General features: G+C 37.7%; 4 protein-coding genes across 5 annotated transcripts; 3 read left to right on the top strand and 1 right to left on the bottom strand.

The window, feature by feature from the left end:
- The first annotated feature begins 17,831 nt into the window (after positions 1–17,831).
- Positions 17,832–117,583, top strand: LOC6576005. Of its 2 annotated transcripts, XM_015164918.3 has the most exons (7): positions 17,833–18,496; positions 34,315–34,395; positions 107,393–107,601; positions 111,637–111,772; positions 116,597–116,862; positions 116,932–117,073; positions 117,137–117,582. In XM_015164918.3, exons 2-7 carry the CDS (start codon positions 34,338–34,340, stop codon positions 117,445–117,447), a joined length of 1,122 nt encoding a protein of 373 aa, XP_015020404.1. In that variant the 5' UTR covers positions 17,833–18,496; positions 34,315–34,337; the 3' UTR covers positions 117,448–117,582. The 2 variants fall into 2 exon arrangements, with proteins under 2 accessions (XP_002002009.2, XP_015020404.1); XM_002001973.4 differs by having other exon boundaries at positions 17,832–18,496; positions 116,932–117,583.
- A 17,238-nt stretch (positions 117,584–134,821) lies between these two features.
- On the bottom strand, positions 134,822–184,255 carry LOC6576004. The gene is made up of 7 exons (XM_032729103.2): positions 184,069–184,255; positions 179,986–180,521; positions 152,905–153,113; positions 149,537–149,672; positions 135,351–135,613; positions 135,166–135,289; positions 134,822–135,092 (listed from the first exon to the last, which is right to left on the bottom strand). Exons 2-7 carry the CDS (start codon positions 180,326–180,328, stop codon positions 134,980–134,982), a joined length of 1,188 nt encoding a protein of 395 aa, XP_032584994.1. The 5' UTR covers positions 180,329–180,521; positions 184,069–184,255; the 3' UTR covers positions 134,822–134,979.
- An 8,215-nt stretch (positions 184,256–192,470) lies between these two features.
- LOC6576003 lies at positions 192,471–195,020 on the top strand. The gene is made up of 3 exons (XM_002001971.4): positions 192,471–194,283; positions 194,361–194,457; positions 194,531–195,020. Exons 1-3 carry the CDS (start codon positions 192,583–192,585, stop codon positions 194,995–194,997), a joined length of 2,265 nt encoding a protein of 754 aa, XP_002002007.1. The 5' UTR covers positions 192,471–192,582; the 3' UTR covers positions 194,998–195,020.
- Positions 195,021–208,775: 13,755 nt separating this feature from the next.
- Positions 208,776–209,658, top strand: LOC6576002 (RING-box protein 1). The gene is made up of 2 exons (XM_002001970.4): positions 208,776–209,119; positions 209,191–209,658. Exons 1-2 carry the CDS (start codon positions 208,861–208,863, stop codon positions 209,409–209,411), a joined length of 480 nt encoding a protein of 159 aa, XP_002002006.1. The 5' UTR covers positions 208,776–208,860; the 3' UTR covers positions 209,412–209,658.
- The last annotated feature ends 45,283 nt before the right edge of the window (positions 209,659–254,941 follow it).

Raw genomic sequence — 254,941 nt, 5'->3', positions numbered from 1 at the left:
TGTCCTTGTCGCCGGATATATCCAAACATGATCGGATTTAGATCTCATTCTTTGTAGTCTGAAGCAAGCACAGCGCATATATTGTAGGTGAGCTACGTCGATGATATCTCCGTATTTTGGAATTTAACTGAATCTTCTCGCCCTTGTACACATAAGGATATTGGAAACGAGCTAAACATATATTATATTGAATAGCGTATGTAAGGACTGAATGACTTTAACTTTGGTTGTACCGGAGCACAACCAATGTAGAGATTAGGCGATTCAGGCATTTTCTATGAGTTACCCTAGCTTATTGAAGACTAATGAGCTAATCAACTTGGCTGGGTATGCTTAATAAATACATATGTATGCTCTTATTCATTGCTCTCTGATGACGTATTCTGGCTCTTCTCTAATTCTGACTGCTCCTAAGTCATACCAATCTACGTCAAGCAGTTCGCTAAAGAGGTAAAAGAGTTAAAAAGGAACCTAAACATTCATCGATTGAAATCATAGATGGGAGCAACCACTATCAATGGCTTTGCAGCTTTAGTGCCCAGACCCAGCTTTTTCAACAGTTAAAATTGGTCTGTCCACTGAAGCAAAGGGATGAAGGTCGGCGTTATTGGGAAACATCAACTCACTGGAAATTTCTATACTAATTTTCTTTCACACATGAACTTGGACAATCTCATTGAATATTTCAACATATGAAGCTCCTGCTGATATATAACTCAAGCAAGGCCAATAACAAGGTTACCTATCTCACCTACCTCTAACAGTTTTTAGGCCCATACCAGCTCTAATCGAATCAATTTACAGCTAATATGGGCTCATCATAATTAATCAATAATGTGCTGAAATTTGCCAACTATGTCCCAAACGAAATGCCATTTCTTCAAGCTGAAATAAATATTTAAAAAATATGATTGACTGCAGCAGTTTGAAAAAATGTTCCTAATAAAATTCTCCTGCTCGCCCACCTGCTGGAAAGTTTTTGATGGTCCGGAAGTATCTATCTATATAAATGCCAACCAATTTACAGTTTTACGTCACGGCAACTTTATAAATAATTTGCGCTCCTTTTTTGGGGCTGGCTCATCCATCTCGAACGCCGTTCGCTTTGTCTATCGCTATCTGCTACTGGTTCGACTGCGAGCTGCGTTTTGTGGAGGGGGTCACCCACGCGAAGGCCTTACATTTATGATTAATGAGCCTTAACTTTTGCACTTTTGCGTGGCAATTTGGTTGGGGCATGCAGCAGGGGGCGTGCGGCAGGAGGCAGGAGACGTGCGGCGTGTGTAAGTTAAGACAGGCAACAATTGTAAATGTTTGTTGTGCAATTAAAAGCCAGGCAAATGTTGGCATTCGCCGCTGCCTTTTTGTCCGCCTCCATTCATTATTTTCCATTTCATTTTCATTTTCCTCTTCTTTTTTTTTTCTGCTCCGCTCTTTTTGTCATTTTAACGTAATTTGATTTACTTTGCCAGCGCAAAAGGGGCTCCATTGCTGCCACAAATTGTCAATAAACATATCAATATGCAACACGAAATTGGTTTAATGTCAATCAACAGACGACGGGACAGCGGCACAGCGGCATAGCGGAAAAGTGGCACTGAATGCCGTGGCAGTCTATGGGCTTATCATGGCCACAGTCATCCATCAGTAGCAAAATAAAAAATACAAAATAAAAAAATTAAAATTGTGAAAACATTTACGCAAATTCAATATAAAGGGGATCGGGGCGTGGTCGTGTGTGCAAATTGATATTGGAAAACCTATACATTAGCTCTTAAATAAATTTAAATACTTACGTGTGGTGCCCCGAATTGGCAACAATGGCTTTAAAGACTTGAAAACTTAATTAATTATTTGTATTTTAATTCCATATATTTCTTTTAATATGTAATATCTGTGTATATCTATAAGTAGATGAGTTTTAAGAAATCAGATCAATCTCTTTTGATTTTCATCTATATTGATATATGTATAAGTATCTGTGCTGGTGTGTAATATTTATTTATTGAAGCGCCTTCTCTTATCTAGAGTAAAAATATTTTATATATAATTATATATCGCATCACTTTGCACTCGTTATTAATATTTTAATGTATATCAATCCAATTAATGCTTTTGCAAAGACCTATTTTCTTGTTAATGATAGGAGTACACTTGTAGACTAGACTATGACCTATAAGTGTACTCTCAATTCAATTACATTCTTCAATTCTCATTCTTAATATAACTTTGAAATGCAGTATAAGCTTCATTTGATTTAATATTCAAGTACTATCCATTTATAAGTAAATATACATACTCTACATTTACGCTTATAATTCTCCTTAAATATGTATATATCGAAGAGAACGAGTTAATTTATACGCCTCATAGATTTTGTAGTTCGAAACACAAATTTATTATTTATTTTCGCTTTCAATTTAAACGTTTATATATATATATCTATATATATATATATTTTTTTAAAGTGCACTCTGAATATTATATACATATGTTTACCTTTTTTTTTTTAATTTTGTATTTGTATTTCATTAAATTTATAATTACAAATTATTACTTATGAAATGCTTAACAAATTTATTTAACTTTTCTGAATTTTTGAAAGCTTTCCTCATTTTGCTATTAATGTAATTAATTCGCCTTTCTTAGCGATTCTCATGTCTGATTTACATTCAATTATCTTATCAAGCTCGACTCAGCACAAAGCTGTTTATGATCTTCAGATCAACCTAAAATTCAATGAGAATATTTTATCAACTCTCTCGCTCTGGCCTCTTCCCGAGCCTATTTGTCTTATTTTATTGCTGTAATTGAATGTACATATTCTGCCAAATTTAATTGTTCAACTATTAAAGAGTTTTTCGTTTCTTCTTTTTTTTTTTTTGCATTTTGCTCAGACAAAAACAATTTCTCAGAGGGTTGGACTGTGAACTGGGGGAACTCGGCTCACGCCTGTCGCGTGAATCACGCTAACGTGCTAGTTTCCTGCTCCAATTTTCTGCCAGCTGCCTGCAGGAGGCACAGATGGAAGAAGAGGAGGAGCAGGCGGTCACGCCCACTGGTCGGCTGGCTGGCGGGATAGCCAGCGACAAGCGTTGGGCTCGCATGATTTGCAAATGTGATGCGATTTGTATTATTATTTTTCTTCTCTTATTTTTCGCCACTTTTCGCTGGGTCCCGCGCGAGCCGCGTCTAATTAGCCCCCGCTAATGGGGCGACCGTCGCGCAGACTCAGCTGCAAGTCACGAAATGGCTATTTAGCCAGCCTGAGTTGGCATTTTCTGCTGCTTTTTGTGCAGCTCATAATTTTCAGCTAAATGTTAGATTTGCATGAAATGCGAGACGCAACCAAAGTGCTAAGAAAAATATGATTGTTTAGTTGATTTGGCTGGAGCTCAGTGATTTAATTTGGGGTTTGCCACTGCAACTTGAAAAAATGTATAAAGTAAAGCTCTCTATCTCTCTCTCTCTCTCTCTCTCTCTCTCTCTCTCTCTCTCTCTCTCTCTCTCTCTCTCTCTCTCTCTCTCTCTCTCTCTCTGTGTGTGTTTCTATCTATCTTTCTCATATTAATTAATGCACTTAATGCACTTTTAATGCTCGGCAAATGTGAAATAATTCATGCGCTTATCAGCACTGATAATGATTAATTTTTTCCCAGCCTTTGTCGCAGCATTCGCATCCGCCGAGCCAAACTCGTCGCTGGCTTCAATTATTTTAAATTATGCGCCAATGCAATTGCATGTAATTGCAAATAAGTCAATGCGAAAACGCAAAGCAACAACAAAAAAAGTCAATGTATGTGTGGGCATGTGTATAGAATATTACATGAACAAGTCAGAGGATTATGAACTGAATGTGATAAACTGGAAGATACCCTGTTCACCAATTTGTGCTGCTCGTATTGTAGTTTTTGATGACATCTTATTTATTTTTTACTATCTTGTAGATACAGATGTGAAGTTTTCTATCACTCTCTATATCAATCTATTAATATAAATGTATTTATATACAATATATCTAAATATCTTTATATCGCTCATTCTCTGACTCCTCTCCCTTACTTCCTCGCTTCTATCTATCTACTAATCTATATAACTATCTTTTTTCTATGTACCTATCTGTCTATCTATCTATCTATCTATCTATCTATCTATCTTTCTATCTGTTGTTCTATCTATGTATCTATCGATCTATATATTTATATATATATCAATCTTTATATCTATCCCTATACATATTAATCTATATATCTATCCATCTATTATTATTATCTTCTTCTCTTACTTCTTCTTTTACACTCATTTACGCTATATATAGGGACATATTTTTCTATCTATATCTATCTTTCTATCTATTATATATATATTTATTTATGTACCTATATGATAGAGATATTATTTAGATTGGTATACAGATGGTATATATGTATCAAGATAATAATGAATCGATAAATACATCTATTGAAAAAGAGAGATATGTATTTCTACTTTCTCTATCTATCCATCAATATAAGATCAGAGCTAGCGCATTATCAATATACTCAATGGCACCTCCGTAAGCTCGATCAAACACATAATACCCCCGTTCGCCACTCGCAATGGGCATTGAAATTATTGCCGCTTATTTATGAAAGTGACAAATGAAAAGCCTCGCATATGCAAATATGATTTTGTAATTGCAATTTGCAATTGCGTTTGCCGATGCATATTTAAAAAGCGGGTCAAACGCGTCTACCAAACGCAGCGGATTAATGATTGATAGTTTAATGCGTAACGGGCAATCGAATTTTTCTCTAAATAAGCCCAGATATAATTGAATTAATATTCATCAAACAAGGCGAGCAATAAGTAAATACCTCTTATATATTTAAAGTATATATAATGAATATAATGGAAATTTGCTTTTGTATTAAAATGCTGATTATGGCATTTTAATTAACATAAATAATTAGTGGAAAAACATTTAATTTGTTGCTCGCTTATATGTTAATTAATAAATGATTTTTCATTATTATATTATATAAATCTGAGTAATTGAAAACAAGTCCATGTGATTTTGTGTGATGTGACACGCAAGCAGATACCCTGTAAGCAACTGAGCAATTTTTTTAATATTGTATTATTATCATTATTATTAAATTTTTTTTATGTTTTTTATTTATTTATTATTATTACTATTTTTTTTTTTTTTTTTTTTTTTTTTTTTTTGCAAATTTTTGTATCGATAAAAACTATAAACGTGGTCAATCAGAGCATAAAGATGAACCAATCAATCTGAATTCAAAATTAAAGCTGGCCTAAAATAGTTATAATATATAAATGCAAAATGCTTTCATATCTTATAACTTTATGTCTTGGTTCAAGCCTAATCTAACTCTAATCTTAAAGCATTATATAGATATACTTCTAAGTACTATCAGCTTTGTACATAGAAGTAACTCTAGCTTAAATGAACTCAACTAACGAGTTGAGTTGCCTATAAACAACTCCGAATTTCGCTAGCCTAAATTGCATTTTTATCGAATGGTTCAAGCACTCCTTACCTTTAAATTACAGTAGCAAACGGAATTAGCTGCACACATTGCATTCTGGCAACTCAAACAGAAAACACAAAACACAAAATCAAATTCCCGTAGCATAGTTTTACTCTCGCATGCTGGTGAAAAACCAAAAACGTAATGTTAGAGAACCTAAAGGAATAGAAGCTGTGAGAGAGAGAGAGACTGTGTGAGAGAGAGAGAGAAGAGAATAGAGCTGAGCTGAGTTGAGCTGGGCTGAGCTGAGCTGAGTTGAGAATAAATACGGACTGGACAGTTACTGGACAGCACTCGAAAGCTTTACACTGAGTGCAATTAATTAAGCAAAGCTGAAAGTCATGCACACACACACACACGCACACTGAGAGAAATTTAATTGCTTACAAGTTGGAAACATGGCAGAGAACAAGCAGCAACAACAGCAACAACAACAGCAGCAACAATTGAAGCAACAATTGTAATAAAGCGTCAAGAGCAAAGCAAGAAAAATTGCAACAAATGTTGTAACTAAACCATAAACTGTGATTAATTGAATATTTCTTATGCTGCACGTAGACAGCGAGCGAGCGAGCGAGAGGGCGAGGGAGAGCGACAGAGAAGCACTATACTCCAGGTCACTGTCCAGAGAAATTCACTTAGGGCCAGAGACTCTGTCTCTCAGTTCGAATAGCGAATGCCACTTGGCAAATTTTGCTGCTACAAAACTCTTGCAACAATGGCAGCCAAAAGTCTGCACATGCCGCACACTCCGCACAGTAGCTGGCAGCAATAAATTTAAATAAATATACGATTACGCGTGCGTATTAAGTTGCCCCAGCCGAGGAGAATTGGATTCGCCTGTCTCACTCTCCCTCTTTCTCTCTCTCTCGCTCTGCCATAGAACAATGCCTCCTGGCATCTTTGGCCAGCTAGCTTCAGTCTCCATCGGGTCCCCCTCCCGCCCAGCTGGTGGCTCGCTGCTCGTTATCTGCTGACTTCTAATTCAGCCACAATAAATCAATGCAACGTGCTGCAACATTTTGTGTGGCGCAAATGTGTAAGTGAACTTGATGACTGCTCCATGGAGGCTGAGGGGCATGACAAACACAAATTTTCTCGCCCAGCGTTGCCTAATCGAAATTTGTTGGCCATTTGTGCTATATTTACTTATTTATGTATTTTTCTTTTCGCTTCTTTATTTTTTGCTATTTCCATTTTTTTATTTTTTTATTTTTATTCGCTTTTAATTGGCCGTAATACAAATTTATTGACCAAACTTGTTAATGGCTCGTTAATGTTTTAAAGTTTTGCGCAATTGCAAACTGCTCTGATTTCCCACTTTGGGTAATCAGGCCTGGCTCTCCCCACCCTCTACCTACCTTCTCGGGGGCTTAAATAAATTTAAAAACGCAACGACATAACGGGCTTTAATTAATTTGAAATTGTAGCACAAAATATATTCATTATAAATTGTGTATATGTATAGAATCATATAATTAGTCTGCGGTTGCTTATGGATTATTATTTGTTATTTTAATACCCTGTAAACAGGTGGGCTGTAAAGGAGGGTATGATATGTCTTCAAATTTTATATGATCTGCATGAAAAATGTTTTATGGTTACAAATGGCTTTTACAGGGTATTTTACTATCAAGTAATATAGTTTTTAAAAAATAATGTCTTCAAGTGAATTTCTATATCACTTTTTATTTCATATTTTCGATCATAAAAATTAGATTTTCAAAATAAAAACATCTAAAAGGAAAGAAACCCCTTTACAGGGTATATCATTATTTTAGTTTTCGAGAAAGTCTTCATATGCATTTCTGATCTTATTCTTCAACTCAAACATTACCATGCATCACATCTCACCTGCCCAGGGTATTTTCAAGTCAATCACAGTCAAACTAAATAGCTAAATGTTTACATTGTTGATTGCTTATGTTAGCAACGCTTGAAAAACAAACATGACATATTAAAAGCCAACCATAAAATAAAAAAAAACCCCTTTGGGGCTGCCAAAGTGTGGATGTTAATGCCGCTCATCTATCACATGATACATTGCATTAACATCAATCCACAATCTATAATATAATCTATAATATAATTTGATAGCTGCATAAATAAACATTATTAATATGTTAACCTGAGGCCGACTGCCATGAATATAAATTATTGCAGCAGAACCAGAATTAAATGTGACTGCGTATGCGTCAATTGTAATGCGATTGCCGAGCTCAAATTATGAAAATTATAAATAGAACTAATACAACTTAATATTAATAACGCCCTGCATAAGCAATGTTTATAATAATTGAGTTCTTGATTACCATAAATATAAACCATACCATAAATATAAATAATATTGCACACTGGCCTACAATATTCAGCTGATTATATTACACAACATGTGCAAAATATATAAGAGATGTTCAAAAGGCTGAAATAAAACATGTGAAGGAGCTACAGTGAGGCATAGACGACTTTAATATACCCTGCACTCAAGCAAAGTTTCAGCTGCATACAAACTTTGCTCAACCTGAACTTAGTCCAATCTTTAATCTTTTAATCGGGACTTTCGATTAAGTCTACATACACTTTCTAGTTAGAGTAAAGCAACGTAGAGTTCATATGCTTCTTCGAATTTCCACATCTAAGTTCTCATTACCAGTTCGAATGGAAAAAGAGTTCTGAGTTTCTAGTTCTTCATTGCAATTGTCCTTAAGATACAATTATACATATTGTATAAGTGGGTAGATGTAGGTTGTAAATTTGAACTATTTTTAGCTTTAGTCTGAGTAAATTAATTTTAGAACACACTGTAGAAAATCTCCAGAGGCTGTAATCGCTTTAGTCTACGTACATTGTATGTACGTGCAGACAGAAGTCTGATAGGTTTAATAGATAAATCGTTTCGTATGGCTCTTTTTGAAACATACATACATACATAAGTATAGACATACATAAAGGTTTCAGGCGTACATACCATATTTAATTTGTTTTATATTAAATATGGAAATATTGGAATTTTATTATTAAAATCAATACTCTCTCTTCTTATTCTATCTGCTTGATTGGTTATGTACATCAATTTCTTTTTTCATCATTTATAATTTATATAATTTATTTCAATTTTTTTTTTTTTTTTGTGCACTTTATAAACTTCCAGCAAAGTTTACTTCTTTCTGGTTAACAAAAAATGTAAATGATTAGTTATATAAAAAAATATAATAAATTAGATAATCAAATTAACTCTATGCCTTTTTTTGTTACAAACCATTTGGCTACCGGTATTATACCCTTCGTTTCGATTTCGTGGCATACAATTCGAGGACAGTGCATAAAAAGAGCAATTTAACTTAGTTAGCCAAAGGCTGACAGACAGCCAGCCAGCAAGCCAAAAAGGTGTTTCGCTTAGCTCACCTGGTCAGTAGCAGCGGCAGCTGCCACTGAAATTAAATCCTCCAATCAATTTAAACACTGAGAGCGACAGCAACAACAGCAACAACAGCAACAACAACAACAAAAGGTAAAATGAAACGCTTTAAAATCCACAATGCAACCGGTTGTCATGCAAAGCAGCTTGTCTCAGACTCTGCCTCGGCCGGGAGACCCAGTTCCCAGTTGAAAGAGTGGCAGCCTCTGCCACGCCTTATCGTCTACCTGTATGGCAGGCTCTGTCGGCATCTTTTGGCCGGGACACGTCCGAACGAAGGCGTTCGTGTTTAAACGCGACGACAACAACAATAAAAGCAATCAAGCAACAGCAACAAGAGCTAAACAGCTGCAACTGCAAAGGTAGAGGCAGCGGTAGAGGCGAAGGTAGAGGCGCAGGCTAAGGCTGATGCGTGCACCTGATGACGCGTGCCAAATGTGACAACAAGCGATTAGGTGTGTGGAAGCCCTTGACTTCTTTCATATTTGACTGCAACATACGTTGTTGCATGCGTCATAGAGACGACGCCCTGTAGGGGCAACTCCACGGCACTCGAATATTTCATTTCATTTCATTTCCAATTGCAATGAATCATTAAAAGTATTTATGAGCAGCTTTTTACTGTTTTTTGCGTGTCCAAATTAATTAAGACTCGAGACCGCGTTGCCCTGCCCCAACCCCTGTCCCTTACCCATCCCCTTGCCATTCTGTCGGCACGTCATATGTTGCCTCCTGCCTCCAGCTGCAGCTCTGAATTAAATTTCTGTTTTTTATAGAAACGCTCTTTAAATATGAGTTATTTGCGTTGTTTACTCTGTTGTTTCTTTTTTGTTCACTTTCGCCTGTGGGAGAGTTCACTGTAGCTGCATGTCGTGCAGCCCGCACATATTGAAGCATTGCAAGTCCTTCTCTGGCCATAAAATTTGTCGACGATTCGGCAAGCATTTATTCGAATGCTCTGTTACATGCATACATAGTTTATTCAACCCGGCCGAGCACACGTGCCCGTTGTCTGCTGAGTCATGTCTGCTGCCGGTTCCAGTTCCACTTCCACTTCCACTATCAGTTCCTGTTCCTGTTCCAGTTCCACTCGCTGCTGTCGCGTGTCCACGCCTCGGCCTGGGCGTGTGTCCTTGATGGGCAAAAGCAAAAGTGTTTGGGCCACAACGCAAACATGCATGCATCTACTTTAACTTTACGCATAATGCAATTCACAATGATTAGGGTGAACTGTGAACTGTGAACTGTGAACTATGAACTCGGTGACTCCTGTTTGCCCAAATGACTCTACAAAAAGTCACGAGGGCTAAAATGCATGCATACATATATCAAAGTTTATAGTGGGCAATAAAACGCAGATAAGATTATCAGTGAGCATATCCTTTAAGCTGTATGGGGGGATTTAGCTTTATATTTATATTAAAGCTACATTTTCACACTTCATTTTTGACTACACCTCTATTCCTCCCTCTCTCTCACTCTACATATGTATATACATTCATGTACATATGAATGCCAATCCTGCCTTGACTTCGATGGCCTTTCTGATATACATCTATCTCTCCTTCTCTCTCTATCGTTCTCATTCTCTCAGTCTATCTCTCTCTTTTTCTCTCTCTCTCTCTCTCTTTCTCTTTCTCTCTCTCTCTTTCCTCCTCTCTCGTCCATCGCTTTTTCTCATCAACTCATATTTTTGTCTCTCATTTAAGAGCTCTGGCACCCTTTCCGCCCTCTGTGTCTCTCTATCTCTTTATATATCTCTCTCTCGCTCTTTCTCTCTTTCTATTACTCTCTTTCGTTCGGTTTATATCTGGCATTGTGATCCTTTAGCTCGTTGTATGCCGATCTATCTATCGATTTTTCTTTTCTTTCATTCTTCTGAACGTGTCTCTCCTCCCGCCTCCTGCTTATCGCTTTATGCCATACTTTCTGTTATCGAAATCTCTCTCTCTCTCTCTCTCTCTTTCTCTTTCTCTCCCTCTCTCTTTATCTCGCTTACTTTCTCATTTTTTCCAATTTTATTTTTTTTCCATTTATGTACACATCTCTCCATCTCCTCTTTTACAACCATTTTCTCTCTCGTTCTCTCTCTCTCTCTCTCTCCTTCTCACACATACAGATTCTCTCTCAATCGCTCTAGTTTTATTTCATGTTTAAGCAATGCATTTCACATCAGATAATACAAATCAATCTTCTGCTCCCCCTCTATCTCTCTCCCACTCTCTCTGAGTAATCCTTTCTCCTGCCTTCTGCATTCTCTCTTTATCTCTCACTCTCAAGCATTAAATGGCTTAGCCAAAATGTATTTGAGCACAATTAAAATGCATATTGAAATACAAACAGAGAGCTCATCTGGCCTATGGAGCACTCTTGGAGATTATGTCCGCAGACGAGGATTGGTCGTGGCTTGCTAAACTGCTCGATTTGTTTGATTTGTGGCACTTAGCCGCATTAAGTGCCATAAAAGCTTTGCTGCCACAGCAACAACAACAACAATGCAACAATACAATAACAATAATAATGAAATCATTCACGTAATAGCACAAATAAAAAGCAAGCCAAGCAAAGCTGAGAAACAAATTTCGCATGCCAAGAACACAAACACTTGAACAAGGCACACACACACATACAAACCTCTCTGTGAGTGTGTGTGTGTGTGTGTACTTAGTTTTGCATAAGCCTTTTAATCAACTTTATTAATATTAATAAGCACAAGGAACGTTCGTTAAAGGACAACAACAATGGCAAACAGGCGGCAACAATTATACAATTACTGCTCGAGTCGAAAAGTTCCCCAGGGGCTGGGCGGGGCGTGGCCGGCATTAATGGTAATTGAGTTAAATAATCATTAGTCAAGCTACTTCTTGGGCACCGGGAACAAAAAAAAAAAAAACCCCTTTCGAGCAGTCCTACCTGAAGCCCAAATAACCGCAAAAGCGACCGAAATAAAAGAAAAACAAGGAAAAAAAACAACAAAAACAATTGCTGTTCTTATTTATAGCTATTTTTGGCTTGAATTTCGACTTGATGTCAACTGTGGGGTTGGCAGGGAGGGGGGCGTGTCACTGTGCTCTGAAGTTTGGTTTTGAAGTAGGCATTTCAATTGAAATTCAAGTGCGCACTTCGTTTCCACTTAATTTCGCCGGCTGCAGCGCGTTGCCACAACAACTGCCACGCCTCCTGCGCCTCTACTCCAGCCTCAGCCCAGTTTTTCTGCCGAACCGAGCTTGCTTCCAGCTAGCTAGAGTGTTAATTGGAAACCTCTTCTTCTTGTTGTTGTTCAACATAGTCGCATAAGTCGCATCAACTCTCGTCTCTAAGACTACGGCCAAGCGGTTGCCGGAAAAAAGTTGACGTAATTCTAGGAGCATTAGTACACAAAATAATGTTTTAGAGCGAAATTATTCATGTGATGTAAGCAAATTTCTGCACTATTTAACTATTCCAGATTTGTGCACCAATTTTTTATTTTAATATGAAAACTATTTTTTACGCATTGCTTTGTTTCCTTTATTCTTTTCAACTCTCTATACCATTTCTCAGCAACCCTTCACTCCCAACTCTCCATACTTTATCTTATGCTATCTATACTATATGCTATCTCTGTATTCAGCTAACACATTCAGCTCAACTGAGTCTCTCTCCCTCTCCTTCTCTCTCTCACTTGCTCTATCGTAATATGTTATATTTAATGCCTAACGAGACCTTGAACCCTAATTGTTTTTATAGCCCTGACAGGGACGTGCCTCGCCTGGCGAATGAAGGCCAGATAGAAGTTTCGCTGCTGTTGTCAGCCATTTGCTGTGGGCCCATTTTAGCCGTAGTCCTAGCTGAAATTCGCGCTTATCACTCAAAGCGGCAGCCGCAATATAAAAATTAACCCCCCTATCCGCTCCCCCTCCCGACATTACGATTTCGACAAAGGTGCCCCATAACAGGACGAGTGAGAATTCTACATACATATGTCAAGCTGTCAATGTTTATCTATTTGAAGGTGACTTTGCAATCGCTGTGCGAGTGTGTGAGTGCATGTGTGTGTATGCGTGCGTGTAATGCAGCAACCGTAACTCGAACACGATCCTGAGGATTAAGGTTCCTGTTGATTTATGGACGCACAAATACCAATGTGTTTCAAATGTGATTGAAAACTGATAAGCGTATGCCGAGCAGGAGTCGGGCAGGAGTCGGGCAGGAATCGGGCAGGCAGTCAGCCAGGCTCCCGCCTCGGCCAGGACTCGAGCCGGGCTGCTGTTTGTTTAGGCCGTTGGCATGTGCCAATGGGCGTGCGGGCAGCCAGAGAGCAGGAGCTGGGGCCGTTATTAGTGTAACTGTCAGCTGGCGAAAGTGTTGAGTGCACGTCTGTCAAATGCGGTTGAGGTTTCAACCGGAGACCAAGAGAAATGGGAGTTAGGGAACCGAAGGAGAAGGGGAATGGGATGGGCAAGGGGGTGTACACTGTACAGAGAAAGGCAGTACAGTTCGGTATCCAAAATATAAACAGCTGCAGCAATTGATGGCTTAATTTGCCACTAATTTGCGCTTATCGGCCAATGGCAACCGCCCCACCTCGCCTCTCCTCACTCCCCCGGCCGACGGGGCGCAGCTCTGTGGCCAAGTTTCGCTTGACTAAATGCGATACCTGTGGACTGTGACTGAGGCTACCTCTCCCCCCCTCTCACTCTCTCGCTCTCTCTTGCTCTCCTCTTTCTCATTCCATGCCTAGGCCTGGCAAGCATGCAAATTGATTTCGTAACGCCCGTTTATGGGAAACTGCAGCAGCCCGAGGAAGCTGGAGCAGCCGCTTATCAAGTCTAAACACCTTAAAGCGCCGACAGGCTCATAGAAGGCTTTCCAGAAACTGTTTCAGCTAGTGATGGAAAAAAAAGTTTGTGAATCGATTATTGAATCACATGATTAATTTAATCGACGAAAATAATCGTTAATCGATAATAATCATTACAATAATAATCGATAATCAATCATTTGTATTTCTTTGGAGTATCGATTATGATTGCAACCCATTTTGAAATGCGATTCAATCGGCAATGAAAACAAAATAATCGATTGTTGTGTGTCATCCGATTAATCGTGTCAACACTAGTTCAAGCTGCAAAAGAAATATGAAATGAAACTATTCATACTGCCCTCTTCTCATCCCTTGCAATCTCGACTCCGCCAATCTCTTCTCTTCTCTAACTAATTTGACAACAAACGTTGCCAGATGGTTCGAAATTCGAAAATGTCTGCTGGAGCTCATTGCCGCTCATTGACAGCAAATAAGAAGAGCTATAAACGAGAAGAGGAAGCATTTAAGGCAACTGCTGACATTAACAGTGCCTGGCGGAGTTCGGGCCATCCGTTTTGGCCAGGCATAAACAACGGCTCATGCGACGTCGTCCAGCTCATAATAAAGCAATAAAAAAAGGAGAAAGGTAAATGGCGGTAAGGCCAACTAAAGAGCCACAAATGCTACCTGAACAAGCGTTACACATGGCAGGGAGACAAGAAGAGAGAGAGAGAGAGAGAGAGAGAGGGAGAGGTAGAGCAGGAGAGAGTTACATACATAATTGTATAAAGTGTGTGGTGGTTCTCTCCTCTTTTATATGCATGTGTATGATACCCATTGTTAATGGGTAAGCAGGGTATAATGGTGCGTGGGATTTGCTGAAAAAGTAGGCGTGGCAGCCATATTAATTCTTATTTCATATGTACGTATATGTCTATCTCTCTCTATCCATAATCCACTCCACTCTTGCTGGCCCTGCGTGCTGGGTATTTGCTAGTATACCCCTCCCCTTAGCACTACCGGCTTTTTTTTAAAGTTTTTTAGTGCATTGGCCAGGTCTAATTTATCATCAAACAGCAGACACACAGCACACACAGAGAACACAAAGGACACAAAGGACATCGTGCGGTAATGGAACAGCTGGCTTCCTGGCGAGCGAACGGATGGACAGACGGACGGACTCTCTCTCGACTCGAGTCGAGTCGAGTCTAAACTGTGACTCCTTCAGCTGCGGGCTGCGTTAATAGTTTATGACTAAATTGAAACAGGTTGTCGGAGCAGGCAGGAAGTGCTTGCCGGCGCTTCCAGCGAAAGGCGCTGCCCAAGCCACGCCCCTCACGCACCGCACACTCCTACGCCCCCCACTGTCACCTAGCGTCCTCCTCGCCCTGTCAATTTGTCAATCAATCGGGCATCCGAATGACACGCTCAGATGCGCCTCGCCTCGCCTTGCCTTGCCACGAATGTAACTGAGTCGAGTCTCTGTTTACAGCAAACCAAAATAAGAGTGCACTGAGAGAAAAAGGGTAGTAGAAGTTGGAAATATGATCAGATTATTAGAATATGATTTTTTTTATATTACACTATATTTTGTGTAGAATCAAATATAAATTTAACTAATTTTTTTTATTTTATTTTTTTTTTTTTTTTTTTTTTTTTATAAATTAACAAAAATATTTCTATTGGTTGCAATAAATGAAACCAAGAATTTAGATTATTATTTACATAATCTGAAAAGTCATAAGTAATATTTATTTATTTTTAAAATTATACAGCATATACTTGATCAATATTTTCATTCAGTTTATGAAACAAAATAGTATAAATTCATATTTGAATTAATGAAATTATATTATGGAACTATAAATCAGATCAGCTTACCTAAATATACTTATGTTAATAAATATTTTCATTCAGTAAATTAATATAAAAATAAAAATGAATTACATATAAGCCCAATGGGATTCTGATCAAATCAGTCTACCCATTTCTCGCTCTATCATTTCGCTCAGTGCACCAGTGCACACACGCACACACACACAAGGTAGATGCGCTTCGTCAAAGCAAAGTCGCCGTCCGTCGGCCCACTTGAGCGCACTTATCCTTTTCGCTGCTCTCCTTCGGCGTTTGTTGTCTTTGGCTTATCTCACTTACAAGTAATTGTAATATTATCCCTAATAAGCAAAAGATTGATAGCATTCTAGGGAAAACAACAACAGGGCCACAAAGGGCCAGAGACCAGTCCATGGGCAAAGACTAGGCAGGCCTGCAATCTCGGCGGGCAAGCCGACACCACGACAACAAAGGACACACACACACACACAGAGTCACACGCACACACACAAACACACGCATACGCACACGCACATTCCTGCTCAAGTGTTTTCCCTTTCTTTTATCTCGGCTAGTTTATGGTTGTTCGCTCCCTCTCGCTCGCACTCACGCTCCGCTCATCATCACTTGAGTAAACAATGTCATAAAATCATCAATCAATCTGCGACCTCGACATCGACTTCGAGTCTAACTTCGAATTTGGTTTGAGTTCGACTCCACACACACTCCTTAGCCTGTTGTTATTGTTGTTGCTGTTGTTGTTGGTCTCTCGCCTTTGTCGTGAGCTATTTGTATGGCCTAACTGTCAAGGGGGACTGCTTTTGCTGCAGTTGTTGTTGTTGTTGTTGTTGTTGCTGCTGTCTTTGTTTTGAGCTATTTGACCAGCTTAACTGTTAAAGCAAACATACGCCTCTTCCTCTTTCACTTATACTTCCTCCTTGTCTTCTACTCGCTACGCGCTGCTCTCTCGCTCTGCTCTGCTCTGTTAATACAATTAAGTGTTATATTTGTAATGCTTTTTATGCGACTACCAAATTGCTCTATGGGCGTGCCGCCGTCTATCACAACAAGGCGCCAGAGAGAGAGAGAGAGAGAGACAGAGCGAGGGTGCGAGTAGGCATAAGAATGAGATTTATGAATAAAGGTAAGACATTGTTGCCATCAAGCGGTGAGTGTTAATTGCTTATGAGGATTTAGTAGGTGTTTCTGTGTTTGTTTTGTTATAATAAATATCTCAATTATGGTATCCATAGGAACAACTGCCAGATATAATTATTAGAGGGTTTATTAAAGAATTAATTTAAAGAATTGATAAAGAAATACTTATACCTCTGAGATATTTACATTTGTTGTAAATAATAAAAATAATAGTGAAAATAACTGTTTATAGTTTGGTTGAGGCCAAAATACTTAAGCTAGACGTAATAAAATGATTTAAGAAAATACTAATTAATACAACTTTTCACACTGAAAGGAAAATTCCAAATTACATACATATACACACATATAATTCATACAAAATGTAAAAAAAAATTGTGTTACATTAAGTATAAATAAAGCTTTCCTATGCACTCTAAATAGAGTAACGGTAAATACCTCACTCGCTCAATCACTTCCACTCAATTTAAATGAATATGCCCATTCAATAATCGTACCATCACTAGACTGCAACCAAAGGTAATTCCTTAATAAATGCCCAAGTCTGAGCTGCTCGCCCAAGATCCAATTAGATTAGCACACAGAGCTCATCCTTCAATTTCATTGACATTCGCCACATTAGGTAAACTTGTGTGTGCCTGTGCGTGTGTATGTGTGCAACAAGCTGCTGCGGCTGCAGCAGGACCAAAAATTAATTACAGCGACCTAGTCAAAGGATTTCTTATCCTTTTAACAGCTGCTGCTAGTGTTACCCCAGGTCGAACATGTTCGAGTTGCTTGGTGCGCGATGCAACCTCCTGCTGTTAGCCGTGGCCACTGTTACGTGTGGCTTAACAGCGTATAAGACCGTAGTTCGACGGTTCTGCCGCTAGATGGAGCCACTGCCTTCGTGAATACATCGCCTTCGTCAGACACGATTGTCGGCTCTTTTGCATGAATTGTTGTTGGCGTCTGCAGCACAGACGTGCGTTGCAGCTGCCCGACGCGGCGCGACGCCTTGGCTCGTGTCAACGGCTCGTGTGCGTGTGCTACGAACAGACGAGCCCGAACGTTAGTCGTTCGTTCGGCTGGTTGCATGCTGGCCCTCTGCTTCTATACTTGTATGATTCAGTCTGATTCAGTCTTTGACGACGCGCGCATTGAAACGGACGGTCAGTTGCGGACGCTGTAACGCTTTCTGTGTCTCCATTATCAGTGGTAAACGACGTTGCTCTGTGCTAGCCAAAATTACCGTTTCGGTTCTAGCAAGACTGCTTCGGCCCCGTATCATCGTGATGGCCATAACTGTGTAACTGTGAGTGTTTGTGTGCATTTGTGCGTGTGAGCGACCGTTTGACGGTTTGATTTGAATTTCGGGAATCCTCATACAAAGATGCTGATGCCGATCGGAGAAGCAGCTCAAGCAAAGCAAAACGAAAAGCGAGCTAAGCGCATTGCCCGATAAATAAACTGAGCTTAGAAACGGAACCAAAGCACGTTCAACGGTTGTGTCTTCTGTCTCTGTCACTCTATCTCCCGCTCAGTGTATGTGCGTACGCGTGTGCCCCTGTGTGAGTGCTGTGCATGTGTGCGTGAGTGCCTAACAATTAATTTGCATTTAAATCGCACGTTCATCTGCGATCCAATCAAAGGCAAACAGAAAAGGAGAGAGATAGAAAAATAAAAACAACAAATTCTGCAGATTCGCCGACACGCAAAAAAAAGAAAAAAAAGAAGAATAAACAACATAAACCCCAAGTAAATACGCATACAAAAAGGATTTGCCAAGTAAGTGTGTCCAGCTGTAAATCTTTAGATTAGCATAAAACAAATACGCAAAGGCCTAAATTAAATATACACCTGTTATAAAAAAAATATATATAGTATATAATGGTAATACATGTGGGTGCTCGACGGACTGCTAAATGAAAAGATTTTCATAGAATTTACATTCTTTACCCAAGAAGAAGAAGAAGAAGAAAAAAAAAAAAAAAGTTGCGCGTTCGCCATTCAGAAATAAACAAATATTTGCATTAAAATAAACACACGCCTACCCTATGTACCCCCCAATTCCCTACCCCATCACGCCTACTCCTAATACACCCCTTTTGAAAAACGCTTTCCCTGTATCCCCAGTGCGATTGTTGTCCCTTTTCTCTATTCATTATACCGTGTACCCATTGCAGGCGGGTATAATGTGGGTATAATGTAGTTGATCACTAGACAGAAAGAGAGAGAGAGAGAATGACGAATACATGTTAAAATACATGTATTTCCAGCTACTTTCAAGACGTCGATAATTTGTATGAAATCGATTTTAATCGATATGAATTGCTGTTACTTATTTGATCTTTACTCGAAACTCTTAGCAGCTAGATTGACTTTATATAGATACGATTCCGCTAAGGCGTTGACAAAAAACTTAAATTTTTCTTCATTCTACATTTAGTTCATAATCCATTCCGGACATCGGCGATATCAACTTCCAGCTTTTCTACTACCTTTTCTTTATTTCTCTTATATATTTCATTAATCTATGTATATTGCTCACATATCACTGTCAGAGTTTCTTCGACAGACATTACACGGTATCTCTTAGTCGTATACACCACACAATAAAACATTTACTTGTTGTTGCTGCTTTGTTTTGTTTTTCGGTCATTTGTCTTTTTGGGTCAGCAAATGCGTCCAATTTTTCCGAGATTTTTCGCGAGATATTCCACAGTTGTATATTTGTTTTTCTTTTTTACTTTTCTTTAGGGTTTTCCACAACTTTTTCTCTTTCGATTATTTACACATTTTTGTTTTTGTTGCTTCCAAACACAAAGAATGTCCAAGCAACAATTTAAAAACCCTTTCGCTGATTTCTTATCTGCTGCCTTCTGCCTAGATCAAAAGTATCACCGAGACATAAAGAAGAACCAGAAGGCAAAACAGAAGAAGCAGAAGAAGAATAGAAGCCAAACCATTAAAGAAAAGTTCGAACTGATTTGCATTTTAATTGCCAAGTTATAAAATCTTTGGATCTCTATTAGGTAAACGAGGCTAAGCACAGATTTCAATTAGACCTACACAAAAAGGTGTCGAAAAGTTGAACAGAGCATGAAAGAAGCAGGCAGATAAGCGAGACTCAGAGTTCGAGATTAGTTAATAATTATATGCAATTAATTAAAACTTGACTTGCTTATTTATTTAGATTTAGAATTTCGGTGTGGAAATCAAGCATATTCCATTTTTAAATAGGGTCAAAGATGTCTGTAGATATTAAGATATTTATATATAAAAGATAAACAAATATATTCTTAATATATAGTAAAATTATATGAAATGAAAAAAGATGAATATATTTATACATATGTATATATATACATTTATATTTTTAATTTATAGTAATAAATTTACACACTAAACATTTTACATATATATTTATAAAGAGCGTTTATTAAAGCCGAAGAAATTTGTTTTATGATAGGAAAAAAAATGTTTTAAGCTAAATTGATATTGTATATAATTTATATACAAATTTAATTTAATTTTTTTTTTTTTTTTTTTTTTTTTTTTTTAAATAGTATATTTGTATATGCTTTTGCTTTCAGTTTTTACTATTATTATATTTTTGTCTTCGTTTTATTTCACCCCAAAAATTTTTTAAGTAAAAAATAAAAATTATTTATCCTACTTTTTTATATATTTGTCATTAATTAATTTTTTTTTATAAATTACCCATGTAATTTCAAAATCATAATTCCAAAGTCTCAAAATATTTTTTTGGAAATCATAACGTTTTTCCTAAACTTAAGTCAACGTATTAAAATTAAGTTATACTGTCTCTATCTTTATGATTTTTGATTCTCCAAGAGTTTGGACATATTAATTAGATGTTCTTGTTCTTGTGGATATATAAATGTCGCATTCCAGTCAATTTTCATAATTCCTAATCAACTCAAAGTTCTGGCTTAATGCTCCATTGCCTACAACATGTTTACCAGATGAGCTTGACCTTCTTTCCCACTCGCATAATCTTCATGGTGTTCGGTAGCGCAGAAGACAAAGCCCTTGACTTATATAGATGTGGATCTGGGCGCCCCTTGGGGCACAACGCTAATTGGATGCACACACTCACTCACACATATGCGCATGTCTGTGTGTGTGTGTGTGATGAGATCTCGCAGTTTTATCCAATTTGATTCCAATTGTCAACGATTCAGCGATCGCCCAGATGCCATTAGATGCCAACAAGGGGCCAGGAGGCACGTCTTCTGGCCAGAAAAGTTCTCAATCTGCCCGCGTCTCCTGCTGCTCGAGTGTTGCCATAAATCGTGCCAGCACCAAAATGAAAATAGCGCATTTCCAAAATATTTTCATTTAAAAATCGAAAGTGAAAATGCTGTTAAAAAGAAAATAAAAGCAAAAATACAAATATATATAAGTATATGTATATATATTTATATTTGTATTTTGTGAGAGGGCTGAAATAACAGGGGCCACGCGAAAAGGCAGGCAGCATCAACATTCATCAATCTGTCAGTGGGGCCTGTCAGCTGGTTTAAGCACCCACAAAGTGCTGTTGAGGCAACTACAACAACAGCAACAACAATAAGAATAAGAACAACTGAGGCTCAATAAAAACTGAAACACAGATGAGAGGGCAAAAAAGAAAACATTGAAATATTTCCATGTGCCTAAAAAACAGCGAGAAGATGGAAAAGAGCAGCACAAAGACGAAGCTTGAAAACCTTAGACATATTATTATATTTTAGATAATATTTATGCCCATTCCCTCAAGTGCAATGAGTATATTGGTTTTGTGCGTTGTCTATCTTGCTGTTTGTCCGTCTGAAGGAAATGTCCCGATCCGCCCACTATGGGCGTGACCAACCGAGAAATGCAGTTCTATTATATAGTAGTTCTATTGTATAAATAGGCATAGCTAGAAGTTATGATATGAAAAAGAACAATTAACTTTACTACTACTAGAGATTGCTTGATAAATAATATAAATATAATAATAAGAATTTATTTTCCATCTGATTAATTTGCCTTTGCTTGGGCTGTCTAGTAAGTTAGGCGAATTAGGTAAGCCCTTAGATGAACTAGTTGTTCGAAAGCTATAATTAGGTTTAGGTTTACAATATATTAAAAAACCTATATTTACATGTAGCCTATAATGAAATAGAGTTAAGTATTATCTTAGTTCTCTAAAGACTTGGAATTGCTTGACTGAAGGAATACGAAGAAGATCCCCATTAATCAGAGTCATATCTAGCATATTCCAAGCCCAAATGTAATATTCATCAGCCAAAACCCATATACATATAATATTCATCAGCTATTGTCTCCACACATGCCTGAACCTTATCATAAATCATAAATATGCACACTTTATGATCTCCTCACAGATCTCCTACAAAATGCATATAAAATATCTGTCTGCCCTCAGCTTGCCTTGCTCCTCTTTTGGCCATAAAAACACACGAACACGAACGCGAACACGAACGCAAGGCAAAGCAAAACTTTTTACTTCTATGCGGCGCATCAAGACACGCGCAAAACGTGCGCCAATCAATTGGCCCTCAAAAGAAAAGGCCACAAAAATAAAAATAAAAAAAAAAAGCGTGTGAAACTGTTCGACTCCCACGGCTGAGACAAATTAATGAAAAGGCGACGAGCGCTGTCTTTAAAATTAGAGACAAAGGCAATTTGTCTTTGGCAATCGCTCAATATTAAGTGTGGCAGAGAGCGGGAGAGAGAGAGAGGGAGCAACGGCTAAAGATACAGATACACTCGAAAATGTATCTGGCAGATACATTTGATGCGCCGACCGCTCTGCAGCTATTAAGCGCGCGTGTTGATTGATTTTATGTTGGAAATGAATACTGCGGTTTTCACAATTTCTACTCGAAATGCTGCCTACATATATTTACTATATATCACTGGACGAAATGCCCAAAAAGAAATTGAATTCCCAAAACTCAGCTGCTAAATCAATCGACACTTGAGGCTGCGTTTCATGCGACGCCTGCAGTTCGTCTTCCTCTTGTTGTTGTTGTTGTTGTTGTTCCTGTTCTTGTTATTGTTGGGGTAAGTTGTGTTTAATTACACTCCCACTCACACACACACACACACACTTTCACATGCCTTAAGTGTGTCCCCTAATTCCAAACTCTAACCGTCTATAACTTATTAAAGTTTGTTATCTCTTTCTCTCACTCTCTACTGCTATTACTTGTCCTATTTTCTCCCCCCTCTCTCTCCGCGTTTCTCACTTTCTCTCTGTGTGCTACTCCATCCCTTTTTGAACTTTTCTCAACACTCTGTTAAATAGATTTCAGTGTCGCTGTGCACTTAGACGCTGCTCTGTTTGTTGTACTTGCCCTACAAATTGATTGATTTTATTTGCACTCCCACACATGCTGCCACTTCCCCTACTCCTCTCCCTCTCTCTCTCTCTCTCACTCTACCTCGCTCTTTCGCCGCTTCTCTCGCTCTATTGGCTGTGCGTGTTTGTGGCTTTTAGGCGGTAACTGCCAAGCAGTTGGAAGGGAGCCGTTGCTCTGCCCGCTGTCTGGTGGGGCGCTAGTTGAACATTGACATTTTGCGGTTAACTCATTTACACAGTCGAAGCGCTGTCTTTACCCTTTGCACCCTCTGCGCTTTGCGCTGATGGACATGTCGGTTACTCGGCAATGAGACGGGCTGACAGGCCCTTGCAGAGCTTTCAACTTAAAGCCTGAAAAGATAACCAACATTTTAAGGTTTTAATAAGCTTGCAATGTTATAAGTCGATACGTTTTATAAGAGTTCTTAAGTACTAAATGCGCATTGCTTTGATTACTGCGTAATTTCTTTAGATGCAATGAGTTTTTGAAGCTCTTAGCATAAATAATATAGAGAATGAATATCTGTGCTGCAATGACACCAGTCGCAGGGCTTTAGATTAAGTTTTGCACAAAAGTTTAGGTGGAAAATGCGAAAGCTTTGAGCTTAAGCAGAGAGCGTAAGTCTCCATCCTATCGAGATTTGACTTAAATCAAGTTACTTTAAATGTAATTGAATTGATTGATTCAGTGAGAAACCCAGAGCAGAATGTTAAGCAGGCTCAAGCTTTAATGCGCTTGTGAAGCTAAAATAAATGTATTGACTCTAGCTATAAAAAGCTATATAAATAGCTAAGTCATACAGATTTTTGTCAAAATAAACTCTTGCATATAAGTCAACAAATAAAATATTTAATATTAAAAAATTTAATTTAATTCAAATTTATATTTAATTTAAATTTATATTTAATTTAAATTTATTCTTAATTTTAAATATAAATTAAAGGATTAATTTAGGCTGACCTAGCTAGGCTTTAACAGTGGAAAATCTGTCAAAAATAATTCTAAAGAATTAGCAATCAGATTCCTCATTAAAGAGCTAAGCAAACTTAACTTAATCAAAGGAATTAATATAATATAATATAGCTACTAGCCAATTTCTTTAGCCACATTCCAAATTTAGTCAAAGTAGCCAAATTCTTTCGACCCAATTTTCAGTATACTACAAAATATTATCAATGGCAACTTCTTTAGCTTTATTGAGTTCGTTTCCTCACTTTGAGCTCTGTCAATGCTTTGTCGAGACTTGCTTTTTAATTAAGATGAATTCAATGAATTCGCAGCCCTTTGCATTGAGTCTCATTTACTTACGCTTATGCATTGCTGCATTTCCTGTTGGCTACAAAATTATTTTCAATTTCATTTCACATTTTGCTGAAAGTTCTGGCTGCATTATTGATAGCTGTTACCTGCTCTAGCAGAGGGCAGAGAGTAGAGAGCAGAGCCTCATCTCTGGAATTGTCATGCATAAATAATGTTCGACTTTTTGCATGTGCGGGCAAAATCGGAGCAACATTTCATCGTCCTCTTCACTTTTTCGTTTTATTACTATTTTTGCATATGGGCCAATTGTCTAGGGCCAAGTCTAGCTCTGACTCTGGCAATTCATTAAAATTATTCGCATGCTGCAAAATAATAAAATGAAAGACAAATATCGTGCAGGCAATTAAGTTGAACTAGTCCTCTACACACACACACACACACACACACGAACACAGACACACGCAGAATATTTAATGTAGTTATGACCAAGAGCTTGCTGGAGCTGTAAAACTATGTTCACAAATAAGAAAAAAAAAAACTAGTAAGAGCGTTTTGGTCGAGAGTGCACGACTAGCAGATACCCGGAACTGCACGACGGAGCTGCAAGTATTAAAGCCTTTATTTCTTAAGTATTTAAATGAAGACAACTGAAGCGGTGGCGGGTTAGCTGAGAGAGCAGAGAGGGAGAGCGAAGCATAGAGCGAAGGCAAACATTCATGAGTGCTTATGCTGGGTCATACTCGAGAATATTATCAAACTTGCCATTCTTACATAATGTCGTGTAGATTGATGAATTGCTTATCAAAATTCTTTGAATTGATTTCGGCTTTAAATATAAACGTAATACATAAGAAAGTTAATATTTCTTTTTTGTCGTTTATCGAAAATTTCATCAATATAAGTTTCAGGTTCCAAGTTCATATTATATACATTCAAATGCTTGGAACTCTATAAATACTATATATACAATAAATTCTGTCGAAGCTATCAGTTGCATAAAGTGTGTGAATATATATTTATGTGGGTACAGATATTAGCGAGAGTGTTGAGAGTCGCTAGAGAGTTCAAGAAAAGCTAAAGTAAACAAGTAAGAAGGCTCTAGTTGAGACTGCTCGACTGGGAGATACCCTGAACCCTGTAAGCTGATATTCTACTCATTCTGCACTTCTTTTATGCATACATGCATACACAGGCTAAAAAACAAAATACAATTTTCGATTATTCTCGATAGAAAGTTATCGGACGAGTTATCGAAGAAATATGATAAGCTTGTACTACGTATGGTATACACGAGTATGTATGCTAAATTTCATGCATGCTCTCTAGCTCATAGATCTTCTGAGATCCTTTTGCTCATACGGACGGATGGACGGACGGACAGACGGAAAGGGCTATATCGACTCAGCTCGTTGTCCTGATCAAGAATATTTATACCTTATGGGGTCTGCTACGCCTCCTTCTGCCCATTACATACTTTTTCACAAAACCATTATACCCTGATTTCCTATTTTCAATGGGTTCAGGGTATAATTAATTGCTAAATTGTATACATCCGCTCAAAAAAACAAGACAGAATTTTGGACTTGAATTTCGCTAAGCTAAAGATACACAAAATGTGGAATTGATCTTGAAGTTAAATTAGTATTATAATGTATTACTGTTTCAAGCTCTATTTTTTAGTTTCAAACTTGTATGTACATTTTATTTAATGTCGTCCATCAGTTTCGACACATGCCAAATAAATATACCAATATTTACAGCAATGATAGACAAACAATAAAGAAGAAAAAAAAAAAAAAAAAAAAAAACAGCCGTAGCATAAATACGGCAATAAACAAATGCATCATGAAACGGGGACAATGAAAATGGCATGCGAATAAAAAGAAAGAAAGGAGAAAAACGCTAGAGAAAAAGCAAAAGAAAAACTGCAACATTTCCATTTGATTGACAGACAAATTAGCGGCAATTCGAAAGAGGGCAAATAATTTACAAAATTATATACAGACATATATGATATGAAATGCGATAGTAGAGCGTATATGGCTGCCATATCAATCAAATAAATAAATGCCGGCAGCTGAAGAAGGAAAGAGGCGAGAAGAAAGCCAAATCAATATATGCAAAATGTGTGCAGTCAGTCAGTCAGTCAATCAATCAGTTAGTGTGGCCTACAGCAGCCTCAAGTGGCTATCAGTGCGCATTATAAACAAGTCCAGAGAGAGGGGGCGTTCCGGGTGGGGGCATGGTCGCGGCATCGCTAGTTTGATTTGTTAACGCTTTGGAGCTTTTCAATTGGCGCCAGCGCCAACTGCAACCTAATTTTGAATCCAGCAAGTGGCGTTACAGCAACTAATCATATGCAATGACTACACACACACACACACACATACACACACGCACGCACACTGGCACGCTTGTACTTGTGTTTATATAGCGCTTCATCACTCATACGTCACGTTGCCTGCCGCTGGATGATTTGTAATAAAATACAAATGCTGGCACACAGCTCGAAAAAGAAAGAAAAAACTCAATTGCATTGACGTTTGCATAAATATTCAGGCATTCAATATTATTGAAACTACACAACCCGCCCTAACACTCTGCCACGCCCCCACACACCAGCCCGCATTCAGTCATGCTTGCCCAACGCGCGCGCTGCTGCTTGATTTTTTATGGCACTTCTGCTGCTGCTGCTGCTGCTTGCTGTGCATTTAGCACAAAATAAACAAATTATAGGGTATCAAATCGTGAACACACACACACACACACACACACACACACACACACACACACACACACACACACACATATTTACTGCGTCTCTATAATTTCCACAATTTTGTTTATAAATTTTCTCTTGTTAGTTTATTAGCTGAGAATTTTTTCTGCCCCCTTTGCCTATGGCCTTTCGATTTCCATTTCCATTTATATTTCCATTTTTTTTCCAGGTTTTTTTTTATGGTTCATTTGTTTTGCTATTCTAGCTGCTTTTTCTTTTCTGCTTCTTCTTCTTCTACTTATTGTTTATGTTTGAGTAGTTTTGTAATCGATTTGGCAACGTTTGCAATCTTCTTTCGACCGATGTAAGTCAAAACTTATTGATTGTAATTTCGTCTTCTTCTTCTGCTTTCGCCTGTCTTTAATTAACAGAAAATACTCTCAGCCGCTTGATTTATTAATTGCTTTTAATTGGCCGCTGGAGTTTATTAACTATGTTTATTTTGAGGTTGGTTTTTAAAATATTATAAACAAAGGGAAGACAGCGGGCGCATAATTGAGCGAGATAAATGAGCTTATGAGCTTTGAATTTTTTTTGTGAACAATACGTCAAATGAAACTTTTTATTGAATGTGAGAAAATTAGAAATGAACCAATTGTTCGCTAGTTTATTTTGAAGACCCTGAAGAGCGTATTTCCCAAGTTTGTAACAAATAAAAAATAACATCGAAATGATTTAAAAAACAATTACAATATGTTGTTTATATTAAAAATTGCTGCTGGACAAGCACAAATTTTGCAATACAAACATCATTATTGATTTTTATCAATCATATTTTTATTATTTTTTTAAATACTAATTTAAATATCAAATACTTTTCAAATATCAGTTGAACTTCTGTCATCTTATAAGTTCATTCAATCAACTCATTAAAGTGATTCACAAACCATTTTCAATTATACTGTAATCGCAATACATAAATATAAATTTATATTCATATATAATTTATTAAGAACTTAGACATTATTAAATTCTATTTAAAAAGTTTGTTTAAATTGAAATTCCCCTATAATACAACATTTTATGTTCTGCATCAAAAAATGATTATGTTAGAGTTTATAAAGGCATTAAAAAACAAATTTCCAAGTACTACACGTTTTAATTTCATTCAGTATAAATTTTTTTCATATTATATAGAAACAAGTATGAGTAATTTGTATTGAATTCAGTATGCATTCATTAAAAATTAAATTTGAAAAAAAAAAAACGTGTTTTTAAAGAACATCAATTAAATATTAACATATTTTTTCACAAATTCTTAAAAACATATACGTATATATGTAAATATTCATTATTCCATATAAACATTCCAAATTTCTGATAAGCGCTCCATATTTCATATAGGTATTTGTGTTCTATATTTAATAAGCTCAAATTCGTTTAAATTTCTTTTTGATGTATATATTTTAATCCTTCCATCAACTAAAATCAGGAGTGCAGCTTCATTTAATTTTCCAGAAAGTTTAGTGCAGCTGTTAATAATGCATAAAGTCTTTCACATTTGCCCGTCATCTTATTCTTCTTACATTCTGGCCGAAGTCTGTCAAGCATTATATCTTTACACTCAATTTCGATCACTTTTTCGTCTATCTCAGATAGTTCCGTGCACATTTCGCAGTTTCTGCTTATGATCTCAATAGATTTTTCGTGAATACACGATACGAGCTGATCTGTATCTATATATATGTAGTGGCTGTCAGAGGTCTTCATGCTAAATGTCAACGTGATGAGCACGAATAAGCCGACTAAAACCTTCATCTTGCGAGACTCAAATGAAACTGACTGTGGAAAAACTGTACTGTATTTATATTTTAATAAAGAAAGAAAGGGAGTTTAATCACATTTATTGATGCAAACTCTTCATGAGTCACAAAACTTATTCATAGCACTAAACCGCATTTTAAAATACATTATTTCATATTCGGAATAGAATTAAAGTGAAACTCATGTTACTACAGAGAAAATGTTTCATAATAAAAACTAATTGAAATTGTAATCAAAGACAAATAAAATATATATATGTCACACTACACTTTTGTCATTGAATGGTCAAAAAAGAAAAGAAAAGAGACTAAAATTGTCAGTTGTTTTGCTGCAGGAGCGAATCAGCAGCGAGTGTGGGTGGGCAACTGTAATTGATAACTTCACCATTTTCAATTGAGTTTTGGTTCTTGGTTGGCCTTAGTAACGTTAGTCAGTCAGTCAGTCAGCCAGTCATATATGGTATTTTGTATTTCGTTGTAAATTCGAGAAACCAAAGTACTCAAAAGCCAATGAACCGAAATGTAAAAGTATCTTGACATTGTTACATAAGCACAGTTTCACACTGTCAACACCCACACGCATGCATGCATGGATGGCTGGGTGGGTGGGTCAATGGCTAAAAAAGGTTAGCAAGTGCCACTTGTGGGGCTGCTGACCGGTGTCCAACTGCTGGGGGTTGAACAATAGAAACTCGAAATAAATACGAAGTAAATCTATAAAGTGTCGCATTTTAAATAGAATTCAAGGAACTGAAATTTATTTTAAATAACGAGCTTACGTATTAATGTCAAAATATCAAAAAAAAAAAAAAAAAAAAAATTCCCTTTTATTTTTAAACCGAATTTAATTTAAAATGGATTTAAAAAAAAAATAAGGCAGAACATTATATTTTTTTATGAACTTAATATATTTTAGCTTTTAATCAAGCTTTTAAGGTTTTAGAGCAATGCTTTTACAGTTATCAAAATATATAATTACTTTATGCTACCTCCTCCCCTCCTTTTGCATTCCTTCACCTTAGACTTAGAAGAGGACTTCTCATATATAGCTAAATGATATAAGTGTCTGCCCAGTTTTGAGGCTCATTTGCTTTAATTTAAGTTAAACAGCCAATGACTTTTCCTTTTCCTTCTTCTGGGTTTTTTATTTAATACTGCCAAAATGTTGTGTTACGTTCTAATTGCAGTTGGGGGGCTCGTAAAAATAGCTGGCTAGCTGCCTAGCCTAGTCTAGGCCCTCGCTCGCTGCCTATCTGTTCATTCGATTACATTTTTCCGCCACTTAACGGTAAAATTATGCAAATCAGCCGAGACACGCGAGTGCCCTCATACCAAAAACAACATGGCATTTGCTTTGAAATTAGTTTGGAAAGAAACAGAAAAAAGACGAGAAAAAAAACGCAGTGTGTGTGCACCTGTCGGCCTACAAAACAAAGAGAGAATGACAAAAAATGGGGAAAAAAATATATATATATAAAAGACAAATAACAATGTTGCAGCTGAGTGCAATCGACTGCATAATGCTCATGCAAGCTGCAAAGTTGAACAATGAATTTTTAAACATTTAATTTATAGATCTAACGGTAGAAGAGGCTAATAGAGCAGCTGATCATGGCTACAATTAGAATTTAGAATTTGTTTACAATTATAAAATTTAACCAAAGCTAGGTATAAAAAACTCTTTGTAAACACATATATACAGTCGAGTCTCGATAGTTCGATAATCGCAATAAATCGAAGAAATTTCTATAACCATGAAAAAAATTCATTCTCAATAATTCTCGATAATTTGCATTTGTGTAAATCGAAAAAAAAAATTCGAATTATCGGGATTCTTCTGTATATATATTACATATCATATTGCTAGCCAGTCCAGCTAATATACTCGCTTGAACTGCATACATGAATGTGCATACAAATGTATATCTATCTATTTCATATCGTATTGCTAGCCAGTCAAACTAATATACTCGCTTGACTTTATCAATGTGTATACAAATACATAAATGGAAATAAAGTAAGAAAACACCCACCCCAGAGTAAAGTCATTGGAGGTGTTGCCATAGCATTTGTCAGGGGTTGCTAACACACACACACACACACACACACATACTCACACTCAAATACTTAGAGTCACATGCGTTTCGCTGTATCTGCAAATGTGTCTGACAGATACATTGCTAGGCGCCGACAGTTACACATGTATTGCAAGTCATTGGGGCATTTAAGGCTAGTTAGCCCAGAGCCCAGAGCCCAGAGCCGAGAGCCCACAATCTAGACTCAAATATTGCATGCGAACAATTTTTGGCATTCATTTTCGGTTCTATTGGTATAATATTTGTCGGTCCCAAATGAAAAGCATTCGTTGTCAATCAAACTGCAAAGCAGAGAACATGCCACACATGCCATACCATCAGGAACATGTCTGCAAAATGTGCTGATGAAAAGTTTTACGAATAGAAAAAAAAAAAAAAAAAAAAAAAAAAAAAAAAAAACTACAGAAATATTAAATAAAAAGGAAGATGAAAAAGAAAAACCAATAGAAAAAATAAATAAATAACAAAAATTCCATTTGACTTTTCAAACTTTTGAATTTTTGGTCTAATAAAATATGTGAAATGATTGAGAATATATCGGAAAAATAATTGAATGGAAATTGAAAAAAAAAAAAAAAAAAAATATATATATATATATATATATATATATATATATATATATATAATTAAAACAGATACATAATAGAAAATGCCATAGAAATATAAAAAAGTTTTAAATATTCTAAAAAGTACCATTAATTTTCCAAACCCATTTTTCTATTTCATTTTTTGCAGCCTATTGAAAATATAATAGAAATTTGAATAGAGAAAAATGACATAAAAACAATTTTTATTTAATATTTATTGCCTTGTTATGCCTGGTTCATTGAGCTGCAATCAATAAAGTAGAGCAACAATATAATAGTCACAGCAGTAGAGATAGTAGTAGCCACAGTTGTGGAAATAATAGTAGTCACAGTAGTAGCCAAAGTTGTAGAAATAGTAGTAGTCACAGTAGTGGCCACAGTAGTAGAAACGGTAGTAGAAATAGTAGTAGTCACAGTAATGGTCACTGTAGTAGAAATAGTAGTAATAGTAATAGGAAGTAGCAATAGTAGTAGTTACAGTAGTAGTCACATTAGTGGTCCCTGTAGTAGAAAAAGTAGAAATAGGAGTATAAGTCACAGTATTAGAAACAGTAGTAGAAATAGGAGTATTAGTCACAGTAGTGGTCAAAAATAGAAACAGTAGTAGTCCCAATAGTAGAAAAAGGAGTAGTAGTCACAGTAGTAGTCTAAAGTAGTAAAAACAGTGCAGTCATAGTCACAGGAGTAGAGTCCATCAAAACGAAACTCAATCATAAAGACTTAAAGAAAGTATTCGAAGGCAAATCCTTAGAAGTATAATTGAGATTATAATAATTATATAATAATTATATAATAATTATATAATAGTTATATAATAGTTATATAATAATTATATAATCGTTATATAATAATTATATATTATATTACTATAAAGTACGGGAAATATTTCCACTTATATAAAATCGTACTGTCCTTAGTCGTACTAGTTATAGAACTATACACAAAGTTTTTTGTAAATCGATCAATTAATCTTCTCTTGGCTTCGATCAACTTGATCTGTTTTAGAATAATAGTAAATTACCTTTGCACAGAGCTCATAATAGATGTGTGTCATCCGGTTTTGTTTTGCCTAGTAGAGCCCACAATTTGGGCCATCAATTAGTGGCGTAAGGCCAATGTATCTCATTTAGACAAACAGTGCAAAGACCTCTCCGTTGGGGCATACACAATAAAAGCGGGGGTGGGCGGAGGTAACGGAAATTATTCATGACTGACCATGATAACAAAGGCAAGCTGAAGGCAAAGGCATCGACAGTGGCAGACTGAATGCAAAGCGTAGCCAAAGAAGATAAATGACCAACAATTAGTCACACCTACGATGACAATCATCGAGAGATTTACAAAATGAAAGGCTATTGAAGCAGGGAGCCGGCCTTTGAGAGATGGGAAATGGCCGATGGTCGATGGTCGATGCTAGATGGTAGAGCACGGCCTGAGCTTGAGGCTGAATTTGAGGCCGATTTCAATTACAATTCCGATTTCGACTTTGATTCTCATTCTGATTCAGATGCTGGACAATGGCCAAACTAATGAACATTTTTTGGTCAATAGTGTGTGGGCGTGGCTCAGAGCTATTTGCAGCGCTTAATTGCACACGAGAAAGGGTGTGTGAGTGTCTCGCTCCTTCTCTATCTCTCTCTCTCTCTGCCTCTTTCCCATTCTCTGGTGTTGATTGACATATGTGGCGCTTTGTTTCTATCTCCATTTGTGTGTGTGTGTGTGTGTTTGTGTGTATTTTGATTAGCGGCATGCCATGTCAAACAACAATTTGTAAGAGCGACTGACATTTGAATGATGACATTGGCAGCGCGGCACAGGTGGCGCTTCCGCCTGACACTTGCTTTCGGCATAGCCGGAAAAGGAGCGGGCCAAGCCGAAAAACCCGACGAGGAAATCGTTGGGTTCATAATGTCTCTATTATGACGTGCCAAACAAGCGACAAATTGCATATGGGTAGACAACCGTCTAGACCATAGCGAAGAGGAGGTGTGGCTGACAGAGACATGAAGGAGAATACGAAAAAGGTAAAAAATACCAGTAATAAAAAGAAAACAATTATAATGATAGAGCAAGGTGTTTTGGTAAGTAAAGATAACGCAAAAACAAATGAGACGCTTTCAATGGGCTATACTCGACTGCTTGATGCACGTTCAGGGTGGAGAAAGTGGATAAATTGATTGTATTATTTATGTAAGCTAGGTTTATTTGAAGCTCTATCTTAGCCTGAATTGATTGGGGTTTGACTGCAGCTTACTTCAGCAGTAGAGCTGGATGAGTGAAGCTCTAAATCTCTAGGCATGCATTTTAGCTATGTGTCACGCCTTTAGAACGCATGTCAGAATATGATATACATTTACATACATATATCATCAGCTGATAGTTTATACACTCATAAATTTCCCATTTTTAACTGACATTACTTAAAACCTATATGCTTACCTCACTTTACGAGCGGGAAAAAATAAATATATTTTACATATATATTAATATTATAAATATATTCTAAAATATAATTTTTAAGATATTTAATTTTAATAATTCAATTGTAAATATATGTTAATATTATAAATATTTTCTTATTTTTAGATTTATAATGATATAAAATATATAAAAATATATTTATTGTTATTTATTTATTTTATATATTTATGCGTTTTCTGATATATAATCTATAGAGATATAGCATAGAAACTTTTCCCTACTCACATTTATTTACATTTCATTCTCATTTCCATTTTCAGATAGAATTAACAAAACTTACAAAATGTTTGCCTGCTTGCATTTGCTCTATGTGGCGTTCTACGTCCTCGGCTCTCTAATAGGTAAGTGAGATATATATTTTATTATACAGTATCTAGCTAGTTGTGCATACTTCGGTCTCTGTCACTCCACTGCTGCTGCTGCCTGCTGCTGCTGCTCAATTATGCAACGGTCAGCTCCATTTGTCAGTGACGACGGCAACGTCATCATTCAATATGAAATTTCACACTTTGGTTGACATTTCAAATGGTCAGCCAAAAAGGCGGCAGCAACGAAAGGGGGGCGTGTTCTATGGGTATTATGGCCACTCGCAATTCGCTGACCCAAGCCGCACAGCGCGGCGCCGCGTGCCTCATAAATTAATTTACACTTGAAACTCTGCGCCGTTGTGCAACCAAACAAACAAACAGCAACAACAGCAACAGCAACAACAACAGTAACAACAATAAAATGCAACATGCAACACAATGCTTAAACGCTTAAAATGCAACTGAATCTGTTTGCCACCCATGGCGAATTGCATTGCAGAAGTCAGCAACCGTTTGGGCCAAGTGCATTTTGTTATAGCCACATTAAATAAATCTGTATGTGGCGTGGCAGAGTCAACAGGGAAACAGAGAGAAAGAGAGAGAAAGGTAAATAGCGAGACAAAGCTGTGGGCCAAGCACTACAAACGAAATGTGACTCAAAGTGCTGGAATTGTAGTTAGCATTTGGCTAATTATGTAGCGCTATATAGAAAGTATTATCGCGCTGGGCTGGCTAACTAAGTGCACAGTGGTTAAAGAGTAAATGAGAAAAAGACGCAAAGGGAAGACTAGACTCTTAGCTTAGATTAGACTCTTAGGTTAGTCAAGGAATGATGTGCAACGTCTATCGTTGCATCTGAATTCTAAGTAATGTAAGGCAGCGCACAGTGGTTAAAAAGTGATGGAAATGTTGATGCTAAACATAAGAATATTGTAAATTAGCTCATACATTTTATACTAAATTTATTATATATGTATGAAATTTAGCATAGAGCGATCAGAGCTGCCTGATAGATTGCATAGTGGTTAAAAAGTGATGGAAATTTGGTGTGCTAAAAATAATAATATCCAAATGACTTCATAAGTTTTATACTAAATTTATTATATATGTATGAAATTTAGCATAGACCGATCAGAGCTGCCTAATTGATTGCACAGTGGTTAAAAAGTGATGGAAATTTTGATGCTAAAAGTAATATCTAAATGAGCTCATAAGTTTTGTACTGAATTTATTATATATCTTTGAAAAGTATTATAGCGCTGAGCAGCCTAGTTTATTGCACAGTGGTTGGTAGATTAAGTCAAAAGTTCAATGTGGAAGATAATATTTAGTTGGAGCATAATCTTTATTATATAGTTAGCTATTACTTTTGAGCTACAGAGAGCAGCGCACAGTGGTAAAAAGTGTAAAAAGTAAATAAGATTATTAACAGAAAATATGTCTCAATCTATATAAAGCAATTTATGTAGAGTAAACAATCCAGACTAATTTAAATATTGCACAGTGGTTAAACTTATTTTCAGTTAATTTTCAAACATGCACAGTGGTGAAGAAATTTATGAATAGTAAACTGAAAGTGCTTTGATTTCATGAAGATGTGGCTCTTGATTAGTTTAGTTATATCGCTTGAAATTTACCATTTCCCTGCCAGGCAGATATCGAAATATGTTTAATTTTCCTTCAAGTATCGACACCAAAAGCATTTTATCACATTAATCTTACGAGTATTTACATGCTCGATCCGTGTTAATCAGGCGCGCTTTATTAGTTGCCCTGCTCCCAAGTGAGTTGAATGAAGCGATTGAAGAGTGAACAGTGCGAAATTTGCAAAATTTTCCGCTGATGATTTTCCGCCTCGAGAGTTGGACGGGGAGATGCTGATATGAAGCCAGTGTTAACTATGCCATGAGTGGGCAGCCAGTGCAGAGTTAAGCCTCCCTCGGTGGCTGCTGCTGCTGTGTGGCAAGACACACACGACGCGGCTAAAGGCCTCCAGGGTGCACCATCGTTATCATTATCATCATCCCTGTCATCACCATCATCATGATCGCGCTCATGATGATGTTGTCTGTTTAATTGAAATTGACGCTTACTGCTTTTGCTTTCTTCGCGCCAGAATTTGTTTATGAACAATTTATAGCGGGGCAAAGGCAAACAAATAAATACAAAATACCAAAATACGAAATACGAAATATGAGCAAATTGCTCTCCAACGTCATCTTGTCGACCCTCTCTCTCTCTCTCTGTCTCTCTCACTCTTTTCCCTCTTGCTAGCTGTCGTAATAATTTCTGCTGCAATTGAAATAAATTAAATTGCATGCGGAGCCATTTTCACTGAACGGCGCCGACGCCAGCTATGCAGCTATATATGTATGTGTGCGCGCTTTTATCAAGCGCCCCTTACTCGCCCTCTCTCTCTCTGCTGCTTGCCTTCCCCTTCCCCCCTGGCTGTTGACAATGTTGGCCCTGCAGTGGGATAACCGCAAACTGCGCTACGCTGCGTTCAACATACGCCAAACGCCAGTCATCATCCTGATGTGCACATGTCACTGCGGCATTTGTTTAATTAACAAAAACTCTGCCCCACTGTATAGCGTATGTGGATTGTGGGTAGTAAGTGGTGCTGGTGATGCTGCTGCTGCTGATGCTAGTGTTGTTGGTGTTGTTGATGTCGCAGCTTTCGCTCTTGGCTCACTCTAGCCAAATTGTCAGTCATCGTTTGTCTTTGTAATTTGTGCGTTGATGAGTTATACTTTTGTTTGGGCCGCCCCTTGCCAGATTAATGGCATGTGGATCATATGCAGTGAATGCGGGTGCGTTTGTTATATCTATTACGACAGCCAAGAAAAGTGTGCGAAGCTTTTCAAATGTGGGGCAGACGTGAAAAGTGGAATGTAAGTGCAACAGATGTGGAAAACGTGGGAATTGCCAGAATAGAATTGTGGATCCTATATGGAACGTGTGTTATGGATTATGGATTATACATTACGCCCCAGCTAAGCGTCAGCGACTTGCCTCAAAATAAATCAATTTTGGAACTTATGTGTATTCTGTTTTAATGAAACTTATATACATACGTTCTACTTTATTTGAATTACGATAATTCTTTAAAATTAAATATTTATCTTTTTGCCAAAATTAGTTTTTAGTAATTTGTGGAACATATGTGGACTCTATTTGGACTTCAAGTAATGTATACATATTTTGCACATTCATTAAATTTAGTATCTAGGGTAAAATGATTTCGCAATTAAATTATTTCGCATGTGGAACATATGTGGATGCCAAGTGAAGTTAAGTTTTTGTATATCTGATTGGGTACTACCATCTATTTCATATGGTAATTGATTTTGATTGATTGACTTTGATAGAAATGTTATTTTACTTGTGGAACGTATGTGGAATTTATGTGTAATCCGTGTGGACCATGAGTTTTTTTTTGTGCAAACCAAAACGAGGCTACGTGGCATATAATTGTAACTTATAAAATACAAATTTCTTGATTGCGTAACGTATATGAGATATATGTAGACTCTATTTACATGTTACACAGTTACATTCATTCATTAGAAAATAATTTCATTTTATATACTAATCCATAAATGTAAAGCATTCAGATATATTTATGAATATATGTGGTTTTCATATGCCACTTAAATGCCTTTAAAATGAAACGTGACATTTTGACGCTTTGACTGGGAAATCCTTAATTGAAAATTTGTTAATCAAAAAGGTGTCAGAAAATTTGGTCATTTTTCATCGGTGACAGCGATTGAGCGACCGACCAGCCTGTGGCACTTGTTGCTGCTGCTGATATGCAAATTTGTTTGACAACTGTCGCTCGAATATGTTTGATATTCAAAATAAGTAAAATATGATTTGCCGCTACCAATTGCCGAGCCGAGCAAATCGACGAAGCGTTAACAGCCGCAAAGTCGCCGCAAAACTTTCTCAATAAAATGCTCAAACACACAAGCGACAGCAACACCAACAACAACAACACCAACAACAACAACAGCAACACCAACAGCAACAAATAGAGGAAAATGAAAATGAATAACAAGAGCCACAGTGGAACTGTAGAAGAAAAAAAATAAAGAAAAGAACTGTTGCTGACATTTTTCGAAGAAGTCAGAGCAACAACAACAGCAACTACAGAACGAAAGAAACATTAATCATTTAATTTGATAAGCAATAAACGAAGTTCTGATAATCTTTTTACGTGCACAGACCTCAAAATTGTTTCAAAATGGGGGCAGCCGCAAGTCAAAACTAATGGATGATGCAGAGAAGGCGAAATAGTTGGAGTATTGACTTTGAGATAGAGAGCGTGGCAAATAAAGGGGAATAATGATGGATAATGGGGGAGTGTGTGGGGTGAGACTTGAAGGAAAAACTCCGTCTTCGATTTTCCTTTCCCTTTCCTTTTCCATTTCCATTTCCATTTTTTTTTTTTTTTGCTGAACGACATAGAATTCAGCTTTGGCTTTGACGCATTGCATGCAATTTCAATTGATTATGCTACGCTTGAAAGGGTTTCACAGCAGGACAGCGGACAGGACGCTGCACTGGAAAGATGAAAGACAGCACTAAGGAAAAACTATTTTGGCTTTCACTTGCAGCCGATGATGGCAAGGGTCCACGAGGGTTCTGGCCAAACTTGTCGCATGAAAATGCAATTCAATTGATTTATGTGCTCAATGCAATTACCCGAAAAGCAAAAAGGGTAGCCAAGCCATGGGCCGTGCGCTGAGGAGGGCATTGGGCTGGAGGGGTGCGATTGGTAGGTGGGGCATGCGTGTTTGCTGCCAATAAAAATCAAGCTGCCTTGCATTTGACAGCCGCATAAATTGCTGCGCGCGCCCCACCAACACCTTGTCAGTAGGTGCGAAAATGGCTGCCAAGCCAAAATACCCATAAAAGAAGACGACGACGACGATGGCCACGGCGACGGCGACGGTGAGGCAGGCAGGAGATGGAGTCGGAGATGAAGCTGGAAATGGAAAACGTAGATAGCAGATAGAAAGGCAAGGACAGCCAGAGAAGGAGGAAAAGGAGAGAAAGGCAGAGAATGGTGGGGAGAGAGTGGCAATGAGAAAGCGAAATTGAGAGATAGAGAGAGCGGGTCATATAAAAGCCAACAAAAGTCAAAGGGGCGTCTTTCAAGGGGGCGTCACTGCGGCCAGTTAAATTTATTGCCTCGCTCTGGGTGCCTGCAAAATTGTTTTTAATTGTCCCGGCAATTAAAAACACGCCCAGTAGCAGCAGCAGCAGCAGCAGCTCTGCCTTTGACTCGGCCGTGCGCCCAGATAAACAAAATTAAAGTGCGAAAAACTTTCCTTTGCTCTACGGAAATTTATTGACCCAGAGATGGCAAAACGCACGAATGTAGATGGCGATAGGGCCGAGATACGGATTCACTGTTTGCCAAACACAAATTTAGATTTTATAAACAATAGTTAGTCCCAACCTATGGGAGTAGATAAAATATGTTGCGAGAGTCTTACGTTTGAGCTGGGCTTTATAAGTCAGAGCAATAGCAGAAATTGCGAAATTCTTAAAAAGCTTGGAAATTTGGGGTTAACAACAAGAAAATATTATACATATATTTTTTACTCGCTCAAAAGTTACAAAATCAAGTTATATATTAAATGGGTGCTAGCTTTATTTTATGGCTAGTTTTGGGCTTTCCTTGCCCTTTTGGCTTAGCTTATGAAGACTTGGTTCAACTTCTGTGAGGTTTCATCTACAGCATATCCAATGTTGGCCTTGCGTATTGTCACAGTATTATTGGGCTTACCTTGGAAATCAGACCTATTAAGGGAAGGAAACAACAGAGATTACTATATCAGCAGAATTCCTACTAATCGTATGTTATACATCTAACATATTTCAATTTGAGCTGAGGAGACATTAAAATATTATAAATATTATTAATCCAAAATTTTATATATATTTGGTATATATTTTTATAATATTTTTTATAATATTTTTTATAATTATTTTTAATTTATTTTTATATATTTTTTAAATATATATATATATATATATATTTTTTTTTTACACTTTCTAATATCTATTTTGTAAACATTATATGTACATATTTTGCACCTATATACTTTGCGCAGCTCTCTGGCTCTCCACTTTACCGAGCAGCTGTTTTGTCAGCTGCTGCTTCTGCAGCTCTTAAGCCAATAAAGGACTTTCAGGAATGCCGCGTGTCCTTTAGTGTTGACGTTTCTTGTGTCTTGAGGCGGGGCTTCAGCTTAAGCTACGCGCAGCTTCTGTCAGTTATTTCATTCGGTTTTTTTCTTTCTCATTGCTTTTTAGCATATAAAATGGAAAAATCCACAGAATCGACGTAATGCAATTTTGGCTTTTAGAATTTTTCTCATCATTTTCTTTGGCCGGTATTTCTTTCTCATGGCATCAGCTGTGACTGCAACTACTTGGCTGCTGTGCATTTTGCATGCTCCACTAGGCTGGGGGGATGGGCAAAAAACGGAAAAAAGAGCGACCATTTTGTGCAAATATTTTCGCTTGATGCGCCTCGTAAATTAAGTTGAAACCGTTGCCAGCTGGGATTCGGAGGTAAGCAAAGCAGGAGGCATAAATCCAAGCAATGCAACAGATTTTTGTTTGCTTGTCTACACATTTTTTCGCTCGCTTCTCTCGCCTCTGGTAAGCAAACAAATAGGCGAGTCGGCATTTATTTTGATTTGAATTCCATTTGCAAGTCAACATTTATGCTTAGTTTTATTTATTATCACTAACAATCTGCGTTATGCCAGCCATTGCTCTCACAGTTCGATTAACATTTAAATTGCTCAAAATGAAGTCATAAAGGCCGCGCCCACCACCACGCCCCTCCAAATGCCCACTAAGCAGATGCCTGGTGGCAATCGCAATCGGCAACAGCAGCAATGAATTGCAAATAACGCATTGACCCCACTGCAACCTTTGCAGGCACCTTTTGCGGAAAAAGTAAGGCAAAGCCTATCCCACACACACACAAACACACACACACACAGAAATATAGACATACGCATGCACACGTGCAGCCCACATATACAATGAAACGCATGCGATGCATGCGCGATATCTGTCGGGCAGCTCTATGCATGTTGCTGCTGGCGAGCAACATAAATGCCAGCAGCAGCAGCAGCAGCGACGGCCGCAGCAGCAACATGCAATGCGTTTACCGCCAAAAACAGAAAACAAACAAACAACAACAACCACATCAGCTGAAACAAGGAAATAAAACACAACTAAACAAGTTGAGAGCGCTCGACTAGCTAGATACCCTGCAAAATAAGAAAAAAGAATAGATTGCAGTATGAAGCGAGAAGCTAGAAAATAAAAGCAAGAAGCTAAAAGCTAAATTCTAGAAGCTAGAAGCTACAAACTAGAAGCTGGAAGATAGAAGATATGATATGGAAGATGGGAGATGATAGATAGAGGATACAATCTAAGATAGAAGATACAATATAAAAGATAGAGGATAGAGCATAGAGATTGAAGATTAAGTATAAAAGATGAGAAAAGCAAATTTGAAAAGATAAAATTGATTATTGAATGAAAGAATGAGTAAATAAAAGAGCGAATATGTAGAATACAATAGCGTAGAAAATAGAAAAAAAAATGGTAGTAGAGAAGAACAAACTGAAAAGATAGAAGCTAAAAGAGATATGGGTACAATGAAATGGTAGAAGTAATGAATTTTTAATCTATATCAGGTCAAACGAAATTATTACCAATATCTTGAATACACATATGTAGTATATACTTCACCATATTACAATCATCTCTTCAATAAAACTCATATACCTTGCCTATCCGTTTCCAATTCGATTCAGGGTATATAAAAAAAAAAAAAAAAAATGCACAACACGAGCGTAAAATTTTTCATGAATTTGTAATTTATGTGCTAAAATGTTATCGCTGTTATCGTTCCTTTTGTGTGCAGCCAACAACAACAACAACGGCAACAATTGTTGTTCTTGTTGTCGAGCACTTAAAGCTGATTTTTGGATATAAAGGGTAGACCGACCCGAAAGGTATCAGCTGCATATTGAGCGCAGTGCTCAATGCCCGAAGGCTTAATGGACGCAAATTCATGTGAATAATGGATTTTGTTAGCTATTCACGGTTTATTTCATAGAAATTAAAAGTCGACTCGCAATCGAATTATATGACAAATATACGGGAATTATAATAGAAATACGAGATGACTTTTTTTTTTTGCAGTAATTTAAAAACGGTAATAAAAGCTCTCAGCGAAAATTGAACTAAGAGATTGTTGACTAGGGCAAAGTTTTAACAGTGAGTTAGTGAACATAATTGTAAATATATATTGATAAGTATGTAACCTATTATATGCATATATATTTTAGCTTGGTAAGCTCATGAGATATAAAATCTCATTCAGAAATATTACCCATAAAAAACTGCATTATTCTATAATCTTTTATTTCTATATTTAACTACAATGACAAACTAAAAACTCTTTCAGCTTTCGACTCATACAAATATTGATATATTATATATATATATATTTAATATATTTATAACTAATAAGACAACCTGCTTCCTTTTCTGTGACGAAAATCGAAAGACATCATCATTTGTAAAAAATACCAAAGAAATCTTTATCAAGAGCCGCTTCCCACACACAGCTGTGTGTGTCCACTCAATGCTCAATGTGACAGCAACAACAATAAACTTTGAGTTGCTGTTGCGGTTGCTTCTTTTCAGTCACTGGGCGGCTCAATGAGTCGCCAATTGGTCAGCCACAACATTCAATTGAATGCAACAACAATCGAAAAGCAGAATCGAAAACAACAGCCAGTGGGTCACAATCCGCTTGAGTCCAAGTTGGCGACGTCACAAAGGTCACCGCAGAGGCCTTTGGTTTATGCCTTTTCACATATCTGTCTCCAGCTGCTAAGTAAAACGATGCGCGCCACATAAAACTTGATAATGAAATTGAAAAACCACATGCGAAAAAATGCCTTTAAAGTAAACAGAAAAGCTGCAGGTAGAAAGTGGAAGATTAAATACACTTACTAAAAGTTTCTTTCGTTTACTATGTAGAACTTAATTGAGAGACAAACATAATTTGATAATTCCATAATAGAAGTCTTCAAAATTCATTCACAAAGCTGAAATTGTGAATGAAGTTCAACTCAGTTGACTATGAGCTGACCGACTTGAGTTCGAGCAGGAATTGAATTGCATTGCAATAAGATTATTGCAAATTTTAGTTTAAAATCAAAGGAGATGCAAACTCTGAAAATAATAAAGTTAAAAAATTAGGCAAAAATTAAAATAAAATACATAAATAAAAATAAAAATAAAAATAAAATAAAATAAAATAAAATAAAATAAAATAAATAAATAAATAAATAAATAGATAAATAAAAATAAAATAAAATAAAATAAATAAATAAATAAAAATAAATAAAAAATAATAAATAGTAATAGAACAAATAAACAATAATAAAATAAATTAATAAGAATAAAATCAATGTAAATGAAAATTTAAAAGGAAATAAAAGTAAATGAACTAAAAGTAATAAAAATTACAAAATAAATAAATAATAAAATTTAATTTAAATTAATATGTTAAATAAGGAAATCTGAAAATTTTTAATTTGACATTTAAAATCTATTAATAATATTTTAAAAATAATTTAAAGTACAAAAAAAAAAAAAAAAAAAAAAAAATTAAAGATACTAAAAGTTGAAAAACAACAAAATCCGAAAATAAATAAAAAAAAAAATATAGTAAAAAAAATGAATAAATGAAACAATTAAGTAAAAAAAAGAACATTGCCTTTGACTGAATTTTAAAAATTCATAACAGCATTCAATAAATCAAATACCAATCATTTTATTTTATTAACTCAGCTACAAATTTGATGAAATCGCCAGTGTGTTAAGTCATAAATTTATAAAACTCTTTGTTAGGGCACAACAAAAGAGCACAAAATAACCGAAGAGTTCGCTCCATTTGTACGTTGTCGCGCTCGCTCTTGCTGCTGTTGTTGTTGTTGTTGTTGTTGTGGCTGCCGCCGCCGTTTGGTGTATTGCTGTTTGTTATTTGTTGCTTTAGCATATCCCCGTTTCCATATCCATATCCATATCCATATCCATATCCATTAAGCTGCCGGCAGCTATTCATGTTGTTCACGCTCATGTCCAGACGTCTTCCAGTGGCCGTTCGCTTAATGCAATGCCGCTTGGCTTTTAGCCTGAGCAGAAGTCGCGACATGCAAAGCAGCCCAACCGGCCCCAGGCCCAGCTCGCTGCCTCACACTCGCACTCACACACTCCCGCTCTCCCTCTAGCGTACGCTGTTCTACAGCCGCTCTCGCTCTCGCCCTCGCTCTCCGCTATTGAGCATAATAAAACTCAGTTTATGCCCGGTTGGCGAGTCTTTGTTTTCGGGTTTTGTGCCCTGCAATCGTAAAATATTTTTTTTATAAAGCGCAGCCACATTGTATCTATAGATGTGTATATGCGTGTGTGTGTGAGTGCTTGCTTGTCTATGCATTTGAGTGGCGCCCGGTTGCATTTCATCGTAGGTGACTCAATTTGCCTGTGGCCCTATCAAATATTGAACGGGTTTAAGTGACATTTTACATGCGCATTTACACGTGAGGCAAACCCCAGCTACATTTTAACTCTCTTTTGCTCTTTCTCCATGACTCAGCAAAGCTTTTAGCTTAGTTTTAGTCGATCGTAAAAAATATATATACATATATATATGTGATATATATTTTCTTTTTATGATATATATTTTTCTTTTTATGTGCGCCCATTCGAGTCGGCGTTGCATTGATTTGATTGACCAGTTTTATGGCTCGCCCGCTCGTCCGCTCGCGTCCCCTCGGCAGTCGCCCACAAACATCTACTACAACAGCACATTGTCTTTGTTTAGCTTAAGTTCTTAGTGTTTATCTTATGGCTAGTTTATGCTGTGCTTCTTATATCTTTGATCTGTAATCTGTGTGCCCACTAATTAGCTCAGTCTATTGTACAATTTGTTCCGGTTTCGTCAGCTCGCTTGCGTGGAAAACAACATTTCCATCTCTCTCACAGTGGCGACTGTCGAAAGCGGCTTTCCACAGCTTCCACAGCGGAAGCGGAAAGAGCTTTGTATTGTTGTTGTTGTTGTTGTTCTTGTTATTGTTGCTGTGCCTGAAAAGCTCTTTCAGGTGTCAGTGCTGCTGGCGCCTGTCAAGCTGCGTGAAATGCGATAAAAATCACAAGCGCCATCTCCAAAGAGATGCACAGCCAAACACGCACCATCATATACATGTAAATATATATGTATGTATATTCCGTTAAGGCTACAATGCGGGCGCTGCATACTTCGAGTCGTACAAAGCCTTTAAGCAGTGAGCGTTGCTCAAATACACCTTCATGCAGTTAAAGCGGGTATATGGGCTTGACTAAGTGTTCATCTTTTACTAACTTTAAGTTTGATAAGTGCAGACATTTTTCTGAGAAGTTCTTCAGATTAACTTGAAAAACTTGACTTGAAGCTTTGAAAATATGTATATCAGTCATCAAACTGCCCAAGGACTATATAAATGAGCTAAAATAACTTTACTTGAAAAGTTATAATAATAAATATTATCTGTCTCATAATAATCATTTTATTCAATACATATTTAAAATATGTACGAAAACTTGATTTGCAATTTTGAATATTAATTCTTAATTTGGATTTAATTAATTCTTATTCAATGGAACTTATATATAACTATATATAAAATTTGAGATGTAGTATTATAGATAAAACTCTACAGTTTTAACTGCTAAGATCAGACTTTATGGCTTGACTATTTGATGAGTCGAGCATAAATTAGAATTGTGTCTTGAGTTAGTTTACCATGATAAATGTTGGTGTAAAAATGTAGGCTTATATCCCCAAATTACCAACAGACAAAAGCTGACCTATATAAGTGGTAGATTTTAAAGTATGTCTTAAAAAAGTATAGCAATAAATTTCACTTTACTTCTCCTTAAGACTGCGAACAAGTATTATGCAGTTAGATTCTTTTGTGCTTCCCTTTATGCAGCAGCTAAGTAAATATGTATTTAGATAAGTGTCGCTTATCGCGCCCAAAAGTGTTGCACGTTGCACGTCTGCTGTCCGTCTTTGTGTCTGTGTTGCTTTCAGTTTTGCCTTGTTTTGGGAGCGGGTGGCACTTCAACTGACTCTCGCACACGCAATTAATTCCTTTAATTGAAATTGCTTTCGCTACCCGCCTAATTGGTAGTTACTGTTCACTGTACCATTGTCGTCGTCGTCGCCGTAGCTCGGGGAGCCCGGTCCGGAGGTCCGGAGGCTTGGGCGTATCGCTTGCATGCGCAAGTGGCGTCCAAATGAATGCAGCCGGCAGACTCCACAATGCAAAGAGAGAATGGAACAAAAAAAAAAAAAAAAAAAAAAAAAAAAATGGAGAAAAAAGAAAATATACCGAATCGTATGAATGAATATCTTAGGCACTGTCGCACAGTGGCCAAAAGATCGTGATAAAATTTTTGGTCATCGTTTGCTCAATGGTCATAAAAGTTTATGATTTTATTTTGATTACGTGCTGCTTAGCAATAAACGAAAATTGGGCTAGGAATTTTTGTCAGATATCTGAAATACCAAACCATTTTTATAGAAGGATTATACAAATTTATTTGTATTTTCTTTTATAGACTCTCTATGTGGGCATTTTATTTATTTGTGTATTAAAACGGTGCTTGGAGTTAGTTTTATGTATTATTCTACAATTTAAATAAATCTTTAGATTCTTAATTTATTTTCTATCTTTTACAAGGGATTGAAAGATCAGATAAGGCAACAAATTGGAGATTTTTTATATATTTGTTATAGCAAACTTTACAAAAACAGTGTTAGAAACTGCTAATAAAATAAAAAATAAAATATGTACATAAATAAATAAGTAATTTTTAATTAAAAAAAAAAAAAAAAAAAATAATTTAAGCCACATTAAACAAATATAAAAAGAATTAGACCTTTTTTGTTATTACTTTATTTAATCTCATTTTAATAAAAAGTAAAAAATGAATATTCAAACAAAAAATATTTAATAAATTAAAAATAAAATATATAATATTTTTAATTTTTACAAACACATAAATACTTGATTTATTTATATTAAAATTTATTAATAAATCTAATATAAAATATTTTAAATTCAAGTAAAGAAAGTAAAATAGAATATATAATATATTTATTAAATTGGAAACATATTCATAATATATTTCTGCGCTTCCTTTTTGCTTCCCTTGTGTGTTCCTTTCACTACTGTGCAGGCGGGTGGCAAGTGAATGAATACATGAATTCCATAGCAATTGGGCAGCTAGGAAGGCAGTCAGGCAGTCATTCAGAGGGCGGCGCAGAGGCGAGACGAGGCTGCTGCTGTTGAGAGCAAAAGAAATGCAGTAACTGGAAAATTGCGCGACAATTAAAGATTTTGCGCTCTGGAGTCATCATCGTCGTCGTCTCTGTCGCCGTCGCCCCCGTCGTCGGCCCAAATGTAAGTCAAGTGAGCCGTGAAGTGCGTGCAAAGGAGACATGAATGCAGATCTCCCACTCTAGGGCAAAGGCGTCGGCTCGCCAAAGATGTGCCCCCTTGTTTCGTTGTCAACTTGTTGAGCAGCGAATGTGACAGGCTGGCTGACAAAATGCTAACAAGATGATGTGTCTCTGACGTGGTCGCCCACTTTGGCTGCGCTATATGTTCGTGTTGTTGTTGTCGTTGCTGCTGTTTGTAATTTGCAGCAACAAGCGTTGGCAACAAATGACCAAATGTCTGCCTAGCGCACAAATAAAAACAAGAAAACAAAACGCAGGACCACCCATTCGCAGGCTGTAGATGAAAAAACTCGCAACTGGCAAATCCTTTGGCCAGGGGCAAATGTTTCTTCTAGTTATTTGCATTGAATGTGCGTGAACAATTTATGAGCAATTTTCTTTAGCCATTTTCAGTTTGTTACCCAGTGAAAATGTGGGAGGACGGGTATATTTTGGACATTAAAGTATATGAGATGTGCGATAATATGAGACATGTATAAATTCTCAGCTTTTATGAGTAAGGCGTCTATTGCCTATTTGTGGAATTTGATATTTCAGGCTGAGATCAAATTTATTTGCAATTATCGATCACTTTTGCTTGGAATCGGCTAAACTGGATATCATAATTAAACCTATCATAACTCAATCAATGCCAACTATCGCAATTATCTCTTGTCTCCAATAACAATTGTTTTGAATTGAAGTATTTTGAAGTAAGCTCAAACTCGATTGCTGAAATGAGAACTTCAAGATACAAAATTCTTCCATAGCACAAAACTTGTTAAAATTCATCGATGGCACCAATCGATAGTATCGTTGATGGTAAAAATCAATAGGGGAAGTCATCGTATCGAGTTCCTATCGATGGCTTTGAATGTGACAGATTTTCGATTCTTTTGTTTCACAATACTTTTCTACTATTCCTTCTCTCCTTATCTCTTCATTTGTCATGCCTACCCGATAGCAGTATCGATACTTGCAACTTGATAGTTGATGAGCAAAGACATCAACTGGAATTTTCATTGATGGATTTTTCCATCTAAGCTCGACTCTGCTCAGCTTTTCTACTCCTCTTCATCTCATCTCCTCTTCACTCTTCATATAATTTTTTAACCACTAGTTTCTACTTGACTTGTTTTATAGGGTATTTCTAGTCTAATATGCCAACTAAAACACTTTAACTTATTCGGCTTTTTTCTGCCCTTTTCCCTTTGCTGTTGGTTTGTGTATTTTTTTTGTCTGTTCTGTGCGTTGGCAACGTCGCGTATGCGCAATTTTCCATTTGGGCCGTAAATCATGCGTCCAATGCCTGACTTTTGTTTTCGGCCTGTCGCATGTGTGAGTGGGTGTGGGTGTGGGTGTCAACGCCCATTTTGCATGCTGTGGGCGTGCCCATAGTCACACGCGCCTCTCTCTCTCTCTCTCTGTGTGCGTTAATCTTTGCTGCAGTCGCTGCTGTCTCCAGTTTTGCTGCCACTGACAGGCAGCGGCATTTAGTTTTAATTTATGGCGCATTTTGCTAGCTGCCTTTTGCGCTCTTCCTCTTCTATCAGCCGTTTTCCGTCTGGCCGGCAGCTATAGCTCTATGGCTATGAGCGAAAGGGCCGTGCCTCAGTGTCTCAAGTGTCGAGCGATGACTGCACAACTCATTTGCTATTTAGCCCTAGCCCCCCCCATCGCCTACCCCTTCCATCTGTCGTTTTTGCCATCTTATTGATGCGCATTGCCGGCCATTAAAGATGCTCGCAGCTATCATTCATCCGGCTGACCGAAATCGTCGTACCGTCGCAATGCGCTGTCATTCCGTTCGACCAGCACAGAACCACCCAGTGCCATCGCCATCGCCATCTCCATCGCCATGGCCTTCGTCACGTTGCACGTCGCCAACATTGTGATAATTGCGCCTAATAACTTTTGATGGCTGTAATTAATTCCCATAAGCGTTGCGTCGGGTCTTGATGCATGTGACGACGCTGTTGGCTCCACACGGACGGACAGCTACGGCTGGTTACGGCATCTCAAATGGTTTGTCAGCCATGAAATTGACACGTCTTTGGTATTAAGTGCCACATTGAATTGTGCAAATTAATACGTTAGTGTGTTGCTGCCACTGTTGTTGTTGTTGTTGTTGCTGTTGCTGTAGCTTGTTGCTGCCAGCCTCAAGTATGACAAACAGTGTGGGCGTGGCAATTGCTCCAAATGAGCGACAAGTGTCCAAGCCGACAAAGCACTTAGAGACCAAATTCTGAGACAATATTCGCTGAGAAACTAAGAAAGGTTTATTGGTTTTCTATTATGCGCTAAAAGTGAAGTTCTATTGGAAGAAAAACTGAGCATAAAAAATAAATCATATAATAAATCAATTGTTTAAGAATGTATTAAGAATTACTATCAATTATATTAGATTTTATAATATACCTCTGAGATTTAGATTATTTATCTATTGTAGTTTACTTTGCAGAGCAGCTCTATAGCAGACATCTCTTTATCTTAAGGATTTTTATACTCCTAAAGATTTTTCTTATTTATTTGCAATTTTTTATAGAAGTTCTGTTAGATTTCATAATACTACTTGTAAGATTTAATTAACTATTTATTGGAATTCGAGAATATGAATAGTTTTTTTTATTTTTTTTTATTTTTATTCTGATAGATTTTTTTGCAATGCTCCTATGACTTAGATTGTTTATACAAAAGTCTATTTTTTAATAAAAATAGAATAATAATAAAAATAAAACTAAAATAAAAATAATAATAAAAATAAAAATAGAAATAAAATAATAATAAAAATAAAAATAGAAATTAAATAATATTTAAAATAAAATAATAAAAATAACATAATAAAAATAAGATAATAAAACTAAAATAATAATAAAAATTCTCAAAATTTCTTGAGTCTAGAGTCAATCTCCCATCTCTTCTTGATTCTATTATTCCCAAATAAAGTTTCTTAAATTTCATATGCTTTTCTCGTCAATTTTAGGCCTAGTGGCAATTGCTATAAGTTTGCCCACAAAATTACATAGTTCAATTTGAATTAGAGTAGAAATTAATTAGCGCTGACTCCTCATAGTCGAAATCAAAGGCAACCAATGGAGCTGCGTAGCTGTTGCTTGCCTAATGAGATTCATTCAACAAACAAAGCTGAATTTCGAATTTCGTGCCACTGACAACTCGACAAAGCGGCCTGCGTTTAATTCGGCTGTCAACCAAACCTCAGCCCCTTCCACAGCCCCACCTCCAGCTCCAACTCCAGTGCCGTTCTGTTGGCCCATCAAATCTAACCTCTGAAGCCGCAAGCCCATTTGCATGCTGGGCCCACAGCGTTGCCAGATCGCCAATAATTTGTCTGAGTGTATGTGGGTGAGGGTGTAAGTGTGTGTGTGTGTGTGTGTATGTTTGGGGGAGGGGTAGCTGTGGTATCACATCTTTCAAATTGTCGCAGGATTGTAATTAACAATCGCACACATAGCCAAAAACTTAAATGCTTTTGCGTCTCTAGCTGAATTACCCCTAATTTCCATTAGCAACAAACAAATTTGAGGTGAGGAGTAACTGACTGTCTGATGCCTGTTCGGTAGTGTGTGAATTTTTATAGAAATTTCATTGAAGTTTTGTCTATAGAGAATTGATTGGATATGCTTCAAACTTTTCTGTACTAGGAATTCACATAGATTTATATGCCGGAAAATATCTATCGCATTGCCACGCCTCTAGTGGGAATTCCCGTGTTTTTTTCCAATTTCAAGTCTATGCGAATAATACTCAAAACCAATATACTCTTTTCACTTTATGAATAGGTATAGTGACAGCATCCTCAGCTCCAAGTCTAGGCTAGCCCAATGCCTCGGCCCATGTGAGCATTTCCTAATCAATTCCATACGAGCATACACTTAACCAATCTACTCGCTTTGACTCCCTCTGAGCGAGCATAGCAATAAGCTGACTATCCGCCCCGCTCAGCTCCCCCTGCCTGCTTTCCAGTGAGTATGAAAACAATTAGAAGCAGCCGCGCCTCGTCGCTTGCTCGGCTGGTGTCCATGGCGTCTGAGTGTGGTCATTAACGCGACCAGCCGCATCGCCTTGCTCACCTTCCAGTCCCGCTGCCCCTTCTCCCAACTACCAACTCTCTTACTCATCAGCTCTCCCCCTCGCTCTCCCTCTCTTCTGACTCCTCTCATGATTTGTTATTTAAGCGCAATTTTCGTGGCAATTTCGTTCACAAAATTTGTGCAATAAACGCCGTCTGGCCGCAGTGGGCGTATAGAGGCGTCATGGGCGTGGCATATTGAAAACATTTGTCGTAAGGCAGTTGCTCAATGTTGTTGTTGCTCTTGAAGCATATATTTTTAAAAAACTTTTGGCTTGACTTGACTTTATGGCACATAAATGTGCGTCCGTCTGGCTGGCTGGATGTCTGTCTGTCCAGCTGTTAAAACCAACAAACGTGTTGATTGAAGCAATTAGCAGTTGTGCGTGTGTGAGTGCGTGTGTATTTGAGGGTTGCAGCTTGCAGCTGGCCTCGACCGCGGGCAAATGTTTGTCTAATTACTTTGCACAGCTTTCAGCAAGGCGGCATGTGTCTTCATTTTGTCACATTTACAACAAAAGCAGCAGCAGCAGCAGCACTAGCAGCGGCGACAGCAACATCGCTCACTGTTTGTTTGTGCTTGTCAAACTGCAGCAACAGCAGCAGCAGCAACAGCAACATCCCGACAGGCACGCCAGCAACATGCCCGACACGCCGGCAACTTCGACAGCCGCGTCGCCATCTTCAGTCAACAGCAGAAACAAAAAACAAAAAAAAACAACTGGCGCTGCGGAAATTAATGTGGTAAACTTGCAAGTAGCACAGCCACGCCCCCCTCCTTCACACCGGCCCCGCTCGTCCGCCCCTATCGGACTCGCTGACTGGCCGTCAAGGCAACTTCCTCGTTCGTTGTTGCTGCCTTTGACATTTTTCGCCTTTTAGCCCCTTCACTATTTACTCTTTCCCTACACCAACTGTACTGCCCTCCCCTGCTCTCCCTCACCCTACCTCTTGTTGCATTTTGCGGTTTTGTGCCATAAAGTTATATTTTATAGCATGTTGCTGCGTGCTCGCGTTATAAATAAGTTTATGGACGCAACCGAAGCCAAATGTTTAATTATTGCCAGGCATTCACTAACTAAATGGGGGCGTGTCTGGCCGGGGGAGACGGCCAGTGGCATAACTGTCAATGTGTGCACAGCCGCGTTCTGAGAAGCTGACAAATTGATTGATGATCTGCTATAAAATGTCTCGTTTGTTGTAAATGTAACGCATCATAAATTCGCAAAATTATGGCAAACGAGAAATCGCCCCGAGCTCAGCCAAAAAGTGGAGCACAAAGAGAGAGAATGCGAGAGTGGGAGAGAGTGAGAGAGAGAGAGCGACAGTCTGGATTCGCAGACGACAGAAATTGAAAGCTGTGAATCTATATGTAAGCATGCAGATATAATTAAAAACATATGCTGGCTGGGTAACAGGAGAGCGACGGGCAGCTCAACGGCGAACAATAGCAGCTGACTCACTAATCCAGTAAACGAGAGGGTTAGGGAGAGAGAGCGGGAGAGAATGAGTGCAGGACCAGGCAGCGCTGTATTGACTAACCCTGTATGGGTTAATTAGATGGGTGTTGAATGCTTAAACGCCAGCTGCTCCAAATGGGGGCGTCTGGTGCCCCCTACTCACTCCGCCCTTCGTCTCTCCCATACTCTTTCTCCATTTGCTTAAAGCGATTTCGAGTTTCGAATTGAGTGCAATAGCATTGTCAAGGTCAGTGGATATTGGAGACTTCAGCGTATCGAATTCTACAAAAAACACATAAAATATAAAACAATTATATAGAAAAACACTATAAAGCTTAAGTTTGGCCATATATGAACAATTTTGAGCGTGAAATTCTAAAGTTAAAATGTATATAAATTTTGTACTTCCAAAATGTAAATCTTTTATCTGAAATTATTAGTGGTATAAAAAACGTATTTCTCATATCATATTTATTATATTGATAATTTTATTTATTTTTTTTTTCAATTTTAATTTTGTGTAATTTAAATTTTTTGACACAAATTCTTAATTAGAAAGTAAAACCTTCAAAACAATATATACCTTTATATATATGTATATGAACAAAAAAGTTCATAAAATATACAAATATTTAGCCAAAATTAATAAATTAATAATAAATATAGTTTTTGTTTTAGCTATTTATAATAAATACTAATGAAAAACAATATTTTGAATAACACAATGAAATCTTCTTTGACTTCAAATAGTGAAATTGTTTTGACAATATAAAAAATATCTATTTATCTTAAAATAGATTTATTATCCGAATTTTTGAATTCATTTATTCGTTTTATTACATTTATTATATATAATTATTTCCTTATTTTATTATCATTCCTTTTTCTTAATTCATGGTTTATTTATTTTATTCTTATCTCTATTTATTTTTTCGATTGTAATCAACTAAGAATATTAATATTTGGAAATTCCATTACAATGTTGAATTTACAAATAACAAATAATTTAAGTTAACGCATTTTCGCTTCAACTATTCATGATTAATCACGTCATGTGGTATTGCTTAGCCATAGTTGATTACAACATGTCTTATCAGAGCTGCTGCTTTGTTTGCTCCGCAACAAAACAAAGCGAAAGCAGCTCAAAGGAGAGTCATGCAGGCTGACAATCAGCCAGGCAGGCAAGCAGGCAGGCATACATGCAGGAAACCTTTTTTCTCAGGGCATATGCAGGATAAAGAACAAGTTTCACACAAACGCGTAATTCACATTTTTCACACACCATTCGTTTTCAATAACTTGACAACACCCAAGCAGGCCGCCGAGGAATATTCAGGGCGAAATTAGCGCAAGCAGAGCTTCCTTATGCCACACAAGCACATATAGTATATGTATGTGCATGTGTGTGTGTGTATATCTGGGGCAACTGAAGAGTCATGCTGACTTTCTTGGAGCGTCATCAATGCTACCCTTTCCCAACTGCTGGCAGCGCATTCTGAGACGTTGCCTGAATGAAATGGCAAAGTTTATGTAATGCGACGCGTAAATTTTCAGTCAGCGCGAATGCGAATGCGAATGCTACTCTCCACTCACCACGCCCCCCCGTCTCAACACATACATAGCCCATCTTCGCATGCTGCCAGTCTCACAGCTTGTTAACGAATTGAACTACAGCTCCACCTTTTACGCGTTGAATTTTTGGTCGTAAGCAATGCTGAGGGCTCAGGGCTCTGGGCTGAGCGTCAACAGATTGTAAAAGCAAATGCCTGCCAGTAGTGCTGCGAATTTGGCTGCTTTTCGGTTAGATAAAGCTAGTTCTTGTTTATAACTAAATTGTGTTTTTTGTTTGTTTAAATTTACAAAATTTATAAATAATTGGCTTGAGACTTCATAGCAGCAGGAAATTGGTTCTCTTTTTCTAGGGCTTTAAATATTTATTTAGCTCTTTCATCTGGCCATTTCCTTGGCAGCACTGGCAGTAATGATGCCGACGAAGAAACGGAAAAAAAAAAGATTGAGCAAAGGAAATCTGAGCAAAGTATGCGAGAGTCATGTATGTGTTTTCTTATGTATCTGGCAGTTGCCATAAAAATTACTTTGTTTGCCTCGCATGCAATTTTATTGAGCTTCAGACAGGCCGAGACTGCCGAAAACTTTGCACACAACTCGCGAATCTCAGCTGTGCTACTGGAAGCTGCAGGTGAACTCCCTCTATCCCTATCCCTATCCCTCTCACCCCACTCTTTCTCATTCCGTCTCTCTCTCTCTCTCACGACAAGTCACAAAAGATTTCTCAGTTGTATTGCGCTAGTTTTGTCCAACAACAACGGCAGCAGCAACAGAATCTCATTTTATTGCTATATAAACCAAAATCGTAAAAGTGATTTTTGCGACGATTCAGCAAATTCCGCCTAGGTGCTCGGGGACCCAGGGCCGGGCAGGTACAGGTAGACGTTTGTTCTCTTGCATGGATGAAGTTTTTGTGGGTAGGGCAGGAAAATGTATCGAAGGCATAATAAATGTGGAATGTGAGCAAATAAGTTACGTCATTTAAGCGACGAAGGAAGACAAAACTTTGGCTCAACTATGAGAGAGGTGGTGGAAGAGAGAGAGTGAGAGAGAGAGAGAGAGGAGGAGTATAAAGTAAGGAAGTCATTAAATTTGATTATTAAATTCTATATGCCATAAAAGCATAAACGAAATGAGCATTCTAGTTCACTTTAAGTCTCTTCCTATTCAATGAAACTCTTGATATACCTCCCTTTCTCCCTCTGCCTTTCTCTCCCACAAGTCTGACCTTTGACCTATGTCACGACCCGAATTAAAAGTCCTGTTTAAGCCGTACTACAATCTCATTAGCTTCTAGTCCAATTACTTAGCAGCTGATAGAGCTGGGCTCGCTTTTGAATCGGAACTCCAACTGACAACTGGAAAAGTTTGCGAACAGGATGACACAAATTATGTTCACAAAATTAGCAAACTATGCTCAGTGGCAGTTAGAGAGAGAGGGAGAGAGAGAGTTGGCCGGAAATCTTTAGCTGAAAATATTTTAGGCGAAAATTTTCAAACTGTTGCACAGTTGGACCAGAGTCGAGCAGGGGCCGGATGGTGTGTGTGTGTGTGTCGGCAGGAGGCGCACAACTTGGCAGCCATATGCGAAGCTAGCAGCAGGTCCTCGTTTGTTGTTGCCTCGCTCTCAAGTGTGAATTTTAAGCCAGGAAGTGAGCAACTGAGTGGCAGTTGCGAACTTGGCGGCTCTGCTTGCCCACTTGTTGCGCAAATGTTTTCATATTTTCCTTCTCTTTTTTTATACCCTGAACCCATTGAAAATGGGAAATCAGGGTATAATGGTTTTGTGAAAAAGTATGTAACGGGCAGAAGGAGGCGTGGCAGACCCCACAAAGTATATATATTCTTGATCAGCGCGATGAGCTGAGTCGATATAGCCCTGTCCGTCTGTCCGTCCGTCCGTCCGTCCGTCCGTCCGTCCGTATGAGTGCGTCGATCTCAGAAGTTATAAGAGCTAGAAAGCTGAAATTTGGCATGCATACTCGTGTGTACCATACGCAGTACGAGTTTGCTTTATTTTTTCGATAAATCGTCCGATAACTTTTTTATCGAGAATAATCGAAAAATTGATTTTGTTTTCAGCCTAATTTGAACATTTTTAGGACTGGAGTCTTCAAATTCGCGTTGTATATAAAGTTAATCGATACAAAGATTTTGTAATTTACAGATTTTGGATACCACGCCCCCTTCTCCCCCAATTTGTAAAAAACGCATTTCAAGTACTAGAGACTTGTGCTTTGGAATGTACACACATATTCACCATATGATTACACTCTTAAAGTTTCATTAAGATCTTATGTCTACAAAAGAAATTATTCAACAAATAAATTCTCATAATATTGCCCACACTGCACTATGGGGAAAAATCCAAATTATCGGGTATTAATTAATAACTTAAAAACTAAGCCAGATTTTTTGATCCGGTTTTTGTATTATTAATATGTATACCATCAGAAATATATTTTAGAAAAATGGGCGTGTCACCGCCCACCCAAAAAAAATTTATTAAAATTTTGTATTAAAAATTTTTTTTTTTTTTTAAGAATTTTGCTTGTTCATACTTTAAAATAATAATTTTAATTGAAAACAATCGAACTTTCATAAAATCGAAATTAGTTTTCTTCAGTTTCGAGTTCCAAATCAGCCAGAAATATTGATCCGCTAAAAAAATTCGGGTTCTTCAACTGATTTAATTGTGCCTTCAACTTTACATAATACAATACGTACAACTTCATTAGACAGCGACCTTTATGCTTTCAAACTCTTTTCTAAAGATTTGCCGAAGAAATAATCTGATCAGATGTATCCATTGTTAAAAACCATCAGCGAAATTATGGATTCTGCTCTCATGCTCTCATGCATGATGAAATTAGTCTGATTTATAGACCTGGTTGGGCAAATCAGACGCTTCCTTACCAAAAAAGCCTACAGGATGAACAGTACTTTCCATAATCTGCCTCAAATGAACAATTATTTTTATAAACATTTGCTGTCATAGGCAGTCATTCATAGTTGTCAGCTAGTTTTTGTTCCTGCTGCATTTCTTCCATTTGTAATTTATATTTTGGCAAAAAAAGCGGCTTTTGCTTTTTTAATATCATTTATAAGTTGAATCAATATTAGTCTTATTTAGTTTCAAAATCACAATTACTATTTCTTGGTTAGAGTTGCCTTTTTCATTGAGCCAAATATCACACAGGTCAGCTCATAGTCACCTGCTAAAAATTGATTTGCGCCGGTTGTGCGCAAAAGTGCACATTGAGACAAAGGCACTAAGATCCCAATTGATTACTCTATAACATGCAATTGGAATTACACTGGTGCGCCCTGGTGGCTGTTTTATATGTCTTTGCAAAGTTTAATTTTATTTACAAGAAATGAAATTTGACAACATTTGCTAATTATACAATAAATGATTAAAATAAGTTCAAACATCAATTGGTTTTTAAGCCAACGCATAGTAGAAGCCCTAAAAATTCATATCCTTTTTAAATTTCTCAAAAATAATGTCTGGTCATTGAATAACGATGATTTGAAAATCGGCTAACACAAATTGTAAGCTGAAGGCAAATGCTTTTCGAAGATAACAGCTGACTTTAACAGCTGTTAGGCTTAACAGTGGACTGTTATTCAACATTTTGGGTACAGTACCTTAAAGTTTGGAGTTTTATTAAGATGTTAACATAAAAAAATTATAAATTTTCATACTTCGCAAAAATGACTAAATACCCGAAAAACGGCAAAATTCCCCATAGTGCACTGCAGCGCAGCCCAGTCGCTGCTTACTGCGCAGTTAGCAGAGCGCAGGCTTATGCGTGCGTGTGGATGCATGTGTATGTATGTGTGCATAAAAGTGCAGAATGATTAAAATATCAGCTTAGGGGGTTCAGGGTATCTCCTAGTCGAGCAGTCTCGACTAGAGCCTTCTTACTTGTTCTAAATATTATTGGCAACACAGCGGGGCATTGAAGAAAATAAAAAGATGTGCCACTGACAATGGCAGTTGAAAGAGAGGGAGAGAATAGAGAGAGAGAGAGAGAGAGAGGGAGAGAATAGAGAGAGAGAGAGAGAGAGAGAGTGGGAGAGAATAGAGAGAGAGAGAGAGAGAGTGGGAGAGAATAGAGAGAGAGAGAGAGAGAGAGAGTGGGAGAGTGGCAGCTCGCGCGAATGTTGCCTTTCGAGTGTGTGTCTGAGCTTAACATGCCATGAAGTGCAGGCGGCAGACGCTGAAGTAGCTGCCACTGTTTGTGCCACACTTTAAATGCACTCGAAAGTGTTTGCTTATAGCACACTCGACACACACACACACACCCAACTCTCCTCTCTCTCTCTACTCTACACTATGCTACATGCAACACTCAGCAGCTACCCATGACATGCCTTTTAGTTTCGGCTCTGGCCCGCCTTTAGCTCATTTCTGTTGCTGCTGCCGCTGTTGCTGTTGCTACTTCTTCTTCTTCTTCTATTTTTTATACAGATTATTTTTTATTCTTCGTATTCCCTTTTTATTTTTTCACCCGCTCAGCTGGCTTGCCGTGCATTTTAAGTGCATTTCGGCGCAACGCCAAACACATTTCAGACTCCATGTTATCACAACTGTGTGTGTGTGTGTGTGTGTGTGTGTATGAGTGTGTGTGCACCTAGTGCCGAGCCATTTTTAAGTGACTTGCCGACGACATTTGCCACCGCGTCGCGACTGTTGACTGCCGCCCACAACAAATGCCTCCACCCTCCACAAACTCTACCCCCATCCCTACCCTTCCAACACTGCATGCCCCCACAGCTTGCCTCTTCTGTTGCATACTTTCGAGCTCGCGCGCTCACTTGTTCGCTCGCTGCGCCAGCCATAAATCATCAGCCCGAGTGCCATGGCACACCACAGCACACAGTGTGGCAGTCTTAAAGTGTTAGCTCAGCACAAAACGGCCAACTAACTGGCTGCGCAATAAAAATGGCACAAATATGCGAAACCGCAAAACTTGCTCTAAGCCCCCCGGCGAAGTATCCAAATCACATTATTTGTCGAGGGGAATTCAGATGGGGGCTCGCGCAGAGGCCAAACTATCAACGGCACGAAATTGTTGGCTGGATTTCGCATTCAATTATATCTTATTAGTTTAAGCCATGAGAATTGATGGCTATGAAACGATGATACTCTGATGTACTCTCTCTCTCTCTCTCTCTCTCTCTTTCTCTCTCTCTTTCTCTCTCTCTAAGCCCGACTACAATAGACTATTAATAACTCACTCTACTCGTTCACTCTCTTATCTCTACTAATATTCTCCTTTACTTCTCTGCGATCCACTCTCCACTTAACACTTACTCATCACACTCCACTCATCAGTCTTGACTCTCCCCTCCTTACTCTTGACTCTCCACTCATCACTTTTGGTTTTCCACTCCAGACTATCCATTCTCCACTGCTTTTCTTTATATGCTCTCTTAGCTACTTACACTATTTTGCACTACCCTCTTCTATTCTCCACTACTCTACACTACACTACTCTCCACTACACTACTCTCCACTACTCTACACTACTCTCCACTACTCTACACTACTCTCCACTACTCTACACTACTCTACACTCTTCATCCTCTGCTTTTAGCTTATCACACTCCACTCGCCACGCTCCCCTCTATTCTCCAATTATCTCTCTATCCACTACATCTACAGCTCTATGCTGTTTCCTCTAAACAACTCTTCATTCTCAACTCTCTATTCTTTACTATCCACACCATTATCTAAACTCTACTCTCTACTCTCCACTCTCCACTCTCCACTTTCTACTCTCTTTCACTCCCTCCCGTTACGCGTCGCCTCTGTAATAACTGTCTACAAATACTTAAGGATATTCTTATCTGAGCCCGTATCTCTTCCAATTTATGCATGGCCACTAAAGCGGCAAAAAGCTGGTAACTACTTGCAAGCAAGCAAGTTTAATTAAATTCCTATATAGACACTTGCACACTGGCTGAATTCGTTTGCTTACCCTCCATTGCCAATCAGATAATGCTAATGCTGTCTGCTCTGCCAGCTAGTGGAAAAATGTCATCACACTCCTAAGTATGCGATTATGTCTAATGTTGTTGCCTCTGCTATTGCTGTTGTTGTTGCTGATGCCAGATGTTTTGTCGCAGAGCTTGGCATGGTGGATGGGTTGCCTAATAATCTGTACGTTTTGCTGCAAAGATTTATTATCGTTCCATGCGGATAAAAGATTTACGCATATCAAGGGGAGCGGGGTAACCTCCAAATGCGCCCGATTCATACCGACAATCCGATTTGTGGACACTGACTGCCTGCCTGCCTGCCTGCCTGCTTGTGTCTTTTCCCAGTTGTTTCTTAGCATTGTGTATTATGTTTATGGATTCATATCCGAATGTGTCGCATCTAGAGCAAGAGACAGAGAGTGCCAGTGTCTCAGGCATGCAATGAAATGAAGTCATTTCGCTCGCTGATTTGGTTATTTATCATTATATTTCCTTATGATGCCATATGATACAATATTTATTGCTGCTGCTGCTGCTCGCCAGCTGAGTTATGGCAGCCATATGACATTGACATCGTTGCATAAATCAGCTGCTAATCAGATGAACTCTCACTCATTCTCTCTCTCTCTCTCTCCTTGGGTTGTCAATCAACCCTTTAACTGTGGCTAGAAAAAAGATAAAAGCAGTTAAGCTTGTTAGGTTTGTCAATTTGGGTAGCGATAGCAATCAAGTGTAATTCGTTGACTGGAGCATCAGTTAGCAAAGTTTGGGCCAATGCCCAATGCCGAATGCTAATGCCAATTGATTTAAATGTGCGACAAATTTCTCAAGGCTCAAGGCTCAGGCTCGAGATAAAGGGCCAGCCTGACAAATCTGTTCGAGACCAGAAACTATTAGCATATGTGTGAGTGAAGCACACTGGGCCAAATTCCGTTTGCCAATATCCCAACCTAAAGGCATGCGAAAAACTTTCCAGCCAAGTTAATCATTTGTGGGATATTATCAATCCATTTTTGGGGCTTTGCCTTCCAAGGAAAATAGACGGAGCGACCCTTTACTTAGCCAGGGCATTAGCATTACGACCATAGTTCAACCTTTCTCTTACGCTGTGCGAGCATGTGTGTGCACGCGCGTGTGTGTGTGCGTGTGTTTATGTGTGTGCATGGGATTTAAGCACATCATTACATAAAATTCCCCAAAGTGAGCCTGGGCAATCTCCCTTGCTGAGCAGTTAGACAGGCAGGTTTGTTGGCCTCCTGCTCGTTGGATCGACTGGTAACCATAATAAAGCTTATAACACTTTGCATTACACTAATGCAAATACAATAGGGACGTGTGAGTGTGTATATGTGTGTGTGCGTTCTCTACAGCCTGCACCCATTGTAAATGGGGTATAAAGATTTATGCATGCAAAATGCAGAAGATGTGTAAAGAAGAAGAATTGCATCAGATCTGTCTGTCTATAACTCTACTCTCTATAAGTATCGATAGAGCTTGCCAGTTATCGATTTTTCACTTTGATTGTATCCCAAGAGCAGATGATGAAGTGAAGACGACGATTCGTATTGGATATAAAGATGTATAGATCTATCAACTAGAGATTTACATATAAGCATAGCAAGCGGAGATTGGGTTAACTTTCAAATTATCGATTGTTATCGATTCCCAATTTTGATTAAAATCCAAAATTAGTTAGACCAAGACTTTTACTCCTTGATATCTATAGCAAAATCAGACCAGATGCATGCCTAAAGACAGATCTAAGTTCAAATAGACCAGGGTATGTCTAAGTCGGCAATTTAACCATACCATCCCCAGCTATTGTTTGGGCGCTGGCTGTTATGTGTGTGTTTGTGTCTCAGCTTCAATTATGCCATATGTCTGGACGCTCGCTCGGGTTCACTTGGCCCAAACACAAAATTTGTTTAAGCTCCAGCCAGGGATTTAAATTGCTCGGCTCAGCCCAGCCGCAAACCCAAACTCACATCCCTTGGAGCCACCAAACGCTGGTCAAGTGTGAGGCGTTTGGCTATTGCGGTTAGGAATTTTCCTGTACTTGCCCGTAATCTCTCTCTCTTACTCTCCCTCTCCCTCTTCCTCTGCCCACTCTGTGTGGTGTGCTATCTGTTTGAGGAGGATAAATATAGAACGGATGGATACCTGGCTGAGCGTATGGTCAAGTGCCTGGGCTCATTATGCAGATTTAGCCTAGCCATGCATTTGCTGCATATTGGTTATTGGCTTATTGTTCCAGTTGGCTGCAGCAACGGTCCATATGCCAGTCACCCCATTCCTCAGCCTACCAGTCTCTAAGCGTAGGCATTTCACAAGAATTGCCTATCAATTTACATGATCCGTTTGGGCCTAAGTCGATTGTTAGCTCATCTTATTCAAATCAGCTCTATAAGACCTGCTACAGGCTCACCAATCGCACCTTTAATCAGAATGTGCAATTGATATTTGCCAATTTAACGTTCCCTCTCAAATGAAATACTTTTAGCTTGGTGGGAAACTCCACTTAAATACCTAATTGCTTCCCATATGTTAGCTAACCACGCCGCTGGCAGCAATCAAAAAGTTAAGAGTGAAACGACATTTCGACCACAAACTAATTTATTAATTCCCGCCCTCACACACACACACCCACACACACACACACACAGAGTGTAAAATGAACTTTTAAAGCGAAGGGAAGGTCTAAGCGCGCTGCGTCCTTTTTGTCTCGCTCTCCTTCGTCTGATGCCGCCAAAACCGCTTTTTGGACATGGCTAAAATATGCAAAACTAACATAAATCTCAATTTAGAGATTTATGAAAAAATACATACACACACACATACACGCAGACAAAGCGAGTCCGAGGGAGAGGAAAAATCCGCAAAGTAATAAAAAAATTGTAATTCCAATTCAGCAAACGCCAAAGCGGAAAAAAATCAAATAAAAAAAACTAAACAAAAAACTTGCACAGCGCCAAATATCACCAAAAATACCACAAACGGCGTAACAATATAACAAAAACCCCACACAACAAAAACAAAAACAACAACAGAAAACAGAATGGAGAAAAAATGGGGCAAAAAGTTTTGAAAAACGAATAATGAAAAAAAAAGAGACGCAAAGTTTAAAGTTCAAAAAGCAGTGCGCAAAAAATTGCTTTAAAAATCACAGACAAATGCGTTGGCCACAAATGGCCAACATGGAAAACCGAATGCAGCGCGCAAGGATCAAAACGAGTACCAGATACTCTAGCTCAGCCAAATGGGCTAATTAATGTAAAATTAAAAACAAGTAAGAAAACACTAGTCGACAAAAAACAACAAATTACAATAAAAGCCGAAATTATATAAAATACATATAAGTCTACATTTAAAATTTGCTCTAAAGGTGTAGGAGATATAATTAAATAACTAGTTTTTGATAAGGTTTTTGATCGATAATAAAATATCGGGAGTAGTTATCGATATATAGAGAAAAACTCGTGTGCAAAATATAATAGATTCCTCCTATATTAATCCTTTATTTATTTAATGCATATTTATTAAAAATATTTCAATTTTTTATATATTTACACATACAAATCTATTGAATAATTTAAAAAAAATTAATATTTTTAAAGTCATATTTTTTTTTAAGTTCTATATATTTTTTTACAATTTATTGTTATTGTAGTATTATTATTATAATTTTAATTTAATTTTCCCACTGCCTTTCTTTTTAATTTTGTTTGAAGTTTCATTTTGAATTATTAACTTACATTTTTTATTTATTTTTGTTATATAGATTTTTTATTTTATTTTTTATTTTTAATATATTATAAATTTAATAATATCTATATTATATTTATTATTTTACATTATATGTTATTTATTTTTTTACATTATATGTTCAATAATATCGATGCATACTTCAAGAGTATTTAAATGGTTGTAAAATGTGCGTCAAAGGGCTTTGGAAAATTTATTTTGCAAATTAAAAAGTGTGTATAGATTTTGTGGCTGGCGCCTGCTGTTCCGTTTTTTTTTTTTTTTTTTTTTTCTGGCAGTGGCATGAAAATGACATCAGAATTTGTGCAGCTGCATAAAAAGGCAACTGTAAACGAATTAAAGTAAAAGCAAATACACAAACAAACACACACACAGACACAACTATCAAGATGAATGACTTAATGTAAGTTGCTGTAGCAGCCGCCGGTGCACAACATGAAAAATGCGCGAAAAAAATACATCAGCGATGCTGGGAAAGAGGAAAGAAGGAAGCGCGATCCAGTATGGGGAGTGCTTGACTTAGAGATACTCTACATTTTACAAATATTTTTGCATATGTAAAATAGAAGAGTTAAAGCTTTATATATGTATATTTATACATAATGTAATAACTGAAGAGTCAGAGGCTTACCTAAAATTATAAAAAAATATATATAAATCCACTCATACATTTTTCTCGGGCTTAGCTACGATTTCTGCAGAATGCAACATACTTAATCCGAAAGTGAATATACCCTGTTGAGCCTGCTGCAATTGTGATCAAGGTATAAAAATTGGGACAAGCTATGAGTGCCAAAAATGGCGAGGCGCCATGACTTAACAAAGCGTAGGAGTAAGGGACTGAGGACTGGAGCGGAAAAGGGTTTCAGACCTCGCTCGCCCATCTCTCCATCTCACTCTCTTTCCCCTCGCACATTTTATATTGTGTTGCCCTTCGCGGCTGCCCTAGCCCTTAGCCCTCGATGCGTGTGTGCATAAAAATCTGTCGCTGCCTCGGCTTCAATTATATTTTACAAGCTATTGCTGCCTCTTTCAAGGCAGCGCTCATTTATTCTGGCGTCTCACTTTGCTTCTCCTGCATTTTTTCTTCTCGCTTTCGATTTTGTTCTTTTGCCCTACATACATACATATATATATGCTGTTTTTTTTTTTTTTTTTGGAAGCTTGCTGCTCATAAATTTCGGCGTTCGTCTGTCTGGAGGGCGGGGCGCGGGTCTCTCTCCGTAAAGAATCACTGCTGTTATTCTAATTTTATGGAAATTCCTACACTTTTTCCTTGCCTTTTCTTTTCAGCGCACGGATTTGCGTTTGGAGAAAAATCTGTTTGTCATACGCTTCGTTGCGCCTCATTTTGCAAAAGAGAGAAAAAGAAAAGAAACCGAAAGGCGGGCAGCCAAAAATATTGTTGGGCCTGTCTTACGGCTGGCCAGCTCCATTGAGTGGTTCACAGCTGGCCAGTGGGTGAAAGACAGACTGAAGGGGGACAGAAAAAAAAAGCCCGAAAGAGCTGTAGGAAGAAAAAACTTTTCACAACGCATAAATTTTTGTGCATTAGTTTTGCGCCACATAATTCTTGCTGTGAAACATATGCTGAAGGCACAGGCTGAGGCTACAGGCACAAATTTGATTTTAAAGCTGGCGCAAAGTGAAATTTGATTATACAAAAATTCATATAGCGCATCCATCATGCCAAATGGGGAACTCCTTCGCGCAATCGCAATCGCAATCGCAGTTCGATATTATTTATGGCTTCTACGACTTGTCTAACGAGCTCCCATGCACTCGTAAAACTCGAAGAGCTGGCAAATTTGTTATGAACATTTTTATATATATAGTCGTAATATTGGATGGTTTAGCTGCAGTGAGCAAGATCATTCCTGTTTGTTTAATTTAATGCTTGAACTAAAACCAAATTCAGTCGAGCAGACAGACATGAGGCGTATTTATAAGCCAGCAGAGCGCCAACTACGGCGGGTTTATCTTCATTTCTTAATACCCTGACAGCAAGCGATGCAGAGCATATTATTTTTGTTTACATATGCGTGATAAAGCTTATAGATATTGTCGAATAAGCCTAAGTATACTCTAGTTCAGCCTCAGTAGAGTTCATGGAGTTCTGTCTTCAAGTCATTGATATTTGACAATGCTTTTATCCTAGATCCTCTTATGGCTAATACATTATTTTATTTAAAATCGATTAATATCGATACCAAGAATATCTCAATGAATCGTTCAACATGTTCTAAGAGCTAGAGTATATTTAATATATAAATTTAAGCCATTGGGGCATGACCAAACATGCGTAATGCTATTTTCGATAACTTTATTACAGCTGTTGTTAAACTTATCGATAACATGAAATTGTTTAGCTATTAAATAATGCTTGCAATGCTTGTATTTGTTTATAAATCCTATCGCAGCTCGTTAATCTCTGCAACTACACTTCAACGTAGTAAACAGGGTATCTCTTAGTCAGCCACTCTCATTTATTTTGATCTGTATGGCTAGCTGTCTTAGTTTATTGTCAGTTTTATGAGCCAAGTCGCCCCCGCTGCAGTTTTAAATGCTTGACGATCAGCGCTAATGCCGCAGACGTAGACCCCTCATTAAGTGGGACAACAACAACAACAACCGTGTATCCACTCTCCAGCTGCAGCAATACTTTTCTCACCTTCCCGTTTCAATTGTGTTTCGTGTTTGCTTTTTGTCTTTTTGGGGTCACGCCAAGGCCTATTAATTTTTTCATTCTTTCTTTTTCTTTTTTTTTTTTTTTTTTTGTGGTCGTCTCGACATCCGTCGCGCGTTGACAAAATTAGAAGCATGTGGGCGGGCGGGTCGTTGGCGTGGATGCTAAGGGCAGTGAAGGCGTGGCATTTGGCATTTCTTTTCACACTTCTCCGGTTTGCCATCAAATTAATTAATATCATAAAAATGTCAAAGCTTAATTATCATAAATAGATAAATGACAACAAATATTATGCGACTCATTTGTTTGACTTTTTTGTTTTCCGGAAAACTCGGAAAAATTGGAAAATTAATGAAAGAGCAGTGCGAAAAGTCGCCCGAGCATGTTCATCTCTAGTCAATTTCATGGTATTCTTGCTTCGCTTTCGTGTTCCTCTACGTGGATCATTAGTTAAATACATTCGAAACGATGCTTGACACTAATTTGTTGGCATCTCATTTAATATATAGAAAATTATGATATTTTCCTCATTTGCTGAAATGAATACTAATTAATAGGGGCATAGTTTCTTTAACTAGCTGCGGGGAGGGTGGGAAAATATTTAAGACTTTAAGTAGGTGCGAAGCGCATAAATTATATATATTAATGGAGCACAAAAAAGTAGGATTTAACATATTTCTGAAAATGACTTTAATTTTTAAATTATAGATGGAATTGAAAAATACAAAATATATAATTTAGATTTAAAAAAAAATATTTGTTTGTATTAAAGATTCATAATTCTAATTATATAATTAAATAATAAAAAGTGGGAACATTTTTGATAAATAAAAAATTATGTATGAATTTGTTTATTGTTAATATATATAATTTTTATTATTATTTTAAACAAAATTTGTAAACGAAATTTTTATGGATTTTTTTTAAATATTGTATAAATGTAAAATAAAAACTGGATTTATAAATGTGTCAACTTTTGTTAAAATTTTGTAATTTAATTTAATTTTTTTTTTTTTTTCTAAAATACGAAAACTTAAAAAAAGATTTAAGAAGCAAAATCTAAACAGTGTTGGAAGAATTGTTAAAAATGTTGATTGAAATGATTTGTTTCAATTTGTATAAAAAGCCAATCGCTTAGATTTATTTTCGTGATATTTATGTGATATTCAAAGGGAATCACATATTGTTGAAAAACATTTCTGTTTTTCTTCCCCCTTAAATTTATTACGAATGCAAAAAACTTCTTTCGATATTTCTTTGTGGCAGCTTTGATTGATTTTCGGTGTTTTGCGAGTTCGGCGCACTTTAAGAGCTGTCGAGCTGTCTGCAATGCCAATGTCAAACGCAAGTAGAAGTTCGAATGCCACTTCGTTTGTATCTGTGGACAATTGCAACCACCGCAGCGAGCTGACAATCGTCTCGCACTAAAAATCAGAAACTAAAAGTTCACTATGAAGTGAAATCAATTGTGTTCAACCCCAAAATACCGAACTCGCACTCGAAGTCGAACTCGCTAGACACATGTCAAAAACATGAGCGACGAAGAAAAAAAAAAAAAATATATATATATTAAATCTATTTTGAACTGAGAAGAAAAGAGGAGAAATAAAAGTGTCATAAGGCATTTGGGTGTGCGACAGGCTTCCAAGTCGAACTCCAGATGGAACTGCGAGTCGACAAATAAAACTGTCAGTTTTAATAACTAAACATAACAGCAACAACAAAAGGGACAGCAACAACAACAAGAATAGCTAAAGAGGCAACAAGTGCACTTCACTTGATGTACTTCCAGCGAAGATGGTGTTGTTGTTGTTGCTGTCGCAGCATTCATCAATGGAAGCGAGCGAGTGCGCTTGCGAGAGTGAGTGGGAGTGGGAGAGGGAGAGAGATAGCTGCTAGCATTGTCTGTGTGCGCGCCCCCCAAGCACTCGACTTTTGTGCCCCTAAACAACTTCACTGTCCCGCTGACAGATTACAGCTGCGATAAAGCCTTCGACTAAAAATATATAAGTATAAACATATATAAATATATATATGTATGTATTTATATATACATTTCGACTTTTGTCTCTCTACGAACTCGGGGTTATTTGAGTCGCAAGATTTTTAATTAAAATTAAAGCAAGTAAAGCAGCAGCAGCCACGCATCGCTGATAACTTTTTGTGTGTCGCTCCTTAAAGTTTCTCGACATTTCGTTGTAATCTCCACAAGTCTTTCGTCTCGTAAATATATCAAAAACGTATTTTTATTTTCGTACATCATTTGGTTTAGACTTCGATTTGATTTGGGGTCGCTGCGCCTCTTGATAATCTCTCTGGCAATTAGGTTTCAAAAAATTTATGTTTATATGCAGTCGACTGATAGCTGAGGTCTTTATGACTTCAAGTTTTGAGTGAATTGAGTGAAGAAAATAAATTAAAAAAGTAAAAAACAACAAATGAAAACTAAAAACTACAAACTACAAACTGAAACTTTAATGCAATTTTCACTTCTTCTCTGTTTCGTTGCAGGTATGTCTATGATATAAGTTTCTACTTTGGCTGGGTTAACACTAGCAAAAAGCCAACAGTCGAGTTGGCTCTGGCTCTGGCTGCTGTGTGGCTGTGGCTGCTGCTGCTGCTGCTGTTGCTGTTGGCCGCAATTGTGTCAACGCTTGGCGTGAAAATCCATTAGAAGTGAACTATGTCAATCGATTGGGGCAAACGAATGCGGAATGTGAAAAACAAAAGCAAAGCAAATGAGGCAAACGAATACGAATTGGAATACGAATACGCGCCGGCGGAAAATAAAAGCAAAATATTCGAATGCATAAAGAGCATATAAAAATGCACACACAGATACAGATACAGATACAGATACAGATACATATGCTTATGGCTACAGCTACGGCTTCTTGTTCTGCTTATGTTTCTGTTTCTAGCTCTACATTATCGTTGGCATGAATTATTTAGCTGTCAGGCACCCAAATGCATTTCTAATGCAAACCAAATATACTCTCTTGGAATTTTAGAAGCACAACTTAGTTAGTCGCTGCTCGAATTCCACTTTCAGCTTCGACCCAAATCTAATTGGGCGACCGACCTCAGCAACAACAATGTTCAGCCCTCGTCAGGTAGCTGCTATTCATTGATTTGCCTTACTATCGAATGTTGTGCGGTCTTTGTTTGGGCAGCCTTAAGTGGCTTCGGTCGGCAGTCTTACGAAATCCCAAAGAAAAGAAACAATAACAACATTAAATTAATCTCAATTGAATTTAATTGACATACATCGAGACACAAGCCATGAACGGAAAGTCTGGGCCCAAGCATTGAGCTTAGCGCACTGAACTCTGCGCAATCCATTAAAATTTGAAATAGCTTTTCTTGACTCGAAAATTGGAGTAAACATTGATTTGCTCCCAAAAGGTCAAAACTAAGAGTTAAATTATCTAAATACGATTACAAATAATCTAAATTTGACAGTCAAGTCGAAATTTATACAATTGCTATTTGTTCAATTGTCAGGCCGCACAGTTGGCCAAATAATCTGATAGATATTCAGCTAATTAGCTATTTGATAGGCATATGTGTGCATATAGCTTGCTGCTATTCACAATGTCGGGTTGTCATAGATGTTCATGTAAATATACTTTAGATATCCAATAGATATTTAGCTAATTAGCGAATATTTAACTGTCAGATTGACTTGCTAACTGATACATACTTTGCCTAGCTGCATTGCATGTGTGGCTATAGAATGATTTTGATTGCTTTATGCAAGCAGTCAAGGCACTTATCTATGTAATGTTGCCAGCTAAATCTATTATCATATTGACTGATTCACTTACATGTTAAAGATACTTTGACAAGCAGGTAAAAGTATCTATTCGGTCATCCTTAGTAGTTCAATATCTTTAAGTTATCAAATTGAGCATTAAGAATGGCTGAGATATGGCAGGCTATCATTAAATAGATATTTGTGCAATGATACATACTTTATTTTGTCCCAGATCACTTATCCTTATATGTATACAACATAATCTGTTTTTCTATTATTTTCTATCATATTACTGTTTACGCTTAGCTGGAAACGGAAATTTCCATATACAAAATTTTCTACATATTTTTTGTTATAGTTACAAAGCATCTATGGAATGTAAGTAGTACGTAAAATTGGATTTGAAGTCCGCAAAATATATTTTACATAACAAATTATATTCGCTTAACAGAGAGATAATAAGCTATCTTCCCAAAGTATTTAAGACTTAAGTAAGCAGGCAAAAGTATCTTTCAGATACATAATTGTCTACTGCTGTGAAATATACTATAACTGTATTCAAATAGATATTCGCTCGGTAATTCATATTTGCCTTTTGTCAGATACTTTCTTCTTTTATAATTAACATTTCTAAATAAATTAAAATGAATGAATGATAATTGATACGTTAAGATAAAGTATCTTTCAATGTTGAATGTTCATGTAAAGAACATAATAAGCATTTACTTAAAGATAATCAACTATATTTATTATATCTTGGGTATCACATAGATATTTTTTTTCTTCTTCTCCTCCTCTCCCATAACAGTTTATATAAATGTTCTATATTTGTAAGCAGACAGGAAAATCTTTCAGATATAAAATTGACAACTTCTTTTGTTGAATATTAAGAAAAATTTCCCATTTTCATATTCAATTTCTGATAATCAGCTTATCTATCTATCTAATTATAACATTCTGTCAACTTGTTTACAATTTATGCATCTACCTAGCTATCTGCTTACCGTTTCAGTATTTAATATTGACAAGCAAGTAAAGTATCTTTTAGCTGGCTGTTTGCTGCTGCTGCTCCTGCTGTTGCTGTTACTGCTCCTGCTGGTGCTCCTGCTGGTGCTCCTGCTGGTGCTCCTGCTGGTGCATTGGCTGCCCGGCCAATCAGGCATCAAACAATTGTATTGCCTCATCAGCAAGACGGGCCAGCCAACTAAGTAGATGGCAAATGTGGCCCTTTTGATTGATGCCATGTTGACAGACGGCTGCTACTGCTGCTACTTCCCCTGCCCCCTGCTCCAGCCAGCACTGGGCCGTCAAGCAGCTGTTATTATCAAATAACCGCGCATATCAAATAACTGAGCACACACACAAGCACACACACAGACACACGTTGCACACACTGCAGAAATTGCTGAGCACACGAAACGATGCTCCTTCAGAACGACCATTCAGAAGCTGCTGCTCGTGTGGCTTTGCTGCTATGCACAAATGGACTTAAATGATGTTTACGAAGCCGCAGAGCGACACTGACTGCAGCAGTTCACGTTTCGTTCAGTTCAGTTCAGTTCAGTTCGGTTCAGTTTTACAGTCGCCCCCTCCTTAACTCTCCTTTGGCCGTTTGCTTGGCTTGTGCTCCTGCGACGTCTGTTGGCACATTTGTTTGTATTTGCCAGATATTTGTGTATCTTTGTTTTTTTTTTTTTTTTGCCATTGTTACACTGAGAGTGTGTGTGTGCGTGTGTGTGTTGAGTGTGTGTGCATGTGCAGAAAAGTGCAATTTGATATTATTGCCAACCAGCAAATACTCTAAGCGCCACCACACGCAAAGCAGTTTGTTTCTAACTAGTGGAGACCAACCTGTATCTCCCTCTCTCCCTCTCTCTCTCTCCCTTTCTTGCTGACTCTTTGTAGAAAATATTGTCATTTTGTCACATTTACTTAACTGCCAAGGCAGCTGTGATATCTGTGGCCTGTGGCTGTTGAGGTTTTCCTCGCTTGTATTGTTAGAATTGTGGCTGTGCTTCAGTTCCTGCTCTCACCTGCTCGTACGCCCTCTGCTCCTTGTTGCTCCTCGTTCGTTTTTGTTCTTGCGGGCTAAATATGATTAAATATTTCGTAATGAGGCTGCGGTTTTGATGCCGTTGACATTGTTTGTTGCCAGTTGGCCCCAAAATGCGAGCACGACAGCTAGACAGCAGACAGCAGACAGCAAACAGCCTGACAACCGGGCGGGCGGACAGGCTAATTGACAGTGCTCGACAAGCTTGGGCTGAGCTGCTTGTGGTTAAAGTGGGGTAACATAAATTTACGAAATTCTGGAACTTCTGCTATAATTAGAAAGCAAGCTCTGAAAGGATTGAGCCTGAAGATGATTTATAGATCTTGAGTCCAAGAATAAAATTCATGCAGTCTTTTTTATGCTCGCTGTGGATTGGCATAAAAGTGACTATAAATTTAAGTAGCTGTACTATCTACATAAAATACGAGACTCACTGGTGCTACGTAAATTGTATGCAAAAAGTTATTCAAGCAAGGCGCATGACAGAGAATTGCTAAAGATCTGAATGCATGCGTGATTCTCAACAAAGACTCTTATTTCTTGAGCTTTGCTCTAAAAATATGCTTGAATGTTTCGTAGGAAACATTGTGAATATGTAACTTTTTAGGCCCACGCCCTCAGTCGCTTCCAAGAATTATTTTGCCGCATTTTTCACCAAAGGTCTCTGCTCAGGTATTAAATCTAATACTCCCACCTTATGGGGATCTGTGAATATTGTTTACCCGCTAGACCTATCCCAAAAGCCATAGCTCATTGACTGCGACAAGGTCATAAAGTCAGACACCCACACAAACACAGTCACACACATCTGGTATCCGTTAACATTTGCTGGGTCTAGAACAGTTTTCGGCTCGAATCGATTAAATTGTTTTTCGTATAAATTTCAAATTAACAACCACTCGACTCTGAAAAGTATACTGATTTATTTTGGATTTATATTATTCAGCTGTGTAGTGGGTTGACAACAAGAACAACAGAATGGAACCTTTTTGCTGTTAGCTGTTGCTGTTAGCCCTCTGCGCTTCCTGTGCGTATGTCCAAAAGAGGAGCAAAAAAAAAAAAAAAAAAAAAAAAAAAAAAAAAAAAAAGCAGCAGCAGCAGCAGCAAAACAGCATGGCAAGCTTTTTATGAGGTCTGCCTTGATTTTCGTTTTGCCCTTCGTATGTCTTCTTTTTTTGGTTGGGGCATACCCTTTTGCTGCATCGGATCAAAGGATTACGAAAAGTTTGGTGATGCGTAAAATGAGTTTGATGTTGATATAAACACGTTGATGATGTTTTAATGTAAATAAAACTCCTGAGCAACCAACCAATTGAGCCGAAAGTGAGAGTTCGCCTCAAATGCTCAAACCGTGTAATGATGTGTAATCGTCTTGCGGCTGAATTTGTTGAACAGTGTCACGAATGCGATCGACACTGAGTGGCTAATCAGTGGGTGGGTGAGTTGAGAAGATAACAGATTTTACATTGTCAGCGGAAGCTAAAGAGAGGCATGTGCGATAGGCTATGTACGAGTAAGATGGGTTAGGATAAGGTTAAAGTTCAGCATGAAAGTTGATTTGCTCTTGCTCCAGGCGTCGGCTAAGAGACCTGCCATGCGGTTAACGAAGTTGCTATAAAAATAATAAAAAATATAATATATAATAAAATAATATATAATAAGAGGATAAACACATATAATATTAAATTTAATAATTAAATAGCCATTAGTTTCTCATATAAACCATTTGCTTTGACCTCTTGGAGCTATATTAGGAATCTGATTTTCTTTCCAAAGAAATTATATTCATAGTTAAGAAGATAACTAATTTTATATTTTCTAACTAATTCGAGTAAGGAAAAATATTGCGAAACAATAAAAAATAAATTAATAATGCTATAATAGATGAGCAAATCAAGAATGGAAATATACCAATGGAAACATTAAAAAAAAATAATAAATAAAAAAAATAAATAAAAATAAAAAAAATAAAAAAATTAAATAATACAGAAGATTTATGCATAAATAACAGCCAGTTCAACATCTGATTTAGTTTATTTCTCTTTAAGCACTTTTATTTGTTATATCAGGATGTCTTTCATGCAACTTATAGCCAGTATAAAATTTTTTTAAATAATCCAATTTTATAAAATATATATTAAAGTTGCTGCACCTTCTTCAAGCTCAGCCTGGAGTTTGATTTTCTATAAAAATTTCTGTTAGATATGAATTAAAGCTACAGATGCTTTAACTGAAGTTAGAGTGAATGTTACAGAAGGTAAGGTAGAGTAGATGAAGTTCTTTTGTTTATGACATAGCTAAAGTTAAAGACAGAAAGAGATAAAAATATCGAATTAACAATTAATTAAAATTGTGCTGCATTCTACACTTTCCATTCCATTCCATTCTTAAACTCTGACTCTGCCATATCAAGCATCGGCTATTGATCTTGTTATTCTGACTTGCTTGCTCAAGTTACACCGGTTCAATTGGAGAGCACAAAAGTGAGTTGCAAATTATTTGTTGTTTTCGTTTTTGATGTACGCAGTCAGAAATAAATTGAACTTTTGCCTCAATTCCTGCTGCAACCTTTTCCAATATATATGCCATTTAATTGTTGTATTGATGTCTGATTTTTTCGATAGTTTTTTTTTTTTTTTTTTACAGCTGCTGATGCCATTGATGCTGTACCGTTGCGTATTCTGTCATTTATTTCTGTGACCAGTTTGAAAATCGAAATTGAAATGTCAAAGTCTCTTGGCTGACAGAAACAGAATTCAGTCATGGGGCTGCAATATATATGTATGTATATACCATATATAATTGTATAGAGAGCGTAGCGAGCATAGAGCTTTTGCCTAACCCCTGTTGGATTGGAGCTGATGCCAAACAAACACTTTATTAAGTAAACGGGGCTGTCGTCCTTCGTCCTTTTCACGCACGCCTGAGCAGCTGCTGCTGGCTGTGTGGCCAAAAATTGATGCGTGACCGCAGCACGTACGATTCTTTTCGTTGGCTATAAATTCTCAACACTCTGTCAAAAAAGTGTTTTAAAAAATGTTTATAATTTTTGAGTGGCATTCGGTTGTCTGAGCCACGTCTGCACCTTTGCGCCTTGGAGCCCCAAACGCTTGGCTCCATTTGGCCTCGGCACGCGCCGTACTGCTGCTCCATGCGAAATTATAGTAGGGTTCAATGTCCCCAAGGCGTCATCGCCGTCCTCGTCTTCCTCTTCGTCCTCGTCTTTGTCTCAATGACGTCCTGAAGTACTTCTCTCATGCCTGGTGCTAAGACGTGCGTAGTTTTCTGTATGACTGGGCACTCACACACACGCACACACTCACACGGTCGACTGCTGTCTTATATAATGCGCTTATTACGATGGCACATAAAATAACAATTTATCTGAGCATTACAAATTCGCCCCCCAATGAGGCCTTTTTATGTCAGCTAAGTGCCAGGACCCGCATCCTGTCAGCCTCATTCAGCTGCTGTTCCCATTGCCCTAATGCTATCATTATGCTAATAGTTTTATTGCCGCTGCACTTGCTGTCTCTGTTTGTGTGTGTGCCCATATTGCTACCTCGACTTCTCTCTCCGTATGTCTCACTCTCTCTCTCTCTCTCACATTAATGTTTAATGAATTTATTAGCACGTGCAGGCCACCTTTTCAGTCGGCCTTTTGTGCGCGCTTTGTGTCCAACGCAATGCTCATATATTGATATTTGTATTGATTATATCTGACTACCTGAGCAGCCTTACCGGCAGCAGCAGCAGCAGAAGCAGCAGCAGAAGCAGCGGCAGCAGCAGAAGCAGCAGCAGAAGCAGCAGCAGGAGCAGGAGTCGCGGCTCTTCTATGCTCGCGGAGCTCAACTCACCTGTCGCACAGCTGCTAACTCAATAAAATATTAATAGAATTTCGCTATTCTTAGCTCATGGCACGCAATTAGGATACACGAGGAATGCTCCTGGTTTGTTTGCTGTGCTTAATGTAGTCCGCTCCTGCTAATTGCTAATTGAGTCTATTTTGAGAAAGGTCACAGCGAACCTAATCAAGATATATTTAGAAATTGTTGATAAAATTATACAAAATATGTTAGGGATTTTGACAAATTAGATTTATGAGAAACATATATTAAAAAAAAAAAAAAAAAAAAACCTAAGGATATATATTTCTTTACAGTCTGATCAGCATGTACTCTTCGTAGTTGCATAATTATCTATTTGAAGTACTTCATATATAGGATAGATATATAGTTATGTACTTTTAAATATATTTTTAATACATTTTTTATAAATATTTAATTTTATTATATATGTGGGTATTTTTATGTATTTTTGTATACATATTTAACTTCTCTGTTTGATCTACAAGATTTATATTTAAATTATTTTTTAATAATTTTATATAATTCACTGTTTCATTCACTTTTCAAACAGCCATGAATACTGCCTCATCATATATCTAAAAACTTTTATATAGGCAACAGCTTATTATACTTGCCATCTCTACATTGCCTTATGACTTGTCTTAAAAAATATCTATTATAATTATGATGCTATAAAGTCGCAATTGAATCATATTCTTATCCAGAAGTCGTCTAATATTATTAGACTTAATGCTATTTGCTGCTGACAAGAAAAAGGAAAAAATAGTAATATTTCATTTAACGTTTGTTTACCAAGAAGGGAATACAATCGAGGACAATTTTTTGGGCTAGACGAGAGTTCTTTGACATGCGGGAAACAACCCCGAATCCTGCTGCCACAGAAACATCTGTTGTAAGCGCATTAAATACTCACTCGGCAGGCGGGCAAGGGTCAGGGGTCACGCAGTGAGCTGAGCTCGATGAGGCGTACGCTGAAGATGACACAAATTTAGAGTGGACTATTGGTCAACAATCAGATGTGTGGGTGAGTGTGTGTGTGTGTGTGAGTGTGTTGACCAACCCTCTCGATGCGGCAGTGCTGCACAATCTTCCGGCTATTTATTAAGTCTTCAGCATTGCCCACGCCTCGTTTTAATTGCTGACCTTCTGCCTGACTGGCCCTTCGAATCGAGGCTTGACCTTTGGCCTGGAGTTACGCTTGACTGCATGTATCTGAGTGGACAAATGTGAATTGTGAATTCAGTTCCGTCCGGTTTGGCCAACCCCGGCTCGTATGTAACCGTTCTCTGCCGTATCTCTGCCAACTTGTAATTCAATTATAAAATTCTCATGGTCAATACGCTTTAATTGCAGTTTTTATGTGGGCGCGTGCGGACTTGGACGGTGGATTAGGTGCTTCCATTGCTATGGCAAAAAAAGAAAAATTGAAACTGGGCTGGTGGAGTATTTTTGTTGTTGTTGTTGCTGCTGCTGTTGGCTGTTGTTTGGCTGTCAGTCGCACGCAGTCGTCGCATTAGTGTGAGCCAGAAACTCATTTAAGGCCCAAAATGGTGTCCCCATGGAGCATTTTGGCAGGCCACTGTCATGGCACGCCTTCATGTGCTGCCATATCCTGGCACGCACCAGTTTTGTTTCGTTTTTTTCTCCTTTCTGCAACGGACATTTCCATTTACCGCAATTTCCCCCCCCTTTCTCACTATTCATTCCTCCCTCTCTCAGCCCCTTCTGGGCTGTCCTATTAAATCGAAAAACGATTACAAACTATAATGCAGTGTGTTTGTTTTGTCTAAGCCCGGCTCCCTTTACACCGCCAGCAGGGCTGCTGTGCTGCTGGACGGCTGGGCTGCTTGGCTGCAATTATTGACTTAGTCTGGCCAACGCATCTGGCCAGCAGCGCACATAGCATTTGCCCACTTTTCGACTGTCCCAGAAATTTGGCCCGAAAACCCGAGCAACCCCATCGAGCGAGCGAGTGAGTTTGTGTATTCGATTTTCATGGGCATTAAACTTTGTTAGTTTACTATGCTGTTGTTGTTGTTGTTGTTCCTGTTGTTGTTGTAGCCGGCTGTACGCGTGTCCGTTTGTCCGTCTGTCTGGCTGTCTGGCTGTCATGGCTTTTGTGGTCATGTCATTGTTTCATTTTCACACGCAACTACCAACAACTGCGTTGGCTTCCAGCCTCGTGGCCATGGCAACTTCCCCTTGTGGATTATACAACCCCCCACGCAACCCTCAACCCTCTCCTCCCACCACACCACACCCCACCACACTGCCAAAACCCCTCGGCAGTCCTCAGCCACTAAGCGCAGCTGTTAAATTGCGTCAATTTTTATGTGCAATGTCTGTTTTATTTGTATTTGATTGTGATTTTATCAATATGTATTTCTCCCAGTGCGATTCGACCTTAATTGAAATGTTCAGAGAGCGTATTATTGCGAGTCGTAAGTCGCAGCGCGGCAGATCGCATGTTCGGCTCTATAACTCAGACCAGTTCTTAACCCTTGTGGGGCTCAGAGCGAACCCCCTCATTCCCAGTCTCTGTCACAGTCATAGTCCCAGTCCCAGTCCCAGTCAATTAATAATAAATTATGGAATTCATGGGAAAAAGCAATATTATAAAACATTTGCAGAGCGGGTGATTCGGCTTTGCGCTATGAGCGCATGTCTATGATTTGATTTACTACGAATTTACTCTAATTGATGTTGAGCTTCTGCATTAGTGTGTGTCTCTGTGTGTGTGCAAGTTAATTAAACTAATGTACTATATGCGGTAATCAAAGGAATTAGAAATTAACTTTTTTCAGCGAAGTATTCCTGCTCATGATGGAAATAAACTTATCAACTTTGTTATTAAAGCAAAGCCGCTGATTTAGTTTATAAACTTGTTTTTAAAACACACGAGAGTCTAAATGCTCTTAAAGGCGCGCAGACAGTAGAACGTTTAAGAATGCACATTGAAAAGAAAACGGAAAATTTCAATGTTCGCAAAGGTGGAATAATAAGAAAGGGAGAAATGCAGAGAAAGTAAAGAGGAGTTAGGAAGGTGTAGTGCAAGGCAAAGGAGATATAAAGAAATAGAGAGAGAGCGTGAAATATAGTGATAGAGGGAGAAAAAGTAGAGAGCGACTACAGAAAGTGGACAACTAAGAAATTGAAATATAGAGAGAAGAAGAGAAATGAGTAGAAAAAGAGAGAAGAAATGAATAGAGCAAGAGCGAGGTGGGAGAGAGAGGAATGTCATATAGAAGTGGAGTAAAAGAAAAAAAATGCTAAAATTAATTTCAGTATGTTTCAGAAAAAAACAGAAAGAAGCAGACAAAGAGAGAAAGCAATAGAATGATGAAAGAAACAGAGAAAACGGAAGAGTAATATAATAGCATGGGATACCTTTAATTAAGCTTCATACAATGAGAAGAGACAGAGACACCTAGCAGAGCGATATAAAGAAAAGGAAAAGGTTGACAAATTAATTATAGGTCTCCAGCATAGCAAGCACCAATACTCATAAGAAACTTACATAGTAGAGCGAAAGGGAGAGAGAATAATGTAATTTGCTGGCTGCTTCCAGTGTTTGGGGCAATAATTGAAGAAACTTTTAATTTAAAAAAAATGTCAGTGCCGCTGCTGCGGCTCAAATGCCTTCGCATGTCAAGCTGAAGCTAAAATATGCAATGTTTAATAAGATAAAAATCGCTTTCAACATTGTTCCGCATTATTTCACCCAGCTCATGGGGCAATGCCGACTAATTCCAGAAATTCTCTGACAGCCAGCAAGCGACACGCAGAGTTTGCAAAAAAAAAAAAAAAAAAAAAAAAAAATGGAAAGAAAGATGGCAAAGTGTCAACCAGTTGACCTCAGCGCAAGTAGCCAGAACGATGCACCAAAAAAACAAGTAGAAGAAGGAGAAGAAACTGTCAAGCCAGCAACCAGCCAAGGGACATCAAAATGACAGACAAACAAAAAAAGAAAAAAGAATAAAAAGTGATAGAGGAAAATAGATGAAAAACGGAGCGAAACAGTGCAAATGAAGTTGCTAAAGCTGCTCTCTGGCTCAGCCTCAATTCTAGTTGTGCATCTAGTTGTTGTTGTTGTTGTTGTTGATGCTGTTTCAGCCGTTGTTGTTGCGGGCAATTACAGTGCACCCGAAGTAGGGTCGCTGGGTCGTCGAATTGAAACTGTGTGCAGTCACGAGATAAACAAGTTGGCAGCCGTGCAAGTGGCATGATGGCACGACTCCTCTGTCACTGTCTCTCTCTCTCTCTTTCTCTCTCTAGCTCCAGCTTTAGCGCTAGCTCTAGCTCTAGCTCTCACGGTCTTTGTCTCGCTTCCCTGTCATTTTGAGCTTTACGCTCATTTTCGCTTTTCGCAATGGCGGCGTTTTTATGCACTGAACCCCATTGAAAACGGAAAACAGGGTATCAAGTTTTGTTTGGTAGCGTATATCACGGATGGCCGTTCCTTCCTTATCAGGTGAGATTTCAGAAAACATATAAGTATAATCAGAATGAAACAAAGAGTAGATTGTGTCCTGGTTAAATTTCTTTACAAATTATCGATCATTCTGCTATCGATACGATATATATATCAATGAATGATACATTTATTCACCATCGGCGTATCTAATAAGTATCGGTATACATATTACTGAGCTGTCTATTAACTATCGACATATATATATATATATTCGATCGATATATACACACCTGATCTAGCAGTGTGATCTCTAAGCAATGTGTGATCTCTAATATAGGTGTGCTATAAATTCATTCATTCGTTCAATAATATATTCGATAATCGCAATTCATGATCATCAGGCACTAAAGAGTCGATCTAGTTCTTTACAAATCCTCGATGACTCCACTTTCGATTCTAGTCGTTACTCGATAGGTGTTTATCACCATGTTATCGCTTCAAAAATTGCCCAACTTCAGACAATTTGAGCACATCTCGGTTGTTGGAATCATCGCTTACAGCAAAGTGCTTCACTTTTTGCACTCCTGTGCAGATTTACCTAAAGCAGGCTTACATCAGCAGCTTGACATGATGTACCGGGTATTTGCTAATCGGGCACTCCCGTTCGGTGAGTTCGGACTTGTTTTGTGCGTTGTTTGTGTGTGTTTTTGCTCAAATTGCATTGTTAGGGCTCACGGCAAATGCCCAGGGAATGACATTCAGCACGAGCTGTACATGTGTATGTGTGTGTATGGGTGTGCGTGTGTGTGTGTGCATTTGTGACTTGCGGTTCGACAAGCGTAAGACATTTTCAATTACAGGCCAGCTTCAGTGTCCAGCTTCAGCTACAGCTACAGCTGCAGCTTCAGATTCAGCTTCAGTCAGTTCCTTCGTTAGTGGCTGCCTCCAAATCATGTGGCATGTTATGTTGCACGCATGTTGCATGGTGCGCTGCTTGGCTGGCTGTCAGCCACGAAATGCGTCAATTAGAAGAAATTGCAATGTCTGAAAGTAAATGTTTGCACCAACACACGCACTCACACACTCACACTCACACACATACACTCACTCACACTCACACACATTCGCCTTTGTCGGTCAAAGTTGTTGGGCTGAGCAAATATGCACATAAATTCTTGTTGTTTTGTTGTTTATGTTGAAGAGTTTTTCGTTTCGCACTCTCATTACATTCTCACTCTCTCTGTGTGCGTGTGTGTATATGTGTGTGTGCGGCACAAAACTTTTATGAGTGTTAATTTGTGTTGTCAACAAAGTTAACATGTAGACAACCTCAACTTTTTTGGGCAGCCTGCCTTAAACTGTAGAAGAAGAAGCTCAGACTAAAGTTGAATTGAGATATTTGTTTAAGTTAAATTGCAATTGATAATAGTATAATTATTATTAATATATATAAAATATATAAATAAATTATAGGAAATGACAAATTAAAATTAGTTTATCTATAATAAAGCTATTTAAGAGAGCTATTTAAGTTAGATTTGTATGATGAAAATAATTTTCACCATGATAGTAATAATATGATGGATGCCACAAGAACTCTTTAACTCTGCACTACATCAGTCTAAAAGTCAACATTTCTAAAGTCTATAACTCTACACTTCTACAATTCTACAACTCTGTTTCTCTATATATCTCTACTACATTATAATACTACAACTCCGAAGCTTCACAACTCTACAACTCTTCAAATCATTAATTGTGCAGCTCTACAAATCTTCGAAAAGTCTACAACGTTACAATTCTACAACTATGCATGTCTAGATCTCTACAACTGTACAACTCTAGAGCTGTTTAATTTCACAACTCTACAATACCTCTATAACTCTATAAAACTGTAACTCTACAACTCTATAACTCTACACCTCTTTAACTCTACAACTCCATTAATTGTAAAGCTGTGCAATTCTACAATTAGTCTACAACTCTAGAACTCTTCAACTCTTCTGCTCCTCAACTCTACAAATCTCCTACAGCTCTACAGCTCTACAATAAATATTCAAATCAACAATTCTATAACTCTACATCTTTATAACTTAACATCTCTACAACTGTCCAATTTTTATCTGCAACCCTTCAAATCTTGAGTACAGCTCTACAACTCTATCACAGCTTCTTCGCTCTTACCAAGTTACTTAGCAAAAACCGTCTAAAACATTTTCGGATCAATCTTCTGACAGTTATATTTGAAATCAAATAAAAATGTTCTGATTTTGTCACATTTTCTTTTTACAATTGAATTAAAAAATTTGTCAAATATCAGAAACTGTCAGCGGCAGACAATTTGGCCATTTTCTGAAATTATTTTCCGTTTGTTTTTGGCAAACAATTTGATATATTTATTATATTTCCGTCGGCCATAAAATTTTTGTATTTAATTAAGATTGTGCTCAATTGATTTGATTATTTTTCTGACACCTGCCAACTGTGCAGTAGCAAAATGGAGAGAAATGTTTAAATTTCAATATATCCGACAGATTATTCCAATTCGGCAGAAAAGGCTGAGGGGGCGAAATTCCTACACACATTTCTTATGCTGGCTCTTCTTCAGGCATTTCTGTAATCAGTGCATTGCACTCTTGAGCGAATGCCGTTAAACCAATTGGGAAGCAGCAGCACTTAGGGCTCAGCAAGCGTCGAGCGGGGCCTCACCTTATGGACTGTTAAGTATCGACACCCGACGGTTATTCAAGTGCAATTAGGAGTGCAACTTTATGAGTCACTAATCTCTGGGCATATGGCATGGCAAGGCAGTCGGGCTGACCCGACCACACAGCGATGGCTGTCAATCAAACGCTGGCGGCGTGGCACTTGGGGCATGCCGCATGCCGCATGCCAAAGCGGATTGCAGCCGAAAACACTTTAGTCATAAATCAATTAAAATTGATTTGCTGCCGAACCAGAGACGGAGACAGTGATAGACGCGGAGGAAGGGAGGCAGAGGCAAAGGCGGCTGACATTACGCAGCGCGAATTAAGATTTTTTTTTTCAATTTTCAATTATGCTTCAAGTTATATATATACAAATGTATACGTCTATATATAAACTGTATATAGACTATATAATTTAGCTTTGAGTAACTTTGCCCCTTGCCACATTGGTGCGCACTTTCCCTAATGAATCGCTGCGCTGAAAATTATCTAGCATCAGCAGGAATAGCAACAGCCATGGCTACGACTGAAGCTGTCTGGTTTATGCAATGCTGTTTCTCCTTTTCTTCTCTTCTCTTTTTTTTCGCCACTTGGACCAGAGGGACGGACCGATGGAGCTGTCTTGTTGCCCTTCTTTATGCGCAGAACCCCTTGAATATGCGTAAACTGGGTAGAATATGTGTGAAGCCATAGAGTACTATTTTCAGAGGGATATCTGAGCCTGAAGTTTCATTGTTGGTGTAAAGTACTACTATAGCATCATAGATAAGTCAAGTCTGCAACAGTTCATCGATAGGTTTTTCCATTTTCATTCAAATAAACTTTAGTTCACTAGCTGGAAAACCTGATGCGTATATCGGAGCTTCTCCCTAGACAGTCTGCTTCTCCCCTTATATATTTTCCTACCTTTTCTCATTCCACAGTATCTGCTAGTCATGTACTCCCGACTGCAGCTCTGCAACTTGTTAATCTTGAAGTCGCATTCATTCGCATCTGCAACATCTTTACGCCGCTGCTCTTATCTGCTGGAGACAGAGGACAGCGAAGCGTGGAGGCCAGTCAGGGTCGCGCTGCCAATTCCTTTTCCACTTTCCAAGCACTGTATCTCTGCGTCTCCCTCTCTCTCATTCCCTCGTTTTCTGAATCTCGTTTCATTATAAATATTGACAGCTAGCTGGCGAATTGTTTCAAGTGCAACTGCGACTACCTTTTAAAGAGCTGCTGCTGCTGCTGCTGCTGCTGCTGTTGCTGTTGTTTCTGTCAAGTTTTTCTTTATATTTTCTGCTAAATAAAATGGTTTTTATATTTTTGAAATAGTTTGTTTTTGGCCAAAAACTTGATGCTGCCACATACTGCTACGGCAACAGCTGGACTAGAATTTTCGTTTGCATATTCATGCATAAATCGAGATGCCAACTGAATGATATTGCACACACACACACACACACACACACACACAGAGACATACATATATCAGGCTAGCTTACACTTTTTGCCATTCTCTCTGTCTCCCTCCCTCTTTCTTGCTCTCACTGTCTTTTGTGTTTGCAATTTTCATAAATATTTCATTTAGCGTAATTTATACACTTACCAAGAACTTTCCGCTCTTCAGTTTGGTATTTTTTTGCTTGAGTTTATCTTTGGTTTTGCATCTCCCTCTGCTCTGCTCCGTCTCTCTCCGGCTGCCACTTGTCATAAATTGGCAACACACATACGATACACATGCACACCCACTCACATGCAAGCATGCAGCACAATGGAAGCGCTTATTTCTATTTATTTTTTCGAAAGAGAATTTTCTTGCAGTTTAACATTATTTGCGAAAGCTGCAAAGTATATATAAAGAGACAAGCAAGCAACAAATCTGAATAATTCTGTGAATTATAGTGATTGCCATGCATGCATGCTAGGAATATGCTTTTAAAAAGTGCTTGGCAATCAATGGCGAAGATCGGGATGGGTTTGCGGAAAGTCTCCAAAATTTATTTGTATTTGCTATGGAGCGAGCCGAGCTACCATTGGAAATTAGCTGCTGCCGCTAGCCAAGTCAATTAGCTGGCAATTGCCTTGGTACAATTAGACCCGAGGCGCGAGCACCTGCTAATTGATAGTTATTAATAACTGAAAGTGCATTAAAGAGCATCGAAGCAGCAGCAGTAGCAGCATCATCATCATCGTCGTCGTCATCGTTGACATTATTAGCCATCGAATGTCTTCGTTTTGAGCGACAGTCGCGTTGAGCTAGAGGACAGTCCAGTTAATGAAATTGGCCAATCGCAGTGCCTTATGGAGCCACTTGACGGGGGATAATGGCGCGCTTAGCATACATTAAAATACTAATTTCCATGAAAGTAGCAAAAACGAACCCCACTGCATCGCTCAGCTCTCGCCCTCGTCCTGTCGATGTTGCCCGCTTGGTTGGCTGGCTGGCTGGCTGGCAGGCGGTGCCTTTTAATAGAGCCACACTAATTACATGCCGTTAGACTGAACGCCTGAGAAGTCAGTCTGTGTGAGTGTGAGTGTGTGTGTAGGTGGGTCAGTGGGTTGGCAACAACAACATCATCGTGTTCGGTCTTACGTTGGGGCCGATTGCCGCCATTCCTGACGGGGCTCTGTTGGCTTATTGCCCGGTCGCCTCCGTTTGTGCAGCAGCCAAGTCAAATTTGTAATTAAAGCAACGGAATTTATGAAACGTAACATTTTACAAACACAAACAAAACTCTCCCCTACACACACACACACATCGTTTGCATGCACACGAAAATGTTGTTTTGAATTTGGTTTATGCGTTGCATATTCACGATATTGTCCACAAACACTTGACATTTGCAATATTCAATATTCTAATCGATACTAAAAGATGCCTAAAATTGTTAGTAGAAGGTTATGAATGAATAAATGAGTTAAAAGATACGTAAATAAAAAAAAAAAAAATAATAATAATAAGCACATAAAAAATACTTTGAAAAATACATAAAAATATACAAAATAAAAAAATTAAAAAAAAAAAAAATTTTAAATTAAAAATTAAAAAATTAAAAAACAAAAACAAAAAAAAATAATAATAAATAAAAAAAAAACATAAAATGAAAATTAAGAAATGCATAAAGATTTTATAAAAAGATATAAAATAAATGGATAAATAAATAAACATAAAAAAAAATCATTTCTAATAATATGTATAATAAACAGGGTATAAAAATAGATAAATAAAAACTAAAAGTTCAAATAGCATTCTAAAAATACATTTAGAAATACATAAAATACATATATATATATATTTTTTTTTTTAAATCTCTGCGCATGTGCATCAACTGAAAAAATAAATACAAATATATATATTTAGTTTTAGTTTTATACACGGAAATGTAATACCTAAGCACTTCATATATGCAATTAAAAGTTCTTAGGACATTTGATTTCAATTTTAAAACGGGTGTAATTTTCAAAATAAATTGTTGTTGTTGAGTCAATTAACTCTTAAAAGTATCAGCATTTCAAGTATTTAGCGCAAATGCTAACTATTTTTTTTTTTTTTTTTTTTTTTTATTTTACCGCAACTTTGCGCAATGTTTTTCATTTATGATGTGTTGAAAGGGCTTCAATTTAACATGCATTGCAAGTATTTCATAATTGAGAGCAGCGCATAAACTTAATTAAATTGCAATACAGAACACACACACATACAAAACTTACACACACACTAATATGGCTTTCTTTTTGTTGCTACTCATTTGGTTGCAAGTGCATTTTGTGTTGCTCGCTTTTGTGCGAGTTAATTTTTGTGCAGTGCGAAAAGTTCAAAAAGGGAAAAGCTGCAGCTTCACCAATGACTGTCTGTGAATTTATGATGGTCTCTCTCTGTGTGTGTGTGTGTGTGTGTGTGCATGGACTGCGTCTAGCATTAATGCTTGTTCACATGCAGCAAGCTGCTTGAAAGCTCTTCAAGTTTTATGGCCACATAAGCGGCCACATTACCATCACCAGCTACAATTCTAGCCGATTCAGCGAGAAATTATGCCACGCCAGTTGGGCTTGAGTATGAAGTAGCAGCAGCAGCAGCAGCAGCAGCAGCAGCAGCAGGAGGAGTCGGAGCAGCTTTTAGCATTTGATTGTTCTCTGCTCTGGGCTGCTTGGCTGGTGGCTTCGCTTCTGCTGGTCAGTGGGCCAGCAATATATAAAATTTATTAGCAGAAATTATGATTATTTCGTTGCTCTTTGCTGCTGCTGCTGCGTGTATTTTTAATATCCATTTCACTTTTTGCGCCCTCGCACACGAACATTTCACTCGGCCTCTGCCGCAGCTCCTTGTGCATTTTAATGGCTGCTGCGTCTGTCCTTTGCCAGCTGCATCAATTCTGCTGTTGCTGCTGCTCCAGTTGTTGTTGTTGTTGTTTCTCTCCCTATTTTTTTTTTTTAATTTTCTTTTTTTTTATTTGAGTAGGGCTCGTTAAGCTCGCTTTAATTTTTACTTGAGATCATAATTTTTGCTGCTGCAAAGCATTTTCTTTTCTTCTTTTTTTTTCTTTTTTACATGCCACATAATTTGCGTGTGTTTAATTGTGGCAAAATGGCTGCCAAGCTGTGCGCGGGCCATTAGGCGTAGTAAATTGTTTGAGCTCGCGTTTCATGTAAATGCCAGTTAGGCAGGCATGAAACATAACAAATATATATATATATAAATGTATATATAAAAATATATATGTAAAAATATATATCCATAGCTGATTTAATAGAAAAAGTCAAATGGAACAAATTTCATTGTTCAATAATAAATCATCGTTGCATTGAGCTTAAATATGAAATTGTGTAGACTAAATTAAAAATTAAAAATTCATTCAGCTCTGTGGAATTTTATTTGAAATTTGATAAATATTTTGATTCGTTTTTGTTTTTCGAGCTTTAATTAGCGAAACTGAATTAGTGAGTAAATATTATTAGAACAAAGTAAGGATTATTCAAAAAGGGATTTCGCAAAATGAATGTAAAATTGCAGGCTTTATTCAGTTAATTCTGTAATCGAACCCATTTTTTCCCACACTTGCGCTGAATTTTTTATGCAAATTTGATATGCTTTAGTATGGTTTTTCAATGAGAAGCATTGCATGTATCAAAACGGGCAACGTGTAGCCAGTTCGGCCGCATTTTCATAATATTTAATTTTCTCCTTTCCCTTTTATTTTTTTTGTTCTTTTTGCCCCTGTATGCAGCCTATTTGTAAGCCAAGTCCGTAGCTCTGTTGGCTTGGGTACGCGCAAGAAGCCTATAAAAAAAGACAAATGAGCCATTAAACGCGAAACTTGTGCACTTTCATTGCAGAGGTTGGTCGAAGGGGGGCGAAGAAGCAACAGGGGAGATGAGTGAGCCGTAGCAGCAGCAGCAGCAGCAGCAAATGCAAACGGCAAGAGAAAATATTGCCCCGGAGCAGAGACAACAAACTCTTGATTTTTATAGAAGTATGCGAGTAGCTACATAGCTAGAGCTGGAGCTGGAGCTGGAGCTGGAGCTGGAGCTGGAGCTACCTGCCTTAACGGGCGGTGGCGGAGGCTGTGGAGAGCCCCAGCTTGGGGCAGAAAGGATAACGCTCATAAAACGCGAAGATATGCGGCACGGCTTCACGCAGCGTCTATTTTTCACTTGGTCGGGTCTGTCGAGGTTTTGTCTTCGGATTTGTTGTGCTTATGAAAGCATTAAACTTTCCTCATTTAAGGCAGCGCACTTGAGTTGCCGTTTTTACTGCAATTTCGTCCTTCGTCAGCGCCGTCATGCCCCTCGGCCTGCCCCGCTGGCCCAGCTCTGCCTCGTTGTCATCGTCTGATTATGGTATACAGTGCACGCAGCGTTCGCTGCTGGAATGCCCTGTAAAAGCTAGGAGTGGTTAGATTGATAGACGACAAGAATGTGGAATAGAGTGAAAGAGAGAGAGAGAGTGAGAGAGTGAAAAAGAGAGAGAGGGGCAGAAAATAACTTGAGTTGAAGAAATTTTCGAAAGAGTTGAAAGTAATTTTAATCGAGTTAATTGAAAGTGGAGAGAATGAGGCAAGCAGGAATGCCTTTGGCATATCTGAATAGAGTTGAAAGAGTTAGACAAAAGAGTTAAATAAATATTTCCCAGAGTGCAGATAAGGGTAACAAAAATCTGAAGATATGCCTACAAGTTTTTATATCTTCAGTTTTTAGAAATAAATTATTAATTATTAATTAATTAATTAACATTATCATTGCAAAACAAATAAATAAATTTTTCACAGAGGGCATATTAGGATAGTAAAAGCTATAGATATTTTTAAAAATTATTGAATTTAATGTTATCATAACATTTTGAAAATAAATAATTTATATATCGATCTTAATGATAAATAAATATATGAAATATATCAAATTTGTGAGCCTTGAAAGGCCTATTCCAAATAGATATAAGATATAGATAGATAAAATAAAAATAAAAAAAATTTTTATTCTCATACACTTAATCCTTAAATCTGTGAATAATAATTTCAATAATTTCATGGAAGAATATAATCTAAATTCAACTTTAAATACAAAAAAGATTTTTATGGAACAAATTATATACAGCTTTCATTTGATAACAAATAAGTCAATGCTAAATTAAATTATGTTTATTAAATTTATTATAAAATATCTGTTTGCAATATAATATATTTGTAAAAACAAATCTATAGTTTGTCCGTTATATTTATTCCGACATCCTTAAATATTCTATATAATCTATTCAATATTTCCTCCATAAACGCTTCTTAGCTTTGCAAAAAAAGCCCACTTTAATTTCCAGAATTCTAGGGTATGTCGAAGCTGCGTCAATTTTTTTTTTTGAGCTTTTCTTTATTATTGTCTTTGGCTTTGTCACAAGTTGCTCGCTTTGCCCGATGCGTGGCTGACTCCTTCTCTGTGTATCTATATGTATGTGTGTTTGCCTGTTGAGAAATATTATGCAATTTCTTCAGTTACACACTTTATGCACATCTCGGCCGCCACATGGCGTTTCGCTCAGCGCTGTGGGAGCTGAGGCTTTTCTAGTCTTTTTTTTTTCGCTTTTTGGTATGCTGCCAAAATGTCAGAGGTGAGTGTGGAGTGGGGGAGTTGATGAGCTTCCACACATGCTACGCGAATGTAATAAATGAATTTTGAAACATGGCGCCTTGTTGCTTGTCAGCATGTGGGCGTGGCAGCCAACAGCTCGCTGTTTAAAGCTATATATATATATGATTTTTTGTTCCTCTGAGCATTTCGGTTTTTGCTATTGTTAGTGTGTGGGCGTATGTGTGTGTGAGTGTGGAGTCTCTGCTTTGTGTCTGCGACTTCCTTGAGGGATTTCTCAGTTTTGCGCCATGTCTGCAGCTCCCTCCGTGGTGCTGTTTGCCTTTGCTGTTGCCTTTTGCGTCCCCTTTGTTTGCATTCTGTAATGTAAGAGCTGAAGAAATAGCGCTCGAGCAAACAAATAAAAGTCTAGCGGCGAGAACTGTGACGACTGTTGAACCTTTGCCAAGGCTCTGCGGCCCAGGGGCCACCCTCAACGACCTCAGCTTGAATGCAACTGCGAGCGGTGCTGCTGCGACTGCAACTAGTAAGACAACAACAAGGACAACAACAACGAATGCAGCAGAAACTGCAGCTGCAGCTGCTGCATGACTACTAAGCCGCTTTGGCTTACCTTTGGCAACAGGATCAACGTCATTGAAGACAAGTCAGCGCGTGTCTTAAATACATTTGATGTGCTGCACGAGCACAAGCTCACTAACACGCACACACATACATATATACAACAATGAAGCAGCTGAGGCACAGCTAGACACAGCTTTCAAAAAAACACAAACACAAAAACAGCAGCCAAGAAGAAAAACGCCAAACAGCAGCAGCAGCAGCAGCAACAGCAGCAGCAGTAGCAGCAACAGCAACAGCATGCAGGAGTAGCAACATATTTAGCTCACGGCGCGACGCTCATATTTGCTTTGTAAAGGCAACAGCGCAACGGCAACGGCAACAATAATAATAATAAAAAACAAAAGGAAATAAAACAACAACAACAACAACACCAACAACGTGAACAGTGACGATGATGTTGACGTTGAGTGCCTGCGAGGCGAGCCAAGAAATAATAATAACAAACAGCAAACAGCGCTGCGTCCCTGGGCCCCCAATAGTAAAAAGAAGGAGACTTCACGTATGGGAATTTTCATGCGGCGCGTAGCAATTTCACACATTTACATAGTTAAGCACACACACAGAAGCACACACACACACGCACACATGCGACAAGTGTCGTCGCATAGCGGAAGTGAAAGAAGTTGTTGCTCCGGCTTGTTGGCAAAGGCGCAGCAGAAAAAGGCGCAAATTATATTCCGTTGTAAAGCAAACACAAATAAAACAATGCAAAAAGAGAAGTATAGACAGAGAGAGAGAGAGACAGAGAGAAAGTTAGAGTGTGTAAAAAAAAACTGTCATAAATATATTGTAAATGTGTGGGCTGACTGGCAAAAAAATGAAGCAAAAACAAAATGATGTGAAAAAAATATAATAAAAAATATATTCGATTTTGTTGAAAAATTTCTTTAATTAAATTTGACTGAGCTAAATAATAAAAATAGAAATAGAAATTATTTTTATTAAATTTAATAGAGCTCTTCATGAGTTAAATAAATCACACTTGTTGCAGCAATTCAATTTAATTAAATTTTAATACTAAAATTTCAATATCGAGAAAATTTTTAGCTTAAGAAACTTTGCACTCAGGCAGTTTGTGCGACCTACTTAACGCTCTTTAAAACTTATTTAGCTAATATAATTTCAGTGGCTAATCCCCGGAGCCATAGTGTATATATATAGCCATTGTGCATGTAACGAGCAGCGGCCCGCAAAAGTATGCTATGTTTATTTATATGGCCGCACATAAAAGGGGTGCAACTGCCTTTCGGGCTGTAGGCGAGACATGCGTCATATAAACATAATTCACGCTGTGCACAAATGCTATTAAGACTGGCACACACACACACACAGGCAGCTACACACACGCACACGCTGGGTCTGGCTTACATGACGTATGAGTGACTTTTATGTTTTAATTGCGCTACAGTTTAAACTGATGGGCGCAGCTGGGCTGGGCCAAGACGCACTAATTGACAGAGAGAAAATGCGTGTGTGTGTGTGTGAGTGTGATAAATGTCTAAAAATATTTAGTAGCAGTTAAAAACGAAATTCCGCCTGGACTCTCATTAAAATAGAGACAATTCACTAAGATTTACATAATAAATTGGATTATCAATTATGTTAAATAGATATAGAATTAAATTGGCTGCTCTTTTTTTTAACTAAAAATAATTATTATGCTAAATTAATGAAAGCAAAGAACCAAAAGCTTCTAAAAAAAAATTCCATTTAAATTGGAAAAAAAATGTAACGAAAGCAGCTTTAAATTAAATGGACCCGCAACGGACAGTTTTCTGACATGGGCAAAAGGCAAAGGGCTTCGGGCTATGTGCCCAAAGGCAAACACACCAACACCCACACACACACACACACACACACACACACACACATACACATACACATCTACACAGACACAAATTAATTAAATAAGAAATAAGAAAAAAAATACGCAAAAGGTAAACCGAGAAGTTAAATAAGAAACAGGAAAGACAAACCGTGCACAGTAAGTGAAACTTGAAATTGAATAAAGACCGCGCCGTGGTCGAAGGGCGACGGAAGCGCCGAGCCCTGAGACAAAGGATGTAAAACAATGCCAAAGACAAAAATCAACGACAAAACGTGAACACAAAGGCGACCGTGTTGCCTTGACGGGGTGGAAGGGGAATAGCCACGCCTCCACCCACGTTCACCTGACCAAGCTGCATGTGGCAAGGGGCGTGGGCTGGACTTGAGAGCTTTGCCATTGCACTTTGGCATGACGACGACGATGACGACAGTTGCGGCTGTTAGGCAGGCTGTCCATCAGCCCACACGATTAAGGTTTCACAATTTATCTAATACAATTAGTCAAAAGGTGAGCTGCCTACGTTCCTTCTGGTAATCGTAGACGCTTGCTCGCTTCCAGCCACTTCACTTGCGCCTTGCCACCTTCTGCTCCCTGCTGTCTGCCTGTCTAGCTGTTTGTCTGCCCGGCTGGCAGGAGGTGCGATGACTTTTGAACTTTTGACGCTAGAATGCAAATGCAGGGCGTGGCATGAGCAAAGCCACAAAGTTTAATGAATGTCGAAAAAGGTAGAGAGCCCTCTTGTATTTGCTACTCTTCTCACTTTTATTTTTATTTTTTATTTTTGGTAATTTGGTTTTATGTGCAGCTTGGCTTTGGCCTGGCCTTCCTGGTTTGTTTTTTTTTTTCTTTTTTGTTGGGGCGCTGCTAATTGAGGCACGCCCAGCGGGCGACTCTCGTTTTGTTGAAGTTGAAGTAATTGCATTAATGCCTTTATTGACTATATATTTCAACCCATAGCAGCTCGAACATTTTCGAATGCACTTCAGTTGGCTTGGCATGGAAAACATTTGGGCCACACGCTGTGCGAGTGCGAGTTACCAACAGCAACTGGATTGCAGCTACAAATTGAGATAATTTCAGGTATTAGCCAAGCAAAAGCTTGTGCCTAAAAGCTCTCAAACTTTGTTGGAGTAGTTGAAAAATGTAAATGTAAATATAGAGAGAGAAAGGGAGAGAGAAAGGCATGAAGAGTGTAGCCTAGCAGCACATAGAATAGATAAAAGTATAGAAGTAAATTTATTATACCATATCAATTGAGCGACTGCCTGCCCTATGCTAGAGTAAGCCATTTTCGATTGTGAGTGGGAGTGGCCTTTTAGCCGCTCAGCTTGTCCATTTAAACGTGGCCAATGGCGGCTGCTGTTGTCAACTGTTGTGTGCATTGCATTTCCCTTCGTTTTGTGTGTGTGTGTGTGTATTTTTATTGTATTTTGGTTTGTTTGGCATATCAGCAAACCGCAAACAAAAACCAGACAAACTTTGTTGGCTTGGCCAATGCGTTTGTCAATGCTAGGCAATGGCAGCGGGTGAACAACTTCAACAACTCAATGCACTCAATCAATGCGCACTGACAAAAAGCAATACAAGAAGGCAGCAGCAGTTGCCGCCTTTTGTTCCAAACACTCAGCACAAAAAGCACTCATCACAAATAACAACAACAGCGCCAGCATCAACAATTGTGTGACCACACTCAGAAAAAAAAAAGGAAAGAGGGAACAATTTATAGTGGTGCAGCCGATAAGTTTTTGGCTGTTGGCATGGACAAATCAACAGAAATGGCTAACAAAAAAACAGCAAAAAAAAAAAAAAAAAAACAGCAAAAAAAAAAAAATTCAAGCAATCAAAATACAATAAAAAATACAGTGGCTGCCAGCAGCAGATATATATGTAGATACAAATGCATCTGTAAGATACAGCTATGGGGGAAAATGTATACGTTTTCTCGCTCTCACACCCTCTCTCTGTCTCTCTCTCTCTCTCTCTCTCTGTCTATCTCTGTTTTTGTAGCTGTTGGTATGGCACAAAGTGTTGTTAACAGATTGATTTTGAAAATGATAATGTGCTTTAGCCGGCTCGTTGGCAAAGACGCAAAGCCTCTAGAAACAAGCAGGCAACAACAACAATATAGACAAGCCAACAACAACAACAACAATGGCAAAGGCAAAAGCAAAAGCAAAAGCAAAAGCAAAGGCATTGGCATTGGCAACTGGCAACATTCACAGACCATTTGGCGGCTTAAGGTTCGCATTGGGGTTATCGCCTAATCGCATCGGTTGCCAGCCGGCCGCGTTTGCCCTCTGCCCAGGCCGTATCGTATTCTTGCTCTTGTTTTTATTTTATTTTATTTGATATCTCTGTAGCAGAGATACATACATATATATGTATGTATGTATTTGCTACTGCTACCCCAAGCGGTACAATCATTTTTCAATAAACAAACAATTTCATGGGCGGCTTGTCTTTTGCCAAATCGGATCTAAGCCTCAATAAGCAGCCAGCGACAAGACGCACTTCCTGCCAAAGAGGAGCTCTTAGCCAGCAGCCAGCAGCCAGCCCAGCCCAGCTGATAGCTATCGGCTCAAAGGCTGTTGCTCTGTGGCCATTAAGCTATCTGATTACACTGCTCAGCCAAGAACATTATTTTTTTATGCCACAAACTGAGTTGGCAAAAAACATTTGCATGCGGATTTAATTAGATTTACATTGCCATGCGAATATCTTTCATTTCCAATCAGCGAATCTCAATCACATTGATTAGCTTCATTCGGCAGAAAAGATTTGTTGGTTAGTGTAACTGATTGATTTAGGTGAGCTTTGTTAACTCGATTGATTAATAATTGCCTCCGCTTAAATGTATCGAACAGTTGCTACGTGACCCGCGCCCCAATCAATACAAAGACAAAACGCAATATCCTGACAAATTTCAAGTCAAACAAATGGCTAAAAAGGGATCCGCAGAGTAATTACAAACCCAAAGCACAGCCAAAAGCATGGCCATAAAGAACGAACGTAAACGAGGCGAGAAGCAGGAGTTGGCGGAAGGGGAGGGATAGGCAACAATGGAGATATGCAGCTGCACATGTATGTGTGTGTGTGTGTGTGTCTGTTGGCAGACAAATGAAAAATTAAACAATATCCTAGCTGCCTCTGGCTGTTGCTGCTCTGGCAACGAATTGCCAAATTTAACTGAAACATTTATTCTTCAGAGAGCAGTAAATTATTCGAGCGCTTGACTTGCACAGACACTGAAGGAGAACGAGAATGAGAACGAGAACGAGAATGAAAACGAATGTGAATGTGAAAGCGAATGCGATGGAGTGTGAGTGTAGGTGTGAGTGTGCGAATTTCGTATGAATGCACTCAACTTAACCCACAGCTGAAAGCTTTGTCTGCTCTTACTCTCTCTCTATCTCCATCTCTATCTCCATCACCCACTCTTACTCTTTTTGTATTCACGTGGCAAATCAGCGACATTATCCTCATCGTCATCAGCAGCAGCATCAACAGCTGCGACTGGCAAAGTCTCGACGGTGACTCGTGCCAGAAAGCTATAAAAAGCAAATAACAGCATGAGATATGAGTTAGCAGATACACAAGTTGAAGTTTTTTATTAATATGCGCAAATTATGGGGAGTGGCCAAAAAGGGCCAGGGAATTAAACATTGAAGACTCTAAAAATCGACTTAAAAATACCCCTTATACGGAATATGGCCTAGATATTATTTATTATGGTTATAGAAATATAAATAGTTCATATTCCATTTAGTTATTTATTTTTAAATTTTTTGGGTGCATTTTTTTAAAATTAGATAAGATAATAATTTAAATGAGATAATAATAATACTCTAAGAGCCACTTGCAATTAAATTACTAAAATGCATTTAAAAACTTCTGCAATAATCAAATATGAATGAAAAAATTTTATATATCTAGATGAGAACTAAGATTATAAAAACTATTTTGCAATTAAACATGATTAAAATCATTTTTTAAGATATTTTTATATTCTTGCTAAAATTTTAAAATACTCTCTGCTTCACTCTCGAAGCTCTCAGAAGAGAATCGTCATTGTGTCTGTGTTCTATCATCTCGATGTGTTATTCGTGTTTGTTTATTTCATCCATGCACCATTCAAGTGTTTGTGTGTGTTTGGTGAAAGACAACTTCATTTACTTGGCTAGCATTGTGCATTCGTTTCATTCGTTTTATGTGTTTCATTCGTTTTCATTGTCGTTTGCCACTTTTTTCAGTTTCGCCAACGTAAGCGCTTTTAATTTTCAGCTCGCAGGCACAAAAGTATGCAATATGTTTTTTGGTCGATCCTCCTGCACGCCAACCCTCTCTCTCTCTCTCACTCACTCACTCTTTTACCAGCCGCAAGATGCAATTGCACTTATGCATGCATGACATCCAGCTGTCCCGCTCACCCATACTCCCACACACATACACATTGTGTGTGGCCGACAATGGCTTACATAAATTTTAAGCTCCATTAGCAAAATGTTACAGCCACCGCACCCGAGGCGACATATGTGAGTGTGTGTCTCTATGTGTGTGTGTGTGTGTGTGTGCGTATAAAGTTCAAGTGCAACAAAAGTTGGTTATTGTGCTTGGTCTGGTCTATTATATGAAATGCATATTACATGCTATGGCAAATTTTGGACATTGAAGAAAACTTTTTGCTTACCTAAGGCGAGTCCTGGCTAATTTCTATATAAATTGGTTCACAGAATGTGCGTATGTGTGAGTGAGTGTAAGTGTTAGTTTTAGTGTTACCTGCACATGGCTTAAATAACAAAAAAGATAAAAGTTACCAGGCTAAGAGCTAACTTCAATGCATAGTTTCTCAAATAGTTTTCCTTTTTAACTTTAAATCATATTTGGAGACTGACTAGATCTTAGACTATAAATTATTAGATAAAACTAAGCTAAACTTGTAAAATAAATATTAGCAAAGTTCTACAATTGGTTTTCCTACTTTTTGGCTTGGGAAATATCATTCAATTTTTTTTAACATAATAAATAATAACCATAAAAAATATAATAAAATGGATAAATAAAAAAAAAATTATTAAAGAAAAATTATGTGAAAAAAAAGTTTTAAACAAGAATTAAGAAAAAGTTATAAAAAAAAGTTATAAAAAAAGTTATAAAAAAATTATAAAAGACATAAATCCAATAAAAAAATTAACTTCAAAATTATTAAGCTTAAAAAATATTCAATTTGCTTCTTTTATAATTTTTCTTAAAAAAATCTATGTATATATTAAAATAAAAAAAGTATAAAAAAAATATATATATATATTTATATATTTAAAAAAACATATATTTAAAAAAATATATTAAAAAAAATATATATATTATTATATATAAAATATATATTAAAAAAATATATATATTATTATATATAAAATATATATTAAAAAAAAAATATTAAGAACTCAAAAAAAGAAAATTTAAAAATATTTACATAAATTTGGGAAAAGAAAACATAGAAAAATGTGAACTACCAATATAAGACAAATTATAACAACAAAATTAACAGAATTTTTAAACTGTTTTTTTTTTTTTTTTTTTTTTTTTTTAAGTCTTTATCTTAAAGTTGAAATGAACTTTGTCTTGTAGATTGCTTGTTGTCAAAAGTTTGGCAAATGTGCTAATGAAGCAGCACAGACAGCGCAAATATGTAACGTGAGGCACAATACGGCGCTTAGCTAATTGCAAATAAATTAAGTTGGCTTCTAATGGCTTAGGGTTGCCATCGGCTGTTTGCTATGCAAAGCTCAGCAGCATCAGAAGGTAAAGAAAATAATTATCTAGCGCTTGAATGTGAATGGAAGCTGACGCCGAAGTTGCGGCCAAACATGTGGCAAGGCAACCAAAATCAATTCGCCAAACAACGAAATGAGTTGCGGAAACTATAACTTACGAGTCGACTCCTCCGGCCCCTGCCACGGCCACGCCCCGATCTATGCCAAAAACCAGAGGCGACGGCAATGGGGGCCGGCAGCAAATGCTGGTAACACGAGCCTGGGCGGCGCACAATGAATACAAATTGCTTGGTAAATAAACAACATCTCAATAAGGAGCAAATTACTGACGCCATCTAGCGAAAAAATAAACAACTACACACACATACACACACAGTCACACATATATAAATAAAATCAGACGGCTAGAGTGTGAGCGTGAACGAGAGCGAGAGGGGACTAGAGGAAATCGCGCACTGCATAACAATAGCAACAATTTGGCTTCGAGTGTATGGGTATTTGTTTGCCTAGATGTGTGCTTGTATGTGTGGGCGTGAGTAAGGGAGAACGCAAGAGACAGAGCGTGTGAGTATGTGTGGGCGCTAATGAATATAATGGCGTTACATAAATGGCGGCTTGGCCCTGGTTTTGGAGCGCTAGCAACGTTTCTAGATATTGCCATTGTTGTTGCTGCTGCAGTTGTTGTTGTTGTTGTTGTCTGGCATTGATGTGTGGGAAAATGTTCCATACACAAGCAATTGCAAATAGTCTATAAGAGTGAGAAAGAGCAAGACTGCTAGAAGGAGCGAGAGGGATGGGGCGAGTTGGTGTAATTGTGTTCATGGTAGAAAAGCAAATAATGAGCGTAAATCATGGTTTAACGATAAACACAATACAATACACAATACACACAAAAACGATATACGATATAGATGAGCAACGTAGAGTTCCATTGTAATCATACCGCAAATGTTTGGCTCAAAGAGTGGGCGAAAAATTAATTAAGGTGCAACGGAAACTGTTTTGACAGCAGCAGCAATTAGATAATGTGCATTATACATGCATGCATATACACACATACATATACATATACGCCGACTGGCAGAGCAGAGCACATTGTAGTCGATCTAAAGGAGCTTAAAATTGATTTACAAAAATATTATTCTATAATTAATTAATTAAGGCAAACTATGGTTGAATGGAATGATACATAGAGGCTTAGAAAGTACTTGCAACGTTTATGGTATAGAGTGAAAGGCTTTTGGTAGAAATATTTTTAGTTTGTTGCCTACTTAGTTTGTTTTTGGATTTTAATGAGCTTATAGTTTTAATACATAAAAAATATACATTTATATAGATTTATTACTTTTCATTTCTTTAAAGTTGATCAGATTACTTTTTCCTGTTCTGTACAGCATTTTAATTATTATTTGGACTCTTGTTAGACTAACGAGAAAGTACTTGCAATGTTTATGGTATAGAGTGAAAGGCTTTTGGTAGAAATATTTTTAGTTTGTTTTTGGATTTTAATGAGCTTATAGTTTTAATACATAAAAAATGTACATTTATATAGATTTATTACTTTTCATTCCTTTAAAGTTGATCAGATTACTTTTTCCTGTTCTGTACAGATTTTAATTATTATTTGGACTCTTGTTAGACTAACGAGCACTGTCAGCATATTTTACTTCCAGCACTGAAAGCTGATTTCATGAGCTTTGAGTGAGTAGTTTAAGGAGTATTCAAAGTGCTTTGAAAGTCTTTTCAATCAAAAGCTTCAAATACTTCCATATTCTTCAAGCTGTTGAAGAGCTTTCTAGAAGAGCTTTTGGCTGGTTCTATTTTATCTATTTTTTTGTATTTTTTATTAAAACTCAGCACGGTTGGCAGTTGGATTCATTATTGTTTTGACTTTTATGAAGCTAACGAGCTCTGTCAGCATATTTCACCCTCAATTCCCAGCGCTGCGAGGCCCATTACAATTATTTGATGGCCCAAACTAATTAGGGCAACGATTCTCTTTCGCTGACGAACCGTCGAAACAATTAATTATTAATGCAATGCAATTCTTAGCGGAAACCCAGTTAAGGACAAACAGGAAACAAAATAGCGAAACTACAAAAGCTTTGTCTAGTTAAGCCTCCCCCGTCGCGGCCGCCTCCTGCTGCTCTCTGCTCGCCTCCTCGAAAGTAAGGCCCAGCGGGCACTGCTTAAAGCTGCATGCTGAATGTTGTCTGTTTTCTTTTCATTTTCCTCTCATTTCATTTCATTTTTTTCTTGTTTTTTTTTATTTTTTTATTTCTGATGTCGCCCTGGGGAGCGCCGAAGTAATTGTTGCGCTTGCCACGCCCGGCGGCGCTAAAGTCACGAAGGAAACTGCTAGAGTCAGAGGCCAAATCCAAATCCCAGTCGAAAAAGCTCTGGCATATTTTCTCATTTTCCACGAATTTCTTAATAGTCAAATATTCTTTCCCATTCCATTCCAGAACTGAGCATTTTTACAATTTGATTGTGGCTTAGTTGGGGATTTGAAAAATCAATTTCAATTTCATTGCGTAGAATTTCAAATCGTATGCATAGTTGGGCTTATTAAATTCTTTGCTCCCATCGAGTTGCAGCTGCGATGCAATGCGATGCAGTCAGGCAGGCAAGCAAGTAGCATCTCGCACAACAGTGCTTTGGGTTGGGCATCTTATGAACTTTTACAGCTCCATTATATGCAAATGATGAAAGCAAGAAAACAAATATTGCTACCTCGGGCGCTGGCCAGAGCGCCACGCACACGCACACGCACACACACTTATACACACTCACGCACACACACACACTCGCACAACATGAAAGGCATTGTTTGGCTGCTGGCTGGGTAGCAGGATGCGTTGCATGGCTCATATGCAGACATTTACATAAGCAAACAGCTTCTGCTTTTATGTGGCCGCTCGAACTCACTCCTGCCACACACACGCACGCACTCGACTCCCAGCTGAGCATACCATACAGCAGTCGCTGGCATACTGCCTGGCATCCTGCCTCTATCCAGCACAAACTACTAATAAACCAGCCAACAGCAACATCAGCAACGGCAACAGCAACAACGGCAACGGCAACGGCAACGGCAGCAACAATGGCAACGGATATTAAGCTCAAACTGCCCCGAGGACAAAAAGGAAAAAAGAAGCAGCAGGAAAAAAAAAAACAAAAAAAAGACGCAGCTAACTTGGCCCAAAGTCCAAAAGTGACCCGACATTAAGTGCCGGAGCTTGGTCCTGTTTTGTGATCCTATTGCCATTACCATTGGCATTTGCCGCTTCAATAGGCCCTGCCGCCTGCTTATCAACTGATAGCTCAAACAAGCAGGCCCGGCAGCCAGCAGCAGAGCAGCAGCAGCAGCAGCAACAGTCCCTCAATTCCTTGGAGCTGGCGAAAAGGGTAAATTGCCATTCAAAGTTGCCGGCAAATGATTTGCTTATGTCCCGCCTCCTGCCCATCTGCCCATCTGCCGAGAAGCAAGAAAGAAGAAGAAAAAGAACTTTTTGTTATCTTAATCAAAATAATCAAATTTTGTGCCAGCTACAAAGTTTCAGTTTAGACTCGGCAACAATTATGCGGCATTCGAGGCGAGTGTCACATATGCCAAAGTTTCCTGCCAAACTGCCTTTTATGCGCCCTCATTTGCAAATGGGTATTCGGGGTATGTTGATTCTCGCTGAAGGTGTTTCTTACAGATACGAATTTTATTTCCTTTTTATGAAGATAGCTTATATTCTCAGTCTCTCCGTGGGTGATAGCTTCTCTTTCGAACTTTCAAATCTTCAATATTTTTTCAATTTCAATTATCCACAAAACGCTCGAGTCATAAAATTTGCTACATAAATTCTGATGAACTATAAAAAGCTAACAAGTTCCTGCGCTCGCTGTTTAGCCAATCGAAATTGTGCTAAAAAGCAATATTTCGGTTTAGTATAATGCCACAGATATTAATATATCATTATATATATATATATATATATATATATATATATATATATATATATATATATATATATATATATATATATAAATATTTTATTTTATTTATTTTTTTTTTTTTAAATTTCATTTTTCAGCTATGAAATAATGTTCATTGATTCTTTAGAAAGAAAACTTTCAAGAAATTTAATTACATTACAAGCTTGACTACTTTTTTATATGAATAATTTTACAAATTCGGTTCTTCAATTGAGAAAATAATAAAATAAATTTTAGTGTTTAGCAAGAACTCAAAATTTTTGATCACTTTTCTTTTTTCAAGCGGAAATGTATTTTAAAAAATTATAACAAATTTTCAAACATTGACAAAGGGTTATTTTTCAGTTAAGAAAAGAATAAATAGAAAAGATCTCTTGTAGTTAGTTTTGAAATTAAAATATTTCATAAATCTTTTGAAACAAAATTTTATAAATCAATTCTACAATTCTCAATATATTATAACATTATAAAGAGTTAAGTAGATGAAAATAAAATGGAATAAAATTTTTTTGAGACATGTCGGGGTAAGCTCAAGTCGATCAGCCTCTACTAGAACAAAGTTTTCTTTTTTTCTTTTCTTTTTTTTTGTGCAAATTTAATCACTTAACCCCAATGAAGTATAAGAATGGCGAAAAAGTTTGTGTGTGTTTTTTTTTATTTTCGGCAAAAGTTGTCACTGGCTGATGGCATAAGAAAGCGGCAAGCTACGCGGGGCATGCGGCATGCGGCATGTGGCATGCAGCGTGTGTGGCATTATTGAGAAGTGGGAGTGCGAGGTAAATTGATTTTTCACTTGGACGAGGTCACAGCATGAGCATATTAATTCAGCCACGCCCATGCACCACCCATCCACAGACCATACACTTCGCATTGTGTTGCTCTTTGTGTGTTGACATTCCAGTTATAGTGTGTGTTAGTGTGTGTGTGACGCCCAAATGACAAAGTTACTTAAATTACCAGGCCAAAACTTTAGTTTCGCTTACTTTGCGCTCCCCCAGCTGCAGCCTCCAGCTTCTGCTCTGCTCTGTTCTTAAGCAGAATTAATGAGTAGAGAGTTGGTTTTCCTTTCACATTTTCATTGTTCTCATTGGTTTTTTTTTCCTGGTGGCAAAAGTCAAAAGCTGCTATTGCAGGCAGTTCAGTTTTTGGGCGCTCGTCGAGCCATGCAACCCAAATTCACTTTAAGAGCAAACACACTCAAGCATATACATATAAGTATGCTATATACGTGTATATGTATGTGTGTATATAAGACTTTCCATATACGCACGCAAACAAAGTGCAGTTGCCCAACTTTCTCGACACTTGCTGAGGGTATTCTAAACTTTAACCGAGAAAAAGTGAAAAATTTGTAGTTTATTCAAAATTTGGAGTGAATTTGCCGTATAGGTAAAGCTAAGATCTGTCTGGTCCTAATATTTATATAATAAAGAAATAGTAATTCTGAATAGAAGTTTCTATTTGCCCATTCAACTATTTTTATTTAACCTGCTTTGTCTATAGAAATGTCTGCACCTAGAGTGCATCTTTAGCATATATACTAGTGTGGGTAAGTGTATGAGTGTGTGTGTGTCTTTGCATATATACAGTCTCTTTTTAGTGTCTCTGGCTTCTCCTAAAAGTTTACTCTCAAATTCATGAATGTCTTTCACTTGCACTTGATGCATATTGAACTAAAGTTCTTTTAGCTTTTGCTCATTGTTTTTGTTGCAAGTGTTGAAACACTTCTTAGCAGGTTGTTCATATACAATTGTTGTTTTCTTTTTTCGGGAGTTTAGCAATGCTCTTTCAGCTGCTGCTAGATCAACGCCTTTTAAGTTTCCTCATAGCTAAATGTGGTTAAGTTTTATGGTAAAAAGTTTTGGTAATGGAGAGAAACATATATGTCAATAGATATCTTTTATAAAAGCTTAAAAAAACTTGGGTTACATATTAAAGGAATATATCGAATACTAGAGAGAAACGTAGCTATCTTATAATAATTGTGAATATACATATGTTTCAGCATTTAAATAGTTGAAATTATTGAATATATTGAGGAGATATGGTTGTCGAATAGAAATGATTAGTTAGTAGTTAGTAAATTTTATCATTTGTAAAAAAAAATAGTTAAATAAAAAAAAAAAAATAAATAAATAAATGAAATAAAAAAATTAAAAATATATAAAGAAATCAAAAAAATATGTTAATATAAAATATAATAAAAATATATTCGAAAAATATATAAATATATTAAAATATAAAAAATTAAATTAAATTAAAAGAAAATCAAAAAAATAATAAATAAAAGTTTATCTATATAAAAATAATAAAAAAAAAAATTTTTGTTTTTTTTATTTTTCTGCTATATTCACATTTAGCTTCAACTCAAAATCAAGCTTTAACTTTACAAAATGTCAACTGCAGTCACTTGGCGATATTTAAGCAATCGGTAGGACGTCACCAAGCCAACGGCGACTTCTTTTCAGTTTGGTGCTTAAAAAGTTTTTGAAATGTCAGCTTAAGTCTTTGCAAGAGTCTTACACACGTATTCTTATTATTCGTTTTTTTGCTTTCTTAGATAACATTTATGGAATGCTTATATTGTTGTAATTACTTATTGCTTTGGGTTGTTGCCTGAATTTCTAGAAATTTGTAGCTCGACTCTTAAGCTTTTGTCGTACATCGTGCTGTTATATAAATGCAATGCATTTTTGCTCGACTCTTGCTGGCAGAGCTCGATTGCTCTGTGTGAAGAGTCTTCTGTCTGCCAGCCTGGCGATGTATGTACAATAATATCCTTTCACATTTTATTACACTTGTAATGTACAACGATTGGAGCAGCAGCAGCAGCAGCAGCAGTCGAAGGTCCTTCAAGCATCCTTAGAAGCAGCAGAGTGAGCAGTCACTTGATGTGTGCGAGTGTGTGTGTGTGTGGGTGTGTGCCTTGGGTGCTCTAATAATATAAGACACGCACAAAGAGCAGTAGGTGGCAGTTTATCTGTAAATGTGTGTCTGTGCCTGTGTCTCGCATTGTCAATATTGACAATAAACAAGTTTGCTATAAAACGTAACAAGAGACCGGGCCGAGTGGAGTGGACTGGAATGCCTTGACTTGGCACGGCTGGAAGTCGAGTCGAGTCGAGTCGAGTCTAGTTCAGTTCGAGTGGGCCAGTCAGTCAAGTGACACACATACACTACACTAGACTACAAGTTAAATGCTCAGCTCAAAAGGGCCCACATAAATCAGGGCACTCAATCAAGCTGAGGGCTGCTGCAGTCCAGCCATAGTGACTGATTAATCAGACGCATATATATATATACGTTTCGCATTATATTTATTATATATATCAAAATGTATGATGAGCGAGTAGTTTTTGCAGCTGCTGAGCGTTGTGCACTTTTGTAAATTGCAAAAAAAAAAAAAAGAAAAAGAAGAAAATTACTGTTTGGGAAAATAAATATAAAAGCAAAACATATCCCTGACTCGGTGATAAAATGTTATTATAAATTATATTAAAAATACATAAATTGTGTAAGGCATTATAAGCGTCGACTGCCGGCCGGGCCAGGGACAGGGCAATCGCTCATGCGGCCAACGGGTTGACATTTATGCTGGCCAGCCAAACAAACTTTTATAATTAATTAACATTACAATAACAACAGCAATTTGTTTAAACATAAATCAATCATGAGCAACGTACGCTCTCATTAAAAATTAAAGCCCCGAAAGGGCAAACGAATGCGTTGTGTTTATGTGTGTGTGTTTGTGTGTGTGTGCAGCAATTTAATAATGCTAAAATTTTTGCTTGTTTTACAGATTTTACGGCCGGACTGCGTCTGGTCGAGGTGCGCATACCAAACTATGTGATTAAGGGCGCCACCGCCCAGCTGGAGTGCCTGTACGATTTGGATGGCGAGGCGCTCTACTCGGTCAAATGGTACAAGGATGGCAATGAGTTTTACCGCTATGTGCCCAGGGATAATCCGCCGGCGCAAACATTTCGCCTGCCAGGTGTTGCTGTTGATGTGAGTATGCCACTGACGGAAGAAGAAGAGGAGAGCGAAAAGAAAAATAGGCAAGAGTTGTTAAGACGGGAATGAACCGACTGACAGATACCCTAAGACTTGTCCGATATTGCAGTTGGAGATTTTCCTGTTGTTATCCATAGCAATACTATGTGTAAAAGGCCAGCAAGCATTGCTGAGAAGCAGGTTTCTAAAGCTAATACTATGTATTAATATACTTGAAGAGAATATGTTGAGTCAGCTTGCGCTCTTTATACTTATAAGAAGTGCTTAACGGCTTGAAATACGAATAATTTATTAATTTACGATTATGATTTTGATTCCACGAATGTTGATATATGATCGATAATTTCCAATCTTGAATATTTATTAAATTACCTTCTCTGGATTATATAGTTGATTATAATGAGAGACAAAAAGAAAAAATACAACTTTAATGTGAAGTGAGGTGTGGTATCGACTTTAATAAAATATATGTATATATCTATCGATCACTGATGGATAATTGGTTCTCTGCCTCTATGGCTCCTACCGGTAAATATATATATAGGTACCGGTATATATATATATAGATAGAGAGAGAAAGAGAGATATATATATAATATCAATATTAGTCTATTTCAGAGACGAACAAAGAGAGAGAGAGAAAGAGAAAAAGAGAGAGATGAGTCAAATTTTAATATCTAGACTTCAAGAGCTCAAATATGATATTGATCTAAGGCTTTCTCCTTTGGCTGTTATATTAACACAGAGAGAAGCCAACAGCTTAGTTACTTTGTATCTTTCTCTCGCCTGTCCCATGCACTTTTACAAAACCAATATACCCCATTTTGAGCACTTCTCGTGGTCTCACGCAAAATTAGAGCTGCCTTCAGTTTGGCGGCGGCATTGTTAAGGCCCGGCATTAAAACAACGTTGCATGCTTTGCGGCGCAGCCAGACAATAGACTGCAACGCCTCCTGGCCGGCAGCTCTAGTGCCCGTCTACCTACATAGAGCTGCAGCAAAAGAGCTCTTTATCACTGCACGGGCGCAGACAATGAGTCGCCTTGGAGTTGAGTTAGTTTTTTGGTGCAGCTGCTGGAGCGCATTTAATGGCCACAAAGAGAACTCTCACGCAGCTGCTCTGCATAAGCAGAGCCCCGTAGACAAGTCAAGCGCGCTGACCTCAGAGCTGTGCTTAAAGCTCTAGCACTTTAGTCTCCAACCCATCAGTTGGCCGTTAGCAAAAGTCTGAATAACATTAAAAAAAAATAAATTCAAACAATGATCATGCATGGACTGAGCCGAACTTTGCTGCCCGCCCCGTTGTGGAAAAGTGGCGCACTTAAATGCCATTGCTCCATTATTTTTGCCACTAAAAGTTTTGCACGTCGAATGCGAGATGCGCGCGCTTACAGGTGAGGTTGCGGTGGCGCCAATGCCCGAAAAATCCTGTGTACGCATACAAAGCACACATTGGCATTGCCCGAGAGGCGGTGCGAGGGTAAACGCCTCGCTGAGTTCTAGATAAGCACGTGAGAGCGCCAGACTCACACGCATACACAGCCATAAAACGATGTACAGTGGAACTGCGCTAGAGCAAACTACTGAAACTCGAGTCTAATCGTCGTAACCGAAAAGAGAAATAAAAGTGAATCTGCTTGGCATGCATGTCCTGGCTACACCCTCGCATCCTGTTCGGGTTCCTGTGCCGTGTGTTTTGCCAGTTGCGAGTGCAATAAATTTTTCAAGTTGCGCTTTTGCCAGTCGCCGCTGGCTATGGGCGTGGCACGAACGTGTCTATAATGCGCATTATAACAGCCAGAGGAAATACACCCACACACACACCGACACACACGCACACACATGGACAGAGTCGGTCTCCTCAACTTTGATGTTGGGCAGCTGATAAAAGCGAAACATGTTGCAAGGTCTAGATAGTTGGCTCTAGCTAGCAGCCAATGCTAATGGTTATATCCAAACCACATTTGGCGGATATTGTTTTAGCATAATCGATTCAAGTGACTGTCCGTCCGTTCCTCCGTCCGTCCGTCCGTCCCTCCGACTGACTGACGTGGCTGGGCCAACAACTTTTTGGCCATTGGCTGGCTTTTTGTTTGGATTTCGGGTTTTGTTTTATTGCAGTTGTTCGAAACTGTTCGCCGTCTGCCTGGACGTGTGCTAAGCTAAGAGCTTAACGGCGTCTGCGTTTGCGTCTGCATCAGTGTGTGTGCTTAGCTAGGTAAACTATAAATTAGGTTAAGACAACAACAGCAGCAGCAGACACACAGCAACAACAACAACAGCAACAACAATTACAATAAAATGAGCACAAAGGTATAAAAAATGCGCAATAAAAGATAACAAAGTGCACTTTTAGCTGGGCAAGTAAACAACATTAAAAAAAAAAAACCCTTTTCAAATGAATGAGAAGCTTAAATTTTGGCAGAAGCGACTGTTTAATACTCGTTCAGATATTTTTATACTTCTGTAGTTGAAAATTGAAACATGAGCAATGCGTAATTGCGAGAAGATTATAGAGTGGGTATTCTATAGAGCAACATCTCTAGGGATAAGTCTACAAGGCTCCATCTATATAGTAAGGTCTATAGAGTAGGGTCTATTGATAATGATCTATTGATCTATATGAGATGAGGTTTATAGACAAGGGTCTATTGAGAGGGATCTATAGAAATTTGCCTAAAGAGTCTATAGAGAAGAGGTCATTGGGATGGGTCCAAAGAGATGAGTTCATAGATAAAAGTGCGTCTATGTAAGTCTATGGAGAAGGACCTACCGAGAATAGTCTATGGAGAAAAGTCTATAGAGAAGAGGCCATTGGAGGTCATTGAGAAGAGTCTGTGGAGGAGGGTTTTTGCAGCAGGATCTATAGAGAATGGTCTATCCAGATCGATCTATACACAAGAGTTTATTTGAAGATATACATTTGGGAAGAGTCAATGCAGCTGAAGTGATTAAGATGGGTCTGGAGCGAAGAGTCAGTGAAGTAGGATCCATAGAACAGGTCTATGAGAAAGGTCTGTGCAGAAGAGTTTATAGAGAGATTATATAGAAGTCTTGAGAGAGAAAAGTTCGTTGAGAAAAGTGTATTGATAGAGGTATATGGGAAAGAGTCGATATAGAAAGACCTATAGAGAAGGGTCTATAGACGGTTTTTTAGAAATGAGCCTATAGAGAAAGATTCATACAGAAAAGTCTACAGATATCAATCAAGGATCAATTAGGATCTACCAGCAAGCTACTCCCATAGAGCTTGTGCCTAGTCGTTCGATGGAGGATACCATCAGTTACCAATACAGAAGGACAAAAGTAAAAATTGGACTTGGAAGTCTTCCTCTGAAGTTTGACAAGATATAGTTATACTCAATTCTTCATTGATCTGCATAGCCACGGATCTAACTACAACACATACAAAATCGCAGATTTTTATACGAGTATAGACAAATATATTGATATGAAATCCTCTCAAACGCCAAAAGAAACATCGCAGAAGAGATATAAAACCTCATCCAAGCCCAGTCGGTCAATCGGATAAGTATAAGCACTATCACATAAGACTTCTCGTCTCCAGCTTCAGTAGCAGCAACATGGCTTACGTATGGACAGGCAGACGGACGTAGAACAAAACCATTCTTTGAGCGGGTAAAACAAACAGGCGGCGGCCAGCAAAGCAGCTTTATGGCTTAAAGCTGATGGAAAACATTCGCCTAACGTACGCGACTGACCCTTAAATTGACCAAGTGGGCTCTGTGTGCCTTCAAGAGTAGCAAAAACATTGAAAAAGCATTTTGAGCCGGTTCTCAAAAACAATTACGTTACATTAACGTTCAAAGTGGTGGCGGCTATTGAAACTGCCAACTGGCAACTGAGAACTGGGAACAGGCAACAGCGAACAGTTAATGTCGAAGAACGGACAGCGGCATCCTTTTTGGTCTTACAACTTTTGCCACTTTTCGTTTACATTGCTTTAGCCGCGCTGCGCTGCCTTTATTTTACTTTACTTTTAACACATTCAAACCGTTTTTAATTGCAGTTGCACAACTCGAGCGATGCGATTGTTAACCTGCACAACGTCAATCTGCAGTCGGCTGGCCGCTTCCGCTGCGAGGTTTCCGGCGAGGCGCCATCCTTCCAAACGGTCACCGAGCATGGCGACATGGTTGTTGTGTGTAAGTATAGCAATAAGTAATAAGAGCTGCTGTATAGTAATTGAACTCTGGCGAATACTTATAATTCTAATTGGAAATTGGCGCAGCATAGCCATACACAGCGAGAGAGAGAAAGGGAGAGAGGGAGAGTTTACTGAGAGTGGGGATTTAGGGCTTGGGTGGTGCAATCAACTAGACTCAAGTGTAACGTCTAGAGTGTCCATCTATCAATTCTTGGAGTTTAATTGTGTCTAGGGTGTTGTTCAGACTGCTGATGGGTGAAGTGATGTGTGGGGGATGGAGGTGGTGTTAAGAGCCAGGTAAATCTTATTATTGTGTAGCAAGTGAAATGAGTAGAGAAATCGTATGTAATTGAAGGGATAAGTTAAGGGATAAATAGAGATTGAACAATAATCAGATACATATAATCAGAAAGTACATATAGTAGCTATATAATTTACAAGATTGGATAGGTATTTTGCTTGCCTCACATATATACAGATAGCAGTATTATTTATTGATGCGTCTGGAATTTAATTGGTGTCTAGAATGTAAAATCCTTAAAAAAGTTGATCAATTGATCGGCATGAGAAGTGGAGAGAGCATAGATCTCCGATATATTTGAAGAGATTAGCTAAGGAACTTCACATGTCCACTATGCTAAGAGCTCGAAGTAAGCGTTAAGTGAGCAGGTTAAGCAGTAAAATTAGAAACTAAAAATTTTAATATCTTTCGAAAATAGATTTCATATGCCTAGAATATATATAAATTACACTAATACTGGGAAGCTTAACTAAGTATCCAAGGCACATTTAACATAGCTATACAGAGACTATTTCCAGAGCTCTTAACTGTTAATCAGGCTGCAGTAAACTGTTAAATGGACTCAATGCCAAAATTGATCAAAATAAATGATTAAATGTTAACTTTTCTCAAACACTTAGTTTTGAGGAAATGTAGAAGAATGTATATATAAAGGAAATAAAGAATGTGTACATATGGTAAATCAATTGTCAACTGTTAACTTGTCTCTGTTAAGTCGTAAAGTATTTTCATTTATTATCTCAAACTATGTAGCTTTAGAGCTAAATGGAATATAATTTGATTGTACAGCTCTAATTATATATTCAAGTGAAAGCGAGCAATAGAGATTTCAAGAAGATTATAATAGTTAAAGGTACTCAACTGTTAATTAGGCTCATTTCGAGAAGCAGTCAAAGAGAACTATCGACTTTTAGCTGTGTTGAAAAATTTTGTTAGCTGGTGTCACTTGAAGAAGATGTAAGCAGATTATCTATTGTTAATCGTTAGCTAGGCTCAAAGCTTTCACTTCAAGTAGTCAGTAACATTTTTAACTAACAAAGTTAACTGTTAAATGGACTCTTAGACCGGCCCTTCAAGATATCTAGATCCTCTTTATTTTGGAATATCTTGAATATATAAATATAGTCTTAATTATATATTAAATATAATAAATAAATTATGTACTCCAAGTGTTTCTTGGAAACGTCTTTAGCAGACTTAAGAGAGTTTACGACGAGAACTGTTAATTGGGCGGTTTTCGAATTTTGAAGTAGATAATCAACTGTTAACCAGCCTCTAGCAAGTGTTCAAGGCATATTCAGACATTACCATAAAATATCTCATGACATCAGACAGTTCGAGCTATCATCTTTGAATTAAACAAACTTCTTAGACTTAGGAGGAACCTACCTATACACACAGCTTGCAGTATCAACTTGACTAGCTGACAATAATTGTAAGAATTAAACCAATAATTCAATCAGAACTCTAAATTACGGCTAATTGCATAGTTGGCATTAATCTGCGTATATGTCGGGAGCTCAGTGATTATCAACACGCTCGAAGCAATTATAAATTACAGGACTTGGACCAGCTGCCTTAGTTCTTGTTGTTGTTTTTGTTGTTGCTGCTGCTGCTGCTGCTGCTGGTGGTGTTTCATATTCAATTTGGTCCACTTCATTTGGGCGAAGGCAAACTCAATTGTTGATCTGCTCAAGTGTTGAACTGCATTTGACAGGCTTCATTTGATTTCGTGTTTATAATAAGCTTAACAAAACTCTCAGTTGTGGCCCCGAGCCGCATGCCACATGTCCCTGTCCATGCTCCGCTGCTGCTGTTGGTCGGCAACCTGCCAAAGCTTAGCATCTAACTCAATTTTGCAACTGTCTGTCTTGCTCAGCAATTTGCCGGAGGCGGAACAAGAATTTCGAAGATGTCGCGACCAACTCGAAATGCAAACAACATAACAACAGCAGCAGCAGCAGGAGCAGGAGCAGGAGCAGGAGCAGGAGCAGGAGCAGGAGCAACAACATTTTGTGAAATGCTAGCAGGGCTCGGGGCTCAGACCGGAAATCACGCTTATTGCCACGGACAACGAGAGTCACACGTGGGCGAGGCAAACCGGAACGCTTTGAGCTGGCGTTGACATTTCGTTTGTTCAATTATAAACTTTTGCGTGGACAGAGAAGAGCTGCTGGGCTACCTCCCTCTCTCTCTCACTCTCTCTTGCTAGCTGGCCTAGTGTTTCCATTCCTCTCTCATCTGCTGCTGCGCTGGTTTTGTCTTTGTTCTAACGCGCTTTTGTTTTGGCTTTTGTGTTGCTCATATTGTGCAGGCTGCCTGTTTGGCTTTCAATCAAACTTTTTAAAAGCTTCAACAACAACAACAACAACAGCAGATGCAACAACAGCAATAACTGGCTCGCATATGCCACAGCTCCGAGTCCAGTTTTTGGCAGTTTACAGCTCTCTGCGCCCACAGCTGCCGTTAGACCTTCTGGCAAAAAAGCCATTTCCGTTTCCGCTCGCATAGTTCTGCTCCGCACTGATTTATAGTCTTCGCGAGAGAGAACGGGTATTAGAACTTTGTCATGACGCACAGTCAACAGCATGTCAGGATGCATCAGCACGCCAGAGCCGGGGCTCTTGCTATGGCTGGCCTGGCTAACTGCATTGCTTTTATTAGTTTGACAATTTGTTTTGCTAGTCCGTTTCACGTTAACGTGAAAGGCTGTTAGGCGGACTTTGTTAGCAGATAACAAATAATATATTGCTTAGATAATGAAAATAATCAGAAAAGCAAAAATAAAAATATAAATAAAATTCAATAAATTTCTATTTGATATGCAAATCTATATTGGGAGTTATGTTAACTTAACAGTAGTGATTGGTTGTTAATGATGTTACTGATAATTCAAATCAAATGATTTTTTAATAACAGAAGTATTCGGGCAATATTAACAGCCCATAAATTTAAAATCTTTTCAATGCATGGCTGCTGATTAACAGATGAAGGCAATGTTAGCGTAACAGAACTCTCTTGATTAACAGAACTGCGTGCAATTGACTTACATTCATATGTTAATTACTTTAAATTTACACGTTAGAGTTTATTGTCTGACAAAATTAAACAACTGTTAAATTGAGGCTCTAATATGCAGATCTCTCTTGATTAACAGAGTCTCTGCTATTAACATTTATTTAGCCACTAAGAGGGGATTTTTATGTAAATAACTTTTGATAAACATATTAATGTTAGCAAAGCATAATTTAGTAACTTTGAAAGGATTTATCAATGGACAAATATGAGCTAAGGGAAGATTAATAAAAAAGGAAATTTAGGTAGATATTGCACTAATATGCAATAATAATACACAATTTGCATAGCTCAACTCCAGTTAAGCAATTAATATTTGTATTGACATATTTGAGCTAGTTAACATATAAATGAACATTTGTTGAATAACAAATAAGAGCTATGTAAAAATTACAGAGTCAGCAAGTAAAGATCATGATACTAACAAAAACGGTATGTTATCATAGCTGAAGGTAACTAATTAATTTACATTTTGATTGACATATTAGAGTCATATTAACATATTATAAAATAGCATAATATTAACAAAAGTGAACGAGATTGATAACATTGCATGTGAGCGAAAAATACTGCTCTGAAAATGGCAAAACAAAGCTAGCATAACAGAGCGAATCGTCTCTTTATTCATTCAACAACAATGTTTATTAAACATAAACACATCTCTGTTAATAAACACACAAGAGCTCTGTTAATATTTCAGCATAGAATAACTGTTAAGATTCAGTAGTAAGCCAATATCTGTTAATGAACTCGCCTAGGCTCTGTTATCATTGCAGAGTAGCACAACTGTTGACTGATTTGTCAATAATTAACTTCAGCTCTGTTAACATAACATAGCTCTGTTAGACTGCTATGCCAAATTACATGTACTTCGCTCAACTAATGCACTTTGCTCGCCTGGTTAGAGTATTCAAAGATGCGATGCGATCAAGTCACGATTTGCCTTCATTTCAATTTTATTTTTATTTCGCTTGTTTTCTTTAGTTTGCTTCTTTTTTTTTTGTGCAATTTTATCAGCAGTCTGTCAGTGCATCAGCGGCTGGAACTTTTATTGAATTTCCGGATGGGCGCCGGCGACTTTGTTGTTGTTGCTGCTGCTGCTGCTGCTGCTGCTGCTGCTGCTGCTGCTGCTGCTGCTGCTGCTGCTGCTGCTGCTGCTGCTGCTGCTGCTGCTGCTGCTGCTGCTGCTGCTGCTGCTGCTGCTGCTGCTGCTGCTGCTGCTGCTGCTGCTGCTGCTGCTGCTGCTGCTGGTGGCTTGGGTTTTGGTTTATTATGGTATTTCGAGGCTTGGGCAGAGCAATGCTTGCAGGCTCTGGGCATGGGGCGTGGGAGGGGCTGGCTGTGCTGTCTGTAACTAGCCGTAAATTAAATTCAGCACAGCTTGACTTCGTTAGCCATGGCAGCAACTAACCAGTCTTCCGTCTGTTGCTTCCTCTACTCTTGCAGCTCTGCCCGATCAGGGACCACCGAAAATAATTGGAGGACGTCCGCGTTACCAAATCGGCGACTGGGTGCGCATCAACTGCACCGCCGGCCGCTCCAAGCCGGCCGTCAATCTCACCTGGTATGTGAACGGTGAGCCGGCCGAGCCGCAGAAGCTGCGCAAATTCGAGACGATTGTATCGGGCCGCGAGGGCCTGGAGACCTCAGTGCTGGGCCTGCAGTTTCGCGTGGAGCAACATCATTTTCGCAACGGCGACATGAAGCTGAAGGTGAGTGGAATTGCTGAGACTTGATTTGATTGATTGATTGATTGACTGATGTTAACATTGACCTTACAGTGTGTGGCTGCTCTCTCGTCGTTCTACTGGCGCAGCAACGAGGAGTCCGTCGAGGGCGATCGGCCGCAGAAGGCGCCGGTCCTGGAATCGCGAGAGAGCGACAGCGCCTTCGCCAGCAACTCGCGCGCCGATCCGGTGCAAGGTATGTCATACCGGGAAATATTTGTTACCAAAATCTTATCGCTTTTTCTTCAACCAAATGCAGCCAGCAATACGGACTCGCTCCTAATGGCCCGGGCGCCCAATGCTCTGCTGCTGCTGGCGCTGGCCCTGGCTGCCACCTTAGCGGGCGGCAGCCTCCACTCCAACTGGCCGGCGTTCAGGCACAGCAAGGCTGGGTTCGGTCCGCGGGTCCGCGTGCATCGAGCTTCGATAAATGTTGTTAGGCCAGAGCAAGAGCAAGGCAATGATAAGCCCAATGATAAGCTCATAGCGCAATTCATTCATGTTGAGCAAACGCTTCAAGATTCTCTCTCAGCAGCGCAGCGTCGGCAGTTGCTGCTGACTGCGCGGTAGCTGCATTAAGTTAGCTTTGCCTATGCCCCGCCCATTTTTTCCACTGAATTTTCCGTCTTCGCTTCGCAGAAAATGAAAATCAAAAGCATACAAAAAAAAAAAAAAAATCTTAAAAAAAAAAAAAAATGAAAAAAAAAAAAAAAACCAAAAATAAAAAGCTGCAAAAAATTGCTTATTTATTTATGTCGTTAACAAAAGCTTTCTTGAATTTAATTTGTATAAACATAAAAGAAAACATATTTATATGCATAAAATATTTAAATTTAATAAAATATAAACTACGTATATTTATATATTTTAAATAGAGCCACAAAACCTGTTTTTAGCTGGGAAAAAAATGAAATTGTTGAGCGTATTCAAAAGTTATTGATAAAACTGTATATAGTTAATAATGAATGTGTGTATTATATGTTATTAATTTATAAGTAATTCCACACAAAAAGATTAAAACTGAAAAAAGAAAAAAATAAAGTATAATTAATATAAACAAAGGCAAAACTTAAAATTAAAATGAAAAGCAAACAACACATCAAAAATATGAGAACAAAATAAAAACGCTCAAAGTTGAGCTCTGCTAAAAAGAACGAGTTTAAACAAAAGCAAAACGAAATATATATATGCATAAATTTAAGAAACATATATAATTAAATCTAAATTAGTTTTAAGCATTCTGTAGCTAAAATCATGAAAAACCAAATAAGCACATAAATTATAATAACAATAAATGGAATTTTAAAAGAAATTTTGAATGTAAATTTGCGAATGCATTCGATGAAAGTTTATTTAGGCTATATGACTTTTCATTTTTCCAGAATGTTGTTAAATATTTTCGAAATATATATTTAATTCATTTTCCATGCACTCGTATAAAATTTTTGTATTTTCACAAATCTTTCTCACATAAAGAAACAAAAACTGAAGAAAACAAATAAATAATAATGAAAACAAAGAAAGTTTTTGAATGGAATCTAATCAAATGTAGCATTTAAAAGCTGGTGACTGTCGAAAGGTCTTAAAACTAACAAAAACATATCGTAAATTTATAAATTGCCAAATTTTTTAATGTATGTGTATATGCATGTATGTGAACTCAATTAACAAATATGCAAAAGAAAACAAAAAAAAAGAAACAAATTAAAAAAAAAAAAAAAAAAAACCAAATATATTTAAACATTAAGTGTTCGATCTGTTCTCTGTCCGTATTTTAGTATGTACAGCCAACGTACCTATAAATATAAACATATATACATATATTATTATTTAGTCAAGAACTTGATGAATTGCGTAAGAACGAACTACTAATAACATTCCATGTTATTTTGCTATAAAAAAAAAGAAACAAACCAAAACTGTTTATAAATGTTAACATTTTAGTTAGCCAAATTTTTAGAGACAACAAAGCGAAAGTCATCAACAAAAGTATGAAAAAAATAAATAAATAAAATAAAAAACAATAGAGAAATGATTGTGATTAAGCCTTAATGAAGAGTCAAAATGCATTCAACATTCAAAACACAATTATTCATTTGTGTAAATAGCCCCGAGAGCAGCGCCATATCAAATGCTTTGTCCATTTCTCTCTTTCTATATAATACAAAAAATTTGATTTCCGATTGCAATAGCAATTTTAATTTGAAATTTAATTGTCATTAAATACAAAAACAATATATATACACATTTATATATATATATATTTATAAATGTTATGTGTAAATACTTGAATTAAAATCCTAACTAAATTAGTATTAAGATGTCAAAACGAGAAAAAAAGAGCAAAACCATAAAATGAATGCAAACATTTTAAATACTAAGCGAATAAATGTATGCATAAATTAATATTCAATGTGCAGACATTTAAATGCTAATTAAGTAGACGATATGAGTGTGAGTGGGAGACTGTATGACTGACTGTATGTGTGTGTATGAGTGTATGAGTGTGTGCAATCAGATTTAAGTGCATCTATATATAAAACTTTAATGAAAATCAATGTGCATTGTTGTAAACTGTAAACTGTTTTTAAGTCCCACTTAATCAACGCTATAACCTACACTTAAACATATTAATGCAAAAGAAAATATATATTAAAAAAAAATATATATATATATATAAATATATATATATATATATATATATATATATATATATATATATATATATATGCTAATTGTAAGTGTAAATTATTTGTGTATTTAAAACTCAATTCTTAGATGTATACAAAAAAAAAAAAAAGTAAGATAAAATGCATTCGAATATATATATATATATATAAATAAATATATATACGATGAATTAAACGAAAACAAGAAAAAAATAAGAAAGAAAGAAAAACAAGCTGCATACTAAAAACAAAACCAAATGCCATAAAGTAATTTAAATTGAATTTAACAACAATAAAATAAATGCAAATCGAAACGAAACTCTGTAAATATCTTTAAACATAATTCAAACGAAGATGCGAGCATATGATACAACAACAAATCTAACAAGTTATGATCGAAAAAGCGAAAATCTTCACAAAATAATTATTAATAAAATTAAAAAATAATAAAAAAAAAAGTCGAATAATTGTTTGAAAATCAACCAAGTTTATTTTGTCTTCAGTTCCTTTAGAGTTGTCCAACATTTTTCTCTGTTGACAGCTTGTCCAACATTCTACGCTACTGGCACTTTTTTTTAGGAGAAAATTGGGTAATTTTTGGAAAATATTTGATATACGTGAAAATGTGCGTTGCGTACGTGACAGCAGGCATCAACGACTAGCCAGCAGCAGCAGCAGCAGCGACAATAAAGAAAACGGAGGACAGTCGAAACCGTTTAGCAGTAAAAAAGCAGAGATGGGCATTTGAACCAATGCAAACGATGGAATGTGCTGCCATAGCTATGGCATAGGTGAGACTGTTAGGCTATGGCACAATATTACAAAAAGTAAAATGAAAAAAACATAGCATACATCACAGCGCCGTAAAGCGGAGCAAACTTTTCAAAGGAGTATATACAGACATATTTTATTTATATATTTAACATTTTTTTATAGAGTAAAAAGGTTGGACATATTTTATATACAAAAAATGTATATTCATATTAATTTTTATTTATTTATTTATTTTTTTTAATAAAATGTGTTGAAAAAAGATTTTAAAAACAAGAGGAAAAGCTTAATTAATATTTCTTTTGATTTCAAAGCAAGCATTTTTTTACCGAATGGAAATTGTGGAAAATATACGCAAAAAAAGAAAATAAATAAAGTTCAATTCATATGCTCATTCATGGAAGTGATGTGAGTATTTTTGTTTTGCAAGTCCAAACAGATATGGCACATACATCCAAAGGGCGCGGTAAGCATATCCAATAGCGTTTGGGCAGAATGGGTATTCCGCAGTCGATAAGGCTCGACTGCAATATTATTCAATGAATATGTAAATCTTAAAAAAAAATAAAATTAATGCATGAAAAAATATAACAAAAAAAAAGGTAAAATATAATTTTTTATATTTTTTGTTTACGTAAGGAATATGACTCTGATATTGATACATGGATTTATTTATTAATTATTAATCTGTTAGTAAAACAAATTAAAATTGTTTTGTTTTTAAATTTTGTAACTAGTATGCAAAATAGATAAAAATAGAGAAGAAAATAATTAATTTTCTAAACAAAAAACTATTTACATAAAATGGCTAAATATTTGCAAATATTATTATTAGTTATAACTAATAGGATGGCGTTTGACTGAAAAATTAAAATTAATATTTTGTAATAGCTCTGGCCATTCTGGCATCAATCAATATCAGCTTTATACGCTTCTATTCGATTTTCCAATAGTCTTTTGATAATATATCTGCCAGCCACTCTTAATCTATAGTATGTTCATTCCAGCAGGAAATGTATAGAAATGTGTGTTCTGTGTGGCTTATCAGAGCCAGAGATTACTCCCATTTATGGCTGTAGCTGGCGTCTTAGCCCTAAGACGCTGCCACTAATAAGCTGCCAAAAATAAGCGCATTTGATAAATATATGACAAAAGCCAAACAAATTGTTAGGAAGGGAGGGAATTGTTAGGTAGGGAGGATGCCAGCAGATTTATTAAGCCAAACACAAACTGCGCACACACCTGCGCTGGATTTGCCCACCTGCCCTGCCCAGCTGGCATGCCACTAATGACACGGAAAATCTCTCGCATAAGCCAAATGCCAAGCGAGTGTGTCGGTGGTCAAGCTTTATTTGCCGTTTGCTGGTTGCTGTTCGCTGCGGCTATCAAATGTCACATAAATCAGATTTGTCATTTAATTACAACAACAACAACGACAACAAAAACGACAACAGAAGTTGTATAAGAAATTTCTTGTCTCCAATGAAGCTTAAGCCTTAGCCTAAGCTGCTATTAGACAGACGCTCTACAAACAAGCCGCCTTTTTGTGTAATTTGTATGTCACTTAAGCCACGACTCGGTGTAGAAATATGCCACAAACTATGTGAGTGAGTGTGCCTGTGTGTGTGTCTGTGTGACACCTTTGCATATTCAGCTCAATTGTCTGGAGCTTAAAAACTTTATGTTTGATTTCACACAGATAAAACGGCATAAATTGCCGCACAGGTAAAGTTTGCCCCGATTGCTCGCAACGATAAGTTAAGCTGCGCATTTAATGTCTGGCTGAAAGTTGCACAAGTGCCAATTAGCACTGTAGACAGCCAAACTTCTTTCAATTAAATCAAGATGCCATTTAAATATAAAAATATTATCTATAAGTAAAAATCTTTATAGAAATCGGTTTGATTTAGGGCTCAGGGCTTCACTTGAAAGTTTGCCAGAAAGTTACTCAAGTGCCAATTAGTACTGTAAAGAGATTGGGTGAGTTTGGCTGTTAATTAATTTCAATTACAAAGAGATGACAATTGCTCAGCCTATCTGAATTCCTTACTTTCCATTTCTTCATATGTAGCTTCTGCTGATCGAATATTGATATTTACAGTCTCTCTCTCACTCAATACACCCTCTCTCTCTCACTCTCACACCCTCTAATTCTCTGTCTGCCTCCCTCTCTCTCACTCTCATACACTCTCCCACTAACTCTGTCTGTCACCCTCTCTCTCTCAATCTCACTCCTCTCTCTAAGTCTCTGTTTCTTTCTCTCTCGTTATCTCTCTAAGTCTCTTTCTCTCTCTCTCTCTCTCTCTCTCTTAATTTACTCTAACTTTTTTGCTTCTCATTTTACCTCCACAATAAGATCTAATATTCTCTACTATTTTTATAGTCGGCAAATGGAATCTGTTCTAATTACTCTAAGAAAATGATATTTTTCCATAAGGCTGCCTTTCTCTTATATTCTTCTTTATCTTAAGAACTTAAGAACTTTATTCTTATCAATATTTGCAGGCTCACTCTCTCTTTCTCTTTCTCTCTCATTTCAAATCTCTCAAAATAGGTCTAAATTTCTAATCTCATTTAATCTCTGCCCTCAACTTTATCCAAAATAATTTATTTTCAAAATATTTCTGTATTTCTAATCCTACCCTTAATCCAATTTTGTTTGCTTTCAGAAAGTGCAGCTCTCTTGCTGGCTCCATTAAATTTTATTTGCAAATATTATCACACACTCTACTCTGCTCTTCCGCTCTCTGCCTGTCTCCCTCTCTCTCCATAACTGATGCACCTCTGCTTCTATCACTTTTTTTTTATCCATTAGCAGTGTCTTCATTGATGCTGTTGCTGCCATAATCCGCCTGGACAACATTGGCAATGGACACGATTTTCATGCAACACACAAATGCCACACAGTCAACAGAATGTGATGTCTGCTTGCAGCTCGTTTTTAGCACTGCTTCAGTTATTCTTTACTTTATTTGCTGTTGTTTGTTGTTGTTGTTGTTGCTGCTATTGGTTGTTGTTATCATTTGCAGCATTTGAAATGATTTGCAATAAAAAGTGTCTGTTGTTGGCCATTGGCCACACCCCATTGGCAAATTACGTGCTGCTGCTCTTGCTCCTGCTGCTGCTGCTGCTGCTGCCGCTGCTCTTGCTCCTGCTGCTTCTGCTGCTGCTGCTGCTGCTGCTGTCGTCTGTCTGTCTGTCCCTGGTTCGAGTTCCTGTTCTATCCACCATTGTCATTGTCATAGTCCTTGTCACCGTCACGTAATTTCATTGCCTTTGTTTATTTATTTTTTGTCTATATGTATTTGCTTTTATCCTTACGCATTTGTTGCCTTGAATACAGGACCAAACTGCGCCCAAAAGTTTTTTTCTTTTATACCCTGATATTTTCGTTTTTCTGTTGTAATCTAATTTAAAACTTTCTGTTACTTTTCCTGTTATAGATATATATTATTAGATAGCTAATGGATACTTTTTATTACTCCTATCTATATCTATATATTGATACATTGATTAAATTATTTATAAATTTGCAGATACAAAAATATATATAAAAAGAATAAATAAAGTATATAATGCTAGAATAACATAATGCTAGAATAGAATAATTTGGATAATTTTAATAGAATTTTTTATCGAAATTTTTGTATCTTAAGATTCGATGGGTTTTGGAAATTTGAAGGACTTTCCTATCATAACCTTTAATACTTTTTGCACATTACATTTAGGCTGATGGGCAGTTTAGTTTACGTAGTCTGATAAGCCCACACAAACTTTAAATTAAAAAAAAAAAAAAATACCAAACATAACAACATAATATTTAACATCATATTTTTTCCTCATTTTCTTTAATCGCCCCTTTGAAGCAGCGCCAAAAAACCCTATGTTAAGCAAGTCCCCTCCTGCACTTAACAAAAGATATGAATGCTTTGCAAAAATAAAAAGCAAAAATAAAGAGAAAGCCTTGGCAAACAGAGCAAAGGCGATAGAAAACAAAATGCAAGAAGCGGCCGCACAGACACAAGCCCATAGATACAATCATAATTTTTCGTACTGCAATAAAAATGCGTAGCAAAAATAAAAATGCCCATAAAAAGCTTGCCAATCGCTGTCCAGCTGTCTGTCCGTCTGTCCCTCCGTCCGTCTGTCTGGGTGTATTGCAATTGCTGGCACACATAATTTGGCATTGCCAGCGCTATAAATTATATAGAATCTGGGCACAAGGGACAGCCCGAGCTCGAGTCTAGGGCTGACATTAAAAGGCATTTTGAGTCATGGAAATGCTGCGATGTCATTGCAGCTACGTGATCTGTGAAGTGCAGCTGTAAATATTTTGGCTCTTTAGCTCCACTCACTTAAAGGCACAAAATAGTCGATTCGTTGCAGTCGCTGCACTGCCAACTCAAGCGTAAAAGTCAATGAGCTGAGCTCCGTGGCAGCTTTGCTACTCGAGACAGCTTGAAGAAAACTTTCTATCAGCAAAATATTTGATTCAAGTATTTAAAAGTTGATGCCAGATAAGCTGAAGTTGTTTTTCTTGCGCTGTCCTTGCCTGCCAATATGCAAACGATATTAGCTATTGATAAGGTGAAATATCCCACACACACATGCACACACACACTCACACACACGCACACACATTTGCCATGCAAGACAACAATTTACATATTATCAAGATTTTCGTTGGCTTGTAAACCTTTTCCTTTTTCCTCTTTTCATTACATTTTTCTTTGCTTTTTTTGCCTGGGCGCGTGTGTCTCATTATTGCTGCCAGTTTTATTGGCATCTACAGATTTTCAGCTCAGCTACGAAATGGCCAAGAAACAGGCAACTTTTGCTGATTTCATCAGTAAAACGCATTTCGTTACCTTGATTTTTTATGGGCTCGCAGTGAATGTGTTTCTCTTTCTGGCTGTGCATTAGATGTCGAAGGACTTCACCTCCTCCTCCCCCTCCTCCCCCTCCTCCTCTGGCGAATCCTTTGCCGAGCTCTGCTTATCTGCCGCAAGGCCGACTGATTGGAATGCTTCATTTGCCTTCGATGCTGTCCACTTTTTGCTTTTGTTGTTGAAGCGATATTTGATTTTTTTATGTCTTGGCTACTTTTCTTTATTTGCTTTCAGAGTTTTTACCTTAACCTCTGTCGCCGCCACCACCGCCACCGCCTTTCGCTTAAAATAACAATTTCAAATGGATTTTATTGCCTTGGGGTTAGATTTGCGCTGCTTGGCTTTTGCGCTTTATCGTTTTTGCATAAGCGCCGCCGCTTGCCAATTCCTCGGACACACACATGCGGCGCAAATCTAGCCCTTAAAGCACTCAAGTGTGCTACACACACAAACGCACACTCATACTCACCTCTCTCTCTCTTTCCTTCTCTCTCTCTCTCTCTCTCTCTCTCTCTCTCTCTCTCTCTTCGCACAGCATCCAAAAATATAATCAAAACGACAGCGCTTCCAAAACTTTTCCCAGCAGACAATAATTGAAAATGCTGTGGCGGTCGCTGCGTTTGTTGGCCAACTTTGTGCTGTCATAAAATGTATGTTAATTGAAATTTATGTGCAGTCAGTGCGCGGCTGCAACAGCCGAGCAAGCCAAACAAAGCCAGACACACGTTATCTGAAAAAAAGAGGAAATTTTTGTGTATGTAGTGCAAACTCTGCGGTAGAGGCATCAAAACTCATTTGGCTAACGCATGTGTTGACCAAAAACTTGCGATTGCCAATTTTGGTTTTTGGTAAAAAGGGAAATTCGATCAAATTATATAAATATATGCACATATATAATAAACTCAATTTGGCAGACGCTTTGAACAATATTAGGTGAAATGAAAGATGCCAGGGGAGATAGAAAGTGAGAGAGAGAGAGAGAGAGAGAGAGAGAGAGAGACAAAGAGAGAGAGAGAGAGAGAAAGAGAGAGAGAGAGAAATATAAAAGTTCTGCTATTATTACTTTCGATGAAACCTTTTAAGATTCATCTCATCTTAACGAATCTTGAGTATTAACAAATGATTAGCGGTTTTAAATTAGAATTTCCAACTGTAAAATGAAAATTGATTCCTGCAAATGAATTCCCAATTAACATGATGCAATAGGCAGAGTCAGAAAGTAAACATCACAATTATTATTATTAGGCTACTAGAAACAAGATAATTATAATTGAGTTTCTGTTTTTCTTCGGCCTAGCAGCTAGCTGCATGGCAAGTGGACTTGTATGTTCATAAAGATATTTATTACAGTTATGATAAAGAAATTTACACTCATGGCCAAAATAATAGGTTTGAAACTTCTTTATTTAAAAGGTAATACGTCTATATTTTCTCATGTAACTTAAAAAACAACTTGTATTAAAAATAAACATATCCTAGAACTAGAACAACAACAGTTAACAAAAAAGAAAAGGTTATAAAGAAAATAATGTTTAACATAATTTTGACATACTTCACTAAATGCTCATAATTAAATATAAATATAAAATATTAAAGAGTTTTTAAGTAAGCAAAGGTATTATTTATATTGAATATAATTAGATTGAAGCATACGAATATTTATTTATTTGCAACATTTTAATAAAACTAAAATATTACATATTATTTTATTATGGCATATATTTTGTATTTCAAAACCAACTTTGTCTCATTTGCAGCTGATCTCTAAATTCTCCGTTCTCTAGATGTAAGTACCTTAGCTTATATTATGTCTGATAAGATGATGAAGATCTTTTTCATGGGGCTAAGCTGATTTTTGAAAACAAAATATCTGTACAGAAAGGGACAATTCTCTGTACCGTTAACAGGTGCTTAATGAAGCCACTTTTAGTTGCTCGAATGCGGAATTTTCGCTTCGTTTATATAGGTGTTTTGTTTAAAGGATTTTCAATATTTGCGTATTTATTTTTTATGGCAATGCAAATTTGCAGTTGTTGCAGCAGCAGCGGCAGCAGCTGAAATTCTGAATGTTGTCATAAAAACATTTTCCGGCTGCAGCCTTGCAATTGGAGTTTCGGAAACGATTTTCCGCACATTATTGACACATGCGGCGCATTATGCAAAAATTTATGGGCGGAAGCATTTAGGCAATGAACATTTATGGCCAGGCACTTAAAAGTGCAGTTAAGCGAACGGACACGGATTAAATTAGTTAATTTTATGCCGTCCGCCAGGACAAAATCGAAAAAAAAAAAAACAACGAAAAACAACTGAGAAAGCTCTAGGCGAGAGTGCTCGAACACGAGATGCCCTGATATCTTTGGAAAACAGATTTTTCAATAATATTTCACTTTTTTTAATTATCACGTTTTCTGCTAACTGCGCAGCGACTGCGCTTGGGCTGCAATTTATTTTTTCATGGACTCCCTTTCTGTATATCAAATATTCAGAATGTGAATGTGCATGTATTGTAGCATTGTAAAGTGGTCTGAAAGTGGTTTGGAGGGAAGAAGGTGGATTTGGGCTCGGTATATAAAAATATAAAAAATATCCAAAATTTTATAAAACTCACATGAAACTACATGTCAAATTTCGAGACTCTAACTCTAAAGATCATGGAAGGAAATTCTATAACATTTATAAATTCTAGCCGATGATAATAAAAAATAAGTCTTATAAACAAACCCAATCCACGCGAATTATGAGTAAGATTTTCATTCTGCAGCTCTTATAGCATCCGAGATTGACGAGTTCAAACTTACGGACAGAAGGGCGTTCAGTAGAGATCGACTTTCTGCTTAGATCATAATCAGATACACGCCTATTGCAACTTGCATGCATTTGAAGCAAATCAATATACCTGTTTTCCCATTTTCACTGAGTTCAATGGGTATAGAAAAACAGAAAAAACTCTGCCCAGCCCCAGCTTTAATGTTAAGCACTCGGTAATCGTCTGTGGGAAATGTGCATGTTATTCTCTCTTGTTTTTTTGTCAGTGGATGCCTGTCAGATAATAACGAGTGAAACGAGTGTATGTGTGTATGGGTGTATGGTTGTGTGTGTGTTTGTTTGTGCCCTAGTATGTTTAACATAATTACCTGTTTATAATTAATTAAAATGCAATAAGCGTAAATTTGATAAAAACAGGGCACGCACATGCTGCTTACTTTGCACTCTTATTTTCCGCCGTATTTGGGCTCGCGTGTCAGCAGTTTTTGCGGGCACTGTATGTATGGCCATTTTATGGCCGCTAAATTAAATGAAATTGATAAACTTAATTACAAACGAATAGATAAAGCAATCAAAAACAAAAAACAAAAAAACTATGGCAGAAATTTTTAAACAAATTTTGCCAACTACAATAGGCCTAGCTAATGGGATGTAGAGGGCGGAATGGGTGGGTATATACATACAAATTTACGCAGGCTGATCTGGAATCCAGTTTGGGCTTTTTGCTGATAAATTGCATTTGATAACTATGGGGTGGCTAAACAAGAGCTATACTACTTTGGCTGATTACAGCAGCTCTTTGAGGTTGTTAAAATATGTAATCAAATGTTATATTTTTCTTATAGAATAATTGAAAGTATTTTAGAAATACTAGCGAAAATACGCTCAATTATTATTACTAAGCCCGATGCTCAGTGTGCTGACAATGGAAGCAAAGTTTGAGCATCAATATTACCTTTTCGATCTACAGTCAGCATTCACATGGAGTGGGATATAAAGTGACTCACAATTCAGAAATATCCTATGCAGAGGTAAAAGTATATTCAGAATGCAATTTACAATTTATAACTTGCCCCGTTATTTTGTTAATGATTCAAAACAATATCGAAAGCCAGTAATAAATTTATTTCTCCTACATCTTTAAAGCTAGAGTCTCCAAATCTTTTTTGGATACCTATATGCATTTTATACAATTTCGGTTTTTGTCAAAATTTACCGCCCACACGTAAATCGGCCTTCTACACAAGAGAGCTAAATATTTAAAGAAGGAAACATTTTCGAGCTGCTGAATATATGTTTTCTGATTAGGCAGATCTGCCGATTCAGCAGCTCCAAGCTTCCTTGAGGTTCGGGGCTTACGGTCTCAAACTCTTGAAGCTCTTAGGGAAAATTGTCGACAGAAATGTGAGAAGGATAATGTTGCTTGAAGCTCTGAGAACATTTGTAGCTTTTATTATTATTATTACTGTTTATATTATAAAACATCGAAATAACAAAATACATTTTTTTTTTAATAATTAACTTTACCATAAAATGCTTGACAAAAATGATCGACAATATCATAAAAATGAGTCAACTCTGATGGCGGATACTGCGCAGATATCATTTTCCCAAAATTATGGCATAAATTCTACTATCCACAATTTCAAAAGCAAAGAAAATGTTTTTAATAAATATAAATATAGTTCTAACAGATGAGCATGGTTTAGTTATTTTCGTTCTACCCAGTTGACCACAAACTGAGTTTTGTCCTTGAAGCAATGCCAGCAAAGCAGTGACTCACATTTTGTATGATGCATGAGTCCACAGGAAATGTCATATCAATTATTATATTAGCTCAATTACCAATGCATATCTTGTACTAATCATACTTAATAAATACAAAACAAATTCCATTCAAGTTGCTTCAAAACATAGCCAGATGCATAAATATATCTGCATTGCGCTTTGTTTCCTTTCAATTTCTCTTCCCATTACTGCTATTCACTCAGCCTGTAAATTGCAATCGCGTGGATAAAGTGCAATAATGCGCTTCAGCAACTGCAGCAGAAAATATTTAGCTGAAAAGTAGGCAATACATTTTATGCATTTGCATTTGCTGCTGCATCGTTTCTGTGTGTAAAACACAATTTTCAGCGTGAATGGCAAAAACTAATTTAGCTGCGCCGACCGCGAGACTGGGAGAGCCAGTGGGCAGTATTAGAGGTAGGCGTGTGCGTGTGTGTGTGTGTGTGTATATATATCCCATTGACAAACGTGCAAACGTAAACACATTGCCCACACAAATGCATTGGCAGGAAATGTTGTTTTTGCTATTGTTGTTGCTGCTGCAGCTGCCGTTGTTGTTCTTTAATTTGCATTGCATTTTGATTTTATGACTACATCGCATGCATCAGCCGCGTTCATTGACCATGAATAACCAGCGGAAATGCAATACGCGCTGCGGTTGCGTTTCCCATCTGCATCATCCACAGTCGTTTTGATGAATCATATTGCAGGTTGCCAAAAGTGTCCCGCTGTATGCGTGGGTGAATGTACTCATGTGTGTGTGTGTGTGTGTAGATGTGTGCGTGTGTGTGAGTTTGTGACTCTTTTTAATGACTAAACGAAAATTGAGTGTTGCTATTGCTCTCGAGTGTTTCATTATGTTTATTGCGGCTCCAACATAAAGTAGTCTTTGCAACTTTTGTTGAAAAGAAACGTGGGCCTAAGTATTAAGAATATGTATTAAGAATATGTTTGCTATGTCACCAAACACATTTGAGGTGAATGCCAGTTTTTAGAATTCAAGCTCGAAGCTCTTTCTTAGGCAAGATTAATGGCAACAATTTTGGTGTAAAACCTGATAAGAAGTGATATAAATAAACTGCGCCGTAAATTTAATTAAAAACAGGTTATTAATTACTAATTAATTATATAAAATTGTGAATACTATATATTATACCTTTATAATATTAACTTATATATCTACTTTAATATGAATAATAAAATTGTATTAATCCTCATTGTCCTCATTGATATGGCAAATACCAGACTCTCAATTCAGATTCTTAATTAAATCAATATTTTGCTAAAAAAAAAAAAAAATGATTCACCCTCAATTTAAGGTGGCTAGTATTCTACGTTATTGCATTTTTTTCCTCTTCTATATTCTCTCTCTAAATACAATGTTTTAGCTATATATTACAACATGCCATATTCCTATATTACGACTCTGTTATTACTATCATTCTGAGTATAATTAACCATTTTACTCCTCTCTCTTGTTATTTCCTAATTTACTCTACTATAAGGAAAATATAAAAAAAAATAAATAAATAAATAAAATAAAAAATAAAAGATGTCAGTATAAATTAAATTAATTTACTCTACTATAAGGAAAAAATAAAAAAAAATAAATATATAAATAAAATAAAAAATAAAAGATGTCAGTATAAATTAAATTAAAAAAAAAAAAAAAAAATTACTTCCATATCGAAGCTATGATATGGCCTGATTTCATAGTGGATAGCAAAATATTTTTAATAAATCTACTAAAGCAGTCATTACAAAGAGTTTACTCATATGCGAATCCAAATCAGACTCTAGAATCTGCATTATGAAGTAATCTACAAATATTGCAATGCATTTCTATACAATGAGTTTGATTCGATATAAATATGAAATTATATTATGCATCACAATTATGAAAATTGATTCTATTTAACTATAAGGACTGAGTAATATAACATAACAGGAAGTTAGAACAGGAAGGTACAATTTTACCACCTGAAATTCTAATCAAATACATTTTTAGCGGGCTAGTCTAAGCTTGAGCTTGTGCTGAAATCTTCTTTCCCTTTATACAGGCTATATACTACTACACTACTCTTCAATATACCACAATTGCAATACAACAATCACCACATATCATATATTTAATACTTAATATATATAATACTTTACATTACCACCACAATCTAAAGATCACACAATATATTCGCTTTGATATAAAACATTGTTGAATTTGTAGGTTGTTCTTCTGTTTTATTCATTCTTTTCACATTACAAACTATTTTTAAACATTTTCGCTTGCGCTTATATAAAAACCCAGTGAAACTTAATATTTGAAAATCAATTAGCCCGATAACCAAAAAACGTTGAGGAAGTGTGATTATTTAGTTTTCTTTACGTTTTCCATTGACCATTTTCCAAATTCCAGGATTGGGTTTTGTAATTTTTCATAAATTTACAACACGCACAAGTTTTTATTTTGTATTTTCGTTTTTGCTTATAATTAATGGAGAATATTTTGAGGGAGCTGCCCGATTCCAATTGGAATGAGTAGTTCGTCTTAGAGTTCTTAGAGTCTAGTGGGGGAATGAGTGTTGCGTATTTACAAGAACATTTGATTTGGCTAGTTTCATTTAAAGCTGCCGCTTGCTGTTATCGTTAACAAATATCAAATATGAAATATATATCAATCAAAGTGCCAAGCTGCTATGCTTTTCGTTCTGGACGGCTATTGCAGAAATATGATAAAGCTGGCCCAAACTCTGGCCCAAAACAACAACCAAAATGGAAAGTGGCTTTGCGTGTGCCGCAGCTGTTCCACTTGGCCTGAATCGAACGCCTTTGTATGCAAATTAGCTGCCTGTGAGCCGATCTCGTGCAGCTGTCAAGCCAAAGAGTTGAGCTGAGAGTGAGAGAGAAAGAGAAAGAGAGAGCTGGATAGGGAGAGGGACGAGGCCTTATGACTCATATGGTCTTGTTTGTTTCATTGTCTCTTTCTTTGGCTGTGTCTTGTTGGCTTGCATGCATGCATTTTGCGGTTTGTTGCACACCTTTCGTTCGTGTTGCTTTGCCATTTTTGGCCTGTTTTTGTTTGCCGCAAATTGTTGGGTTTGAGCGGCTGTGCGGCCTTTGTGAGTCAAGCTTTAGCCAAAAATTAGCATAAGCAAATGATTATTATCTCTGCGCACAGGCCACATATGTGGAGGGAAGCTAACGCTTGGAACTCTCTGAACATAACAATCAGCTGGAGTTTCGTGTGCTCAGCAGAGGCTTAAAGCGGCTTAAGACATCTTTCACAATATTTAATTGATACATTTTATTTCAGGCATGAGCTGCCAGAGTCCTTAAAGAGCAGTAAATCATGTGGGGGCCTTAGAAATTTTGTTGGAAATTATACAACTTGTTTTTTTTTAGGGTTAGCGAGTGAGGTCTAGGTATTTAACGTATTTTCTTGGGATAGAATTATGTAAAAAATAAATAAAATAAATAAATATATTAAAAAAATTCAAATTAAAAAATTTGACTGCAGAATTTGAGCAAGTATTGCATTTTTAAAAATAAAATATTAAAATTAATTTTAGCATGAAATTATTATTAGAATAAACAAAAAATTTTGAAATTAAATATTTAAAAAATTTAACAATTAGAATTTTAAACTATAGTTCAATGTTAGATTTTTTTAATTTGACTTAATTTTTCTTTTGAGCATTAGAAATTTCTAATTTAAGTTAAAAAATAAATTAGGATAATAAGAAATAAAAAATTGATAATTATATATTTAAAATGTTCTATTGAAATATAGTAATTGCCAATTATATTTTATTGAAAAATCAGTATATAGATATACTCATTTTATAAATTTAAATTTATATTGTTCTCTTGAAATAATGAAATAATGATGAAATTTCGTAATTAACTGTAATATTTTGAAAAATAAATATTTATCAAATTCATTTTATTTATAGATAAAATTTTAATTGATTTCTTAATAAATGTTATGGAAACGGAAAGAAAGAAATCAAATAAACATAATATACAATATATTCTTAAAATTAAGTTACTGATATAAACTATTTACACATATTTGTCTAATCTTTTATGAGACCTCACTCTGCTTCGCCCTTTGGCTATTGCATGCAGCAGTTACTTGTGCAGCTTGACATTATTTAATTCACTTTATTTGATTTGATTTATTTAATTTACTATTTATTTTAGTTTCTTTTAATTTGAGTTCTATTTTAGTTTTGTTTGCTTGAAGAATTTCTGTTGATATTTACAGCTAGAGTTTTTGTGTTCTGTTTGGGTTTTCATCATCTCATCTCGAACAGCATTGGAATTTCCTAAATGGGCTGGCTTTACAATATCTTAAGTCGAGAACTTATCCATGACTAGTTGACTATGATATTTGGGTGCTGGCTTAGACTATTAGTTATAATTTATATTAAAGTTGCTTTTAGAAGATTTCAAATATGTTTAAGTCGAAGTGAGGTGCATTTTATACAATTGAAATATGATAAAATTTGATATGCTCTAAATGCAGTTCAATCTTAGGAAAGGGAGGGATAACACAATATATATATATTTATAATTGAGTTGAGTTCAAATCATAGTCAAATCGATTAGAATTTTAATTAAAAAAATATATTTTACAGAGTTTTTGCTGATATTCCCCTTCTCCAATTCAACATCAACTGATGGACTAATCTTTACACTAAATGAAAATTATATTTTCATTATTATTATTTATGTAGATTGTTAATTTAATTTAACATTTCATTTCAGTTATTTTTCTTTTTTTTTTTTCTTCTTTTTTTTTCTGACTTACATTTAACACTTAATATATACAAAATGTTTAAGTTTTACTTAAATGCTTAGGTTGAGTAGTTTTTACGTCTCGTGTAGATAGTTTTTAGTTACAAGAGAAGTTTTTGAGTATTTCATGTGTTTTCATATTATTTTTCTAATTTTGAAAGATTTTCGATTAGTTTTTTTTTTTTTTTTTTTTTTTTGTTTATTCCATACACATTGATTGAATGAAAGTTTTCTTTTTTATATTTAGCGCAATTTACGCAGTTTTTTCTATGAAATTTGGCATAGGATATGTTTAATTTTTGCCTATTTTTTTCGATCATTTTTTTCCACTTGAATTTTGTTGGCTTGCACATGATATCAAGTTGTTGCACTTAAGCAAGATGGAAGTGGCCAGCTATGCGAGTGTCTACTGTGCCTAGTTAACTTCCAGCACACTCGGGTGGCCAGCTCCAAGATCCAACGACGCCGAAGAGCAGCAGCATCGCTGGCAGCAGCGAGATGAGATGCGAGGGCTGTCTCGAGGCAGCGGCACCTGCAAAAAATAAATACCGTTAGACTTCTATCCGCACTGAATATCTCTGTCTGCCTCTTCTCTCCCGTTTTACCAATTGTGCTCGATTTGGCTGCGACGGTCTCGCGTGACTCGAGGGCCGGCGCTCGCTGCTGGCGATCGCTCTCGACGCTCTCCTCGTTGCTCTGCCAGTAGAGCGAGCTGATCTTGGCCACGCACTGCAGTGGTAATCAAATTATCGAATTAGATAAACTCTAGCAAATTATGCAATTGACCTACCTTAAGCTTCATATCGCCATTTTTGAAGTGAAATGCACGCACTCGAAACTCCAAGCCCAGCCGCGCCATCTCCAGGCCATCTCGATTCATCACAATCTTGTCGTACTGCTTCAGATGCTGCTTCTGCGCCGGCTCCCCATTGATCAGCCAGCTCAGGTGGCAAACGGGCTTCGACGGTGCCGAGGTGCAATTGACGCGCACAATGTCGCCGATTTGGTAGCGCGGCTGCCCTCCCGATATCTTTGGCCCATGATTCGGGGTTACTGAAAGAGACAGAGAGAGAGAGAGAGAGAGAGAGAGAAAGAGAGAGAGAAAGAGAGGGTGTGAGTGAACAAGTTTGCTTAACTTTTTCCAACACGAGGTCAGGCAATGGCATAATATATATATATTGTAATTGAATTAAGGACAAATGCTGGAAGTGGAGGCGAGTGGGAGTCACACACGCTTGCATAATTAAGTCAGGGCCTGAGTGGCTCCTCACATCGAAGAGCCATCAACTAGGACATCAAAAAGCCTTTAACTGTAATTACATACATTTGTAAGTATGCCGCATGCTTTGCCATTGTCATTGTACAGTGGGGCAAATTCAGACAAGGCAGTCGAAAAAGCGTTGAAGTGTGAAATGAGCGGAACATAAGATATATGAAAAATATATGATAAGAGAGTATTTGAAGAGTCAATAAGATATTCATTTACGTATATGACGCAAAGATAAGTGGAGCGATACGAAAAGCGGGAATATTGATAGAGAGAAGGGACTATAGAATAGAAGTGAGAAGAAAATATCTGAAGAGTCGAACAAAGTAACCGTAGTCTGTAAAACGTTTACGAATGGAGAAGTGGACAATTGAAATTTTAGCAAAGCAAAAATGTGTTTCAGAGAGAACTGAAAAACTCGAATGATCGGTAAGCATAGTGCTTGACCACAGTCAACTGAAGATGAGAGAAGTAAAAAGGCAACCGCAAAAGTTTTTTCATTTACGAATATCACACAAAATGGAATGAAAATACTTCAAGGAATGGGAATTATGATTAGGGCCGAAATATAAAGAGCATAGCTATAGTAATATAATTAACACGCTAAAAGCAAAGCAAAGTTTTTTCCCAATTCGATTGGGGGCGTAACGCTGACCTATTTACTCTATGGAACTTTTTCAAGTTAACCCTCTCTATAGGAAATGCTCTATAATTAGTTTGTTTTATATTTTCTTATGTTATTTGCCCCATTGTGGTGGCGTGGCACGTGTGCGCTTAGCTCAGGTTCTTTTAGTAGCAATGTTTGCTCGTGATTGAGAGTGAAACAGAGAGAAAGATATTTCTACAAAACAAAACGGACTGAGAGAGAGAGAGAGAGGGAGTGTGTGTGGGGGGAGAGTATGTGCTCTAAGCGCAGTTATTTAATTTTAATGAGCCAGGGAAATTGAAATATTTTGTTGCCCTGCACTAGCCGCTGCCGGGGCAGCTGGGCAGGAGTCCTTCAATAGAGTTGGCCAGCTGGCCAGCTGGCCGGTTGGTAGTTGGCAGTTGGCCGGTTGGCGAGTTCCTTTTGCGCATTTTGCTTTATTGCTTTACATGCAGCTTCGCCTATTTGGTTCACTTTGGTGCCCGTTGCGTGGCCATAATGAAAGCCATGTGGATGCTGGGCAGGGGCAAATGGGGAATAAGGATTGGGGCATACTTAAGATTTATGTTGAGATTTGTGCCAGTAAAATACAAAACATGGCGCACAGACCTGCACAGAGAGTATGGGAGTAAGTATGTGTGTGGGAGAGAGGGAGTGAGAGTGTGTGTGTTAGCGGAAGACAGAGAAGAGTCCATTTTATATACGCATACGAAATGCTTATTCAAAGTTTATTTTAGCGTGTATGTGGAGGCGTGTTTTTGCTGTTGTTGTTAAGCCAGCTGGCTATGGCTATGGCTGTGGCTGTGGCTGTGGCTACGACTCTGACTATGGCCATGGCAAGGACTAACGCCCACAACCACTCGGCCACACTCGCGCGCTCATTGCTTAGCGCTTTTGGGCATATACGGGCGCAAGACCAAAAAAAAAAAAAAAAAAACAACAAGCAAGCAAGCAAATGTGTTGAAGAAGACCTGACTGACTATGAAATACCCTGCTGTAGACATTGTTGCATATATTGTATGTCAGTATATGTTAATATAAGATGACTCCTTTGAAACAGCAAAGAATCAACCCAACAAATAAGACTTGAGAATTTGAGACAAGTGTGAGACTAGATCCTAGTGATTTAATAGAGACTGCTCGACCTGGAAATGGCTTGAGTTTTTGTTGAAAAATGTTGTTTATATGCCAGTATTTGTCTGTATAAGTAGATGACATCTGATATATTGATTCAGCGCATCGATTTGTTTACTTGAAGGAATCTACTTAAGAAATTTGATAAGCCTATAGGTTAGAGCTCACTATATATAGTAATTAAAAAGAGAATGCTCGACCGGAATACCTTGAAATCTGATATATATGCATATGTATGCATATTTTTAGGGTTGTCGAAAATATAGCAAAATATCAATACATCGATTTTATAAAAAAAATATATTTATATCGGAATATTTTCTTTCTTTTGCCTAAATATCGAATTTTTTTCGCGACAACCCTTAATATTTTACTATGTGTTTGGATAAAAAATAAAATGAAAAATGAAAATTAGTGAAAACTAAACGATTCTACAAATTTATTGGGCAATTATAGCTCTTAGGACTTGCCAGATATAATTAAAATTTCAAATTTGTTCGGTCTTAATCGATTTCATGGCATGGAAATTGTAATAATCTGTAGCTTAACTAAGCCACTGAATCCCCATACTCCAATAAGATTCAACTTAGAGGTAGTCAGACTATCGAGTAGAGCTAAATCAGACTGAATTTGATTAGATTAGATAGATATATATGTATATATCAATATCTGAAATAAGCTTGATTTGAGCTGAGCTACAAGAACTCTAAATCTACACATTTGCACTACAAATTAGTGCTAGATTAGTGCTAGATCTAGATAAGATTTTATCAGTTAGATCATGATTAAGGATACATATAAATAGCCCACATTTCGCACGTTTTCCGTACATATTTAGTTAGCAAGCGTGCTACCCGGCTTAGCCTTTTGGACTTGGTGGTTCCGGGTATAAAAAGGCACAAAAATGGAAAGAAAGGAATCAAGTCAAGTGTGGCGCCCCCGGGCGTCCAGTTAACGCCCACTGTGAGGCAGCGGAGACGCAGTCAAGTGTTTGTATGCATTATAAATATACCATGCCAAGACCAAAGAGAACCACATAGAGAGAGACAGATTGAGAGAGTGAGTGAGTGAGAGAGAGAGAAATAGAGAGAGAGAGGGCGAGGGCGAGGGAGAGGGAGCGAAAGATTGTGCAATAAAAAGTGGCGTAGAATTTCGTGTTTCATTTTAGTCAGCCTCTCACAAATTTCATAACATCTGCAGCTGCTCGTGTGTGTGTGTGTGTGTGGGTGTATGTATGAGTGTGTGTAAGCTCTTCCATAAAATAAAATTAATTTTTAATGGTTTTCAAAAAAAATTAATTTTCTTTAGAAGCTGGAGTTGGGGGCGGGAAGTGGCTGTGGGCGTGGGCATGGAGTTTTTGTTGTGGCTTCGCTGGCTCGCATGACAGGAACTTTAACAGGAGCAGAAAAGGAACAGGAGCAGGGACAGAAACCGAACCTGAACCTGAACCCATATCCAGACATAGGTTTTAGGTTTTGCAGAGGATATGTATGTATGTGCTTAGTCGCATGCTCGTCCTAGCCGTGGCTACATATGTAGCTGGGCTTCGTTGCTTATTTGTAATTTATTAAGTGAAGTTTACTCTACTTTCTCTTTCTTTTTTTTAGTCAGAATTTCAATTTAGTGCAGCACTCTCTGTGTGTGCGTGTGTGTGTGTGGGTGGTAAGTCGGCCTGCTGGGCCATACGTGTGCGGATAATATGAAGCTTTATAAAATATGACCAGACACACATATGAAAATGGCTCTCGGTATAAATGCGTGCATATTTAAATGGATGGCAATTGCATTTGGCTTGTAAATTGCATTTCTGTTTGACTTGCATTTCCATGAGATTCGTATTTATCAAAAAATGGTAGAACGCAAGAATTTCTTCAAAATTGAATTGAAAGAAAATTGGTTTCAATGTGGACCAAACACACACATACAATACAATGTTTTACAGTTATTTGGGCATTTTAATTCAGCTCTAATCGCATATAAATTTCCTGCAAAGCATTGCGCATTGATTACAAAAGAAACAGTTTGCGAGACTTTGATTTCTCCCAAGCAATTTAAGGCTATTATTCTTGCTGCCCCATACAGTAAAAAGCAATTAATAACTATCTAAATAACAATTTGCGGTGCATGTGCAAGAAGACACTTGTTTGAAAAAAAGTACAATTTAACATTTTAGTTTTCAATAAATTGAATTTTAAAATAACAATGAGTAAGCTTTCCCTTTTCTCTTTGCTATTTAGATTTAATTTATTTATTTATTTATTTTTTTTATTTATTTTTTAAATTTAATTTGATAGTTTTTTTTTTTTCATAAATCAAAACTTTTTCAAATTAATATTTAAATTCTATTACAAATATTATATATTAATTTCAATAATAAATAAATAATGAAAAATACAAAATTAAAATAAAACAAGTAAGAAGGCTCTAGTCGAGACTGCTCGACTAGGAGATACCCTGAACCCTCTAAGCTGATATTCTAATAATTCTGCATTTTTATGCACACACGCACGCATAAGCCTGCGCTCTGCTAACTGCGCAGTAAGCAGCGACTGCGCTTGGGCTGCGCTGCAGTGTGGGCAATATTATGAGAATTTATTTGTTGAATAATTTCTTTTGTAGACATAAGATCTTAATGAAACTTTAAGAGTTTAATTATATGATGAATATGTGTGTACATTCCAAAGCACAAGTCTCTAGTACTTGAAATGCGTTTTTTACAAATTGGGGGAAAAGGGGGCGTGGTATCCAAAATCTGTAAATTACAAAATCTTTGTATTGATTAACTTTATATACAACGCAAATTTGAAGACTCCAGGTCTAAAAATGTTAAAATTAGGCTGAAAAAACAATGCCGATTTTTCGATTATTCTCGATAAAAAAGTTATCGGATGAATTATCGAAAAAAATAAAGCAAACTCGTACTGCGTATGGTACACACGAGTATGCATGCCAAATTTCAGCTCTCTAGCTCTTATAACTTCTGAGATCGACGCACTCATACGGACGGACAGACGGACAGGGCTATATCGACTCAGCTCGTCGCGCTGATCAAGAATATATATACTTTATGGGGTCTGCCACGCCTCCTTCTGCCCGTTACATACTTTTTCACAAAACCATTATACCCTGATTTCCCATTTTCAATGGGTTCAGGGTATAATAATATACGAAATAAAAAAAAAATAAAATAAAAAATATAAGTATAACATGTTTAAGTTTATTATATGTTTCATATTCATATAAATTACTCGTATTTCACATAGATCTCAATTGTTTCGTTTTAAATTCCTAGTTTTCTACATATATATTTTAAATCCTTATGATATTTTTAAATAGATCATAAACATTGCAAATTTTATTTATATTTATTTATTATTACAAATCAAATACTGACACGCTGTCCAGAGCCTTAATTTTTAATTTAATTTCTTATTTTTCTCTCTTATATTATATTGATATATTTATGTATTTCACACTCTTTGTCTGGCTGCTCAGATCAAATACCTTTTTCTCTCACACACACACATATACATATGTACACATTCACCTCTGGGCAGTTGGTCTGATAATTGTTTTCATATTATATGGCTATTTTTTAAGCCAACGCCATATTGTCGCACTTTAGTTTTATTTGTCGCATAAATCTAAAGGCGCCCCGCAGCACACACCACATACACACACACACACACACACAAAGACCCATGGGTGTGTGCGTGGCTAGTGGTTTTGCAATTTATTCTGGTAGAAACTCAGCACGCAATCGCACCAACAAGAACAACAACAACAACAATATTTTGGACCTGCGGCGTCGGCTGGAACACAGAAGGAGGTGGCAAGCTAAGAGGCAGGAGGCAGGGCGGAGACACCGCCCAGAGCCCGAGCCAGAGCTAGAGCATGTGGCCAGGACAAGCTGGCTGCAATAAGTCGAGCGCTGGCTGGGGGGCAGGCAGCGAGCATGGAACATGGCTCAAGTAAATTTCGAGCATTTTCCTATGACTAAGCAGTTTGGATTTTTTTTTCTTCTCTCTTCTGCTTTTCTCTTGATCGCATTTTGGCTGCTCGTTTGCTACCTTTTGTGCAGCCAAAAAGAAGAAAAGCAGCCAAAAGATGGAAAATCCTGGCGAAAAGGTGAAAAAGCGTCGAAGGCAAGCAGCGAGCATAGCTGCCTACAGGCAGACAAATGCCAGCGACAATAACAGCAGCAACAACAGCAACAACAACAACAACAACAACAACAACAACGACAACAACGAGAACAACTTGGGAGCATTTTAAGTGGCACCACTGAAACAGGGAAAAGGGCTGGGTGGGGCTGGAGGCGGTGCTCAAGCTGCGCATCTAGTCGGCACAGCTGGGGGTGCCTTTTAATATGCTGCGGTATGTTCTTTCCTTATATTATTTATTTTGTTTCTCTTCCCATTTACCTTTTACTTTCTTCCTTTTTTTTTTTTTTTTTTTTTTTGCCAGGTAAGCGCACTTTGCAGCTGCTGTGAAGCAGGCGATAAGCTGGGCCAACGCTAGGATATTGCGAATTGGGCCACTTGATCTATATGCAAAGCCTGGGAGTGTGCGAGTGTCTGTCTGTGTTTGTGAGTGTGTGTGTGTGTGTGTGTGTGCGTTTTGTGAATTATGCACATGTTGAGCCTTGAATCGCAAATTTCTGGCTAGCTATTAAGTGTTTCCTCAAAAATGTTTCATAAACATTTGCAAGCTATGAATGTGGAGCCGGCTAAGCCAGCCGGCTGAAATGCAATTGAAATAAAATATTGTTTTAATGTGGCAATAAATTAGGCTTACAGGCTGAAGTCAGTAAACTCGACTCTTCAAACTATCTGCAGTCTGAAATGGTTTGCTTTTAGGCAAGGCAAAACAAAATATAAACAAAAAAAGTTTGTAAAACTTTTGCAGAGCGTCTGTTGGAATTTCTCCTCTCCTAGGTAGCCGAATAGTTATGAATAACAAAAATGTATGTACAAGATTTAGGAATAAAAACATTTGGCAAAAACAATCCTCTCAACAAATGTGGCCCAGACTTTGTATTGCTTGGCCAGGCATTGTATAAAAGATTTGCCTATGATACCGTTTAGTAAGACAATTGAAAATCTGTTTAATTTATGACTAGATTGTTATGGACACATACTTATTTTTGAACTATATATGAAGTACGAACGTTTAACAAAAATAAAACAGATATAGAAGACACAATAAATTGATAAAAAAAAGCAACAATTTGAAATATTTGCAAACGGAGCTCAGCTCAGTTAGAGTTTATTTGCATAAAAAACAATCGTATCGATCTTTGTATATTGTAAACTATTTAAGTATTAAAACTATGTATATAATTAAAGACAAACTGTGTAAACGTGTGAAATATAAAACATGAATATATTAATATGATGTGATTAAATCAGAGCCTATTCTGGTTATTGATAATTTCACTCTCATTGGTGCTTACAAGTAAGTCGCAGTTAAATTTCGCTGTGATTGGCTACCAATGTTGTAGTTGTGTTAGTGAGAGGCTAAAAGCTTTTTAGATTTGCATTAAAAATTCTATCCGAATGAGCTTGCGTAGTAGTCTAGCTGTGTGCGCTAATTAGCACTTAAAGAGCGAGAAAGAGACAACAATACATGTTGGATAAATATAGTCGCGGCTTTTAATGAGTTAGCGCGAGATGACAATATAGGCGCCTTGATTAATGCGGCATTGATTTCATTGGGCGAAAGCGCAAGCTGAAAAATCGGCACACAGGGAGATCATTTTCGAGCACAGGTACAAAATGTCTAAAGTAATTGTGGTTGTCTGCATTGTTATTTTTTATTATCTGACAAACTTCATATGACATCCTCTTAATTCAAATCGAAATAGACTATAAATGCATTTCAATATCTCTCGGTTAACTGCTCCATAAAATTGTCTAGCACTGTGCCTGTTGAATCTTTACCAGTTACTTTTGAAATTTACAGTTCATTAGCGAGGCTATCTCGAGGGGGGTTAACGCAATGCAGGGGTAGGGGGACTTGCAGCTATAAATGTCTTGCAGTTTGCTGCGTGGCCACTCAAAGCTCATAAAAATCACATTTAATTTTTTGTTCTTTCTTTTTTGGTCGTTCGCTCCACACACTGTCGGGGAGGGGGTATTGGGGGTTGGGAGCTGCAATGGGCACACAGGCTCTTATGCGGGCAATTGCTTTTTATATTGTAAAATCGATAAGCGATCACATTATAAGTATATGGGCTGGCGAGAAGAAACTCAGCAGGCGGCAGTGCCAAAGTGAGTTATATGTATGTTTGTACTTTAAAGTGCACTTAACCATAAATTCACACACACACATGCACACACACACACATGCACACACAGATACAAACAGTGCGGGCCGGAGACATAAGGAGACAGTACATATGCAGTGCCTTGCGCCTGGCGTGCTTATTAATTATAAAACAACGCGTTTTACTTTTATTTCTGGAACAGCAGCGCCAAGGACACGGGCAATGGAATAACAGTGACTGTAACTGTAGCTGTAACAGTAACTGGTTACAGTAATGTTTTCTTAACTCAAACATGCCCTCAACGACGCACAGCGCCGCAGCGTATCGTGCATTAAAAATCGTTGCCATATGTAAAGGCAAAGATAACAAGCGAAAGGATGAGGTCCGGCTCTGGGGAAATGCTGCCGACTGCTGAGTGGGCAGCAACATCAGCAGGAACAACAACAACAACAACAACTGTCGCGATTCGAAATGCCGTTGCAGACTTTAAGTCGTTTCCGATGCGCGTTCGTCCAATGCGGCGTATGAGTAATGGATGTTGCAGCAGCGGCAGCAGCAGCAGCAAAGAGCAAAGCCAACTGAGAGCACATTTTGACCGCAGCAGCTGCAAACGAAGAAGAAGAAGCAGAAGAAGAAGAACAGCAAGCTGAGAGCGCCAGCATAATGTAAATTTCAATTGGTATGAAGCGGCGTGTAAGTAAAAGCGAATCCCTGCTGGACTTTTGGTTTACCACGGAGGCAAATAAATGTCGAAGGGCAAGCGAGAGAAAACGTGAGCGGGAGCTGTCAAAGGACATTGTGATATATTCCAATTCCAATTAGATAGGGGCGCAGCATGCTCCAGTGTATATCCCCAGCAAATCGAAGCAGAGACAATTGTTTAAGGATTTGCTGCAATGCATAGTTAAAATATGATTTAGCAGTTGACTGCGGTGTGGCACAGTGGACTGAAAACGCATAGAGTGGCTGGAAGATAAGGCAAAACTGACTCGATCTGTTTAATTGTGGCAATATCACTATCCTGTTATTTGGAGTTATTATTATTAATTGTTTTTTTTTTATGTTTTTTTTTTTATAAAATTTTAATTTATGATTGTATTCCACAGTGTTGCGCGGCCACAAACCAAATTGTCTGTTAATAATATCAAAGATAATATTAAGCGAAGGCAATTAGATATTTATATGTAAGTTTAAATACATTAAAAAAAGAATAATTATATATACATGAAATAAATAATAAATGCATTTCAAAAATATTTTAAAAAAATGTATATATAAACAAATAATATATTTATAATATAATAATAATTTAATAAATAATAATAATAAAAATAAATAAATAACAGTAATAATTTCTATTTGTCACAAAGCTTTTGCTAGATTTAGATTTAGATTTACATTTAATATTCATTTTTGAGAAGAAGAACAGGAGTCCAAAAATGTAAATATATGCCAATTTTGGGTACACAATTTACTGATTTGCGTCAATGTGCATTAATGGAGCACAGGGGGACCGAAAAGCTTGGGAGCTTTGACTTAGAAGACATATGAAATAATTTATAATTTAATTGTTTGAGGTGATTTTCAGAGACGTGAATAGTACATATTAATAGAATTAACAAATTTAATCTATTTTGTTCGCCAATTTCATACACTTGCACCACTGTGCTGTTGTCAAGTGGGTCCCCGGAAAACACGAAGTAAACGCACTAAAGCATATTTTATGGCTCACTTGCAGCAGCAGCAGCAGCAGCCGCACATAAGTAACGTGATGTGAGAGATGGGGAGAGGCACTCAAAGGACGGGAAGAATGATGATGCTGCTGCTGCTGCTGGAGGTGGTGGATGTTGCTGCTGCTGCTGCCGCTGCTGCCGCTGCTGTTGATGATGAGTCGCCAGCTTTGCCCCTTTTGGTTCGATTTGCCATTGGCCGCCCACCCACGGCTCCTCGGGGACACTGGGGACTGCAGAGTGGAGAGACTTTTTTTTGCTCTTTGTTTTCGTCTTCCTTTTTATACCCTGAACCCATTGAAAATGGGAAATCAGGGTATAATGGTTTTGTGAAAAGTATGTAACAGGCAGAAGGAATCATCGCAGACCCCATAAAGTATATATATTCTTGATCAGGACGACGAGCTGAGTCGATATAGCCCTGTCCGTCTGTCCGTCCGTCCGTCCGTCCGTCCGTATGAGCAAAAGGATCTCAGAAGTTATAAGAGCTAGAGAGCTGAAATTTGGCATGCATACTCGTGTATACCATAGGCAGTACGAGTTTGCTTTATTTTTTCGATAACTCATCCGATAACTTTTTTATCGAGAATAATCGAAAAATCGACATTGTTTTTTCAGCCTAATTTGAACACTTTTCAGCCAAGAGACTTCAAATTTGCGTTGTATATAGAGTTAATAGACACAAAGATTTTGCAATTTACAGATTTTGGATACCGCGCCCCCTTCGCCCCCAATTTGTAAAAAACGCATTTCAAGTACTAGAGACTTGTGCTTTGGAATGTACACACATTTCAACTATATGAACACATTCTGAAAGTTTCATAAAGATACTCTTACTACAAGAGAAATTATTCAATTAATAAATTCTCATAATATTGCCCACATTGCAGCGCAGCCCAAGCGCAGCCGCTGCTTACTGCGCAGTTAGCAGAGCGCGTGCTTATAAGTGCATGTGTATGTATGTGTGCATAGAAGAAGTGCAGAATGATTAGAATATCAGCTTGGAGGGTTCAGGGTATCTCCCAGTCGAGCAGTCTCGACTGGAGCCTTCTTACTTGTTTTCGTTTTCTTTTTTTGCTCATCGACTCGAATGTCGCCCAATTGGCAGCCCAGGACATTGTTTAATATGCAAAACCATTTCCGCCAACATTCCGATGCGTCGCAGTTGATGGTCTTAGGGGTTTGTTAGAAAGCATGAGGGATTGCCAAAGGCTGCCAAATCAGCATGAAATGTGCTTAAAGTGGGCAGCAGGGCTACAGATTATGATCACCATTCTGATGATGATGATGATGATGATGATGATGATGATGCTGATGTAGCCTCCTCAAGGCATTTGTGGCTGCTGCACATATTGATAACTGTTTGATTTTTTATGAGTTTATAAATTTGTGATTAGCTACAGGCTATCAGCTGGCGGCGGCTGCTGTGGTTTTTGATTGAGTTGAGCGTGGGTGGCTGCTGCTGCCGCCGTTGCGGTTGCCTGGCGTAAATTCCAATAAAATTCTAAGCCACGCAGCAGCAGCAGCAGCGACGCTCAGCAACGCCCAAGCACTTTGCATATGCATGTAAATGTAATGCCAAGTTTTTCCGAGTGCTCTTTGGCGAGCATCAAGACAAAAGGCAATGGCTGTCGGTCCCACCATGCGCCACCAGCCGACAGATGGCGCTTTTGTCTTAACCCATTTCGGTTTTCGTTTCTTTTTGCTTCATTTTTTTTTTTTCTTCTTTTACTCAACTAAATCGCACGACATGAAAACATAATTTTACTTCAAATTGCAATGACAGTTGCAGCAGCCACGCCCACACACTTGCAATTGCAAAAGCACCAGGGCTTCACACACACACACACACACACACCCACACAAACGCACACGTGCACATAGTTGTCCTGCTGGGGTGTCGCATTCACATATATGGAGCTCCCTCCCTCCCCTCCCTGCTGCCTTTTGTTATGGCAACTGCGACTGCGAAAAATTCCATTTCAATTGTTTGCTTAGCTTATGCAGTTGTGTTAAGCAAAATAACAAAAAAACAAGAAAAGCAAAGGAGAATAAGTGAATGGAACGCAATGAAAACAAAAAAAGTGCGAAAGCAATGCCTTTAAAGGCAAGTCGCTAACTGAGGCTGTGGCTGTGGCTGTGGCTGTGGCTGAGGCTGAGGCTGAGGCCAAGGCAAGAATTCATGCAGCTGCAGCAGCTCGGCAGAAATTTCATTATGCTCACAGGCGACAAGTTGCAAGGTCTCAGCAGTGGCAAAAACAATTAAGATATTGCTTTGACCAGGCACCCACACACTATCTCTCTCTCTCCCCCTCTCTCTTTCTCCTTCACTCTTACACTCTCACCTGTTCACAAATATTTGACTTTTGCTCGCATGCCAGAGCATCTCGTCTATATGCCATATGTAAAACCCTTGGAATCTGTTGCCAACTCGGCACTTACAATTGCCTCTGCTGCTTCTTTCCACTTATGACAGCTTTTTGTCCAGATTTCCTGATTTTCCAATTGAAAATATGAATGCAGGGCATGTTGTTTCTGCTGGAATGTGTGTAACCGGCGTTGTCAACTCTTCGAAGCTTATACGAGCCAGATCAGAACAAGTCAAAAAAAAACTACAAAAAGCTGAGCTAAAATTTACAGAATCTAGGAATCTTCTAGCTCTTGATTGGCATATAGTAGCAAATGGTACTTATAATGGTAGGTATTTATAATGGTGTAGGAGTTTAGCCTGTTGACCAACTTATAAAGGATATATATTTTTTTTTATCAGAATTGGGATTTACTTCTATCTGTCTATTTTTCTGTCTGCCTATGAGACTTTGATATACTAGATATTTGGCATTTTACAGTTAGTTCTGTCATCATTTGCAAGTCGCAACACATAAACTTGATTTTATTTGCTATTATTGTACATTGCAGTCCATTGAAATAGAACTACAACTTCATTTAATATATTTAAAAATATATCAACTCTAAAACATAGCAGCAATACTAAAGAAATCTTTCTCAACAACTTTTTTTAATAAACTTCTAAAAAAAAAAAAATAGACATTCCTTTAAAAATAACCATAATTCAAAAAAGCTGAAGCATTCATTATAAGAGTATATAAAAACTTCTGTGTAAATCTTGAAGTCATATTCAGGCTACACGAGCTTCATATCATCTGCTAAGGCATTTGAGTGAGTTAAGCTCAATAAAAATGGACGTTGACTTTAGCTAAAATATAAATTTTGGCAGAGCGGGTAATGAGCGCAGTCATTATTAATTAAATTAGTATGGATGGAATTTGAATTGTAGTAAATTATGAATTTGCAGATCATCATAGTTTGTTACTTATGGCACACATTAATTTATTAATTTCTTTATGATTTTAGTCATTTAATTTTCATTTTTGATTTTTAATTAATTAATTAATTTATTATTATTATTATTATTTTTTTAATGGTTTACTATGATGTAAAAAGATTTATACTTTTACAATTCATTTTATTTAATTATTTCAAAGGGGATTTTTTTTTTAATTTATGGTTTACACTTTGAGTTTTCAGCCCGAGTGGGTAGCTGAAAATTTTTGTTATAATTAAAAGCAAGAGCTTTGCTTAGACAGTATGTATTAGCCGTTTATTGACACACTCTCACAGTTTATATATTTATATATTTATTTATTTATTTAATTTTTTTTTTTTTTTTTTTGTATATGACAGTTATGTTGCTCATCTTTTGCAGTAGCTTGGACAGCAGCAGCAGGAGTAGCGAAGCTCTCTTGCAGCTCTTACTCAACAACATTGTTGACTGCTGTGAATCATTAGCATTTTAATTAAATTTTTGTTGTTTCACACACACAGATATAGAGAGTGAGAAAGAGGGAGAGACAGCGTGGGAGGGAGTGCAGATATTTTAAAGCAGTGTTCAATAGCGATGGCAACTTACCCACAACGGTCATTGTCTCCGACTCGGAGACGGTGTTGAAGGCGGGCGCCTCGCCGGAGACCTCGCAGCGATAGACGCCAGAACTTTGGAGCGTTACGCGTCGCAGCATTACCTGCGTATCCGAGGAGTTGCGCAACTGCAAAGAGAAAGAGGCAGAGAGAGAGAGAGAGAGAGAGAGAGAAATGTTTGTTAAATATATATATATATTTTTTTTTGGCAAATGGAAATTCAAATAAATTACAAAGCCATGACTCGGCAAGGCAGCCCAAAGTGAAGGCAATTAGATTTACAGATTTTCACATTCTCGGCTGTCGCTGAGTGAAAAATTAAGATTGATGATGATTTGTGTAGCTCAAAATAGAAAAACAAGAAGAAGAAGAAGAAAAAGAAAAATGCAGCAGAGTGGCCAACGAAGTATATTCATTATTAGTCTAAGGTCTAAGAGCCTGTGGGGTGTGGGCTGTGTGCGTCGCTGAGCAATGGAAAAAGCACAAGTCATAAGCGAGAGCCAAAACAAGCAATGAAATGTCTAGAAACAATCGCAACATTCTCCACTTGATGATTACATACGCAACCAGTGCTGAACGCATGAGAATGTAAGTGGAAAATGGAAGTGAAGGTGGGAAGGGATGATGTGAGAAGTGAGCTGAAGTAGTGGATGTTGTAAAAGTCACTCAACATCTTTGCCAGAAACAATTGCAGTCAAGTTCTTTAAGTTGCAGTTTTATTATCACACACACACATACACGCATACACGCACACATAGTCAAAAGTGCTTGGCAAAGTTTTCATTTCTTTCCATTTTACCCGAAAAACTTGTCGAGCAAATTTTTATGAAAATTCTCTTCTCTGACTCTTCTCCTTGGCCAGCTCTGCTCTGCTCTGCTTTGTTCTGCTCTGTTCTGTTCTGTTCTGTTCTGGTTGCTGCTCCTTCAAACAATCACAAAAGTCACGTTCAACATTATTTTTGGTTTGTTGCTTGCTTGAGCTGCTCTCCCTGCTGCTCCGCTCCTCCATTGCCCCCTTAAAATGACGGCGAACTGGCTTTTGTTTGTTTCTTTTCTAGTGCTTAAGCCGATTCCGACCCAAAGGCGAGCGAACTGAGCGCCAGATAGAAGCAAACTCTTCCAAGCCAATTCCTATGAGCGCTCAAGTTGTCAGCGCCCGCTACACAAACATGAGTCGAGCAGGAGGCGGCCTGGTCACAATTCAAATTGTCGACGGCCAACGAGCGGCATGAGAGAGCGAGGGCGAGGGCGGGCTAAGAAGCGCCTTCGCATTTATTGCATTCCCCTTGATACGTGCGCATTGCCATTTTGTTTATGATGGCTGCAACAAAATGCAATGCGAACAATTTATTGTGATGCTCGCAACCCGTTCGCGCAGTTTAGGACTCTTTTATGCAGGTGGCAGAACTATTTAGGCGCTAATGCGACGTGGCTGTTGAGAGGGGACCAGGAGAAACTGCAAGAAATCTAGATCAACTTACATTGTACTTGAGAGCAACTTTAAAGCCATGCCCTGTCATCAAAGCTGAGCGAGTCGCGTTAATTTGATTGCTAGCTGCACACACACACACACACACACACACACACACACACACACAAACACACACACAAGACACCAAAGTATCCTCATATACTATTTAAGCTCATTTGAAGTATCAGCAATTATCTTAAGCAAGCCACAAATCGAAGTCGCTTAACTACCAGCCGAGCCTTTGTGCCAATCACGCAGCCGAACATAAATATCTGTGACACACACACAGACACACACACACACACACACACACACACTTGGACACAACTCTTTCATGTCTAAATGTAGACATTCACGCCTACGCATTACGCACAGGCCAAGCAGCAGGCCGAGCAGCCGGCCAAGGCACGCACAGGCCATAAAAAAAAAGTCGCGCTGGCATTGCTCATACGCCGCGTTAGCCATACGTCAATTGCTCACGGCTTTGCTTTGGCTTTTTGCTAACTAAGGAAAATAGAATGGAAGGGTATACTGATTATGTGGAACTGTATGTAACAGGCAGAAGGGGGCGTGCCAGAGGCCATAAAATATAGATATTCTTGAGCAGGAGGAGCAACTGAGAGAAGCTAAACATGTTCGTCTGAGTGTTCCCCTTCAGATTCGTAAAATATACAATTCAAATACCAGAAAAAAGTTATTTAATGAATAAGCCTAAGCGCAGCTCGAGCAGAACCCAAACAGAGCCCGAGGGCAGCCCAAGTAGAGACCAAGCGCTGCCAAGCGGAGCCGAAGCTCAACTCTGGCAGAGCCCAGGCAGAGTTCAAGTTTACCCCATGCAGAGACCCAGCGTAGCTTAAGGAGAGCCCAAGCAAAGACCAATCGCAGTTCAAACTCAGCCAGGGTAGAGCCCAAGCAGAACCAAAGCAGAGCCCAAGCAGAGCCCTGTCAGAGGCCAAGACAAGCTTAAACAGATCTCAGAGCCCAAACAGTGACCAATAGCAGTCCTAACTCATCCGAAGCAGACGCCAAGCTGAGCCTAAGCAGAGCTTAGCTTAAACAGAGCCCAAGCAGAGACCAATCGCAGTCCAAGCAGAGCCCAAGCAGAGCTCAGGCAGAGCTCAGGCAGAGACCAAGCGCAGTTAGCAGTGTGACTTTCTATGCGTATAAAAGAAACAGAGAACAATTGGAATACCAGCTCTTCGCAGGATTCAGGGTATTCCCTATTCGACAACTGTTGAGTGAATCACGCTTACATGTTTCAGTTCGCCGATGCATGGGGCATGGGCATGGGCCGGGAGTGGGGCGGGGCATGCTGTGCTGTCAACAAAATGCCACACAAAGTAGACGCACTTAAGTGCTTTAGCAAATTATTATTATTATTATTAGAGACGGGCGTTTGAGCACTGAGCATTGAGGATTGGCAGCTTTAAGTGATTTTGGCCTGGGCAACCTTTTCAATCGCAATTGAAATTGAGTGACGTGTACAATGTACGTTGAAGAGCTCAGACCGCAACGTGACCTAAGCTAACCCAGCACACACACACACACACACACACAGCAGAGGGTGCGAGAGTGATAGGGGAGGGAGAGCAGCAAACATTTTTATGGCTAACAAAAAATTACATCAACATTAAATTAAAGTTAAATGGCAAAACTACGTGGCAGAGGCAACTACATTGCAACAAGATGTTGTTGTTGTTGCTGCTGTTGCTCGGGCAATTACATGCTCTTTGCAAATAATCATTATGAGTCGGCCGTAACAGTAAATTTCGGGGCAACATCTTTGCCCCTTCTAGCCGAAATAAAATTTGAAATTAAATTTTTTTTTGCCAGAGCTGCACCTGTTGAGGGGCTGGTATTGGTGGCGGTGGGTTTAGGTGGGTACTCACATCGATGTTGACGCCAGGCAGCGGAAATGCCTGTCCAGGTGGCTTGTCGCGCGGCACATAGCGGTAGATCTCGTGGCCATCCTTATACCATTTGACCGAGTAGAGCGACTCGCCGTCCAGGGAATAGCGACAGCCGAGCAGCGCGCTCTTCAGCCGCATTATGTGATTGGGTATCTTCACCTCGGTCATTGTCAGCGAGCTGGTTATATCTGCAATTAGTGAATAAAGCGAGCGCCATTTAGTTTTAGCTGTGAATTCGCAATTGTTTAGGGTTCCCCTCCCTCATCTCTCTCTTTCTCACTCTCTCTCTCTCTATCTCTCTCTCCGTCTCTCTCGTTAGTCGTAAACCCATCTTTGCCTGCGCTATCGAAGGTATCCTGGCTGCCTTTTATGATATCTGCTCTACCCGCTTCTCCCCCCTTCTCTCTTCACTGCTTTCTTTCCTAACGTTAACTTTTACTGCTAGCCCAGTTAGCTCCTGGCTGCATGCATCGTGCATGGCCCACAGTTGTTGTTGTTGTTGCTCAAATGCTATAATCGTGAGGATTTATTAAAAAGCTTACGAGCTGGAGCATAGGAGCACACGAGCTTGGCCAAGTTATATGTTATAGCAGCGAATAACGCTTAACTATGCATGCAATTTTCAAGTACCACACATAAATTCTAACGAACGATATTCTGCCAAGGTTTCATCAATTTTTGATGGCGCAATAGCTAAAGCAATGCAAGTGAAATCGCTGATTGGAAATATTTCCTTAAGTATGATATAGCTATAGATGTCTTCTAAATGAATTTAAGTCCTGATATGATTGAATTGAAATTGAAATTGAATGAACTTCTTGGAATTGATATTGTAAATGTATAAATTGAAATGAAAACAAATATAAATAATAAAGTTATAAATATATAACATAAATAAGTTACATAATGTAAATTAAATAATTAAGTATATTTGAGAAATAAATATATTGGATATATTTGAAAAAGAAGAAATTAAATACACAAAAATAAAAAAATACATATATGTATTTATCGAAATAAAAGTTGAAATTGAATTAAAATGTTAATGAACTAAAATAAAATAAATAAATAAAAATGAAACCCATAATAATCAATCAAATTGTTTTCTTTTTAATTCAGATTTTATACAAATGTAAAAATTAATATTAGAACAAATATTTTTAAGAATAAAAAAATTAAAAATAAATAAAAATAAAACAAAAAATACAAAACTTCTACGAAAAGACATATTCTTCCCTATGTCACAAAATGTTAGACATATTCAATCGATTTTTGAAGGTATTTCTATTCGCCAAACTGCTATTTGCAGTCATGGGAATAAGCCAGAAAAAAAGTAGCAGAAAAAGAATCGCTGCCAGCCATATTTTGCATGTAAAATAGAAAGTGCAGTCGGGCAGCATAACAAAAATAAATATACAACAGCAACAACAAGAACAAGAACAACAAAAAGAGAGTCCTGCCGGCTGTCACATGAATTATGCCCGCACGACTGCATGCGGAGGCACTGTCCGGCGGCATTTGGCTCTGCCTATGCAGCCGCTGCTCCAATATTACAAATCGTCTGACCAAAAGCAAAAACAGAGAGAGAGAGAGAGAGAGAGAGAAGAGAGAGAAGAGAGCATAGAAAGCCATGGCCTAGAGACGAAAGCCTGTCACTGCAGTCCACAATTCACACAGAGCTAGAGCGAGATATAAACGCCCAGCTATTTTTTTTCGAATGCTATAATAAAAGCAACGCCAAAGCGTTTAAATCACACACAAAAAAATATAAAAAATTCTCATATTTGCTTTTACGACATTTTGGCGCGTTGAAGTTTCACGTTTTATGATTGCACGGCAATTGTGCAGCAGCAGCAGAGGCAGAGGCAGCGGTGGCAGCGGAGGCAGCAGAGGCAGTTGACCAGCAACGAAACGCCAACAGTCAGTCAGCAGCAATTGGCAGTTGCTTTGTGGCAGTTGGCAGTTGGCTGTTGGTTGTTGGCTCTTGCCTGTTGGTAGCTGGCAGCTGGCAGCTGTTGGTAGTTGGCATTGCCATGACATGGACACACCTACTTATTTAATATACAGCTATACTTTTCATTTGCGGCGAGTGTGGGGCTAACTGAAAAGGCGCACACACAAAAAACAAACACACACACATGGAGACATTTGTTGGCTGCATGTGTGTGTATGTGTGTGTGTAACGTATACGCCGCGTGCGCCACCCGTTGAATTTATCACATTCACATGCAAATTGCGCCAAACGACCTTATTATGCAAATTGCCAACTGCAAATGGAGAACGAAATTGATTTTCCTGCATTTCCAACTACAATAACAACAACAACAACAACAACAACAGCAGCAACATGCGCCCACATGTGTGTGCTTCTTCATATGTCGATGGCAATGACTATGGCTCTTTGCTACCTTCCATGCATGCCCTCACGTCTGCGGCCAAGGCATTCGCTTGTGCTCAACAGTTTTGCAACCGCAGCCACCTTGTGACTAGCTCCTGTGGGCGCGAAGGACGACGACGATGGCAACAGCGACGGCGACAAATGGCGAATATATTGAGCTGTCACACGCCCAGCCCAACAGTCGAAGGCAAACAGACACACATACACACACACACACAAGCTCACACTTTCGCATAATATTGAACAATGCGCACAAACTCACACACACACTCTCACAGAGCCGCAGCTGAATCTGAATCGGAATCGCGACTTTTATATAAAAAAGAAGCAAGCTTGTGAGCCAGACAATTGCCACAGAAAAAAAGGTGAAAACCACAAAATGAGTTAGTTGTTTGCCAGTCAGCGTGTCTCTGTCTGTATGGGTGTGTGTGTTTGCTTTTGGCCAACAATTTATGGCAGACATCATAAAAAATAACAACAGCTAGCGATATATATACATATATATATAGGAAAGGATAAACATAAAGGGAAAAACTCGTGCATTATAAATTCATTTCCGTTTTATATTATATGCGAGCTGCTTCGCCAGGCAACAACAACAAAGAACAACAACAAAACGGACTTGGAATAGGCAATAAAATGTGCTAATAAGCTAAAGATTTGTGCCACTCGTAGCGGAAGCCTGTGCAAAGCATCTAAATTCTCCGACTTCATTTACATATTTTCAACTACCCAAACCAACTTTTGATTTCTTCATAAACATTGTCGCGCAAATAGGTCAAAAGGTGAATGAGTAAATTGTCATCATATTTTAGGCAATTTATTGTTGATTTTGCTTTAAAGATAAACAATGTCTTTTTCTCTGTGTTATATGAAATTAATTTAATTTTATGCATACGCATTTTTTATCAGTGTGATGAGAAAATATTGAACGTTTTTCATCTGCATGATAAAATGAGAGAAAACATCTATCAAGTGTAAAAATATATATATGTATACGTATATATATATATAAATTTAATTATTTTTAAATAACAAAATATATAAAAAATAAATTAATTAAAATAAATCTAATATTATAAGAAAAAATTTATATAATAATATACAATATAATGCGACAAAAAGCACAAACGTATGAATTAATGTACAAACATAAAAAAAATCCCAAATTCAACTTCACAAAAAAAAAAATTAAATAATTATAATAGTATAATGATAATAATAAATATATAGTGCTATAAAAAAATGCATCAACAATTTATTTATATCGCTGTAACGAAATTGATTGAATATTCTGGATATCTTCTTGCACTTTGCAATTGCTTGCTTCAGTTCCTCTAGCTGTTTATATTTGTTGTGATTGGCTGCCATTATTGCAGTTGTATTAGTGAGAGAAGCTGAAATATTTACAGGAGCTGTTATAGAAATGTTATCCATATGAGCTTGCGTAGTAGTTGTACTCTTCTCATGATTAACCTGAATGTGCTAATTGGCTCTCAAAGAGGAGAGAGAGAGAGATACAAAAATCACTGCTGCTGCATGCAGTGCCTGATGTTGTTGAGTGAGAGCGAGATGGCTACTTAGACACCATCAATCTGATTTATGTGAAAGAATAGAAAGCAGGTAGAGATAAGCCGTAGCCAGCAAACAGAAATTGAATTTAATTTGGAATAGAGTTATACTTTCTTATAAATATTAAAGTTAGATTAATATTTAAATTAGTTTAGTCCTTCCGATTTGCAGTAAAATTTGTAACGTACAATTCTATAAACTCTGCTAGCAGCCAAGACTAACTAAACCCAGACTTAAAGCTTTTCAGTATTGCTTTATTCATGTCAATTCCTGTTATCCTCGCCAGAGCACGCCCACTTCTAAACGCCCACCGTTCAAGTAAGTGCGCCTTAATTGTAGTTACTGACATTTGACTTTATAAATTGGCCTCGGCCTGTGTATATATATGTGTGTGTGTATGAGTGTCCAACAGTTCTACTTTGGCTCGGTTTCCTTTTGAACGCAATGCCGTTAGCTGCGTAAATGGCGTATGTCCCTTCACTGTTATCCTGCAGCAAAAATGCTTCAAGTCAACAGCAGCAGCGCCAGCAACAGCAGCAACAACAACTGACTGCACATTAAAAATTAAAAAAGCCAACTTCGACATGGACTCCAACTTCAGCGCCAACAGCTGCGCCCGCCCTTCCCCGTCCCCCACCAGTGGCCCCATCAAAGGCGTAGCCAGTGGCAAAGCCAAAGCCAAAGTTGAAACGGCCAACAACAAGAGCCAGCACGACAAGTAGAAGAGGAGACCGAGAAGAGAGCAGCAGCGGCAGAAGAAGAAGCAGCAAAGTAATTTCATGCATCGTTTAATTTTCATTCGAGCTTAATTTGTGCAACACCCTCCATCGGCTACAGTTGACAACCCAAGCAGCGATCACAGTAGACAGCAAAGTGGAGAGAGGAGGGACGAGCGTGGAGAGAGAACAGACTCCCATATCATATGACAGCACTTCCCATTGTTCTTCAGTCACTTCCTTTGATTGCTATTGCTGTTGTTGTTGTTGTTGTTGTTTTGAATGTTGTAATACCCCATTTAGACCTAATACCCGACAGCCACTTCCAGTCGCAGCTCAGCAATTGAAACGACAAACAACAAATAAATGTCGAACAGACGCCGAGTCTAAACAAAAAGCCAAACACTCAAGCACACACACACACAGCTGAAATTGACGCCTAAAATTTTGAGACAAATAAAATTAAATGAAGCGCACCCCAGCAAAAAATAATGGAGAAGCAGGAGCAGCAAACTCAACCCCTGCTGTGTGTGTCCTCCGCAACCCTTTCACAGCCCTTTCACTTGCTCACATTAAGTAAGACTTTTGATAACATTTCTAGACTTTTGGTTTCTTTTTTTTTTTTTTAATTCAAGTAGCAAAGTTTAGCTGCGAATATATGAGATACTTTGCATGCCTTTATATTGGCATAAGATTCCATTTTTATTTTTATTTGAGTTAAATTTTGTGAAATATTCATGATTCTTCAGACAATTGCTATTCTATTTGTAATAAAATGTTAATAATATAAGCATCTATTTATTAAAAATAAAATTGTATATATTCAAGAAATTATTAATAGTTATATAATATTATTAGTTATATAATAAGCTATTTATATATTTAAAAAAATAAAAACTTGATATAATTAATCAATCAGCAAATTATGAATTATTTTTTATTTTTATTTTTGCAAAAATAAATTTTCTATTACTTATTAATTTCTGATGATCTATTTTCTGTTCGCTTTTCTAATGATAATCATTGTAATATTATTATTATTATTATTTTTTTTATTACTTTTTTTTTTTTAATTTTATCTGAGTTGAGGGATACTTTCAATTTTCTACTTCTGTATTGGAGTCTTCTGTCAAGTCTGTTAGGTCGAGAGCACGATTTATATTCTAAAACCTTGTTGACCTGTTCATTTGGCCTCTGACCGGGGGTACAGGAAAATTTGTTTGCCTGCTCTGATTTCATAATGTAAAACTCAACAAGGCTGACACGCCTGATAAAGGCTAAGGCCACCTTTATCATTTATCTGTGGTATCTAATTGTGTTTACATGACATTTTGATAAGATTCAAATTGGGGCAATTACAGTTTTCTACATATATAATTAATTCAGAAAATACAAAAAAAAAAAAAAAAAAAATAAATAAAAATTAAATATTCTTGATGGGCGTGAGAAACCAAAACATATTTCTTGCATAGCGGTCAATTGTATTTGTGACTTCTGCCACGTAATATATTTTGTATTTATTTATTTATAAAGTCACTCGAGCTCTCAATTAATTAGTTAGTTCCTTAATTACCTTGCAGCTTTACACTCCACTCAGAAAAATTAGATTTTCTTACACCCTCAAGCTCTTCATGCTCATCCTATCAGTTTCACTTTGACTATAATCATATATATACCATTTCGCTCAGTGTACTCTCGTTGCCATGCATTGAGCTTTGTCGCTTTAGCTTTGGCACTTGCGCTCTACCTCTCCCTCTCTCTCCCTCCCTCTCCAACTCTCATGTCATCCTCATACGTCTTTTGCTGCCTTTTGGTCGAAAATTCTTTTGGAAATTTAATGAAGTCAATTTAGTTGACACCGTCTCTGCGCTACCCCCGCCGCCACTACACGTCGAGTACACCCTTTCGCGTTGTAATTGAAATTTTTATAGTTGTCGCGCTTCGTCTGGCCTGAGGGGGTCATGATGGGGCGAGGGGGCGAGGGGGCGAGCGTAGAAACTTTTATCAGCGCTCGACGCTGACGCTCTTAAAAACAATTTTTAGTGGCTGTTTGCCCCCACTCTATGCCGCCGACCCCGCCCCCTCTCCCCCACCCACCAACTTGCCTTCACTCTGGAAACAAATTAATCCCTTTATTTGCATAATTGAAAAACATCAACTGAAGCTGGAAGCCAAATATCAAAATGGCAGTCAAGCAGAATGCCCTCAGGCAGTCGCTCCGCCCCGCCCCCGCTCGTAGTTGGCTGGCGCACCGTTGTGGACTTGCGATGGCATTTGTCAAGCCGGGGCCAACTGTCGCCACATTTTAATGTGGCCACCGCCTCCGGGGAGCTATTTAACATTTTTCCAACACTTTGATAATCGCACTTTGTGGCCAGATTAATTATTTACGAGCCGGCGCTACCTGCGCGACGTCGTTTAACCCGCAGACTAACAAGTGCGCAGACTACCACACACACACCGTGACAAACAAAAGGCCAGGAGTTGTTGTTAAATCTTGGGTAATGCCCAAAGCCGAGCCGGGACACGGCGCTCAAGTATATTTGTCGTGCGGCGCACAATTTCCGTACATCACCCACCCAGAGCCGCCCAGAGCCACCCAGCGCCAGCCAGAATCACCTGCGCCACCAGCCGACCCCAAGCCAATTCTCAGACTCCAATTGCGAGTTGGCAGCGCGCAGACATCAAAAGCGCGCTCACAGAGTCAGAAGCCAAAAGGCAAAGTAACAAATGCCATTGCGACACGGCTCGCTGGCTGTCAGGCCTCGAGTTGGGCGCGTGGGCGTGGCCGGGTCAAAGGGGGCCACAGAGCGTACAGAGAGAGAGAGAGAGAGAGAGAGAGAGAGAGAGAGCGGCGGGAGTTCGCCAGGGCTACCTTGTCGCCTAAATGGGCGACAGTTATCAAACGTAATATTTCAATTGTGGCCCTTCAAGTGGCGCTAAAATGAAAAGAAACAAACGGCGCACTGCGACGTCGCTTCGCTCTTATCGCGAATGCTTAAAGCTGCGTAGCATAAGTAGGGCTGGGCGCAGGGGGTGGGGTGGAGGGTGGAGCGCAGTGTGGCGAAGATGCAGCGTAGAAATGTTAGAGTGCTGAAAGAGAGAGAGATAGACTGACTAATAGATACTCTGCAATCTGATATGAGCAGAGGAAAGAGTAAATACTGTACAATATGACTGACTAATGTATACCCTGTGATTTGAAATAAATTAAGAGATGAGTAAATACTCTTAGTATCTTTATCTCTGGCTTGGCTGACTGATTCCTGAATTTGACTGACTACTGTCTATCCTGCAATAGAGTAGATATGACAGCTAATGTATACTCTGCAATTTGTTATAAGAAGAGGGAAGAGTAAATACTCTTCTAATTTGTATCACTTGCTGGGCTGACTGACTACATAATGGGATATAAATTGAGGGAAGTGTTATTGCTCGTATCATTTGTTGACTTTCGGATAGAGTGAATGGCGGACTACAATATACTAATCAATGTTGACTCTCTGCTAGCAAGAGTGACTCACTAATACATACTAAGGAAGATTTGCATTTTTTAAACTACTTTTGTTTCCTCGGCCTGTCCTCCCTGATTACAGCTTTACTACTTCTTCTGTTCATATATCAGGTCTTCAGGTGTGACGGGGTAAGGCAGATCCTACTTGGGTTGCAAATTTAAGTATACAAGAGAGTATACAGAGTATACAATGCCATCCTCTACATAATCAACAATTGCAACAGGCAACACTATAGAAAGTAGTGAGAGAAAATATTAATTAAAACTTGTTTAAGGAACCTCAGACTTAGTTAACCTGAAATATGACACAATGTGAAATATGATGCTATACATCTGCAGTATCACCTCGTGACTACTACGTATTCCATACAGGGTATTCTTTAGTTAGGTGTATTCATAGTCGCACATGCTGTGCAAATTATGAAGTTTAGTTTAGCTGGCAAATTAAAACACTTAATGCCATTTGAGCCACAAAAAGCTGGCTCAAAGTTAGTCAAAGTGCCGTCCGCACAGCCAATGCAGCTCGCTCTGCCATTGCACTCTGCTCTACCTCTGCTTCCGCCTTTACCTTTGTGCTTTTTGCCGTTGCATTTGCCTTTTCCTTTGCCTTTGACTGACTTTTGCAGGCATCGCTCGCTGCGCGGATTATGCACGCTGCGCTCTAGCCGCGCGCGAAGATTGACTTGGACGCGTTCCCATTTGCCAGTGGGCTAAGTTAACTAAAAGCGGCTTTAATTTACATTCTAAATACTGAGCCATGCTTCTTCTTTTATCGCATTAGGCGGGAATGCAGTAGGATAAGGCGGATAATAAATAATTTAGAACAGAACTCGGGTTTAATAATGTTGCATGCCGAGCGAAAAAGTTTTTTACTAAAAACTGTAAGCACGCTAAATGGGATAATTCAGCTTACTTTAATATGAGCGAAGTACACGTTAAGTTTGGCCAACAGAACTTTTACTTCATTTAAAAAATATACAGCTGCTATCCTTCATTTACTCTTCCCTAATCAGTAATAAAGTAATTATTATATGAATAAAAACTAATATTTAATTTTTTCTTTAGTATATAAAACCCCTATTATTATTTTATATTGCTTTAGCCCCATGCAGTTCCATTAGCACAAAAGCCATTTAACGTGTGTTGGTCACGCCGTTATTTAGTTTTACCAGCTAGTTAATATTGTATATTTAAATTAATTATTTTATTATGGGACGCCTTAGTTGCGGAATGCTAAAGGGCTGACACAAATGGCAACTCCGAGCCCATTTGGCCATGTTCCCAATTTAAAAGCATTTTTAGTGCCCATGGTCAACTTGGCTAACTGGGTAAAAAAAAAAAAAGAAAACTATTTAAAAATAAATACATGCTATGCATTCATTTATACACACATGTGTGTATGTGTGTGTGGGAGTGTGTGCACCTCTCTGTGTACCTGACTAAGCATAGCAGCTAAAATAAAAGGCCAAAGTGTACCTGGCCGGGCTTCCTCTTTCGCTCTGGCCGGCTGCTAACGAAAAGTGCTACCGGCATAATTTGCAGCACTTCCTTTTATTCAAGTTGCCAAAAAAAAAAAAAAAAGAGAAGGAGAACTAAAAGGAGGCACACCTTGGTCAAAAAATAATATATATATAAAAGAAAAAGAAGCCACATTTCTACGCCCCGCCTTTCGGTCCACGTAGTCCATATTCATGCCCATGTCCGAAAATTCGTATTCGACTTGTACATTTCTTTCGCACTGTGTGCCTTTATAAATAATTCAGTGGGCCAAGTCTGGCCCGGGGCGCTTTAATGAGGCCAAAATGTATGAAGATTGGCAGCCGGGCCAACGAAAAGTTTAAACAATTTATGTAACTTTCATAAGCTGAACAATTTGAAATTTATGAAAATTTAAGAGACACAGACAAAGAGAGAGAGAGAGAGTGAGAGAGATGGAGAACGAGAGAGGGAGAGACATATAGAGATGTAACTGAAAATCAGACCAAGTCCCAAGGCTTTCGATTTTCTACAGGTACAATTTGTACAGCTGGCGAACGGAAGTGGGCGTGGCCTCTGCAGCAGAGAGAGTGAAATCAATTTTGTATAAAATTGAAGCAAAAATTTTATGCAAGGCTTATAGCCAATATATTTCTCTGTCTGTGCGTGTGTGTGTGTGTATGTGTGCGTGAACTTAATGATTATGCAAATTGGCATATAAATCGATTGGCAATGCCCCACACAAATTGCTGTTAGTTCAACACCGGCGACAGTTTCGACCCGAGCAGCTGCCAACCGAGCCATAATAACTCATGCACCCAAGTTTTGTGGCCCTAATGGCTGGCGAGCTCGTCAACGCACTATAAAAATGTCATTATCAGTGGCAAAAGTTTTGCTTGTATCAAGCATCAAGTGTTAAAAAAAAAGCAAGAAGAAGATGAAGATGGAGAAGAAGAGAGCAGAAATTTGCATATTGCGCAAAGACCAAGCCATCACAGGAACCAAGGACGAAGGACCCGGCCATAACGCCGTCTGCTGTCGCTGAAGTTGAAAAATGAAAGGCACGATGCCCCCCTCTCCACCCGGCCACCACTCTGGTGTCGCAAATTCAATTGGCAACTCAATGCAGTGGTCGTCTCTTAACAGCACGCTTATCATTAAATTCAAATATCAATCAATTTATCATAGAAAGCCAGAGACTGCCAGCGCCAGCCAGCGCCGGTCCGGCTGAAAGCACAAAGGACAGAGACAACAGCAGTGGAAGACGCCACAAAGTTAGCCCAGCTCGGACCAATCGGTAGCAGTTGCAACTGTTTGTTGCAACTTGCATTAGCAGCTAATGCAAATGCAATTGACAGTTGCAATGACTAATGAGCTTATTAGCATAAAATGGAGAGCATTGATTGAAGTGATATTAGAGTTTTCAGCTGATTTCTGAAGAAACTTTAATTTAAAGAAATCTACAAATAATAAAAATTATATTAATAATATATAGTATTAAAACTCATAAAGGAAGAGCGAACAGATGCTATTCAAATTGTCAAATGCTTTTTTTTTTAAGATTTTAATTATAATAATATTTAATTAATTATTAAAATATTTCTCAAAAAGTTGGCTACAGTTTTACAAGTCATAACAGAAGACCAGCAGCCTGTATTAACATATCTTTGCTATCACCATTCGTTTAGATTTTATAGGTGACTACAAAAAGTTTTTCAGGGCGAAGTTTGAAAAAAGCTACCTACAAAGGCTTCTTCATCTTGCTGCTATTGTGCTGTCTAGCGTCCCGCGCTCCCTCACAACCTTCCTCCAGTAGATCAACTTTTCGACTAACTTTGCCTTGGGAGAGCTTCACTCTGCCATTTGTTCACTCAATTAAGCATAAACTTTACTCGCTTTAACTCACTGTCGCTATAGTCGAGCGAGAGATCGGCTGTCTTCCCATTCCACTCATTCCACCTACCATTGCAGCGAGTCTGACCGAATACGCTCAATAGCCATCTCGCTCTCGCTCAGCAGTAGCTCGGACTACGCTCAACAACAACTAGCATTGTCTCGCTCTCTCTCTCCCGCACTGAGGGGGAAATTGCGTAGACAGCAACTTTAACACAACAGCTCTATGGAGGCTCACAGAGTCATACTAATAGCAACAGCCAATTGCGAATGAAGAAGCTTAGCAAAGTCGATTCTGCTATTAACAGTATCCCATTTATATTGCACTTACTTTTCAACTGAATACTGAAGAGACATTTTGCAATATTTGTTTTAAAGAATGTTATTGCAGCTTTTGAGTGTATTTTTGTAACTTTTCAATAACCATTAATTTTTGTTTATCATCCACTTGGCGCATAATTAAAATATAAAGAAACATTAAATCAACAAATATGCGAGAAAGCATAAAAACAATAACAAAAGTAATCAAAATTTTCGAGCATTTTATTATTGTTGTTGTAGAGTTTGTTGTGGCTGTTGTTGTTGTAGAGTTTGTTGTTGCTGTTGTTGTAGAGTTTGTTGTTGCTGTTGTTGCTGTCTGTGTATTTGTGTTTGGTTTGGCTGTGCTGGTCTGGCTATTGGACCAGCTCAGCAGCTGTTTTTATAGCTCATAAATTCGTAAGATGCTGTTTTCGCATTGGCAAAGGCGCTGCCAAACTCAAGACATTCATATATATGTACAGCTATGTGTGTGTGTGTGTGTGTATATATATATAGTTATAAATATTTTCATCCTTTCACTGCTTGGTCTTGGCATATAAACGCGGAAATGGGTGCTCGAGCCAAATCAATACAAAATTGATGAATACAAATGATCATAAAAAACAATAAAAAGCAATGCCAAAAAGCATCTGCCAAAGCAGGAAACAAAGCGCCAGCAAATCGAGACCAACCAACCAGGCAGCCAACGAGTCAGCCAGCCAGTTGTTTAGTCAGGAGCAGAAACAGAAACAGAAGCCGAGGCCGAAGCTGAAGCTGAAGCCTTCCTTGTTCTGATTTGGTTATAAAAATCCCAGCCACGTATTCTCTGGTTCTTTTTCTCTCTCTGTGTGTGTGAGTGTGTGTGTATTTGTTTGCTTTGTGGATTGGTTTTACGCTTTAAAAATCGTAGAGGAAACAACTTGAATGAACTTTAGCTAAGCATGCGTTTTGCTTATTATTTACATATATGTACATATATAGAATATGAATCTCAATAATCGTCATCAGTCACACATTTGAAATTAATTTCGCGGAATAAGGCAGCAATATTTGTCTGAGGGTCTGGATTTCCTTGTCGCGTGTCTGCGATTGGCATCTATGGCCAAAGCCAAGGAGCGAGTCGTAGTCATTGCTTCGCTTGCTTTCAAGCGTATAGTCGTTTAACGGTACACAGACACACAGGCACACGCGCCAGGACATGTCGTAGAAAGAAATGAAGTTTAAGTAAATATACATAGACAAATAGACACGCACACATACACGCACACACGCACACGCACACTTGGGAATGCAGCCATGCAGACTTTGCCTTTGACGGGAAATTGATTTCAATCAATCAAATGTTGTGATTACTTTACTGGAGTGCTACATCTTGGCACCATTCTGTCAGCCATCGACCAGTTAAAGATCTGCCAGTCGTCCGCCTTTGCCCCGTTGCCCCTCTGCTTGGCTGTTTGCAGGCCATTAGCAATAATTTACTTAAAGGCTTAAGTGAAATTTAAGACCCAAACTCACTCAACATCAATGCTCACACATAAATCTTTTGAAATGCGAGTACAAACCAAATATCGAGCAATGTCAATTATGAGTGTGTGTTATGCCATCAACTGTTTCACTTAATCAAAACATTCATGCGGGTGCTTGAGCTTGTTTAAGCTGAATTGTGAATATTAGCTTTGATGTGTGCTTATATGAATGTGTATGAATATTGGTTTTGATTTAAAATATATATTTATTTTATTAATTGACATTTCTTGAATAGAAGAGTAATATGGAAGTCATTCAATATTTTACTATCTACAGATTATTTAATTTGTTTAAAATTGATTATGTATCATTTTTATATTATTATTATTTTGTTATTAATTTTATATTATTATTAGTATTTTATTTTTATATTATTATAATTATTATTATTGTTATTATATATTATAATTTTTTATATATATATATATATATATATTTTTTTTTTTTTTTAAATTTTGTTATTTATTTATTTTTCTTTCCTTTCTTCCATAAAAAGGTGAATGTTAAGCAAATATTTTTAATTAATTAATTTTATAATAATTAATTAATTATTTTAATTAATTGATCAAATATTTTTAATTATTTAATTTATTTTATGTTGTTATTTTTTTCTCTTTTTCTAAGTTTTTATTTTTAATATAATATAAAAAATAATATAAAAAAATAATCGTCTGTTCTTTGATTTTATTTCTTAATTTTAATTTGATTTTAATAAATTCAATTAGGCCCGTGAGAACAAAACATATTGATACGTAAAATTCGGTTGTTGGGTCTTAAGAGCCCAACAAATCGTTAGATTAGATCTGACCCAGCAATAATGATAACATTTATTATGAATGTAGACTGAGAGCTTTCCCAGTAATTAATAATACTTAGTTATTAATTAAAATACTAATTTATTTTAAGCGTTCTCAACATGAATCTTTGATATGTAATCTCAGTTCCCGGAGCAATCTTTGAAGTGGGCAGAGATATTCAGATCCACAGCAAACTCTTTAAAAGGTGCTGAATGATATGGATACAGCTTAAAATTCAATTTGTAGGACAATATTGAAGCAAGTCTTGCAAAATGCATCGCTTGAAACGTGGAAAGCCAAAACTTTTGCTGTGTATAAAATTAAATTGAATAATTTAAGATAATTTTCATTATATTGCAAGTGATTACTTAATCAATCAGCCGCACTTCAATTTACTATTCAAAGCAACTGGCTAAATTTAGTTGTAGCTCATAGCTCTGCTACCCCCTCTCCATCCCTCACTCAATAAACTCACCGAAGTTATATTAAACTCTGAGTAAATATTCTGCTTATGATGTTTGTTTAATTGATTATTTAATATGTTTCTATACACATATACATATATACGCATTTTTTTTATGTAATTATAATTAACATACGAATTTGTCTCCCTCTGGCTCCTGGCTCCTGGCTGCCCGGTGTCTCGTTCAAGTCAAATGCAAATGGAAATTAATTGCAGTTATTCAGTGATGTGCACAAATATTATTGATAATTAACTTTGCGTGGCACAGAATAAAAGTCAATTTGTAGAGTGTGGGCGTGTGGGTGTGTGGGCGTGCCAGAGCAGCAATCAGATAGCGGGCACGGCCATCGCATGGAATATTAAATATTTAATTAAGCTGCGCGCGCATATTAAAATTGCATTAAAAATGTCATGCAAATATTATACATTTGTTGGACTTCGTTGTCTGCTCCTGCTGATGCCTCTGCTGCTGCTGCTGCAGGCCACGCCGCATTAATCTGTGCAATAAAAAATGTATCCATGCAGCTGCGAAATGGCAGACGCAGCCGCAAAGCCTGCGCCACGCGCATAAAAAATTGAATACGTTGCCAAACTGAATAAGCGAATGTCTGACTGAAGCCCGCGCGAAACGAGGCCAACGCCAACATGGCCCCAGCACCAAAAGCCGAGAAGTAGTTGTCATTGCTGTTGCTGCTCGCTTTGACATTGAGCCAACGTGGCGTATGAGTGCTGCAGTGCCTATTGAGCTGGGAGCTGGGAGCTGCCAGGAGGCAGGAGGCAAGCGGCAAGCGGCAGGAGGAGGCAGTGGATGGCAGATCGCTTGTCAAAGCTATTGACAGCTGTAAAGTTTGTCCGCACATCATTTGGCATCTCGTTCTCGCCAATATGCATAATAAAATGCATAAATTCAATTAAAATTTCATGATATGCACAAAGCGGCAAAGCTGCCTCTGCCCCCACAGAGTGTGGGCCAACAAACAGAATCCAAATATCACACACACACACAGACGCACACTCACATAGCCATACAGCAGATAAAGAGCCAAAATAAGCGCATAAAACTCGCGACAAATGCACAAAGTCCAAATGTGTGGACTGAAATTCGACTGTCGGCTGTGAACTGTGGACTGTGGACTGTCGACTGCCATAATGGAAACAGCTGCACAGTGCCCAAGACACACACACACACACACACACGCGCAGAGATACTGTAGATACTGACTGTGCCACTGGCAGCTCTGCGGCAATAGCAAGTGCACAGAAGAGCTGCGCATTTGGCAAAAAAAGAGAGGAAAAAAAAAAAAAAAAAAAAAAAACAGAACATAAAAATACTCTACAAGTGGGTCAGCAGTTGGGCTAGTAATATCATTTGATAGGAAATATAGAACGAAGGCAATTTAAAAAATATAAGAGAGTTTTTGTAAATTTATTATAATTCTTATATCAACTAATAGCGATTTAAATGAATTTACAAAATTAAGTTCAAGCACAACATGAATAATACTCTCTGGATATGTGTTAGTGAATTCATCAATAACATAGAAAATAGGACAGAAACGGCAAATATTACGTATTTGATACGTAACTATTTACGTATTTAACATATGAATATGAAATACATGACAATCAATAAATTATCATAATAAATAAATTATCATAATAATTAATTATATTATTTACTTGTTTCGTTTTTCAACTTGCTTTCAATTTTGTTGGTTTTATCTGTTTATTTATTTATTTATATATTTTTTCGATTTTTTGTTAAAGACTCTACAGCGTAAAAGCCTTAACTTATTAGTTGTTAATTTTTTTTTATTTATTATTTATTTTATTTATTATTATTTAATTCTAGATTTAAATACAAGAAATATTTTTGCTTGAAAGAAAATTATACATTTCTGAATAAGCAAATATTTGGCTATAATACTAAATATAAATATATTAATATTAAATATTAATTATTAAAGTATATTTGCTTAGTTTGAAAGTCTATTTAATAAGCATAAACTTTTGTATTCATTTTGTCATTAAATATTATGTATATACCAAATAACTAAATCGATTTCTATTTATATATATAAATATATATATTTCAAATCCAAAATAATGTAAGGGCATTTAGCAGCTCACATAGATTTTTCTTCACTTTAGCTATTTTGCTGTAATAAATTTGGAAAATTTTTCGCTTTTGGCATAATTTGCGCAACAATTTTAATGCTGAGTTTTGCACTTTGTCACAAAAAGAAAATAGGGCAAAAAAAAAAAAAAAAAAAAAAAACGAAACGAAAAAACATGAAAATGGGAAAATGGCAAAAGGGAAAAATAACATTTAAAATGATGGCCATAATTTAGCTAAAACTTTATTGTTGTTGTTGCTGCTTTTGTTGTTGTTGCTTTGGTTGTTGTTGTTGTTGTTGTTGCTGTTGTTAGGGGCAGCTGCTAATGCTGCTTTATTGTTATGGATACTTTTTGGCATTGCTTTCGCTTGCCGCACATTATTCGCACATATGATGCGAGCACTCGCAATGAGTGCTCTTTGAATGTGTGCGTGCGTGCGTGTGTGTGTGTGTGAGTGTGTCATATGCATATGCAAATGCTGATGTTAACAGCATGTTTGGAATGCTAATGCCTCAGCATGTTGTCATAAATTTCGGCCACAAATCTTTTGCCATCTGCAGTGACCTTTCAACTGACGGCCATAAAACTGCCGCTTTGGCTACTTTACAGCTGGAAGGAAGGCCCCAAAGTCGCGATAAGCCCGTTCGCTCGCTCGCTCGCTCCACGTTGGCAACGTTGGCTTAACCCATCCAGCTTGGACTGTCGTATATCAACATCAATGCCGGCCACTGGACAGCCGCCCATTGATTACCACTTACCAAATAAATTACTCGCCTGGCCAGGAGCTAAGGCCCCCTCCCCACACACACACACACACGCACACTTAAAACTTTCGCTTTACAACTTTCACTGGACCCAGTTTCCGAGTTTCCGAGTTTCGCTCAGCCGGAGGCGCAATTTTTCTGCTCTATTTGCGTTCGTCTATTGCCAAAAATCCACTGCAAGCATCACAAAAAAAAAAGAACAAAAAACTAACATCGAGATGCCATTTGCCGGCGCTTCCCCAGTCGCGGCTCGCAGCTGCCGGGGAGTCCTGAGCGAAAGTGTTGGGCGCGGCCGCCTCGCACGATTTCAACTCTTCATTGCCATTAGCACCCAGCGATGGGCACGTGACAAGGCCCCAAGTGTTTTACACTGGCTATATATAATGTTTTATATCGGATGTGAAGATAAAGTGTGTGCTATCTGAGCGGGGTGGGTCTTAGGTCGAGGTGGGAAGTGAAGGGGCTAGCTTAAAAATCATATCAATACATTTTAAATCGTTGACAATTGAAATCTAAACTAATATTTCATATATTTCATAATTGGGGTAAAATTGTATGTATGTATGTATGTATGTATTATTGTATGTATGTATGTTTTCATTATTTATTTTATTTTATTCTATATTTTCATTTATAATTTTAAATGTTTAATATTTAATAAGAATTTAAATAAATATAATCTAAAATTTATATATATATATATTTTTTAATATATATAGTTTTTATTTATAATATTTTTATATATTTTTATTCTGAATTGTCAAGCGTTTTTCAAAGTGTTTAGTATACGTTTTCATAAGGCAATACTTTTAAAATAATAATTTGAATGCTTTAAAATAAATGTATGGGAATAATTGTATGAATAATAATAATGTTTAATAAGTCGTATTGTAGATTGTCTACATATACTCAAATATATATATAAATCTGGAGCATTCCAAGAAGCTCTCACTCTCATTCGCCCTGTCTTTCATTTATGACATGAATATAAATACTTAAAAAAATAAAATTCTACATTCCTTCTTGAACTGTTATTTAATGCAAAATCTTCAGATGAAAGATTTCAGTAAAGTAAGCAAATGCGAGTTATTAAACGCAACTGCAACTTTTCTGCTCATCTCTTATCTGATGAGACTTTAAGCTTTGAAATATTCTCTATTATTGCTGCCCATGAAAATATTGATCTAACTTCAAGCAGACTAGAGCTAAGCATTGCAGTGATTTATAAAACATATATGTCTTGGGGCAGCTGAAGATTTTTATTTGAATGCAGCACTTCAAGGAACTTTCTAGCTCCCCCGAATGCTCACCCTTCCGCCCCTCTGTTGCCGCACTCAAACTGTATTATTATTTCAACAAGTTTTACCCAGTTTTCATAAAATGAATTGCCAGCTCTGCACAGCTGCACAGCTGCTCCGATTTCTTTGATATGCTTTCTATCACGCTGCCATCGCCAACTGCTGAGTTGGCTGAGCGCGCCTCGAAAGTATGCTACATTTTCTTTAACTTGTGCGTTAACATATTTCTGGAGCGTTTGTCGCTCTTTGTTTGAATTTCTGGAATGCCAAGCGAGTAGGAAATGACAAAAGTGAAAATATTTCAAGCACTTGTGCAGCGCTTTGTCTGCTGTGCGCACATCCCAGACTCAAGCCACACACAGACACACACATACACGCACACACACATACACACACTATCTCCTATGTTTTTTGCACAAAGCGCATTAAACACACACACATGGATAATATCACACATGTATGTTTTAGCAAATCGATTGAATTGTCTTTTCCGCTTTTGTGAGCTGCTTACATGACTTAAACTAAGCGCTGATTTGGTCTGTCCCCCGCTTACATCCCACATGGCTCTTTGATTATGTCGAACGGGGCAATTGGTTAGCAAAATATTTAAATTATTTAAGCATTTGGCTTTGCACAAGTGCGAATGGGAAATTTGCATCTTTCAGCTTTATTTGACGTTGGCCGGGAATCAAATCAATTTGGCAGTCGAGCCGAGCCATGCCGTGCTGGAGGGAGAGGGGGAGGGCCAGGGCCAGGGCCTAGGCCTGACCTGAAAAGCCTTTTAGCCTCAACATTTGCCTTTTCGGGATCATTTCTGGTGCCGAGTGCTGATTATTTTATGCCTGCCCCTCTTCACTGACTGCCGACTGGTGTCATGTTGTTTGTGGGTCTTGAATTCTTGCACTCCTTCCTTTTCTCTTGATTTTTTTTTATAAATTTACCATATCGTTAGCGCGACCCTTGGGCTGCTCATTTTGTGCCATTATATATATATAAATTTTGTTTTTTTTATTTATATTTTCTTTCTTTTTTTATTTATCCCTACTGTGGCTCGGCTGGCTTGGGGTGCGCTGCACAAATTGCTGTAATACAATATTTTTGCCATTAGGCAGCCAGTTACACTGTTTGTGTTCTGTTGGGGCTTCGAGTGTGTGTGAGAGAGTGTGTGTGTGTGTATTTTTTTGGGTCTAGCTGTTGCTCATATTGCAGCGCTGCTGTGAACCTTTTTTTGGCAGACAGTCAGCGGCAGAGGGGTGGGGGGGAGGACGATTCGCCTTTGTTGAAGTCAAGGGTATTGCCTGGTCGGTCAACTCATTAGACAGTGACCACAGGTTGCGGCCCGTGGGAACTCTCATATCATGCTGCAATGATATACCAAAAAGTCGAAACGCCTTTCGGCCCGTTGAAATGTTCGTGCTTAATGGTACGTAAAGTCGGCATGATTAATAGGCGTCAGTCGCTTGTTTGTTTGTTCGTCAGACATTAATGCCACGCCCCCCCCATTGCCCGCTGCCCATCGGTTTATAGAACTTTTCCATTTTCTTGCTGCGCTCTAATGATTTCAATACAAATCGACACAGAGAGAGAGAGAGACCGAGAGAAAGAGCGAAAACAGCAAAAAGAAGAACAAGAAGTCAACAGAGAACACGCACAAAATGTGTTTCATTTTGTTTCAATTTGCCATTGTTTGTCTACATTTCAGTTTTTTATTCCACGCCTCTGGCTTGCAGCCATGGCCAACATTTTTAATTGAAACGTTACAATTTATGGCTACGCGCATATCAATTTACCAGATAGATAAAAAGAAAACGAAATGTGAGAAACGGATTTGTATTTCTGTCTTTCATTTGGCCACGCATTAATTGATGTTCTTAGATCTATAATAATAGAGGAGAGGCCTATAAACGGTACTTAATTATCCGAGTTTATTTGTGAATGAATAATGTTGATGAACTGAATCAAGTATTCCAGCTTAAATCGGGGAGAACTATTCTTCTGCAACCTATAATTATCTCTGCTTCAAATCAAAAACATCAAAAAAAAAAAAAAAAAAAATAGGCAAGTAGCTGTAATTTGATTTGTGCAGCTGATTGTCGAGTTCATAAAAATGTTGTTACTAAAAGCATCATTAAATATGAATGAATGAATTGCGCTGATGAGCAATGCGATTGCCGAAAATTTATTTCTATTTAAGCTACCTGCTGTTAACGTCAATCTCAACTACGCTGATATAACGACACCAACAACAACAACAACAACAACAGCAGCAGCTGCAAGGACTCATCAAATAAATGAAATCGAGCACAATAACAAAAGTCGAGCTGCCATCATTTGGCAAATGCAAAGATAAACTTCAACAATAGCTTAGTGGCTCAGTATGATTCGGTTTCGCAAAATGAAACGAGTATATTGGTTGTCAGCACCATCCATCCATCCGTATGTAGAGACTTGTTCGTATATAGAGACTCAAGATTTGAGACATTGATATACCTTATATAGAATCGAATTATAAAATATCAGGAATTTTTCAATTCGCCCACTCGGGGCGTGGCAAATCGAAAAACGGGCTATCAAGGGAATTGAAATTGAGATTATATACCCGGGCTAACAACAAAACTCCAATAAGATATGGAGGATAAATCCATCATTGAGGGCGTGGCACCCGCCCCAAAAAAATAATTTAATACAATACGTATCTATGTATATATAGAACAAACTTGTAGCATTTGGGACGTGGATGGGTGTTCTGCAGTCGGTACTGCCCGACTGCAACGCTCTCACTCGCTTTTTCTTATGTGTGTCACTCGAATAAATGGAAGTACGCACACATACATATGTGTGTGTGTGCGTGTGTGTGTTTGTATGAGTGCAATCAGACAGCTATCATCATCTATTGTAGCACTCGCACCCACCCTCTCTCTCTCTCTCTCTCTCTCTCTCTGTGTGTTTATGGATAATCAAAACAAAAACACTTGCTTTGTTATTGTAGCGAAACAGTTTTATTTTGAAAACAAAAGAAGAGCCCACTTGAGCTGATGCTCAGTGCGCAAGGATAACTTAATGCGATAGTGTGCGAGCATATGCCACGTGTATACCCAGTGTCCCCGATGGCCGCAGAGGTGCGACAGAGGGTAAATAAACTCGTATATGCATATATACATATATAAATTCCAGCCAAGTACGTGAATTAAGCTGCTCTAAATAAATAATGTATTTATCAAATATTTCAGGCCTGAGAAATTATTCGATCAGTAAAATGAATAAATGAATAAATATAACCGTAAAGCTGATTGCAGTGTGGTATTGTTTCCCTTTTGCTTCTCTTTCTCGCTCTATTTAGTGTCTGTCGCACTTTAAGTTATTAACATGTTGTCAGTTGAATCTTCCAAACATTCGAAAAGTATGTTTGTTTTATAATTAATATACAATTTTAATGAAAATAAATGTATTAATATATATGTAAATAAATGTGAAGAATCATTATTTTTTTTTATTATTTTTTGTATTATTTTTTAACTAAATTTTTGTATAACCTATATTTTAATAAAAATATAAATAAAGCCAAAACAGATCTTGAAAATATTTGAAATTTTCTATAAATAGAATTTTCAAAAAATTTTACATATAGCTGAGATTATTTTGGAATTTTTGAACACACTAAAATCCTGTAATACCGTTGTTATGCCCGAAAGACGCTATAGCCATATAAATTTATGGTTGTCTGGGAATAAGAATTTTCATCGCAATAGCCCCACGGACGCTATAAGTGGAGTCCTTATAACCGGATTCGACTGTCAATTCTTTGTCATATACATAGCTAATATAAATCATAAATTTGCATATATATAAAATTAAATGCAATAATAGTGTTCTTATAAATCACATTTGGTGTTTCACGTGTCTTTTATAGATTTTTGTTGACAATCTCAAATTTGCTCGAATTTTTTCTACTCAACAATGAAAATATTTACTCGGCCTAAGCAAATGTTTTTCTTGTAAAAATATATCAACAAAAATCTTTAATGGACTCCGGTTAAGATGCAGTGATAAATATTTAGGTAGATAAGCCAAGAATATTAATATGTAGTAATACCATTTGTAATAATAACAATAATAAATTAATTTATTCATTCTACACTTTTTTTTTTTAGCTATGATAACATACTAATAAAAGTAAAAGTAAAAAAAAGTAGAAGCCAAAAAAAAAAAAAAAAAAAAAATAAATAAATAAAATAAAAAATAAAAATTTTATTCTAAAATTAAATTTTTTTTATTTATTTATTTATTTGTTAATAATATTTTATAATATTAATATATTCCTTAGTAAAGAAATCTTTTTTTTTTTTCATACTGTTTTTACATTCTCAAAGTATTTACGTTATTCAACATTTGGTTTAATTTCAATAATTTTTAATTCTTCTTCTTTTTTCTCATTAGTTCTTCTACCAAGACCATCTCTTACTGGATATCTTATAGCCCATCAAATGCCTAATTTGATCTGCCTTAATAGCCCAGCTGTGCGCCTCTCATGTGAGTCGAAATTAGCCCTGTGTGCCGCCTAGATGAGCAGCCCGGCTAACTAACTAAGTCAAGGGCAACGTTTGATTTTTTGAGTTTTATTTTTTATTTTTTTGTGTTTCGTTTTTCGTTTAGGACCGACAGCTGATTAATGAGCCCGGCTAATGAGAATGGGCGGCACATTTTATGAGCTGGCCCTTGCGCATTTCGCTAAAATTCATATTTAAAGTCAGTCAGTATATTTTGGGGGAGGCGGGGCGTGGCTGTCAGAGGCAATCAGGCTGCAGGCGAAATGCGTCGCAAATATCAAAGAGCGTATTTACATGCAAAACAGGAATTGTGGCTCAGGCTGAGGGCTCAGGGCTCGGCTTTTTTTCCTTTTTATACACATTGAAAGTGGATGAAAGCGGGTAGTATAGGTTGTCTGAAATGTATGTTTCATGGTGGGATCCTCTGTTGACTTAGCTTCTGTTTCTTTTTCTTTCATTTTCTTCTCGTTTCCTTCTTGTTTTCTACTTTTTATTTTCTCTTTTCTCCTCTATGCCTTTCCATCCAGTTCTTTCCATTCCTTTCTTTTCCTTTCCTTTCCTTACTATTTCTATTCGTTGCTTTGCATTCCTCTCATTTCTATTTCCTTTCTTTTCCTTTCTTTTCCAATCTATTTCATTCCATTCCATTCCATTTACATCTATTATATCAATGAAAAGTATTTCCTTTTCTTTTGTCTTCTTCTCTCTTCTCTTCTCTTACCTTCTCTTCTCTTCCTATCTTCTTCTTATTTGACTTGTAATTTCATCTTATTTGCCTTTGATTTTTTGTTTTACATCATATCTGATAGCCCATCATCTCTAAGCTTCGTTTCCTCTCTTTTGCTCCTCCAGTTCTTTCAGGGTATCTCATAGCTGAGCACTCCCTACCGATACAATGTTTTCTTTTTGTATTTTTCAGCTGCTACTGCTAAGTTGACTTGCCACAGACGCGCGTTTCAGCCAGAGGGAAAAAATTGAAAACCATTAGGATTAATGTTTAGTTGAAAGATTTGCGCGTTAAGCCATTTTTACATGGCTGCAATGCCTCTGCGGCTGCGGCTACGTCCTGATGCCCGACTCCTACTCTGGCTCTGACTCCTACTTCGGCTCTGAGACTGGCAATTGCTAATGTAGTTTATGTGTAACAGGCGGAGGCTTCTTAACGTTAACTGACGGCAAACCGTTATGGCTTAAGGGCGAGCGACGCACAAACGGCATGTAAAATGTGACATTTTAATGTATGCAAATGAGACGTTGAATTAAGCTCCACGAACACCCACGAACTCCCACTCACACACACACACACACGCACACACACGCATACAGACGCACACATCAGTTGGTTTCATATCCGTTTCCGTTTGCCCTTGCGCCATGTGATATGATTTAAAAATAATGAAAGCCAACGCTCTTCAATGGCTTTAATGTTGTTCCCCATCTCGCTCAATCTCCTTAGCTATTGCTATCTATCTCGCTCTCTCGCAGTCTCTCTCTCTAGCAACGTGACTTGTATTTCGTCTACCCTCTCTTTTTCACTGTCTGTGTGTGTGTGTGTTTGTTTGTTCGGCGGAAATGTCAACTTAACTTTTTTGCGCTTTGACAGTGACACAACAACAGGAGCAAAGCTCGAATATATTAGAGAGCGGGAGCGGGAGCAGGAGTCGGAGCAGGACTCCTCGTCCATCTACAGGCAATTTATTAATTTCTATGCAGCGTGCGTATCGTAATTTGTTTTGTTGTTTGCTTTTTCTTAGCTAGAAAATTACTTAAGTACCAGTTGCTTCGTTTCGATCATTTGAACTTTGCTTTGCAATTTCCTTGATTGTTTTTTATTGGCATAATTTTATGTTGCTGTTTGTCCTTGAACTGCTCGAAGGAACAAAATTTTGCCTTTGACATATTTCAAGTGGCTGAAAATTTTTAATTGAGCGCACGTATTTTATTTTCTTTATATTTTTTTCGGTAATTCATTCATGTTTATTCATGGCCTTTAGTAGGAATTTGAGTAAATGGATAAATATTTCAAAGCATTTAAGTGTATGCGGCTCAATCGAAACAGTAATTGAAGCAAACATGCTTTGAAGTGCAGCTTCCTCTTATTACAAATTTGTTTTTCAGTTTTTATAGATTCATTTCAGTTTATCAAGTTTATAAAAATTACTGTGAATTGTTTGCAAGTTTAATTGTTTTGAAACAGTTTTTGTTCATTCAATTGCTAGTTCAATTGATTTTCGTTTATGGTATATTGCATTCAAATTGATTTAACATTGTTAATTAAATACAAAAAAAAAAAAATAAAATAAATAAAATAAAATAAAATAAATAAATAAAATAAGTAAATAATGGGATATATTATTTTGGAGTTGTATATATATATGAAGTAAATGTCGTATATTTTTTAAATAAAAACAAAATCATGTTTCTATTTAATATATATTTACAGTTTATGTGTTTTTATGTTTTTTATTTTGTATTATTATTATTATTATTTTTTTTTTTTTTTTTTGAGCTCTATGTATGTATATGTCGTATGAAGTATATGTCGTATATTTTAGTAATTTAAAAAATCAATTTTTTATTTAATATATACAGTTTATTACATATATATTACAGTTGATCTTTTTTATTGTGTATTTTTTTTTTTTTTTATTTATTTATTTATTTATTTATTTTTTTTGGAGCTGCATATATATATATATACAGTTTATGATTTTTTATTTCTTATTATAATTTATTTTTTAATTTATTTATTCATTTATTTTTTATTTTTTGTTAAATTTTTTTTAGCTATTTATTTATTTTATTTTGTATTCTATTTGCATCATATTATTTATATAAAACTTCATTAGTTTTCATAAGCTTAGCATTTTCGCTTCACATTTTATTTATTTATGTATAATCAAATAAAATCAATTGCTATTATAATAATTATACAAATTTCCCTATCAGAACTGCTTTTGTGTGCTTTATCAAGATTCATGAAATGCGATTAAATTAAGCGCATTTAGTTAAATTCGTATTTTATTTAAGCAGTCAATAAGCTTATTGACTAATGACAATTAGAAACTGTAGAAACACATTGGATATAAATTAAGAAGTTTAGCCTCTTTTATATATTCAAAGCTGACAAATCTCAATTCCATCAAGTCTAGCCCAACCCAATCTATACCCCTTTCATCATTTTGTGAGACTTTTGTTTATTATCTTGGCTTTTTTGCCAAGTTTGTTTTTGATGTCTACTGCAGCTGTTGCTTTACATAGACAAAACTCAACTTTGTTATTTTAATAATCCATGAATATTGAATATTATTATTATATATATTATCATTGGCAATTGCAGTTAACATAATTTGTTTATACAGCTAACAGAAACCGAGCGAACAAGGCAAATGTTTGTTTGTCTAGCTGCGAGCCTTATAGATGGCTATCAGAGCAGCCCCATGGCTATTCGTATTTGTATAGAGTATAGAGCATAGCTCGTGGTACTCCACACACACACACACACATAGGCACACTTAACATAAATGAGCAAACATTTTCATCTCAATTTGCAAAAGTTTTGGCAACATTTAAACTAAATTTTTGGTCTCTGGAATTAATTGCAAACCATTTAAAATAATTATGTATACGTATAAAAAAAAACGCAGAAATATTTGGGCTGTTTGTGAAGCACTTACCGATTAGCACTAATATCACATGTAGCATATACCAGAGCTGCAAATGCGTTGCTGTTGTTGTTGTTGTTGTTGTTGTTGCTGTTGTCCTTTTGGCCAGGCTAACAGCTTGGCCTGCCTGTTGCTTGTGGCTGTGGCTATGGTGGTGCTGCTGCTGGTGGTGGTGGTGATGGTGGTGCTCCCGCTCCCGCTCCTGCTCCTGCTGCTGCTGTTGGTGGTGGTGTTTGGTGTGCTGTCGGTGGTGCTGTGGCAGCTGCTGCTGACTCTGTCCATGACTGTGACTCAGTCTGTGACTCTGACTGTGACTCAGCCTGTGAGTGTGACTCTGGGGCTCTGGCATACACATGCTGGCAGTTAAAACACTTTCACTTGCCGGAAGGGTCAAAGGGCCGGCAATGCGCCTTTTGCTATTTGCCTGTTTATTTATGTGCTGTGGGCGAGCCCTTGGACGCTGCCCACGCACACACACACACAGTGAGAGTCTCACGCTCGCCCTCTCTCTCTCTCTCTCTCTCACTCTTCGATGTGTTTATTAATTTCTGTGTGAAGCAAGAATTCACTTATTTAATTTAGACATTAAGTTGATATAGCTGTTTGTTGTTCATATTATTATTGTTGCTATTGCTGTTACTCTTCTGCTTGTTGTTATTTTTATTTTAACTGCCTGGCAATTAATCACTTTTAATCGGGAGCGCGAAATGTAGCCGGAAAGCAAACGAGTAGAGGAAAGAAAGAAAGAAGCATAGAAAGGAAGAAAAGTAAAGCGGGCGAAACTATTAAACGGCCGGGACACAGCAAACGCGCGGCCCAAAGTTAAAGACATAAATTTTGCAGCATTTTGGCCAAAGATTAATTACAACAGCAACAGCAGAGAGCAAGAGAGTGCGAGAGAGAGAGAGAGAGAGAGAGAGAGCGAGACAGCAGCATTTGGGACACTATTGAGGCGCATGCAACATAAATTCAAAATTTTCCCCTCACTCTCGGCTGTTGCTGCCTCGCATTTGATTTACGGCTAACTGGCAAACGCTTACAACAAGGCAATTGAGAGTCCTTGTTCAAGCACTTTCGCTGCTGGCGCGTTGTCGTTGTCCGCTGTCCCTGCTCCCTTCTCCCTTGTCGTTGTCGTTGTTGTTGATGCTCCGCTGTTAATATAATAATGCCACACGCTCCGCTGACCCACATGGGCCGCATTGCAGCGAAATGCCCATCAAACTTGATTAGCGGCAACTGCTCCTGATGTCTCGTCTGTGTCCATCACTCTCCACTCTCTCTCTCTCCCTCTCTCTCTCTCTCTCGCTCTCTCTCTCTGAGAGCTTTCTCTATAAATACGCAGCCCATTTGGCCCTTTTAATTGCTATTTATAACTTAACATTAGCTCGCATGTTTTGCCGCCTTTAAATTTATTACAATTACTTAAATGAAAAATTAAACATAATAAGAAAGAATGAACAATACAAAAGTATTACAGCTGCTCGATTTGCTTGGGGATGATTTGTAATTGAAACATGTCTAACATATATAAATAAGTTGTACAAAAATATATTATTGTTACAAAAATTGATTAAAATTAATCCAAAATCCAAATAATCTTCTCATATATTCATTGAAAAAAAAATATTATTTTGCTTAAAATTTTTAAATATTTAGCTTTAAATCTAGAAATATGGAAATATTGCTTATTGTTGATATTATAACAAATCACAGTATCTATATTTAATTCTCCATTTATTAATCTGCACTATTATAGTTAAGCATTAATACATGAAAACGTTAGGATTGCTTATAGAAAGACTAAACAATTATTGATCAAATTTTACATTTGTGTGCAATATCTTACATAAAACTTTAAATAAGTCAGATCAAGAGCGACTAAATAATTTGCCGAAATTAAAACTAAAACTAAAACTAAAACTATTTTTTTAATGCAATATTTGACATAGATTTAAGGTAAATCATAAATCAGAAATATAACCACAGTACTTTACTGAAACTATTTTCTAAATATATACAAGAAAATATTTTCTATTTGCTTCATTAATATTTTTGAGACCTGAATCCCTTAAAAATGGGAAATCGGGCAATCAAACCTCAAATACAGTCGCAATCCCAGCAAATCAGATGCAGCACAGCAGGTCAAACAATACAACATACACAATTTACTCAAACTGTCAATAATGGATAAAATTAATTATAGTATTACAAGCTCTGTTGCTTGATTGAACAACTAAATAGGATTTGGGCCGATGTTTTTAAAACACGTTAAAAAATCAAAGCGATAAACAAAAGCCAATGTGAAATTCAACAACAAAGCATTACAAAGTGCTTTTAATGACAGCTGAAAAGGAGAGAGAGAGAGCAAAAACAATATAAAATAAAAAAAAATACTTGACAAATTTTTTTTACACGCACTTGTATACAAAATGTTGTTGTGGCTGTTTGCACAACAATGGCAGCAGCAACAACAACAATAACAACAAAATGGCAGCTAACAAGTCGAGCAGAGATAATAAAGCAGCAGCGACAACAATAACAAATAACAAACACAAACGATAGCGAACAAAAACCCAAAAAACAACAAAAATAGCTGCGTCATTGTCACGAGAGCGCCTAAAAATATGCAGCAGCAAATTTTATGCATGGCATAGTGTGAGGCAGCCGAGTCTCAAACCAAAACCAGATACTTCAAGAACTCAAATTAAAACAATCAACACGTTGAGGAATGGGGAGGGGGGAGCGCAAGCAGCAGAGCGGCGCACATAATTAAGTGAAATTTGTGAGTTGGTGGAACGAAATAATGAAAATTTCAATAGATGCAAATTAAGTTTTAAGAATTCAGAGAACTTGAAAAAAAAAGCAGAGAAATGGCAAGTTGAAGGAGAGCGCAGATCAGCTATAGCCAAGACACAAAGCAAGGAAAAATGAATAGAGGGAATAACCGCAGGTACAAGCTAAAAGAATCTGCGACAGTTAAGACGCAAACCAAAGTGCAAACAGATAAATGTGAACAGGAGTGATCTAGAGGAGATAGGCAATTTATCAAGTCAAAATTTAAAAATAATTGTATTACAAATTTGTGAATCAAAATGATATTTATTTGTAATACGAAAAAATTCTTAAATTGAGCAGCTCAAATATGCAGGTACATATATTTGGAAGTGAGAACAGATCAGCAGAGCAAGGACTCAAACCGAACTCCACCCTTTGACTATATGAACTATAGAAGATATTGAATATAAGTAAGTAAATAGACAAGAAAAGAAGAACAAAAACATATAAAAAATAACAGAATTAACATAAGATTTAAAATACATTGTTTAAATTGAGCAGGTTTAAAATGAAAAGTGAGAACGAGAACAGATCTGCAATAGCAAAGACTAAAACCAAACTAAGATAAGATACAGTGAAATGGGCAAGCGGACAAAATGAATGCGGGCAAAAAAAAAAAAAAAAAAAAAAAAGAGGCAAACGAATTACAAAAAAGTGATAATTAAAATATTTAGAAATCAATTAAATATGAATAGATAATTAACAAACAAATTTTTTTAAAAGATCAGTCAAAATAGGAAGAATTTGTTTACATAAAAAAAGTGGGATCACTAACAGTCGAGACTCAAACCCAAACTGCGAAAGCGAGCACAAACAACAGACAGCACGCACAACAGACGATCATAATTACATACATCAAAGTAAATTTAGATATACAACAAAATTAAAAAAAAAAACAATTTATTTTTTGTTATTATATTACAGAGTTTTTCTTTGCCTTGTTTTTTTTCCTATTGTCGCGCTTTTATTTTAATTAACCGCAACCGCAGCAGTTCAAAACTTTCCACAAGGAACAGCAACAATAACAACAATAGCATCAACAGCAGCAACAACAACAAACAAAATGCTTCATAAATGTTTGTGGCACGCAAATCGCATTTATTTTTGTTTTGTTTGCTTTTTTTCTATATAAATATATTTTAAATTCGTGTTTTGTCAAATTTATTGAAGCACACCTAAAACTTGCACTTTATTTTCTCTGTTTGCTTTCAATTTTATTTTATTGCTCAAATTTTTATTTTATTTTTTAATGGAACTAACACGAAACAACTTTTAAAGCCCGCACACGACACTTGTCCATTCAAATGCAAAAGTATTGCTGCCAGTGTGTGCGTGTGTGTGTGCTTCTGTGTGTGTGTATGTGTGCGTGTCTCTGGTTTCTGGTTTCGGTTTTTCAGTTCTGGTTCAATTTGAATGCCAAAGAGTAGCGCGCGCGCGATTCAAACGACGTGCGTTCGGACTGGAGTGCAAATCATAACTAAAAAAAATTTTCAACTTCTTGTGCAAGTTTGTGGTGCGCCATCCAGCGGTCAAAGCCGGAACTAAGCGTGCCTCTGCAATCCTCGCGCATGCCTGAGACACACACGCAAAGCCGACGACCCTCAAGTGAGACGAAGCAACAGACACGAGCGAAGGAGAGAGAGCAACAAAAACGAGCACTTGTACTCTCTCAGCTATGAATGTGTTTCATTGCCGGAGCGTTCCGCTTCAGCTTTAACAGAAAGCTTTGCGCTGTTAAAATAATGGGATTTTTCATTTGAATTGGGCGCCGTTTCATTTGAATTGTGTTTTCAGGATCGCAGACTGAATTTGGTATAGCAAGTGAAACAATCAAAATGAAATGAGAATAATTATTTGCGTTGCAGTCGGGCATTATCAACTGTAGAATACTCATTCACGGCCAGCTCAAATTTCACGATTTGCAAATTCCAAATCTTTATCTTCAAATAAGTCTGTTCATAAGGACAGCCAGACGGACGCCCAGGTGGACTTTGCACAAAACAAATATACTCATTTCCCTTTCATGAATGAGTATAAGTATTAAATCTGTCAATTCTACACATGCAGCTTGCCCTTCTTCATATTAATCATACGCACTGTGGCTTGCCGATAAAAAATATTAAGATAAAGTAATTTATTAGCCAATTCAGCTTTATTCAGCTTGATGAATTGAACAATAAAATGAAATTTGAATATGTTTGAATAGCTCTCTATTTATAATCTTAAACCAATTTAGCCTTCTGTCACTACCTGCTATAAGTTGCCAAGTCAAAAAGTTAAAAGAGAAACGAATCTCTCACCTTCTTCCAGCTACTTTCGAGTCAAACACATTAATCATAAACCAGCGTGGCACAGGTGCTCAGCTAGAAGGGCTAACGTAACAATTTCTATGTGAGACAATTGTGAATGTTTAACGAGCATTTGTTGATCCTTTGCGCACAATTAAAAGCTATTAAAGTAAAGGCGAAAATTTAATGAAATCATATGTAAATTCTTTGAAATCTGCTGGCGGGCGAAGCCACATGCAAATAAATATGATAAATCATCACAATATTTAATGAACCAACAAGCCAAAATGCCAACTCTTACACTCATATACTTACAACTACACATATCAATAGACGTACGTATGTATATCATGCATGATATACGACTTTATGTGGGCTCATTGGCAATGGAAGCCGAATAGATGCGCTGGCAAAAAGTAAGTGAAGTGCGAATTTATTGAGTTTCACAAGGGAAAATCTGTAATTAAAATTTATTTTAATTTCTGTAATAATAATTTAATTTTTTTCAGTTTTTTAATGTAGCGTGGCATTATAAAGATTCTTAATCAAGGCGACAAGCCAAGTCGAAATAGCGCTGTCTATCTGTCTGTCTGTGGAAGCGTCGATTGAGAGAGATAGAGTTAATTTTCTTTTTAGTTTTTGTTAAAAAATATATAATTATTACTATTATCAAAATTGATCTAAAATTATATCTCTATTCTATGGAATTTTGGTTTTATATATAATATTTAGTTTCAAATTAAGCACTCTTAATTGGTTTACCCCAATTAAATAAACGCAATTTTAAAGGGTTCAAATTGGAAAATTTATATAGCAAATTTAAGCAGCACTTAAGGCGCTCGCAAAGGTGTTGTCGGATGTCAAAGGATACACACACACACACACACACACACACTAACACTCGAGCTACTTTAGCCATACATATGCAAATTCGGCATGAAAATGAAAAGAAACTTCTGACCATTGCAGTTTGGGAAACCAAGCAAACTCCAAGCAGCAGCAGCATGAAAATATCTTGGGTCAATGGCATTCAAGTTTATTTTTACTGCCGGCTGCTTTGAGTGCAGCTCTGTTTAGCTGTGCAGCTGCATGGCACAGTCCAAAGCCAATGAATGCGGCAGAGAATCGAACAGAGAAGTCTAAGTGCTTAGGTAATGCGACAACAGAATGCAAAGCGGAACAGCGGAAACTGAGAAGGAGAAGAAAATAAATGGGAAAAGCAAATTATAGAGAAAGTCATGAAAAAAAAAACATAATACATTTGATATGAGGAAAAATTATCATACAAATAAGTTTATATAAGAAAAACATCAGCTTAAAACTTAAATAAAAATAAAATAATTTAATAAATGCAATAAAAAATAAATAAATTGACGGAGCTTAAACTTTGATTATAGTTGATTTTAAATTAAATTAATAAATATATATAAACAAAAAATTCAAATTCAAATTCAAATAAATATATAAATTGATAGACCTAAGATTTTGATTAAATATGTAAATTAAGTTCAAAAATAATAAAATAAAAATGTAAATTAAAATTTAATAAAATTATTAAATTGAATGAGCTTAGACTTTGATTGAAATATACTTTAAATTAAGACAAAGTAAATATATGAGTACAAAATTAAATGAATGCAATAAAAGAAATACATTGACAGAGCTTAGACGTTGATTATAGTTGACATTAAATTAAGTTAGAAAATATATATTTACAATAAAATAATAAGTAAGAAGGCTCCAGTCGAGACTGCTCGACTAGGAGATACCCTGAACCCTCCAAGCTGATAATCTAATCATTCTGCTTTTTGTATATTGTGAGATCGACGCACTCATACAGACGGACGGACGGACGGACAGGGCTATATCGACTCAGCTCGTCGCCCTGATCAAGAATATATATACTTTATGGGGTCTGCCACGCCTCCTTCTGCCCGTTACATACTTTTTCACAAAACCATTATACCCTGATTTCCTATTTTATATATATTTTATAATTTATTTATAAATAAGTATAAATATTATACTCATTTTATAATATATATATATAAATAAGTATATATAATAATAAAATATGTATAAGTATAATAGAAAAAGGCTTAGGTCTTCAGAGAAATTGTGGAATATTCAGTCTAAGCTCTGTGCCAAGAGCCTCCATTTAATAATTAGGACAATCATATCTGTGTTGTATTTTGTCTCGTTCTTATCAATTTCAAGGCAATTCCTCGGAATGGTTGACAGTAGTGGGACTTTGTTTAGCCAATATAAGGCTTCAGCGGCTAAGAATTTAATCGAAGGATACAAGAATTAAAGGCAGAATTCATAAATGAATTATGAATTAATCTGAATTTTCTAGCGAATCCCCATGAAAGTTGCCTTAAAGTTTCTGGCAGAGTAGAGATTAGCGAATAATGTACTAAAATTGAATTTGCAATGCGAATGAGAATGAGAATGAGAATGCGAGTTGCTGGCGAATATTAAGTGCAATGCCCATAAGAGCCATAAGACACATAAAGCAACTTTGACTGCCATAATTTTGCAGCTGTCATAAAAATACTGCACGGCCTGTTGGTGCTGAGGGGGGCGGGGCGGTGCGGTGCTGGACTGGGCTTTGAGGAAAGGCTCTCCAAATGGCACATAAATTAATAGAAGCTGTTGCTGCTGCAAACAAAAAAAAAAAAAAAAAAAGCAGCAAAAGCAGAACAAAGTTTGCAGCATACTTAAATAAAAATAAAATATTTCGCAATGAAAAGAAACTTCTGCACCTCTTGGCTGCCTCCGGACGCGTCTTGCATGATTTTTTATTGATTTATAGCGTTAATATTTTTGCTTTAATGCGTCAAATAAATTAAATTGTCTTACGCACCTTTACAGAGCGCACGGCTCTCGGGCGAAGGGCCAAAAACTTTGACGACCTCTGCTGAAGAGGAAGGGGGCTGGTGGAGCGGGGGGCGAAGTAGAGCAGCGGGGCGGCCGACAGGTAGCAGGCAGTTGAAGAGGGCAGCAACAAATGCATAACTTCGATTTCAAAAGCAAATAAATATTCATAAAAAAATATTTTTGCACTCTCGAAAGCACTTTGCGGCTCAGTCGGTAGCGAAGGCGCGGCGCCAGGACACAGAATTATAAATATTCATTTATGCTAAGCGCCGACGCGTGAGTATTTGCAGGTGTCTGCGTGGGTGTTGCCACCATCTTAAGGCAACTTGTTGTTGTGTTGTTTTGTTGTAGCCCACTTTTCGCGGCTTCTTCGGATTTCTTGCCATTGCCGTTGCCTCTGTTGCTGCGTGTTGCGCGCTTTACTGCCAATACGGGGCGTATGATTGATTTAATTACCGTGCAATGTAAGTTGTCTAACAACAGAGGACACCCGCCACACGCCACTGCCCCATTTGAGGGCGGATTTCTGTGCTTTCTTGCCGCAGAGACTGTTGCGAGGCCCCTGACCTTTGCTCTGGCCTTGTAAATTGTCTGCACAGGTTATTGAAAAAATAATGAGATAACATGATGAGATGAGCTGAATAACAACGGTTCACAGGCAACGACAACTGTATACAATTTTCTATATATCCATGCTAATCTTTTATTGCGATTAAATTTAAGATATAATTTTTTTCGGATTTTCTTTTTTGTAGTATTAAATAATTATTGCTTACATTTCGCTATCAGCGACGATAATTCAACGTTTAGCTTAGCTGAGAAGAGCATAGCTTTCCTTTTCTTTACAATGTCGTTTAAATGTCTCGTGATTGGCTGCTGCTGTTGCAGTAGTATTAGTGAGGGACAGAGAGCTTGTAAAGAGTTGTTGTAACACTATGATCCGCATGAGTTTGCGTTGTAACTATTCTCCCTCAGAGTGCGAGAAAGAGACAAAGCTAGCTGTTGCTGAACGTAGTGCCGACTGCTGCTGGGTGCGAGTGAGATGGCTATTTAAGCACTTCGGCAAGAGCCGCGAGGATCTAATTGGACGAAGTCAAATCGTATGGAAATGAACAGTTTGCAGAAGCACATGTTATATGCATAGCCCGCAGACATTGATGTCATATTAGCCTTTTTCGGCTAAATATGTCTTTTTTCAATTCTAGGTTTTGGGGTTTTCTGGTTTTCTGTTTTTCTGTTTTGTTCATTTTTGTAACTTTTTCTTAATATATATATATATATTTTTTTTAATGTTGTATATTTATGTATACAAAAAACTTGAAAAATCACGATTTGTCCTTTTTAGTAGTTTTTCCAGCTAGATCTAGCTTTACGTACCCATTTTCTGCTCTCGATGTCCTCACTTACATTTTGAGAAAAAACTCAGAGAGCAAAAAATTGCTTGTTATTAAACGAGCTCGTTTTAGCAATTTAATTATATACTAGGTTCTCTGACCAGTAAGCAAAGACTGTCTAGTATAGAGCAGACATTTTATAATGAATATTTGCTTTAATAATAGAAAAGTGCCACCCACACAACATTATTACATATGTTTACTTCATCACAAGAATTTATTTATTTATTATTATTTTTTTTTTTATTTCGGGCAAGACAACGAAATGACAAATGTGTTTTACTGAAATATTTCAAATTATTTTTGGTCTTATTCCAAATTTTTATTTTTCAAGCATGATTTTATACTGCCTTCATATGGCTTCAAATCAGTTTGTTGCTCATCGTGCTGGCTGTTTTTTATGCTAAATTTATCGAGTGTGTGGCTGCTGCCTTTGTTATTTGGTTTTATTTATATATTTCTTTTTTGGCAAATTCTTTATCTCATTTACTTGGTTAATTATAGCTCAGAGTTGGGACGACATAAAAGCGGAGCTCGTAAATCTTATCAGACGAGCGAACGGTTACATTTTATGGTGTTGCTGGTGCTGCAGTTGCTGTTGCTATTGTTGTTGTTGTTGTTGAGGCTTAGCTAAGCGCTAACGCCCGCATACACATAATTTCCGTTTTCCTTTGTAGCGCCCACAGCAGCGGCAAACAAACAAGCGGCAGTCGTACTTCATGTAATCAACATTTTAATTGCGGAAACGGAACTCGCACACACTCGCACACACACACACACACGCATGTGCTAGCCACAGAGGCAGAGTGGGAGAATAAATTTAGCGTGCATATCTGTTACACATTACGCATACGCAATGTGTGGCTGGTGCTTGCTTTGCGTTCTTTGTCGCTAGCAATGCAGGTGTGCTGTATCTATAGATACCCACTGTGCACTCTCTGCATTAGTGAGGGAGGGGGAGAGGGGGTTGAGTTGGGGCAACAGCAGCACGTCGGGAATTCATTACATCAAATATAAAGAAAGTTTTAGGCAATTTGACAGAATCCGCTCAGCCCAACCTGAAAGCAGAGCGACAAAAAAATATATATGTATATCTGAAAAGCTGTAAAAAAAGAGAGATGCGAGAAAGAGGGATGAGAGAGAGAGAGCGAGTAGGGAATATAGATATATTCCCTTAGCGCTGCAGCTGTAACGAGCTGCCTGCATGCAGGTAGCCCGAAATCTACTTAGCAAATGGGGGCAACGTGAACGTAAACGAATTTTGTGAATATGCAGCAACAGCAGCAGGTGAAACTTCGGAGCCAAAGCCACAGGCACACACACACACACACACATGTATGTATAAATATATATGGATAGATGGATAGATTTGTGTGTATAGGTAAGCTGGGCTGCCGAAACACTTGAGCGACAATGGCAGCAGCAGCAGCAGCACCAGCCAAAGAACCGTTCGAGGGCTGTTGTTGTTGTTGTTGTTGTTGTTGCTACTGCTGCTGGCTTCGTTCTTATTCCCTCTATTTTTTTACAGCTGCCGCAGCAGAAATGATAAATTCTCTTTAGTATGCGGCATACATGAGTGATGATATTAACCAACAACAGGCCAGCCAGAAACGTGCCAGCAGCGGCATGGGGCGGGAGATGAAGGCCAAACGGGCCACCTCAGCAGGTGCCAGGCAAGTCAAGTCAGTCAGCCAGCTACAAAAAAAAAAAAAAAAAAAAAAAAAAAAACAGAGAAATGAAGCAACAAAACAGGACAGCAAAAGTTTGCGACTAGAAAATATCCTAGAACGAAAAGAGCTGACGAAATTTTATTTAAGTGTTTATTTTTTTATTTTAGTTAGACAAAAATTAACAAAAATTAAAGAATAATGGCAAAACTAGAGTCAGATATATAGAAAAATTGTACAAAATAAGGGAATTAACTGTTGTGGCTTGAGAGAAGAACTCGGATGGAATGGAATAATGACGATACAGACGATATCCCTATATCATGATGATTGTTAATATAAAATATTTTAATATATAAATTTATTACTTAAAAATTATTTATAATAAATTAAATAATATTTTGTTATAATAATTTAATTTAATAATATTTACTTAATATATTAGTTTAAATGTGAAAAATAAATATTCAAAATTAATTCAAAAATATACATGAATAATTAAATAATATTTATTTTACACACTAGTGAATTTAAATATGAAAAATAAATATAAAAATATTAAATATACTAATCTAAATTTAAAAAAAAAATTTAATATCTCAATATTTATATATCGCTGTATACTTAAATAAAAATAAAAAAAGAAATAGTTTTTGCTAATTTCTGAATATATTAATTATAGAATATTTATACATATATAGAAATATATATATTTTGATTTGTTACATATAGCTATTAGATAATTGATGGGCTTACGCTGTGACTATAAACGTTTTTAAATGCAGAGCTGCAGAGATAAAAGAGAAGAGCGCTGAATGAAGAAGAGAAACAAATGAATAAAATCACGATAATTGCCAAGGTGTGAGGTGGGATATAATGATTTTCGTGGATGTTAAATCTGACATGAATCCGGTGTTGTGCAAATGCCAAATTTTACTTGATGTGAAAATAAGTAGGATTTCCATTAGAATATAATTAGGCTATAGTAATCTTTGATTCTCCACTTAACAATTTAAGCTAACATAGTTACCTCATACGAATCTAAAGCATATATATGTATATCTATTCCGCTTCCTTGGGCTCGATCACGTTCATCCGCTTGGAATGTCTGCAGGGTGTATGAAAATGGAGCTTAGCCGGAAATGCTTGTGGCTCTGTTAGAACGAGGGATTTTTTCGTTGCGGTAATTGTCAGTTTATGTGTGAGTGTGTGTGTGTGTGTGCATGTGTATGTAGTGCCTGAAAAAGTTGTTACTGGGCTGACTAGCTGCGTATCGTTGCTCCGTTAGGCTAAACTGAAAACTTGCTGTTGACGGCATTTCGATAATCTAATATGGCGCGCACAGTCGTCGCAAAAAAAAAAATAAAATAAAAATAAAAATAAAAACTTAGCCACTTTTGTTCGATTTGGAATGTTTGCTTCAGGTATTGTGCCTTATTACACTTTTTGATGCCCTGTCGAAAAGTTCATTTGATTTGTTTATTTTTATGATTTAGTTGTTTGTTGATTTTATTTTTTGTCGCTTTGTTGGTTGTTCTTAAAAACATGTCTAGGCAGTTGAGTTGGAAAGAATTTTCACCGATTACACTGCTGGCTGACGAAACTTCCAAAGAAATTACCGAAGAGCCAACACAGCAGTCACTTGTACAACCCAAACTGAATTTCTTGCAACAGTTTGTCGATCAGCCGGACGAAGATAATGTGGATACATCCAGCAAGGATTATCTGGATAATTTGGATTCATTCAACGATGGCCGACTCTCAGAGGATGCTTCAACTGACTTCGAAACTGGGGATGACTCCACCGACACCAGCGACGGCGCATCCTCCGCCGATACCGAGGTCCTCCAGAAAACCAGGAAATCAATCTCGAAATTGGCCTACCAGAAGAGGAAAAGTGTTAAGTCAATTGTGTCGAAAAAAGCTACCAAAAAGAACATTAAGACAAAAGCTCTGCTAAAAATTGCCAAAAAATCTCCAAAGCCAAAGAAAAAGTTGTCACAATTCGCAGATAGATCAACTGTGAATAATGATGACGTGCACAGTTCTTCGAGGATTAGCCGAGTCAGCGGACGATCTATTTCAGTGGACGGCCCATATCGTTCGCATTCGGTGGGCAACCAACTCCCAGATCACAGCTCATCGCTACATCTCTTTAAGGTGATCAAGCACTCCGAGCCGGTAAGAAGTTCACGCAAGAAGAAGAAGATTGTTACCCATTCGGATGACGGCTCCTCCTCAAACTCGACTTTGTCTATTCCGTCGATGCTACGGGGTGACGAAATCTACGTGCGGAACGAGCTGATGGCGAATCTGGTGCCCATACCCGACATCAATGAGCTATCCGGAGCCAGTAGCTTCCATTCGATAGCTGCGCAAAAGAAGCTGGATAAGCCCACTGGCAAAACTAAACCGCCGAGAGCGTATGACATATCCACTTCCGATGAGTACGATGCACAGAGCGTCTATGCTGAAAGCGTAGGCCGTGCGACAGTGAGCTCGAAGACAACGGGACTATACACCGGCTTTTCATCACTGAACAGTTTGAGTAGTAGCGATGAAGTCAATGTGATTGAGCCGCGGCCAAAATCGGTTATGATCGCTGATATGTCGAGGAGACTAACATACTCAACAAGTCAAAATAGCATGCACTGCATAATAGACCCCGATCCCAGCACACAGCAAACTGAAATCCTCGAATCGTTCCTACAAGAGCTGATCAGTCGAGCTGTCACAACGGTCGAGGACAAAGTTTATCAGCTCCAACACTCCCTGGACAAGGAGAAACTGATGAAGCAGCTCATTGCCTGCATAACCCAATTCCGAGGTGTGGCCTGCAAAAGGCGTGCTTTGGAAGCAAGCTTGAAGGATCACTTCCTGCGCAGGAAGGAAATGACTTATATTACAGTTGAGAATAAATTCGATAAGCTCAACTACAAGCGCTGGCGAAAGTCCCTCTTCCAGCTTGATCGACTGCTTGAGATCCAGAACAAGACGCTGGACCAGGCCCACAATCAGTCGAACAAGTTGAACGAGGAGCTTGAGGCGACCCGCATGGACTCCGCCCTCAAGGTAGTGCACTTGGAGCACGTTATTCGAAACACTCTGCTAACCAAAGACAGTTCTACCCATTTGTCCATCTATGTGGACGACACTTTGCGTCGGATGGCCGCCTTTAGAGAGGAATTGTCCGAAATGCGATTGGAGCTGCTCAACACTCAGCATCGATCTGCTGATATTCAAAATGTAAGACTCAACTCTGGGCTGTGGGCTGTGGGCTGTGGCCTGCGCTCGTACTCTATTATAACTCTCTCATTACTTAGAAATCCGATAAGCTCGAGAATCTTGGCGGTGGACTCAAAATGCAGGATTATCTAAACCAGCAGACAGAGACCCTTGCGCTGAGCACTAAAATCGAAGGTATAGGACTTAGAAACCAACAATATTACGATTATATCAACTCAATCTTATCAATTGATGTCACTCATCTTAGATCGCAATAAGGAACTGCATCGCCTTCATCAGAAAATCAAGTTTAATATGCATGCGCTGGCCCATCACAAGTGCAAGGCATTCATGGAGCGCTGGAACTACCTCCGCCTGAAAGACCAGATGAGGAAAAGCGAACAGAAAAGAGCCCAGTGTCAGAAGCTCATCTACCTGGGCAAGCTGACGCATAGTAGAATTCAACGGGATCTGCACAAGCTGAAAACTTCTGGCCCACTGCTATTCCATCCACCTCTAATGGCAGACTACGACGACACCTTAGTGTTTCTGGAGAAGAAGCGGTCATCAATTGCGAAGCTTCGCGAGGACTTGGCGCGGCTGACTGAACGCATTGGCGTAGCGGAGCTAAGGCTGGCAGAGGACAAAGAGGATTTACGAATATCAAGGTCATTAACAAAGACAGGCACAGCAAAGAAAGCCGCATTTGTTGTAACTGGACAATGTGTTTTATAAATACATTTAAGAAAGATTCCTAATTGTTTAACAGAAGTCGGTTGGCGTTTCCGATACTCTGTATTCCTTGACAAAGGATGGAGGATATACAGCTGTGTCGATTTCGCGCCACCAGTCTGTCCGTTTCTGTCCGTCCGTCCCTTCCGTCTCTCTCCGTCCGTCTTTCCATCTGTTCGTCCTGCCCACAATTTTGTTGTCTGTCCCTCCATCTGTCCGTTCGCTGGTCAATGTGTCCGTCCGACCGTCCGTTCCTCTATCCGTCCATCTCTCCATCTGCGCATTTCTCTATCCGACCGTCCGTCCCTACATCTATCTTGCCGTTTCTCTATATCCTTCTGTTTATCCGTCCCTCATTCCATTTGTTTATCCACCCCTTCATCTGTCCGTCCCTCCCTCTGTTCATCTGTCCCTGCGTGTATATGTTTATTCTGACTGTTATTTCGTATTTCTTCCAATTTATCAGTTTTTACATTTGTTTCTGGTTTTAGTTATTCATTCAGATATAAATAATAGAAACATAAGAAATAAATAATTTCAAGAACCCAAAATAATTTTCATTATTATTATTATTTTTTTTTTTTTTTAGTAAAATTGGTATGTTTTCCCGAATTATTATTTTTTTTGTATATCAGACGGAACTTTGGAGTTGATGAAAATAATATGAACTTATTTTACTAATTACATTTTATTTTAGCTCTTGAAATTCATTTCGTACAATTAATTATCGCACCTGTCTAATGGCATATTCTTACATTTCCTTTTGTTTTTGAGGACTACGGTTGAATTTTTACGAAGAGCAGCAAATTTCCTGGGAAAGTCTGTTCAGTATCATAAGACGTGCCATTCCACTAAATACGTAATAACAACAATGCCAAGAACTGTCATATGTTCTCTCTCTCTCTCTCACTCTCTCTCTCTCTCTCTAGCTTCCACTCGATATGTTCAAATGTGGGGCAGGCACACAGCGGGACATGTTTCTGCCTGCTCGCATATAGAAAAGTCATGTTTTGCATCTTTTGGCAGCTGCCATATATCTTAGTACGGGCCAAACAAGACTAACAAACATTCGGATACATAGTCAACTGCACGCACACACACACACACACCACTGATACACATGTCAGGCCACACACTCACACAGGTGGAAGAACATTGTCAGTGTATTAGTTCTGTGGCCAGCTCTAACGACAGCTACCAAAACAACAATGGCTGCTGGAGAGAGGGAGATGGAGAAGGAGCATGAGTGAGAGAGAGAGAGAGAGAGAGATATGGAGTGTGTGTGAGAGATGAAGAGATGCAGATGAGCAACAAACGGTAGATTTTGGGGCAGCTGTGGACGGTTCCTTGGTATGCACAATTCATGTTGCACTTATACAACAAAGCCAACGCTAGCAACAAAAACAACAAGCTGGGCAAATAAAGTAATCTGACTGCTTCATACTCGCTCGAGAGCTTAGAATAATTGAAGAGAATGTAAAAATGGATAAGGTCATTGTGTTATACCATACAAATTTGGATATCATCGTAAACATTATAATAATAAAAAAAAATGTTAATAACAAATAAAAAAATGTATGTTGCTAATTTTAAGAATTGACTTTCCACTATACAAATAAGAAATATATTTATTTTTTTGTAGTTTTTATAAACATTTATATTTTAAAATTAAGATCATGATTTTTTTTTTGCCATATGATTTAACTTAAATAATAAGCTCATTGACTAAAATTAATTAAAGTTAATCGGATGGTCCGGGACGTTGAATAGTTTCAGATGCATTCGATTAATATCGGTATTTTCGAGTTGTTCCACTACAAATATATTTACATCGTATGTGTCAATTAAAATTTAAATAAACTTGTCGCAAAATCATTATATGATTATTAATAAAATGTTCAATAAAAGTATAATAATAAAAAATAATAATAATATAAAATAATTTACAGTTTGTCACAAAGTAATATATATATATATATTTTTTTAAATTGATAATGATAATGATAATAAATTAATAAATGAAAATAACTGAATAGAAAAACAAGAATTAAAAATATAACTAATTAAATGGCGAGTATAATTATTATTTAATAATTATAATCATACATATTATACATATATAGAAATCTAATATGCCCTTCTCCTATCACGAGCGAGTATGACAACAACAACAAGCCACAGTTAGTTGGCCAAGGGACTGGCAGCAGGGGAGGGGCGCCAACTAATAGCAGGGAAGCTGTGCCGCCGTCAGCGGTGGCAGGTGGAACCACAGCCACAGGCAGAGCCACAGTCGGGTTAATGGTAAAGGTGCTGCCCTCTGAGGCAGGCAGCTGCCCCTCTGCGCCGTCGCCCTTGCCATTCTTGTCAGATTTTTTTTTTTTTCGGTATTTTTTTGTTGCTGGCCAACATCGGAGCGCTCACGTGTGTTTGGCACGCATGTTGCAAGCGCTTATCGGCATCGTCGCTGCGCTCGAGGGCTCGGGAGGGTGGGAAGTTGATGGGAAGCTAAGGCAGGCAAATGCCACTGACAGCGACTTGGACAAGTTGGTTTGGGGTGTTGAGGCACTTGGTACTTACTGCACTTGGCTGTTAAGACGAAATGCCGTTAGCAACGAGTAAATTCGATTTTGCACTTGAGCCGCTTGCAGCTAATGCAGCCAACGACCTGCCACATCAGCCAAATGGCCACGCCCAAAGGCTACACTTTCTCTGCCGCTCCCTCTCTCTCTCTCTGTGCCCTCTCGCTGTCAAGTTGCTACGTTTTTATGTGCCGACCGGCCAACTGGAAGAAATTGCTGCGAAAAAATGCTGAAACTAAAACTAAGGACTAAAGCTAATGTGCTCTGCATATTTGCAGCGAGGGCGGTTCAAGTTATTTGACAAATATATAAAGTTAAAGTTAAAAATTTATATTACATAGTCAAAGTATGGATTGATGAGTAGAAAAGGCGAAATATAGACATATATAAAGATAGGTTTATAAATAGTTAGTTAAATGGATTAAATAGCTAAAATTTAAAGAATGATATAACTAAATGAAATGAAGAAGTTATATATACCAAGGTGGATAAATAGAAAAAAACATTTTTGAATGTTTGTTTCATTAATTTTGTCAGACAAACATTTATTAACAACATTTTATTTTTTTATATGGAACACTTTATTTTAAATCAATTTACGGTATACAAAAGTGTTGTGCTTTAAATAATGATTTTATTTAATTTTTAATATAATTTTATTAATTATTAATAATTAATAATTAATATATTTTCTGGCTCAAAGATATTCCTTCATAAAATATAAATAAAATTGAAAGCTATATAAAATATAATTATAATTGGAAAAATATGTTTACCAACTTAAATTTTTTTTTTAAGTAAATTATTTTTTTGTTATATTTTTTATAGATATTAATATTTTTTTACTTGTTCTTTCAATAAATTTATAGGAATATACTTAATAATAATAATAATAATAATAATAATAATAACAATAATATTAAAACTTCACTTATTAATTCGATTATATAAATTTATACATTTTTCTGAAAATTAAAAAAAATTGATTTAATATTTAATATTCTAAAACTAAAGATTACACTATCAATTCACAATAACAACAGATAACTTCAAAGTGAATTTACTACATTCAAAATTTTAATTAAAATATTTTTGCTAATCTCTGTCAGAAATATGTCTTTCTCTCTCTCTCTCTCTCTCTCTCTCTCTCTCTCTCTCTCTCACTCTCTCTCTGAACTGTTTAGATCGCCCTCGTCCAGCTGTTGGTGAGTTTTGCTCCATTTTGAGGGTTTGAGGCGTCGTCAGTCGCAAGTAAAAGCAATTTCAGGTACTCGACTGGAGGACGACAAACAATTTGCATATGCAATGCACGTGCGCATCTTCAATTTACAATTTGGATGCGGCTAAATACGTATCTGTGCGATAGATCTACAAACCAATTTCCGCAGCTAAAGCAAAAACACATCCGATTTGTACTGGAAATGGCTGTTGTTGTTGTTGTTGTTATTGCTATTGTTGTTGTCGCGTCTCGCTCAATTAACACTGTCCTATTTTTGGCGCATTTCCTTTTCATAGCATTCTGACGATGACGTTGCATAAATGTTTCCGCCATTTTGCAAAATATTATAGCACGCACACACACACACACAGACAGCGCGCGAGAGACACGCAAATGTTTGCATGCGCTTTCATTAAGCCGTTACTTTAAATATTTATAAATAAAAAGCAACTATTTTGGACCAGCTCTAACCAATGCACACTCAACAATGGTAAATGGCGCCACAACTAGGACGATATCCTGTTTCCCGTACAATGGTGCACCACTTAAAGCGAGTCGCACTTTTCGACTCCTGCTAGCCAGTGCGTGTGTGTGTGCCCGTGTGTGTGTATGTGTGTGTGAACATTTGAGTAATAAACTCATTTCATATGCTGACTGCTTTTTCATTTCAAAAGTTTTTTCTGTAGCCAGTGTGTTTCTTGTTAGCCAAGCAAGCCGCATGATATACGAGTTCTCCAACTGTTGTGTGCCCTTTACCCCCTCTCTCCCCTCTCTTCCACTCTCACCACCCTACACTAAGAGTCTGCCTCAATTCTGTTGTGCTGTGTAGTTTCTAGTTAACTATTTCAGTAGTTGTTGTTGTTTCTGTTGTTTTATTAGGTTGTGTTTGTTGGGCTCGCTGCTTGCGGATTAGTTGCAAAATTTTGGTTGAACTGCAGCTGCATAAAAACGAAAATATTATTAAATATGCATAGGTGAGCCAACGGCAGCTCCGTTACCTGTTAAATGTAGGTGAAACTGGCTGTCAAATGCCTGACACAACGATAATGAAATTTACCCAGGCCTCGTCAACATAGCGCCAGGCCCTATGCCCTGTACAAACTCTCTCTCTCTCTCTCTCTTTCTATCTCTGTCTCGCTCTCGCATTACTACAGCTAAAAACGTTGAGTGACATTTTAATAAAGTGCTCACTTGTTCAATTAAATGCTCTCCAGACGCGATTGCGACTGTGCCTCATAAGAATGCAAAATAGACACACAAACAGTTCGTCAGTTAGTTAGACAGACAGAGACAGAGACAGAGAGACAGAGACAGGGCGAGAGATAGACAGTTAGTTAGCAAGTTCGGTGCTTTGCATATTTTGCCTTTTGACTGCTGTTTGCCCTCAGCTGACAAGCTGAGAGCACAGGCTCGTCTAAATATAACTCGTATAACTGTTTTGACAAATATAATTTGACAAACAAAAATCTATTTAATTAATATGTAGAAAAGGGATTCATATAAGAGGATAAATATATAATGAATATATTACATAAAACAGATTATGTGATTAAATATTAAATTCAGTATTCATGATTAGCGCAAACTCTACTTTTTTTTTTAGGCGAATAATATTTTTAGCTGGTTAGCAGAAGGTTTGTAAATATGAATTTAAAAAAATTATTGATTTAAAAACAATTATAAAATATTCATCAGTTGAGCTTAGAGTTAATTGAAAAGCTTACTCAAATGATGGCTCACCTCTTTAAATAATTCGTTACATAGTAAAGCAGCCTCAGCATAAGCAGAGGCCTGAACCCAACATAAAAATAAACTAACTGAAGAGAAATAAGCAAAGTATTGAAAGAAGGAATGCAGTAGAATCCCGATAATTCGAAATGGCAAGGGGAGTAAATTTTTTTTTTTATTTAATTATTTTTTAAGATTTACATTGAAGTTCAAATTATCGAGTTATTTTTAGAACGGGAATATACTTCTTTTCGATTTATCGCGATTTTCGACTTAGCGGGGTACGAATTATCGGGACTCGACTGTATATATCAGCAAAAAAAAAAAAAAAAAAAAAAATTTTTAATCTCTCTCTAGCTACATTCAATTTAATTAATTTTTTTTTTTTTTCATTTTCCCACTCTTTGAATATACTTACATGTATTATAGCATAATTTGTACATGATTTTATTAATTTTGTATACATATATATTATTGACATATACTCCATAAATATTTAACCATCGTCTGCACGTTTCCTTTCTTTATTTATATATAAAAAAAAAATATTGATTGTTACATATCTATGTATATATACGTATTTATAGGACCATTTCCTTTTCTCTAACATATTAAAAATATATTATTTGATTTGTTGCTTTTCATTGAATTATTTTGAGTTGGCTTCCGACTTTTTGCTGATGTTTACCGTTTGTGACAGAGCGAAACTCAATTATCGCTAATTCAATTGAGGTTTGCTTTCGCACACTCTACCTCACTCACTCCCACTCTCTGCATCTCCCTCTGCCTTTCTCCCTCGTTGTTTGAGGGGCAAATTGAATCATTTAAGGTAAAGCTGCTTTATTATTTGCTTCTTCTGATTATTGTATTTATTTTTATTGTTGTGGAATTACTGAGCAAAAACTTTGGCAGCCATCAGAGCCGGAGTCGAGTCCAGAGAGGCGCTTCAACTAAGTAAAGTGCAAAAGTTGGCTCAACAGAAAAGTTTGTCATCGGCTGCAGCGGCAAATAATAAAAATGAGCAGCAGTCGCATAAAGTGCAGCAAATGCAAAAACTTCTGCCACTCGCTGGACAGCGAGAGCACCAACTACTATAACAACAAGCTGTCATTGCTGCTCGTACTTGAGCTCCAGCTCAAGATTGGACTCCCAACAGTCACAAAACTCGAGGCAATAAACAATAAAACACTAAATCAAGCGTAGCGTCTGTTGGGTATACATACATGCAGTGTCTCTCGCTCGCACACTATGTCAGTCCCGCTCCCACAGTTTGAGTCAACTATGAAAATTGGCACATCAAACGTTTTAAGCGCAACTCGTTTATCTACGGATAGGGAGGTAAGCGATACGCCTGCATTATCCAGGCGACAAGCAATTGAATCGCATTACAAGCCAAATAAATTTCACAGCCCCTCAAGCTACGAGCCACCAGCCACGAGCTAATACGAGCTACGGAGCTCATCGAACAGCTGCTTCTAGTAGCTACAACAGCAGCAGGAGCAGGAGCGGGAGCAGGAGCAGCAGCAGCAGCAGCAGCCTCAGCTCTCACTCTCACTTATAGCATATCAATTTGCCTATAAAGCACACACATTGTGTTCCTCTCCGCTGCACGTCGAGTCAGCTGTCTATGGCGTTAAGGTAAACAGCTTCAATTATGTATGCCACAAGATTTACCGGAAATCGAGCAGGGAACTGCAGCACAAGCACAGTTGAGCAAGTGTGTAAGCCAGTTGTGCTAGCAGATAACTGAACTTGTAATAAATAAATAATAGTAATGAAAACTAAATATATATACTAAATATAATACAATTAAGCAATAATAAAAAACTAATAATAATTGGTGTAGTTTTATATATCCTATATTTATATATAACAATGTAAATGTTTAGATTAATGTGTAGATACATACATACATATGTGTATATAACTACTATTTATTTTGTATTATTTGAATAGAGGTAAAATAATAATTATTATTATTTCTTAATATAATTATAATTATAATAAAATTTTTTTAATAGATGTGTGTAACTTTTTTTTTTATTTTATATATATATATATATATATATATATATATATATATATAAAAATATATATATATATATATATATATATATATATATATATATATATTTTTTTTTTTTTTTTTTAAATTATAATTTTTACTTTACTTTGATTTTTTTTTTCAATTTATTTTACTTTTTATTTTAATATTCTATCTCTATGCCTTGACTGGGAAGGGAACCAAAATTAGCTCGCATTTAATATGGCTACTAACAATAAGAGGCGACGACGAAATAAAATATATGTAAATATCCTATATTAAAACGTCTTCAATTATCAGTTCAGCTTACATTATTGAACAGTCTTGGAGTAGAGCTGTGCTCTAATGTAGATTTATCTTCTTCATCCTATTGACCTCCATAATTAGCCAAAATAATTTCTAATACCCAACTAACAAACCAATCATTTTTTATCTCTCAAATCTTCATATAATCCACTTACCCTCTATATACATATATCATATTACTATCGAAGCATATACAAATATTCGTACAATATTCTTGGCGACTTTGCGCCGAAAGCATTTCCGAAAACACAGAGCAAGCTGGCATTTCGCATTGTCATCAAAGAAGAAAGAGAGTGTGAGAGACAGAGAGAGAGAGACAGAGAGAGAGAGAGTGAGCTTTGAGGATTTAAGCAGCTATAGAGCACTAAGTCAGGCATTTTATGCGCACAAGAGCTGAGTTTCATGGCAGAGCAGCCAGAGCAGGCAGCCGTGTCGAGCTGGGTAGCAACTTTGTTGGCTGCCTACTTTGCGGCGCACATATTCTAATCACTCGAGTCACGCAAATGTCAATGTTGCTGTCAAAGTGTCAATGAAATGTTCAATGAAAATAAAACGAGCAACCAGAAGGCGCTGCCAACGCGACTTGTGGAAAGCTCGAAACTTTGTCGAACTTTGAGTCATACAGCTGACGGCGTTTGTTATTGAAAATGCGGCTTATATATGGAAATGCCGTGCCAAACTGTATCCCTCTCACTCAGTCTTCCTCTCTTTCGCACTCTCTCACTCTTCCTCTATTTGGCTTTGGCTTTCTTTTTACGCGTTTTAGTATTTGTTTTATTAATAAGACTGAAGACAAGTGCTACGATGTCTCAGTCTTTGTCTCTATCTCTCTTTGTCTCTCTCCCCCTCTCTCACTCTCACCCTCTGCAGCTGTGTTTGTGCGTGCGGAAGTGCTTTGTCGTGTGCCAGTTTATTTTCTATTCAGTCTTTTGCTTCGCTTGACTCTCAATTAAATTTTATGAGAAGCGCCGAGCCTTTAGGCCTTCCAACTATGGCCAACAAAAATTAATAGAGCAAAAAATACGAAACTCTATTTAACTACAACTGGGCAATTGCTCTGGAGCCTGCACCAACTTGAAAAAAATATCTAAAAAATTTTTTTTTCCTTAAAGTCTATTTGTCCTGTGAAGATAAGTTTTTATCTAAGCTTATCTAAGCTTAGAGATATTGCGGAGTAAAGACATTCTTTTAATACTGCAACTAGGTTTTTCCTTACATCAGTTTCTCTTTAAATCAGTTTCTCGCTCCATAGAAGGACTAATTAGTACTACAGGATATCTATTGGTCGATCATCAACTGTAACTTTAGTATACATAGAGTTTAAATTAAGTTGAACTTGTCTTAAACAATTCGGAATCCTTCTACTTTTGTATTTGTAGGGTATCTGCTAGTCTATCAACTAATATAGATCTGTATTCCTCTGCATTTCACTTGAAAACGATGTAGATCTCTGTATTAAGTCGGTTTCTATCTCTTTAAGGAGCTTGCTTCCCCCTTCCTAGTATTACAGAGTAGCTGCTAGTCGATCAAATGTAGCTAAGAGTCCACACCTGACGATTTTGACTTGTTTGCCACTAGCTTATGTTAATTGTTCTGCAGACACACACAATGACAGCTTCGCACGTCCACACCGAATCACCTGTGCATGTCTGGAGGACACACACAGACACACCTACTCACACACACACGCACTTATAGAGGAGCTAAGTGCTCTGTGCAACTCTCGATGGGAATGTGCCTCAATTTGCTGGCAAGATTTGACGCCTGATCAATAATATTGACAGAGCTGGGCCAAACAGGGGCAGGGGAGTGTGTAAATAAAATTTGCATGCAGCTGAGCTCAGGTGGAATGATGGCGAAATTAAAGCAATACAACCTGCAGTCAGAGATGATATCATCATGGATATATACAGCAAAGACAGGTGTATGTATGTATGTGTGTGTGTGTGTGTGTGTGTGTGTGTGTGTGTGTGTGTGCGCTGTGTGTTTGACTGTTTGGTTCACTGGCTGCAGTGTTTGGCAAATTTTGGGTAAAATATATTCGAGCGCACGTAGGAAATTACAAACGGATGTAAATACATCAAATCGAAATGAAGAGCATGTGCAGGCAGTGCCACAAAGCGGACGGGCGATGTTCGGCCAGTGGGCGTGGCACATTGAAAGGCGCTGACTGCGTGACAAACAGTCAACCAAAATCAAATAGTTCAATAAGCCCAAACAATTTAATATGCGTGGACAGTGAGCGCAATGCAAGCCAACAAGAATGTTGACATGCAACACAGATAAGCTGAGTGTGCAAGTGTGTATGTGTGTGTGTGTGTGTGCTGAGCATCGATTGCAATTAATTGTAAATGTCGGGCAGAGAAAATTAACACATTGGATGCTCGTAAAATAAATTGAAGCCAATCGACAATGGGCCGCCAGGCAACTTGGCAACGAATTTGCATGCCAACTACTCAGGCTATCTCTCTCTCTTTCTCTTTCTCTTTCTCTTTGAATGTTGCCAGAAACGCTTTAGGCGCCATTTGAAATAGCTGTTAGAATTATGAATGCATTGAGATAGCAGTCACAAGTCAATTGGCATTTTGCAAAGCAACTGAGCGAGCGCCTGTAGGAGTTGGAATTCGTTTGGTAACTCAGCTGCTTGTGTGGAAAAATATATTAAGTCACATATAGTATGATACTCATGTACCCAAATGTATCCCATGATCCCATCTATTGTCGCTGAAAAAAGAGCTGAGTCAGTGTGCTGGGAAACATCCGAGCAAACATTCCGAATTTCAAATTTTTAGCAAAAAGATATATATGTTTATATATATTTAGTTTATAGAGATTTATAAAAATAGCTTAATGCTTGATACATCGATCTATCAATAGGATCAAAATAGTAGCTTATAGCCAAGTTTGGGCTTTCTAGCTATAAAACTCGGACTAGGAGATTCTGCATGCCAGGATTTGCCCGCGACTTAATGACTTTAAATACTTAGCTTCATTAAATATGAAAAGGTCATTGCATAAAACCAATATGCTCATTTTACCTTCGTGAATGAGATTTTAAATACTAAAAATAAAATGACTATTATTTATTATTAGATTTATAAAGATCATTATTATTTTTTTGTTTATTAAATTATGATAACAATTTATACAAAAAAAGTTAATTTAAAATGTTTTCTATTATCTGATAAAAGTTAAAATATATTATGTGAAAAAAAAAAGAAAAATTTTTTTTTTTTTCATAAAAAAATGCTTCTAAAATAATTTCAATTAATATAGATTTATAAAACATATATATTGCTAAAACAAATTATATCAAGAAAAAAGTTTTTATAATAAATAAAGAATAAAGAACTACGTAACAAAATGTTAGACAATTATCAGCAATTCCAATATACGATTCATAATAAAAATAAATGTCCTCGATGACAATTGGTCGCAGTTTATGATAAGTTTAATTTGAATATTGTTGTGTATTTTTCACATTTAGTATGAAGAATTTAGCTAAAAAAAAATATATTTATATACAGTTGACTTAATGCACACGCAGCAAACACATACGCACTAGTCGCATAAAATGGAATTTTGTGGTGAAAAAAATATCAATTAAATGCAAGAAAAATAACGCGTAGCATTTTAATTACGACTGCAAATTAATTACGGAAATTGTTGCGGATCAAGAGAGTGAGGGAGCGGGTGTACAGGATATGCGTGGTAATCACATCCTTAAGTGTGAGCGAGACAGAGAGAGCGAGCGAGGGAGAGCGACTCGCCATATAAGTTGCGAGCGAACTGACTTATTTGCACTTATTTATTCATTTAGATGGCAATTAAAGCGTACGAAAATTAAATAGAAAACCATTTGGCTGCATTTCAAGCAGAATAAAATAACACAAACTTTAATTTGTATGAGCGCGCGCTCGGCTCGCGTCTGACGGTACAATTTTTATATATTATTTTGCCTCATTTTCTTCTCCATTTTTATTTTATTTAAATTTTTTTTTTTTTTTTTTTTTTTGCTGAAACATTTTTTATTTTAGTTTGAGCAGAGCTTTTAAATCAAACTGGCAGCCAGTCGGCTGGCTATGCAGCAGACATAAGTGCATAGCAGCGCGGAGGGAGCGCAGGCGGGCCGAAAGGCGGCAAAAAGTGGTAGCTGAATGTGGGCCGACTTGGGCTGACTTGGGTCGAGTCCATTCCATTGCCAGCTAAATAAATAAAAAGTGAATTTTTAATTAAAAGTTAAGTGGCAACTCATTTAAATTAATGTTGACTCAAGCGTCATAGCAAAACATTTGGCGAGCGAAGCCGAACAGAGAGCGAAAAAAAACAAAAAAAAAAAAAACGCTGCGCTGCATCTTGTGCAACGAAAGTGGTGAGGGGTGTGGACTGTGGGGTATGTAGGGGTGCAGGGGTGCAGACGGTGCGTTTTCAGCGCATGGGGCACCACCCTAAATAAGCATAATGCACTGCAGCAGGACCTTGACAGAAGCCTGGAAGCTGCGTAATGGAGCCATCCATAGATGCAGCACTAAATTGCTCGTCACGTAATTAGAGCGCCATCTAGTGAGTGAATATGGAGGCGGAGTACGAACGCACACTTCAGCTGGACGGTCCAACTTAATGCGACTGTAATGAGAGACCGACGAAATGAAGAGCAAAGTGTCGAGTGAGGACTTAACTCGCGTAATGTGGAACAAGTGAAAGAAATAAAAGAAGGCTGTGGAAAGAGGGAAGAGTAAAGAAGGAATAGTATGAGAATTGAAGAAACTGGTTATGAGAGCTAAGTTCAGTGAGAGAGAAAACGAATGATGGAACCTGGGGAACGAGTGGAATAAATGTAGTATTACTTGTAAAGATAACTACGGAGATATAAAGAAATTATGCAATATGGAAACAATATAGAAGAGCTATATTAAGTAGTTGAGGTGAATGTCGGAAGAGAGAAAATGGTAAAAGAAAAGAGAAGCAAAAAGAGTTGATGCATTAAAGAAGGGAATGAATAAATCAGTAAATTAAATGTACCAGTTGAAATATTCAGTAAGTTCTGAGAAGGCTATAAGTAAAATGTGTCAAAGGCTTATCAGTAGTACTAGCAGCAGGAGTAACAGTAAGCGATGCTTGATGAGGACACTTAACATATGCAAAAATAGAAACAGGAGGAGGGGAAAGTAACGGCATATACAAGTGGAACGAATACAAAGAAATCAACTAAACTTTAAATTCTTTGAAACTGGCAAATATTCTATTTTATTACTATTCCATTTATCCAGGGATGTTCCTTATGTATATGTTTCCTATAATATAGATATGAATAGCATTTAAACTGAGCTTTTTATATATAAAAGTTAAGGTGAATTAAATCATAGAATGTGCAGAGCAAACAAAATGTGTAATGAGTTAAATGCATATAACTACAAATAATAAAAAAAAAAAAAAAAATTGATAAGTAAAAATAATAATAATAATATTAATAAAATGAAATAAAGAAAATAATAAAGTAGGAAAATAAATAAATAGGTAAATATATGTATAACAAAAATCAAATAACAGTCGGTTTTTGTTTATTTTTATTTTTAAAATTTATTTAATTATTTATTTTATTTTATTTTATTTACTATTTTCTTTATTTTATTTTTAAGAAACTGAAAGTCAAGCCATTTTCTATGAAAGAATATAGAGGATGATAAATAGACAAGTGGGCAGTTGCAAAATATTTATTTATTCATAATATTTTATATTTATATTGAATAAATTGTGAGCGATTATAAATAATATAAACTTTTAAAACATGCAATAATATTGAAAAACGGGCCAGCCGAATATTTCCTCTCTTGAAAGAGGCGAATAATCTTTCAACATAAATAATAAATGCTAGTTTAGCGATTCGTAAGTCAACACAGTAGTCTCTCCCGTTTGAGTAGATTCCCAAGTCAGATAAACAATAGGAATTGATTAGTTAATATCATAGGCAGCTAAACAAAATTATATTAATGGAAGACACGAGCGAATCGAGTTGCTCGGCACTCCACCCAGAGACATCAGCAGAGGCGGACAGCGATACACAGAGACAGCAGCAGCAGCAACAGCAGGCGGGCGGGGTCAATACATTGGAGGCAGATCATGGCGAGGGGAAGCAGGAGCAGGACGAGGAGGAGCTGGAAGAGAAGCCCATGTGCAGTGCCGACTGCCATAAGACAAAGAAACGATTTACGGTCAAGAAATGGAATGCGGTTGCAATGTGGGCATGGGGTAAGACATAAGTAGCTCACTAAGCTGATTATTAAACAATATCCGGCTTACTGTTTCACGTTTTCCCGCAGATATTGCCGTAGATACCTGCGCCATTTGCCGAAATTCGATAATGGATCTGTGCATCGAATGCCAAGCGGATCCCAATCAAAATTCCTTCGAGGAGTGCACCGTCGCCTGGGGCGTTTGCAACCACGCGTATCACTTCCATTGCATCTCGCGTTGGCTCAAATCGCGCTCCGTCTGCCCGCTGGACAATCGCGAATGGGAGTTCCAGAAGCTGGGCCGTTAGCCTCGGCATGGCGAACTTGTAATACGAAATCGTTGAGCGCTGACTCAACGTCTTGAACTTTATCATTATTTTGTGTGTTAATTATGCAACGTTTCGGCAACTGACGCAGATGGCGGAAGCGGGTGGCGGGGGGGCGTGGCTGCGGCCAATTATCATTTTTGTGTGCGCTGGCAACTTTTGCCGGCACTTAATAAACGAGGCCGCGGAGCCGCCGCGGCGTTCGCTCCGTCTGCTGTGCAACTCAAAACTTTATCCGCCGCCTCTTGGACGAGCTGGATTATCAATTTTGCAGCTCGCTCTTTGCGAATTGCCAACCTTTGAACTTTGCGCAATAAGTTCTAGGCCGACCGTGCACTTAGCGACGCCAAATTTGCTGAACAGCGCTGCGAATTTAGCGGTTTTTGGAGCGAGATTTAAGCGGCAAAGAATGGATTATGAAGTTATTAGTTGTAATTTGAGTTTGAGCTTACTTAATATTGATGGGAAAGAGGATATAAGCGGATATAATCCGCGGGTTGATGTAGACGGAGTCGGCAACAAAAACTAGATTTTTATAGGGTGCTCAGTCGATTTAGGTTAGTTGATAAGCCTTCCCATGCCCGTCTACCCACCGTCCAACCGACTGTCTATCCATCGTCCAGCCGATCGTCCATCCCATTTTCTATTCTATCGTCCTTTCTTAAGTGCACTGTCCGAGCGACCGTTAGACCGCCGTACGACGGTCTGTCTTTACTTCTGTATACAAAATGCATTAATCTCTTGAAGGTTTTCATATTATAAACGCAGATCAAGCTTGCTTCAAGAGATGATTGATGATTTTATTGTATGGGAAATATTTCATAATCTATAAATTTGACAAATTTGGTATATAGATCGTGCCCTACCAAACGTTCGTTTATTTATTAGACATTATAATTAATCTAATATTAATTTAAGCACTGACAATTGGGGCATTCAGCTTGACCGACAGCTGGAATTCACCTTCATGATTTTTTAATTACGATAAGATTTTAATATATATGAATGTGAAAATGCGTAATGAATATATATATTTTCTGATATTTATATATTTAGTAGTTTTATAGTTATATATTTTTAAAGTTGTATATATAAAATATCTGTTGACTTAATAACACATAACAATATTAAGCAATTAATTAAAATATTTCAAATTTATTTTAAATTTTATAATGAATCGAATATAGTATCTTCCGAAGAATACAAAACACATATTAAAAAAAAAAAAAAAATAAATAAATAAATAAAAAAAAAAAAAACTCTTCGAAATCGTTTTTCTCATCTAAATGTGTAATTTCTTGTTCTTTCATCAGCTCGAATTTCCTTCGATAGTTACATAGCCGACAACCCTGAAAGTTTTCGTTTTAATCAAGGGCTCATCGATTTTATGAAGTGCCTCGATTTGCGTCTCAGCTGTCAATTAGCTGTGCGTTGCAAGCACGGTGCATAATTAAATAGAATTACAGTTTAATTGTGGGCCAAGATGTATCAACACACGGGCCCGCATCTTGATTGTTTGCCTGCTGTCTGCTCACACACACACAGACACACACATACACTCCACAAACACACACACGTCTCACTCCTGCAGACAGTCAGGCGGAAGCACAACAAATTGGCAGCTCTCCATTCAACTTGTCCGAAACTTGTCTATTTGCCCTCGCTCCTGCCCTTGGCCGCGCCCCGCTCGTTGCTTCTTTTCATTTTTTGCACGAAAATTAAGTTTGTTTTCCATTAAGTTAAATAATTACAAAATTATCCACCACTCAAAGGCTTTGGCTGTAACTAAGAGTAGCTCTTGGGTGCGTGTGTGTGTGTGTCTCTATGTATGTGTGTGTATGTGTGTGTGTGTGTGTGCGTGCTTGTTTTGCCGAAGTGGCGTAGCTGCTGCGACGACACTTAGAACACTGCCGAACCGGAGCGGCAGCTGCACTTTTCCGTGTAACTGACAATGATAGCTCTGCCTGCTTGGCTGACTCATTATCTAACCAGGGCTGTCGAAGGACCCAAAAAATTGCGGTGACGGAAGTGAAGGGACTTGAAGTAGAGAGAAATACTGAAATTTATATTTATAGAGCAGAGAGCAGGATGCAGGTACAACGATAATTTTGTTTGAATAGATACATATATACAATTTCGTAGTATATCTGAGCTAAACTCTCTTATGTAGACGATGTTCATACGTATATATATATGACTTATACAAAATTATCGATATATGTTGTATAATTTGAACAAATTAAAAAATATCGATACATATAACAAAAGATTTATAATTTTAAAAAAATATTGATATTTATTTTAATATTATACTTTATTACATATAATAGGCAAAATATTAACACGTGAAAAATATTCACTTTTGCTTGTTACGTTTTAGATATTTAAAAAATAGCTTTATTTATTTGTTTATTTTTGTAAAAAGAATAATATAGTAGCTGCTTCCATTAATTAAATTAAAAATTGTATTCACATGTTTTGTTTTATTTCCAGTTTAGGCTAGGAAACAAATGTTGATTTTTTGAAAGGTTTTTTATTTATAATTTATTTTCAAATTTGTTTAATTACAATATTGTTATTTATTTCAAATTTGTTTAATTACAATATTGTTATTTATTATAAAAATAATTATTATTATTATTATTTTTTTTTTCAAATTAATATTTAAATTTTCTATATTTATTATACGAATTTTTTTAAAATTAATAATTTTATTTTTTTAAAGTAATAATATTAGTTTTTAGTTTCTAGCATAATCTCTTATACTTCATTATTAATTAATGTTTTAATATATTTTATTATTACTCATTTACATTACAAGAAACTAAAAATTACAAAAATATTAAAAAATTAACAAACAGGACCTATTCCATTTTCAAATATATATACATTTCCACACTCAAGCAAGCTTTTAAACACAAATAGTTTATCGTTTCAGCTCAATTTGTTTTCAGCCCTGGCTTCCACGGCTTTTGAGTTTGGGAGAAAGTTTTGCTTCAGCGCTGCTTCATTTTGTTTTTTCGCCTGAACCGAGGCTCATTATCTTTTCATTCGTTTTTCTTTTGCTTTTACATTTGTTTCCTTTCTGCATTTGTCTGCTCGCTGTTCGCTGCTCGGCGTTTTTCTTTTCTTTAACGCTTCGCTAATCAAATTCAACATTTTTCCGTTTTAATTTGACAATTCGAAAACAGGCCAGTCGACGCAGGGGGCGCTGTGTGGGAGCCAACAACAGCTGTGCGTTGTCAATTGGAAAATGATAAAGTGACGCGGCGAATAATGAAAATGGAAATTGGCATAGGAAGTGAAACTGATAACTGCGCTATGGCGTTGACAGGCCCAAGGCTGTTGCTGTTGCTGGTGCTGCTGCTCCTACTGCCGCAGCAGTCCGAGCGAGTGTTAAGCTGCTGCTTAGTTCTTACTTTGTCGCGCAGCAACGACCGCTGCCACCCCCAGCCCGCCCCTCAACCGATTGTCTTTGAAGGCGACCTGCAGTGCAGCTGGTGCGCTAAATGCATTACAATTAGCGCAAATTATCCGTGTCCAGTTGCAGCAATTGTCTTCAGTTGTTGGCCGTGGCAACTTGATTGAATTTACTTGCCGAGCGCGTGACTGGCGAGCAGCGACGTGCTGCGTATGCCATATTAACTAGGCGACATGGCGTATTAGTCATGCAACATATTAAGTATACGCGATGTTCAACGAACATCTTGGTTGCCAAAAGTGGACAGCAAAGCTAAGTTTATTTTGATAATGTATTTTAAAATATTTTAAGCCAGGTATATATATATATATAAATATATATATTTTTTTTTTTTTTAGTATTAATATATACATATATAGTAGAATTAAAATTCAAAATAATGCAGAAATAAGTTTAATAAAAAAGAGAGAAATATGTTATTTATTTATTTATACATATTATAAATAATATAATTTTTGAATGACACATATTTTTATTATATATATATATTTTTATTTTTTTTAATATTTATTTTTCATTATTTTGACATTGATGTCAGTTTAGTTGGTTAAGCTTACATCACATCTATCTATCTGTATGAGTTGATTAAAAAAATATTAATTTTGATTGGTTGGACTATGTTGAAAACTTAGCGCAGAATATTTTTAAAATATATTTGGCTTAAAATGCTGAATAAATTATTTAACATGGCCCTAGTAGGGTCTACAGATTGTCCCTTCGATATTAGACATTAGTCTTACTGTCAAATATATATATTAAAGTGCATTAGCCAAACTGCCTAAAATATTCAACACGTCTTAATGGCTAACCCTATTTAAAAGTATATCCCCTATCATAGGCCTTCACATGCAGATATATTTCAAAGTGCGTTGGCTTTATGGCATATTAAGTATACGCCACAGTAGCCGTTTATTTAAAAATTTTCCAGACAGCCTCTGAACTATTTCCATTTTTATTTTTATTTTTATTTTTATTTTTTTTTTTTTGATGTGCTAACTAGACATAAGTTTAAAGTTGAATTTTAGAGCATATTTTGTTTTAATTATTACAAACCGTTTTGTTTCAACTTTTCGTAATTTATGCATGGCTTTGGCGGCCTTTCATGTGTGTCTCCTTCTCTCTCTCTCCTCTCTCTCGCACACTTAACCGCTTTCCCCACAAGCGAGCGCTTAGCTCACTTATCAGCTGGCTTGCAGGCAACTTGCAGCGGGACTGTTAGATGTCAATATAATTTAGGCAAATGTATGCAACTTTCTATAGAGCTATAGAGACAGCAGCGGCCATGCTCGACCACTCGCTCTCCCTCCCCCTCCCTCGCACTGTGTGTGACACATTTAACTTTAGCAATTTTTAATCATAAAACTTTGCCGGCTCGATCTCGTCGCGTCTGTGCCTTCTTGGCATTTGCATATTTCTAATTCCAAAGTTGTAATTAGTATAATTTTACAGCTCTAATTGGATGATGATTTGCGCAACTTCATTCAGTCAGACTTCAGCCTGGTACTGGAAGGCCAGGTCGTAACCTTCGTTTAGCTGGCAGTCAGCTGCCGAAAGTGAAAGTCATTAACATAAGTTTCGTATCAAAGCCTTGACACACGCACACACACACGCACACATATGCACACACATGTCTGCAGCTGCAGCCTTATCATCAAGTCAGACGTCTCGCTGGCTAGGCTTATGTCGTAAGACTCAAGGCTCAAGGCTTGCCCCACACGTATGGCTGATACCTTGAGAGGCCTGAGGCAAAAGTCAGCCGAGCACAGCCAAACACTTTGCACACATACGAAATGTGTAAATTTTTGGGCCCTAAGCATCATTCAAAATAATTTAAAAAAATAAAATATTTTCCCTGCATCTAACTTGACCGACTTCTGAGCTTTATTATTTTGCTTTAATAAACTCAAGTTTTTGTCAAATTTATTTTCTCTTTCAGCTCTAGGTTGCATAAATTTGTATTTAAATATCACAGCTTACATCGAAATGAATTTAAAAACATTTTAAACACGCTTCTAATGCTGTAAAAACATTTATTTATATTTGTTTGCAAGATGTGAGCTTTGTATAAATTGTTGTTTAATAGTTTCTTGTTCGTTTTGCACATTTATCTAACGAGAATATTTTGTACATATAAAAAAAAAAGCGCAAAGGCAAGCATAAAATGTACTAAATCTTTGCCCAAATATTGTGTGAGCCTATAAATAAATATAACAAAAATCCAGTGCACACACACAGAGAGAAGGAGAGATACACATTGAGTATCGCATCGCATCCACTACAATGGGCATTGATCTAAGTTCTGAAGTCATTTTGAATGTTTTTGATTCCACTGATTTGTTTATTTATGCATAAAGCATGCAATTTTTGCATTTTACGCGCGCATCAGCAAAATGCTGTAACAGAGAGAGAGGGAGAGAGGGAGAGGGCATAGCAGAAAATGTTTTTTTCTTCTTTCGCTTCTCTCTCTCTGTGCTTGGCAAAAGTTTCGTGTGTGCTGAGAGAACTTTAGCTGGGCCAGAAAACTTAGATATTCCAAGCGAATGCACTCGCACGCAATGTGCACTGCAGTGCAGTGAAGTGCTCTGTGCGAGTGAGTTTCGCAAACAAATCAAAATCAAAAATCGTGTGTGAATGCGACTCTCGACTCGTAAACATGGCTGACTCTGCCACTGCCACTGTCGTTGCCAGTTGCCAGTTACCGGTTGCCCGTTTGTCCCAGCAGCAAACGGAAACGGAAGCTGCACAAAACGATTTCATTTGCGCTGAACAACTTTTGATATGCATTTCTGTTCGTCTCATCTTTGTCCAGCTCTGCCTCTCCCTCTCTCGCTCTCTTTTACTCTTTCTGTATATGTCTGGCTCTGTTTGCATTGACACGGATCGGCTATCTGCTGACAACTTGACTGTGCCCCTTAGGAGGCTGGCTGTGCCACTTGTAGCGCTTTAAAGAACCCATAAACCGAAGGTAGAAGACGTATCAAATGAATATTGCGTATACGCCATGCCAGACGCGCCAGCAGAGCGTTGACAAACGCACACACCCACACCAACACGGATTTTACAATTTTTATTATCTTTTATATAAAAACACATTTTTTTTTCTTAGCTGCAATATATTCCCCTTTCAAGTGAGACGCGAACGGACCTCAGAGTCAGGAGAGTCAGAGTCAGAGGCGGAGGCGGAGCAGGAGTCGCAGGCAGGAGTCGGAGACGTAGCATCTCGTAAGAATTGCTAATAACCAATTTCGATTCAATTCAAGTGTCAGCACAAGACGACAAAGATGATAATGATGATGATGATGCTGATGATGGCGATGATGACGTTGGCAGCGTACGACTAACGGAGACCAAGCAACCACAAGCCGCACAGGAAGCACAGCCAATTGAGTATTAATGGTCAGACTGCCGGCTGCTGATGCCAGCAACTTTCCTGCTTAGAATTATGGCACACAGACAGAACGAGAGAGAGCGAGAGAGAGAGAGAGAGAGGGATAGCGCAAGAAAGTTGTGGCTGGGGCGCATTTGAAAGTAAAATCATACGTATTGGAAAAAAAGAGAAAAAAAAAGAAAAAATCATCGATGCTTCGGTTCGCTTCGCTGCCAGATCAAGGATGATATATGAGATTAGCTCAAGTGGTTGGCGCTCACTTCAGCACTACCCACCTCCTCTCTCTCCATCTCTCTCTCTCTCTCTCGCTCTGTATCTTTTGGTATGGCAGCACGCCAAGGCGACACAAAATGTCCGATTTTATATTAATGATAAATTAAATTGTTCATTGACTTGAATAATTTTGTGCGTGTTGTCCTTTTGGGGTCGCATAGTTCTCGCATTTGGCTCGGTATATGTTATGTTATCTTTCTCGCATGATGAATTGATGAATGCCATGCGAAAAACTCTAGTGTTAAATTATGCAACTCTATTATACGAGCATTAGTAAATAATTGATGGCCACGCACTTATCGAGATGAAAGAGGATAACCAAAATAAAGGAAGGAGAAAGTCAACTTGGAAGGTAGGTTGACAGATTGTGGACATTTCGTCTACGCATTGAGACCAAATAAATGCAAGAATAATGATGTTCTAGATTAATTATTAAGCTGTTGCGGCATGTGGGAATAGCGAGAGCGCAGGCCCCGAGAAATTCGAGTGCCTAGAGAGCAAGCAGTTCAATAATTTAGCAATTTCATAGTTGCTGGCAATAATTTTTGTTGTTTTTCCAACTATCTGCGGAGCAGGAATATTTCAACTGAGGCCGACTCGCAGCGCAGTGAGGCGACGGAACAAAACAATTTACAGATTTTCACAAAAATTTTAATTAAACAAATTTTGTGTGGAAAGGAAGCATTGCCCCAGACCCGAGGGCCCGCCTGGCCCCCCTGAAAGTTTTCGCACGGTCTGCGACTTCCTTGGTCGTAGGAAGTTGGCACGAGCAACTCCGCTTCCACTTTTTACACCATAAGTTGTGCCCAAAATAGCAGAAAACTTGCCACCGATAATATAAAAATGAAGCTACAAAATAATAATAAAGCACAAGCTCCCTTTCAACTATGCCGCCTCCTGTCGCCCTCTCTCTCTCACTCGCCCTCTCTTTCTCTGTGCTCGAAATGCTGTGTAGGAAATGTGCAAAAGTTTTGCGCAGCACAACAACTATGCAGCAAATCCCAACAGCTGTCCCACAGAATGTTGACCCACCGATTTTTGGTAGGTTTTCGCATAAATCTGTGCGGCAGGCAGCTGGCAGCATTTGAATGTCACCATTGACTGGCCCCACTGCCTGACAACAGGAGTCGTAGTCGTAGTTGGAGCGAATGTCTGTCTGTCTAGACTGCAAGCCATGCGCTTCGCTTATAAAGTTGTCTTATGCTCAACCTAAAACCAATGTCTGACTACCACTTAAGCGAGCTAAACATATAAATCTCGCAATGCTTGGTATTTCACAACAACGGCAATAGCAGCAACAACAACAGTCAGCGGGAGTCAACAGCAATGCGCAATTTTATTGCCAAACCTCAGACGTTGCGTATACGTAACGTAAGCCAAGGCAAGCCAAGCCAAGCTGCTGCTGCTGCTGCTTCTGCTACAGCTGCCATGCATTGTAGCCGTAGGGCAGTTAAGCTGCAAATTTAACGTGGCTCCCAGCACAGTTTGACTTTGACAGTTCAGCTCTGAATGCTGAAGTGCTGGGGCGTTCTCGACATTCACTTTGAGTAACAATTTGGCCAAAGCAATTTCGACTTAAAGTTTTGTCACATGTTCCACTCGACATTTGGCTCAAAATACTTGCGCAAACTTTTCACCAGCTCCTTGCCGGCTTTTGCACCGTAACGAAAATTAGAGCGGAGATTGAAAGCTGAAATGTTGAATGAAATTGCCTTTATAGATATACGCAAAATGCAGCTGATACGAGTTCCAATATTCAAAGACGGGCAAATGTCTAAATATTCGAATATAGTTATTCATGAAAATATGCAACTATATTTGAAATTTGTGTAAGCGCCTGGACTTGAGAGAGTATGTGAATTGTGTCACATTAAAAATGTTTAAACTGCTGAAGCAGAGATATTGCGATTCGATTATAGCACTTATAATTTATTAATTTATTTATTAATTTATTTATTTATATATTTACTCATTTATTTATTTATTTATTTATTTATTTATTTATTTATTTATTTATTTATTTATTTATTTATTTATTTATTTATATATTTATTTATTTATTTATTTATTTATTTATTTATTTATTTATTTATTTATTTATTTATTTATTTATTTATTTATATATTTATTAATATATTTATATACTCTGTATAGATTTATTTATTATTTATTTACTGCACAATTTAATGTCCATCTGTACAATTGATGATGTTCTACTACATATTACATTGAGTCTGAATTAATCAATTAAAAAAAAACTCCTTTAATAATTAAAGAAAAATATTAATATATAATACATTTGCACCTAAGCACACGCCTTGAAATATATTATATTATTATAGTTAATCTTAATTAATTAAAATTGAAAAGAAATAAATAAATAAGTTATAACAAAATATAAATCAATAATTAAATAAAAAAATAGCTAATAAATAAATAAAATAATTAATTGAATAGCTCATAATGAAAGAAATCTAAATAAAATAATAAATAAATAAATGAATTAATTAAATAGCCAAAAATTTGTCGAGCTTCCCTAAGCTAAAGCAGCATCAAAAAAAAAAAAAAAAAAAAAAAAAAAGTAAGAAGACTCTAGTCGAGACTGCTCGACTAGGAGATACCCTGAACCCTCAAATCTGATATTCTAATCACTCTGCACTTCTTTTCGGCACACGTACATACACATCCACGTATTAGAACGCGCTCTGCTAACTGCGCAGTAAGCAGCAACTGCGCTTGTGCTGCGCTGCAGAGTGGGAAACATTATAAGAATTTATTTGTTGAATAATTTAATTTCTAGACGTGCAATCTTAATGAAACTTTCAGAACATAATCATAATGTTCAAATGTATGTACATTCCAAAGCACAAGTCTCTAGTACTTGAAATACGCCTTTTACAAAGGTGAGGGTGAGGGGGTGGATATAAGGGTGGGGGTAAATTACAACAAAAATCGAAATTATATAAAATGCATATAAGTCTACATATAAAATTTGGAAGCTCTAGCTCTAAAGGTGTAGGAGGTATAATTAAATAACTAGCTTTCGATAAGGTTTTTGATCGATAATAAATTATCGGGAGTAGTTATCGATATAAAAAGAAAAACTTGATATGCGCGTGATATACACGGACCTAGGAAAAAAAATTTCAAGTCTCTAGCTCTTATATCTTCTGAAATCGACGCGTTCATACATACGGACGGACGGACGGACGGACGGACGGACAGACAGACGGACAGGGCCAAATCGACTCAGCTCGTCGCCCTGATCAAGAATATATATACTTTGTGGGGTCTGCCACGCCTCCTTCTGCCTGTTACATACTTTTAACAAAACCATTATACCCTGATTTCCCATTGAAAATGGGTTCAGGGTATAAAAACGGAAAGAAAGAGTGAAATTATTCAAACACTTGACAAATTGTCGCACCTTTTTATATGCACTCATGACACACATTGCATTTGTTGTCACTTTGGCATTTGGAGCGTGTCCCCAGCGCCATGATTAAAAATGAAAAGTGCTAAAAATTATATATTCCACTTACAATGCAAATACAGAAAGAACGATAGAGAGAGATAGAGCGAGAGGGGGATGGATAGACAATGTCGAGTGAGTCGACCACCTGGCCATTATTTATGTTAATTGTTTGAGGCTGTGGCTGAGGCGGCGCTCATCATGTCTTCTGTTTGTCAACTCGAAAAATGGGAAAGAGCGCCAGGGCGAGACAACGATGTGCTAGTGAGAGTGTGTGTGTGTGTGTGTGTGTGAGTGTGCGTTATTAGGCTAATGGCTGCCCCATGGGCATTCAATGCTATTGTCTTCTCGTCTCCATCGTTGTGGCCGCTGCTGTTGCAAATATGCGATGGCAGGCTGGCTGGCCGAGCTTCCAGGCTAACTGCGAAAGCCACGCACAAAACGCATTGAGACACCATAATTGCAGCCAGTTGCCGTTGCCAGTTGCCAGTTGTCTCTGTATGTCATTCAGCTATTCATGCAGCTCTCTATACTCGACTCTCTCACTCAGTTTATGTGTGTGTGTGTGTGTGTTTGTGTGTGTGTGGGAAGGCGCAAGTGCGTTAAGTGCAATAACAGCTATGACAGCAATTGCGCTGACAGGCAAAGCAAACGCAAAATGGAACACATTCAGCAGCAGCAGCACCAGCAGCAGCAACAGCAGCAGAAGAGCAGTTTATATTTAGACTGGCTCACACAATAACCAACTCACTGACTGACTGACTGACTGACTGACTGACTCTACACTCTACAGTCTCTACTGTCTGGCCCTTGGCTGTGGCTGTAACAAATAAATTTTACTTGAGCTAGCTTGACATGCTGCCAATTGAGCGCGCGCCTCGCCTTTGCCTCACGCCTCATGCCTCACTTTACATTCCCCACACAAACAGGGTCAATTTGAGAGACGGCACACAAGTGAGCCCGAAAGGCAAGAGCTGAGCAAGTGCGGGCTCAGCTCAGCTCATCTTAAAGTACATGCCCCAACTGAGAATAGAAGAAAGCTAATTTTAACAAATTATGAAGCATAAAATATAAACGCAAAAAAAAAAGAAAAATAATAATAATAATATTTTTTGGTTATTTTAATAAAAAAAAAATAATAATAATAATAAAAATTTTAATTTTAAAAAATTTTTTTAAATTTGTTTGAAACAAATTATTTAATAAATTATTTGTAAGTCCATAAAAATTTTATTTACTGATTAATTATAATATTTGCCTCGATATGTACTTCATTTTGAATTTAAAATTGTTTGTAAATCGGGATAATTATTTTGATATTAATATTGTCGATAGCATATGAAAAATTAGATAGCAAATTATATACTGTCTCTTATCGTGCGAGCTAAATGCAAATAGCAAAGGTAGCACTTATCATGAATATGCTTAACTCTAACCACGATAATGTGAATCAAAATCGTCAGCAGCATAAAAGCGAAAGAAGTCAAGACAACTGTAAGAGAAAAGAGAAATAGAAGATACATATATAGACTATATAGACAATTCATGAATAATGTTTTTTTTTTTTTTTTTTTTTTTTTTTTTAAATATGGAAAGTTTTTTTGTGCACAATCATATGCTCAAATACACTACCGAAAGTCACACCATGATAATGAATACATTTGTAAGCCCACCGACCGTAGTTAAGTCCAATGCTCACAGACACATCCGGCTGTCCCGGAATAGTCCCGCTTTGTTCGATATTGCACAGATTCAATCCAGACCTGCAATTGACAAACCCACCACGAACGGATGCCAGTTGTCATCCCAAATAAAGCCAAAGTGCATGATATCGTCACATTTGTTGCGTATTCCTGGCTGCACAACAAACGGATCCAAGAGTTTCTTATCGATTCGTGTGCCGTCGGAGAATGTGATTAGAGCTGCATACCTGACGAGCTCCTTCGCACATTTGCTTTCATCAGACAAGTCGAATCGATGCCGATGACAACAGTATCGAATGCAGGGCTTGAGCTTGCAGACACATGCTCTCACATGCTCAGCGACCGAGCGGTGTGTGCTCTCGAATTGTCAAGCCGTTGGCTGAACGTCAAGTCAACTGTATCGAAATAGTCGCAATCGGATATTTCCTTTGCTCCAGCTGATGAAATCAATGCCGCGAGTATTCCAATAAATATCATTTTCTCCAATATTCGGCAACACCCGCAGCGGAGCACTGCTGTAACTCGAATGTGAAGAATTTTGGATCAGATTCCGCATTTTTGTAGTGGCCAAGCGAGCTTAGCCAGAGCGTAAATGCTCCTACTGATAAGGGAAAGTATAAGTCATAAGAGTTCCAAAATCGAACTTAGATCGAGTCAAATTTTTTGCTTACGACATTTAATTAAACTAGAACTGAAAGGTGTAATTACTCATAAGAAGTGGGGAAGAAGAAGGGGAACTTCATCTTTGTTATGCTCGGTTATTATATGCCAATCATAATAATTATGTATGTAGTAAATTATCATTAAATAGCAGCTGAAAGATTGTTTCTAAATTAAAATGTAAACAAAAATTTTATAAAATAAAATATAATTTTTTATTTAGAAAATATTCTACATTATAGTAATTATCTGTTAGCTTAATGTTAATGTATTTTATTTATTTTCGGAGCGACTCATAGATGCTCATTAAAGTTATGTGAGTCACGCTATTCGAATAATCATAATTATGACAATAAATTGCCCACCAAAATATTTTCAAATCTATTTGTCAAGGGAATTCATTCCAATCATATTTATTAATTGTTTGATACAAGTTTCACTAAATAAAGAACAATTTTTCGAAGACATGCGTGCATGTGATTTTGTTTTTGTTATTTTTATAAACGTTTATGTATATATGTATGTTAAGCACATATACATATGTATTTAAATATATATTTATGCTGGTTATAATGAGATTATCGCTGTTTTGTAACTTGAAGTGAAATAAAGTTCAACAATTATGAGAAATTGAGGTGCGAGTCGTGTTGGCTGTGATTTATGGGGCATTCCGCTTAGCACCACAGCAATCTGTGCGACTCTGTCAATTTGTTTGGCGCGGCTAAGGCTCCAAGTGGAAGAGGGCGCCACGCAACTGGGCTAAAAACTGGGCCAAGTGAATAATTAAGCGGTTTATAAACATTTGTCTCAGCCGCACCAGAAAACGACGAAGGCGGCGAAACAAACAAAGTTCTTAGCTATCAACCAGGAGCTTGAGCTTGAGTAGCCTAACCCGGCTACGCATTATTTATGCCAGCTGCTGTGGCTGCTGCTGCTGCTGCTGCTGCTGCTTGTGCTGGCCGCAAATGCTTGGGCTCTGTTTGCTGAGCCGAATGTAAACACAGCAGGCCGAGCCGGGGCAAGCCAACTGGAGCCAGTTGGCCAACTTTAAAGTTAACGCTAATTTGCGAGGCCCTTCTTCGAAGGCAACTGCAACTATTTATTTTTAATCGCATGCTCCAATTGCAAAAACAATTTAAAATCAACTCGCTCGTTAAGTGAAGCGGCCGAGGCAAAGCCATTGGCTGCAGTTACCTTTCGACCATGGCGTCACCTTCTCCTGCTGCTGCTGCTGCTGCTACTGCTGGTGCATTTTCGACAAGTGCTTTTAACATTAAATATTCATTTACAGCATTAAGGGCACTCGAAGTCACGCGTTAACGGGCCAAAAAATGCTAGGCTATGTGGATAAAGAGCTGGGGCAGCTGGTAGCTGGCAGCTGCAGCAGCAGCAGGCGGGGCGGCAGGAGGCAGGCAGGTGGGCAGCAGCCAACTGCGAACGTGGCGCATCAAGCAAAACGGACACGGGCGCGCATTAAGTGAATATATATGCCTGGCCCAAAAAACCCAAGCCAAAAAGAAAAAGCAGAAACTTGGCCACCTGCAGCGACCAGCAGGTGTTGGCCAACAAAAGTGGTTGTTGTGCTTGGCCCTTTGCGGAACGCTTTGGTTTTGTTTCATTGCCATCGTTTCAGGGCCAAAAGCTTTGCGAACTAACACGAGAGCGCGATAAACGTGAGCGAGAGGGAGAGAGCGGAGTCGATGTAAGCAGAGAGAGTGATAGGGAGAGCAGCTAGTACTACGCTCTCTCTCTCTCTTTCTCTCTCCCTCTCTTTGATGAGAGACTTTTGCTCGCTCGTCGGCTTTTAAAGCCTTGCCTCTCGTTCGACTCGACTTCAATTTTAGTGTGAAGCGTCGCCTGTGGCCATTCGCATGGGCAATTGACGCCGACCAAGTCTTATTAGTCACCAACTTGCAATAATTATCAAATAACCAATATGCCACAATATTTCAATTTATTTCACTCCTTGTTATAACTACAGATGTTTGTGAATGGTATTTAACAATAATTTAAGAGTTTAGGCTAAAATATTTATTTACATATATATGACATATGACATGTACCCCAATCATATGCAGAAATTTATGAAATATTTATATAAATTTAATTAAATTAAATTTCGTTTATATAATCATAAATATAATATTTTTATTTTAATTGATCTTCAACTCTCAATAGAATTCCCTTGTTAAATATACCATAAATAGCTGACATTTTCTAGTACAAATACTATGCTCATAAAACATTTTCATCAATCAATTCCCATGAATGAAAATAAACAAATGCATTTAAATATAGAACGTTGGCCTTGACATATGCTGAGCAATTGTTTTGTTTACTAATTGACTTTTCTTGTGGTTAAACAATTAAAAAAGTTTAATACTTGATTACTGACGCCGTCTGGGTTCGTTGGTAATTATCGACTGGCGGTCTTATTTATAGATACGAATCAATTAATAGAAAAGTTTTTAGATTTCGGTGGAACTAAATTTCAATGGAAGTAGATTTGACACCCCAAAACCCATTTAAGCACTATTAAGCATAAAATAAATTATATATTGAGGTAATTGAGACTAGGAGCTGTGATATATATGACAATTATGTTACCAAAATGTTCTAGCCAGCAGAGTCCAGGAACACTCGAGCTCAGTTTAATGATTAATGAATGTATGTGTGTGTGTGTGTGTGTGTGTGGGTGTCTGTGAGGGAACATTCGCTCACAGTTGACTTCACAGCTGACATCATAATGTGGCTATTGCTGTCAGTGGCCCCGTTGACAGCTAACGGCTATTGTGATCACAGTGAGTAGATGGAGAATGTCAAAGGCTTTGGGTCAGAATCAATGCCTTCTCAGCTCAATTAGGCAAATTTAATTAAGTCTCATGTTCACATTTCGAATTTGAGCCAAAATCAATGTTCCCCAACATTTGCCAGCTCTAGCTGAATGCTACTAAAAAACGAAAGAAGAAAAGAGAAAATAAAGTCGAGCAGAAATGCGGCGAAGCACTGGGCAATTTATATGCAAGCCGCATGTTGCCGCTGCGTGGCACATGTTGCCAAACATTTGCTTCGACAACTTCTCATACACACACAGAAGCATGCACACATTTATGGCGGGTGCCCAACACATTGGCAAACATAAAATTTAAACATGCATAGGCCAAAAATACAACGCAGAAAACAATACAAACACATAAACAAGCGCAGAGAGAAGTACAAGCAAGTATATGCTAAGAAAAGATTGGGGCCGTAACGAATGTGAAATACACTTTCACCACAATGACAATTACAATGACAATGACAATGATAATGACAATGATAATGATAATGATAATGACAATGACAATGACAATGACAATGACAATGACAATGACAATGACAATGACAATGACAATGACAATGACAATGACAATGACAATGACAATGACAATGACAATGACAATGACAATTACAATGACAATGACAATGACAATGACAATGACAATGACAATGACAATGACAATGACAATGACAATGACAATGACAATGACAATGACAATGACAATGACAATGACAATGACAATGACAATGACAATGACAATGACAATGACAATGACAATGACAATGACAATGACAATGACAATGACAATGACAATGACAATGACAATGACAATGACAATGACAATGACAATGACAATGACAATGACAATGACAATGACAATGACAATGACAATGACAATGACAATGACAATGACAATGACAATGACAATGACAATGACAATGACAATGACAATGACAATGACAATGACAATGACAATGACAATGACAATGACAATGACAATGACAATGACAATGACAATGACAATGACAATGACAATGACAATGACAATGACAATGACAATGACAATGACAATGACAATGACAATGACAATGACAATGACAATGACAATGACAATGACAATGACAATGACAATGACAATGACAATGACAATGACAATGACAATGACAATGACAATGACAATGACAATGACAATGACAATGATAATGACAATGACAATGACAATGACAATGACAATGACAATGACAATGAAAATGACAATGACAATGTCATATTGATCGATGATAATGATAACAGCAATGATATATAACTTTAATAATAATAATAATATTAATCGTAATGGTACATATAATGTAAAAAAGAGAGACAATATATATTGGATGAGTATAGGCACTCGCAGTATAGAACAGTTGCTATTATTAAATATTATGCTTCTCTGTTCTCATCAACATTTATGATTTCATCGATTGGGTTTTTGTGACCCTAGGATATGTGAGTGAGCTGACGCTTGTTGTTTGCTTAGCTGCCGATTGCATGGGCTGCTAAGCAGCTTAAGTAGCAGCATACAAACGCACACACTGACACACACACACACGCACTGTCGCATACAGAGGCAAGCAGACAACGTAGTCTATACGTGTGTAATGTACATATGTCTTCATGCATGTATGCATGCGCATGCCACATATTTGCATATTTGCGTGTCGCTTAAAATATTTGCGCTCTTGGTGCGCCTGATTATGGCGCTTAAAGAAACACTTAAAAAAGCCAACCAGCCGAAGCTGAAGTCGAAGCTAGGCGAAGTGCCAAGTGCAATTGGGGTTAATATCCTAGCTACGAAATAATATCGCCAACAGCTAGAAAGAGAAGACGAGAGAGCGACAGACAGAGAGATAGAGAGAATCAGAGGCAAAGGCTGAGGCAGAGACAGCGTCAAGTTGAGGCTGAGGCGCACATTATTTGAATTATTTATGGTTAAGTTTATGGCAAAAATTGTTGACTTGAATTTATTTTTTTGGCGCGCGCTGCTTAGAAAATGTTCACGACTCGCAACAGCTACAGCGAGTGTCATGAAAAATACGCAAAAATTAATAAAAAGTTGTTGCATAATAAGCAGTTACTGGGCCCGACTTGTTATTGTCGTTGTTGCTGGCTGGCTGGCTTGCTTACTTGCTTGGCTGGTGTTGTGCCTGCTGCCTTTAGCCTCGCGTGCCGGCCAAATTAAAAGCCAACAATGTCTGCAAACAGCCAGCAAATGAAGCAAAACTACGACGTGCTGTTATTTGTGCGCCTGTAGCCCAGAGATTTTTGTCGCCTTGTGCCAGAGGCCATAAATTCGCGCAGGTTGGCGCATTTTTTCGCATAGATACAGTCCAACCCCTTCCCAACGTTTCTCTGTCTCTCACTCTATCTGTGTATGTGTGTGTGTGTGCATTGACATTTACAAAGTGAGAATTTAATTAAACTTAATGAAAGTGCATGCCTCTATCCAGTCTGGCAGCTAGCCAGCAATGCCTGAAACACTATAGCCAACAATTTTTGGCCATTGTTGTTGTTGATGTTGCCATTAACACAGCGGCGTGGCCATCAAAAACGGGTTGATAAGCAAACGGCCGTCTACCAGCCATCGTAGGCGGAGGAGCACACAGCGTGTTACGCTGCGTATGCTTAACAAACAAATGCGAATGCAAAAGAAATCGGCCAATGGAAACGGACGAATATCGGAACGTACAACTGACCCACATTCAGGCACTCAACTGCATTGTACTCGTCTGCTCCAGTTGCTCTACTCCTTTTGCTACCTAATTTAGTGGGCCCCCAGTCGGTATACAATGTTGGCGCACGCTGCGTATGATTAATTTAAGCAGCAGCAGCACTGGCAGCACTGGCAGAAGTGGCAGCCGCAGCATTGTGATGCGGGGCCGGGCGGGGCAGGTGCTACGGATACTTTGGCTGGCTGCTGTGCCATTTTCTGGTCGATAAATTTAATTTACACAAATTAGTCGCGCGTAGTCGTAAAAACGCAATCGAAACACCGGACACAAAGCACGGGACAAAAGTTCAGCAGCATTAAAACAAAAAGCTAATTAATTAAAACACCTCGCCGGCAGCGTTCCCTCTTGGTCAGCCGTGTGCCGCCAGGTCAATGAGAGTGTATATATATAATGTATGTGTGTGCGTGTGTGTGTTAGTGAGAGTGAGTGAGTGTCTACTAGTCTGCGTTTGCGAAAAATGCCAGAGCATAGCTAGCGACTTGCAGATATGCTACAGTTATATATATAGTTGAGGTTGGCTGAAAAGCAATCAAATTAAATTTCTGTCTAAGTAATTCAAGCATATAAAGTGTGGAGTTTGTAAGAAATACGCAAGAGAAAAAAACTGTGCGACTAGAGAATACCCTACAGCCGAAAAAGTCGAAAGCAGCTCATCACATTATTGAGTAAATAAATGAAATGTTAGATAAATAAATAATGCCATGAAATATTTGAATATATATTTTAAATATGTTTATAAAAATTTAAAAATTTTCTTAAATACCAAATAAATAAATAAAAATTACAATATTGTATATTAAAAATCATTTATTTTATGCAAAGAATTATTCAAAATGTTATTGAAATGTCAGATAAATCAATAAAATCGTGACATATTACAAAATATTTTTTTTATTAAATATTCTCACCTCTATTTATTATGTAAATATTATTATTATTAAATAATAAATAAATATTATAAATTAATATAAAAAAATCTCTAATATTAAGATATGCATTTCAAATAAAATTATTTCTTAAAAGAATATACTCAAAGTTCATAAAAAATAAAATATTAATAAACAAATATAATAAAATATTTAATAAAGTAATTATATATTGAAATACATTTTTAAAATCATGAAAACTGAATTAAATGTATTAATTTTATTTTTTACTATTATAAATATTATAATATATAATGAAAATATATAAAATTAAATTTTACTTAATTTCTATACAAATTTCATTATTAGCCTCATCTATGATATCGATGATAGCAACATTTTCTTGCATGCGGCAGAGTATGCGAGTTGGGCGTGGCAGCCGTCGACATTGCCAATTATTTGACCATAAATCTTAGCCACGGGCCATACACTTTTTCCTTTGCCCCCAATTTATTTATTTTTGTTGTATTTGTGGTCCCATGTCAATGTCAACGACTGCAAGTCCTTTGGCTGTCTCTTAAGGTCCTATGTTTTGTTTTTTCTGCAGCACTTTAAGCAACATCTATCGTCGACTGTGTCGTTCATCAATCTTTCAATAATTTTATTGCCGTGCCAAAAGCGAAGCAAAAATAGAGAAAAGGCTTTCCGCTTGCCACATTTCGCTGATTGAAAGAGCAAATAAAATATGCAAGTCCACGATCGACTGTGAAATTCAAAGCGCAAATTGGCGAGCATTTCCGCCGCACGCAGAACCAGCCCCGCCCTCAGCTGCCGGGCTGACCCACTTGGAGGAGTCGAGATGCGCTCGAGCCTTGGGTAATTTATGGCTACGCATTCGGTTTACTAATAATATTCGAACTGGCCTAATCACGTGGCCAGGACATTCTCTGCGCTGCCCTTCGATTTTGCGCCTTTGTTTACCTAAGCAATAACAATAAATTAATCGCTGGCCGCGCAGACAGCCATTAGTCTTTATGCTTGTGCCTGTGCCTGTGCTTGTGCTTGTGCTTCTGGCGCGTTTTATGCTTTGTGTTTTTAATTATGTGTCTAATTTTTGTTTTTCGTTCGTTCGTTCGTTTTGCTCACACCTAACGGCATACGCACGCAGCGATTTCTATGTAGCCATGTATCCGTATCGCGTATACGCAACGTATGCGCATAGGAAATATGGCGTGCCGAGCTGTTAATTGCCTCTATCAATGCCGCTTCCTGCATGTTCTACATGTGTTTATAGATATCTCGATTGTTGCTTTTGGCCGCTGCCTAATTGTGTCAGAGGCAACAAAAAAAAAAAAAAAAAAAAAAAAAAAAAAAAAATACATAAAATAAATAAGTTTATATACACAGCACATAACTGGCTTTGTTTATGGGCATTGTTGTTGTTGTAGAAAGGGCATTTTAGGCTAAACTGGTAAGATATACAATCAGAACATACATATTGTATGTGCTTAACTAGTCTGGATTATAGAACGATTGCATGATATGTAATAGAGAATTATTCCAGGATAACGAATAATTTCCTGGTATAAAACGTTTACAAATCAATGTTCCAAAGCAATTTAATCTTATTATATTAACTGAATACATTTTGTAAGGCTATACAAGGTAAACATCATAGAATGCATAGATTCAGTGCAGTAGGAGCTTTGGGGTCTAAATGCCATGAGTGAATAATGGACTTTTTGCTCTTTAGGAACGAGTCCTGAGTCTTAAAGATTAGTCTTTAAACAGCTTACATTACTTCCATACACGTCTCTCTCTCTCTCTTCCTCTCTCTCTCTCTTCAAACCTAAACTTTTCTCTTTCCGCTTCAACGAGCTCTGCCGATATTTATCTTCTTCTTCTGCGACAAGTATCGGCAATCTCAGCAATCGATATGGCTAACCATTTGCTGGTTTCTCAAATCCTTTAGTGGCCTGCTACAGCTTTTAGCTCTGTCATAGCCTTTGGCACCTAGAAAAGGATGAGAAGCTAGTCTAGGCGAACAGCAGTCGTTAAGCGATAAGCGATAACTGATAACCGACAACCGATAGCCGATAATCAATTTATACACTTTTAGGCCTGCACCACTAAATGAATGTAGGGCAACGTAGTGTTACGAACAGACATTTTTCCCCCCTTTTCTTTGATTAATGTCCAACCTCTAACTTCTGCTCAAAGGAACTTAAATCTCTCCCTCAATTTTAAATATAAATTAATTTTGCCACAAATTCTCTTGGTACCCTCTTTTTTTTTTTACTAATAATATTACAAATATTCCATTACCTTTGTTATAAACTTTATAATTAGAAATCTGTCAAGCTTAAAATCTCTGGGATCCCATAATTCAATTACTCAATGTTGCGCGTGTTTTTCCAAAATGAGTCGCCACTTGAGTTTACCTTTAATGGCCATACGCAAAGAAGGCGTGGCATGCATTTTTGGCATGGCCAGGGGCGTTGGTATGGGCGCGGGCGTGGGCGTGGGCGTTCGAGCGGTTTAAAACAAACACTCAACAAGAGGCGACATTTGCGCTCCGCTGCTCCGTTGCAGTTGCTTTCGTGTTCATGCATTAACAAAATGGCTGCTGCAACAACCGGAAACTGACGGCAAACGACATTTGTGATATGCATCATATGCCACGCCCACCTGCCATCACCCCCCCCCTCCTCCTCCCCCTAGCAACTGCTGCTGGTCGATGTCACAGTCGCATTGCTGGAGTCAGCTACTTGGCATATTTCTGTCGTGTCATTGTTGCTTGTGCGTCTTTTTTGCTACGTCTGCTGCTGCTGTTGTTGTTGTTGTTGTTGTTGTGTGCATCTGAGAGCCTTGCAGGTGCAATTATGATGGGAGCAGTGGCGTAGCGACTGGAGGGGACTGGCTGGGGCAGTGTCAGCGACATATAAACATTACATCATCAGCAACTTTTTGTAGCTGTCATAAAATGCAACAACAACAACAACAACAGTAGCAGCAGCAACAACAATGCGCACAAGATGCATGCGAAAAGAACAACGAAAACTGCCAACAACAAGGACAACAAATGAATGCTATCCTGCTTGCAGTTCCGTCTGCCACTAAGCCGGCATGCTAAATCCCTTTTACCAACTGCTCCCCACTTCTCGTCACGGCTCTAATGAGCTGTATGTATGCTTGTGTGTGTGTGTGTGTGTGTGTGTTTGTGTGTGCCTCGCTGCATTGTTGTTGACATTTTTGCTGGCATATGATGCTTGTTAGTGACTTTTTGTTTCTTACTGTTGTGTGTTTTATGCGATCCACTGTTGGCTCTCTCTCGCTCTTGCTGCTGCTCTCTCTTCATATACCCTGCAAATATGTGCTGCGGATAAACAGGGTACATTAAGGGCTCCCTCTCCTTCTCTCTTTTCGCTCTATTCACTTCACCATGGTCGGTCGAACACTTTCCTGCCTTTCTTTTTTTAAACTTTTTTACTTTCCTAATTTTTTACTCTGTACTCTCTCTGATTTGTTCTCATTTCCTTTTTTCTTTTCCTTTCTCTCTCTATCTTCAGTAAAAAACATTTTCTCTCGTATACATTTGTCGATTTTTTTTCTAGCTTTTTTTTCGTTCTTCTTTTTCATTTATCTTGTCTCCACTCTTATCCCTTTTCTCACATATTTTTCTCACTTTCTTCTAAGACGTATTGTCTTCTCATTTCATTCTATCCTCTTCTTTAATTTACGATCGCTTCTCGCTGCTTTTCTCGTCCATCTTCTTCTATCTTTGTTTTTCTCTCGTTCCACTTTTTTCTGTTCCTATGTCTTCTCTTTTCTTTTTATTGTTTTTTCTTTATTTTATTTCCTCTCTTTATATATTTTTGTATATTTTTTTCCTTTTCTTTCCTCTCACTCTCTTCTCTCTACTTTATTCACTATTCTTAATTGTCTTTCCTTACTTTATTCTCTCTGCTGTCCATACTCTCTGCTTCCATTTCCTTCTTCTCTCCTTCAACTCTCCTCCTTTCTTTCCTCTCTCTAGTACGAGGTATCTTATCGTCTTTCAGTTTCAATTATCGGCTCTCGGTTACTCTGTTCTCTGCGCTTTCCCCTTCAGCACGTCCTGCCCTCTGCAGCGGCTGCTCGCTTGTCGCTGTTGTGAAATATTTTCATGAGTTTTGACAGTAATGTGTCGCAATGTTTGTCCAATGCTTTTTTGTCTGCAAGAGAGCTAGCCAGAGAGACAGACAGATAGACGGAACAGACGGACATACAGCCATCGCAGTCAGCCATTGTCTGCGGCTGGGCCAGAAGAGCGACATGTTTGTCTCGTTGTTGCGAGTGTTTAAGCGTTGATTACACTTTCGTGTTTGCCGCTGGTTGTCACTATCTGTTATAGTTGTTCCTCTACTCATTGTTGTCTTTTTTGTTGTTGTTTTTAAAAGTTCCAGCTGGCAGCAGTTGGCAGTTCATTTCTGAGTTTGTTCCACATGTTTCTCGGCGAGTTTTATGCGGAATTGAATATTCCCAGCGAAAATATTCATTGGGACAATTGGATATTTGAATTATGTAATTTATTTAATAAATATGAAAACAACTGAATAATTAATTCAAAAATGCAATTATGTGATTTTATAAATATTTATTTTTTAACTCCAACTTTGCATTACCTATATAAATGTATTTTTTGATGCCCTCAATTAAACTGATGTTTTATTATTGATTAATTGCTGGGCTCGTTTGTGGCCGATCTGTAGAATTTCAAACAAATGACATCATTAATTGCATTTTTTTGAATTCATAAAAAAATGTATATTTATTTTAAAATGGCCAACGGGATGTGTCAAAAATGCTTTCATAATTCTTTAAATGCCAAATGCTTATGCATTAACTCTTTAACAGGCGGCTTAACGGACTAGCTGATTGAATGACAAGCTGACTGACTGACCGACTGACTGACTGACTGTTGCCCACAAATCTTGCGCCAACTTCTGGTGTTGATTGCCGCAATGGGCATATTGCTGCTCGCCACGGGCAAACACACAGAGAGCCAGCTATTGTGAGAGAGAATCAGAGAGAGAGAGAGAGAGAGAGAGAGAGAGAGAGAGAGAGAAAAGAGAGGGAGAGCAATAGAGCTGCTGTAACAAGCGATATTTCATGTACTTGCCATATATCAATGTCACTTTACTTTGGCAAACAGTTTCAGTTAATACACAATCAATGTACCAATGTGTTATCAATAATAAATTGCTGGCGATTTATCAGGCAATGCTGCAGCCCAACAACAGCAAATGCGAGCCCAACTGTCTTAACTTACTTTGCAGCAGCAGCAACAACAACAACAACAATAGCAATTGCTATAGCCAGCAGCAGGCGACAGCAGCAGCAGCAGCAGCAGCAGCAGCATCAACCAACAATCCGGTTTGAGACTCTTCGCCCACGCGACGTTGGGGACTTTTAAATCCACCCAAACCGCCAGCCGCATGCGAAAGTCAAACATAAATCGCTCGCCCTCTCTCTCTCTCTGTGTGTGTGTGGTAAAAATTACGACCTTGTGTGTGTGTGTGTGTGTGTGCAAGTTATGCGCAGCATGCAAAACTATGCACGTGCCGGTTGAAGTGTATAAATGTGGTGGTGGTGGCGGTGGCGCCCCCTGGCGTGAGGTGGCAGCACTCTCCATGCTCTGGCTGCAGCCACTGCTAGTTTCTCCTGCTGCTGCTGCTGCTGCTGGCTTCAGCTCCGACGAGGACAACGTCGCTCGACCGACAATGCGAGTCATGCGGTGGACTCATATCGGATGACAATTAGGCCCTGGTCATCAATTCCAAGTGCACAGGCGATAAATCTTTTGTAATTGTATATGTGTATGTGTGTGTGTGTGTGTGTGCGTTTGTGTCTCTGTGTGAGTATGGTTGAATGTGCGGGCCAGTCAGGTTAAATGCTGCTCCTCCTGCTGCTCCTGCTCCTGCTGCTGCCAGCAACTGGAAATTGTGGCTTCGCTTTTTGGCTAACCAAAAACGAAATATTCGCTCGTTCGCGGTATAATTGAAAACCTTCATTTATGGCTCAAATATTTTGCGCACCATTGCGAGCAGGTTACATGCAAAAGATATCACTAATTAATTGTGCTCCCCAAAGAGGTTTATCAACTGCCGGCAATGCCATTTTTTACAAACTGCAATGGCATCAACAGCAGCTGCACTCATTGTTATAGAAGATAAACAGTGCACTCAGAGCTGCTAATTAGTTTTTGGATATGCCGCAGGATGTTTCAATGTGCAGAGGCAAAAACATGTGTTAATTTATATGCACAAGGCCTGCCTCTCTCTCTCTCTGTGTGTGTGTGTGTGTCTGTCTCATTCTCTCTTATTATTTATGCTTAATAATTGAAAATATTATTTAACATGTTAAATGTGTCACATTTCCTGTTGACTTTAATTGTTGTCAAAAGCCTGCCAGGCAGCTTGTGCAGCGTGTGGTGCACGGTGCGTATGCGTAACTTATCTTACCGTTGACATAAATGACATTTTAAGGGCAATAAGTTATTTCACATTATGTCTTTGTGGCTCTTCGAACTCCCTGTGCGTATGTGTGTGTCTGTGTGTGTTTGTGTTAAGCTCGAAACAGTGGGATGTGCGTACAAGCCAAGCTACAAGCGGTCGGCGGGACAGCAGGAGCTGCGCACAGACAGACGAGCTGCCTGCCTGCTGCTCGAGTTGTTAACAACTATGAGGCTATGGCACAAACTTTATGAATGCACTGTGTGCGTATGTGCATGTGAGTGTGTGCGTGTGTGTGTGTGTGAGTGCGCTGTAAGTGTTTGCACCGCATGCGGAAGTCACATGTTTGCATTATGTGTCCTTTGGCATGTCCTTGCTGAGCTGCTTGCTTGGCTGCTACGGCTGCCTGCTGCCTGCCGCCTGTCGCCTGTTTGCACTGCACTACTGAGCCGCCACGCCCCCTGCATAAATTTTCTATTTTCGTATGGTTGTTGGGCTGCGTCTGCAACATAAATTTTAACTACTGTGAAAATATTTGTTTAATGTGAAACTTTTAGCTGTTGCCTCTGCTGCTGCCGTTGCCAGCATCCGTCTAGCTCTGTGTCGCCTCAGCTTGCATTCTAATTTATTAATTATTTAAATTAAGCCTTGCACAATCATTATTGTTGTCAGCTCTCCCAATGCCCAACGATCTATCCCAACCTTTAGATAGAGGCCGCACATCTCTCACGCTGACAACCCCAAAACTTTCAAATGTCAGTAATTATTTATTTAAAGCCCACTTGGAGCAGAGCCAATCACGTGGATGACAATTCGTTATTGACTGGGCAGAAAAGTGCGTAAATAATTTATATAAATTAAGAAATATAAAAATCTTGTGGTTTTTCAGTTCTAAGACAAACGACAATGGAGCAGCTCAAATGCGAGAATTAAATACTAAATATAACAGTCTGCCTTATGCTGTACAGGTTTCAGCTCCATATGCTGAGCCTTTGTAAATATGTATTTATTAGATATGCAATTCGACTGTAACTAAGCCTATTTGCATATTTTCATCAAAGACTTGTAAGGACTTTGCTTCAGCCATTATTTATTTAAGTCACATTTCATTTAAAGCCTATCAAAGGATGACGATTTCAGTTTGCAAGAATTTTAAATATTAAAATGTAAAAAATATATATGAAATTAAATTTTAAAAATTCATTATTTTATAGAAGTGTTCTGCTGCTCTTGAAACATATTTAACTATATTTGAATATTATATAGAAAAAAAAAGCAAAAAAATAAATTAATATATATTTACATAAACTAATTATGTATATGAAAATATTTGAGACATGTACATATATGCAAAACCTGTTCAAAATCTTTAAAAGTTACAAATATTTTTATTTTTGTGGCATATATTCATAGACTTTATTGGACTTCTTCTCACATTAAAATATTAAAATTAAAATTAAAAATAAATAAATAAACAAAACAAGTAAAAGAAATAAGAAAAGAATTAATCGCATAAATAAAATATATAATAGAAGCAGTCAATTGGTTTTCTTAAATTAAACTATTAAAAATAATTAATTTTTAGTTTGTTCACATTTTTCCAATCATAATAATTTTTGTCAAGGCCATCTACCAAGCTTTCAGCACAATAAATAGTTCAAGGATTATTATTATTATTATTTTTATTTTATTTTTTATTTATTTTTTTTTTTATTTTTCTTTGAATAACAATTAGAGCATCTCAATAAAAAATGTGTGAAATTCAACAGAGCATGTCATTGTTATTGTTCCGCTCGTCTTTTTTTTTTTTTAATATTATTTTGCTTTGTTTTCGCTTTTCATATTGATTTTGTTTGCACGCGAATATAAAGCCGTTCTTGCTGCAGGGCAATGCAATTTTCACTGGTACGTCTTGGGCGTTTCAAAAAAAGGAAAACACAAAAATTATTTAATTGGGTCGACTTTGCCCTCCCCCTTCGCCTGGCTTTCGAGCCGCACTCAGTGCCGAGTCTTGCTCTGAGGTAACATTGATTGTAATTGCAAATAAATTGGCAGCATGGAAAGGCGCTTAAAGGACATTACAGGCGACGCGGATTGCAGGGGCGAGCGCTCAAGGGGTCAGCCCTCGTGTGAGAGTACATGCACCTGCGACCGCCCAGGCACTCGCAGCGCTCAGCGTGGGCCGAGGCCCAGACTCAATTTACATGCGCTTTGCTGCCTACGGTCTCGAATATGAGGCAGCTAATTGTTTTCGCTTCTGTATCGAATCAAAGTAAATCAGTTATACGATCTGTTGAAGAAAAAAAGAGATAGCTCTGGGCAATTTTGTCCGTCTAGACTTGGCGGGTTGCTTGAACTCATTGAAACAAAATTGAAACCGAAAAACAAAGCCCCAAAAATGTGTCATAAAAACTCAGAAAGCCAACGCTGAATAAATATCGTGAGTTTAACTGTATGTGTGTGTGTGCATGGCATTCATGACATATAATTAATGTTTACTTGCCTTATCCACTCCAGCTCCTTTGTGGCGGCAAGCGGCCAAAAGCGCAAATCATTTCATCTAATCACCGAGTGGCTGCCGAAAGCGGCGCAAGTCACGCTGATAATGTCGAGCTGATTAAGTGCGCCCTTGTTGGGCTCCCACTGCAATGCAACGGCCAACAAGGACACGCATTTGCTCCAGCACTGCGTTGGCTTCAACTCAAGAAAGGGAGCAGCAGCAGCAGCGGCAGCAGCAGCAGCAGCAGCAGCCGGGCAATTCATTAATCATACGCATTATCCGCTACTGAACACACTGCACACATACATGCGACTCTAAGCCTCTCATTTACCTAGGAGAGCTTGCGACAAACAGACTATATGCAATACTGCTGATTAATACAGGACAGCAGCATTGCTGGAGCAGAGCCATAATATTGGAGCACATTGTCCATTCTGTTACAAGATGTGGCATCAGCTCCATTGAGTCTATTTGATTTCTTATGGCCGTCATTTGATAGCCTTTAATGGCTGTCTTTGTAATATCGCAGTTCATTAAGCAGCCAAAGCGAATGGCTTTAACAAAATATTTAAATGGAAGTCGCTTCGGCTTGCTGCATGAAAATTCGAATTCAACAGCTGCAAATGGGCACGAAAAACTCGACAAAGCAGACAAAGACATAAAGAAACAATTGCACATGTGTCTATGTGTGTCTGTGTGTGTGTGTGTGTGTGTGTCTGTGTCTGTGTGTGTTTGTGGTATTTATGTGTGTGCTAATGCGTGTTCTACTACATAGAACTACTTGGTTGTTGTTCTCGCTTGAATGGGCCTTTGCTATAGTTGTTATTGCTGTTGGCTAAAATCCACATCTGCATGGCCTACAAGTTGATTGTTATTAATATAGTTGCCCAGGACACATACGCCTGCTGTTGTTGTTGTTGTTGTTGCTGCTGCTGTTCGTTCGTGTTGTCATTTCAACTGTTTGCTTAGTGCGAGAAAAACACGGCCAAATTGCTGCAATGAGCAAAATACACACTCGATGTTAAAATACACGCAATACATTTGATTAAGACGCAGCAGGCCTTAAGCAAAATCACATACAGAGAGAGAGAGAGAGAGAGAGTGAGACACATATACGAGCACGGTTGAGCTGGCAAGGACAACGTATGTGATTGCGATTGTGATCAAGATTAAGTTCCGAGTCAAGAAGCACATCGTACAACTACGCAAAACAACTTATTCATCAATTTGTGAGCAATTCTGAAAATAGTCAACAGAAATAATGGCAAAATGTTTGCGCAGTTGTGGGCGTCTATCTACGACTGACCATCTCCCTGTCTGTGTGTGCGTGTGCGTGTGCGTGTGAGTTGAAGGTCAGCTGCTGAGCAAGCACAAAGACAACAACATCTTGCAACGCAATAACATAAGCAGCACAGAACACACTAAATCAAGCAATTCGATGCCAAGCAAAGCGTTGAAGCTGCTTAAATGCGCAGGAAAGTATGCTATACTTTTTAATACAATAAATGCAACTCAATTGAATATTTAGCTATGATTTATAAAGTTAATTCGTTTGAGATAGAGTTTCATATTCTTAATTTGCATGACCGTTTTTTTTTTTTTTTTTTTTTTTTTTTTTTTTTTGCATATCCTCAAGTTGAGTATACATAAGCCGTTATTCATTTAACATACCATAGAACAATTATTTTTTTTTTTTTAATGTATAACATATTAAAAAATATGTGAAAGCCTATTTTTAGCATATTGTTAAAAACATGTATAAAAAAAAAATAAAATAAAATAAAATAAAAAATAAATAAATAAATAAAAATTTTACATATTACAGAAAAAAATATTTTAAAAATGTATAATATATTAGAAAATATGTGAAAGCTTATTTTTAACATATTGCTTAAAAATTTTTAATTGTATACTTAATAAACACACTATATATATATAAAAAAAAAATTAAATAAATAAAAACTAACATAAAAATTAAAATGCATATCTGCAGCCCATTTCGCTTATCTCAATTGCTAGTTTAACTTGAATTTGCTCGCACTGACCCCGCAAACAAATCTATGTACTCGATAGCCCGCAAATAGTATGTGCTCCCATAATTTAGCTGATTAGGTAAAACCCTCAAGTATATGCTCATTTATTTCCATCAACATAAATATAAATTAGCTGATTAAAGTCGAGTTGACAAACCTGAAAATCAACAATCAAAGCAACTGGCTGCCATGCCGAAGCGCACAGTCATTGGGCAGCAATTGTTGCCGCCATGTACACAACGTGCACAGCAAACACATACACTTGAGATAAGAAACGTGTATGCATGTGCGTGTGCGTGTGCGTGTGTGCGTGACATTCAAAAGGATAACTAACTATGGTACAACGATAATGGCCACGTCTACACACATAACGGGTTGGCTATTATTGCTTTGCCACTCGACCTGCTTGTGTTTGCCTAGCCTGAAGTGTGCCAGTGTGGGTGTGCTAGTGTGTGTGTATATGTGTGTTTATTTGTCTGCACGTGTGTGTTTGTGTGCGTCTTTGGCAATGTGTTGAAATTGTTTCAAAAGGCTGACGCTTAACATTATCGCCTTTTGCCCCGTCTTCCATGAGCAGCTTAATGCTCAAGTATGTGTGTGCGTGCGTGTGTGTGTGTGGGAAGCTACATACGTGTGGCGCTGTCCTGCGAGCGTATGTGTGTGTCCATCAGCATGATATGCATTTGTAAGTTGTAAGCATGACACAATGAGTTACTTCCTCTCTCTCTCTCTCTCTCTCTCTCGCTCTCTCCCCTTCTCACTCTCCCGCTTTTTACTGTCCCTCTTTGTGGCGCGTCTTGTGAGCAGCGGAAATGTCAACAGTATCAACTCCCTGGCAAATCTGACAATGAAGGCATAAGAAGTGCTGCTCTGTGCAGCAGCACATAATAAGTGCGTATAAGGGATTGATGGTGCTACGCAGCCAACTCAAGAGCAAACTATAATAAAAACCAAGAGCGCTGCTTGGTAGAGACCGCTTCTTTGGGAGTATTTGGGCATTACGGCTATGCTGAAAGAAACTACCCAAGGCACAGTCTATTAAATAGACAGCTGAGATAAGTAGTATATGATTGGCAAATATGGCTTAAGAGAAGAGAAAGCAGAAAGTGAGAGAAACAAATGTGAGAGGATGATGTAAACGGATCTCAATATTTGAGTTTCTACACAAACAGATTCTGCTGCTCGAAGAAGATCTATTGCTGTCTAGCCATGTGGCAACGTTGTCATTGAAATAATGCTTGAAAGTTAAGCTTCCTGAATAATATATAATAATAGTGTGATATATGTAGATTATATATATATATATATTATATTATCATATAATTTATATATTAATGTGTATAACTAAATATCAAATTATCAATCTAAAAAGTTGAAGGTCGCTTAATATATAGAAAAACTTCTAAGCTTATTCATCCATCCATAGTAGATTCTTGAATTTTTTCAGGTGGCGACTCTATTACTATTAGTTTTGCAGTTTCTTTACACAAATCTTTAATTATATTTTAAAAGTTTATGTTGAGATTCTACACTTCAAACCTATTAAAAAAAAGGAAAAAAATAATAATAAAATAAAATAAACAATGAAAATATGAATAAATAAATAATGTAAATAAATATTTTAGATTATCAATATATACGAATAGGTAATATTCTAATCAATGTGCAGCGTTGCCACGTGTTAAAATCAATTTCAAGTTTATTACTCAAATAATTTTGATGAACAGAAATTTAAGTCATGTCGAAACACTTCTTATTATATGCCAATTTAAAGATCTATTAACATTTATTGTGTATATTTAAATTTGAACGTAAAATTAAATTGTATTAAAGAACAGAGTCCAGATTCAGTGTTAAGTCTATTCACCTAAGATATGCCATATTTCAATACCAGGTACAATGTCTCCGCCTGTTAAATATAGTCAACCAGCTACAATCTGGTTCATCCGCATGTTAACTCATGTTGAATGCTTAAAGCCTTGCCAAGCAAACATCTCCAACTTCAGCCCAGTGGTGGCTGCCCGCCCTCCTAGTCTGTTTGTCTGGCTGCCAGCTAAGCTTTAAATCAAACTCGAAGAATTATTTCATTCATAAAATATTTAAGTACAGGACAGCCTGACCTTTATCAGAAGTCGGCACAGCGTATAAATATTTTATCATGCCCCAGCATCATGCAATTTCATAATTTGATGCTCAATTTCGTTTTGGCTCCCAGCCGGAGCAACCCTTTCGCCGGTGCCAGAAGCAGAAGCCGAAACCGAAGCCGAACTCTTGACCTTGTGCCGCTTGTCAACAAAATCCCGTTTAACATACATTTCTTTTGGCCAACAAATTTGTTTGCCAAGTTGTCAGCAAAATGTTTTTCGATTTCTGCTCAGATTTCAGACCGAAAGCGAAAAAAAAAAAATAAAGTAGAGAAAAAACTGTGTTGCAGCAAATTTATGTGGGGCAGGCCAACCCTCATTTAATTTCTGTCACACGGCGTTATTTATGTGGCCGGAGCTATCGATAGCGTCTGACTCGAAATGCAAATAAATATGCGAATCGCGTTTAGTTCAACGAAAATCTCGGCATAGACGCATAAATTGTCAGGTTGTTTTGGGACGTTTTATTTTATTATTATTATTATTTTTTTTTTTTTGGCTTTAATTGGATTGCAGCTGCAAGTTTTTGGCTGTGCGATAGCCACTCTAAGCCAAATCGAGCCGCCGAAACGTGACGTTTCACGACCACACACACCAACACATTGACACTGACACACGCCTAGCCCTCTCCCCACTGTGGAGCAGTGGAAAAAGCGCATCTGGTTGCGGCTGCATTTTGACGTTTTGTGGTTAAAAACGCCTCGCGACTTGTCTTATGTATAATTAAATTCACTGCTCAGCAGCAGGAAGCAGGCAGCAGCAGCAGCAGCAGCAGCAGCAGCAGCCAAAGCCCAACACTTGACCCACATTCCGCGAACTTGTCGCCATTCGGTGCCGGCAGTCGACAACCGAAATAAAATGTTTATTTTGCATTTTATTTTTGGCGCATCAGAGGCAAGCGCTAAAATTATTTACGCAGCATCAGGCGTGTCATTTGCATGCGCCACGCCTCCTGCCACTGCCGCTGCCTCTACCCCTACCCCGACTAGCACGAGTCAACTCGCCTCCAGCCACAAGCCAAATGACAGCAATGGGAACAACAACCAATGAAATCCACAAAAATACGCTAAAAGTATTTACATTTGACTTGAAAAAAAATTATACATTTCCGTGCAAATAAAAAACCAAAGCAGCAACAGCAACCAAAACTTGCGAGTGAAAAAAGAGCAAAAAAAAAAAGGAGATCCAAGAGAGCAAACTCAGCTGCTGAATTATTGACGAATATGAAATGCACTTGGTTAAGTTGATAAGAAAAACGCAAAGAGCAAAGTGTCTTAGAAAAATGGCAACAAGAGCTCAATAACTGAAGATCTAAAACATAAAGTTTGTGAAAATATATGCAGAGTGTGCCAACCTATGATTTATAAAAATGTTTCTCAGAAAGTATTTTTCCAAGGATTTATATAATGTGAAGAAGTGGATTGAAACAGCAAGTGAAAGCGGAATGAGAACCAAAACTCTATATAAGAGTCAGATATTTTTAGATGATTTAGACTTTTTCTATTAGGCTATATAATACATATGTGTCCAATCACATATATTTATTGCTTGCTCTGTTTATTCATTGAGGAAATTGACGTGAATGAAGAGTGTGCTAGCCTGGTTTCTCTCAGAAATTTCGAATTCATAAATATCCCACTTATTGACTTGCTTATAATCCATTAGAATGCCTTATACAGAAATCTAAACCCTTTATATGGCACCACGGCCGATTTTGACGCGGTTTGTTGCATTAGATAGAAAACTGAAAATAAAAAATACACTTATTTTTTCGTTTTCTACAAGTTTGATTCAGCTCGATTTTATAAAGGAAAAAGGATTTGTTGCAGATATGCAACAAATGTACTTAACGGAAAAAAAAATACTGATAGATAAGAGTATTTAGAAAGTCTTATTTTTTAATTTGGATATACTTAAACTAAATGTTATGAAACTCTTCAAATGTTTTGAGAATTATAATATATATGTAACCACAATAAAAAGTAATGGCAGACAACAGTTTTGTAAATAAATAAATATTTTTAGTTACTACAAAAATTGCGAGTTTCAGTGCTTCTTAAAATTAAAATAAAAAAAAAATAAAATAAAATAAAATAAAAAAAAATAAAATAAAATAAAATTAAAAAAAAAATTTTTAAAATAATAAAATAAATTAATAGTAAAAAAAAATATATATATATATATAAAAAAATAAAAAAATGATATATAATTATTTACATTTGATCTGAGCAGGTCAGGGTCAAACATTTTGCTTATTTCAGAAAATTTAATTAATATATTTTTATTTTATTATTATTTACGTATTAATTATAAATTTTTTTTTCTCTATTTGTACATTCTGCCTGTTATTCTCAGACTTGTATGAATTTGATATAAATAATATATATATATTTTTTTTATATTTCCCTCAACCTTCTTCTGCAACATTGCAAATATCCGAGTTACAATCGGCTACATAAATACTCTACCCAGGCATCCCTGCTCTCCACAGTTCCCACCTCGATGAAAAGAAATGAGAAAAAAATGCGTTACCAAACCGGAAAAAAGCGTCAAATCCGCAAACAAACACAGTGGCGGGCAACAATGGAGGGCGTGTCACGGCAGAAGGGGGGCGTGGATGTTGGCCAAGGGGGTCACCAGCCAAAGAGAGGGAGAGATAGAGAGGGAGAGGGAGTACAGCGTAGCAACTGAATGAAATGTACTCTCTATTGACATTTGATTCACAATAAAAACGAGAGCACCAAGTAGAGGAGGAGGGTGAAAAAGAAGAAGAAAACAACTTAAAAAAGAAGAAGCAGAAAGGGGAAGCAAGTTAGCCACCATGACGTCCGACGCTGAAGTTCCGTTCCAATCCCATTGCCAAAGCCAGCGTCAGAGCCAAAGGCTTTTGCTCAGATTTCGCCGAGGCTCTAAGAGAAAAACTCCACGGTGTGGAATTTCGTTTCTCTCTTTTTTTTATTTTTATTATTATTTTTTTTTGTGCGAGTTTTGTGCTTGTTTGCTGTGTTTCAATGACATCTCGTCGCATCTCATCTCGTCTGGTCTCGTCTCGTTCCATTCCATTTCGTTGCGTTTCCGGTTGAGATCCGTTTGTCTTGACGCATAAATTTGCCTTAATTTGTTGCAAAATAATTTCATTCATTTACGTGCTGCCATTTACGTGGCCCGTTGATAACTTATTTAAGACGCGTTGCGATGCGATGCGATGCGATGCGAACGATGAGTTGTCGGCAGCCAACAAATTTGTACAAAATAAATTATCAAACTGTCACATTGACGTATCGCTGGGATGTGCCCACCGCTGGCCGCCCGGACTCTTAGCAAACGTAGGTGCAGGAGGAGGAGGAGGCGGAGCATGTCGTGCAAAGCATAATCTAGAGTATCATGTTGCCTCGTTTAAAGGATGTCAAAGGTTGCCCATATATCAGGGAAGGCATCAAACGCAGGCAGAAGCTTGCTGCAGCCCGTTAACAATATCATGTAACAAAAGTCTTTGTGCTGGACAAGCCACACACACACACACACACACACTTACGCACGCACTCGCACACACATACAGATATGGATAGAGGGATACACGGACATTCGAGCTGTTTCAGATTTCCAATAAATATGCCTAGGGTGGCCTAGGCTGAGCTCCTCGCTTGCTGTTGTTGCCTCGATCTGCTGCTGCTGTTGTTGTTGTTGTTGTAGCTGTACACTCCCAGCTCTGTCGCTTATTTGACATTCTGACAGCTTCGACAGTTTGGTTCTCGTTTTACTCTCTGCGACAAAGTGCGTGAGGGCGAGCAACTGGCAACTGGAACACGGGCCCAAGCTACAGTAGCTTGTTTATTTATATGGTGTGGGCTGTGTGGGTGTGTGTGTGTGGGTGTGTGTGTGTATATATACCTTGCTGCGGTCGCCATCCTCTTTGCCTCGTCTCTGCCTCGCCTATGCCTCATCGCTGGCTCGAATCCTGCCGCTCGTCTCGCCCCCCTGCACTCCTCCATCATGCATTATGCCGTAAACGTTGCTTTGTTGCGCAGAGCACACAGACGAGTCTGCAAAAAATCGCTCAAAGTATCGAAAACCGTAGAGCGCAGTATGTGACAGCTGACTTCCCCCGCCCAGCGCCCCAGCTCCTCCAGCGCTCCTCTCTATGGATTTATGCGCTGCGTGGATGGGTTTGCTTTTGCTTTTTAGAGCAGCGGAACAGCCACTAACAAGCGGCTGAAATGTGTCACTTACACAAACCCCCGAACAGTGGGCAACAAATGTTTCAATTTGTGGCAAGCAAGCTGCCGAGAGGAAGTGTGGCCATATGAAAAGATTGTTCTCAATATATGATATTGTCACGTGCCATATTTATAAATATGCTAAAGGCAATTCTGAGCAGTGAGCAGTGAATAAAGGTAGTTTAACATTTGGAATCACATGCAACAGGTGCAGCATTGCTGGAGAGTGATATGTAGAACTCAGTTGAAATAGTTATATATACAGAGTTTATATTTGATCTAAATATTGAACTCTACGGTAATAGAGAATATCATAGGCATATAAAATTGTGTACTGAATAAGTTATATTTTGATAGAGTTTTCAAGCAAATTTTATGATCTTCTGGCGAGCTTATGAGTAAGTAAAAATATGCACATGAAGCAATAATATACTAAAATATACTTGAACACGTACTAAAAAAAAAAAAAAAAAAAAACACACAAACAAACTGTTAATCGAATATTGAATCAAATGACTGATTTAAGCAACGCGATTGTTAATGTCAATTAATCGATGAAAAATAATCGATCAATCTATTATAAACAATTTTTTTTAAGATGTTATTAAATTAAATTTTTTTTTTCTTAAGTTGTTTTCGTCATTTTATATATTTTTTTATTTTTTATTTTTTTTTTTTTTTTTTTTGTATTGCTCAAAAAAGATATGTTTATTAAGTATTGAATTAATATTATTAATTATAATAATTAATTACTTATTATAGAATTACATTTTCCTATCAAAGGATGTCATCCTCAAGAGATACTGTACCGGGTTATCATATAGAGATATGAAACTTCCCTGGACACAGTTACATTATATTCTAACAATATAACTCTTAACTCTCACTAATTTTTTATTTAATTTTTTTTTTCTTTACTTATATATCTATACTTATACTATAATTGTTAGCATAGCCTTAATAATTTATTTTTAATTAACGATTTTACATAGCTATTGCGAACAGTTAACAGTTCGGAATTATAGACTAGTGTTCAACTACACTCTCCAACAAAACACTCGCTATTTATTGTCAACTCTCCATAGTGCAATCCCCTTTTTTGGAGAGGTCTGATTCGGGTAGTATTTAAGGCATTGCGCGCTGTTGGCTAAAACTTACTTAGCAGAGTTTTGTTTGAGCTGATGGCGAGTAGAGAACGCGCTTAAGTTTGAACTGGGCAGCAAAAAAAAAAAAAGAGAAAAAAAAAAAAAAGAGTTGCGACAGCTAAAAATGAAATGCGATAGCCTTTGGGAGCGACTACTAGCCATGCATAAGAGTATTTGCAGTAGTTGTTTACAATTATGCGGCAGTTGGAAGCTGCTCTGTTTGGCCAGTCAGTCGCACAGACACAGAAAGAGAGAGAGAGAGAGAGAGAAAAGTGTGAGAGGGAATATCCATCTATCTATAGAAGTTTGCAATGTGACATGCAATGTTATTGTGTGCGGCTCTTCTGTTGATTTTGTCGATTTCGCTACAGGCCAGTGGGACGGACGGACGGTCGGACGGCTGGACGGACAGCTGTTTGCTTCATTGGCTGCCACAAAATATCAACAAGCATTTTGTTTATTTGCTTAGCATCGACAACTACCAAATACAAAGAACCATTAGTTTGTTGTTGTCGTAGCGTGGAGGAGGTGGAAATGGAAGCGGTGCCGGAGGAGGAGGAGGCGTCAGGAACGTGCAGCTGCAGGGGATTTTAAGTGCATGTTGTTTCAGCGTTCTGTGGCATGCAACTGCTGCAAGCCAACAAAATGCTCAAATTTATGCAACAGCAATGCCAATAATCTATTGTTTTTAACCAGCTGTCTGTCAGTCTCACTCACTCACTCTCCCCCCCCTCTCTCCCTCTCCCTCACCCTCTATTGTTTTACATGTGTAAACTGTGCGAGTGCAATGTGCCCCTTGAATCGTGTTTTCATCGTTGTAAATCTTAAAGTACGTGTGCCCTCTAGATAACCAGACAACATTTGTTTTTTACCTCCTTTAAATATTTGTTGATTTTTTGCAAAATAGCCATTTGATGTAATGATGGCTCAAAAGGCAGCCGCCAAAGGGCCAGCTGCAGGCTTCTGCATTTTAATAAGCCCTTTGTCTAAAACTTACTTGAAACTTCTCGAAGCACTTGCCTGCCGAGCTGACATTACTCTAAGCTGTTCTCTCCTCTTCTCTCTCCCTCACACACACACACACACACACTCACACGGAGCTAACCCCTAAGCGTCGTATGCTATCGATTGTTGTGACAGTTGCTCTGCAGCTGCACATTCGCCTCGTTCTGCTTAACATCAGTTTTGGACTCCTCCATTTGCTTTGTTTTTTTCCAGGGGGGAGTTGGGAGGGTTAAAATTTATGCAGTTGCTGATCAATGCCATGGCCGTTAGCCACGTCAATGGACGATATGGGAGCAGCTCAACTGCTATTTAAATATTGCATGCGCTGCGATAGCCCGCACGAACTGAAGTCTGAGCCGGGCCGGTGCAGCTCCAGGTCTCCGGCACACATGTGACTACCGGAGCAGCGTTCACATATTAAGCATAAAATTGTGCGACGAGAAATTGGACTATGTGAAAAATGGCAAAATATGTACCTATATATCAGCCCTGGGTCCGGGCACAAAAAGTGGGCGTGGCTGGCAGTAAGCGTTGCATTATAATTTATGCACATGCAAGCCACGGAGTCTGGCCGGCATAATCCGTGTTTAATAACACGAAACGAGCCGCCGCTCAGCCGAGCAGCAGCGAGACAGCCGTAGCCAGACAGCCCAAATCTATACATATATATATTTATATATATACAGCTCAGATTGCTTGAAGCCTTATTTTCGAAAAAAAAAAAGAAAAAAGAATTTGTTTAAAATTTGGTGCCCAGCTCGAGTGGAAGGCAGCGCTGCTGTGCATTGTTTAACCAAAGGTATGCTTTTTATCAGCCAAAGGTCTTAGCACGCACACACAAATATGCCGCAGACACACAGACACGCACACACACGCACACACGCTAGCACTCACATAAACAAGCTGGGTAGGCAGGGGGTTAAAAGCGAAACCTTATCGAAAACGTTTAAACGCACGCAAATTCCACGTGGGCAAGATAAAACATGCATAAGCCAGGTGGAAAACGGTCAAAGGGGCGTGCCGCCGCCTGCATGTGTGTTGCCGGTGTCAGTGTGTGTGTGTGTGAAAAATATGCCAATGTTAAATATTTGCCAGGCGTTGTCGTTGGTTTGGCACCCCTCAGATAAAGCGTTAACTACAGTCTCAAACACACACACACACACACACACACAGACATGCGTGTGCGTGTGCGTGTGCGTATGCCTCTGTGTATGTGTGTGTGCGTATTGGTATGTGTAATCTTTTGCGTGCTTTACGCATTACCCAACTCACACTCACAGCGAGCAGGACATTGTTGCAGGACACTTTGAATTATTCATTTACACGTTTTTTTTTTTTTGTTCATATAAAGCGAGCCGTGGGACAGCAAGCGGGCGGACCGGAGCTGGAGCTGAGGCTGGCACGCCTACTAGGCGTTTGTAGCAACAACTGTATTTACTTTTTATCACTGATAAAGCGCATAATTTATGGGGTTGTTCAAAAATTTAAATGCCCTCGAGAATGCCAGGAGACAAAGCGCGCCAAGGAATTCCGTCAGGGCTCCCCAAACTGTGGGTCACTTGTGCGGGCGAGGGGTACGGGGGCGGCTCTAAAATGTACTCTACGCATGCATAGGTATATATAGAGATATGCGTCGCCTTCGCAAGAGGAAAAACCCAAACTCGACCAAGAATTATGCGCGACAAAAATATGTCAATTCATTTAAGCTGCTCATTAAAGCTAAGCAGCTTAATTGATTACAATTGAGCATAATACAAGGAAATTTTAATGTATGAGAGGCTGCTGCAATAAATCAGAAATTGTAATAATTGAAATGGCATTAGTTTGAGGGTTTTAGGTTCGGAGTGGATCTTTTATTTATTTAACATTACTTGAGTTATTATAATATGTAGACTTCTAGACTAAGCCAACTACACTTGCTGTCAGATCTTAACTCAAATTCATTTGAGTTGTGGATAATAAATTTTATGACAATAACCTCAGTTGAGTTAACAGAGGTTTCTTTTTATTTCTGAACAGAGACTGTCATTAGCTCTGTGCAATATTTTTAATGATGCAAAATAGATATTCAAAAACGTCGCACAAAAAAAAAAAATAAATAAATAAATAAATAAATAAATAAATATAAATAAATAAATAAATATAAATAAATAAATAAATAAATAAATAAATAAATAAATAAATAAATAAATAAATAAATAAATAAATAAATAAATAAATGAATAGAAAAAAATATAAAAAACATATTAAAAAAAAAAAAAAAGTTACTAGATGAAATAAAATTCTTCATTATATGGCAGCTCATTTTCAAAATTTTCAACAGCTTCAGCAACTGTTTAAATTTAATTAAGGCAAGGAGTATTACACTTGCTTGACCATTCTATACCGAAAATTTACTAAAATGAGGTCTAACTAAATATTTATTTACATAAACATAAATTTAAGTATTCAATTCAAAAAGTTTTGTGCAAATTGAAAAATAAACATTGCTAAGCATTCAGTGGGCATTTCAGATTTATGCGATAAATGTTGCACATTCAATTTCCGCATAATTTGTTAGGGCCATTGTGGGCGTGGCAGGGCAGCGACAACAATTATAAACGCCCCCGAGCGAATGTGAAATGATTTAAAGCCACGCACAAACAGTAAATAATTGTTGTTTAATAGCTGATTAGGCTCGCAAGGTTCACAAATAGTGTAGCATACATTTCGGGGCGAATGGAAATTGAAATGCAATGCGATGCAATGCGATGCGATGCGATGCGATGCGATGTGATGAATGTGCAAATGCAAAATATGTGGCGTTAAATTTCAGTGCGAGTAAAAAAGTAATGCTAAAAAATGAGGAAGATGGAGATCACACACACACACACACACACAGCACAACAAAACACAACACAATACAAAAGCAAAGCGAAACAATTTTTGCGAAATGAGGTCGTCCGCAGTGCAAAGACGTTGGCATGCCAAACGGAGGGGGCACGGGTGACTGGGTGGGGGGACATGGCGGGCCACTAGGTGGAACCAAAGCAAATTTATGACTATTAAGCTGAAAGTATGTGGCTTTTGTTGCTGCTATTTTTCGCCGTCAGCGCCTCAAGTTATGCGCGAGCGCTGAAAAATATGCAAAGCAGTTGTAATTTTATGCTCCGCTTGCCTTTTCTTGCTCTATATAGAAAAATAAATATTTTATTTACTTCGCTGCAAATGCAAATGACCTGGCCAGCTGTTCTTATCAGCGTAGATGAATCAAATTAAATGAAAAGTACATTACGAGTTGCTTAATTGAAAAGCGACTACACACCGCTGACAGTCGTCGCAACACCGTCCTTCGATACCAATGCCGATGCCGAGGCCGTTGCCGTTGCCGTTGCCGTTGCCGTTGCCGATGATCCCAAAGCAATCAACCTAATTTGTCATATGCACCTGACTCACCGCGTCGCCCAGCGCTGTCTATCTATGCGGCTCTTTATCTGCCTGGCTGACTGTCTGTCTGTCTCTGTCTATCTCTGTCTGCCTGACTGTCAGTCAAACACTTTAGCCCAGTTGGCCAGTCAATATTTATAATGAAAGCTAATGAGCGACTGCGACGAGCGCCCAGCGCACACAGTTGGCCCAGGACGAAGGACTCAACTCCAACTGCCAAGGGTCAAACTGCATTGTTTATCTCTCTCTCTCTTTCTCTCTCTCTCTTTCTCTTTGTGTGTGTGTGTTTGCATTCGTATTTTTTTCTATTTGCTGCTCTACTGAAGTGGTCAACTATTGTCATCTTTCTCGCTTCTTCCATCTCTCCCTCTCTCTCTCTCTCTTGCTCTCTCGCTCTGTCTGCGCATTGTCTGCTGCAGTTTTATAAATGAAAAGCTTAAAAATTGAATGACGCCGCGAAGCGGCAATATAAATTGAAAGTACTTGTCCATTGTTTGATTAATGTGTCAATAATGGCAGCACAGCAGACGCGACAGCAACAACAATAAATAGACAACCCGCCCGATTGCAACGAAGCGTAGTCAAGTGCATAGTGAGACGTTAGAAAATTTGTTGCCATAAGCGAGATTTGAAAATTCAACTCTTCAAGCTTCAAGGCACAAAATGGAATAGAAATAAATGAGAAGAAGATGGAGAGATAGAGAGAAGGAGACATGCTAGATGCTATATATAGAAGAGAGTATATATTGATTGAGAGCAAGAGTGTGAGAGTGTGAGAGGGAGGGAGAGACAGAGACATTATATATATTGTTTTGAAGAGCAATACTACAAGAACTAAGATAAAGTTTACATTCAAGAACAAACAAAATTATATAATATTTTAGTAGACCGCTAAGAATTCGAGAGGATAGCACAATAGTTAGCTATCGATGCTTAGCTAAAATGTCATCGATATAATAAAATATAATATAATGAGTCCGATACTCAAGTAGAATGAGAAAAAGAAGTGGATTGAATTCAGCTCGAACGGTAAACGTAGGCTTCAAAATCATGCAGGAATTTAAGATGAACTTGTATTACGCTCTTTCGCAATATTATTAAACGTAAAAGTACAGAAATTAAACTGGTATGAATACTTTATCCTGACCAAGAAATTTAAAATAAAATAAAAAATTAGAAAAAATTCTTCAATATAAAAACACCGTCTCTCTTCATTTATTCAGGCATCGGTACATTCTATATATACCATATATTCCCATTAATAATTTAATCAATACCAATTATACCTACCTCTACTTGCACAATCTCTGCCTCACGTTATTTAAAGCTCCGCTCAGTTCCGTTCTGTAATTAACATGAAGTTTTGGTCTGCGACATTTCATTCAGCATTTCATACGACTGCACCACACTAAGCTCAAGTGGCAGCAAATTGTGTACAAGCAAATGCTTGTTATTCAAAATACTCGGTCTAAATACTCATTCGAAATACTCATTGTAAATACTCATTTTGTGGCGAATCACAGTGCGCTCGAGTGCGTGGTCGTCGAAGAACCCTTTATCAAAGGACGTCGCCGCTTGGCGTGTGCGCTCGGAAAGAAATCCATTTTAATGACTGCACTGGGCGACGCAGGACCCAACTCAACTGCCACGCCCCGCATCTCAGTGCCTCCCACTCGCAGTTCCCAGTCGGCGCCGTGGGCGATGACTTGTGCTTGGGCCGCGTCTTTGTTTTCATTGCGGCTGTCACGTTAATGGCAAGTGTAAAATGCTTTAAGTCCGGGCAACTAGAGCGAAGGCAGGAGAGATACAATAAGCGACAGAGAGAGAGAGAGAAAGGACAGTGAGAGAGACAGACAGACAGAGAGGTAGACAACAAAAATAAAAAGAAGAGTTTAATTAACACGAAAATGGTTTCAATTACATCAAATTACGTTTCTTTGCAGTGCCGAGGACGTTGCGATTGTAGTTTCCAGTTGAGGATAGCTTCTTCTGCTTCTTCTTCTTCCACTTCGACATGAAGAGGGCGTGCCACTTGAACAGTTGATTTGTGCATGGAGATTTATTGGGCGTCAGTCCATAGCAAATTAGTCGCAATTGTCAGTTCAAATAGTCAGCGCAAGGAAACATTTGGTCTAGAGGCAAAGCCACGTGACAGAAGGATTCAAATGACGGAAAAAGTATTTAATGCGACACAGCTCCATGCGGCACACTTGAATTTTCCGAGTGAATTTCTTTAATTAAATTGCCTTTAGACTGTGTTTGGCTGTAGCCACAATAATAAATAATGTGGGCGCTCATGCAAAGTACGCTTTGAAGGATACCCTGTAAAATGAGCTGAAGTGACTGTATGTTGACGTTAAGTTACTTTTTGATTTCCTACAGGGTATCTTCCTGTCTCTTTTCTTTATGGATTTGTTTATTTTTCTTTTTCGGGTCTTATATTTTATTTGTGTATTTTTTTTTTTTTTTTCTTCTGGAGCGGTTGCTCTGTGGCTTGTGTCATTCATTTGGCTTTTGTTGGGGCTGACAGTGCCGAGGCTCATTTATTTTGCTTACACGCATGCGACGGCTCTGCGTCTCTCCTTCTGCGACGCGTCATTTATGACACCTTGACAGAAAAATGAGCACACACAAAAAAATACAACAAGTGGTGCCAGGTGTAAGTGTGGTTGTGTGGGTGTGTGGTGTCTGGGGTGCGGTTGTGCCAACGCACATTCATAATTTCATTTTGCTATGATGACGCGCTGGCTGAATATGGAGCCAGGTCTAGGGGAGGACTTTGTGACGCTTATTATGCGACAGAAATTGAAAAACTTTGTTTGCCGGCGCGCTGGGGTTAACAAATAGGCCTGACAAGCTGGCTGACTGCCTGGCTGCCTGACTGCCTTGCTGCCTCGTTGCCTGGCTGACTGCGGCTTTGTGGGCCATTTAAGCGCAACAACCAAATGCCTCACATAATTTGATGCCCTTTATGGCTTTTAATTTGTTGCCGGCGCAAGTCACAGGTCGCGCCGTCTCTCCCTTTTCATTTGAATGCCTGCTGCCAGGCTTTTTGTAATGAATTTGACTAACAGCAGTGGGATGAGCAGACGCTGTCAACAGGTGTACGATGC

Source organism: Drosophila mojavensis, unplaced genomic scaffold, assembly GCF_018153725.1.
Source record: "Drosophila mojavensis isolate 15081-1352.22 unplaced genomic scaffold, ASM1815372v1 contig_36, whole genome shotgun sequence".
NCBI classification, from domain to species: domain Eukaryota; kingdom Metazoa; phylum Arthropoda; class Insecta; order Diptera; family Drosophilidae; genus Drosophila; species Drosophila mojavensis.
This window is presented reverse-complemented; position numbering and strand designations above follow the sequence as displayed.

Bases quoted from the DNA above. Each gene is read 5' to 3' on its own strand.
- LOC6576005 (XM_002001973.4), top strand. From the start codon at position 34,338: ATGTTTGCCTGCTTGCATTTGCTCTATGTGGCGTTCTACGTCCTCGGC. The intron at 34,396-107,392 runs GTAAGTGAGATA...CTTGTTTTACAG, and splicing joins CGTCCTCGGCTCTCTAATAG to ATTTTACGGCCGGACTGCGT. The intron at 111,773-116,596 runs GTAAGTATAGCA...CTACTCTTGCAG, and splicing joins TGGCGACATGGTTGTTGTGT to CTCTGCCCGATCAGGGACCA.
- LOC6576004 (XM_032729103.2), bottom strand. From the start codon at position 180,328: ATGTGTATGCCAGAGCCCCAGAGTCACACTCACAGGCTGAGTCACAGT. The intron at 153,114-179,985 runs GTAAGTGCTTCA...CACTAATTGCAG, and splicing joins TGTGATATTAGTGCTAATCG to ATATAACCAGCTCGCTGACA. The intron at 135,093-135,165 runs GTAAAACGGGAG...TATTTTTTGCAG, and splicing joins AGCCAAATCGAGCACAATTG to GTGCCGCTGCCTCGAGACAG.
- LOC6576003 (XM_002001971.4), top strand. From the start codon at position 192,583: ATGTCTAGGCAGTTGAGTTGGAAAGAATTTTCACCGATTACACTGCTG. The intron at 194,284-194,360 runs GTAAGACTCAAC...CTCATTACTTAG, and splicing joins GATCTGCTGATATTCAAAAT to AAATCCGATAAGCTCGAGAA. The intron at 194,458-194,530 runs GTATAGGACTTA...CACTCATCTTAG, and splicing joins GCTGAGCACTAAAATCGAAG to ATCGCAATAAGGAACTGCAT.
- LOC6576002 (XM_002001970.4), top strand. From the start codon at position 208,861: ATGGAAGACACGAGCGAATCGAGTTGCTCGGCACTCCACCCAGAGACA. The intron at 209,120-209,190 runs GTAAGACATAAG...GTTTTCCCGCAG, and splicing joins GGTTGCAATGTGGGCATGGG to ATATTGCCGTAGATACCTGC.